The following is a 288,358-nucleotide window of genomic DNA, read 5'->3' as shown; positions in this document are numbered from 1 at the left end:
ATAAAATATTGCAATAACTTCTTATTTTATCCACATTTAACTGATGCCAAAGGACCATTATATTCCCACTTACACTGTGTTTACCAGTTAGACTGGTGGTCTTCCTGACAGAAGTGGGAAACAGACTTTTCTGCAGTACTGCCTGTAAGTTAGTACACTAAGAAGCAAATGTAACATTAAAGATAAAAGGTACAAAATTGAATTATTTCATCCAATACAAAAGGATAGAACAGATCTCAGCTTTTGTGACAATATGCCTCTCAAAGCAAGGTCAAGGTTGCCAGGGGTGGGGAAGGGGGCTGCCTCAACCCAGCACATCCATATACAGAAGTCTCCATAAACAATGGTGTCTTTCTTTCTGGAGATATATGTTGGAAGGAGAGACTGAATACTGACTGTGGCAGATCATTTGAGCCCCTTATGTGTGTATATGCTAACTATACTGAAATTAAAGAGTGTCTGAGAGATGCTGCAAACTGTGAGGTGCTTCCACACCTCTTTCCACCCTTACAAAATTCTTCACACCAAGACTGAGCTTAAAACGATTTGCACAACCCATTCATTCCCTTTACATGCACTGCTTTCCACCTATTAAGGACAGAAACTACTCACAGAAAACACTGAAAGAAAAACAAATTTCAAAAACTTGACTGTGACCAAAAAAATCCATCTTTGGTAAACCCTTAGGTTGTTGAATTTACCATTAGTATTGTTCAATGAACTTGGTGCAGGAACCGGCTGTATGTGCACTGCTTCCAGCCTACCCATAAGCTCAGCTACAGAACTACACCCCACCTTACCACAGGTGCTTTTACCACCACTTACGACCTTACAAGGAGGTTTACAAACAAGTCTAGAAATATTATTTACAGATGCTAGCATAGGAAGCTATGTCCCTCACCTTCCTTCCACCTGATTTTATACTCCTCACATTCTAGTGTGGTCTTCCACCAGGGCCTGAGCTGGGTATCAACTACACTACAGTATTTGGAGAATCTGAGAAAAGCATATACACTACCACTTGGAACCAATCAAAAGATTGTTTGTAAACATGGACTACAACAGAGTTTACATTTAAAGTCCTGCTACACCACACCCTCACTGAGAACTAGTCAAGTGAAACACATAAACACTTTTAAAAATTATCAACATCTTACAGTATTGACAGAAGGTTCCACAGAAGAAAGGGAAAATTTTCCTTGAGTAGGGACTGTAAGAATGGAGCCAAAGGTGCAAGGATTTATGTATCAAATGGTATGCCACTTTTTCTTTTTTGCTTTATGCCCATATCTTGCTATGGCTGTGATGAATATGTTAATCACAATCCTATAGAAGTGCATTCATTTGTGTATGTGTTTACTTTCCATTTACATAATCATCTTACAAAACGAGCCTTTCTCCTTTGTGCTAGATGTCTTACGATGTAATTGAAAGTTGCGGTTGCTGAAATATCCTCTTCTAGCAGTCCCACCACTATCAGTTCTATTGCCCAGTTATTACCATAAATTATTATACAGGAGCTAAATATACATTTCCAGTCTTCATGATGTCCAAACAGCCTAACAGTCAGACAAATCAACTGTTCCCTGCGGTGTGCCCTAATAATCTGCATTTAGTGTTTTGGATCAAATAGGAGAATTTTCAAAGCTTAAGGGCCTTCAGAGAGAATGCAGGAAACATGTAATTGTAGAGTGCTTTAATTCCAAAAATAGGATTTGTGTGTCTGTAAGACAGGAAATGCTTATGGAAATGAGCAAACTCATACACTGATGTATATATATCTCCATGATCAGTGCAAAGATACAAATATGTTTTGCTATTAAATGTGTAATTTAAAGACTAAATCAAATGCTCAACTGGTAATGGGTGGGATGGAATGGAACAGCTGAGATGGCACAGCGTCTTCAAAAAACTCCCACCAAAATCAAGATTGAAACAGATCTTCTCAGTCAGTTCTGAGGGGACAGCAGGGTATGAAATACCAAGTAGCTCACAAAACTGTTCACCTTTGGACATCTGAATCTTCTGTTACTTATTCTGTTTTAAGAAGAAAAGCATGTGCCACCGGCCTGTAGCCTGCCTGTTATCTAGGTATTTCTCATCTCTGGTCACTGATGAATTTCACCCATTAGTATTCAGAATATGCATAACCAAAGACCTACTTAAACTGAACAAGGAGTTGGCCACAAGCTTGTGGTGGTGCAGTTCCACAGAAGGTGGTTTCAATATGAGACAACAGTAGAGTTTTGACTGACTTATGAGCAGGGATGAAAACTTTTGTATCCTCCAACCTGCTGCAAATAGTCCTCAAGTATCCGTGCCACCCTCTTAAACTACCTCAACAACTTAATCTGACAAGATTATTATAGTGCAAAGTTTTTATTTTTAGCAATTTCTTCAGTTCGCCTAAGGATGTTAGCACGCCTGAGCTGGAGGGCTATAGAATGAAAATAAAAGAGTCCAGGAAATGCTGTAGTTAGTGGCAGCCTAAGAATAGTATCTATACCACATATATACTGGCAAAAACTAGGCAAGATGACAGATTATAACCATGCAGAAAAATGCAATGCATATATGATAACCTTCACAGCAAAGACAACCTTAGCAAATGTATTTCTGCCTATTCTTTCTCTCCTCTCCAACGTACTAGTTCTTCAGAGTTTGCCTTTGCATCCCTAAAATCAAAACTTTACCATTCTATGGCAATAAGAGAAAGAATGAACTGCAAGCATGTGACTTGGACTCGATGATCCTCGAGGTCTTTTCCAACCTTAGTCATACTGTTATACTGTGACTGGGGTTTTTTGCACGCAATTCTGGAATCACAAACTTTCTGTGTTTATTTTACATGTGGCTACAACGTCACACATAGGTGGCATAACTGAAATTTAAATGAATCATTTCATACTTGGGATTTTTAACTCCACATTACAGCAGAACTCACAGCTAACTGTGTTAGCCAACCAATAAAAGGATGAAAAAAAAAATGCACATCTTAAACTAGACAGTTCTTTAACAAAAGTGAAGTAGACTTGTAATGAATTAGCACAGGGATAATTTTGAGTAATCTCTGGAGACAGTAATTTGCCTCATATTTGCAGAAGTTTTGTTGCAGCTAATGCAGAGTATGCTGAAGATTTTATCAAATGAATTCTGGTTTTATACCTCCTGTGCTTATTAAATACAAAGCAAGGATTCTCACTGGGCTGCATCAGCCAACTCACTGTCTAAAGACATTGTCCTTTAAATGCACCAAGTCCATAAATAGTACTGCAAATATCAATAATTGGTCCGTTATCTAAATTTTATGAATCATATGGATGACTGCACTTATTTTAGTTCAAATGGCTAAAGACTGTTGTCACTTATCTCCTTCTTAGATTTTTAATAATCCAACTTATTTACTGTAGCACTCCTTTGATTATCAAATACATATGTAATAACCCAGTTCAGTCAAATAAGAAGCTATCGCAAAAACTCTTCATTATTTATAATGAGCAGTATTTAAAATTCACCCTTCTTTGTCCATGCCAGATAGCTAAAGCCTTTATCCATTTAAATGGACAGCATATTTTTTTCTAAATATAAAGCATGAGCTATTTTCAGGCCACTCAAGGAAAGTCATGGTGTGTAATACCAAACTCTGATTTGTTTCTGGCATATGCATCGCAAAATGTCATCCTTTCCTGCTCTTAATGGCCATGGCTGAGGCTTATGATCATTACTGACTGAGATCACTGATTTCTTCACACTCAGAATCACTTCAGTAAACAAAAGCAGCGCAGATATATTAAAGTTTTTGCAGCCTTCTCTTTTCTTTGCAAAGTCAGTCAAATAGTAGCGTGCACTTATACAACTCTCAATGAATATAAACTAGAAGGAAGTTGTCCATGTGGCAAGCAGAACTGTACAGTCGACTCTTGGTTGTCTGTGGGTGTGTAACCCAGGTTGCAGATTAGCAGTGCTATGCAGAAAAAAAGGAATAACACCCACCCATTTTCTTTGAATTTCTGATCTCACTTTTTACTTCGGCTCAACTTCAATTCTCGATAAATGTAATAAACACAGGAAGTTCTTATCTAATGTGCACATGCTTTGTATTAGCTATGTTTTAGTTTTATGTGGGTTAGTCTACTCTGTTTCTCCTTTCAATAATTGAGAGCTGACTGTGTAACTATGAAAGACCCCAGCAACCCACAGTTTTATTCGACACTTGCTAAAAACCCTATTTTTTTTGGTCAAAATACCTAACTTACCTGAAAAATCATTAGTTCCCTTTTATACTATTTAGACCCATGAGTATTAACAGCTTGCTGCAATACTGGACTCCTGTTAATACAAGTGAAATGTTCACATGCTTGAAAGGCAACACAAAGACAATACAAGCAAACTCAATGCACTTAAAGAGAGATAGATACAGTGGGCTCCTGTGCCCCCAAGGCCTAGAGACTGATAGAAAGCCATTTCATGGTAAGATTTTTGCAGCTGTACCAAAACCCTTGCATTAATTGGCTAACTGTACATTTCATTAATTTACAGGGTCATTAGCACTGAATATGCTTTAAGAAAAAAACATATGCTCTTGGGCAAGGCAACAACACCAGTGATTTCCTCACAAAGGAGTTGGGAGGGTGGAAGTTGTTTCAAGCTGCCTCCTCCCCATTCTCATTTTTCTCTGCATAACCCAAATAACATCTACAAAGCCAAAAGACAGATATACCCAGTGCATTAGCCAGGTGTCATGAAATGACAACTCCCTGTTCTACAAAGGCAGATGGAAGGAAGCTGCAATCTCTATCCTCAAGAAGGGAACCCAGACACTGACAAACCTTGGGAAACTGCCATAGGAGCTTATCTACTAGGAAGAAGGGATGGCTGAGACACTTCTTAAGGAGCAGAAAAAAATATAAGATTCAGTATTTGAAACATTTAATCTTGAAGAACGATTGATGGAGAGGCTGCCAAAGGGACAAGAGAGGGCAGGAAAGCGACAGGGGCAGGCAGACTTTTCTCCAGGGATATCTGTTTTCACCCTTTTTCTGCCAACAGGAAAATTAAAACTGCCAGCTTCACATTACGCAGAAGCAATAAAGATCAATGCAGATATAAAATATCATGATATTTGCTATTCTGAGGAGAATAACCTACCAGTCCTGTCTTCCAGCTTTGGCAACAGCTTAAATCCTGTTCTAAAATGAAAGCAAAAGGCTTTTCATACTGTGATACAACAGTGTACTGAATTGGAATAAATCTTCCCATAAATATACATGTATACATATAGCTCATATTCATAATACATATATATATACACACACACACATAAAATTCTTGTAGCAATCTCTCTAAACTACTTGAAATCCTGTGCCAGTGAGTTCCACTGAGTTGTAACAGCATAAAATGTTACTTTATATGTTGCCATTTAATTTCACTGAACATCCCCTTGTTCTTTTAACACTGGAGAAAATAGAAGTAAATACTTCTGTCATAATACTTTTTACTGGAACACATATAAAAATTCACTTACAAAAAGATGTACCTCTCCACTGCCAGGCAGTAATACAGTTGCATATTTCTGAGCTAGCCAAAGGAATTGTATTCATATCAAAAGAAAAACATTTAGCAAAATATTTGCTTTCAGACTTGTTTACTGTTTATTATTTTAATTTACATCGGTTACTGCTTGCAAAACTTCCAGGGAAATAGTTTTTAACTGTTTGGTTTTGTTTTTTTTCTGTTCCCACTGCATAGTAAACACAGCCATCTTAGTATTTCAGAAGCATAGTACTATAGAATATTAGGGCCTGCTTCTGCTCCAAATGAAGTTAATGGGAAAACACCAACTGACTTTATTAGGAGTTAGATCAGGCCCCAGATTTGCAGCTTTTGAAATTTCATAGTTGAAAATTTCCTGGCTAATTTTCAGAACCAGCTACTTCTACAGCTATAACACTATTTACAACTTTATTTATATGTACTGCTTTATTACAATATGTAATATTAATGTTCCTTGTAAAGGTTACTATTTTATAGAAATTAGACTGAAGTTATTGCCAATCAACCTTAGAATAAACTTAAGTGGGATAACTTTCAGAATTTTTCTCAGCATACAATTCTGGTTTTATTCACTCTTCTAGTTTTGAAAATTGCTTAGCTACGTTAATTTCAAAGCCTTCCCAGTTTAATAAAAAAACCTCCTTTTGGTAGAATTTTATTGGTCCCATTTCAAATGTCAGTCTGAAACATTCTTGTACTGATGAGGACTCATTACTTTATCAATGTTTCTGTTTCAACACAGTATATAAAGCCATGCCTCTCAACCAATCAACCTCCGTATAAAAGTGTAAGCGAGGTCAAACATTGCTCCCCAAACCTTTGATCAAGTTGTCTGATCGCACAACTCTGAATTGTTGCATATGTTGTATAATGTTATCATACAAATTTAAGCATTGCCATTATTGACTGCTGCTTGTGGATGTATATATTAACTTGCTGGTCATAAAACTACAACAAAGGACAAGATATACCAATACCGAATTAAGAGCTCTAGTCTTGTCTCTCCCAAAATTAAGAATAATCCATGTTCTTTATGATTGACCAACTCATGATGTTGTGCTAGAATACACACATTGTCCAAAATTAAACTGTGAAGGTAATGTCAAATACTGTGTTGTAACTTTAAATATAACTGACATATTAGAACAGAGAGATGGGTAATTATGATAAACTAGACAATAGTGCTACCGTAGATAATATCATTTATCAATCCTGTGGTCCCCATCATTCATGCATTTACAGTTTGGGAATACAGTGACTGCAAAGGATAATAATTCATAATGGCTACATTCTCAGTACTTCATGCTAGCTCACTAAACAAAATAAAAAAGGTTAATTGTATAACTGGAAAAATGTAAAATTTTATTCCAAGAAAATTAACAAGCTACACAGGTAAATTTTGGCAAATGCAACTTTATATTGAAATCCACACATCTGTATCTTAAAGAAGGAAAGACTCACAGACTCTAATGTATTTCTAAAATACTAAGAAATCATATTATATGCTTTCACAAGTTAAAACTTAAATAATTTAAAACAACCAATACACCAAAATGTGCAGAAAATATAAACAAGACTGTGCCTTCAGTAGAATAAATGCTTCACAAACTGTGCAAGATATCATACTAAGGCTGCGGTCTCCCCATGACAGCTGTCTTAAAATATAAACATACATCAACTGCCTGTGTTTCTCAGAACAAACTAGAAAGGGCGGCACACCGAGAAAAAAATCATATCATCCTGGTGATATGCATACTGATTTTGGGAACCATTGGAGTAAAATGGCAACAAAAAAAAAAGAGAGGACTAAATGATCTTTCATGCACTCCCAAATGACTGACCAGAGTTATTGATTCAATTTTCCTTGCTTATTTGCTTCAATGCTAAACAAAATGGAAGATACTAGATAACCCTTTAAGGCAACATGTGTTTATTCTTTATAATTATAACTGTTCAGTTATGACTGGTTATCATCATTAACGTTGCCTAACAGACTGATATCTAGCTTTCTAAAAAATATAAATAAGAGTCTATTAAACTTTATACCAAATCAGCAAAAACCACAGAATACAGTTAAATGTTAGTAATTTCACTGTTAAAGAAAATGGTATTTAGAAAGAGTAATATATTTTGGAAAAAAAAGAGAAAAAAAAAAGAAAAAAGAAAAAGAAAATCTAAATCTGAACAGAAATACTGCTTTGGAATGCTCCCCAAAACTTACTCACAAGGCAAACAGATTTGTAAGTGTGATAATCCAATAATGCATGGCACATCTTTCATCAGTTACAGTACTTGAGTCCCTAGATTTCAGTCTTTGCAAAACAATAATCGTATGAAATGTTTTAAAGGTCTTCAGATGTCTAAAATTAGTTTATCAACACATTAACCTCATATCAACTTAATTTATTAAGATGTCCAATGCTAATCTTTTTTGATGGTCTTATTTTATGTAGTGATATACACAGCATTTAGCACTGATACTTAGCACCTGCTACTTTCATAATCTAGATTTCAACCACATAAAGGAATTCAGGGCAGTAGTTCAGTCCTTTGTTCTTAATTACAAACCTTCAGCAGTGGTCAGCAGGAACATGTTTAGGTTTAAAATAGGATTAGAGGTGAGCTATTGCAAAGACTGCAGAATGTTGCCCAAATCCTTACAACTGCTGACATCCCATTCTTGATTTTCTCTTCAAGACATGGCTACAGGCCACAATTGCTTAGCAGAGAATGGTAGTGTTTCACAAGGCTAAAGATTTACAGATGCTCCCTCATATAACACAGTAAGGTTCCCTTGGTAACCTGGATTTTCTGCAGTAAAGAAGGGTTGTGCTGAAACAGCGCCTCAGCTCCCTGTTGGAGAAAATGCAGACAAAAGGATTGATTCCAGCTTGGGCAAAACTCATCCAGACAGCGGCCGTTAGAAATCCCCCTGGAACTACAGGCCCTCTTGCAAAAACTCTCCAGTAACAGGCTACCAAATAGGGACCCCACAAGGTCAGAAATAGGAATGTCATGATGTAGAACATTCTGCTGATTCTCTTCTCCATTTTGAACTCATCTAAAACCAGTAGCCTTCTCCTGCCTGTGGTGTTCGCATTTTGCCTGATTCCCAACAAGGTTGGAGGTGTGGGACCCCTTCCAAATCCAGCCAGCCAATTAGCAGCTGCTTGACCACTCGCTCCAGGACCATGAAAAGTCCAGTTCTGGCTCACTGCTGCAACAAACTGGACTGGCTTCATTTTCCTGCGATCGTGAACAAAAAATATCAGCTTGAGGTAGACAAGCTGTGTAGCTAGGAGGATAAGGGCAAGAAGAAGCATAAATCCCAAGGAATCATTAGCCCTGAAGGAACGATGCTGGAAAGTGCATTGGTCTTCCTCCCTAATGAACGAGTAGGTGCCCACATCTAGAACTGGGGGGAAAGCCATGGCTACAGAGAGGGTCCACACCATACAGATAACAGCCAAGCAAGTCCAGAAGGTCAGCCTTTTTGTATAAAAACGGTGGTGGGCAATAGCTAAGTATCTGGTGACGCTTATGCAGAATAGCATGAAAGCAGTGTGAAAGCAGGATAAAACCCCCAAAAAGGCAATCACTTTGCAAGTAAGAGTCCCATACGTCCAAGTAGAGCCATTTTTCACAGAGGTGAAAACAAACGGGAAACAAATTGCAGATCTGAGGATATCTGAGCAGCAAAGATCCAACAGGAAGTAGTAAGGAGCTCTATGCAAGGTCTTATCTTTGACTAGCAAAATGGAGATCAGAAGGTTACCCACCACACTGACTCCTATTATGAAACCCAGTGAAGTCAGTTTCAGAAAAGCTGTTAAAGGAGAGAGATTTTGTAAAATGTTGTCAGCTGCATGGCTGTAGTTCGCCATAGATGGATGGATGATATGTATATTGCCTCAGTCAAGTCTCATGATCTATACATAAGAACAGGGAAAAAATAGATCCATACATCTTACTGAAAATGTAATCCACAAACAGAACTGATCTTGTGTCTAGTCATACAGTACATCCTCTTCTTTCTGATTTGTCATGCCATCAAAATATCTGAAAAAAAATCGAGCTATCAGTTCTTAAGTTAACAAGAAATGATGTCAGAAAGTGCTAACAAAAATGTTAATTTAAGGAGAACCAAATGAAGTTGTAAATTTGAGTAGTATTGCTTGTTTTCAAAAATCATGAGGCTTTTTTTCTTTTTTTTTTTTTTTTTTTTTTTTTTAATAGAGTTACTGTTTAATATGATTGATTATTGGCATTTCACAGATTTGGCTTGTTACAGTTTCAGAACTGACCAGTGCCCCTTATATTTGGTAGCATATATAATTTTACATTTAAAGCCTCAAAGATTTTATGAATCAAAAGATTCCCATTTGCAAGCTCAAGAGTTAATCACTGACATCTTCTAAAAAGATCCCCCAAGACTGCTGATATTTTGACATTACCTACATTTATTTTACAGCTACAGTATTTGTCAGTGTTTTAGAGGTAGCTCTGTGTTGATACGGATCACACCCAAAGAAACCCTGCAGAATTTATGTTTTTTAACCCAAGTCACCAAAGCACATTAATCACACTGTGTTAGTTCATGCACATTGTAAGAGAAGCAGTATTCATTATCCCCCTCCCTCCCTCTTATAAACCATAATTTTATCATTTAGGCTTTCAAATAAACAGGTATGCCAGACAGTCTATAGCACTGTGCTTTAGGGTCTTCCTTCCCTCCCCCTTGCTTTAATGTAAATCTTTAAAGCCTTAACATAATTCATAATAAACAATGGTCAGTGTAAATACTGAGCAAAAATAGGCAACACACCCAAGATATTATGCCCATCCTTTCAGGAAGGCTGGCTTTGGTTATGGTTAAATAAACATATAATAAATTGATTATTTTTTTTTTAGCTAATTACAGCTCTGCAATTCCCAGTAATCCTTCCAGTGAATCGTACCAGAACCCGTTTCATGCAATAAAATAAACTAAAGAACTATATGATGCTGCTGGGTTGTTTTTCTTTTCTTTTCTTTTCCCCCCCTTTGTTTTGGTTTTTTTAATCTCCCTCCAGAGCCATGGGCAGGATCCACAGCAGGCATGATCAGGCTCCCTCCTTATTCACACGAAGTGTTTCCTATGCCACCTCGGGTGTACAAAGGATATTCCCACTGAATCCCAGCAAAATCCTTCCATTCTTACCGTCCACAAAAGAGCCTGATTGCTGCTGTGTAAACAGAGGCTGATCAGATCATGGCATCGTTTTAAAACCATGAAATCAGGCTCCCCCTCCCCCCCTCCCGCCAGCCCCGCCGCTTCCCCTCCTCTATGGAGCTGTCCCCGCCGCGCGGCCGGCCCTATCTTCGCACACACTCGCACTGGCACACTCACACTGGCACACACAACACTGACACACGCTCACACTGGCACACGCAACACTGACACACACTCACACTGGCATACACAACACTGACACGCTCACACTGAGACACACACACACTGACACACGCACACACCGACACACGCACACACCTAGCGAAGACACTCTCTCCCCCCCACGCACGGCCATGCAGGGCTGGACTGCGCCGCGCTGCAAGGGAGCCCGAGTGCCGCTGCCTGACAGCCGCATCTGCCAGAGCCATGCGAGAGCCTCCCGCGGCGGGGAGCTCGGGAGAGCGGAAGAGACATTGTCTGTGAACACTTCCATCATGCCGTTTCTCTAGCAATCACCCCCCTCAGACCCAGTCCCGCTGCAGGGGAGACCCCCAACACGCACCTGCAGCTGCGGCAGCCTCCGGCGCCCCCAGACTCCCCCAGCACCTCTCCTCCTACCTGTTGGTGCCGGAGATCCCCACATGCCAGAGCTTCTCCTTCCCGACGACTGAGAGCTGCTTTTATCCTGGCGGTCTTTTTTAGAGCCTTTTAAAATTTCCTCTACCGTCTTTCATTCTTCTTTCGCGCAATCCTTTCCTTTTTCTTTATTTTTAATGTTTTTTTTCCTCGGTACCTCGACTGAGAATCCAGTCAGTGGCTCAGCCGGCGCATGCTCGCTGCGCCTCCTCCCTGCGCGCCGAGCCCAGTCCTCCCCTGTCGCAGCGGCACAATCTTTCAGTAACGCAGCAGTGGCGGCCGCCTGAATGAGGGCACAGCAGCCTCAGTGAAGGCGACAGCTGCTGCTGCCTCAGTGAGGGCAACGCGCCTTCCGCGGGCAGCAGCAGGCTCCTCCGTGGTGGGTGGGTAGGCAGCCTCAGGACCACCACCTCCTCAATGAGAGGAAGGCAGCCTCAGCACCACCACCAGCAGCAGCAGTCAGCCTCCTCAGTGAGGAGAAGGCAGCCTCGGCAGCAGTAGCAGCAACAGCAGCAGCAGCAGCAGCAGCAATCTCAGCCTCCTCAGTGAGGAGAAGGAAGCCCCGGCAGCAACAGCAGCGGTTTTAGCCTCCTCAGTGAGGGGAAGGCAGCCTCCGCGGCAGCACGTTCCCATTGCGATGCATAGTCGAGCTGGATTTATTGGCGAGCCTGGGCAAGCTAGCTTGAGGAAAAGAAGGGGGAAGGAATTAGGTCCTGCGCTCCTTGTTTATGCCTTTGAACTCCCCCTCCCGCCCCTTCTTCTTAAAATGGGGGCTAGGAAGGGGCCGCCGTTGTGCCCGTCGCAGCCTGTTAAGAGTGGGACCAGGCGGTTTCTTCAGCTGCCGCTGCTCGCATCCTCCCTCTTGTGCCTCGGTTTCTTTCCTCACGACTCCCACCCGGTGAATTCGTTCTTCCTAACCCCTGTTAAGGAGGTCTCCTTAAAAAGTACCGTGGTTCAGGGAGGGCGTATTTGCCGCGGGACCGTTAGGACACCGCACCTTCCCCTGGCACCACTGCCTCCCCTTTCGCAGCCAGTAAAGCGGCTTCTCAACCACCCAAAGCTGGCGCAGAACTGTCAGCGCGCTGCATGGCGACTGCGATGAATTTTAATGCAAGCCTGTTCCGTCCGTAGTAGGGACAGCGTTCTCCCTCTGCGCGTAGGGCGAGAGCGGTGACAGTGGCAGTCGCCGCGGAGAAGCGCCCGAGCTGTTAATCGGCGGAGATCGATACCGAGCCGTCCTGATGATGTCATAGGGGCCGGTGGGCCGAGGCGGCGGCGCCAAGAGGCCGCCTGTGGCCTGGGCCGCCGCAGGGGCCTGTGGTTGGTCTCCGCGCCCACTGGCCCCAAGCCTTGCAGGGTGCCATCGCGGTAAAATTAGGAGGAAACAGACGGGAAGGGTTTGAACAGAGCGTCCCTCGCCCTCCCGTCTCTTCAGCTTGCCCGAGAGATGCGGGAACTTAGAGGCTTGCCCCAAAAGTAATTCCTTTTGACTGCAAAGCAAGTGAGGAGAGATGGGGTCGAGAGATCTGGATTCAGAACTTCACTGGAAGCTTCTGCTCAAGTCAGAGTAAATGCTTCTAGGGTATAGATTTATGGGATTGATTCATGATGCTTTGAGACCCTCAGTAGACTACAGGCATCTTTGTAAGGCTATTGTCAAAGTTTGGGTTCTTCTTTTTTGTTAAATTGTAAAAGTCATTGGCATTGGTGGCCAAAGCACAAGATTGGCTTCAGCACCAGCTTAATCAAGCCCAAAGGTCTGTAACCTCTGGGAAATAAAGTTATTTTGAACCAAAATCACAGTTTCAAGCATGTGAGTTGCTCAAGATAAAATTTATTCTTGAGCAGAAACCTCACAGATCTGGCTCAGTTACCACCCTTTAAAAACATTATTTGTCCTTTTTTTTCTTGGTGTGCATGTGAATCCCATAATTATGATGTCTTTGTGTTGGTGCTCATCTTTGGGGTTAGTTTTACTTTTAAAAGCTGGGATTTTATGTGGTTTTAAAAGTTACTACTTTAAGATGTACTTTTCATGTTCCGTCATCTAAAATAATCAAACATCTGCAGCTGTCCCTTTTCTGTGGTTAAATTTTTGTATCCACAGTGACATAAACTATGAATTTGAAAGTCATTCTTAGTGTAAAAATGTGAAGGACAAAGAAGTGCCTGCTAAACCACCACAAGCAGGTCTAATATAGCAAAGACTTCTCCCAGTGGCATGGGATTTTAACACTTACAGTGCCAAATTAGGAAGCAGCTTCATATTATATGGTATGGGATGGCTAGAGTATGTTCATGGTCAGGGCCTATTTTTATACTCTGATGTAGATTTTTTTTGTTAAGAGTAAACAATGCAACAACACCATTGATGTAAAAAAGGTGCAGTGCAGTAGTTTTTAACTTTTTCTATCTGTGCTTTCTCATACAGATGTTAGAGAAGTATATTGCTATCTAACTTTGAAGAATTTGTTTTTCTTTTAGAATTGTCACAAACTGCTTAGAAGTAATCTGTGGACTTCAGAATTAATTCAGCATTCAACCACTGGTTCAGCATAAATCCATTTTCATCATAATGTGATCTGAGAAGCAGTGCAGTCGTTTTGTTCAATATAATGTAGGCATCTAGACTGAAGTGACATATAACTAAGCTAGATTCCTATCTCAGTCAATGGTGAGAAAAAGGTACTTTAGGGAGTAGATCATCTCATTCTGAATCACAAACCTAAAATATGTCATATGGATTGTAATCTATATTCTCTTTTGTAAGGGTAGAGTTAGTCAAGAGAAACCCATGTTACAGAGAAAGAGATTTCTGGTGGAGCATGGCTTAATGATGTGTTGAGTTGTTGTACCACCAGCAGGTCACATTCTCCATGGAGGAGAGCAAAGAAATCCAGCAGTCATGAGATTGGGAATATGAGAGGTGAAGGCAGATGTCAGTTAAAGATGGCTCCAGGAAGTGAGTCTGCAGTTGGAAGGGCAGTACTTCAGAATGGCTGGGTTAGGTATATGAAAGATTCGGGGGAAAAAAAGGTGTGAGGCAGTCTTTCTTTCAAGGTGTATGGGTTAGGGGTAGCTAAACAGGATTTCATGGGGCTTTGCTATTCAGGAGGGATCCTGAATGTTGAAAAAATTGCCTATTACACAGTGTAGCCAGTGCACCCAGTGTGCCCAGTGTAACCAGCGTAAACAGTGTAAACAGTGTAACCAATGTAATGGGGGCAACACTAAGGACAACAGAAAGGAGGTTCAAAAAACCCAGAGGACCAGTGCGCTGTGTAGGCATCTCAGAGGAAAGAAATTATTGTTCTCAGGACAGTAAATATATTTTTTTCTTACCACCCCCCCCCCCCAATTATCAAGTCTGCTTTTCCTGAGAGGGAAAAGTAAAGCAAGAGAGTGTAAGTGCAAGAGCATTCATGCATCCCATTAGAGTTACCAGCAAAAGGATTAGATATTTCCCTAGAAAATGAGAAAGCCAAGATTGTTTTCCTGATATTCTGACTAGATGAAACATGTGAACCATCTCCAGGTTTGGGGAACCCCACTGCAAAGTTATTGACAGTTATGGTGCAGAGCTCTTTCATTTTGTCCTGTTGGATTTATTTAATAATCATGGCCTAGAAAGCAACTGGTTAAGTACTCAGCTTTGGTGGTGGTAGCTGAGAGTCCTGTATTCCAATCTGATTTAGGTACCACCTTCCAGTAGCTGAAGGGGGCCTGCAAGAAGGCTGGATAAGAACTGCTTTTGAAGGCCTGCAGTGATAGGATGGAGTGCAATGGTTTTAAATTAGAGGATAGTAGATTTAGATTGGATGTTTGGAAAAAATTCTTTACAATGAGGGTGGTTGAACACTGGAACAGATTGCCCAGAGCGATTGAGGCCTGGAGGTATTCAAGGTGTGGCTCAACAGGACTCTGGCAACCTAATCTAGTGGTGGATGTCCCTGCTCAGTGCAGGGGGATTGGACTAGATGACCTTTAGAGGTTCCTTCCAAACTGAATGATTTTATGATTCTGTGATAAGTGACCAAGGGACTGGCCCATTGCCCGATGAGGATCACCTTACTGGAGAATCTTATTTTGATATTCTTGGTCTTTGGCATCATCTGTAGATCTAAGCAGCTTGTTCCTATGAAGTAGTGATCATGCTTAGGTGCACATGGCCAAGGTGCCAGGAGTTGAGGCATTAGGGTGGGTGACAGTTGAATGCTATTGCAATTAAATTTTTGGTGACTAAGTAGCATTTTAGTACTTGGCACCCAATTTCTTTTGAGGATATGTGCCCTGGAATCCTCTACCACAGTTGTGAGCCATATGAGGAAGCTGGGTAGATGATTTTCATTGTTTTGAGTTTTTCTTTAGAATGAGAGAGGTTTTTGAGAAAAGTCTGACACTGAGAAATCTCACTAATGGAGTCTGAGGTAGACATTGGGCTAGAAGACAAGCTAGTGATGACAAGTAACTACCAGTTGAAAAGATGAGATGCGATATTGGCCTCAGCAAGGTCAGTAACAACTCTCAAAACTTTCAGCGGAATGAGGATTTCAGAATAGGGCCAGAAGCTGTGAATAGCTGAAATGTAAAATACTCATGTCTCTATTTTCTTAATCATTTCAGTAATCAAGGTGTTTACTGGCTGTCCTGAAATTTGTATATATATATGTCTGCACAGTGCAGTGCAAACTCTGAATCGCTGTGGTATTTTGTAACATTTCTACAAACATAGGAAGGTACTCTGCAAGGTGTACCCACCTCTGTGCAGAGGCCAGCAAGAGATTTATGTATTGCCTAAGGAACTCTGATAGATGCTACCAAGGTACATCCTTTTCAAAGGGCTCAAGGAGTTCTTCCAAGGGAAATTTCTTACCTGTGCAGTAGATTTGTGCAACTTTAAAACAGTATTTAAGTAGGACTTATGTAGTACAGAGACCTGTGTAAGACCCCTGCACAGTAGAGAAATATATTTGGTTCCTGAGCTCTGTAAAGTATTTGCAGAGTAAAGATGTTTGTTGGTAGTGTCTGGCTCCTGGGTTGGCTCTCAGCACAAACATAAATTTCATCTTACACCAAAAATCTCTCTAGTAGTCTCTGTATCAGTGATGAATGTTTTCACCTGTAACAAAATTGCATTTATGTGACTATAAGAATTCCTTTAGATAATAATTGTTTGGGTTTGTTTGGTTTTTTTTCTTTATGCTAATCTTTAGCCAGATCCTCGGATGTTTTGTAAAGATTTCACAAAAACATTTAATCAGGCATTTTAAAAACTGTTTCATAACTGCCCCTTGAAATTTCATCTTTGTTCTTAAAAGTTTATACTGCAAGTTGACACAAGGAGAAATGACAGTTTAAAGGCAAATAGACATAAGTTTATCTGCTGAGTACACGAAAAAGGCTTTGTCCTGCAGAGGAAAACCACTGCTCTGTGTGATGCTAAGGGGTGTTTCTGAAAATCCCTTTAGATAGTTACAGGTTTCTATACACTTTTTATGAGATCATTCATTAGGACTACATTTGAAAGCCTGGTGTTTTGCATCTACACTGTTAATTCAGTGCTGAAGTGTTGAGTTCAGTTATTGTGCAATATATGTAGTGCGGACATGTAATTATTGGACTTCACTTGCATATGAAGTAGTTAGAAATGTAAATTAACTTAGCTGTGGCCATGAATAATTAGCACTGTTAAACTGCACTGCTAATTACTTGTGTCTGCCAAAAGATAAACTACATTTTAAAATTGCTGGATTTCACAAGTGGCCTTTTTATATACATTATTTAGGGAGATGAAAGAGAGAGGCCAAGAAAGCTTCATGTGTGGTCGTTGTTGTTTGTGTGCCATATGCATGTTGTCTTGTACTGTAGAAATACTACATTCCATGTTTTCACAGCCAAGGTGGAGTGATGACATATAACTTAAAAAAGATTGAGCTTGTCACATCCATTGACTTTCTCCATTATGAAAAATAAAATACTATTCCCTTGTCAATGGCATTTGTTGAAGCAAATGAACAGACACTGGAAATAGAGAAACAGTGATTCATTTATTTAATGTATTTTCATCTGCAGTTTGATTAATCCAATTAATTGTACATATTTTAGTATAAGCTATATCACAATATGTCTTTCAACTGCTGTAAATACCTTTCATTCACTGGTTTTTTTCCCTTCATACAGGACCTACAATAATGTGAGTACATCATGGTAGTACAATTCAGTAACCAAAATAGCTGGAAGGAGCAATGCTGAGCACAGCACAGGTGAAAGGTGCATTTTTTGCATGAGACTTGTCTAACCACTGATAGGAAAGCAATCTGGAGAGAAACAGGTAGAGACTCTTTCAGAATTTAGAAGATGAACTGAGATCACTGACTCAAGGCCATGCTCATGATTTTCTAACTGATGGATGGCTAAGCAGTCTTGGCCTCTTCACTGACTTCTCATAACTTACCTTCTGACACTCTACCAACAATGTTTGGGCAAAATTGGAGCATCCCCACACAAGAGTAGATATCCATGCAACACAAATCAGCACCTGAGGAACATTAACACAGAAAGCTGTTCACACACTCCAGTGGGGGAATCTGTTATTGTGAGTTTAGAAATGTCTGTTTGCTTTAGAAATCAATGATGGGCAAAAGCATGTAGGTTTTTTGTGGTGTTGTTGGTTGTTCTGTTTTGTTTTTTTCAATTAAACTGAGGAAGTGTTTGGTTTGTGTTCTTTGTCCACCTCAACCTTTCTCAGATATTATGTTTGGTAGTCTTTTTGTCTGTGTTATTTTAATGCCTGCATTTCAATAACATACTTTCCTGCGGGGTTTGTAGTGCTCCTGGTTTACCTTACTAAATGGAAATTCAGGACTTGAAATCTGCTAACCATTGCTGAAACACACAGTGATAATTAACAGTGCCAATCACAGCATTCAAGAATGCTTTTTGCTGTTGCCATTAAAGACAACAGTGTAACACCATGGAGCAAAATTAATGGGGTTAGTGACATTACCAGAACAGAATGAGTGCCTTGAGAGAGGAATGTGAGAATGCTTGAGAGACAAGGGAAGGATGACTTCTTCCAGCTGAGCTGGGACATTTTTGTGCATCCAATATTAAGTGTAGACAGCTTCATGTCTGAGATGTACATAAGTACATCAGTTACATAAACCTACTCTACCCCAAGGTCTTCCATAGTTTTCCAGCACATATGGGCATCTGCAGAATGCTTCTTTGGCTGACTGGGTGAACTGCCAGGCTGGCAGACCATTAGGTATTTCTCCCATCTCTTTTTGTGCTGTTGGTCCACTGGAGGTTATCAGGACATGGTCAGGGCCTAGTGAATATGGTTCATTATTTTTCATATGCTTTCTGTGATGAAGCTATATAATGACTAGGTGGATTTATGCACATCTCCTCCTCTTCACTTTCTTTTAAACCTAGAGTATGATTTTGGTGAAGTCAGTCAGATACACAAGCAGAAACCTCTTAGGGGTGAGGGTCCTATAAATTTTGTGAATGTCCCAGAGTTTACTAGTGGTTCTTACAGGCTGGCTACCACTCCCTAGTGACCCTCATCCATACCTCGGGCTTCAGTTTACAGTGATTTCTGTACGGGTTAAATCTAGCTAAGGCCTGGAGTCATAACCTTTTCCCAGTTTGTACTCTTCTATGACCAGGCTTGTGCAGTTGAATGGGACACTGGATATGTCACTGTGGTTTCTGTATCCAGGGGCAGCATGGCAAGTAGCAAGCACAGCACTATGTTAGACCCAGACTGTGCTGGTTCTGTGGCAAATTACACACATCCTGTTCATCTGTTCAGTATCAAATGGATCAACAGCCACACTGCTTAGCTCCTCCATGCTTCTGTTGCAGTTACTGCTCCACTTCTTCCAGTGCTTATAAAATTATTTGCATGACTATTATTAGTGTGTAGGGATGTATGTCAAATCAATCACTTTTGTAGAGCTGAAGTGTATAAGTACTTCCACTCTCTGTCATCTTTAAGGTTAGGTTAGAGGTGAACCATGAATGGATGGTATGTTGTAGGATTAGAGAGCCTATTTGGCAATAGCATTTTCTATTTCTAGCAATATACTGAGTGGGGGATTTAAAAATAATAGGATAAAATAGGATCACTGTCACTGACAGCTTTCAGAGGAGTTTTAGACTGTGCTCAGGGACAAAAATTAACAGTGTCAATGTTAGAAATATTTATTTTTGCTGATATTACCAGTTCACATGTAGGCATTAGACTGTCAACTAATTTATTGTTCAAATTTTAATTTAAGGTAATACAGCTATGTACATTGTAATGACAGGAATGATTTAAAGCTCTGCAAAGAAAGCATAAATTGATTTTTAAAAGCGTATGTCTGAATGAGAATGGCTTTGAATGCATAAAATTGAGACAATGGAGAGTCAAGTCTGTAATCTCTGGGATGGAAAGTGAACACTACATTTGCAAGCAGCTAGCATGAATGTATGTTCTACTAGTGAGCTTCAGGTCTTATGATCTAGAAAGTGGGAATACTCTTGGATATTCCTGTGTCAGCTCAGCTGTTACCTGTTCAGTGCAACTAATTTGGTACCTAGAACCTAATGCCATGGTCCCATTTTGTCAGTTTGTTGGATATTAAGTGTGAAATGTTCCTATTTATATGTAGAACAAAGAGAAGCAATTTCAAGTTTTATACCTGCAAGGATGCAGAGAACAGTCTATCCCTGGATAAAGGTAGGTCATCTGTTAGGAAACATGACAGTTTGAATTCCGCAGATGCTATCAGAACGGCACTATGATGGCACAGTAGGAGGAACTGCATGACTGCAGCTCTATGATGCAATAAATATGAACTGTAAATATGAATTTATTACTGCATTGCCTATTTCATGGTGGTATAAAAGAATGAATGTTTTATTGAAATGTCACCTACAAAACTTGCCGAGCCAAATGTTAGCAAATGGCAATATCGTTTGCTTAATTGGATACAGTTAGGCGTATAGACATTTGCATAGAGTTAGGCAATGGTTGAGTATGTATTTTAAAGTAAAGGGTAAAAATCTGAGCAGGAACAGGATGTCACACTGTACTGGATAAGACACTGCTTTCAGGAGAAACACATGGGAACTGGTCCCTGTTACCCAGGTTGTTTAGTACTGTCTTTGCTTTCTTTTCTGATTTACTACATAACATAAGTCCATGGAGCTTGTACCAGGACCTAAACTTTGCCATAAGAGGCAGGCATCCTAAGCAGCAGACAAAGATGTCCATTTCTCTTGTCCACATCCCACTCCCTCATGAAGCTGCTCTTGCATTTTACAGGATAAACAGGAAATCACACTTTCCATGATTGTACCTCTTGGTACTCCAGGAAACTTCTTTTGGACGTAGGAGACTAGGCTCAAATTCCAGATCTTGTGTTTTGTGTGATGTAACTACTAGGTGGTTATGGAAAAGGTGGGCTTATGCAGGATTTGTGCATTCACTAGGCTGCTGATGTACTGTACTTGAACACACCACTCAGATGCGACTCTTCTAAGGACATTGCTGGGAGCAAGACATTTAGGTTATGCTCTGTCTCACATCCAGATCACAGAGAATCTGCACTCTTGGGCAGTTGTGCACAGAAATGGAAAGCTTGCAACATCAGGTCCAAAGTGTAAATGTCAAATGAAAAATGAGGGCTGATGAGTCTTGCTTTTGCTTCAGTAATGGATTTCTAGGTCCATTTTTGGAAGGTTTGTGTCCCTTTAATCCATGTTTTAGATATTTAAATCACCTCTTAAGCTCTTGCAGTTCCTCTCTACATAATTTTATTAAGCCTCAGTGAACTTATTTGCTCTCTATTATTAAAATAAAATGTGGAAATAAGAGATCTAAATAATAGCAATCTGTTTTTTCCTCATCTGAGATATGTACCTGGACATAAAAGCTCTTTTTTGATGAGTGAACACATCAGTTCCTCACAGTACTGGATCAGCAGTAGCCATAAAAATGTACCTATTGTGTAATTCTGTACTTTGTTGTAAATTTGGTACTAATGTAATGCTTCAAAAGCTAACAGAACATTTAGTTGATATACTGTATCTCTCTATTATGTTGATATACTGTATCTCTTCATAAATATGTATGCATAACAAAACTGTGGCAATTTGAGGAATTTATGTAAAACTTATGAATTCTCTTTGATATCACAGGTCCTCAAGATATATCTGTTTCAACCTGCCTGCTCCTTGCTGAAAAGAGAGCAGTTTTTTCTTTCTCTTTTTCCCCCCTAACCTTTTTAGTGCATTAAAGTTTCAAAGGACATTGCTACAAGGCCAACCATGAAACACAAAGAAATGCCTACAACCTGAAAGAAAATAGAAGACTTTCAGATGAAAAGTGCTGGCAATTGCTCAGAATGATTCATTTGCCCAAATGAGTTAGTAACCAAAACCTGTACCACATCCTGGTAATAGTTGAAAAAAAGGGAAGGTAACTTAATGGCCATTCTGGAGTAAGGGAGAAGAAATTGGAAGAAATTGGAAGGAAAACAGCTTATTGCAGGAATGTAAGAAGTTAATTTCTGATGTCACAGGCAGACAGGCAATGGAGAATATAAAATTAGTGCAATCACAATGGTAGATTTAAATGTACTTTTGATCAATTTATGCAAACCTAGTAAGATAATGACTGGATAACCTTTGGTAGATACAATAAGAACTTTGTGAGAGCTAGCTATATTTGCAACTACAAAACTTTCAGACTTCTGCATCCCTCTTTGAATACAATAATGAACCTGCTTAAAACAAGATTATTTTAAGGTGAGGTAACATTTTTCAACCCTTAAGCTCTTTAACCTTTACTATAAAATCTGCTGAATGGGGGATATGGACATTCAAATTTGGCTCTTCATGAACAGATACAGTAAGATACCTATTGAAAAAAAGAAAATAATACTAAGTGCTTCTTTTAAAATCATGCCTAGAGGTTTCAAAAATGGGAAAAAAAAACCAAAAAAAGTAAGAGGGTGAGTAATTACTAATACTAAGAACATGTTGGAATTTTAACATTCATCTTCCAAGCACAAAAATTAAGAAAGACATAGGAGTCTAGTAGATTTGGACTTGCATTATGGTTTAAGGCTTAGGTATGGTGCAAGGTGAATAATAGAAGTTTTAAGAAAGGATTTCTGAAGGATCTCTACCAGGGGATGGTGAAAGATCTGGTCTGCTGAGTGTGAGAAGGAATCTTTTGAACCACTGTAGTTTATGGGCTTGTATTATTTCTATGGTAAGTTTAGAGAAACATGCAGGAGGAAGTTTTACACAGAGAGAGTGATTGCCCATTGGAATGGACTGCCCGTGGAGGTGGTGGAGTCGCTGTCACTGGAGGTGTTCAGGAGGAGACTTGACAGGGTGCTTGGTTACATGGGTTAGTTGATTAGGTGGTGTTGGATGATAGGTTGGACGTGATGATCTTGAAGGTCTCTTCCAACCTGGTTTATTCTATTCTATATATACTTACAAAACTCCTTAAAAGTGCCCCATTTCCAGATCAGCCATATATTTCTCAGCCTTTGTAATAAGACCAGAAATAGCTACTGTAAGCAGGTGGTAGGGATCAGCTGTCCCAAAAATGAAGAAAACAATCTTTCACTCATGAAATTTACTTTCTTAGCATTTATTCCTTGTGGAACCAGAGCACTACTTTTGCAAGCACAGGACAAGATGAATGTGGGTTTTCAACACCAGATGAAACACCAAAAGCTCAGTCCTGCAAGAAGACATAGAATTCTTTCTGAGAAAATTGCTCAGCTACTACTGAATGAAAGAGAGTGTATTTAAAACATCTCTGCCAGTGTCTATTCACCCTGTTCCATGTCATTTGCCACCCAAGGCCTGTATTTTGCACTAAATCAAGCAATTTTCATTGTATTGAGTTAAGACAGTTTGCATTATGGTATATTAAGTCAGTAGTCTGACAACTGTTATGTGCAGCAAATTTTGGATTATTTTGGTAGGGTGCATAAAATAATGACATGCTCTACATTCACTACTGGAAGGTCAGTATTCACTTTAGAAGGGATTCTAATGGGAGTTAAGCAGAGAAACCTCTGACAAAATTCATGGAAGTTCAGATTTCAAGTGCTTTACATTTTTGTCCACAGCTGTAATAATCTCCTTGCTGGTACTTTTGAAATTGAGAGCATGTAATCGCTTTTACTGGGATTTCATTGTAACTTCTGAATAGGAAAAGAAAATTTCCAAGTGGTTCTCATTTAATACAGGGAACCTCATGCAGACTAGGTGAAGGGACCTAGTTTGACATAGACATAAGGCAGATTGCTCTTATTCCTGAAATGTCAAGAACAACAAGACAGAAAGGTAAGCTGATGTACATCAGACATGTACAGCACTCATGCATTAAAAGTGTGTGAAGAGGCACTTTGTATTAGTCTGGTGTCCTTGAGAGTGGGCTGTCATGGATTTCACTTTGCCTTGGTTGAAAAATCTTGGAAGAGGAGAAACAATGGAGTCTAAATTAGATATACAAGTTCTGAAGTGTATTTGTGGAATAAGAGTGGGGAGAGTATTTTTTCTAATATTTATTAAGATGTAGGTCAAATAATTTACTGGTAGCAGGCTGAGAGAAAAAAGAAGAAAAAAGAGAGCATCTATTTTAAGAACCAATTTAGATTTTCACATAAATGGAAATCAAGAATAATTCTACTGCATTACACAGAAGTGTAAGGGCTGGTGCAAGGTCAGAATGAAGCCTCTTGTGATTTCTGTTCAAAATGAATTTAAATCAGGATGACTGCACTGATTTCAGCAACTTCTGGCTGTTTTTTATCCAGATAAAAATTTGGCATTCCATTACCACGGTAAATAATTCAGCTAATAAATTCCTAAGGGAAGAGATGGGGATGGAGCCTAGTGTGGCTGCAGTTCCCCATGAGCACCATCTGGTGCAAGGTGCACTACTGGTAAAATGACAGAGACCCCTCCATCCTATCGATGTAGCTGCTGCGTCCAAACCTGTATTTTGGTTTTGACCTTGTCCAAAACTCCCATTGATGCCAGTGGGAACTCCATGTGCAATACAATCTTTTATTCAGGCTGTCAATTATTAATATTTTCAAAACATTGACTTGGGCAGGAGTTGAGATAATTCACATTTGAGGCTCTGCACTTAAGCATTTGAATTCCATTTGGAGTACAGCACTAGCCCCATAAATCCATCTCTAAAAATCCCACTCTGAAAAGAGGATTACTGTATATATGCTATATTTGCTTCCTTTTTTCCATAACCTATTAATGCCTCAGGGATTGAGTTTCACTAGACACAGTGGGAGAATCCTGGTACATCTGGTTTCCCTGTGGTCTTACATGATGACTGAACAGCCTCACAGCTTTTGCGGTCAGGTTCCCTATGGGCTCACACTGTGATTAGATTTGTTCACCACAAATATATCCTTGTTTGCCATAAAGATACGAGTGAATCGAGCTGCTGCTTCATGCATCCCATTTACAACTAGGATTTCATAGAATCATACAGTAAATTAGGTTGGAAAGGACCTCTGGAGGTCACCTTGTACATTTCCTGGCTCAGCCTCTTCCCAAAGATGATCTTTTTTTTCCCCCTCTTTTGTGGATGGCCAATTTAGAAATATTCTTTCAGCTCACAGTGACCTCTGCTTTCCTACTCCTTTCAAATGCAAGCACTCACCCCAGCCCATGATCATCCCATATTTAAAGGGAAATAAACAAACAAAAAAAGTAATGTTTTTAACATTAAAGCATAACATGCAATACTAAATTTTAAAATGTGAAATTGAGCATGGAGAAAGGTTAAAGAAGTATAAACCACACAGCTATCCCTGAATGTCTAAACAAATACTTGATCACTAATCTAGCTCTTGTTACAGCAGAATATGGATCTGCAGAGTGAGAGGGTAGCAGTGTCCTAGGCATGCATTTGGCACCTGGGGAAGCCCAACTGTCTATCACTTCCCAAGCAGAATTTGAGGTTATGCATCAGGACTGTCTGCTGCCATACCCTTGGGCATAGGAGATGGTCATGGCAAAGTTGTATAGCGTTCAAAAGGCAGACTTTGGTCATCTCTTTAGGAGAACTTGATTTCATTTTAGGACAATAAAATTATTTGACCCGAATTCACTGAGATACTCACCGGGGCCATAATTATTACTAGACAACATGGACTTGTTTTGGGAAAAGCAGCTTTTGCCTAGTTTTATGTACAATAGTTTCTGGGATTTATATGTTCTTTCTGCAAATAAAATAGAATGAAAACCATTCTGTGATTTGTGGCTGAATATTGGTTTCTTATTGGCAGCTGCTCCAGATGTATGATCAACATCTTTCATTTTATGAAGAGATGAAAAGTTACTTACTTAAGGCCTGTTGCTGTATTACTTTTTATGAGGAAGAATTTATTTATTTATTTGTAGATGTAGACTATAGTCTGTAGACTCATAAGATGATGTGCCATCTCCAAATCTCAGATTTCCAGAAGCTGATCACAAATGGCCTTTCTGAAAGCGTCAGACTTTTAAAAGGTGTTAATTTTTCCATGCAGACATTGAAATAGATATGTGCTCTCAATGAAAAATGACTTCTGCTAATCCTCCAGATCATCTAAATAGATGCAAATAAAGTTTAAAACTACTACCATGTGACTTACGAACAATCACATTAGCTTCAAGTCTAAGAAATAAGTGCAAGTGTTGACTGTGGAACTTCTGTGGCCATCTGAGTTCAGAAAAAGGTTGGAAGAAAATGTCCTTCATCAGTTCTAGTGTTAATTAAAGATATTTTTGTTTCACAGGTAATTCATGAAATGAAAGGTGAACATATTTTGATAAGAGCAACCATTTTCTTCAATTTAATTGTACAAAGATTAAAAGTGGTCTTGTTTTAGGAGTGCTGCTTTTCCGTGAAAGGGTAGGGAAGGGACATGCAGTTCTTTTATTTATTATTAGTATCATTGCAATGTGTGCAAAGAGCTGCACAAGCAGACCAGAACAGAAGAAAAAGACCATTCTCAAGCATGTTTTAGGGAACTGTGCTGCTCTGCAGTATTTTGATTCCATTCAGAAGGCAATTTTCATGGTTTGATACTTGCAAAGTGGAGAATAGCTGTATGAAGATGTGTGAAAACATTTTAGTGCCTTGAAATGAAAGGTACCTGAGAAAGCTGCTGGTAGTGTTGATTCCAGTTAAAATTTCCAAGGCAAAGACTAGCAAGGGAGAACACAGTCAATAGAGGAAGGCTCAAGTGGAATACAAACTTTAACCCAGCCCAGCAGCAAGCTCTAGTTTTCTACAATAGCATGTCTGGGAACACTATTCTTTCTTCCCTGGCATAATGGTTACAATTCCTAGGTCTGCTATAGGCCACTCCATTTTCAGGCCTTCACTTACACTGAGAGCTTATATGGGCATCTTTGCTTAGCACTCTAAGGGAAAGATTTGTTTTGCTTTTATCATGAAAATCTGTTCTGATCAGATGGAAGGTCCAGAAACAAAAGGCTATGCTGTCTCCTGTGCCTGCCCCTTAATGTGACAAAGCCCCCCACATATATTAAAATTTCATTACAGAGAAACTGAGTTGACTAGACCAGTACAATGTCTAGAAATGTTTTGAATATCTATATAATTTTATTGCTCTTTTATTTGTAGTTGAAAGTAGGTGTGCTTTTATGGTTTACCATATTATAGCTTGGCATATAAATTCCAACTCCCTTGCTGGAAAGCTTGCTTTCTGAATACTGGAAAAGTAGTATCTAGGTGCTACTGTATATTCATGGGATCTGAAAATCTTCATAATTTCAGAAATAGTTATGTTCTTGAACAATTCAACACATAGCAGTCTTGTTAGTATCTAATGTATGAAAAACTTGTCACTTAAAAGTTGTGAAGATTGATTTCACCAGGAATTGTTGTGGGTCCTCTGCATCTTTAGGCACATCAAATCCTGCCCAGTATGTTTTGCAACATTTGATTCTGAAATAGGTGTGCTGTTTTCCTTATCTGGTGGCCAACCCATACTTTCTGTTGACTTCAAATAATTTACTAACAGTTTGTTCAAGTGTAAACCAGGAGGATAACCAGACCCAAGCAAGCACTCCTTTCCATCACTCCTAACAATGTCTTGTTATTGCATCAGTTTAGATCTGCTAAACCTTTCATCAGAGTTAAAAATGAATGGAAAGGTTACTTTTGAAGTATAATAGAGCATTTACCATGGTAACAGACCTATTATGGTTCATCCATTTAGACGTGTTTTATCGTACTAGAAATGTTGAACTCCCTACTCCCTTCTCACAAAGCTTATGTAAACAGCTTTGTGCAAGTTTGAATCAGGGCTTCAGACTGTGTCTAGTCAGGAAACAACAATCTCTGAGCTAGTCCAGGGACAGCTCCCATGGCAGGGGCATGGTGGCTGAGAAGCGCAAGCACAACACTCTTCAGGAATCTCATTGAGCATCCTGGAGATACCACCTACTTCCTGTGACACCACTGCAAGTCACCACCTCTCCTTCCACTTCTCACTTGTCAAAAGATAAGAGGGATGCAAACATTAATAATTGTAAACATAAGAGCTTTCTTGGATGGAAGATGCCATAGAATTGCCAAGTCTCTTGACAGTATTAAAGCGTTACCACCAGCTGCAGGATTTATCTGAGTTGGAGAAAGTGTTCACAGCAGTGTTTTACCAGTTTTCACATGCCCAGAGAAGCAGGAACATTAGGAACTGGATGAAGTATCCATTTCCAAGTACTGCAGAATGCTAATGCTTAGCTTGCATGCAGGACTTGAAGGTACACCATGAGCAAAGGACTTCTGTCCATTCACAAAGGGACCATATGCTGTTAAATGTTTGTAGGATGGCGAGGTGTGTGCTATGCAGATGGAAATCATGGCAGTCAAAAGCTATTCTTTCCTGACTTGCAGCTTTCTTGCACTGATTGGAGGGTAGGTTGTTAAGAGGTGGACATTGTCAGGCTGGATTTGCATTCTGCTCTGAAGACAGCCACCTATGATATTAATTTAGTGAACTGCTTTGTGCATTAGATGAAGTCCCAAAAGAGCCAGAACCTTGTTTTCATAATAAAATGCTGGCATTAAACAAGCTCTCTGAAGCCTTAAAAAAATAAAAAAGGTATAATTCAAATAAATATAAAACAGTACAAAACATTTTTTTCTTCAGAAGAAAATGGACATTTATATCCTCGAGTCTTCAGCTAGAAAACTATCATAAAAGGCTTTTCTACTATAAAGGCAATTACATAACAGTAATGTTGAAAATTCACAGTCAAAAGGAAAAAGAAATATTTCAAGTTTCTCTAGCACTAGAGAAACGAGCTTCTTTGGAACTGCAAGTTAACAGTTTCAAAGTAAGGGGACCAGGCCCTTGAAGTGCTCCTAAAGTGACTGATACTGAAATGAGAAAAGTAACAGGACCAGATGTATGTTCACGGTACAAAAGTTCAGTTGACAATCATACCTTATTCCACATTAGCTTGTAAAGTCACCTAATATTAAAAAAGTATATAAGAAAACAATATAAGGAGTTTCAGTCATTTCAGTGGTGCCATGGGTTAGTTGTTTGGGTGGGCTGGATTGGTTGATGGGTTGGACGTGATGATCTTGAAAGTCTCTTCCAACCTGGTTTGGTTTATTCTAAATAAAGGTTTATTCAGTCCTTTGTTATTACAGTTTTCCTTTTTGTAAGAATCACTACATCAAGCTGATGACAAATCATACGTTAAAGTTTATTAAGACAGAAGAAAAACAAGGGGATGTGATTTTACACTCAAATAATTGATAAATGCAAGCCATTAACCCTGTCAGAACCCAGGAAACATCACCATTATGCTGTGCAAACATGTTTCACCTTCCAATAAAGTACATACAGCTTTGGGCAAAGAACATGTCTCCCCATATCCCTATCACCTGGCTCTTAAGATAAAGGAGCCTGTGAAAAGTTGCTTGTGATAAAATTAATTCAATTGAAAATGCAATATATGATAGTCTACTGAAAAAAATGGCAAAATTGTCTAATTTGGGGGAATATGAAGTGAATTGAGTGGTAACTTTGTAGTTTGCATTTTGTTTGGGTTTTAAGGATAGCAGTAGTTTAGCCAGGCTGGAACACAAATGCTTAGTGTGGGTTCTAGAATAGCTACCTGGCAAGACTTGCATCCTGCCAGAGTAACTTTGTGACCATTATTGTCCTTGTAACTTGAGAGAAGAAACCAACATTCTTACGGCTCTCTGGGTTGAGACTTACAGTTTCGACCCCACACAATTTTGGAAGTTTCTGTTTTACTTCCCTCCCTCTGTCAACCATGAGAGAGGGCTGTAAATTGCAAGACTGATATAACCAGAGCTTCTGTCTCCTCAGAAGTTGCAGAGAGAAGTCAAGGCAGCCACAAGCAGCATACAGAAACCTTAGAATTTGGAGAACATGATCTGCCCATCCTACGACTTACATAAGGCCTGCCTGACAACTCTTCTAGTCATTGCTTTGTGCTCTACTGAACAGAGAGACTTACAGAGGCAGGGAAGCTAGTTACCAGAACACATAGCATCACACTTAACCTTTTCTCCCCAGCTCTAAAATACAAAAACCAAGATTTCTAGCAAGAGTGACAGTGTCTACAGCACCAGATCTGAAGGAAATTCTGTGAACTATGGAAAGCTCACCTTCCTATACTCCTTATTCTGCTGCTGTTTCAGATTGTGCTCCTTGACAGCCAGAAAACCCTAATAAGACAGGACTTATGGCTGACATTCCTGGCTATGTCATTTTACCTTCAGTGCTTAAAGAAACAGGTCCACAATACGCTGAGTCTTTCAACCATATACCACACAAAATGACCGAGCATGAATAGAGTAAGACTATCTACATCTCACATTTTGCATCAGGACTTTTTTACTTTGGTTTTAGTCCTAATTTTCTGTGTAACTCGTGCATCAGTTAGGTTAAGAAGCCTAGAAACTTAGCAGCAACATAACTTTGTCATAAGGAAGACACTTAAGAACAATGGATCTTTTGACTAAAACTAGAATTGTAACAAAACACGTTCATCCATATTGCAAAAGAAGTATGTGCACAGCTGTCTTGTAATTCTAACAACCCTCTAAGGCAGAAATACTACATATAATTCCACATTAAATTAGGTAAGTCTTCAGTCTAGGGAAAAAAAAAGTACAAACACCAAATGAAGTAAGCCTTAAATCTTACGTGCCTAAATAAAAGCTGAATAAAAACCAAAAAAAGACAAAAACCATATCCCTAATCTGATTTATGTAACCTTACATGTACTTTTCTGTGAAATACACATTAAACAAAAATAGGGGTCCTGTTCTTAAGCATGTCTACTTAGTAACAACAACACAGGCTACAGGAAAACAAAATAGGTAAGGAAAAACCATTTCTGTATTTTCTTAGTTCTCAAAAGTCTCATCCCCATGACAGCAAAGGTGAGCAGTCAGGTGTTACCTGTCACTATAAATATGAGCATGTGCAGACACAAAAAAAGTCTGCTTACTAGTTATTTAGTGAGGAGTACTTCCAAATCTCTGTTATCATGACTGGCAGATTAATAGTTGCTTCCTCCTGATCAATCCTTGAAACCGAAATTGTGGAAATTTTTGACGGTCTCCCTCACATGTTGCATTTATAGATATTTAATATGAACCACTCTGTGGTTTTCCTTCCCCATCCAGAAAAGTTCTTACCCTTTCTCTAAGGCAGCATTTAATTGCAAGCAGTATAAAAATCATCTTATTGTCACAAGGACAGATCGTACAAATCCCTTTTACTGGGTACAGTTATTGAATCTGTTGTACTGCACAGTGAGAGGGGTTTGTAAACATAACTACTACATGTTTTTTGGAAGTTATCCAGAAAGGAACCTCAGTTTTACACCCCACATCTCAGCCCCAAACCGTGTTGAAAATTCACTTAATCTGAGCATCTTCTTGGAGTCATTGCTGCCCATTCCTTTTCCTTGCGTACAACCCAAGGCAGGCACAGAATCCGACGACACTAACAGCAAGGCCTAATAGGAAGGCAATGACATCTCCAGTGTCCAGAGCTTCAACTACTGGCAGTGCCAGCAGCAATGAAACGAGAACCAGGAAAAGTTTTGAGGTGTTGTCGGTAGAAGGCATGCTGATGAGCAGCTGACCCCAAGGGAAGGTTAAACGAGGAAAGTGGTGGAAAGCAGGTACTTCAGCGGTATCTATAAGGAAAACAGAAGTAATGTGACTACAATTCCCTTCCTTCCCACCCCAAGGAAATGTCTTGCCAAAACTCAACCGATGTGATCCACGTATTACAAATATCTGTGTAGGATTACTGAAATTCGGGTTTTATCAAACTCCGGAAGTCTTCCTGCGAGGCGCACGCCGGCACCACGCTGCGCAAGTTTTCCCCGCAGGAGCGGCTCACTCACGGGATGGACACGACAAAACACGGCCACCCGGAACAAGAGGCTTTTCCGCCAGCTGCCCTTCGGCGGGGGGACAGCGACAGGACTGTGACTCGCACCCCGGCCGGCCCCCGCTTCCCAGCGAGCGGGCGCGAAGCCGAGCGGCGCCACCCCTCCTGTCCCGCGCCCTGTCCTGTCCCAGCGTCTGTGGGCTGGCTGCAGGACGGCCGCTCCCCTAGGCAGCCCCTGCCTTCACGGCGCCCCTCAGTCACCTCCTGCCGCTGGCTCCGGGCTGGGGGACGACGCCGCTCCGCGCAGCGCCTCTCGGCGAGGTTCTCAATGCCTACGGGCACCGGACCGCCCTGCTTCGCCTTACTCCCGCAGCCCCGTAGCGGCCATGACAGGAAGGGGCGGTGGCGCGGCCAGGGGCGGGCGTGACCCGACCGGGCCGCCTCCCGCTCCCGGCACGCACCAGAGACGAGCGGGTTTCGCTTCTTTGCCGCAACCGGCAGTTGTGTTTGGTGTGACTCCTGTGGGTGGCTTAGAGGCATAGCCGCTGCCAGGGGCCGGGGCGGCGTCAGGGCTCTGTGGACGCTGTTGGCGGCCCTGGGAGAGGTGGCCGGCAGGCCCGGCCTGGCGCCGCCGCCGAGCTCGAGCATGGAGGCGGCGGGCGCCTCCCGGGAGCTGCCGCCAGCCGGAGCCATACGATGCCCGCGCAGCCTTAGGATGAACCTGAACCTCATGAGCTGCTATACCGGGCTGCACCTACGCGCTACGGTTTCACTGAAGTCAAATGATGAATATGAATTGTCTTGGGCTGGACGTGTGCTCTTTTCTCTGAAAATAAACAGTGCGAGTTACCTTTAGTCTGCCCACAGGCAGTGTCTGCTTCCTTTCAGATGCAGGTTTACATGCTGCAGTGATAACGAGTACTGGTCATAACCAATTCCTGCTCTTGAGTGATAAAGAAGCTTTATGAACTGCCAAAAAAACCTTGACGGGAATGTTAACAGCTAATTGCCCCCAAATCCTAAGTCAAACGTCCTGATTTTTATATTGTTTTTGCTTTGGACAAAGCTGCTTGTAGAAATGCTGTTGCTCAGTTGTTCAGGTACATAGAAGGGGTTTAAGGTATTTTTGGTAAATGCCTTCCAGAATTACTAGCTAGAGCTTACTTTTTATTGTTTAGTGGAAAACTCTGTGCTTAAGTTTAGATGAAAGACTTGTAAGCAGTTATAGTACACCTGTCTTTGGAATGCTTGCAGAAATCAGCATAAGAAACTCTTCTAATCCAGTGTTGGAATGAACCTAGAATTTGTAATCCATTATGTCAAACATTAATTCATGAGTAGAACCCATGTTCTCGTTTCCATACACTTGTGCAAAACCCCCTCACCAACTTCTGTGAACATTTATACAAGGTTTCTGATGATTTTTTTGCAGAGTAGTGGAAACCCAGACAGATTATTCAACATACAAGTAGCTTTGCTTCTGCCCTGTATAATTTCTCTTAAACAACAATTGCCCTTAAACAACAATCCTTTATGTTTATAGGAACTTTGTAGTCTGAATAGAATGTTACTATTGTGATGATCATCATTCTTTTATTAATGCTTTTCTCCATCTGTCTGGATCCAATGGCTGTCAGTTGTCTTAGATGATGAACTAGCAAGGACAGGTGCAGTCTTTCCTACCAAGTAGCATGGAAGTGTCTCCTTTATGAGCAGCAATGCCTAGATAATACAAATAATACTAAAAGTCAGTGTAACTATGTTATGAATATGAAGTATGATTTGTTAATAAGGCAATATGCTAATTAAAATAGCAATTATTATTTATTAATATGAAAAATGGCCCCAAACCTTATGAATAGGTACAGTATACAGCTGTAGTATATTTGCAATGGCTGTGTAGAGTATATAGGCAATAGTAACAATGTTACACAGTATTAAACAAACCATGAAAGTAACACTGGGAAAGAGAATCTGTGGCGGGAATTGTGCCGCTTGTCCGCTAGGGGAAGACTCGACAGGAGCCTTGCCAAAACGGCAGCTGTCAAGACAGAACCTTTTACAAAGAGGCTTTATAGGGATAACCGAGGCTGCAATGTAGTCCAAGTTACACAGAGCAGTGGGAATTCCACCCACGTGGAGGGGTGTTGCTGCTGTACGTTAGCCAGTAATGGCTTTTGGGGTGCTCTGGGGTGCTGGTTGCTGGCAGGGTTGTCGCACGGTCCCAGTGGCTGAGCTGGCTTCAGCGTGACGGCAGATGGCTCTTGTAGTTTCCCAGAATTCGCTGTCCCAGGGTTTCAGGCTCTTGGAAAATAGCCTGATTCTCTCAGCACTTTGCGAGCTTAAGGTAGAAGCAAGTTACTGCTGCAAGAGGGACAGTTCTCCGGGTATTGGCTCACCTGGGCTTTGTCTCTTCTGCCCAGTAAGACACTTCTGTCTGCTCCTGAGCTTTTAGGACACAAAGAGGTTGACTATGGTTTAAGTGCTGCTTATGCAAAGGGGTAAACTGAGGCACGGCAAAGATTCTGAGTTGCAAGGCTCATGGCTTCTTTCCCCGTATCTTAGGCAAGGCACCTTGTTTACTGTTTGGCTTTGCTTTTATGATTTGGCTGAGTATCCATTTGGCCAATTGGCAACCCATAGCATGAGATTTCACCAGACCGGGAACATATTAGGTAACAATACGAGCCTAGTCTAAGTGAATATTCCTGTTTACCAGACTTTTTGATGCTTGGGTTCTTTGTCTTTTTTCCTGTGTTCCTTGGATTCCTGCAGGGATGAGGAGGAGAAGGGGATCACTCCTGGACATGCCAGGACTTGTTCTGGGTTTGTGTTGGGCCCATTTGGCCCTACCACCACAAACTCAAAACCATTCTTTTTATTCATGAAACACCTGTTTCACAGTTTTTCAGGTCTGAAATATTTGCTGCTTCATGTTCAGTTCTGAAGGCATTTTATCAAGAAGCTGATGCCAGATAAAGTCACTGAAGAAAAATCCTGACATTTCTCAGAAAGCTGACATGGCATGGAGGTGAGTGCCCAGCCCGTTCCTTAATTAATCAGACATAAATCATAACACCTACAGAACATGAAGAGTGGCATGGGAGAGGTGCCTGAGGACCAGAGGAAAGTCAATGCCACTCTAGTCTTCAAAAAGGGCAAGGAGGAGAACCCAGGAAACCACAGGCCAGTCAGCTTCATCTCCATCCCTGGAAAAGTGATTGACCAGCTCATTCTGGAGGCCGGAGCTTGATATGATGGGGCAACTGTGTACCTTGACTTCTACTGTGAGGGTGACAGAGCACTGGAACAGACTGCCCAGAGAAGTTGTGGAGTCTCCTTCATTAGAGACTTTTGAGACCTGTTGGATGCATTCCTGTGTGACCTGCCCTAAGTGAACCTGCTTTGGCAGGGTGGTTGGACTAGATGATCTCCAGAGGTCCCTTCCAACCTCTACCATCCTGTGATTCTGTAATTTGACATGCACTGTTGTCATCTCAGAGAGTGGGCCTTGGAGTCCTGTCCCTTATGGTTCCTTGCTTGGGCTATTTATTATGTCCTGCATTATTTATGAGAAAGTTACCCTGTTCTGCAGGGTCAAAAAAATGTTTAAATCATCCCTGTAAGTTTTAGTGCTGTATTTGCTGTTGCCACCACTTACCAACTAAAATTTTCAGTAGTTGTCATTTATTCCTGTAAAACAGATGTGAGGGGGTTGAACAATGACTTTCAAGTGTATGTTTTATAGCTAGAAATGTCAGTATTAAAGAGCTGTGGCATCTTTGAACTTAAGTGTTTTGACGGTGAAGAGTATAAATCCAAGGGGAAGACTGGTCTTAACATACTCATCTTAGTATTTCTCCCTTTTTCTCAACAGCTGCAAATTTGCAGGCAGTTGAGATGACAAGAAGTACAGTAGGGATGTGGAAAATATTGATTGTAAGATATATAATTTATTAGTAATATCGTGGAATTGCCATTTAGAGGTATAAAGCAGTGCCATTTGGGGATATTTCTTTGGCTTATTAGCTCTTTCAATGGCACTGCATTTTTTGGCTTTAGCTTCGGAAACAGCACTGCTTTGAAAAAGAGACAAGAAAATCTAAACAGTGAAGGAGGCTCTAGTGGTTTTTGTGCTGTCTGAATAGCAGAGAAATGTGTATTCAGCTTGAAGCTCTGCCATCAACTTCCTGCATCACCTCAGGCAAATCTTCCTTTTGACCTATCACCGCTTTGATTGCTTAGCTCAAGCTATTATGTAACTAATAGTCAGAGGAAAGACAAAGAATTCCCAGAGCTGACAAGCTAAGGCTTTGTAAATTTTGAGCACGAGGCTAAGGAAGTGTGCGTGAGACTGGAAATTGAAAATAAAGTGCACTTTCTGGAGAGGAAAAAGTTACAAGATAATCATCGGAGCAAGGCTACACCCTGAAGGGGGTATTCAGGGTTTCCTTCCCTCCTCGTACTAGGTTCATCTTATTCTGAGAGCCATTTAGTTATTGCATGACCACACTGATCTGAGAAGCTCTCTGATAATTTTTTGGACTTCTGTTACGCTGCTGTAATGAGAAATGCTAACTCTGATTACTGATAAGACCTTGACTACAGGGCAATGATTATCACTTCTACAACAACATGTTCACCCTATAGCTACTTTTCCCTGGTGATACTTAATCTGACATTTTAGCTGCCTATCACTATGTCCTTGTCTCTTTGCTCATAGATCTACATACATTTTTTTTTTCCCCTACAGAAACTGTGACTTGCTTTGTTTGGACTTCATTGGATGCTTCTCTTTCTTTGAGAAAATGGGCTCTCCTGCAGTCAGCTCATTTGCTTCTGCATTAAAAAAACAACCACCATAAAATACAGCATGTATTACTTCTGTCATTAACCCTTTGCTCTTCCGCGTTTCAACGTGCTGTCTCACAAATTTTGACTTCATCCTTTCTCTTCCTTCTTCTCTTATTATCCCCTCCTACCATGTATTTCTACTTCATCTGGCCTTTTTTCCCTTCTAAGTCCTTAAGCTTCCTCTCAAATAAATATGAGTAGTCACAGAACTTCTCTGCCATGAAAATACCAGTTCCATTCCCTTCCTGTAACTGTCACTTCATCTGCTTTACTCTTGTCATCACTAACCTCTCCCAATGTGCTATCCAAAGCTGGTCTAATTATGTCCTGCATCTCCTTCAGAATGGCTCATTCTTTCCTCCATTAGCTGGAGCTCACATTGCTGTATCTAGTTAGTACCTCAGACATGAAGGCCTGTGTTTCATCATTGTCTTTTTGGTGGACTGCTTTTGAAACTCACATTCCTTTCCCCAAATCCAGTAAACACTTAAAAAAACCATGTTGCCTTATTTGTTTGTTTGTTTGTTTTAAACACCTCCTTTCCTGATTCTTTACTTCTGCTTCTTCTGTCCATGCTTTTTCCTCTTAACTCTCCAGTCATTTTTATCAACAAGTATGGCTTTGAAAATCATTTCTCTTGCCTCTCTTTCTGATTCCCACTTGATGGGGTCTTACTGCATGTAACACAGCAGCTCCTAGGCCTAACAGTTCTCTTCTGGCTATGACCTGAAATCATGTTCTATTATTCTTGTCTCTCACTGTGACCCCTGCAGCTTTGTTTATCCAAAATGCTGCTGTGAAGGGGTCTCTCTCTGATTTGTCATTCTTACTGTGTTCCCTCACTTCTTAAAGTCTTTAGTTTTACACTTCCTCTTTTGCTGAACCAAAGACCATTTTCTTCTCAGTCCTAGAAGGTCTTTCCTGTATAATCTTCCTTCATACTGGCTTATCCTATTGCCATGTCAGAAGGTTAACTTCTACCTTTCTTTTGTCACCCCTAGCAGACTCCTTTTGATCCCTCTGAGAAGCAAAAGTTACTTATTTCTGAGAGCACAGAAAGACTCACACAAAGAATTACACAGCTTTTTGATGGAAAATTCTTTCCTTTGGTACCACATGTTACCTGCTGTCTTTTGTACAGACATGAAAATAAAGGATTAAATAACCTAGTGATTCCTATTCGTTCAGTCATTTGCTCCTTTTGCTTGGTAGGGGGTCTCCTATGCCTGCTGGAATCTGTTTTTAGTTTTTCTGCCAGCAATTCAGAGATGTCTCTGTGCAGAGCTGGCTGGAGCAGAGAGACATAGAAGCAGCTGCCAGCCCTGCAGAATAAAGCTCTGGAGTTGGTGCTGGCAGGAGGTGGGAGCAGTGAAACCGCAGGAATGAGTGCAGAGCATGCCAGCCACAGTTAAACACCCAGCAATTGACTTCCCTGCTGAACTCTGCAGGGGAATGTGAGAGCTAGCCATCAATAATAGCAAATCCAGGGATTCCCTATGATTATTGTGAGCGCTGTCATGGTTTTTATGGCTTATGAGGAGCAGGCTCCTGGGGTTTTTGTAGAAGCATAATAAAGTAGAGGTAGATATCAAATGGAATGATGCATCCAAACTCCCTCCAGATTTGAGCAAGTAAAGTCTGAATCCAGTCTTCTGTATTTCAGTCTTTGTACTAATGTAAGCGGTTGAGATGTTCTCTCATTATTCATCAGTGTTTCCACAGATAGGCTGAATATTGTGTAATGTTTATTTGGTCTTGTTGAGAAAAAATCAATTATTGTGCAATATTGGCAAGGAAAATGTTCAGCTTCGGAGGGCCTGACGATGCCACCTTCATCAGTATTGAAAGGAAGGCAAAGAAATATACAATTCAATGGAAGAATGACAGAATGAGATTTAAAAGGGGAGTAGCAGCTGTCATCCACACATTGTATTGTGTAGTATGGGTTTCTTCCAAGCTATGCTGTCAGATGTTTTCTTGACTTCGGTGCATCTGGTTCTAGTAAGTAGGAGAATTTTCATGAAAATAAAAATTGATTCAAACATAATAAGCTTGCATAATCATATGTTTCAAATCTAGATCCAATCCATATTTGGACACCTGTTTATCTACAGGAACATGTCAACAGCCTTCTTTATTTTTTCCAGCTTCAGACATTGTGAGAAATAAAACTTGTCTACTTATGGAGTTCTAACCATCTAAATCTAGCTGTGTTAGTCATAGATGAGAAAACAGATACTATAAAAATTTCCCCTTATATTTGCATGCCTAAAATACACCACCTTTTTGTTGTTTTGATTACTGCCCCCAAAGGAAAGTTGCTGAAACTAGAATATAATTTGGGAAAATAAGAGGTTAATGTCAGGCTCAAAGTGATGTATCTTTGGCAGAAGAAGGGGCAGAATTCAGAGAGATATCACAGAAATCACAGAATCATTAAGGTTGGAAAAGACCTCTAAGATCATCAAAGTCCAACCTTCTACCCAACACCTCCATGACTATTAGACCATAACCTGTAGTGCCACATCTACTTATCTTTTGAACACCTTCAGGGGTGGTGACTCCACCACCTCTCAGGGCAGCTGGTTCCAATGACCCACCACTCTTGCATTAAAGAAAGTCATATCCAATCTAAACCTCCCCTGGTGCAGCTTGAAGCCATTACCTCTTGTTCTGTCTTCAGTCACTTGGGAAAAGGGGCCAACACTGGCTCCTTTTAGGGAGCTGTAGAGAGCAGTAAGGTCTCTCAGCATCTTCTTCTTTGTATATGTATTGCTAACAAACTAATCCATCTCTGTTCTCTCAATCTTTTCTCACATGCCAGATGCTCCAGACCCTCACCTTCATGGCCCTTTGCTGTACTCATTCCAATATATTCACCATTCACGTACCAAGGAGGAAATGACTGGACCGAATGCTCCAGATGTGTCTCACTACCTCCCTCAATCTGCTGACAGTGCTTTTCCTAATGCAGCCCAGGGTACTTGTGGCAAATGGCATGGCCCTACAATGCTTCTGTGCTCTCCAAATTTTACACTCATCTGAGGAATAGAGGGATTTTGGAGTAATTTTTACACCTCTTGACAGCTGTTCAAGTTATCAGACTCTCTTTAAATGCTCTCTGGTTCTGCGGCACTAATCAGAGCATGCTTTGTCTAATCCTTGTAGTAAGGCCTTAAAAAGCCAGCTCAGTGTTTCTGTTCAGCTCAACGCGTGCTCTAAAGGAACTTTTTGGACTGACTCAGATCTTCCAGACACTTTTGTCAGGGTTCAGTATCAATCACCTGGGCAGGGTCTAGGCTGCTCATGCACAAAGAGTGAAGAGTGAAGTGCCATAAAATGAGCAAGAGGTTGAGATGACTATAGGCCTTTATGGAAGTATATCCATGTCAAGAAGCAATTGAATTTATATTAAAAAAAAATAAAGGTGAATGAAGCCTGAAGAAGGAAAAAAAAAATCAAAATATCTGAGCCACACAGAGTGAAACTTAGGGTAAGAGTTACTGAAGACAATAAAACTAAACTCTTTACAGGAAAAGGGAGTGTTATAGTTGCAGCTGACCATGTTGAGAACTAATTAGAATTTTTCAGTCTACCTTGGACATCTTTAGTGTTTCTGAGCTTGAATTCCCAGTATTATCTCCTTGACATGTAATGGAATTTTTGCACTGCCTTCAGTGAAGCTATGATCCCACATGTGTCTGAAAAATAGGAGCAATCATTTTCCCCAACATCAACAAAGTTTCATAAATTTGCTGTTTTATGTGGCAGTGGTAAGCCCACAGGAAACCCTGTAAATAATTACACTGAAAGTCACAGTCATAGCCTAAAAGCTACATGCACTTTTTCAGTAAATGCTGGAGTTCTGCTGTTGCAAGCTAACAAATTGTATTTTATTTGTGCTAAGTATTTCCTGTAGCTTATCTTATCTTGATCACAGAAGGCCCCAAAAAATCCTTTTTAGAATGCTAAGAAAATTTGGATAATTTCAGTGCCAGTCTAAAGGGAAAGAACATCATTCATGAGGGGCACATTTAATGAGCCAACTGTCCACTTTCAATAGCCTGCAATTCATTCCAGCACTTGGTTATTTGGCTCCCTTTTCATTAGCAAAACAGTTTGAGTTTCACTGTTGAACTAAATACACAGCTGTCATTACAAAAGACACTGTGATTCAAAAAAAATTTAACAGCTCAATGCCTTTGTGTTTCACAGATCACACAAACTTTTAAAGGAAAATGCATTTAGCTTTTGTTACCAGTCTGAAGATTCATGCAGTGAGAAGTTTCACTTGTCACATGTAAACTGAGAAAGATGGTTGTAAATACATGTAGTTAAAATGAGCATACTTCACCTTAATGGCTCCAGTGGCCATGGTAATAAAAATCTGAGACATTTGAAATATGGAAGCGAGATATAAATAAATATATATATATATATATATATATATACACACATATATATATATACATATATATATATACACTATGTATATATATACTTTATGTATACTTTATGTATATATAAAGTATGTAAAGTATATACTTTATGTGCCTATTTAGTAATAATATACATAAGAAACAATAGCCATATTAATATTAGGGCCCTCAATCCAAGCTTACCCACTAGAGTTACTGGAATTTTTTTTTCATAGATTTAGTGGGGTTTGGGTGATGTTTAAATATTACCTTTCTTGCATGGCTGTCATGGCATATTATGAAGGAGAGTGGGGATGCTCACCCCTATTTTACAGCTGGAATAATCAAGACATGGAAAGATGAAACAAATGCCTGAAATTCTTGCGGAAGATCAACAGCCAAGTCAGGAAAGGATACTGTGCCACCTTTATTATTGCCACTTCTGTTCCCATTGTAGCAGATTTCTGTGGAAACAGAAAAGGAAAATCCTTTTGTGAAAATGAGCTGTCTCTGTCAAGATGTATGGAATTCCCTGCCAAAACCACAAAGCACATTAATGTCATAGGAGATGTATTTTGCAGTGACAAAATTCAACCTTTTCCATGCTGACTGGCCTTATGTTCCAGTTGAGATACAAAGCAGACTGTGATGGAATCTGTAGAAATATGTACAACACAGATTATACTTATGTCACTGTTGTAAAAAATGTATTAGTAGCATCTTAAACCACAATATATTTTATTTTACTGATGCTAAGACTCAAATGGAATAGAGGCTGTTTCACTTAGAGGGCTATTTGCTGTTTTGTGTAATCACAGTCCTTTCTCTAGAGCAGGAGTATGGAAAATTACACATTTTATGCATTAAGGAATTGTTATTTCTCTTCAAAATTGTCTGTAAGTATGGTCTAAAATATTTTCATTGATGGCTGTGAACTCACTGGTGTCAGAATAAAACAAGGCTCAAACTTTGTCACTTAGATAAAATACTTAACACTCAATACTATAAATGTATAAAACACACACACTGAAGTTTACATATTTATATGTAAACCTTTGTACATACATACATATGCATAAACACACATAGAATCTTGAATTATGTGGGATCTTTCACTTCCTCCTTAGTCTGAGCAGTGTGACAGTCTGCACATTTGGTAGACATCCTGTGAAGCAGTTAATCATGTGGAACTGTGTAGGGATATAGGTGGCACCCAGACAGCCAGTAAGGTGAGTCACCTCTTTGAAATTACCCATGTGGTTAATTGCTTCATGATTTCAAGAGCACTACTTTCAAAGCCCTGCCATGTAAACCCTTAAACATGCATCCCATCAAGTGGAGAAGGCAGTAAGTTCCTGCAAATGGCATCCCGCTTTTGGATTAAGGTTGAATTTTCAGTATATAAAGGCTGGGTTTCATCCCTCTCTGTTACTTACCATTGCACACCTCTGTGTGCAAAGCAGCAATGAACATTTAGACAAACTTTGTAATTACATGCAAATGTGTAGAAAAGGTAACTATTGTTAAAGACCATTTGAAAATGGATTCCAATGTTTAATGATTCTGAGGGTATAGAGAATAAACTTCTGAAAAAGGAGTGACAGGAGATTTCTAAATTTGAAACCAATTTTATCTGAACATCTGCATTCTGGTGCTTTAAACTAAATTATAAACACATTGTCTATCTGTTTCCATTACAGAATATCTTGAAAATATTTAGTGGGTGGTGCTGATTGCTCATGTTGATAGCCTCTGGGGACTCCTTTTGCCAGTATCTGTCATCTTCTGGAAGTGTCGAGCCATGAGGGATTAAAAATTTATTCTAACTCTTTTATGACTTGCAGTCCAAATAGAGCTAATAAATCACACTGTCTTCACCAGTCTGAGTAATGTAGCCTCTTATTTATCTGTGATTGCAGACAATTAGAAAGCATATATCCATTAGGCTGTGTATTCTGGAACACAATAGCTATGTGCAGACTCTGCTTTCCCAAAAAACATTGTCCTTCTGTTTTGTGTCTTTTTATTATATGGTGCATCAGGAAAGATTTGTGCAGGTCATAGGGAGGCCATAAAGAAGAAGATTATATGGGTCAAGGAGGGACATGAAAGGATCACGGTATTTTAATAGTAGGTTTGGAGTGAAAACTTTGGATTTTGAAAGAAAAGAGAAAGCCATGTCAAGGTCTATTGACATTTGGGTGCCTGGCAAAACATATGGGTTGAAGATTACACTGCAAGCTGCAGATAGCAGTTGTATTCTTCATGCTATGGAAAAGAAAACAGAAGATTGATTTTGATGAGTTTTAAAATGTGAATCCAGATGGTAGTCATCTAAATTTGTTGCTGTAAAGCAACAATTTCTGATCTGTTCTGTAACTTTTATTGCCACTGGCCAAGGTGCCTTGCACTGTGATTCTGAAACTGTCTTGGAAAGTTCTACAGAATGGGAATTACATTGGCTAATACAAAAGAAGGCTGAGAGTTAACATTTTTCTCCAAACTCAAGCTGATGGCAATCATTTAACTTAGAGCAGAGTAATTGTCAGCTGAGTATGGATGAAAGAATAATGCTGGGTCAGGCAGGATTTGAATTAGTACACAAATGAAAGCCTGCATAAACCTTATCAGCCACTGAGAAATAGTCATTCCTAGTTTCACTGCTCTAACAGTTTTACATAGTGGAAAGTCAGCAACTATTACTGAAAGTTCTTATTCTGTAGTCCTTCATTTCGCACAGGATCACTTTTTTCTTCTTGCTTGGACTAAAAATCTCAACAGCAAGTCATTATGAAAGTAATATATTTCGAGAAAGTTATAGTGTGCATAATAATAATCCTGTGGTGTTTGGCTTTATTCAGAATGTCTCTATGTCAGTCATCATGCTGTCTGCTTGAAGGATGAATGATAAGCCCTTGATGTCAGTTCAAAGTAGGAAAGGTGTTACTACCTGTTTGCGTTACAAACCTTCCTTAGTGAATGACAAATACAGAGATCAATGCATTGGGATATTTCTGGAGTTCATTTATTGAAGAAGTTCAATACCAGTCTTTTTTCCCACTTAGCTGATACTAGAACTGTAACTTATTACTGCAAGTGGAATGCACTTCTTATATTTTTTTTCCCCTAATAGTTTTCTAGGTATGTGCTTTAAGTTTAGGCTAATTCTGGAAATAGATTAAACTTTATTGGCTTGTTTGGTTCACTTCTTCCAACTGACATTTCCAAACCATTAGAACACAGCAATCATACTTCCCTGAAATTCTCAGCATTATAGAAAAGCCTATTACATAGCCTTTAGATGTAGTTGACCTTATGAGATGAGTAATGAGAGAATTCATGTTCTTTAATCTTCCCTGTGATCGTCTAAGGAAATCTGACAGAGCACCCTTTTTTGTTGTTGTTTGTTTTGTTTTCGTTGTTTGGTTTTATTTTCTCTTTCTGTGACTTACTGAACTCAATTGTGAGTGTTGTTTTCAGTGTTCCAGTTATGACATCACCTGGGTATGAATAACTGCCCCATGGATTTTATCAGTTTATTCATGGAAAAACAATAGACAATTCAAAATATAACTCTTTGAAAGCCAATACTTTTGGCAAATGTAGGTCAAATTAATCAAGCAGATTTAGGTTCTATAAATATCTCCATGTAATACCACTGTCATCAATACTGCCTGACTGCCTCTTGTTCCTTTGTCTGTATCCTAGTGTCTGTACACGTCACACTCTTTCATTGTTACCTAGCTACCCATTGAACATCCTAGTGAGAATTTAACTGACATCCCCAGAAATGGGATCCTAAATGCAGATGGAGGAGCCTCCAGCATGTCAGCATGACTCTGGACTTTGTACTGGAGGTGTGTTTCATCTGTGTTGCTTTCATCACAGCCCAAGAACCACATGTGTAAACAGCAGTGTGTGTAGAGAATACTGCTTGGAGAAACACTTCACACCCAAAAAATTCAGCTTCAAGTCTTTACTTGGTTCTGATTTAAAGTAGGAACTTGAACTGGCATTTTCCACTGAAGAAAGGAGCACCCTTGTTGCCAAGCTGCTCTGTCACTTATGAAGGTAAAGTGTCCTTAGATACAGAAAAATGTATAGTTATACATTCTGGGCAGAAATGAATAGGTGTCCCTGGAGTGGATGGCTGCTTAGCTTGAGCCCAAATCCTTTTCCTATGCAATCAACTCTTACATGACTTCTGAGGATCTTATAGAACAAGTCTCTGGCCTCTACTCACTCTATGCAGTGCAGGGGCAAGGAAAGGCTGGGGACTGTGCTATGTCAGGGTGGAATTATGTTCCAGCATGACCCAACATTAGTGTCAGAGGGCTTAGATACCAGGTAATCAGCTTCCAGGCATAACCAAGAACATCCCAGATCTAGACATTGTCTAAGAAACACACAGTATCCTCTGCCTGTGGCTATGTTGTGCTGGGGATCCTGACAGAGGTCAGGATTAGCCTCTGTTTGGCTGCAGTTGGCAGGATAGAGCTGCAAGGGCTCTGCTGTGCTGCAATTGGATATTCTGCCTAGGAAGCTCAATCATTAAAAGCACTATCTGCTAATGTAGTCTTTTCTTTTTTCTGCTGACAGTTAAAGATAGAAGTAATGTATTCCACTATTATAACTATATGAAGAAACAACCAAATAAATAACTTTGCATGGGTGTTAGATGAATAGGAGTCCCTGGTCCCCTTAGCATTGTTGCTTTTAGGGGTGGCAGGCCCAGATATCTATTTGTGCTGTAGCCATTTGCTGTTTCATCCCTGTCTGTGGCCTTCTCAGGGACGCTTCCAATCGTTCTTCCTCATCAGTCTCCTTGTGGCCGGTTGACGTTGTCCCCTTAAGAAAGGGAATATGGTGGACGGAAGTTGGTAAACGGAAGGAATAGTCTAAACTAATTTCATTGGTGAAGTGGGAGGAAGCACTTTTCGGAACTGGGAGTGAACTGGACATTTCCACGACTTTTCTATCAGTCTTGCTTCCGCCTCTTCTCCGTGCAGCAGCTTTCTGTGCTGGGCTTTCTGCCAAGGCCTCGGCCTTGAAAACCAGATAACAGGCCTGTATACTAACTCCCTTCCAATTAACACAAACTGCTTCTAACTTTTTTTTTCCTCTCTTTCTCTTTCTATCCCATTCTGGGGAAAGGGGGGGAAGAGAGGGGAGAGCGGAGGTGGGGGACCCCTCTGCCGAGGGGGCTTACTCTCATTTCTGTGTTGCTCTGTTGTATATCTTTGTATATATTGTAGATATTGTAAATTTGTAAATATCTCCCTGCAAACCCTACATCGCTTTGTAAATATAGCTCCACTGCTTTGCTAATTCAGCTTGCGAGTTTTTTTTCCTTTCCCTTCAATTTTTTTTTTTTCCCTTTTACTTTACAAGGGGGAAGGGAGGAGGCTTCTCGGCCTTGCCCTTCCACCCACCACATTTTTTTTATTGGCGCCCAACGTGGGGCAGATAATTAGTTTAATTTATTACTTGATTGATTTAGTGTTTTCTAGCTGAATTAGCAAACATGAAGGTATTGTGGTTTGTGGAGCGATTATTCTTTTCAATTTTTGGGGCTCTGGTTTACAGGTATTGTTTGGGTTTGATTCTGGATTACCTGGGTAAATATTTGGTGCGGACAATTTATATGTGGGTTATGTATAAAGTTAAATTATGGTATGGAAAATGTATTAATTTATTATGGCCAGTGAGATACAGGAATGTTACCTCCACCACTCTCCCAATTGAGATAAAGAGTTTTAAGATTCCACCTGAGGAGAGAGTAACTTTAGGTGATGCCTGGGATCCAAAGGTGATTTATTTCATGTCTATAATTCTGCTGCTGGTGATAATTATTGTGTATCTCCTGATTTCTTTGCGGCGAGAGAGAAAGGTGTCCATAGCTTGTTTTGTTATTAAAACTAGATCAAAAAGAAAACGCCGTGGCTCTCGATCAGTCCCAGAGTCATCTAGTGACGAGGACTGTGGAGAACCCATGTCAGTTAAAAAGAAGGCTAAAAAGTTAATTGGTAAGGTAGCTCTAAATGACTTTTCTGCTGATTCTAGCAAGCAGCCAAGGGCATCGGCTGGTATCAACATGGCACCTACTCCTTCTCCCACTCCTTCTCCTTCTTCTTCTTCTCCGTCGGCCATTAATGGAGCAACGTCACTTCCACCCACTCCCTCAGTGGGACCGGAAGTCACTGCCCCAGCAGCTGATTTATCTCAGGACCTGTCAGCTTCCATTAAGGTGGCTGTAAATTCAAACACAGCTCCAGTTAAGGTGGCTCCTTTAAAGACTAGAGCTGGAAAGGCCAAAGATGGAGAAGAAGAGGAGGAGACTGATCCTGGTGAGGGGCCCTCTACTCTAAAAGATCCTGCTCAGGAGGAAGAGAAGGTTTGTTTTAAAGATCTAGCTAACCTAGTGAGATCAAAGCAGGATAGAGATGAAGCTAGGAAAGCAGCTGGCAAAGGTGGTTCTCAGCTTAAAGAGATCCTTAGGAGAATGACAGCAGGATTTTACGGGCAAAGAATTCAGGGAGATGAGGAGGAAGATGATATTACGGACTGTTCGTCACCACGGGAGGAATTGCGAAATGTCCGTAAAGATTTCACCAGGGCAGATAAGGAGCCAGTTCTAGCTTGGCTTAGTAGGTGTTATGATACAGGTGCTTCAGCTCTAACAGTTGGAGACAAGTCAGCAGCTCAGTTAGGAACTCTCTCAAGGGACAATGGAATAGATAGACATCTAGGCGAAGCTCTCGGTAAGGTTAATCTGTGGATACGCCTCTTAATAGCGGTTGCCCTGAGATACCCTTCCCGAGATGATCTTCCATGGAACCCTAAACCCTGGACTACCATAGATGAGGGAATTAAGCGCTTGAGAGAATTTGCTGTTAGAGAGCTACTCTATGGTGAACATGAAACTCTGAATCCTGATGACGTTCCTGTGGGTATTGGTCTTGCTAAAAAGATCATCAAACTTGCTCCTTCTAATTATGCAAACATTCTGGCAAGCAGAATTGTGTCAAGAAGTTATGGTGGAGCTTCTCCTACGGTTGGCCAATTCAGTGATCAAATGAGACAATTGGAGGATAGCATGACACGTGGTTCTTTGGTTTCAGCCATTAAAACTATGTCTGGTGATATTCAGAATTGCATAAGAGAGTTAAAAGATGAATTTAGAAATTCCATATCCCAATTGGCACAAAGGGATAATTTCAATTCTTCCTCCAGGTGGGTACAAGTCTCATCTGTGAGGAATACACGTCCTCCAAGGAGGTCATTCCAAAACAGGTCATTCCAAAACAGGTCATTCCAAAACAGACCACCAAGGCAATCACGTAGAACTATTTGGATAACTCTGCGTGATCAGTTTGGTGAGAACATGAACCGCTGGGATGGTCAACCAACTTCTAATCTTTTCAGGAGACTGAGGGAATTGCAAAGTGGCAGAACCCGAGGTAGCAATACCAGAAGGGTAGCTGTTACTTCCACAGTTCCCCAGAACGACTCTTACGGCTCCAACAGTGGCTCCAGTTATAACATGCAAAGTTATAACCCTGCACAATATGTGCAATGCACATGTACGCATGTTCCCCATAACTAGGGGTGCCCTGCCTCCCGCCAGGGGGAGGAGAGGGATAACAGAGATAATAGAATCTATTGGGATGTGTACATCCAGTGGCCTGGCACTTCACAATTTCGGAAGTACAGGGCCTTGGTTGACACAGGAGCTCAGTGCACCATAATACCATCAAATTATCAGGGATCAGAGTCTATAACTATTCTGGGAGTCACTGGTGGATCTCAAGAGTTAAGTAAGGTAGAGGTTAATATAAGTTTAACTGGTAAACAATGGAGGAAGCATACAGTTGTGACCGGACCTGACGCACCTTGTATTTTGGGAATTGATTTTCTAAGAGAAGGGCGTTTCAAAGACCCTAGAGGTTACAAATGGGCTTTTGGAGTAGCTTCAGTAGAAATTGATGGACAAAAATTGAAGCTGTCTGCCAGACCTGAACTTTCTGATGAATCTGCAGTTGTGGGACAACATAAGATACAGGACATTAAATTGCCGGTTGCTTCTCAGACTGTGCATCACAGACAATACAGAACCAACCGTGACTCTTTGTTGCCCATTCAGAATCTGATTCGTCAGTTGGAGAGTCAGAAAGTCGTCAGCAAAACTCATTCACCTTTCAACAGTCCAGTGTGGCCTGTGCGGAAGCAGACTGGAGACTGGCGTCTGACGGTAGACTACCGAGCCCTAAATGAAGTGACACCACCTATGAGTGCAGCAGTGCCAGACATGATGGAGCTACAGTATGAGCTGGAATCCAAAGAGGCCAAATGGTATGCTACCATAGACATTGCTAATGCATTTTTCTCTATTCCCATAGCAGAGGAATGCAGGCCTCAGTTTGCTTTCACCTGGAGAGGAATCCAGTACACTTTCAACAGATTGCCAATGGGCTGGATCCACAGCTCAAGCATCTGTCATGCAGTGATCCACGATGCTCTGGAGAAAGGCGGTGCTCCAGAACACATCCAGTTCATCGATGATATCATCGTCTGGGGTAAAACTGCTGAGGAAGTCTTTGAGAAAGGTAACAAAATCATTGACATTCTTCTGAATGCAGGTTTTGCCATCAAGCGAGACAAGGTGAAAGGACCTACCACAGAGATTCAGTTTCTGGGAGTGAAGTGGCAGGATGGACGCCGACACATTCCAGTGGATGTGGTAAATAGAGTCTCTACCATGGCAAGTCCCACAAACAAGCAAGAGACCCTACGTTTCTTGGGGATAGTGGGATTTTGGAGACTGCACATTCCTGGATATAGTCAGATTGTGAAACCTCTGTATGATGTGACTAGAAAGAGAAACCATTTCCACTGGGGACCTGAACAACAAGCAGCCTTTGACCAGATAAAGCAAGAGGTAATTCAAGCAATGGGTCTGGGACCTGTCCGAGATGGTCCAGACATTAAGAACATTTTGTACACGGCTGCAAGTGACAATGGTCCAACCTGGTGCTTGTGGCAAAAAGCTCCAGGTGAGACACGTGGATGACCTCTTGGTTTTTGGAGTCGAGGTTACAGAGGTTCAGAGGCTAATTATACTCCAACAGAGAAAGAAATCTTAGCTGCCTATGAAGGAGTAAAAGCATCTTCTGAAGTGATTGGAACTGAATCACAACTTCTTCTAGCTCCCAGATTACCAGTTTTGAATTGGATGTTCAAAGGCAAAGGCTCCACACCACATCATGCCACAGACTCAACCTGGTCTAAGTGGATGGCTCTGATAACACAGAGAGCTCGAATGGGAAATCTTGAAAGACCTGGTCTAGTGGAGGTGATCTCAAGTTGGCCTGAAGGTATCAACTGTGCTAAACCTCCAGAGGAGAAAGTAACTCGTGCTGAGGAAGCTCCTCCTTACAATGACCTTTCTGATGATGAAAAGAAATATGCTTTGTTCACAGACGGTTCCTGTCGTCTTGTTGGAAACAAGCGAAGGTGGAAGTCTGCAGTGTGGAGTCCAACACGCCGAGTTGCAGAGGCGAAAGATGGAGAAGGAGAATCCAGTCAGTTTGCAGAGGTAAAAGCTGTCCAGCTAGCTCTCGACGTGGCTGAACGTGAGAGATGGCCAAAGCTTTATCTCTACACCGACTCATGGATGGTAGCCAATGCTCTATGGGGTTGGCTAAAGAACTGGAAGAAGAGTGGTTGGCAGAGAAAAGGAAAACCCATTTGGGCAGCCAACTTGTGGCAGGACATTTCTGATCGAATCGAGAGAATTCCAGTGAAAGTGAGACACATCGATGCTCACATTCCTAAGAGCAAAGCTACTGAGGAACAACAACACAACCATCAGGCAGATCTAGCTGCAAGAGTTTCTCAAGTAGACATGGACTCCAATCTTGATCTCGACTGGAAACACCGAGGTGAGATATTCTTAGCTCGGTGGGCTCACGATTCGTCAGGACATCAAGGCAGAGATGCAACATACCAATGGGCTCGTGACAGATCCATAGACATTTCCATGGATGCTATCACACAAGTCATCCATGACTGTGACATTTGTGCTGCTATTAAGCAGGCAAAACGACTTAAGCCCTTGTGGTATGGTGACAGATGGTCCAAGTACAAGTATGGTGAAGCTTGGCAGATTGACTACATCACTCTACCACGTTCTCGTTCTGGTAAGCAATACGTGCTTACTATGGTAGAGGCAAACACTGGATGGTTGGAAACTTATCCAGTTCCACATGCAACTGCACGCAACACCATTCTCGGTCTGGAGAGACAGATCCTGTGGAGACACGGAACTCCAGAGAGGATTGAGTCAGACAATGGAACTCATTTCAAGAACAACCTTGTAAAGAACTGGGCAAAAGAGCACGGTATTGAGTGGATATTCCATATTCCCTACTATGCACCAGCTTCAGGAAAGATTGAACGCTACAACGGTTTGTTGAAGACCACTCTCAAAGCCATGGGGGGTGGATCTTTGAAAAACTGGGAAAAACATTTAGCACAAGCAACCTGGCTGGTAAATAGTAGAGGTTCAGTGAACCGAGCTGGACCTGCACATTCAGATTTGCTACGGAAAGTAGAAGGTGATAGAGTTCCTGTTGTTAGAGAGAAGAATCTGTTAGGTAAAACTGTTTGGGTATTTTCACCCTCAGGAGAGGCTAAACCTGTCCGAGGGGTGGTCTCAGCTGAAGGTCCGGGTCACACTTATTGGGTAATGCAAGAGAATGGTGAAATTCAGTGTATTCCACAAAGAAATTTAACTTTAGCTGAAAGAGGTTAATTTCAAACTGTTGTACAGCTACATTGCGCCCAAAGGAAGAATCAACGAGGAATCTATGGTGCACGAACCCTGAGATCCCTGAGAGCCCTGAGTCAACTAAGAGACCCTGAGAATCCCTGTTTCCCTTTTCTTCGCTTTGTCAGTGAAGAAATGAACTGTTTTCCATTTTTCTCATTTTCTGATTTTCTTGGACTTTTGAATCATCTACATCTGAGCATAGCCGGAATGGACTATGAACTTTACTCACGAACTGTAAATATCGTTTTGGATTGGATGGACAGTATGAACAGCCAATGAAATTGTTTAGAAGGGGTGGACTGTGGCCGGTTGACGTTGTCCCCTTAAGAAAGGGAATATGGTGGACGGAAGTTGGTAAACGGAAGGAATAGTCTAAACTAATTTCATTGGTGAAGTGGGAGGAAGCACTTTTCAGAACTGGGAGTGAACTGGACATTTCCACGACTTTTCTATCAGTCTTGCTTCCGCCTCTTCTCCGTGCAGCAGCTTTCTGTGCTGGGCTTTCTGCCAAGGCCTCGGCCTTGAAAACCAGATAACAGGCCTGTATACTAACTCCCTTCCAATTAACACAAACTGCTTCTAACTTTTTTTTTCCTCTCTTTCTCTTTCTATCCCATTCTGGGGAAAGGGGGGGAAGAGAGGGGAGAGCGGAGGTGGGGGACCCCTCTGCCGAGGGGGCTTACTCTCATTTCTGTGTTGCTCTGTTGTATATCTTTGTATATATTGTAGATATTGTAAATTTGTAAATATCTCCCTGCAAACCCTACATCGCTTTGTAAATATAGCTCCACTGCTTTGCTAATTCAGCTTGCGAGTTTTTTTTCCTTTCCCTTCAATTTTTTTTTTTTCCCTTTTACTTTACAAGGGGGAAGGGAGGAGGCTTCTCGGCCTTGCCCTTCCACCCACCACACTCCTAAACACCTATGTCTGTCTCTCATATTTGCCTGCTGAAGATGATTCTTGCATAAGCCATGGGGCAACCTCCTGGGGACTGTAGTTTCTCATTACAGAGATGAACAGAGTGTGGTGGGTTCAAGTTTTCCCCCCAGCATTTACTTTGCCAGACCAACTCAGAAGCAAGTGAAGCTGTATTTACAAGCAAAAACTACACTCTATAATGGAATGCAATGAATATGTACAAAACCTACAGTAGTTACAATATTATACAGATATTTACAATTAGCAAATAACACGAACCTCCCCCCGGTCAAGAGACCAGAGAAAGCTCCCTGCTTCTCCCTCCCTGCTTCTCCCTCCCTGCTTCTCCCTCCCTGCCTCCCCTAACCCCCTGTGCAAAAGGGACAAGAGAGAGGAGCAGAGAAATTAGACTTAGCCAACACCAACCAATATGCAGGTTATCTCTCCCAAGCAAAGCAAAACAGCCAGAGATCAGAAGAGAAGAGAAAAAGGGAAGAATTGTTATGGTACAGCTCCTCATATTCTAGATATTTACCCAATGAATTTGTTTAGAATAATCTTTTGTTTTCCTTTTTGCACCCAATAGTGATTCATTTATATTTTTCTAATTTTCTGCTTGAAATCTGTAACTGAATTTTAAAGGCATAGCCTAAAGCCACCACACAGAGTCGTGTTGAGGAAGTGGTTGCACCTCCTGGAATACTGATAGATCTTTTTTTCAATCCGAGTTTGTCTTTTTCTCATCATGCAGCTCTTCAGTGACTCTGACATTGTTTTCTAATGATGCAGGTGTTTGGTTTTGTTTAGCTCAGTGTCAGGAGCTGTCAGCACATGATTCATTGATATCACTTTGTGATTATATTGTTTGTACAAGGAATCATAGCAAACTCTGAAGACTGATATGAGAGTGACTAGAAATGCAGAAGCACCAGAAGGAACAACAGAAAAATGGCATGTGTTGATGATATTAGCACATCTTCAGCATCTCAGTGCATCCATATACAATTTCTTGAGACCTCATCAAGATCATCAAGTCCAACCTGTCACCACAGACCTCATGACTAAACCATGGCAACAAGTGCCACATCCAATCCCCTCTTGAACACCTCCAGGGATGGTGACTCCACCACCTCCCTGGGCAGCACATTCCAATGGGCAATAACTCTTTCTATGAAGAACTTCTTCCTCACCTCGAGCCTAAACCTCCCCTGGCACAGCTTGAGACTGTGCCCCCTTGTTCTGGTGCTGGTTGCCTGGGAGAAGAGACCAACCCCTTCCTGGCTACAACCACCTTTCAGGTAGTTGTAGAGAGCAATAAGGTCTCCCCTGAGCCTCCTCTTCTCCAGGCTAAACAATCCCAGCTCCCTCAGTCTCTCCTCATAGGTCTTGTGCTCAAGGCCTCTCCCCAGCCTTGTTGCCCTTCTCTGGACACGTTCAAGTGTCTCGATGTCCTTCTTAAACTGAGGGGCCCAGAACTGGACACAGTAACCTTAGTGATACTGTGATACTGTGAAGTCAATGAACACTAAGTCTTAACAGAGAAAGAAATACATTAATTACACTTCCTTCATAAAGAATACAGGAAAGCACATAAAAAAATAACATGTTATCACCAGCCTAAGAAAAGCCAATGAGGACTCAGCAGCTGGCATGTCTCACCTCTGTTACCACCTAAGAGAGATCATCTGACTGACCACCTGGGTACTGGTTCATTGTTTTAACATTTTTTGTTCTGGATGGGGAGTTAATATAGACTCACCATCATCTATATAGACACGTACATAAATTAAAATTGCTTAAATTCATGGCCTCCAAACTATAAGCCCATTGTCAGACACTGTGTTTGGCCCTGGCCTGGAGGCCAGATGCCCACCAAAGCCACTCTATCAATCCCCCTCTTAAGTGGACAGGGGGAGAGGGGAAAAACAATATAAGAGAAGCCAGGAATAGGATAGGAGCAATTTTAATAACACTAATAAGCAAACAGCGATAGACCATGCAGAAGCAAAAAGCAGAGAGAGAGATGTTAGTCTCTACTTCCCATCAGCAGGATGATGGTCGGTCTCTGGAAGCAGGGCTCTCTAAGCTTGGTGGTTACTTGGGAAGATAGACGCCATGGACGAATCCCCACACTTCTTTCACTTCATTCTTATACCTGAGCTGATGTCATATGGTATGGAAAACCTCTGTGGCCAGTCTGAGTCAGCTGTCTCAAGCTGTGCCAGGGGAGGTTTAGACTCGAGGTGAGGAGGAAGTTCTTCACCGAGCGAGTAATTCGTCATTGGAACGGGTTGCCCAGGGAGGTGGTTGAGTCATCAACCCTGGAGGCGTTCAAGGGGAGATTGGACGTGGCACTTGGTGCCATGGTCTAGTCGTGGGGTCTGTGTTGATAGGTTGGACTCGATGATCCTCAAGGTCCTTTCCAACCTAAGTGATACTGTGATACTGTGACTCAACCATGTCCCCTCCCAAGATTTTGCCCGCCCCTCAAGGTACTCTTGGGGCAGGGAAATGTTGAAAGGACACAGCTTGTCTGGTAAAAGCAAGTATGGCAAGAAAAATTTCTCACTTATCTGTAGCTGTATCTGTCTTGGGGAAATGTAGTAGAAATGCCCTATTTTTTTTCTAATCAGTGTAAAAATTCTGAAAATCTGAACTAGTTAAATATCATAACATTAACATTGGCCTTTCATTTTTGATAATTTTGCAGTGACAGGTCTTCTTCATTACTCCCTCTGGAGAGTATTTAATTATATGCTTATTGTCACTGTACTTAAAGACCAGTGACTCTTTTAGATGAGGCTCTGGCCAGCCTGATCTAGTGTGGGGTGTCCCTGCCCATGGCAGGGAGGTTGGAACTAGATGATCCTTGTGGTCCCTTCCAACCCTGACTGATACTATGATACTGCTATGACTTTTTGTGTAACTTCTTAAACTTTCTATTGATAGCAGTATGTTGTAATCATTGTGTACAGACAGATAGAAAATGAAGATTGATGGTTCTTACAATAAATCTTTATGATTCTCTTTGTCTGTTGAAACAGGAACAATGATAAAGCCTCGGATCACTATGAAATACTCCTGCATTCTATATTATTCATATCTTTTCAAAACAGAATGAAAACTATATGTTGCTTTTACTTATCAGTTTAAATTGTTTATACATTTCTCCTGAGATGACAATGTCCTTTATACAGGCCTTATCGTAACTAGCACATTGTATTTTCTAGGGAAAGGCCTTAGGTCACAAACTCCAATCCAACATCTTCCCAAGGTATTTAACGCTAGTTCAGTATTTCTCAGAGCATTTGCCAGATTATTGCAGATGTAAATGCCTTAGAGAAAATATTTGATACATATATTTGATAAATATCATCCCTATTCCCTGACTTTATGAACTGTAGACAGCTGTGATGCCATATCCTGTGGCCTGATTTTATCGCAGCTGGTAGTCAAAAGGCTTATGATGACTATGTACCTCTTGAGCAAAAAGTAACCAGAGTGATTGCTTCTCACTCCTTCACTAGCTATAATAAAGTGAAGTGCCTAGTGCTTCCTTTGTTTCAAACCACTTTTCCAGGAAAAATATCCAAGCCTGGCAAATACAGCTTTACTACAAGCATTACAGCTCTCCATCATATGTACTTGAAATAATGTTTAAGTCAGTGATTAATATGTAGCATCCCCTCTTCTGGTCAGACAAAATAAAATGAAGCTTCCATGACCACTGAAGAGAGTGGATAATCGGCCCCACATGCCAAGACCCTTGGACTGTATAAATCTCTGTTAGGACAGAGAGAAAACTGACCACCCAGATCCCACCTGTCTTGCAGGAGGCAGCACCATCTGGTTGATGATGTATTCTGCCACAGATGATCAAGCCAGCAGCTGTATTAAACACCAGCTGTGAAGTATCATACTGCTAAAATCTTGCCAAGTTTCCTATATCATGTTAGTTCTATTGCTGCACTTTGGTCCCTTAGTACAATAGACTGTGAGCAAAAATGAAAAAAGCTTTGAATATCACATCCAAGCTCCCTTGCTAAGAATCCAGGCCTTAAAAGACACAATCCCAGCCCCAGAACTAGCAGTAGATCTCACTTTGTTCTTGGAAAGAAATAACTTTTCCTTTTCTAAATAATTCCCAGTATGTTAGGACTTTGAAATCTCAGATGATGACCCTGAGCTAGACCTGATAATGGGCAGAGAGCTGCTCTCTGTTCCATTCTGCCTGCTCTGGGAGAGACGGAGTCTTTTCCTGTGAATGTGTATTAAGCAAACTGGGATCCAGAAGTTGCCAAAGAATAGCAACCTGTGCACCTAGGGATCCTGCATTTGTGGACTTGGCTCCAAGTCCCAGCTCTCATATACCCCTGCTGCATAACCTTGGTTCATACTGCTGAGACAGCTGTGAGAAATCTGCAGAAAGGTAACATTTTAGGTGGGATTACGATTGTGGAGATAAGATTATTACCTATTGAAGCATTGAAGAGGAAAACACAGTATAGAAAGGTGTAAAAGCTTAAAACAGATACACAAGTAGATCTGTCAAGGGCTGGTCAGGGACCATAGGGGATCATGGAATTAAATAATTTTCATCAGTGTTGATAGAGCTGGTGGAGAAGGGCAGCTCAGCATCATCTAGGATTCCTACCAGCCAGATGGAGAGAATGAGCCCTTCCAGCCCACAAAGACTTTTTAGGGCAAGTAAGCATATTAATTATAATATAACTATTTTTTACTTAGTAAGTGGTTTATCTTGAAGGATAACTGAAGAGTAGAATACACCAGCAGTTTTTCACCATAGTCAGGAAAACAGGTCTTGAGGAATCATATCAAAAATCCCTCTGTATTAGAACAGTGTGTTTAGCCTGGCAGACTTTTAGCATGCTCAAACTGCACTTGGAAGACTCCTCTCTGCTCTTACAGTTTCACTGTATCATTTTCCATTAAGATATTCTCTTGAATACTAATAATCCATAGTAAGATCCTTTTTCTTGGCTGCGTGTTAGAGAAAACAGGAGAAGGTACTTCCAAGAGACTCAGACCCTTTCTGTCTCAGGCTACATGATGATGGCTGAAGAGGTTTTTGAATGGTACAGAAAAGGTAGATATATAAAAAGTCTGCAAAGTCCTATCAGAGGGAAATACATATTCACATCATGTCTTAACTGAGCGTACTGCTCACCAATGAAGACTGAGTTTCACTGCATTTGCTACAGATGTTTTCCCTGAGGCTTCACATACTTTCTTATTAAGTCTTTTTTTCTTTAATCTTAATTTCTTACTTAACCCAAAATTAATTCTGATGATTATTTAGTTATTTCTGGTAAAGGTTCATATCTTACATCTGGAGGGTGTCCTGTAGAATATTTGCATTGCTGTCTTAAAATTGGTTCTCTTCAGTGATTGTTAAAATTAAACAGTACCTGAGAGAACAAAAAATAAATTTTCATGTCTTAATATTCATTCTCATTTAATATCTATTAATAACAATAAACATTAGTGGCTATTTAAGGTGCTTACATTGATATCTCTAGTTATTGACTATGAGGTAAACTTCATCAAGGTATTTTTGTCAGTTTACAAGCACAAGTTTGTTTTTACCTTTGCTGATCTTGTCTCATTCTTGCGACTTCTTTAAAGTCTCTTGTCATTTTATAAGAGTTAAGGAGTCATCAACTCACCTTTTTCACTAATTTTTGGTGATGAATGTAAAGGTGTTTCTTTACATTAGTCTTGTTTTATTCCTTAAACTCTTTCATTTTTGACAGTCTTTGGGTTTAATGCAGATACTGATTTCATTCATGTTTATTGCCCTTCACTTTCAGATCTCCAAGAGCTGCTCTTTTCATTCATCCAATACATAGAACTTCTTGAAATTTCATGAGCAGTTCTTGTGGCAGACGTAGTTCTGCCATGGTTTAAACCAAAGCTGGAAAAGGGTTCCTTCTGAAAAAAATTGTCCACTATTTGCTCTTGAGAAATTTGAAGATAACTGGACAATTATAACTGTGATTTCTTTCTCTGTGATTTCAGGCCATGTGACCCATGTTTCCATAATGTATGATCTATGAAAATAAGTATTTTTTTTCTTGTCCACAATATCTAAAATCTTTTGGAACTGCCTTGGACTGTGACCAAACTATTCCATTTTCATTCTAAATATTGATAGTGCATAATTAGAAAAGGAACTTGACTATGGTACTATAATAATATCACTGTATTATTAATGTGAAAATAATTTACCTACTTTCTGGGGATAATAGAGACTTATTTGGTTTTTAAATTATTAAAGCTTACCTGAAATGCAGATACATGGATAACAGACTTAGTTATTAGTTTTCCAAATAATGTGAACTTTTAATCACTACAAGACTCTGCTAAGGCTTGTAGTTAATTGCTTCTTGTGAGCATGAAGATTTTTTATGGGTATATTCAGAAAACCACGTTTCAGACCAATAATGAATGAATTTATTATGACCTTCCTAAACTCAGATTATGGATTAGATGACATAGTTTAGTGTCAGGGAGGAATTTATCCTTTAAAAATAACGCAATTAAAGAAACTTCTTTTTAAGCAAAAACAATGCACTGGAGGTAGAGATAATGCCAGATATGGTATGTGATAAATGCTTATGCTTACTAAGGTTCAACCCAAAGGTTTATTTTGAGTCTTTCATGAGAATTATGGTTTATCTGACCAAAGTGAAATTATAAGAGAGAACATTTATGCTGCATTATCTTAGCGTGCATTTAGAATGCAGCATGAGCTTATTAGTACAATAACTATAAGCAATTTGCTAGTTATTTTCTCATTTATGAGCACATATTTTCATGTTCTTATAATCCAGTGGAAGATATTGTGGGCATAAAAAATGAATGTACTTTATTAGTAACTAAAAGTCCTTTAAAGCAAAGTGTGATATAACCAGCAAAGTATAGGGGCAGGAATGATGTATGGATTTACCAGGGCAGGGAATGAAGCGTGCTTCTCAGCATCACACAGGCAGTATCTCTGTCCCACAATGTGATACACAGCCCCTCAATTTACAGTTCTTCTAAGATGATTTTGAATTCATACATAGTTGAGTGCAGATACTTGTAGTTTGCAAAGTGTTTAGGCTTTTTCAGATTAACTTTACGAAGTACAAGGTATTTTCTAAAGGTTATTAAAATATCCAACAATATCAGAAAAGTATTCTTTCCATCATCCACAGTCATTAAATTATCTTGCTTTTTAGTTGGTAAATAGATGTTCAGAGGAGAGCCACTGAAATAATCAGGGGGATGGAACACCCCACCTATGAGGAAAGGCTGTGAGAGTTAGGTCCGGGGAGACATTGTTGTGGCCCTTCTGTACTTAAAAGGGGTCTGGAGTAAAGATGAAGACAGACTTCCTAACAGGGCCTGTAGTGGAATGACAAGGGATAATGGTTTTAAACTAAAAGAAGTCAGATTTAGGCTAGATATAACAAATCAATTGTTTACAATGAGGAGGATGAAACACTGGAACAGGTTGCCAGGTGAGGTGGTAGATGCCCCATCCCTGTAAACATTCAAGGTCAGGTCAGATGGGGCTCTCAGCAACCTTGTCTTGCTAGAGACATCTCTGCTTACTGTAGGGAGGTTGGATTTGATGACCTTTAAAGGTCCCTTCCAGCCCAAAGCATACTGTAATTCTATGTTATGCCTCCTAGGAAGACAAAGGATACTGGCATGACAGTCAGAAAACCTGAATCTTATTCTTTATCACTGGCTTTCTTTCCATGCCCTTAGTAAGTAATTTTGCCTCTTGGTGCCTCAGTTTCCTTTCTGATTTCTTATTGATATAGTTTATAATCAGTCTGGGACAGGAACTGCTATTCACTACCTGATGATAGTGTGCCTTACAGGACAGATGCAACACTGGGAGTATTAGAGTCACGTCGGAAAAAAATGCAAGTTGAAGTTGACCTTGGACACTACTATTGAGTGTGCTCAGACTCTGCAGACATACAACATCTATTTTTTTTAACATTTATCCATATGTAGAAGTATGCAAAGAGACAGTTATGATAGCATACTTAGCTGCAAGCTTCTTCTAGGCTCATCTGCAAAAAAGTTTCTCAGCTATTGCTCAGACTATCATTTGCTCTCTCTCTCTATATGTGCACGTACAAACAGAGTAATGGATATATATTCATGAAAAAAAAAGTATATATAAAAATAAAAATATCTTTGAGGGGAGAAAGAGTATATTTATAAAATGTTACAATCATAAACAGCTGTTTGGTGTTTTTTATTTTTATTTTTTTTATTCCTTGGTATGAAAATGTACATACTGAGAAAATGTCAATTGCTGTACCTGTATCTCATTCCGTCTTAAAAGAGGACATGGCCCAAAAAGTATAAAATATAATATACTCTGCACATTTAGCAGAAATATATCTCACTTTGATTTACAGACAAGGACTTGCAGGCTCAGATTTCCTAACATCTGTGCTTTTATAAGACACTTCAGAGTTCTAGTTCACTGCCTTTTTGTAATATTTTTTTTTACCTCTGTGACTTAGTGCAGTATCCTGTTCAGCTAAAGTCTTCACAGTAATCCACATCGCAGTAGCAGATGTCAATGTTTAATATTGTCTATAGCCTTAATTGATGACAAAGTTCAATGCAGAAGTACATTTTAGGGCACTGAAGATGGACTAAGGATTCATATTCTTCAGGAAACTGATTAATTTTAAACTTATTTCTTTCCTTGTGCCTATATTTAGTGTAAGAACAAATCATTTTCATATAATTTTCTGTTCTGGTTACAATCTTAAAGGTGTCAAGGGAATGGATAAATGGATAAATGTTCTGCTATTTTCTCTTTATTATTATAATTTTTCTCACAAGATTGAGAGAAAAGGGAGAATATAATGAGAATAAAAATGCACAGTATTGAAGCATTAAAATTTGGTGATAATTCATTCCTGTAACAGACTAGAGCAAGTACAGAATACAGTGTGAGATGTATTCATTCTCCTGACAAAACCTGTAGAAGGTGTAGGAAATGGTATAAAAGTAATTTCCTCTTATGACAATCGGCCTAAGGCAGCAGTCTCATGTCCTCTTAGAAATGTCGCTTGTGACAACATAGCTGCAGGTATTTTATTTAGAGGTACTCATTGATTCAGATTTATTTCTAATGTATGGAAACAATACTGAGTTTTGTGCTTAGTTTGTTAATTCTGCTTTAACAATATGAATATCAGTTTTTCTGTCAGAGTATTTAAAAGGACAAGATGTTTTCACTGAATTTCTTGTTGACATTGATACATGGGGTTTTTATGATGTCATCTAGCAAAACTAAGAACAATCAAGTCTTGACTTTTCGCTGCATGAGCTTAGTTCTAAGGTACTGCTTTGTTTTCATCAATGGAATAGTAATGGTTCAATTTATGACTCATCGATTTAATCCCACTGCAGCTACCAAGAGGTAGAATAGTAGAGGACAATTTTCCCTAGCAATGTTGGCATGAGCTTTGTGGACTTGAATTATGCCACCTGAAATTACACGTCTATACAAAATATAGCAATAGTAAACACTCAAATGTAGAACTCAATACCGAGCATTATCTTTTTCCCTAAATTGTTTTGGTTGAGTTTAATATAGTTTTGCTGAGAAATCGTCACAAGAACATTATTGTTTGGTGATTAATGAATAAACAGCATTCAATCTATTTTAGTTTTAGACAGCATTTTCCCTGATAGAAATCTCAAAGCTCTCTGTCAGAATGGTTTAGACACTGGAAATGCTGTAATTCACAGGTGGATGAGATAGTTGCTATATACCTAGCAATACTTTGTGCAATGCTGGGGATTAGATGGATATTTTTAATTCACAGGAAGAGGCTAACACAAACCCTGGACTAAGAATGGATGAGCTGAGCAGGTTATCGAGGAGCTGGAACAAAAGTGTCCTTAGTGTGTATCAAACAGCCAAAGCCTACCTCAGAGCTGCAGAAAAATAGAGATTGTATTATCTCACAAATGGTTGTCATGAGACTAACTTGAAAGAAATCTGTATCTAGTCATCTGTCACCCTGAAGGATCCATGTAGTAAGGTATTTAAAGTAGCTAAGATTAGAGTAGCTTCATTTGCAATTTAAATTTGCTACAGACTATTTTTTGAAAGCATATTCAAGAGTCCTATGATAAGTGTAGTTCAGTGTGGGGCTATATTTGAAATGTATTAAGGTAGTATTTCTCAAACTCTTTTGCTTATATCTGGTTTTCCCCCCACATCTAGATTTTAAGGGAAGATGGAAATGTGTATACAAAATCACCACCTCACACCAGACTCCAGTTTCTGACTGTGTAGTCTGATGCAATTCTGCTCTGGGACAGCTAGGCTGCCTTCACCTTTCAATCAGCTTCTGGTGGCTGAACTTGCTCTGGAGTGGTTCTAGAGCCAGCACCCACACAAGAACATCTTTGCATATTACACCAGAGTTAAACAAATTAAACACAGGCCACGTGAAAAAGTGCAGGATTGCAGATCTCTGTGTGGTGTAGGAAATCACTTTGCTCTAGCACCTAATTCATGGGTTGGAACAGGGATTGAAATTTGCCTCTCTGCAGATCTTTTCTTTTGAGGGTTGGCACTGGGTTAGTCCTTACTCAGCCAGCTTCCTATGCAGAACCCTGCCCTTGGGCTGCAGCTCTCCCTTCTCACTGCAGAGGAATCCTAGGGGATTGAGTCAGGAGTTTTGATTCCAAGTGGTTAAAAAAAATGCAGTGGTTTGGGCTGCAGAAGTGGAAGTTTTATATATATAATATAATATATATATACATATATATATATATATTTTAAGTTTTAATGAACTTCTGTCCCATGAACACATCAGGCAGTGTTTAGAAGATAAGAAACTGCAATTTAAAATCACAAGTAATTAAAATTTTTTACTGTTCTCTTAGATGATTTGAAGAATTATGCTACTGCAGAACCCAAATGGATATCAACAGAGTTTTCTATCCTGGTTAGCAAATCAACTTCCTCTCACTTCAGTCTTACCACAGGATTGTCTTCTCCCACTCGGAGGCATGGCAAACCCTGGGTTCTTTGACTGATATGAAGTATATCAAGGCCTTGATGCTCTAGCTGGCAATATAATGTGGATGTAATGTTTCATCTCAGTAAAGGTGGTTCTAACAATTGTCTTTGTACATAATCTTGTAAATGTACCGCAGACTCAGTTCTATCGTATTGGAATTATGAACCTCCATAGTAGGAAGCCATTATGGATTGGAAAGATTAATCCACTGTTATTTGAACAAATATGGATATTTAATATAAGAAGCTATCTGAGTGCTACAATCTTAACAGGGTTATTTCAATGAGTCCCATCTCACCCATTATGTTGAGATACTTGAGTGGTCCAATACTCCTCAGTCACTGCAAATATACACCTTATTACTGCAGGCTGCCTCTGGGGCAATTCTAGTCCTGGTACCGTCGGCAAGATTTTAGATATGCTAGACCTCTGTATCACCAATGCTGTTCTCGTATCTCTGCTGCTGTGTTGTTAAGTATGCCAAGCTACTATCAAAAATATTTATCTATAGACCTTTCCAACTGCTTTACATAATTAATTAGCAATTCTTGTTCACCATTTTTAATGTAGTCCATGTATTATTGTCTACAATCAACATGTTCTTTGAGCTACAACTCCCAAGAGTCATACTTTTCCAGTAACCAAAAGCAGTGCACAGGCAGTACAGTAAAGCATGGAGCAAATGCATTAGAGATCACACCAAGGATAACTCAGGGCAATCAATTGGCTCAGGAGGCAGAGAAAAGCATCATGAAAAACAACAGTGAGAACAGGGTGTGCAGCAGGCCAGAATATTTATCCCCCAATTATAGGAACATGCTGTTTAGTTTGGTGATTATAAAACACAAGCCAAACTAGGATGCATTTCTTTTTCAAGAGAGAGTATGTTTATGTTAACAGTAAATGAAGATTACTTTTTAATAGCGCAGCAGTTCTGATGAGATGCCAGAATGAAGACAAAAGATGTTGAATTTATTTAACTTCTCTCAGGTAAACAAGGAGTCATATACGGCAACACACTAGACTTCAGGTTTCGGGTGGCAGTGTCTCCTACAGAGTTAGCAATGATGTCAAGACTGGCATAGAGGAAAATTGTGAGAAAATGTTAGTCTTTAGAGCTTAGAACTCATGTCCTCAATTTCTTGGTAGAGATTAGGTACTAATAAAAACAATATTTCTAATCTCAAACCTTCTCTGAAAACCTAGTAACAAGAAAATGCTATAAGGAAAATCCATACTGTGCTAATTATATTGTCAATAATAATGAAGATGTTTCTGTTAGTCTTCATGAAAGAGTGTTAGATATCACAGTGCCTTTGCTTAGAAGTTGCCAGCTAAGTGCATTTTTTTTTCCCCCTGGAGACCTGTCAAACCCTAACACGGCAGTATGCTCCCTCTGCGTGAGATGAAACAGCTACACCGCCAGGAAGAATATGTCAACATGGTAAATTTTTGCCTCTCTGGAAGTGGGCAGCTTGATGATTGCAGCCTCATTGTGACACTGAGGAGCATTACTGTCAACTTGCTGCTGTGGAGCAGAGAGGAAACACAAAGGTGTGTCAGCCTGGATAATCTTTTAAAGAATTTTAAAATGCAGATAGTGGTTTCCCCCTCCTGAAAGACAAATTGCATGTCAGAGGTATCACTATGCACTAAATAGCTGTGTGATGGTAGAATGCTTTTACCTCTGTTCTAATTCAGTTCCAGTAATGCAAATGCACAAACTGAATAATCTGAATTTGCACTTCCTGTATATATCTCCTTGTTAGATGATTTGCGGGTAGGTCTCTTACATCAGCAAAAGCAGAGACATCACCTGAAGCTAATGTGCTATGGCTACCACCCTGGAAGGGCAACATCACTTCTTTTGTATGTCACAGGGGGAGTGCTGTGAGCATGTTTTCATTTGTGCTATTCTTATTTTTAAGATACCTTAAGTAAGAGTTTTTTTCCTAAGAAGATAGGCCTCTTTAGAAATGGCATTTTTCATGGTACTTTTTGAGGAGTACAGTAGTAACGATATAATAATACTTTGTACTCCTGTAGAAGTTTGCATTTGCTATTCTCAAAGTGTGATAAACCCATTTCTTTAATGTATGGCTTTAGATAAGTGGATAAGCACAAATCTAGGCCTGATCCTCTTTCCTCTTGTGTCGGCTTTGCCCTTGCAAATATAGCAATTTCAGTAAAGAAAATGAGGCTTGATTTTTCTGCCTGATGGAGGGATTAACTTCATCAGACCTCTGCCTGTGTCCATCCCATCAGGCCAGGGAGGGCTGATGGCTATGGTTATGGCTAACTGTAGGGACAGGGGTAGGATGAAGAGGTACTGGAGATGTATTAGGAAATTTCCTTGCTCTAAAAAATTCCAAAGCAAGATTGTCAGCTTCCTGATCTGACATTGTTTATGATACTATGCTGTCCTTTAACTTCCTGACCGATGCAGTAACAGCATATGATGTCGTTGCAGGAGGATGAAATGCCTTTTATAAGAGAAAAAGAAAATCTTCCTCTTAGTTCACAGACAATAGTGAATCTTTGGGAAAGTTTGACACAGTTGTTCACACCTGTAGGCAACACTGGCTTTGTTAAAGGAGTTTTGTACAAAATGGTATAGATTCATATCATATTTGCCACAGGGACCGCTGCATGTTGGACAGGCCTCAGTTTGACTCAGATTTGATGCTAGAAGAAGCTGGTATGGCAGCAAGGCACACCAAAAACATCACACTGTCAGATGTGAATGTGCCCCACTAAAAAAAGTCACAATTTGCACATTTTAGGAGAAGCAATACGTTTGCACTTGTCACTTAGGGCCTTACATGCACACTTTAGCTGCAGATTAGAAGAGTGACAATCTGCTTCTAGAAATGTGTTTTGGCAGGAGAAGTTGTGGTTTATTATGTTCAGAAGCCATCTCACCCTGTAATAGAAGTCATTGTACCCACTGAAAGGATCCCAGGTCTTCAATACCAATTTTCTCAATGGAACAGCTTGATTTCCTCCCACAATCCCTTGTGGTTGTAACAATTTAAGATTGAGTATAAGAAACAGGCTTTATTTCAACAATAACAACATTACAGAGAGCTTCTTTCAGGCTTCTTCTTTGTTGCTATTAAATTCAGGACACAGAAAAAGACAGTAATAGGGCTATTTTTTATTTTTTTTCAGAGTAAGGTGTAGCTGCTTAAGGTATGGGGCCAATATATGCATTCCTGACATAGATACCAGTATTGGTGTGCTCTGTTAGAAGCTGAAAGAGTTTTAAAGTTTCTTTATTTTCATCTACTGCTTGAATCTTTAGGGAAACTCCATCCATTTCAAACCAGTTTGAAATGATCCTTAAACTTGCTGAAACGTTCTGCATTTTTTCCTTGTTCTTAATTCTCTGTAACTTGTATACACACTCTTCTGAATATTTATTTTTACCCTATTTTTCAGGATTTGTTTAAGAATTTCTCCATTGCACTCCTCAGGTTGCATGTTGCCAAGTAAATTTAGCAGAAACTACCTTGTTCTTGCTTAATTTGAGTTTCATAGTTTCATAGTTTCATAGTTTCATTCAGGGTTGGAAGGGACCACAAGGATCATCTAGTTCCAACCCCCCTGCCATGGGCAGGGACACCCCACACTAGATCAGCCTGGCCAGAGCCTCATCCAGCCTGCTCTTAAACACCTCCAGGGACGGGGCCTCGACCACCTCCCTGGACAACCCATTCCAGGGTTTCACCACTCTCATGGTGAAGAACCTCCTCCTCACATCTAGCCTGAATCTCCCCCACCTCCAGCTTCATTCCATTCCCCCTAGTCCTATCACTACCTGAGATCTTGAGAAGTCCTTCCCCAGCCTTCCTGTTTCACTGTTTCACTCAGTTCTGAAGACTAGCAAGCTTTCAGTTCTCTGTATAACCTAGAAATCATCAACACACGTAAATAAGCTCCTATAGAAGTTATGTCAGCTTTTTTGGACTTCATATTTAGGAGTTGATAGCTGGAAATAAGACCACAAAAAAAAAAATCCCAAAACACACCACCTTCTAGCCTATAAGTATTTCTTATATTTGGTTGGGTTTGTTATTCTTTTTTTTTTTGCCTGGGGTCATAAATGTAGACCTTTCAGCATCTAATTGGTGAGGTTTATATATTTATCTATCATCAGAAAGAAATTCCCACTCTTCATAACTCAATCTCAAATTCTTACCGTTCTTCACAATTCTCAAGAAACAACATGCACTGACATTTTGTATCAAGGCCACAAATGCCTTAGTCCAGGCTCCTCACTGTAGCATCTCTGTTTGAAATGCCATTCCTCAATGTTCAGCACTGCTCTTTTGTCCAGTAATTAATTTGAGAGTTGATGACCTCCATTTTTTGTAGCTCCTTCCTCAGCATTTCCTCTCTAAACCAGAACTTTTCCCTTTAGTAAATCCTAATCTCCTTGTAATGTATATTGCTGAAATATATAAAAGTGTTAAAATGATTTTGAAATAAGGTAGCCAATATGTGTAGGAGATTTTCATCAGATACATTTGTAACCTATTCCTTGACTTCCTCTTTAGAGACTCTGCTATATTTGTTGGAAAAGTTTTGGTTTATTTTTGTCATCCAGGATTTAATTGTAATTCTGTCCAGAAATTTCAGTGAAATCAACCACTTGCAAGTCGGTAAGAATTTTTTATGAAGAAAGATGAAGTGCACTTACAAAGTAAAAGTGGAAGCTTTTTCATCTTGGAAAAGAAGGAAAACTTTCTGTGTGAGATCCCAAGAAAAATGTCAGGAAAATAAAAAGGAAGTAGTTTAAGTATAAAACAGTATCTCCTGTTGTGCTGGTATCTGCAAAACCCAGGATGTAACTCAGGTATCCAGGGGAAATTCTAATCTTAGAGCACTGTTCTACAAAGAATTGTACCTGGACAAGGAAATTCACAGTTTCTTTAAGGCAGGAACCTCCAGATGTATTGTACATGAATCTCACTTGATGCTCGCTTCAGTTTTGTCCAGCTAGGCATGGCTTCTTATATAAAGACTTCTGCCACTTCTGGCTTCCTCTACCTTCCTCTGTCCTGTGCCTTCCTCTTCCTCTTGCCTCCACCAGTTCCACAATTATACACCAACTTGACTTTGTCATCAGTTGCACACAAGTGAGGAAATGAGCATGTCTGGAAGCTATTTAACCTGTTTCAGGCAATTCTGTTGGAGTGCTATAAACCACCTTTTCTCTACTGATCAAACTTCGATGTCCTAATTTTTAGATGTCTTAAGTTACAGCAAATGAATCTTACCCCATCATATCCTGGATCGGAAGTTTTAGTCCTGAGAGAAATTTACTGCTGTAGAGTACAGATAGAGAATAACATGCCCTCAGTAAACAGGCTTTTGGGGGATCCAGACTTGTAGGTTATGACAGGTATTCTGTGATTAATGCATATTAACTGGAGTCACACTGCTATAGCATCACCAGGCTACCTTTAAATAAAACATCCTTTTGCTCTCAGAAAAATCTTATTAATCTTCTTGGTCTGGAGTCTGCAAATATTCAGTCTTTCACCACAAAAATAATTGTAAGTACTCTTTTCCCTAAAAGCCTTGACATACTGATTTGAGACATATTAAAGCCATAGCTTATTGGTGTATGGAGGGGAAAACCAGTGTATTTTATTGGGTTGCCCTCTTCTTTTTTTTCTTCTTCTTCTTCTTATTTTTCTTTTTTAGTATGGTATTTCTCTGCATTGTGCCTTGCTCATACATTCTTGTCTTAAAGTTCTGTAGATTTTCAAGGCAGTCTAGGTCAGCATATGGATTTTGGAGCACTTGGAAAATTTGATGCTAAACAATAAGGACATCTTGACATTGAATGTGATGGTGCTATGAAGCAGTGAAAGCTTCTGTATTCATTCATGGAATGCATAGATTGGTGTTGTATTTTGAAAATTGAGTGGGTACTTCTGCACCTGCACACGAGGATTTTGATTTGTATTTCCACCTTCATTTAGATTACTCAGGAGGTAATGTTCTCTTCAGCAATCCCTGCATTCTCTTTAGAAAATGATGGCTCTGGTATGACCTTCTTTAGAAAGAGAGTAATTGTAGAAAAGTGCATCAGCTTGCAAAGTTGCTATAAAAAAAGAGAAAATACGTGAGTGTGGCTATTTTTAGGATTAGTCACTTTTCCAAATAAATGGAATAACTGAAATATTTCCATTATGACCTAGGGATCAAAGATCATTAAAACTATGGAACCCTGGCTTATGTGGAGAGGGGTGATTTTGTTGCTCATGAATTCCCATCTAACTGTGTTGGAAGAGTTGAGTAGTCAAATATTGAATAAGATTAGGGTTAATATAGCTATTTATGTAACCACATCACACCTTCAGATACTTGCACACCACATGTACAGCATAAAATTTTAAATGTTTTGAAATAGGAAAGGTGCTCCTGTGAATATATTGAAGCTGAAGACAATGGGACTGAAAACTTAAAAACAAACAAACAACACAAAAAAAAAACAAAACCAAAGGCATATATAATTGTGTAGATTTTTGTGGTTGGTTCCCCCCCACCATTGCATTTTCATGGTCTGTCATGAGATGCTGTCTTCAGGACTTCCAGTATCTGAAGGGGGTCTACAAAAAGGCTGGGGAGGGACTTCTCAGGATATCAGGTAGTGATATGACTAAGGGGAATGGAATGAAGCTGGAGGTGGGGAGATTCAGGCTGGATGTGAGGAGGAAGTTCTTCACCATGAGAGTGTTGAAGCCCTGGAATGGGTTGTCCAGGGAGGTGGTTGAGGCCCTGTCCCTGGAGGTGTTTAAGAGCAGGCTGGATGAGGCTCTGGCCAGCCTGATCTAGTGTGGGGTGTCCCTGCCCATGGCAGGGGGGTTGGAACTGGATGATCCTTGTGGTCCCTTCCAACCCTGACTGATACTATGATACTATGATACTATGATACTATGATACTATGACTTAGCCCTCTTTGTGCAACGACATTACACATTGCGTACATTTGCTACCTGTTACTACTATTATAATGTAACCGTGTACTGACTTGCACAAGTCCCAACATTTACCGTGTTTTGATGTTCAGACCTTGCAGAAGTTAATTTACACAAGCTGATCATATACTTTGAAAGAGTGAGTGATGTTACCTGCGTGCAATGTAAGGGTATTGATGCTATGAGAAAAGAGTTGTATAGACATGGCTTATGAAAGCAATGTTCAATTACAGACCGGTGACATGAACAAGGCTTCTAGGTTTGTATTTAAAGTTAAAGGCACTTCAAAGTCAGATGACAAAGTGCTGAAATGTGGAGAGCTGCAATAACAGTAATAATTCTTATATAAGAGGAAATTGAAAAGGGTTAAGATCATCTGGATACTCTTTTATATTTTTCCAAAATAAGGACAGAAACCAATATTTGCTTAAAAATGTATTAAAAATTGTGCTTACCATCCTGAAATCTGAAATGCTTTTGATTGAGGATATTTTGTCACCAGTTTAATGAAGTCTTAGAGAAATGTATGCTGCCCATTATATAACAAAAGCAGTGGATCAGCTAAGCGTGGTTAGAAACTCTTCAGGCAAAACTGACAAAGGCCCAATTCTCTTTTAGCTTTACAGAGAGACTCCTTTGACTTAACAGATTTGTTCCCATGTAATTGAGGGCAGGACTGGGACAGGAGGGCAGGACTGGGACAGAAGTGCATACTGGGAAATTCATTCTGCTTTCATAAATAAGGAGTTGATTCTGACATAATCTGATTCTCACATAATGGATGATTGTCACATATGTTGCAAACCCCACTATTGTGCCCTCCTCTATGTAGGGCTAGAACTGAGACCAGAGTTCCTATTTTAAGCACTGAAATACAGAGTCTCATTATTGATGTACTTCTGTATTATTCCTGCATCAGAAAAATAACTTCTTACAGCAGGCTTGCACTTGTGTAACATATGTTTATTTAGCCTTCTGTAGATGTATTATCTAACTATTTCTTTTATGGTTTGGGTCATGGATTATTAATTGAAACAGTAAAATAAGCAGTCATCTTTGGTTGCCATAGAAAAGCCACCCAAAATACAGTTGCTGAGGAAACCATATTGAAAATATACACAAGAGAGAACCTAATAATGTTGATATACAGCTTTAAGACTGTGAGGATGTAAAATATACTTATGATCTTGTTAGGAGAGTCAGTATTGCCTCTGATGCATTCTAATTAATTTCTTTTTGAAAGGCTTCCTGGTGTTTGTGAAGGTACAGTTTACCTAACTACCAGATATATTGTATTCCTGAAAGTCTTTAGATTAAGTACTGATTTTGTAAAAAGAAAAAATAATAAAAAATGCTTCATGAATGGAAGAAAAATACTTTGGAAAAAGATCCTAAATGGATGAAAAGTGACCAAATGTCGTTGTGATGAATGCTACTTCTGTAATACAAATAAGGAGCTACAAAAATGAGGAAAAAAAAAAATCCCCTGAGGCCTAGTGGCACTTTATTTCTTTTCATCAGAAAAGGCTATAATGATCTGCCACATCCAAGACTGGTCCTGTAAATATATCTTATCTTTTCTGACAGAAGGATGTATATAAGCCTTTTCAATATGCTTCCAGCATAGGGGACTTCCAAATCTCCCCATGCAACATATTCAAGGGCTTTGCTCCTTCACTGTTAGTTAGATATTCCCAGTGTCATGGGTTTAGCCAGTTGAATCTAATGGCAATTATTCAACACTGTGCTGACATCTCATGGCAGCTGTAAAATAAACTGCTGGCTGGAGCAAAGTATCATGGGGTTTGTAGTTTGGATTGTAACACGGGAGGCTTCCTGTTCTGGTTGCTGCTTTTGGTTTCTGGTTTTAGGGTGTTGGTCTGTTTCTCTGGGCTGTCTGCAGTCTTGCAGGGGGAACTGCTTTATCACTGGCTTCTGCTGCTGCTTCTGCTTTTGCTGTGCTTTTCTGTGACATAGGCTAAGATAATTGTATGTCTTATCATTTCATTAAACACTCCTTATCTCAACCCAGGATTTGTGTGTGTGTGTGTGTTATTTTCCCTCCTGTCTCTGTGTGTGTGGGCTTGGTTGTGAGAGCAGGCTGTCTTAAACCAGGACCTACCAGGAATATTTATTGCTGCAGTTCTAGCATTTCTTGCCCTGTGCATCACTGATGAAGAACTGAGTATTTTATTGCTTGCTGCAGCGTCTCTTAGTGTACATGAAGATTGTTATCATGCTTCCAAATTAGTCATATTTTATTTGATTAAATAATAACAGGTTTTAATGTTCCTTATTGCTACAACTTTTTGAAGTTCTGTGCCTAGAAATGGATCCCATATTCCAGGTGGCACCTAATCCATGCTAGACAGAGCAACGGGACTATTTCATTTGTCTTTTCATATTCCTAATAATAAATCCTAATGTGGCTGGTTTTCTTAAGAGTAGGACATTGTTCACTCATGTTCAGTTTGTGATCTACTGTAATCCCTAAGATCGATTTTTAAAGAACTGCTACCTAAATCAGATGTTGTACATCCTGCATTTGTGCAGTCAATTACTGCTGAGAATAGAAACCTGTATTTATTCATAGTGACTTGTTTCCTGTTCTTCAGTAGTTCATTTCTTGCTTGTTAAGAACATTTGAATTCTGATGATGCTAGCTCTTTTCAGCCCTTTTAAGTTTGTTGGTTGTTTTTGTTTGTTTGTTTTCCCCACCAATATCATAATTGTAATAATGCAATAAAAGGATTGTAAGAAGCTGCCTATTTAACATTCAGACTCTTAATGAAAATGTTGCTCAGTACTAAAGCCAGGACAGACTACAGTGGAACTTCATCTATTTTTGACAGCCATCTGCTGTCAGCTGCTATCTAGCCTCCAATTGTCCAACCAGTTTGGCATGATAAAGTCAGAGACTGAGTAAGATTATATTTCCCTAACGTATATGACAGCTTTGTCCTGCTACATTTCTTTCCCTAGACGTTCATCAGGCTGAGACTTCCCATTACCTGAAAGTCAGATACTTCTACTTCCTGCAGATAAAAACCTCTTCCTTGCTTGTAATCAACTGCTCCCAAAGACTGCACCTACAAGCTTTTATTTTCTTAACCTTGAATAAACCTTCCTTCACTTGGCTCAACTTCATCCATATCCTGGGTCTCCCAGCTGCAAGCTTGACACTGAGTATACAGGGTAACATGTCATTATTTTCCTACTTTTAGTGAAAAAGGTATATACTTTAATATTGGCAAGTGAGTCATGTGAGACTTTCTGCAAAATATATGCTATAACTATTTAGTCAAATCCTTATTCATGTAGTAAGATTTCCAACTCTTATTTAGCTTCACAGTTCTGGTGATGATATGTAGACATTTAAGGTATTTGGGTATCTGGTTGACTCACCATCCTCACCCTGTCACTCTTTCCTATATCCAGATATGGATAGGATCATATTTGTTTATCTGAGTTTATCTTTCCCAAAGCTGATACTGTGTTTTGTAACAACCACTTCACAACAGACTGGCTTGTGACATGAGGAAGAAGACATCTTTGCCCAGCATCACAGGGAAAATGACTATGGAAAGAGTTATGTCCTGCCTGATAATGCTGTTTTCATGTCTGTGTACCTACTGCTCCTACCTAACCCTACCTTGAGACTTTGCTCAGAATCTTACAAATATTCCTGATCTGGATCATGCCAGAGCTGGGCAAGAGGAGAGTGGTGGTACGTGGGCCTGGGAATGTGTTTGAGGTTGCTCAATGTCCCACAGAGCTGTTGCCACAAGGCATGTCTGAGGCCTCACTGGAAAGCCCAGGAGGAAAGAGTTAGGATCAAGACCACCGGGGCACAAGGTTGGATGCAGGCAGAGCTGGAAGGTGCCTCCAGCAAGCCCCATAGGAGGGGGCCTGAACTCAGTACAGATCCCATCTTGAGGAAGTCCCAGAGAAATTTTTTTCACAACCTTTTTTTGCAACTTGACTGTTTTCTGTGAAATTGGATCCCAGGCTACATGGCTGCATGAAATCAGTGCAGATGTTGCATGTCTGCATTTAAGCTCCATAGAAAGATTACTGTTCTAATGCATTTGGATCTCTCACATTTACAGGACACCATAATCTGTAACTTAAACTTTATTTTGTGAGCTCACTAGAAGACTAAGCAAACAAATGCAACAAACAAGGACTCGATTCTGTTTGCACAGACTAGTCTAACATGGTTCACTAGCTTCACTTAATGAGGCTTACAGCTCACAAGTTCTCTAATTGGTAACTTGCAACTTGCAGCTTGCAGCTCATAATTTGTGCACCTATGATCAAGACAGTTATCTCAGTGCTCATTTTTCCTCCTCAGTCATGGCACAGTTGTCTATCGTTTCATATGGAGAGCACAAAAGACTCATCAGTCCAACGGCTGTTGGATCCACTTCGGAAACATTTGGAGTAAACTAATATATTTACACTGTGAGTATCCCATTTCTGTGAGTAGCAGATTCTGAAGAAAACTGCTGGTCAATCAGTTTACAGGGATTCTGGCTGCAGGAGACAGCAAGCTGCAGAAAACAGTGACTGTTCTGGCCTGCCTACCCGTTGGTTTGATACAATGGAACTGCTCCAAGCATACATGAAGCCTTAGCATGAGCTGTGTGTTGGCCAAAATCTGGGCAGGAGCTGAATGAAATTTGCAGCTGCTGAGAAAGACAGTTAAAAGCTCGTCAGGTCAGTGATAGCCGGTTGGTGCTCCTGAGCTATGGAAGGTTGTTTATGGCAGTATCCTTAGCACTCTTCTGGATGATAAACAAGGGACACACATTCCTCAAAAATCTTTTAGTTACTCCTAGAAGGTGACACAGTTCCTGATCACCAGGTGGTGCCAGAATGGTATACAGGGTTATGTTGTGGCAGACACATGCTTTAAACCAAGAAGTAAGTTCACACAATTGGTCAGCTACAGACTCATCAATAATTTCAACAGGAAACTTCAATAAGGATATTTAGGAGGCTGAGCTTGGGAGGTTGTATAGATTTATTGCCTTAATGCACCCTAAGCAAAGCCTGAGTAGTCTGAAATACCTCTGAATTGTGTCAGTGAGTGATAGATTTAAGATTCCCCAGGTACCATGTACAAAGCAACACCGCTGACCCAAATGGTTCCTTGAAAGCTATTCTGGTTTATTGTGTCAGTGATCCACAGATAATAGGTCTCTAGGGAACTTTTGATGCAGGTTTTTCAATTCATGAAGCAGTAAGGATGCTCTGACTTGCCAAGTCTGGGCAAACTTTGGCACATATTGAGGCGTATTTGAAAGGCTTAAAGCAATGTCTCACAGACTTTTATTGATCTCGTAACAGATTTAAAGGAGGAACAGTCAGGAAATGCAGTGATTCTGGACTGGGGAAAGGCATGAGTGGGAGGGAAATCATGCAATGCTCATCCAAAATCATAACTGTAGAAACAATTTTCAGGCACAGAGGTAAAGAATATGTTTTAATATCTATTTCAAGCCTTGTCATAGCTGCACAATATTGCGTTAAAGTTCCTGACTTGCTGCAGACTCACAGTGGAATATATTTACATTCTTCTGCTAAAGTGAGAAGCAATCATACAGTAATTTCGCAGGCAAGCTTAAAAACATTAACAGTTCTAATTATTGAGTGATAGGTAGCATATTTGATAGTCTTGTTTCATGTAATTAAAAAATGGCAGAAGGAAAATTTCAAAATTAATTGCCACACTTTCATGCAATGATATGATATGATGTGGAAGTAGAAGACTTGGCTTTGAAAACTAAATAAAATCTGTCAGCAATGGAATTTGTTACCGAGAAAGGTTTATCTGAGAAAAAAACGTTGCTGCTTCTTCAGTCCCATTAGCATGACCTCACAAACACTGGCATTATCACATAGTCCTGTCTTGTCTCATGTTTTCATACTCCCAAATTTGATCCTTACATTAAACTGTTGTTATTAAAGAAGCAATAAGAAATGCATCCATTCCATAGTGTATTCTCATTGCTTTTTAAAAATAACTCATTTATCATTAAATCATGGAATTATAAGGACTGTCCTTTAGAAAAAAGGCAATTCAAAATGTAAATTCCAGTGGGTTATTAAATGCTTTTGCCAAATTCTGTGTTTCCAGAAACATAAATTACAATCTAGAGATCTAGCTACATTTTATCAACTTGTGGATGAGTAACTAATTAAAACTGCTCAGGAATTTTTGTTCAGGAATTTTTGTTATTCGTGTCTAAATCCTTGTTTCTTCAACTGAAACAAGCTTACTTGAGAATGTGGGCTGAGCTCACTAACCTTAGTTTGCATGGAGTGTCTTTGCAAACTCCTTATTTTTGAAGAATGCTTGTTTGTGGTGAATCATTATGAATCTCAGTGTGTTGCTCAGGCTTTACTTACTCATCATTAGTGTACCCCTTGAATGTGTTCCCAAGAAATGTAATAACTGTTGTGCCTTTAAATAATAAATGACAATTCAGCAGTGTACCCTTTCACAGTGACACATATAAACTATCAGAAAATTGGATTGCTACCTTCTGTCAAACCAATGATAGCAATGACAAGTGTCAGTCTTCCTTAGTATCCAAAGTGGCACAGCCACCAGTGGTCCCTGATATTTGTCTCTAGTCACATGAGTTAACAGTTGGTCTGCAATAGCTAAAATAGATTTGTGGGAAAGGTTGCATTGAGATGCATGCTGTGTACCTCTTTTTCTAATCTTTTCCGTTGCATGAGCACTTTCTCATCTATTAAATTCTGCATTAAATGAGCATTGTGTCCTCTAAGAATTACGGCAAGAGGAAATTATTCTTACTTATCACATTACAGAAACACAAAATGTCAAACAATAATGTCAAGTTATTCTTCATGATGAATTTCTTTATGTGAGGCTTCAGTTACTGTCTTGAATTCATAGTTTTGAAGTTGCGCCTCCATTACCTTACTAGTTGCAGGTGGCCTAATTAAAACCAGGACTTATTAAGAGTTGAGTGGGAAGATCAAATCATATTGAAGGAAATATTATGAATAATATACAGTCATTTATATGCAGCAGATGCTAAAAAAAGGTGGGCAAATGTTAAATGTTGAATTACTTATCTGAAAATGATAGAGAGCACATTCCCCATTTTTCCATTTGAACCTTCAGAGGACCCAGCCTGTCACACACCATTCGTGTCTGTTGTAGACTCTTTGCCTCTTTATTTCACCTGTAGTCCTGTTGTACTTCAGTCTCTTTGATATATCTAACTATCTAATTCTAATTAAAATAATCTGTAGACTTTATCCTGTTCATACTCACGCACATCCAAACCACTCAGATGCTACTCAAGGCTCTATGCCTATCCCAGGAAGGTTACTAAGAGGTAAGATAGCTTGGCAAAAGTGGAGTGATTAGGAAGGGTGACCTTAGGGCAAAGCCCTAAGTATCTGTCAGTTTTTATAGTGACAGACATAGACTAAGAAATGCATTTCAAAATGAAAAGAAAAATAAATGCTTCAATATGAAAGCTCAGACTGCACACAGATTCTTTGTTGGCATGCTACACAGCCTGCAAGTGCTGGAAATACATTTGTCTTGTGGAATTCTGAAAAGGGTCAGGAACAAAAGAGAGGCATCCTCACTATGTGGCATGTTGCATGCTGTATCAACATTTCAGTGATGCCAGCTTTGCTAAATCTTGTAGCAATGGCAGGAAATAAAAAGGCAAAACACCTAGGATAAGCCTTCCTTTTCCTTTCCTTCTTAAAATACATGAGAGATTAAGTTAGGTTGCTTAAAAAGTATACAATGGCCACATTGAACCATATGAAGAAAACTATGATCTGTTACTATTCAGTGCAATGCTGCAAGATGTTTTGAACTGAGGTTTTTTCCTCAGTCTTCCTCTCTTCAAGATTTGTGGGATACAGTCCTGCAAGGATGCATTCAGGTTACAACTTACATAACTGATCCTCATGTAACTATAGTCAGTGGTGCAACATGTGTAAACACAGGCCTATATGGTTTCAGGAAAAGATTATCTTACATGTATCCTAGCAAACACAATGTTCCACAAAACCACCACCACCACCACCGAAACCTAACACCCACCAAAAAAACTCCAACAAACCAACAAAACCGAAACCTAGAGCTAGCTTTTTAAATCAAATGAGAATTCATGCCACAAGACGTGATGCATTTCACTTGTACTACACATAATCTGAAGAGATTTGGGGTAGGGGAGCCACAGAGGAAAATAATTTGAAGCCTGCTGGGAGTTACTTGTTCCTATTCCTTATTTACACTCACATCTTTCTTTGAGAACCTGAGGACCAAGATGATTGGAAACAATGCAAGAGTCTATATATGAGGATTTAAAAGGACATCATAAAGACAAAAGTAATATTTAAAGTACTTTCCCTGTACAGCAATGAACACCATGCAGTGCCTATCAATATCTTGTGACATTAAAGTAATTTTTGCAAACTAGCTTTTATGAATAGTTCTTATTTCCTCCAGCTCAGTGAAGCCAGCATGGTTATTTCTGTTAGTTTGATGTTCCTATTCTTGATTACAGTGCTGACATGTTTGTTACTTGCCACACACCCCAACGCCTCCCCGACCTAGTCTGTGTCTTTAGGCACAGCCCAGTGCAAGACAAGTGTCACAGGCTGAAGCACCATAAAAGCAGCCCTTGGAGACATTGTGCATCCTCCTCTGCTCATGTGGAGGGGAAGGAGAAAACAGGAAACAGGAAGAACATTTCTAGCATATATTAAAAAATAACAGCTCACTGCCTTGTTCACAGTGGCCAGGTATTCTGACTGCAGAGTAGATGGGTGAAGATAGAGCACTTCTGGATGGAATCCACTTTCATGTGAATTTCATTTCATCTCTCAGAGGTTGTTTAATAGCCTAGGCCTGCTTTTGAGCTCTCAAGGGACTTGCTCTCCTTTTTGCCAATGAAATGAAAAGAACAGGCTACCTCACAACACAGTGAGTGTTTAATGTGTGGTAAAATCAGCCTTTCAGCTTCTACTCCTATATTAAACCTAATGCAGGAAACATATAATTAACTTAATGGGAGTTAACTAAACTTTGAAACTTTCTCTGTGATCTCTTATAATTTCTTTCATGTCCCACTAGTCCCTAAAGAACTGGAAATCTTTAATTCTGATGGGAGGAGTAAGGTTGAGCAATTAGAAGGGCAAACTAGACTGCACGTCTAAATCTGCTGGATGTCTTTGAGACACTAAAATCCCATGGGGTTGGCAAGTTGGGTTCCTTTGGGTCTAGACACCTCTTTATGAATTCTGTGGCAGTTTGCAAGACCATTAAGGCCAATTCTGATTTTGCACTTTTGTGACATCTGTCAAGACACCACAGAAAATGCTTTGTCCTGCATTTTGATCAAAATGTAAAAGGTCTCACAATGGTGTGAATGGTACACATTTCTGTGGTAAGAAAGTTTGAACTTCTAACCAGTTGCCAAAGAAGGCTATTGTTCTTGATTCTATTGCCTGGGATTCTCAGGGTACAACTGTGCAGCGCAGAGCATGCTTCATGGAATGATCTAGACCAGAAGTATGTAGCTATGCTGCCCTGGTTCTCCTTCAAAGATATATCCTATTGTTACTGACCAATAAGCATATGGTATTGATTCCATTCACAATACTGTAAAAAGTAATGTTTAATCATATCTCCTGTGTGCTAACTTGGCTGTCTTTTCACAGCACTGAATTCTGCCATATAGATACATCCAAAGGAATTTAAGGACTGGCCTGAGAAAGCTTGGGCAGAGTGAGTATCTCAGTTGTTCAATTCCCTATGGGTCTTAACAGTGCAAGAACTTTTGTTATACTAATAGAAATTTATAGAAATGGAGTGTCAATAAAAATACAGTGTGTTCTGATTTGTGATCCTGCTTTCCCATTTCAGAAGGAAGAAAGATTCTTTCTTAGACAAGGCATAATGAGTTGGCTAAGGGGCACAGACAGATCAAATGTGGAGGAGGAAAGACTATGATGAGAGTTTCAATAAATGACAGAAATTTTAATAGATTCCTAAGGAAGTCTTAGTGGTAAGATATTATTTACTCACCCTAGCATAAAAGACTATTGCATTCATATTCAAGTATCTTCCAAATTTGTTCATTTAATGTGGTTTAGATGCATGGTTCAGTTCCTTGTTAATAAAATGATTCCACTAAGCTGACATAAATAATACATACATAACAGTTATAGAAAATAATTTAAAAAATAATACTAATCTGTTGCTTAGAGAGAAGATCTTATGCCAAGAATCAAATGGAGGAGATTGCTGCCTCTTTCTTTAATAACTGAAGTGTGGTCCCTGGAGACAGAAGGTTGCTGCACGTAATGTTTCATAATGTGATATGCAGTCCTCGTATATAATGCTCCAGCCTGATGTCAGGGGCAGATGGCAGGAGTCACAGGTATAAATATACAAACTTACAATTTTGTGCTGCTTAGATCAAGATGGAATGCTATGTGATGGCACCTGTAGTCTCTGAAGTCTTTGCAGATTTTTCCTCGGCATTAAAGATGAAAAGACTCTGAGGTCAATAGACTGTTAGCCTTCTTTACCCTTTTTAAAAGTTATTATTATTTTGTGGTGATCATTCTGTCTCTCTGTCAGTCTCTGTCTCTCTTCTTCTGCCCACCCAGTGGGGGCAGAACCACTGCAATTCCTTAAAAAATTATGAGGAAAGAAAAAAATATGGATGTCCCCAGCCTCACAGGTCAATGATGAAGGCAGTAAGGTGTCCCTAAACAAAGGCTTAGGGGAGACCTTATTGCCACATACCAGTACATAAAGGATGGCTACCAGGACAATGAAGATTCCATTTTTACAAAGAGTCCCCATGGAAAAGATGAGGGATAATGGGTGTAAGTTACTCCTTGGGAGATTCTGATTGGAATCCTGAAGAAAATTTTTCACAATGAGAACAGTTAGACATTGGAATAATCTCCCAACAGAAGTAGCGGATTCCCCTACATTGGTCAGTTTAAGACTCAGCTTGACAGGGTGCTGGGTCATCTAATTTAAACTACACTATCACTTAAAAAGGTTGGACCAGATAACCCTTGGGGTTCTTTCCAACCTGGCATTTGGATGTTAGGAAGAAGTTCTATATAGAAAGAGTGATTGCCCATTGGAATGGGCTGCCCAAGGAGGTGGTGGAGTCGCCGTCATTGGAGGTGTTCAGGAGGAGACTTGATGGGGTGCTTGGTGCCATGGGTTAGTTGTTTAGGTGGGTTGGATTGGTTGATGGTTTGGACGCGATGATCTTGAAGGTCTCTTCCAACCTGGTTTGCTTTATTCTAAATAAAGGTTACTTATTCTGTGATTCTGTGGAACTTTTAAATTCATTGTAAGTATGTATATGGCAGTATGGTTTAGATTTGATTGACATACTGATTTAAGAGAAATTACAGTGATGCCTGACAATCCAATGGCTAAATGTACTCAAATGCCTTGTTTGATCTTTGGTACAATTCCTCATACTAAGCAACAAGTTTCCCTTACACTCTAAAATTTTGCTGCATGAAGGTCACTTTATGGAATGGTAGCTATGTGTTTCACTGTCATTCTAAGTTGTCCATTTCCCTAGTTCATTGTAAGAAGAACTTGTGAGTGATACCATAGTGCCATCTAACCTTACAGGTCATCTCTCTGATGAATTACTTTAGGAAGGGATCAGATGTAGTGCTTATGCTACCGCTTAATTCCTGCAACCATAAATTAATTCTCCTTTAGGTGTCCTATGGAGTGTCTGACACCAAACTGCAATATATATCCTCAGGATTTGAAGCTCTGCTTAGTGAGAAATATTGTATTGTAGAAGATTGTCAGTATTCTGGTTTTAAGATGGTGGAGGAATTAACACTTCAGTATATATTTGGAAAAGGTTTTACTGAAGCAAATCTAAAAGATCCTTGAAAACCTTTGCTGCTGATTTGCTCTCTTCTGAGCAATTACCTCACTCTCTGAGTGAGGTAATTGGAAAAAGAGGATGAAAACTTCAACACTATGCACTCTGAATCATGGCAGCTTGTTCACCTGATTTTTCACCTGAAGAGCTTCCTCTGGGAGTAGAGGTCAGGTCTACCCGTTCTACCCTGTCCTAAACGAGTGCCTTAATCACAAGGTCAGAGTGCTGGCATCTTCCTCATTTGCTCCACTTTTGCTGCCCAGATTTTCCACTGACTCTGCTTTGGCTGGAGGGGTGAACAGCAACTTTGACCTATTGTTCTGTTTGTTGTCTGAGCAAGTTTGAAACCTGTCAGCTAGAAGAGAATCTAAAATGCATTTTCCTCTTCCTAGGTGAAGTGACCTAACCACAGTGCTATTCTGAAGAATGTAGAGAGCAGCACCAGTGCCATTACCTCTCCTCCAGTTCTGGTTTCAAAAGCCAATATGATCAATTAGGCAGCTACTACTAGAAAAGGACTCAGGCTCTGTAGAAGAGTGGGAGAATGAAGTCAGCTGCTTCCTGATCTTTGTTTTGGGAGCTACATTTTGGCAGTACTTGGGCAGAGTCTTATTGTGAGAGGTGTTTGAGGTGTCAGACCACTAGAGTTTCCATTCAGCTTTGCTCAATACAGGAGTCTTAAGGTTTGAAAGCACATAAAAGTCACTGAATATATTAGAAATGAAAGTTTTTAATTAGGCTGGACATTCCCTAGCCTATTGCCATCAGCAGTAGAGAAGTGACAGCAATATGCATGGGAATGCCAAATGTAATTAAAAATGTTGGTTTCAAGTAGAATCTGTGATTTTTCTGACACCTGCAATGTCACAGCCTTTAAATGGATCTCATCTCACTTGAAGGCTGACATCCTACCTGAGCCTCAGGAGGGGGGAATCAGCTGGGACAAAATGAGAACGGTGTCAAATCTTTACTCTTTGAAATTCATACCGTATTTTCTCTGAAGTTTGAAAATGTTTCATTTGCATGTTCTGCAACTAACAGTAAGTTGAGACTGTGTTTTGCCATGGCACACAGATAGTACTGGTCAGCCACAGCACGGGCAGGACAAAATCTGAAGCACTGTGCTTTCCAAGTGGAAATGCAAAACAAAAGCATTATGCAAATCCACTTCTCAAATTCTCCATCATTAGAGGTGTCAAGTTTTTGAATTAATGCAATGGATGTTCCTGAGACGTTCCATGGACACCAGGATGAAGTTCATCACACCTGATTTTAGAGATAAGTAGTGTAGACAACTGTATCTGATGTAGTCAGCCTTGACTCCCATGATAGTAGAGAGAAATAGATGTGCTTGCAAGGCTTAAGTTGTCTGATCCATTTTAAGTGCACACTTTAGGATGGGGTGGGGGTGTCACACTGCAGAAGATCCTATTTCCCTTCTACAAACAGTAAAATTTACCAGACCAACTCATTTACAGATGTCTATATGGTAAACTTTTACAGTGGTGAATCAGATGGATGTAATCCTATGTTTACCTGAGTGCAATATCTTCAACTAAACTGGTGATGGCTCAGCACAAATTTCTGTGTTCAGACTGTATTAATCCATGATAATGTCCTGTGTATGATGGAATCCCTCCTGATCTAAAGTTAATCTGAGTGTGGATTTGAATCCTTTGCTTGAAATTCCTCTGTATCTCATATAATCTTCCACTTTGTCAAAACAGCCTCTCTGAAGATCTTGGGATGAATTTGTCATCTTCTTTTGAGAAGTGTTAAGACTTGGATAGCATAGCATGGACTTAGCAGGAGTGAAAGGGGGAAATGAGGACCCACCATAGCATAAAAGAATTGCCTGGACTTATGAGCTGACAGGTTAGGATGGAATTAATCCGGCTACACTTGCAGCTTGAATGCTGGCAGGGAAGAGACCTCATTCTTCTTTGTGACTTCTGTGCTGGTGCAGGAAGGTTAGTATCATCTTTTCAAAGTTTCATCCCTGCAGAATCTTTCTCCAAGACTGCTCTAGAACAGAAAAACTGTATGAAGACATTATCACAGAATCACAGAAGCATTCAGGTTGAAAAAGAAGTGGTCCCAACACTGAGCCCTGAGGAACACCACTTGTGACCAGCTGCCAGCTGGATTTAACTCCATTGACCAACACACTTTGGGCCTGTTTGCCCAGCCAGTGCTTTATCCAGCAGAGTGTGCTCACCCAAGCCATGAGCAGCCAGTTTGTCCATGAGAATTCTGTGGGAAACAGTGTCAAAGGCTTTTTGAAAATCTAGGTAGACATTATATAGCCTCCCACAGCAGAAGTTGCATTTGTGCTGGTGCTGTAGACACGTCAATGGCAATAGTTGGGTTCCTGTTTAATATAGTTAATTTAATATTGTTACTATCTTTCAAAATCAAGTTAAACTCTAAGTATTTTTCAGTATTTGTGGGTTTATAGGCACATTTTAACCATTTAAATATTGCTTCAGGAACTCAATTTTAATTATCAGACAACTATTTATAAAGTATTCAGAATTTCCTTGTCCCTCCCTTCCTTCCTTCCTTCCTTCCTTCCTTCCTTCCTTCCTTCCTTCCTTCCTTCCTTCCTTCCTTCCTTCCTTCCTTCCTTCCTTCCTTCCTTCCTTCCTTCCTTCCTTCCTTCCTTCCTTCCTTCCTTCCTTCCTTCCTTCCTTCCTTCCTTCCTTCCTTCCTTCCTTCCTTCCTTCCTTCCTTCCTTCCTTCCTTCCTTCCTTCCTTCCTTCCTTCCTTCCTTCCTTCCTTTCCTTCCTTCCTTCCTTTCCTTCCTTCCTTCCTTTCCTTCCTTCTCCTTTTTATTTCTAGGAAGTTACATTAGCTTTTTGGTTGTCACTTGAATTGTGTAACCTCTACACCATCTGACCTGCTAATGACCTTGTCACCTACATACATTAATGCCAAAGATCTGATGTCAAGGACACGTACCATGTTGGTACAGGCTGTGCAGTCCAGAAGATGATATGCCTACTCTCTGGAGTAGGCATTTTTCTAGCCAGTGAAAGCAGCGTGCCCAGCTATCATTCCTGAGGAAAAAAATGCTAAGTGACAGCTTAACAAGAATTGAAACAGTGAGTGATGAATAACAGAGAACAGTGGAAGAGAGAAAAACAAAATATGGTTTCTCTCAAAAACTTCTCCTTATTTCATGGGAACCCAAATTTATATGAATATATAACTTCCTGCCTGCTAGCTAAAGAAAATTAAACTCTTCCCACAGAAAACAGGTTTGTTTTACATAGAAAACATTGCTGTTATTAATTTCCTTCTTAGTAGAAGGTGCAGAGATTGTAGAAACTAGAATCACAGAATACACTAGTTTGGAGCAGACCATAATAGATCATCTAGTCCAACCTGCCTGCAGTATGTAGGGACATCCTTAACAGATTAGAATAGAATAGAATAGAATAGAATAGAATAGAATAGAATAGAATAGAATAGACCAGACCAGGTTGCAAGAGACCTTCAAGATCATCGTGTCCAACCTATCACCCAACACCGCCTAATCAAGTAACCCATGCAACCAAGCACCCTGTCAAGTCTCCTCCTGAACACCTCCAGTGGTGGCGACTCCACCACCTCCCCAGGCAGCCCATTCCAATGGGCAATCACTCTCTCTGTGTAAAACTTCCTCCTGACCTCCAGCCTAAACCTCCCCTGGTACAGCCTGAGACTGTGTCCTCTTGTTCTGGTACTGGCTGCCTGGGAGAAGAGACCAACCTCTGCCTGTTTACAACCCCCCTTCAGGTAGTTGTAGAGAGTAATAAGGTCACCCCTGAGTCTCCTCTTCTCCAGGCCAAGCAGCCCCAGCTCCCTCAGCCTCCCCTCATAGGGCTTGTGTTCCAAGCCCCTCACCAACTTCATTGCCCTTCTCTGGACTCGTTCCAGCAAGTCAACATCCTTCCTAAACTGAGGGGCCCAGATTGCTCAGAGCCCTATCAAGTCTGACTTTGAATGTTTCTGGCAATGGGGCCTGCACCACCGCATAGTAAAGAACTTCTTCCTAATGTCCAATCTAAATCTACTCTTCTCTACTTCTCCTGAACACGGTATTCCTGATACAGGCCAGGATGCTGTTGGCCTTCTTGGCCACCTGATCACACTTCTGGCTTATATTCAATCAGCTGTCAACTAACACCCTCAGGTCTTTCTCTTCCTGGAAGCTTTCCAGCCACTCTTCCGAAAGCTTGTAGTGTTGCATCAGTTTGTTGTTACCCAAGTGCAGGACCTGGCTCTTGGCCTTGTGGACCAGTGACAGCTCTGTGATGAGCTCACTAACACCTAGCTGAATACCGAGGTAATCTCTGCTGTCTTGTAGTTATGTAAGCTGCTAAATAGTGATTCTATACTTGTAAGTTGTGTATATCCTATTTGCAGAGTCTCTTTGCATATGGTGAAAGGTGTCTGAAAAACGTGACCTGGAAAATCGCAACTGACACAAAGAAAATGAGCAATAAAAGAAAACTTAGGATAAGGAATAGGCATAAGTGAAAACAAAGTAAATAAAATATGATCCTGAATAAGAGATGGATGTGTGCCTGCAGCCTATTTAGCAAAAGCTACCCAGAGAGAGATTGTTGTTACTCCCTGCTGTGCCAGTCCTCCACAATACGTGATATTTATTTAGAAATAAGTATGCCCCATCAGGAGATGGATTTCCAATGAATGCCTATAATATCAAATGAAATCAGCAGTTCAACTTTCCACATACACAAATTGTTAATCTGACATTAACTATGTCTGCATCGCCGTTGCAGGCTGACATCACTGTAGCTTTAATAACTAGCTTGACTGTTGGTAGTTGAAGTACCCTGTGAGGACCAGGGCATATGAACACAAGGCCATTCCTACCTGTCTGTAGAGGGTATCATCCTCTCTCTTGTCCTGACTGAGTGGCCTGTGGAAGACCTCCCCTATATCACTGTCCCTGCCCTGCTTTTAATTCTGACCCACAAACTCTTAGTCATCTCCTCATCTATACCCAGGTGGAGCTATATGGACTCAAACTGGTCATTGACACCCTCTCCTTGGCTCCAGGAGAAATAACAGGGTTAGGTAGGTTAGGTAGGTTAGTAGGTTAGGTAGGATTTGGTATGCTGCAGAAGCTGCTTGGTGAGGTTCTGACCTAAGGAAGAGGGGCATCCTCTCTGCTCACTTGTGGTGGAGACAAGATACAAAGTTGATCCGAGAGCTTGATCAACATCAGCCTGAGTTTTGCTCTTTCTCTCTCAGTAGGTAGTCGTGAGTATCAGGACTCACACTGTAAACAATTTTAGTTAAGGCAACAGCTTTTTCAGCTCTGTATGTCAGATTTGGAAAGGAACTCTCTTGTATCAGTGTATTTAGGACATGCACCTTGTCTGTAAAATGTCATACAGCACATAGGACAAATTAGCCTTGGAGGTTTTTTTCCGGAAGAAAACATCTAAGACATTTGTTTCTAGATATTCAGATTTCAAGAATCTCTAGCTCTGGTTCACTACAGACAGGTCTTTCAAAGGATTGCAGAGATAAAGAACATGCATTTTCTTGATTTCTGCTTGAAAGATACAATGCAGAACTAAATTGTCTTTACTCTATATCAGCTGGGCACTTTCCCAACATATATAGCAGCTGTCTAGATTTAGGAAGTCTTCCATGTATTTTTTATCATGTTTTCCTGTTTTCTCAGTAATGAATTTACTCAAAGGGATACATTAATTTTGCAAGCTAAAGAAAGGAAGTACTAACTCTTTTTTCAGAACATGCTATAAAAAGGGACACAATTATGTTTCAATAGTAAACATTTGCCACTGTAAAAAGGCCAAAGTGCCAGTACTGGTAAATGCTTGACAATCACATTAATCACCATGAGAGAGCAAGCTTATGCAACCAGACATCACACTCAGGAAGTGCTTGGGCATGCATTTTCTTCTGAGACAGATTTGTAGTTTGCAGAACGGCTGGTTGCTACTAGTCATCAGTGTATGCTGTCCATTCTGAGCAGTGAATTCAGAGCTATTCAACCTCATTGAACCCTGACAAGCAGAAATGGAGCCATATTCTATTTTCTGAAATGTCTTCTCTCACTACACATTGGTGCTCCTTTGACAGCTTGTCTCCCTGCTGTCATAACTCCCTCTGTCATCCAGCTTCCAATGGGCTCAAAACAAAACAAAACTCTGAATTTTTTATTAGCTAACAACTGCTAATATTCAGGGCTTCTGTACTGTCTGTGCAGAGTTCTCTTAATTCCTTTTTTATACCATGGCTGCACAAATGCAGCTTTAGTGGTAGCAAGTTTTCTTGGCTTTCCACATGGCTTATTGTATATTGCAATGGTGTCCAGAATTCTTATTTATAAGGTGAACATCACTGTCAATAGAAGCCAAAGCATCTAGTGGAAGATATATCATGTGCTACATCCAATCTGAGAGTGACTGATGTGAATCATATCTCCATGTCTAAGTAAACAACATATGTAAGTTTATTCATTAAGATAGTAAACAATTTGAAGTTTTTGAAATTTCCTTAACCATTGATGAAAACTTTGGAAGGAGTATTTGACAAGGACGTTTTTCTCTATAGTCTATGCTGGTAGCCATGTGACATGTCAAGATATGGAGTTAGAATAACAAATTTCCAATAAGTTAGAATAGAATAGAATAGAGTAGAGTAGAGTAGAGTAGAGTAGAATAGAATAGAATAGAATAGAACAGAACAGAACAGAACAGAACAGAATTAGCCAGGTTGGAAAAGACCTTCGAGATCATGAAGTCCAACCTATCACCCAACACCATCCAATCAACTAAATCATGGCACCAAGTGCCTCATCCAGTCTCTTCTTAAACATCTCCTGTGATGGTGATTCCACCACCTCCCTGGGCAGCCCATTCCAATGGCCAATCACTCTTTCTGTGAAGAACTTCTTCCTAACATACAACCTAAACCTCCTCTGGTGCAGCTTAAGACTGTGTCCTCTTGTTCTGGTGCTGGTTGCCTGGGAGAAGAGACCAACCCCCACCTGTCTACAACCTCCCTTCAGGTAGTTGTAGAGAGCAATAAAGTCTCCCCGAGCCTTCTCTTCTCCAGGCTAAGCAACCCCAGCTCCCTCAGTCTCTCCTCACAGGACTTGTGCTCCAAACCCCTCCCCAGCTTTGTTGCCCTACTCTGGACATGTTAGAGTGACTAAACACCTTTTCTAAACTGAGGGTCTTTAGAATAGAATAGAATAGAATAGAATAGAATAGAATAGAATAGAATAGAATAGAATAGAATAGAATAGAGCAAAACAAATAAACAAAAATATATTAAGATGAATTATTCTACTGTTTCCTAGGTGATACTATGAGAATACTCCAGAGGCTCTGGAATTGTCCTAACATATTCCAGCTTTGCCATTATAAAAAAATCAGTGAGTATTCAGTCCTGGGATGAAACTATTTCAGTGAAAGGATGTCCTGTAGCTAATACCTGAGAATGGAGAATGCTTTGAGTTATTTAACAAACCTTCCTATACATTTTAACCAGTCATGTTAAACTGCTTTTTACAGCCGTCAAACATTGCCACATATTTCTGTCACTTATCACCCCTGTTCTGCCACTTTAGATCCAGTCAGTGGTTGACATGTGACCTGAGGAAATGCTGTGATAAGGGAACTAAACACCAGAAAATCTAGGGTATGTTTAAAGATGTTGCTATGCCCTTTGTGAATTCAAGAAGCAAGCAAGTAAAGGAAGGAAAATAGAATGCTGTATGCTTAGATGTAGATTGATTTTACAAGGACTTGCACATTTGAAGCTCCATTTGGCTTCTGTAGGAGCCAGGGTTATTCAGATCAGTGGAAGTCAATCCAGCAGAAACTAGACTGTGACAGTTTCCATTTGTGTCTGATTATTTCCCAAATCATGTTACAAATGAGTCATCTTTCATATTCAAGGAAATGCTTCATGTGGTTTTTTTTGTGTGTGTGTGTGAAAAATTAAGATTTTTCAGTCTTTATGAAACAAAAGCCAGTACAAAATCTCCCTCTGAAATATGACTAATAGACACAAAATTTTGTCAAATAAAAATGGTTACTGGCTATTGACTTATTTAAAACAGTGGAATATCGTATAATGTTTAGACTATGACAAGTGGAAAGCAAAGATGAAGTTTGGAACTGGTAAGAGATATCTGATGGAAAAAAAAAGACATTGAACCAGTATGATAGGATTTTTTGGAGTCTTGGGGTAACTGTGTTCTTCACTGGCTGTAGCAAAGGGGAGGTGAAGAATGAGAGAGAGTGCAGGATACTTTGTAAATCTTGATGAGAAAAGCTTGACAACAAATGGCTTAATAAGATAACTACTTCAATAAACCAGAATGAGAATAAATCATAGTAAGCAAATTTTATGTCCCTTCAGATGTTGGACACCCCATGCTTGTGTAGCATTGGATAGTACCTGGATGGATTTTCTATGGAAAGAAGGTCTCCCTTTTGGCCATTCAAGCTATTACATAATTTCCTCATAAGAGAACAACTCTGTTTGTAAATGATGTTCTCATGAAATATTGTTTCCCTGCTAGGTAAAGGCCAGGCCACAGTGCTGGCCTTGGTACAAGGAGCTGAACTTACCATGCAACCAAGGACTTATGAAGCAGAAAACAGACCAATGCCTGTTCAGGTTAACTGCTGTGTGGATCAGTAGCTTCCAAATGTGTGACAGTCACTTGGTCAGGATCAACACACTGGGTTAGAGTTAGGACTTTTTTGGTAAAGGAAAGGGATTAAATATTTGCCATCCCTTTTCACTATTTTGTTAGTCTCAGTAAGGCTGGAATATTGATCAAAAGAACATATATGTTTGAACAGCTACAAATTTAAAGCATTAATCTGAAAATGTTAGCTTCTAAGCAAATTGTAGTTGAAATATTTAGAACAGAAAGAAATAAACATCAATTTAGCCAATGCAGCTGGGCAGAGGTCAGTAGTATGATCAACTACATCTGGGAAAAAATGTCATATAAAGCCATTTAAAAGACATCTGGACAGTGAAAGAGACAAATAACCAGAATCTTAACTACCAGGACCAAAAAGCAAATTATATATAAATAATTGGAGGGGGGAAATTAAGAGTGTCTGCACCTGTCTTTTGTATATCAAAACAGAAGATCAAGGGTTTATATGGTTTGGAGTGCAAGTATAGAACAGCTATAGTTACTTTGTTGGAGTATTTAAAACATCAAAGGAGCTGGAAAACAGGAGTGCTAGAGGAATGCAGAAAAACTGCATTCTGAAATGGCTAGGAAAAGCAGCCCCTTGGAGTGAGGTAAGGTGCCGTGGCAGATATTTGTTGTACACTGGCACTCCAATAACTGAGCTGTCCAGTTATTGATAGGATAGAAATAAGTAGGAGCTACTAGGATGTGGTTTAAAAACATGACATATGCTTCTTAACTGGCTGTTTTAGATGTGTTGAGTAGTCCAATTTAAAGGATTTAAAGGAACTGAGGATGTGACACTGCTGATGTGACATTTTAAGTTCTGTAATGATTGAGTTAGTCTGCTTGTGTATGGTGAGAGAAACCCAGATTTTTACCCTGGCTCTAAGTTATACTCTAGGCAGATGGAAGTATTTTCATGAAACAGAAAATGGTTGCAATAAACAAGGAAATAGGCTAACTGTGATGGCTTCCATCATATCTGTCAGTCCTGCACTTATTGCCTGATTTATCAGAACAGTGTGGATGCTTCATTTTTCCCCAAGACACTTGGCTTGCAAAGTTGTTGGGGGGTAGTAAATTTTAAAACAGGACAATTGCATCCAGCAACATTTTGGAAAAGTAAAATATTTTCCTGAATAGCACTTGGGATGGTTTATTATACAATAAGTACATTAAAACATCATTTGTTCTTCCATATAGATTCTAGTACTGCAATTATTCCCATTTAGAAGTCTTTTCCACTGATTTGTTACTGATCATAATGTTTCCATTCTCCCATTCACTGTGAGAGCTTTTTGAAAGAAAGGCTTTAGTTCAGCTATATCTCACTAGCCACGCATAAGCATCAATTTGTGCAGTACAGAAGCAAGCAGGAGATGTGATGGAGAAGGTTTGTGTTACAGATAGTTGTGGAGAGAGTTTTTCTAGTGAGGTATGGGGTATGGATGGAGTGTCGGTAAGAAATGCGTTCCTTGGTCAGACCACACTTTCTAGTGGCATCCTGTGCACTAATATGCACTGATACAGCACAGATAAAAAGGCCTGCCAGTACAGAAACAGTCTATCAAGAGTTTTATCTTACCTCCAGTACTAGTATTTTCTAAATATTTGAAAGGACAGTGTAAGAAATCTTGAAGAAGAAGAAAACTCCAGGACAATCCATGCAAAGAAAAGCTTCTTTACAAAAAAGGCTAGTTTAAGGATGGTTTACAGAGGAAAAAGGTACTTCCAATAGTTTTATTTGTAAAGAAGAATTTGGATTATAAGTACTAACATTAATTTTAGTTTGTTTTTGCTTGTTTTTCCCTAAGAGCTCTTTAAAAAGTATATATTTATATTATCAAATTTGAAGCAAATATTTATTCAGTGTGCAGAATAAATCTTCTTACTGCATTTATTTTAAAATGTCCAGTTCATGATGGGTATTAATTCCCTTTTTTAAGAAAAGAGGCTTTATATTTAATTTAAACTTCATCATTCGCTTTATCTCTCAATCTAATTTGATATTTATCCCACAGGTAATATCTTGTTGTAACTTCATATTGCATTATATAATCAGACTGCTCATTAATTTGTAATATATACATTTCATTAAAAACAAATCCCTTTGTTTGTAAATGCATTATTATTATTCTTCAGTATTCTAGATCAAAGCATTCCTTATTTAATAAATCATAGCAATACTCTGGCACAGGATTTCTTACTACTCCTTTTTGTATTTGCTGGTTTTAGTACAGAAACCAGCAGTTGAATCTTTTCTCAGGAAAGAGTGAGAATGGGAGGAAGGAATCAGTGTTATTCAACCTAGGCTGTATACTGTACTTAACATTGTAGCATTGGCTGTAGATAAAAGCAGTTGCACTTTGATTTATACCAATGTTTAAAATAACTGAAATGCCTGCTGATTGATTTAAGTGAAGGCTTGAAGAGATAAGCAATTTGTCACAGCTGTAAACCTCATATTGCCAGAGGAATATGGAAGCAATTTTAGTGCTTTTCCAAAATGAGGCTTTTCTCATGGTCAGCATACTGTGGCACAATGTGCTGCTGTGCATTAGCATGCAACAAGTATACTGAAATCTCAGAATAGGTGATGCCAGCTCCATGTAGCGCTAAGTCACAGCGTGAAGGATTCTCTTGCTTTATTTTTCCACCACTACATCCTGATGATTTTTCCAGTGAAAGGCAATGACTTGAAATTCTGTTATCCTCAGAGTGACTACAGATATTCCAAAGATATTAGTCTGTCTATTCTGCCCTGCTTGTGAAGATTTAGAAAATGACAATGAAGATTATCACAGAAAGGCAGAGATAACAGCAGGAGTATTTTGAGGTATTTCTTCATTCTTCCTTTCCTACTTTTATTTATTTATTTATTTTTTATGATAAGCAAGATATTGAGTTAGGAATAGAATAGAAAAGACCTTTGGGATCATTGAGTCCAACCTATCACCCAACACCATCTAATCAACTGAAGTCCCAGATAGGAGAGAAGCTATGACCATCTCAGTGAAGGTCATGAAGTCTGAAAATCTCCTTTAAAAATCCATTCCTAGATGATCTTCAGACAGGCTTTCACTACGTATGTTGGAGAGTTTACATAAATAGAACCTCAGATATGCCCATTTCTACACAATATTTTTGGCAATTACTTTGAAATTGCACAAATTCAGATGAATCTCAGTCCTTACATTTCTTCGCAGATGCTGTATGTCCAAGGGGTTAAATAATATTTTTAAACTGCCTCTGTGTTCTTGCAATTACCTCAGTTTTCCATGTACTCTATTTTATTTTTATTGACTACAGGAAGAACACTTTGAAGGAGGGTATTTAACAGTGCCACTAATGGCTTGCAGCTTGGAGAAATTTTCCCATTCCAAGGGCACTGGATATTGCTGCAATTGACACAGAGGTGCTAGTATCAGCAACGTTGTGCTTCTCACTTTCACTGCTAGTGGCATTGATGGCCAGTTTAGAGGGGGCTAGAGAATATCAGGTGAGGAGCCTGGGGATTGAAGTGGCAGCTTTTCTTCTTTTTTTGTTGTTTTAATTTTAGATTTATGCAATTTAAGTCACTCCTCATTGATGTCTGGGAAACATTCCTATCAGAAAAATACACAGGAGAAAAAGCAAAATTGTGGAATGCACCAGACAAGTTCCTGGGGGTGACAAATTCAATCCAAGAAAATAATTAATTAAATCTCTCAAGTACCAGTTTTGTTTCCCATTCCAAGCTGGTGCTTTAACAATGAGTTGACTATGCTCCTGTATGTGTCTTTGCAGAACAAGAGAATAAATGTTTCTCAGTTAAAGATAAAAGAGTCAGTAGTAAATTTATTCTTGATTCTCCAGTAAGGAAAAATCAACTAGAATTTGCTTATGTCTCTTTTCTCTCTCTGCCTATATATACCACAACTTTTAAAAAACTGTCAGATATGGCAGGTGGAAGTGATAGATTCACCTAAAGGCCAGATGGAGTGGAGGCCTAGGGTAACATAAACTTGGGCAGCATAGAGTAGTCAAAATGGGAAAAATGATTACCTCAAGATTAAAACAAGCTTTGCAAACTTTTACTCTGCCAGTCATCTGAGGTGAGTGATTTTGGTTGATTTTTGTTTTCCCTTTTCCCCTAATGAGTGGTAGATTTTCTTCAAAACTTCTTTTTGACACATCCAGTCCCATGGACTTGTGGGGATCCAAGCGGCCAAGGAGGTCTCTAACTACTTCCTCTTGGATCACAGGGAAACTATACTGCTCCCTGATTCCATCTGCCAGCTCAGGAGGCCAGTTGTCTGGAAGACAACCTATCCTGCTATTAAAATTTGAGGCAAAGAAGGTGTTAAGCACCTCTGCCTTTTCCTCATCTTTAGTTACTATATTCCTCTTCATGTCCACCAAGGAGTGGAGGTTGTCCTTGCCCCTCCTCTTGCCATTAATATATTTGTGAAAGGGTTCTTTTCTTGTCCTTCACAGCAGTGGCCAGTCTAAGCTCTAAATGGGCTTTTGTCTCTCTAATTTTTTTCCTACATGACCTAGCAACATCCTTAAACATTTCAGGGGTAACCTCACCTTCCTTCCAAAGATGATACACCCTCTTTTTTCCCTTAATTCCTTTAGAAGTTCATTGCCCAGCCAGGCTGGCTGTCTGCCCCGGCAGCTCATCTTCCAGCACACTGGTACAGATTATTTTGGTCAGACACTGGTGTTTGACATTATCAAGTTGGGATGCTGTATTTGCTGTCTGATCTTGGTAGGAACGATGGACATCTGTGGCTGAAATCTTTATCAGAGTGTCAGCAGGGCAGGAGAACTGCAGCCTTGGACTCAGAATAGGGCAGAAGACTTTTGGTAAGATACAGGAAGAAACTGTCAAGATCTAAGGGAAAAAAAAACCCAAACCCAACATGAAGAATTAAGTATATCGTGATGCAGATATTAACTGCTGGGCTACAAAAATACCTGGAGAACTAAGGGCAAATATTTTCAAGTTTTTAATAGATGGAGTAGAGATTAAGACAGTTTTTATTTCTCCTCTGAGTAACAGAAAGTGCTATTTGATCAGTACGCTATTTTCTTCGTTGTGATTTCATTTAAACCACTATATAAGAAAATAGCTCTCTTTAACTCTAGTTATTGATTAATACCTAGTACCGGATATTGCTTAGAGCTAATTTGGTATATTGATTTTTCTAAGATAAGGTATAAGATAGCTATATAGTAGTTGGGACTTTCATTTTTTCTATTTCCCATAAAGATTCATATGTGAGACAATTCTTTATGTGGCTGCCACTTCAGAAGAGAAGCCTGTTGTGCATAGTGACTGGTGGATCAGCAACCATTAGTGCCACTAGCAATGAACTGCCAGCATACTGGTGAACAAGAGACTTTATTTTGTAAGAAAAAGTTTGCCAAACTTTCTTTTCAGATCAGCAGTTATTTAAGATGTTGTGAAATCATTTTAACATTCAAGAGCTTTTATATTTGTCCTGTTTGGGTCAAACAATGCAGCAGGTGTAATTTCCTTTTTTCAGGTAATTTTTCCATGGAAAGGATGTTGAATTGCAGTTGCCTTAACCTGCTTGGAGACTGATGTTTCTACTGTTAGCTACAAAATGACATAGAATGGCTTACCCAGAAGTGTGGCAAGTCAAAAAAGCAGGGACCTGAAACATCCTAGCAGTCCCCAGCTCCCCTGCATGTCCTCCCTTGTGGCCAGCAAGAAGTGGAGTAAGCCATAGAGACAGTGTTGAGAGGTGGCACCACATGAGACAAAGGAAGCATAAATGTCCTTCAGCGGCCAGGGGTGGCACTGAAGGTTCTCAGGCATCTGGTGACTCTCCTCAGAGAGAGTCTTTCAGCTACATTAATTCACGTAAAACAATGTCCAATGTCTTTGCAGTTCACAAGCACCCAATTGGACTGCTTTCTTAATTTATGCAAAACACAGCAATTAAAGGACTGTTAGTGTCACTGTTACGGAGACTCTGCACCAGTCTTAGGTTCTTGTAACTCATTGTAACCACAGTCCTAATTTACACAGCAGCATGCACAGTGCTGTCTGGTACGTTCTATGGCATTTTAGTTTTCTTATTGTGTACTCTTTTATGTGGGAATGTACCGTGACAAAATATACAGCAACCACTACAACAAACATCTTGACCACACAATCATTTATGTCGGTGTGGATGTGGTCTACAGGCTCTGAATCACATTTATTGAGCAAGAAGCTCTAGTGGTTCTGGACATGGTGGCCCCACAGAGCAGAATAACTTTCTGCTGGAGGTTGTCACAGCAGTGGCAGTGTGTGCCAGGGATCAGCCAGCTTGCCTTAGTTTGTAAAAGTGTTTCAGCATCCTTTCATAAGCAGTTTAGGCTGTTAGAAGTCCCGTGCATTGGAATGGCTGACATGGGAACAGGCTACATTTTAACGCCTTTACTATGGGAGTAGTAGCCCTCAACAAAGGCAAGGAAATAAACAGCTGTGATTGATAATGTTTTAAAGCACCACAGTGAGTTACCAGCAGTCATCAAGCTGCACCAGGGGAGGTTTAGGTTAGATGTTAGGAAGAAGTTCTTCACAGAAAGAGTGATTGGTCATTGGAATGGGCTGCCCAGGGAGGTGGTGGTATCACCTTCACTGGAAGTATTTAAGAGGAGACTGGATGAGGCACTTGGTGCCATGATTTAGTTGATTGGATGGTGTTGGGTGATAGGCTGGACTTCATGATCTCAAAGGTCTTTTCCAATATGGTTAATTCTATTCTATTCTAGGCTAGTCTATTCTTTATTAGAATAAACCTTTATTAGAATAAACCAAACCAGGCTGGAAGAGACCTTCAAGATCATCGTGTCCAACCCATCAACCAATCCAACCCACCAAACAGCTAACCCATGGCACCAAGCACCCCATCAAGTCTCCTTCTGAACGCCTTCAATGACGGCGACTCCACCACCTCCCCGGGCAACCCATTCCATAGTGCAATCACTCTTTCTGTATAGAACTTCTTCCTAACATCCAACCTGAACCTCCCCTGGCGCAGCCTGAGACTGTGTCCTCTTGTTCTGGTACTGGCTGCCTGGGAGAAGAGACCATCATCAGCCTGTCTACAACCTCCCTTCAGGTAGTTGTAGAGAGTGATAAGGTCACCCCTGAGTCTCCTCTTCTCCAGGCTGAGCAGCCCCAGCTCCCTCAGCCTCTCCTCATAGGGCTTGTGTTCCAAACCCCTCACCAACTTTGTTGCTCTTCTCTGGACTCGTTCCAGCAAGTCAACATCCTTCCTAAACTGAGGGGCCCAGAACTGGACACAGTACTCGAGATGTGGCCTAACTATTCTAGTCTAGTCTAGACTATTCTAGTCTAGTCTAGTCTAACCACAGTAGATGGTACCACAGAAAGAAAAAGCTGTCCTTTGGGAAGCAGCATTAAACCAGCCTGATTTTCTACAGATTTCTTGTACAGTTTCCATTAAACACTCCTCCACTAGCACTTCATATGCACTAGTACTTTACATGCTCAAATACTATACTTGTTTCTCATTCCTCAGTATCTCCTCACAGTGGTCCTTCTGATCCCATAACTCTGATGGCAAATTCTTTCAGGCAAAAAGTGGGGAAAAAAATAATGAACTTGAAAAACATTGTGTGGCCTGATTCTTTGGATGGGGCCTTGAGCAACCTGGTCTAGTGGAAGGTGTCCCTGCCCATGGCAGGCAGATTAGAACTAGATGATCTTTAAGGTGCCTTCCAACTCAAACCATTCCATGATTCTCTGACTCATCTGATCTAATAGCCTGATATGATTATCAGCTAAAAAACCCCAAACATCTGTCAAAGTGGCTTTTCCAACACAAATGGTATTTTTGACTAAATGAAGTTAAAATTCTCAGCTAGCCATTGAGTTCATTGCTGGAAGGATGCATCCTGTAGTTAGCTTAAAGTCTATAGTGGATAGAAGACCAGGGGCTTCTAGTTTATTGTTAAAAATAGTGTAGAAAAAATGCATTGGTGTTAGTCTTTGACAGAAATAAATATGAGGGGTTTTGTTTGTTTTTGTGGGGGATTTATTTGTTTGGCTTGGTTTGGTTTGGTTTTGGTTTTCCCAGAAGAAAAACAAATATTTCTTAGTATCTCTATCCAGTTCGTCTCTATGAAATACATAAATTTAGGCTGAAAAAACCCCAGGAATACAGATAGGGAAGGATGGGGTTTCATGAAGTATCCTACACCTGTCTAAACATGCTCTCACAGAAATGTAGTGCTGCATCTTTTGTAATACCATAGTAACTCCACATCTGCAAAAAAAAGTAGACTTGAAGCAATTGGTGTGCCCTCCCCCCCCACCCCCCAAAAAAAAAAGGTCTGTTTTATACCACACTTAAAAGTATGCAGCTGTTTCTGCTTTTCTGTACTTGACTCTCTGGAGACTAATGCTGCAAGATGAGACAGTCTGCATTTTGATTGGGTGAGACTGGCACAGAAACTGGATCCCAGTACACATACAAGTGCAGGCCACTTAGTAAAAAAGGCACTTTAAAACTAGCTTTTTCTCTCTGAATATTTGTATTAAGGTTGAGAATAACTTCAATCCATTACTATTTATGCAGATGTAGCTGTTGAATCTTCAAAAATATTTGGAAATGGAACATAATAATGAAAAGGAGGGAGAGAGAGACATAGCAGTGAGAATGATGGAACAGAGACATACATTAAGGCTGGTTTGAGGCAGATTAAATAACAAGCACAAAGCCATAATGATGGAAAAGACAGAAAGACAGAACTTCCCAGATGAAAGCAGACAAAAATATGGAAAAGAAAATTTGTAGAGAGAAGTCAAGAGAGACATGAAAAAGGAATATGAAACCAAATATTTCTGTTATAAATTCCAGATTTAATATATGTTGTGTGCAGCAACTGATGCAATTCAACACCAGTAATTTTTACTTCTATTACTTTACCTTACAGTCATGGATAGAATGGTAATGTCTGAAGAGATGGGAATACACAGAACAAAAATATGTTTATTCTAGAGCATTCACAATCTGAAGATTATAAAAACAGTCAGTATAAGAAGAACACAGAAAAAAGAAGAACACAAGGAAATATTTAGACAGCAGTAACTGAAGATTTTCAACAGGTCTATCTTATGTCAGGTGCTTCTAAATATGACAGCACATGAGGATTTGAGTGGGAATTTGAAGGACAACAAGGAAGGACAGTTATTGGAAGGTCTTCTCAAGCATGAAGAGAAATGAGGGGAAAAAAATGCCCTGAGTGTAAAAGGGCAGAAGAATTAAGATGAAATTTGGGGTTTGCAGCACCAATCTCAGTGGGCATAAGCCATACAAAACTGTGTTCACCAAATTGCACTCACAATTACATTCACTGCAAAACCAAAGAAACAAACAATACAATAACAGAAAAATGGAATGATGAGGATTTAGACAAGACTTCCAACTAAGTGGTTGAATGGGACCTGCATTGAAGGCTTTTATGTAGAAAGAAGTATTTAGATGCCGCCTTGGGGACAAAGAAAGATCCCAAGTTGAGGATGATGTTGTGTTTATGGTCTTGAATAAGAGATGAAAAGGTGGAACTATCAGAAATTATTTATGAGGAATATAGCACATCTTAGCACAAGACTGATTAATTCAAGAAGTCTCCAATTAGTTGACAATTACATTTGTGTTTGGACCCCCGAGATAGTAACACAAGGTAAGAGCAGAATTTATATCTTCTGAGGACTATGCAGGAACTTATGGGAGCAGATGTTGAAATTCAGATGTTTTGTTCATGGAAACAACTGCAGAAAAAAGACATTTATGCTCAGGGATTCTGTTCTGCTCTTTCATTGTTGTAAGAGTGATGTGACTAAAGCCCTATCAAAGCAGCCACGGATTTTTCCTAGCAAGTGAGGCTCAGAATCTTATATATTAAATGATTTTATGAATTGAAATGTGCTCTAAAAGGCATTAAACATCTTTCTGTGGTGTGCAGCGAAGTCTCCTGAAATATTAACAGCAAACTGATCTTCTCATGATTACTAGGGTGTGTCAGAAGCTGCAAGCAGAGAAACTTTTTAGCCTATTTTGGCAAAATGTTCTATGGGTATTGCTGCAACTAGCAGGATTTAAAATTTATGTTTAGAAAAATGTGCTATGGATAGGAGGATACACTGGGAAAGTATCACAGTACCACAGATCACTTAGGTTGGAAAGGACCTCGAGGATCATCAAGTCCAACCTATCAACACAGACCCCATGACTAGACCATGGCACCAAGTGCCATGTCCAATCTCCCCTTGAACGCCTCCAGGGTCGATGACTCAACCACCTCCCTGGGCAGCCCGTTCCAATGCCGAATGACTTGCTCGGTGAAGAACTTCCTCCTCACCTCGAGCCTAAACCTCCCCTGGCGCAGCTTGAGACTGTGTCCCCTTGTTCTGGTGCTGGTTGCCTGGGAGAAGAGACCAACCCCTTCCTGGCTACAACTACCCTTCAGGTAGTTGTAGAGGGCAATGAGGTCACCCCTGAGCCTCCTCTTCTCCAGGCTAAACAATCCCAGCTCCCTCAGCCTCTCCTCATAGGGCTTGTGTTCAAGGTCTCTCCCCAGCCTTGTTGCCCTTCTCTGGACACGCTCAAGTGTTTCAATGTCCTTCTTAAACTGAGGGGCCCAGAACTGGACACAGTACTCAAGGTGCGGCCTAACCAGAGCAGAGTCAGGGGCACTATGACCTCCCTGCTCCTGCTGGCCACACTATTCCTAATGCAGGCCAGGATGCTATTGGCCCTCCTGGCCACCTGGGCACACTGCTGGCTCATATTCAGGTGGCTGTCGATCAGCACACCCAGGTGCCTCTCTGTTTGGGAGCTCTCCAGCCACTCCGACCCCAGCCTATAGCTCTGCATGGGATTGCTGTAGCCAAAGTGCAGCACTCGGCACTTGGACTTGTTGAAAGCCATCCCATTGGACTCTGCCCATCTGTCCAGTAAAGAGGAAAACGTAATATCTGATGAGGGCAGAAGAGTGAAAACTGACTCTTTATAAACATGTGCTTGTTTTTAGAAGCTTAGCATTACTTTACTTTTTCTTGACTGGCATTCTAAATATCAAAGTACATTTCAAATGGTAAAGGTCTATGTTAATTCACTGAACAAAGCAGGAAATTAGTAATAAAAGTTTTTAAAATAAAGTTTGGTGAACAATTTTGCTGAAAAAGTTCACATATGCTTGACCAGTTTATGTGCAGAAAAATGAAGAGATTTTGTTGTGAAGATTTGTAGCTGGCCTTTTTAATTCTTCAGACAGATATTCCTTTGTGCTGTGTGTGTGGGAACTGAATAGAATGATAAGACTAAGTGACTACTATTTTAGTTAAGCATAATGTTCTTTTAAGGTGGGTAATTATGAACATAATTTTCTAGATGCTACTACAGAATTTATTTTGAACTCTGACAATAATTTCCTTTACCCATTTTTCACCGCTTGTCTTCTAAAAACATTTATTCATAATTGATATTTTTATGCCTCATGCAACTATTGTATGTCAGCATGCAGTTGTAAAACAGAAGAATATGGTTATGGATTGATCATCCTGATCAATTCTGCTGTTCAGTTCAATATATGAGTATTGGAGATGCACAAATTGTACATGTTTTTTAAAAACACACAGCTGAGTCTTAGATCATAGAATCATAGAATGAAAGAGGTAGGAAGGGACCTTCGGAGATCACTGACTCCAACTCCCCCTGTCAAAACAGGATCACTTAGGGCAGGGCACACAGAATTTCATCCAGATGGGTCTTGAAAGTCTCTAGGGAAGGAGACTCCAGAGCTTCTCTGGGCAGCCTGTTCCAGTGTTCCATCACCCTTACAGTGAAGAAGTTTTTTCTCATAGAGAGGTGGAATTTCCTGTGTTCTAGTTTGTATCCACTGCCCTTTGTGTTTGTTTTCAATACACTTTCAAGTAAGTACTCAAATTTCTGTGTGTGGAATGATACAAGATTGGTATATCATATGCCCAAGTATTCACAAGTGGAGAGGTAGGAATTTTTGGAGTAATACTGTCAAATTAGTGGGAAACCAGACTATTCAGGACCAGTCATTTGACTGATTAAGAAATAATTTTAAAGACATTGTCAAGTTAGAGTGGCATCTTAATGCTCACAGACCTTTTATTTGCCTTTGTTCTGGTTATGTACTTGTGTGCCCATGCACATGCCCACACAGAGAAATGCTGTCCTACACTCATTCTTCTGACTTTTTGCAGGTGCACATCTATGGACTGAGAAAAGTCTAGAGCAAAGCAATTCAAGAGTTACAGTTATTGCAGCTCCCCAGAGCAAAAGACTCTTAAGTAAACCACATAGGTGTCTGTTCTTGTGTACAGATGTTGATCAATAGTAATCTTTCCTTTCAGTCTCAAGATTCTGAAGTCAGTTCTTCCAGACTCATAGTTTGTATAGGAACAACAAAATCCATGACCCCAAATCTCATCTCCCGCTTTGTTGCAGACTGTTGACAAATCAGGTAATGTTTGTTTCACTTTTCCTTCTCTTACAAAGCCTTATCATAGTATTGCATGGAGAATAAAATAAAGTAACTGCATTATTTGTCATTATTAATTATTACCTGATATACTGCTTACACTTTACATGATTATGTCTAGATTAATTAAATTTGATAAAATGAGTGATTAAAACAGCAAGTTAAGTGAATGAGCTGACAGGGAGTAGTGACTGTTAATGAAAGAAGATGCTCTGGAACTGTTTTTATTACCTTATGAAATGTTATTATTCTTTTATTCTTATTTTTCTTTCTGCTGCTGGCAGTATCTTACTTAAATATTCTTAAAGATCATTGCTTGTTTCTAAATTGAATAAGGAAACAGCAGTGGTAGACATTTCTTTTTTTGTGAAATATTGCTGTGTAAAATGGCAACATGAAGTCATACCTAAATAAAATATGGCTTGACCAAAAAAACCAAACCCAAACACCAAACCAAACAAAAAAAACCCCAACAACAAAAAATCCAGCAAATAAAGTCTTACCATGCAGAGGTCAGCAGCATTTAGGAACTGAGATATTTGTAAAGCTTCATTAGTTTTACCTTTATTTCCCCAGTATTCACAAATACATGAACTGTCCTCTTTGGATATTGTGATGATGCTTTTGAAACTTCAGGTTCAGACTCCTTCTATAGACTTTGTAGGGAATTGTTCCATTTCTTCTTTGGCTCAGAATTCCCTTCTGCTCTGTTTAAAGAGAACAGTTTATGTAGCCTCTGTCCATTCCAATTCCTAAGTCCACTATTCATAGTTTCATAGTTTCATTCAGGGTTGGAAGGGACCACAAGGATCATCTAGTTCCAACCCCCCTGCCATGAGCAGGGACACCCCACACTAGATCAGGCTGGACAGAGCCTCATCCAGCCTGCTCTTAAACACCCCCAGGGACGGGGCCTCGACCACCTCCCTGGACAACACATTCCAGGGTTTCACCACTCTCATGGTGAAGAACCTCCTCCTCTCATCTAGCCTGAATCTCCCCACCTCCAGCTTCATTCCATTCCCCCTAGTCCTATCACTACCTGAGATCTTGAGAAGTCCCTCCCCAGCCTTCCTGTAGGCCCCCTTCAGATACTGGAAGGCCACAATTAGGTCACCTCGGAGCCTTCTCTTCTGCAGACTGAACAGCCCCAACTCCTTCAGTCTGCCCTCATAGGAGAGGTGCTCCAGCCCTCTGATCATCCTTGTGGCCCTTCTCTGGACACGTTCCAGCACCTCCACATCCCTCTTGTAATAGGGGCTCCAGAACTGGACACAGTACTCCAGGTGGGGTCTCACCAGGGCTGAGTAGAGGGGGAGGATCACCTCCCTCGACCTGCTAGCCACACTTCTCCTGATGCAGCCCAGGATCTGATTGGCTTTGCGGGCTGCAAGTGCACATTGAGAGCTCATGTTGAGCTTTTTGTCCACCAGCACCCCCAAGTCTCTCTCCTCAGGGCTACTTTCCAGCCAGTCACTGCCCAGCCTGTATTTGTGCCTGGGATTGCCTGGACCCAGATGCAGGACCCTGTACTTGCTCTTATTGAACTTCATGAGGTTGGCTTGTGCCCACCTCTCCAGCCTGTCAAGGTCCCTCTGGATGGCCTCCCTTCCCTCCAGCGTGTCTGCTGCACCACACAGCTTGGTGTCATATTCCACACTTGGCACCTGCTATCCTGATATAATTGCCACAGAGAAGAATAAACTAAGTCTTTTTCATTACAGCATTATTGTTTGCAGCAAATCTCATGCCATTTTCTTTCCTGGTATTGCAGCCCAAATATATACTTCTGTTTCTTAAAGGGCTTCCTCTTGCTAATTTTAAACACCACTTTTGGATATTTTAAGTGCATCTGCAAAGTTTGAAGACTGATGCTCATTCTTCTGTTGTATATGTGTATATGATCTTAGCTATGCAAAGTTATTACAGAATTTGTAAGCAGAAACAGTGAGGTCTGACTCCACGTGGCTTCTTCTGAAAACACAGAATAGAAAATAGCAGGGGAAAGGTATGAAAATGTAGTTTTAAGCACTGCAAATACCAGCCCAGACTGCAGACTAGTTCACACCTTAATGGGAAATAACGTTCTGAGTGTAAGCACTGTCTCTAGGATTTATGGAGAGTACTGAATGGCTCATCTATTGTTTCACACAGATACTAATGTACAAGTCATTGTAAAAAATCCTAATTTATTAAGCTCTTTTCCATAAGGACATGTTCATGCATGTAATCAAATTTTGTGAATGGGATGGTCAGTCATTGTCACAAAGGTGACAGGAGTCTTTGTTAGAAATGTCTCACGCAGTGCCAAATTCAACTATTCAGTGAATTCTTATAATTCAGCTGGGCCATGGTTCAATAAGACTACTGCAGCATATGCATGAAATATTGAATTTTGTGTTTAAAATGCCCCATCTTAACTAAATACAAAACACTGTCCTGTGTGACTATTTCTGTATCTTCAGAAACAGTTGCTACTGACCATTTAAAACAATCTTTCGAGAGTTTGGTCAGTTCTACAGCAGAAATTGCTTAGGGGTGTCCCTGGAACTGCCAGTTTCTCCACCCAGGGAGTTAATCAGCACATCTTAAGCATAGTTTCATAGTTTCATAGTTTCATTCAGGGTTGGAAGGGACCACAAGGATCATCTAGTTCCAACCCCCCTGCCATGGGCAGGGACACCCCACACTAGATCAGGCTGGACAGAGCCTCATCCAGCCTGCTCTTAAACACCCCCAGGGACGGGGCCTCGACCACCTCCCTGGACAACCCATTCCAGGGTTTCACCACTCTCATGGTGAAGAACCTCCTCCTCACATCCAGCCTGAATCTCCCCACCTCCAGCTTCATTCCATTCCCCCTAGTCCTATCACTACCTGATATCCTGAGAAGTCCTTCCCCTGCCTTCCTGTAGGCCCCCTTCAGATACTGGAAGGCGACAATTAGGTCACCTCGGAGCCTTCTCTTCTGCAGACTGAACAGCCCCAACTCCTTCAGTCTGTCCTCATAGGAGAGGTGCTCCAGCCCTCTGATCATCCTCGTGGCCCTTCTCTGGACACGTTCCAGCACCTCCACATCCCTCTTGTAATAGGGGCTCCAGAACTGGACACAGTACTCCAGGTGGGGTCTCACCAGGGCTGAGTAGAGGGGGAGGATCACCTCCCTCGACCTGCTAGCCACACTTCTCCTGATGCAGCCCAGGATCTGATTGGCTTTGCGGGCTGCAAGTGCACACTGAGAGCTCATGTTGAGCTTTTTGTCCACCAGCACCCCCAAGTCTCTCTCCTCAGGGCTATCCTCCAGCCAGTCACTGCCCAGCCTGTATTTGTGCCTGGGATTGCCTCGACCCAGATGCAGGACCCTGCACTTGCTCTTATTGAACTTCATGAGGTTGGCCTGTGCCCACCTCTCCAGCCTGTCAAGGTCCCTCTGGATGGCCTCCCTTCCCTCCAGCGTGTCTGCTGCACCACACAGCTTGGTGTCATCAGCAAACTTGCTGAGGGTGCACTCAATGCCACTGTCCATGTCCCCCACAAAGATGTTGAATAAGATAGGTCCCAGGACTGATCCCTGAGGGACTCCACTTGTCACTGGCCTCCACTGGGACATGGAGCCATTGACAGCCACTCTTTGGGTGCGGCCATCAAGCCAGTTCCTTATCCATCTAGTGGTCCACCAAAAGCACAAAAATAGTGTCTGGTAATTGGACTAAGCACAGCAGGAGCTGCCTGGGGGAGTTGGCTGTCCAAAATTCCCACCTGGAGAGTTCCTGTAAGGGTTAGTCAAATGCTTTGTTGTGAAGTTCATTTGATCTCTTCCTTTTAAGTCAGTATTTATATCAAATAATCCTGTAGAACTATTTGTCTCCCCTGTGCAGGGACTAGCTGTGGAGCTCCTGGGCCCCCCAGGCAAATAATGCCGAAGTGCACTGAATGTGTGCACAGGCACAAGACTTAGACACATCTACATTATAACAGGAACTTAAATTTTCTCTATATATCACAATTTTAACATAAATTCCATGGATTTGTAACAAATAACAGAATTTCAAAGTAAAGGCAGAGACCCTCATTGCAATTATTGCATTTTAACTCTTTCTAAAAACTCAAATTGTGACAGGTAAGCTTGCCAGTGATCAGTATCAGGGGCTGCACTGATAACTAAAAATGTATAGTTATTTTAATATTGATTTTAATTGGTTTGGAGGATTTAGGTTGGATATTAGGAAAATTTTCTTTCCTGAAAGAGTGGTCAGGCATTGGAACAGGCTGCCAAGGGAGGTGGTGGATTCATAGAATCATAGAATCAATAAGGTTGGAAAAGACCTCAAAGATCATCAAGTCCAACCTCTCACCCAAGACCTTATACCTACTAAACCATGGCACCAAGTGCCACGTCCAATCCCTCTTGAACACCTCCAGGGATGGCAACTCCACCACCTCCCTGGGCAGCCCATTCCAATGGCTAACAACTCTCTTAGTGAAGAACTTTCTCTGCACCTCCAGCCTAAACTTCCCCTGGTGCAGCTTGAGACTGTGTCCTCTCATTCTGGTGCTGGTTGCCTGGGAGAAGAGACCAACTCCTTCCTGGCTACAACCACCCTTCAGGTAGTTGTAGACAGCAATGAGGTCACCCCTGAGCCTCCTCTTCTACAGGCTAAACAAACCCAGCTCCCTCAGCCTCTCCTCACAGGGCTTGTGCTCGAGGCCTCTCACCAGCCTCATTGCCATTCACTGTCTTCAAGACAAGCGTGGACATGGCATTTCAAGACAGTATCACAGTATCACAGTATAACTAAGGTTGGAAGAGACTTCAAGGATCATCGAGTCCAACCTATCAACACAGACCCCATGACTAGACCATGGCACCAAGTGCCACGTCCAATCTCCTCTTGAACACCTCCAGGGACGGTGATTTCACCACCTCCCTGGGCAGCCCATTCCAATGACGAACAACTCGCTCGGTGAAGAACTTCCTCCTCACCTAGAGTCTAAACCTCCCCTGGGAGGTCTTGGGTTGGATTGTGGTCCTGGGTTGGATGTTGGTCTAGATGATCTTAATGGTCTCTTCCAACCAAAACAATTCTATGATTCTTGGAATATTGTATATTAACATCTGTAATACTAATGACTGCTTAATTGTTATTGTAGTTCAAGGTATTTCCTAACCATGTTCTCCATTCAGTGGAGATGGCATTAAGGCTCACACATAAGAGAATGGACAACTACTGTTCCTGTGTCTGACTGTCCAGTCAAAGGTGATACCCAAACATACCCAACTGTAGCCGCATACCTCTAATGCCCACATAAATTTCCTTTCATCATGAAGATGCAACCAGAATTGGCACATTCATTTTTTTTTATAGCCCTAATTCAGATCAAGTGGGAGCTTAAAGAGGTTTACTGGCACAACTACTTTCACTCTCAAGCTCCAAAGAAAATCCCTAGTACCATAAGATGAAGAAGAATTAAAATGTCTATTTGTTTGTGATCATGAGAGATTCCAACTGTATTTGTGTAAAAATAGATTTTATGAAAAGAACTGGAAATAGCTTCTGTGTTCAAATTTAATTAATATTCTGTGAACTGTTGCAACTATAAATGCATGTTTGATGCCTGAAAGTTTTAGGGATTACAGATGTTCATTTCTTTTATATTTAATTGCTCCAGTAGGCTCATTTAAATAGTTTCTGCTGCAGTAATCACTGGGTCTCAAATTAAAAAAAATGGTATAGTGATTCAGTTATCCTCTGAAGAATTAATTTATTAAACTTGGTCATGAGATCCAGTCCTTAAAGTGTGAAATAGTGACATTTTAATCCTGCAAATATCAAAATGTTTAACTTTGAAATAGGTGCTGATGGCTTCGCAGTATACATTCTAGTGCATTATACTGATGGCTTTAAACACAAAGATTTAAGTGAAGTTACCTAGTAGGAAGTACCATAAAGCTCATGATAGGTTTGGAGTTCAGCATTTATATCTGATAAGCAGAAATATGTTATTTGACACTGATACTCTGCCATATTAAAGAAAGAGAAAATATTTTGTCTTGGGGGTTGATTTAAAATACTTCCAGATGTCTTTCAGAGGGCCCATAGGTTTATTGTGTCACACACATTCCCAAGGGAGATAAATTGGCATTGGCATTGGCAAGGTAGTCAAAGGTCAAGAAACTGTAATTTAATTTTTGTCTGTCATGAGTTTACCTCCACAGAGATGAGATGTTGCTATTGTTGAAGCAAATCACAAAATCTGTGTAAAGGATCAAAGAAACATAGAATGCACTGTGTTGGAAGGGACCTCTAGGTGTAGGTCATCCAGTTCAACCCTCCTGCAGTAAGCAGGGGCATCCCTGACTAAATCAGGTTGCTCTGCGCTACAGCTAGCCTGACCTTGAATGTCTCCAGAGATAGGGCCTCCACCTTCCTGGACAACCTGTTCCACTACCCTCAAAGCAAAGAACTTCTTCCTAATGTCCAATTTAAATCTACCCTTCTCTAATTTAAAACCCTTCCTCTTGTCCTAGCCCTAGATGCCTTTGTAAATAGTTACTGTCCATCTTTCTTGTAGGTCTCCTTCAGGCCACAGCGCTCCCAGCCTGTCCATCAGATCCATGTCCTTCTTCTGGTAAGAGTCCTAAAGCTGAACACTTCAATGAAGAGGAGGTGTGATGTCATGATTTCTGCCTGTGTAAGTGTTGAGTGATTGAATATGTGGCTTCATTTGAAGGCTTGTAAGGCAACAACAAAGCATGAGAGCAGCTTCTATGTAAGATAAATTATGTGTGCCTGTATAATACAATCACAAGCCAAATGTGTCATATCTGTGGGTATGTGAATAGCTAACACACTACAGATATGTCACAGAATGCTGCCATAAGAGGCCAAAATGGTCAGTGAGCCACCAGGTATCACCCCTATTCTGAACAGTTCATCTATAGAGCAAAGTCATGCACCTTTTAAACAACTGATAGCAATGTTGTGTCTCAGTGGTGATAACAGAAGTGGAACAATTGAACATGGTATCTGATCTTCAGAGAGACTTTCTTTGTCCAGACATTTAATTTCAGGTAAGTTTTATAAGTAAACACTGTGCCCTTGGGTATTAAAGCTGCTGCGTGTAGAATCTATCCTGCAGTGGGTGTGCTGGAAGCTTTTACCTGCATATGGAGATAAAAACATACGGGGTCTGATTCTGATTTCAGATATATATCAATGCCTAGAGTTGACTCACTCACTTCACTGGGATTATTTACAATTTAAGTCAGTGTAAACACAACAGAATCACTCTGGTTGCAACCAAAGGTTACTCTCTGCTGGCTCACAGGTGATTTTTTTTTTTTATTGGAAGGCACAGCATAATCAATCAATAATCAAAGATGATCAGAAATATTTTGAAGCATCCTGATTTTGTCTTCCCCATGGAGAACTGGCTTGGCAAGCGAAGAAGGTTATGAAGATCAAGCCACTGGTAGCAAAGGAAGGAGGTCTAGCACAGGAAGGAGATCTAAAAGCACTTCTAAGCAAATACAGGTAAACTTAGGCAAGTGTACATAGAAATATTTCTCCATCTTATCCACTTTGCAGTTTAACTCCACAAAGTTTCTGTGATATGTAGAATGGTATTTGAGAAGATGTCAAAGAAAACAAAAGGAAACCATCTAACAGAAAAATGAACACAAAAGGTAACAAAAAGGAAAAAAGAAGAAAGATTTTTTAAAAAGGAATAAAATAAGGAGAGATTAAGGAAGGAGAGAGAGATTTTGTCTTTTTTTGCTATAATCAACACATCTCACTCAGGTCTGGGAGTGCTGTCTAGAGAGCAGCTCAGTAAAGGTGATAAGCATCTTGTGTTTCAGGCAAATATTTCTTGCATGTACACCCAATGCAAAATTATTTTGCTTCTCAAAGTGGGCACTGCACACAAGAAGTATATTTATAGTCACACACATCACAAATTAATTAATATATATTTCCATAGTAACTATTAGCAGAATGCTGGCAAAGAAAATACGTGCAGTCTTTGTTCAACAATTACATTGCTGCATACCCAGCACTGTTTGGTTGTGTGCAGCAGTTTAAAAATACATCCTAGGAACTCTTTTCCTGACTTTTTTTTTTTTCTGTCATGGTGGTACCTGAAGTTCCTGACTATAAAATGTACAAAACCATGGGGAGAAGGCTGTTATTCAATCCAGCTAATCACCACACCCAATTTATAAGATGCAAAGGTGTCATGGGATGGGTTGGGTTGAGTTGGATCTACTGCTGATATTCAATACCATGCTGCTATCCTGCCAGCCTCAGAATGAAAGTGCTGACTGGAGCAAAGTATAATGGGGGTTGAAGTTTAAATTATAACATGAGAGGCTTCTTGTTCTGGTTGCTGCTTTCAGTGTCCAGGTTTAGTGTGTTGGTCTGTTCTGTTGGGTGAGCTGCAGGTTGGGGAGTGGGGGAGGTCAACAGCTTCTGCTGCTAATTCTGCTTTTTTCTGCATTTTTCTGCAGGTAGACTAAGGTAATTGTGCACCTTATCATCTCATTAAACTCTCTTTATCTCAAACTAGAGGGGTTTTGTGTTACTTTCCCTCCCATCTGTGTGGGGGGAGAGAGAGTAGGGGTGTGAGAGAGCTGTGTTAACCCAGCACAAAAAAAGTGCACATTTGTAAAGGGATGAAGACCTAAGGGTGGAGCCAAAATGACAATTGCCATGGATTTCACATAAGTGAGATAGCCACAAAGTGGCTACCTAAGCCACAGATTATACTCGAGCCCTCAAGCCACATGTCAGTATCATGTCATCACTGTGGTAGGAAAAGTTGTGAGAGAGTGATTTAGAACATTAAAAAGTTGAAAGGATGAGGAATAGTGACAGAATTGATTTAGCTTACATTCATGTGGAAGTTAAGGAATGCTAGTTAGAGTAAGGACCACTAGCACAAAGCAAAATAACAATGTCATTCTACATTGCTAGGAGTAATCTCACAGGCTTTCTTTTCACTGAAAACACAGATCAAATGGACAGGAGGACTCAGGATCGCAAAACTGCTTTCGGTGGGATACCGACAAGATTTTAAGAGGGATCTTTGGAGCTCATTTTCTGCTAACTGCTGAGCTGAAGAGTACATTCAGATCTTGTTGAAGTCAAGGGTGAGAAATAGTGACTTTTTGTGCAAACAGAAGTTCCTCTTTTCACCATCAACTGTCATTTTCCCCTCACTGACCATGAAAAGAAGTGGTTGCTTCAGGTAATTAATGTGTACAGGAAGAAATTCTCACCGATTTCTGACTATTACCAATAACACATTTAAGTGATTTACTGTACCTTGTAATTGGTTTTCTGAAAATATGAATATTTTACTGCCACTGTGGCAACTCTCCACAGCATCTATAATACTGACATTCTGCAGGACATGATTAATGAGTTTTATTTTTCACTCTGTCTAGAAGTAAGAAGGTTAGAATTTTTGAAGTGAGTTTCTTTTTGAGAACACAAAAAAAGATCACAAACCTGCAACTGAACAATGTATGAGGACTTTTCTGAATGGCTGAGATACCAAATAACCCAGATAATGTTTGAAACAAGCCAGAATCAGCCTATCGTGCATAAAGTAATGCCATCATAGAATCATACACTTCTTTATAGCTAATTTGGAGAGGGGCGATTAGGCTGCCTCTGAGTACATGACGTGAGAACAGGAAAGCAGATAAGAATGTCCATGAATGCTGAAGCCTGCTATGCTGTAGTGAGTGCTTAAAATATGTGTGGTAAAATACTCTAGAGATGAAGTGAGCCTTTGGGTGTTCTGTGCAAAAGTAAAAGAGAATTAATGTGGTAAAGTATTTTGGAACTGACATGATGCCAAACACTGAGTTTGTTACTTCATCTGGAAAGTTTGCAACCTTGAGAAGATATTTTGCTATCATCTTCTCCTTGCTTACAAGAAGGAAATAATGTATGATGATAAAACATGCCCTTTCTACTAAATACTCTTTAAGTTGTTTTAAAGACTCTAGGCTCTAGATTCTATTAGGAAGAATTCTTAAATAGGAATTAGAATAGAATAGAATAGAATAGAATAGAATAGAATAGAATAGAATAGAATAGAATAGAATAGAATAGAATAGAATAGCATAGCATAGCATAGCATAGCATAGCATAGCATAGCATAGCATAGCATAGCATAGCATAGAATAGAATAGAATAGAATAGAATAGAATAGAATAGAATAGAATAGAATAGAATGAACCAGGTTGGAAGAGATCTTCAAGATCATCATGTCCAACCCATCATCCAACACAATCTAATCAACTAAACCATGCAACCAAGCACCCTATGAAGTCTCCTCCTAAACACCTCCGATGATGGTGCCACCACCTCCCTGGGCAGCACATTTCAACGGCCAATCACTCTCTCTGTGTAGAACTTCTTCCTAACATCCAGTCTGAACCTCCCCTGGTACAGCTTGAGACTGTGTCCTCTTGTTTTGGTGCTGATTGCCTGGGACAAGAGACCAGCCCCTGCCTGTCTACAGCTTCCCTTCAGGTAGTTGTAGAGAGCAATAAGATCTCCCCTGAGCCTCCATGCTGTTGCCAAGCATCTTATAATACTTGTGAGTATTGTAACTAAAGAAATATAAGACTTGAGCATATTTAACAAGAATGGAACTTCTACCTATTATTGCTACAGTGACTAAATGAGCAGTAAGTGTTTAAGAGAGCACAGATGAATTTCAGTGCTCCTTTGCACGCTACTGTGTTTTTCTCATATATGTTCTTCATCGGACTTTTAAAAAACAATAAAAATTAATCCTCTCATCCCTGCCATATTGAAATAAAGGAGACTGTCCAGATGGTGACTGCTTAGGCTGACATGTATACAAATGTCATTATACAAATTATACACCATTACAAATTATACAAGAATATATATAATGCATTTAATAATTCCATAAATTATTTCAAAGAATGACCAAATCTATTTGGGTAGCCTGAAGATGATATAAAAATGGGAAATCCCACAAGCACAGATGAGAAGCAGATACTCACATTCTGTGTCAAGAGTCTCTGCCCTGAAAGGCAGAGTGATAGGAAAAATTAGCAAAGATGAACAAAAAAGATATGTTTCTGGCTCTTAGTACCTCTGGACAAACAGTTTTCTACTGGAACTATCTACACCCACAGTGTTTCCAAACATACAGGAAGACTGTGTATTTTCTTAAGGCATGCATTTTTGGCTCTTAAATTGAGACCTCAGTTTGGGAAATAATAGATTTAAGAACATGGCTAGACTATTACAGGGAGAAAATGAAGAGAATAGGTGATGCCCATGAAATTCAAAGTTGTCTGAAGTGATTGGCCATTGGAATGGGCTGTTCAGGGAGGTGGTGGAGTCACCATCGCTGGAGGTGTTCAGAAGGAGACTTGACAGGGTGCTTGGTTGCATGGTTTAGTTGGTTGGGTGGTGTTGGATGATAGGTTGGATGTGATGATCTTGAAGGTCTCTTCCAACCTGGTCTATTCTATTCTATTCTATTCTATTCTATTCTATTCTATTCTATTCTATTCTATTCTATTCTATTCTATTCTATTCTATGCTGTGCTATGCTAGGCTATGCTATGCTACGCTATTCTCTTCTCTTCTCTTCTAAAATGAACAGAGGCTACACACAGGGAAATTTCCTAAGTATCACTGTAAACAAGGGGGACTGCTTAACTAAGAAGATATAGCCAAGCCCCTCATCAAAATGTGTGGACCACACATAAACAAACAGTATCTAATATTTACTAGTGGGAGTCTAAATGGAACAAAAGCAAGTTGCAGGAAGTTCAGTATATTGTTTCATTTCTCCTGACTGCATTGTCTATGAAGAGCAGAAGCATAAGTTGCTTCATTTTCCAGTCTTTATTGGCTGATCAATAAAATTAGTAAATATGATTCTGTCCTTTTTCTCCATCTTGGGTCTATTTATCTGGGAGAAGAGCTAGCCAAAACTCTGAACTTATGATTTCTGAAGTTTTTATGTTTCAAAGTTTGCTTTCATTAGTTATTTTCAGTATTTCCCATAGTGTGGAGTTTCAAAAAAATTAACTTGCAAATGTTAACTACTTCAATGAAAATGTCCAAGAAAATAATTGCACTCATAGAGTTAAAACATTATATTAAGGAAGATGATGATTAGTAGAGGTTTAAAACCTCTTGCTTTCCTTTAAAGTTCAAGCTCTTTCTTTGCTAGTGGTTTTCTAACGTAATAATTTTATAGCACAGCTTCCATCAAATCCATTCTGATAACATTTTTGACCAACTACAGCTAGTGATAACAATTTGGAGCAAAATGACACATAACCTCTTGATGAGCAATTGAGCTTCCTTGCATTAGAAATGGATTTTCAGGAGCACAGCTGATGGTTTTATTTTTTAATAAATCAAGAGCAATCACCATCAGAAACCAGGCAAAAAGAAATGTAAATTGCATGTTTTACTCTTTTTTTAATGTCTAATCTTTGTAGTATAAAACTTGCTACTTATCCTAATGGGAATACTAATAAAATAAAGTAAAACCTGAACAAGTTATGGCCAGTGTATTTTTAAGTTACAACTGTTAGCCTGGCAAATCAATGCTGCAAACACCCCTATTATTTAAATAATAATAATAATAATAATAAATTATGTTTAATATTAAATATTATTAAATGTTAATATTAAATATTATTTAAATGACCAGCATCTCTTTGTATTACTGGAATTCATGCAATAGAATTCTATACTTGCTTTTTAACATTTCTAGCTCTACAAATTAAATGACAGACAGGTGGTATGGCATTTTTGGTCTCAGAGTGCAAATTTTGTTCCTATATCTTCACGTTATATAAACCCACAGAACCAGTACATGAAGTATGTTTCTGATACTGACCTTTCTTAAATTATTCTAGGGCTTTTTCAAGCAAAATGGCCCTTCTGTGCAAAGTGTTTTCCCAGTAAAGCGAGGTCACAAAATATGCTGTAAGTCAGTTGAGTCTAAATGAATTTTGACACTTCGAATTAAATTGATTCATAAGCCACAAAATAATTATTAATAATAAGAACCCACATAGGTGTTATTTCAATTCTGCAATTTACTGAGCAACAATTGTTGTGAACTTCTGAAGCTGTCTTATTTTGATAATTAAAAGAAAGGATTTTTTAAACCATGACAAGATATTCGGGGACAGAGATTTTTATTGGGCCTGTGCTATAAGACAAGGAGTAGTGGGTTTGAATTAAGGAGGGTAAATTTAGACTAGATATAAGAAGAAGTTTTTTTTATTATGAGGGTGGTGAAACATTGGAATAGGTTGCCCAGAGAGGTGGTAGATGCCCCATTCCTGGAAACATTAAAGGTCAGGTTGAACAGGGATCTGAGCAACCTAATCCAGTCAAAGACATCCTTGCTTACTGCAGGGAGGTTGCACTGGATGACCTTCAAAGGTCCCTTCCAATTATTCTATGATTTGTTTCTGTTTGTAAGACCATGAGTTATTTTATAGACTTAAACTGTGTTAATTATCATGACAGAATAAAAAAGAACCTTCTTTTTTCACATTTTCTGAAATTGCAGCATTGTCATTGGTATATGGATAGAGCTTAAAATATTAATTTTCTGCCTGCAACGTGTCTGTTATGGCCAGTTCCTGGCATGCTGAGATTCCCAAACCATGGCAGAAAGTCTCTGGAAGCATGCAGTCTGGTGCCAGAACATCCATTCCTGAAATGGCTGTACCAGCTCTGTGTTGCGGGCACTGGCACTTCTCAGTGTGATAGTATCAGCGTAACCTGAGTTCCCAATTTACCAGTGAACTGAATTACATAGCTGCAGTTGATGCTGCATAGCAAATAGGATAAATAATCTCTTTAAACCCCTTTCTGCCTCTATAGTGACATGCAAAAGTCTTATTAGGACATAATATGGTGCTTACTTCACTAAGGTCTTTATTATTGAATTAATTTGTTCTGACACTCCAACTTTGAAGCATTTTAGTCCTGGACAACGTTTTCTTGAAAGGACATTTGTGATAATTTAACTTCTAGTCACTGTGCATAAGATGTTGGAGTAGGGACAGTGTGAACGTGTAAGAAATGACCCAGACATCCTACTTGCCACATATCCCCTCCCATTTTTCTCCTTGAAAATTACTTATTCCACACCTTGAGAACTGCAAAACTAGGACAATTCAAGAGGTATTTGCATAGAATACACAAAATCACACCAGCTTCCACTGTAAGTCAGCGGGTTTGTTTGGGGGACTGAGGATATCATAGAATTCAAAACTAGTAATTACATTTCAGAAAAAACCCAAAAGGTAACTCTTACCGCTAGGTTGGTGTCACAGGCATGAAGAGTGCTGAGGCACAGATCCCAGGGAGGCAAAAAGCAGGTCCCTTAGGATGTTTTTGCATTTCTGTCAATAGCTTATATCAAAGTGCTTTGCATACTCCAGAGAGTTAGGCTTTAGCCAGCCAAGGCAGACCCTAACTTTTACATTGGTGGCAGCTGTACAAAAAATGTCCTTCCTCACATTTTAAGAAATGCTTGGCAATATTGTATTCCTGATTTTGAGGCCAACTCCAAGGACAGAAAGTGTCAGGAAAGGGCCAGTTTCCTCTGTGAGAACACAAATCACCACTCATAAATGAGTGAAGAATACTTTTCTCCAGGGTTAGGTTTGGGCCAGCCACTAAATGACTGATGGATGCTCTCTATTAATCTCTTTCCCTTCCCAAAGGGGAATAAAGAAGAGAGACTTATGGAAAATGAAACCAGCTTTATTGAAAATAACAAGAACAAATGAAAATATATACAAACCTAACATTGAACCCATACCCCCTGATGGCAATTATGTCACTGTCACCACAGATGATATTGGTAGGGACCGGGGAATTCTCAGAGTGGATTTGGTGGCAAAAAGGAACTGGATTCAGGACCTGGATTCTAAAAGTGGATTTAGGAGCCCACAGATCAGGACTGAAGGCAAAACAAAATCAGGATTAAAGGCTCCTCAGAAGTCAGCTTTTGAAGACGAGAGATTGACCCTTATGATCCCTCAGCTTTACATTGAATGTGACTTATTTGAAAAGGAGTACCTCACAGTCCTATCTGCTCCTCCCTGCAGGTGCAGCCTTTTACTTTCTGCATCCTCAATTTGGTACACGAGATTTAGCAGCGACCTTGACCTGCAGACCAGTCCTTGGTACTAACCATAATATTGAGTGTTATCACTACTAGAAACAGAGAATTTTTATGTAAACACACCAGTAATTTCAGAAAGTGCAGCTACTTAGAAGGACTTGACTGAAAAGTAAAAATCACAGAATACAATTAGTTCTGTTACGAATAGAATAGAATAGAATAGAATAGAATAGAATAGAATAGACCAGACCAGGTTGGAAGAGACCTTCAAGATCATCGTGTCCAACCTATCATCCAACACCACCCAACCAACTAAATAAGTACTCCTAATGTGAATATATATGTGAGGTATAAAAATACTTTGAAAAAATGTTTCTTATTATGTAGTACTTAAGTTCTGAAAAGTCATCACTGTACTTTTCTCTTTAGTATGACCTTTACCCAACAAACCAAACAGTCTATGAATCAGACTTATTATCACAAGGGACCCTAACACCCTTTCCTTCCAGGAGTCTAGCTGGCTGCAACCTAGACAGAGGTTGATCCATATCACTGTCTTCAGACCTCATCCTGACCTCACTTGCTGACTAGCTGAGATCCTTCTCTGTCTGCTCTGCCCTTGTGCTCAACCCTGGCTGCTGCAGGGAGCCTGGCCCTTGGCCTGCATAGAGCCTTGTTCCCTTGGCTCTCCACAGCTTTGGTTTGACCTTCAAAACCTGCAGGAAGCTGTGGTCAATGTGTAGGTACAGATTCTGACAAATATTAGGTCTCATAAAAAAGCTGATTGAAAACATACTCATTCAAGTGGTTTCAGATTATCTGCTGCTTAATGCAAGAAATTAAATTTTTCTCAAGTCATGGTCAGAATCAATAGACTGAAACAGGAATTTTCTTATCCCTCATAAAATAGTTGCAATTTAAAGTTCTCATGTAGATTAAATTGCAAGTCATTCATGTAGGAAAATTTTAAAGACAAATAGAAGTGTAAAAGCCTTTCATTCAGGTTTACTTGTCTACTTCAATCCTTTTTTCAGTTTTGTGAGCTTGTGGAACACAGTCATAAAAATACCAGGCTATGGCTTCTACTGAAGACCTGCAACAAGTGACTGCATCTATTATTTTTAAAACTTGATGCTATCCTAGCTTTGATTGAATTAATCTGTCTGCAGGTGCTTGCAAACATATCTAAAGAGATACAAAACACCACCAGCAAGATGTGGCATAAACAGTTCACAATTTTTATTCTGTTTCTCTACTAAGACAAGAATTCTCCTAGGTGCAGAATTCTCATGGAAATCAGTCTATGGATCCAATAAAAATAACCTCTCTCTGCTGAATACAACACTGTTGAGTTATTTGGCTAAAAATGTGTCAGGTCTGATTCTGTAGTGGGTTCTATTCTATTTTAAGGCTCCTCTAAGTAGAATCTTTTGAAGACTTACCAGGACAGTGAGCAGAACTGAATTTTCCAGTCAAAATGATGAAAGCCAAAGCTAGAGCAGGTCTGGCTTCCTCCTCTTACTGGAAGGGAAATGCAAGACATGATGGGGCAAGTACTGACGAAAGACACTGGGATATGGGATACACTGGGATACTGATGAAAGACACTGGAATGTGTTGTCCAGGGAGGTGGTCGAGGCCCCGTCCCTGGGGGTGTTTAAGAGCAGGCTGGATGAGGCTCTGGCCAGCCTGATCTAGTGTGGGGTGTCCCTGCCCGTGGCAGGGGGGTTGGAACTAGATGATCCTTGTGGTCTCTTCCAACCCTGAATGAAACTATGAAACTATGAAACTATATCAGAGCTGCTGATCAGCTTGCTTCAGAGGAAGGCAGCTCAGGGTCCATTGTCAATGTGCCCGCACACTGAGTGCTCCTTCAGTAGAAGCAACTAAGGGCTTACCAGAGCTCTTCTGGTGCTTTTGCCCTAAGTACTTATGAAAAATAACATCAGTCCTTAATATTTAACATTGTGATTAAGGAAACTAATTTTTACCACCTGTTTTTAGATACGTGATAGTTCAAATTATTATGCCAAGTACTAGTAAGCCTGTAAAGGACAATGCTTCCAGGAGCTGCACTGTTCTCTGGGGAAATAAAGAACCAGCTGAAATTATGACAGATTTCTTTTCTCCTCAGAAATACCTACTTCAGTCTCAGTACTCCCAGGAAGGCTGGGGAAGGACTTCTCAGGATCTCAGGTAGTGATAGGACTACGGGGAATGGAATGAAGCTGGGGGTGGGGAGATTCAGGCTGGATGTGAGGAGGAGGTTCTTCACCATGAGAGTGGTGAAACCCTGGAATGGGTTGTCCAGGGAGATGGTGGAGGCCCCATCCCTGGAGATGTTTAAGAGCAGGCTGGATGAGGCTCTGGCCAGGCTGATCTAGTGTGGGGTGTCCCTGCCCATGGCAGAGGGGTTGGAACTAGATGATCCTTGTGGTCCCTTCCAACCCTGAATGATACTATGATACTATGATAAATCATGACACCTGTGTGCTCCATCTTATTGTTAGTCAAAATACCCAGCTTAATTGCAGTATTCTTTAAGCATTTACCCCTAAATTTTCAAAACGGGGAATGTAATGTAGTAGCACATTTCATAGCTATCCAATCCAGGAGGAGGATTTATGGGAACTTCTTGTAGTGACGGCATTAAACACAAGCTATTCAAGCTAGTCTGTCAGCTGGGGAGCTGAGAGGAATTACTGAGATACCCCATGAAAAGGAGTGAGAATGAAGATTAACACTGGATTCAGTACAAAGGATGGCCCTCTATTCTGTACTCTGAAACATCATACAGAAAAGTGGATTTAGCAGCTCAGTTCTTATGTTAGTTAATGGGTATTCCACACTGTAATGTCTATGCATTGCTTAAAAATGTGTCTTGGATACTTATATCTTGGACCTTCAGCATATTCCAGATGTAGTATTCCTAGTGGCATATCTATATGTCTGAAAATAAGGGCTGTTCAAGCAACCAGAAAATGTCAAGACAGATAATTATTCATTGGGGAAAAAAAAAAATCTGCAATGGATGTTATTCACAGAATATTGTTTAGCCATTTATAGAGCTGGCTTAATAAAAGACTGTGAATGTGATGCAAAAATTGCCAAAATTTACAATGACTTCTTTCTAAAAGATACTTTCCCTTGCTCTAAATAGAATTTGAATCTAAATCATTACTATAGAATGCAAAACCAATACTGAGAATGAAGAGCTCATTTATATTCACTGCTCTGATTTTATCCGAGCATTCTTGATAAAGGACTGAATATAACTAAAAAAGCAGGTGATAGGTATCTAAGGAGGAGTTTAAGATGGACTTTAGATGTTTGTTTTTCTGACTGTAATCCTGGTTCTACTACACTCACCTCCCTGCTTCCACAGACACTATAATTTTAATTTAATTGTGTCCTAGGAACTATAGTTAAGCTGCCCTCATCTTTGTGAAACAAAACCTTTAGTTGCCTGGCAAAGAAATGGAAAATAAGGTCTTCCATCAGACTCCCAAATGGACTGTCAGCCATTCTAGGTATAATTAATGGATTAACATAGGTGTAGGTCCAAGTGAGTACAGAAGAATGAGTTATGGTGCTGAATATCTCTTATGTAGTTAATTCAGGGTGTTAAATGAGAAACTTTTAGGCTTCAATGTCCTTCCAGGTCCCAGAATCTTTAGTGCATTTTTTTTTTCAAAGAACTGTGTTTCTGATACCTGTAAAAGTACTGCTGTGCTGCTTCACTCTGTCAGTGTCTCAGCCTTGTTTGTGGGCAGACACACAGACACTAACAGAGGCTTATTTTCATGTTAACTAATTCTTCCCTTGCTGCAGTCCTTCAGACTAATGGTAAAAGTGCCTACTTGAGAAGAAAAAGCAACAGATATCTCAGTCAGAGTGGTACTTCACATCCTCACTCATCTTAATTTTACTCTGCGATTGTTAGCTTTTCTGTTCTAAGGGGATGCATAAGACTTAAGCTAGCCGTTATTAGTTACTCCAGGATGGCATGTTCTCATCCTTTTCTACTGTAACTCTTTTACTTTAATAATATTAATCAGAGAGGAACCTGGGTTCTGTTATCCCACAGCCCTGGGAAGACTGTGACCTTGTATTGCCTTATTACCTTGGTATTCACCTATCTGTGACCAAGAATCTGATGTCCAGCTCTTATACAGTTCATCTGCATAGCCTTATTTCAGATTTCTGAGGGAGTTGTGAAGTGAGAAACAGGTGTAAGAAAGGGCATGAGTCATGCTATGCAAGAAAAAAAGGCAAAACTTCATAGACATGTGAGACTGCTGCGACTGGGCCTATTAGCAGCTTGAGGGTTCAGGAGGAGAAATCCCAGCTTGGAAAGACAGATAATTCTCAGGGTAAAAAAAAACCCAAACCAACCTGTATTTGGAAAACAGCAGATCAGCAGCATGGAGGAGCTGCTCTTGGGACAATTGGAAGTCAGATATTCCACATCTAACTATGCCTACCTGGACAAGAACACATGTATTGAAGTGATGAGCTCATTAATCTCACACACCTATTGTGTGTATTAATCAATAAATAACTGTTTTATACTTGGCCTGGTGGCTAATATGCTTGCAAAGTCTCTGTACATTAAAAAAAAAATAAGAATCCACTTGAATAAAGTGATGTAAGGAGATTTGAGCATAGTGCCCTCGCTCCTATGCAGAAAAGCCAGGGGACCTCTCACTCCCCTTTTATCGTTAGCTCTGACAATATCCCCATGAACATGTTGCCATTGTCTGAAGTGGAGCAGTGCTAAATAGCAAGGCTTGAGCTTGTATCTCTACTTTGATTCAGGGAGAAGATTTGAAGCCCACTCCTAAGAAAATGTGCAAACTGGCTCACTGCTCCAAGAATTGTCCAGCAGTCTTTTGTGGACACATTTGCAAGACAAGAATCACCTACACAGAGGAAGATGTGGAGAGAGTCAGCCAGACACGGTAGCCAAGCACATAATTCCTCAAGCATTCAGAGCTCTTTATTCATATGCCTGTGAGGACCTTTTTCCCATCCTTGATACCTGCACTCCAATGTGCCTTTGGGTTTCTTTCTCTGATCCAGTAAACTGTTTATATGCATGACTTACCTTAAGAATGCAAGGAATATCCATACTTTTAAGTCACCTATGTGATTAGAATCTTTACTAGATGAGGACTGCCATAAAATGTAGTTATTGAATTGGGGCATAATATGACATAAAGGTCTCGTACAGCTGTTTGGCTTTGCTCTGTATTTAACCTCTGTTTAAAAAACATCTAGTTTGCATCTCTTAAACCTAAATACTGCTAAATGCAAGATTTATTTTCTTGCATTAAGGCACATTCACTGGTCTGAATCACTGTATTTCTTATTTCAACAATGAACTGGATTTGACAGCCAGCTTGCATTAAATCTCTAAAAATAGGATCGCATAATGAAAATGCTGACAGACTCTTATCTGTAGTAACATTAGTGGGCACCACTTTTACCAGGAAAATGACTTTCAACTTATTTACTGAAAATGAGATCAGATGACCATTTTTAATTCCAGTTAAAATATGCAGTCATGCATGGGTATGAGGCTCAGATGGCCTTTTAATAAGTTTGTAATTTGGTTATCTCTTTGAGCAGACTTAAGAATTTATCTCGAAGACAAAATTTATAGTTTTTAGTGTTGATGAAGCTACATGGGAGGACTTTTTTATTAGAGTTAACTGTTGGGTTTATCTTGAGAACTTCTCAAGTCTTCATTATTGGATTTTAATGCATTATATAGCTAGGGTTCATCTAAATTGTAACCTTCCAATATCACTGTTACATTGATTTCTACAAGCCTTCAAGGCATAACAGACCTCTGTACATGGAGACATTTCTCTTTTCTATTTGAAAAAGATGATCTGTATGTGTTATTAAATCATTAAAAGACAACATTTGTTGTTCTTGTATTCACAAAAGGAGAAAAAAACCACCAAGATGGGGTGACCTTATTGCTGTCTACAACTACCTGAAGGGGGGTTGTAGACAGGAAGAGGTTGGTCTCTTCTCCCAGGCAGCCAGCACCAGAACAAGAGGACACAGTCTCAGGCTGTGCCAGGGGAGGTTCAGGCTGGAGGTCAGGAGGAAGTTTTACACAAGAGAGAGTTATTGCCCATTGGAATGGGCTGCCCAGGGAGGTGGTGGAGTCACCATCACTGGAGATGTTCAGGAGGAGACTTGACAGGGAGCTTGGTTGCATGGGTTAGTTGGTTGGGTGGTGTTGGATGATAGGTTGGACACGATGATCATGAAGGCCTCTTCCAACCTGGTCTATTCTATTCTATTCTATTCTATTCTATTCTATTCTATTCTATTCTATTCTATTCTATTCTATTCTATTCTATTCTATTCCATTCCATTCCATTCCATTCCATTCCATTCTATCTCTACCTTTTTCTCATAATTTGTTCCATAGAGCTGTTCTATGTATGTTGTCATTGCATGGTCTTGTACAGAACACAGATCAAATATAGCTGAGATGTTGTCTTGTGTCTTCTTATATCTTCTTATATCAAGACAGAACCTTGACAAAGGTTTAGAAAGTCTGACTTTTCACTTTTCATTTGATTAAAAAGAAATGGATTTTGCTGTTTGTTTCAGTTTGGCAGGGTCGTTTGTTTGCTTGTTTGGTTGCTTTGGTTCTGGTTTTGTTTTGTAAATTTGAAAGCTGCAGGTGTATTAACAAACTGAAATCAAAATGGCACATTAAATTGGTATTAAATATTCTTCTAAAATAGAGATATGGTTTTTAATTACACAATTGGTATAAATAACCAAAGCAAAACATATTTTCTTAAACCTAGAAATGTCTTTTTTTTCTATGTACCATTTCACATTTTTGTATTAATTTCTGGTCAGTAACCAAATTTCCTCACTACTATTTTTGTTACATTTGAAAATGGCCTCTAATAATTTGTATGTAGAAATTTTAGTTGGTTCCATGTAAAAGCATATGATGATGTGGTCACTATTTATGTGAGAAGTATTCCTATGGAGAAAAATTATTTTAGCTTTTATTCTGTATTCTCTTCTCTTCCCCTTCCTTTTTGCGATGTGTCTGAATTGCATTTTAGCTCTTTCAACTCCTTCAAGTTTTATTAAGAAAAAAAAGTAATGTATTCTTTTCTTCATAGCTTTTTGTTCACTTGCTCTTTGTGAGACCTTGGGTGAGCACCCAAAGCATACAATTGCTTTTCAGTAATCAAGAATGGATTAAGATAAGTTTCTAAGGAGAAGCTCATTGTCTCAGCCAAGGCTTGGATGAATACCAAGAAAGGAGTACCACATCCCCTTTTCTGAGGCTTCTTCTCAACCTATTGGTTACTGTCAGAGACAGGAAATTGAGAAAAAAAAAACCAAACTCTTGGACTGGAGGATTTTCAGAGATTTATCACTTGGCTGAATCTGGGTAAGTTTTCACAGGTTTGATAAAAGTTCATGTAAGTAAGAGATATGAATTAACTCTTCTGATGATGTCAGCTGCCACCTCGGAAGTGTGAGGTCAGGAGAGGTTTACTGCCAGGCTTCATGTTGGTAAAGCTGTATATCACATCTGCTCTCACTCTTAGAAACGACTGAATCTTTTCCCAGAAAAACTAATTGAATGCAGGCATCACCCAGCATGAAAAATTTCCTAGGATGAGATCTTTCTGTGCTTATTCTTTGTGGTGTCAAGTGAACACAATAGTGCTAGAGGGAGCAGGGGATGCCACAGTCTCAGGGTGTTCACTAATTAGCACACCTGTCAATACTAGACATGGCTCTCTGTTAATGCTGTCTTCATTGTAGATGACAGCATCGATAATACAAAAACATTCTCTGATATGGACATCCCACACCAGCTGCTGCAACTGTAGGGTCAAGTGGCGTCCTTTGAGATCCACCTGCCCCTGGGCCTTAATTGAGTATCCGCAGCTCTTGATATGAATGAATTCACAGGATGTGCCGTGGTTCTGTATCTTTCCCTAAATGCACAGAGTAACTCAAGACTAAACACTGAACCATTTGGGCACTGCACCTCTATGCAATACCATATCAGCTATTCCTTTTCTCCTGAAAAGAAAAGACAGAAATTGTATGGAGGCCTCCCACTGTGTGAACCTTATGTGACTCTGGTTTAGCCCATCTTGAATTTGGGAAAAGTATATAAATTTTATTTAAATAGGCTTGCAAAAAAGAAAACCACATAATCATTCTAACTACACAAGTAATTGATTTCACCAAAACCCATGTATGACTCACAGTGAATGTTCACCATAGATTCTCTTCTGTATTTAAAGCTGAACTGAGTTTATATTAAATATATTTTATTAGCAACATCTGACTCTTATTTGAGCTACTCAATTAGGAAAGGATATTTTCTGTCTTGGGTTAATTGTGTTTTCAATTACATTTAAAATATCTTGAGTTTCTGTTAATGTTCTGAAATTTAAATCAATTAGTAAAGCGTACAAGCTTGCTTCTCTTTTCAGGCAAATCAATCAATATTAACATAACTAATCATCAGTACCCTCTACTATAGAAACAATCTCAGTTTGACAATCTGGAATCTTCTAGGTGGGTTAATATGCAGTGTATGGGATTCAAATGATGCACGCCTATACGTAACAGAAACAGAGAGAACATTTACTTATTAATTCCATTTACATATTAATTCAGGTTCTAATGGCTTTAGTTTTTCACGTGAAGGCTGAGAACCTTTGAACTTCTCATCATATGCACGAGATCACTATTAAATGAACCATCAAATGTTTGTATTTCAGTGACTAAAGGTCAAACAGTGCTAGAATGTTCTGCACAATTTGATTTCGTCTGGGGGTAAATTTGGATGATTTGTTTGCATCTAAAACATAATTTCTGCAAGCATTCTCACTAAATAGTGAGAGTATTGAGGGAAGGCTAGAATAGACAGCTCAGCAGTAGTAAGATATTTTCACAGAATCACAGAATTAACCAGGTTGGAAAATACCACAGATTATTCTGGGTCACCAGAATAATCTTGGTCATCAATAGAGAAAACAATTAGAAAATGCCAACTTAAAGCACTAGAAAATCAAAGAGAAAGTTGCCAAATGATATTAAAGTCATGACAGTTAAAATTGTTATGCTTTTCTCTGAACTCCTGACAACCAAAAGTTTATGTTTTTCTAATGAAATCAGGAACTCTCAGTAAATAGCATAGCTCTTGGAAAGGAGGTTTTGGGAAAGTGCTGAACATCTCCAGATCTATAGAAAATGCTTGTAGAGCTGAACACTGCCATCTATCTGTCTCTGGATTTTCTGTCTGTTTACTGAAGGTATTCTTAGTAGGCAATACTGCTGTCTGTTGACTTTTCTCAAAGGTATTGCTTTGCAATCCACACCAGTGTGTGGGACATGGTACAATGAGGCCTGCCTAAGCTTCAAATGAACTGCTGTTTCAACCTAAAATATTAACCTAGATTTATCCTATGACATGATGACTATTTTTCTCTGATCTTTTCTTGCCATTGCTGTAGTATACAAACCCATACAACAAGCAGAATGGAGATTATGCTGCTAAGTAGCAAAGCTCCATATTACATGACTCTGGAAACTTTGTTTTTCTCTAAATTGTGGTCTTTTAAAATCCCGCTTAAATGTACAATTATGTAAATAATTGTAATGTATAAAAACATTAGAGTTGGATATTAACTAGTGTGGATTTAAGATTCAAACAATAGCTAGTCATTCATAGGTAAGGAGTTAGGAGATTTTTAAGCCTTTGCTGATGATCAAGCCCTCTGAAGATATCTTAGTCTCCTGTGACCTCTTTCCCCTCAGAGCAAGTTAATCCTTCCTTAGCAGGCATGTTGCTCACTATGATATGCACCAGTTCCATTTCTCCTGTCTCTCCAGATTTAGTAAACCAAAGATAGAGATACCACGTTTCCTGTTGTTGCCAAAGCAGACTTCATAGAATTTTCTCACAGACAGCAATTTCATTGCCAACAACCTGTTATTTCTTCACAGATAAGATTTACCTAACTGATATCCTGATATTACCCTGACAGGTTTATTACAAAGCTATGCCCAGGACAGTTTAGATGAACAGCAGTGCAAAACTATTTCTGGACAGATGTAATTAGAAAGTAAGAAAACAAATACAATTGAAAGGGAAGGCTACTGTTGAAAATACAAAGCAGTATTAAAAAAAACAAACAACAACAGTAGCACAGCCTGTACCTTGTAATTGTGCAACATGAGAAGTACACAGTAGAGTGGCATGATGTCCACATCTAATTGCTCCTCCTTGGGAAGAGGAAAAAGTGAGACGTCTCCAGAAAAGGACTGTTTGACAGCACAAATACTGTAACCTGTTTGGCTCCTGAATAGGTATGGGGGTATTTTAAGTGCCTGCTAGTGCAGCTGTCTCAAGATTGCATGGAAAACATGCACAAGTCATGACAAAGAGACCAAGGACTCCAACTGTTGGTACTTATATAGGCTTTCAACCTAGATTAAGGGGGTAATCTCAATGTTTGTATTCTGAGAGGAAGAATATCTGATGTGGTTCTTTTAGCAATGAGAGAGAAAAGAAAAAGATATGAATGGGTGGACTAAAAGAGCAGAGAGTGCAGTGTTGATTCCCTGGGAAAACCGAAATGCCTCACTGCCTAGACTGAAGTGGAACAGGGTGTTATTTGTTGCTGCTCATCACCATCGCACTTTACCTCATGTTTGCGCTGAATTGCAATTTGACTGAATATGCAACTTAGAGCTAGAAGTACCTTGGAATTCACTCTCCTGACTGTCAGGGACAAGATCAGGCTGTGATATTTGTGGCAAATCCAATATTACGCTATGGCATGATTACCACATGCCAGTAGTATCCTGATGGTGTTATTTTCATGCAGCCATCCCAGAAGTATGTACAGACAGGAATTACTTCCCAGAGCTGAGATGCTGAGAAAGGAGCTGCTATTTCTCCATCTGTCTGTCCCTATTGTGTTACTTGAATTCCATCACCAAAGATATGGCTGCCATGAGCTAACAGCATGTCACAATTATGCTGCTGTAAATATCATTGCACTGGTTCATGACAACATTCATTAAAGACAAACAAATAAAGAAATAAGAACTTAACTTTTCTTTCTGCCTTGGAAGCCTGTGTGTGCTTGCTTACCTACTATCTTTTGAGCCTGTTTGTGCTTGCTTACCTTCAAAAGGATCTTAAACCTATTTATATCAAGAAATATGGATGAAGCTGTATGTTTGCAGGCAATAACAAGCTATCTACAGACATTGTGAAATTCCTGTCATGTGCAGACTTGTCACCAAGTTGTTCCAAAGCTGATTGCCTCAGGAAAGTTACTTGCTTTTGCAGAGTTCTTCAGGATGTGAACTATGCTTCTTTAGCTTTGTGAAACCTTCCTGCTTTGAATTCCTAACTACATTTGTAAATTGGACAAACCAGTTTTGCTCATAGCTGAGCCAGGTTGAAACAGAGGTTTGGAAATACTTCTCAAACAATGTTGTCCTGCTGATGTCTTTCACCAAAATCTTGTCAAGATCATGAAATATTATTTTAGATTGAAAATTCATGAGGAAGGAAGAGGTTTTGTTATGAATTTGGGCAGTATGAAGCATAGTAGGATCTTAGTCATGAAGGAGTGGTCAAGAGTGCAATATCAATTTCAGATAATTTTACTGAGGCCAGTAGATAGTAGATTACATTATAGCAGATTTAAACATGTTTGTGGGTTTTCCCCCTATACATCTGCACTCTACATAAAGTTACAATTCAGATAAACCACTCAGCTACAGAGTTATTAGTATTTCCTCTTTCTTTTAATATAGTGAAGTGCTCTGAAAGAACCCAGGCAGCTGACTGGATATGAAAAGAACTTGACATCTTGGTTTGGACATACTAAAATTTTAGTCAGGGGAAAGGGTAGCAATATTGAGGTGGAATTTCCTGTATTCCAGTTGATACCTGCTTCCCTTTGTCCTATCACAGAATACCATTGAAAAGACACTAGTATCTTCTTGACAGTCACCCTTCAGATATTTATAAACATTAATAAGATCCCCTCCCAGTCTTCTCTTTTCCAGGCTAATCAGCTCCAGGTGTGTCAGCCTTTCCGCATAAGACAGATGTTCCAGTCCCTTAATTGTCCTCATAGACCTCCATTGGACACTCTGTGGTATATCCTTGTCCCTCTTGTGCTGGGGAGCCCAGAGCTGGACGTAATATTCCAGATGCGGTCTAATCAGGGCAGAGTAAAACCTTCCTGGACATGCTGGCCACGTTATTCTTTATGCACCCCAAGATGCCATTGACCTCCTTGGCCAGAAGGGCACATTGATGTCCCATGAATAACCTACTGACTGCCAGGACTCCATGGTCCTCTATGGAGCTGTTTTCCAGCAGATCACCCCCTAACCTGTACTGGTGCATGGTGGTGTTCATCCCCAGGTGCAGGACTCTACACTTAACCTTGTTGAACCTCATGAATAGAATAGAATAGAATAGAATAGAATAGAATAGAATAGAATAGAATAGAATAGACCAGACCAGACCAGACCAGGTTGGAAGAGACCTTCAAGATCATTGCATCCAATCTATATTCCAACCCACATAATGAACTAAACCAACAGCTCACTATACATGTTTGTAAGTTTTGGTATCAAACTTCAATATTTGTCAAATATCATCAAAATAAAAGACATCAGCATGATCTGAATAACAAACTCTATTTGTGTAGTGGGATATTTCCCCACTCAGCTACTCAGTAAGAGTACCCCAGAGTAAGTTTATGCAAAACTGATTTGTGATTATTTCATTTGAAAGCTGCCAGAACTTGTATTGGAATATTTTCCATTGAGAGCCCTTCCATATTTCAGCCATGATAGCAAGATGTTTGAATCTACTTGCTCCCAGAGTGAGAAAGTACAGGGGCTCTTGTCCACAGATTTCATCTACTGATTACTGTGATCTTTTACTGAAGGTAAAATGATCACTTCAAGTACTCTTGATGGACTAGTTATTTGGCAGGGAGTATTTCAGTGTTAATACCTTTGCAGTCAGTTCTTGTGCAGAGTCATATCTGAACAGCTTTACATCTGCATCTGCTAAACGTTAGTTTCCCATTTTCCTCAGATTAGTATCACTGCCTTTATGTACTCAGCAGAGCAGAACCAAAAAAAGAAAAATTAAAAGCTAAATAACTAAAAATAGTTTACCTTTTCTTATCACTGAAGTTATATTGCAAAGTAAAAGCAAAACTGAAACAGTAAATATGAGACATCAGCCTTGGCAGGTCTTCTGCAACTGCATTTATTATACATTTTTTTTGGTGAAAGAATTTTGCAATTCAAATATTTTGGCACAGGTAGTAATGAAATTATTCCTGGATTGAAACATGTGGCAGCAAGGAAAAGAAGAATAAATAATGTCTTGAATGACATCAACCTTACATACATATTTGCTAATTGTAGTAGTTGTAGTTGTATCCACTCTCAGTTTATTTGCTTTGTACACATACCTGTAGCATGTCTGCCTAGAACAATTTTAGTTTATATATGAATCAGCAGTCTTTGTGAAAGTTCTGCATACAGGTAGGTTAGTGTATCCATATTGAGTCAAATGTGCTCAGTGAAGACAAGATTCATTCTAGTATGTGGAGGGGCACTGCACATGAGTAAGGAAACTGAGATAAGCATGCTGACTTTCTTGTGGCCACCATAGGCACAAAAACTGCCAACCCTGCTGCAGGTACGAAGGGCAGGGACAGGGTATATGCTGCATGGCTCAGAGTTGTTCTCTAGAGCTGCTTAAATTACTTTTAATAAGGAGCTTTACTATTGAAAATAACCTTTTTTTCTCTCCAAAATAATTTATGTTTGTGTGAAAAATTGTGCTGTGACTTCTTGTTTACTAGAACCCTTATTTGCCTGAAAAAAAAGTCACCTTATCTTTCCCTTCTTTACAAGCATTAAAAAGCCTAGGAAAAAAAATATCATTTTGCCTCTGAGCCACTGGGATGACTCTGTGTGAAACAGATCAGGTAAAGAGTTTGTAGATTGTGAGAGAAGACAAGAGTTAACCACAGTTGCTAATGGTAGCGAGGGTAGCTGTGTCATTGAGCATGGCTACAAATACCTATATCATGTCTGCACTATTTCCACTGACAAATTATTTCACATGGGAGGGATAAAAATTCCCCTAGGAGTTTTGGCCAAAGTAAGGACAAAGTAAGGTAAGACATTGTATTACTGAAGATCTGTACTTTAAAGCTCCAGCTTCTCCCTAAAAGTACTTCAACATCAGAGAGCTTATTTTGTTATCTAAAGAGAAAACCCAAGGTCTTGATCCCATGCTCATTAAAGCCAGTATGAGTTTTGCCAGTGGTTTGAGTAGGAAGAGGTGCAGGTTTCAAGTGAGTTTACCTCACCAAGACTCCTTAATTTCAAACAGTTGTCCCTTTTTTTTCATTCAGCTAGGACATTTCTCTGAAGACTACTTTTGAATGCTTTCTTGTAAATCCTTGAAGAACTGGCCCAGCTAGGTCAAACTACAGCAAAGAGCTTTGTGAATTATCAAACTTTTGGAAGAAAAGAAAAACTGCCTAATTTTAAAATTGCATAATACCCTGAAACATGCTAAATGAAAGTATTGTGTGAATGATTGCCTGATAAACAGGTGTATTCTGGAAGTCACCTTAATGCAATGCTGTCTTTTCTTCTTCTCTGATGTACAATCTTAATGTGGTTGGTTAGTGACCATGGGAATGCCTGAGAATGGACAGGTAGGAATTAGGTCTTCTCCCTGCAAAAAGGTGGCAGGAACAATAGCCCAACTCAAGTGCATGTACAACAATGCATGGCATGGGTAACAAACAGAAAGATTGAAAACTGTTTTTCACCAGGAAAACTATGATACAGCTGCCATCAGAGAAATATAGTGGGACAGCTTGCATACCTGCAGTGCTGCTACGGATGGCTACAAGCTTTTCAGATGGAATAGGCAAGGAAGTAAAGGTGGTGGGGTGGCCCTGTATGATTGCCTTGAGCTCTATCATGGGGAATAGAATAGAATAGAATAGAATAGAATAGAATAGAATAGAATAGAATAGAATAGAATAGAATAGAATAGAATAGAATAGAATAGACCAGACCAGGTTGGAAGAGTATGATACAGTTGAGTGCTTATGGGTTAAAATCAGGGGAAAAGCCATCAAGAGAGATATCACAGTGAGAGTCTATTACAGACCACCCATCCGGGCTGCAAATAAAGATGAATTATTCTCTAAGTAACTGGAAGAAATTATTATGAGGGACTTCAGCTTCCCAGATATCTGCTAGAAATACAACACAGCAGAGAAGAAATAGTATAGAAGGTTCCTGTCTTACTTCTCGCTCTGGGAACAAGTAGATTTGAACGTCCTGCTATCATGGCTGAAATATGAAGAGCTCCCAGTGTAAAATACTCCAATTCCAGTTCTAGCAGCTTTCAAATGAAATCATCACAAATCAGTTTTGCATAACCTTACTCTGAGGTACTCTGAGTAGCTGAGTGGAAAAATATCACATTACATTGATAGTGTTTGGTATTCATATCATTCTGCACTCATAGCATCATAGTATCATAGTATCAGCCAGGGTTGGAAGGGACCACAAGGATCATCTAGTTCCAAACCCCCTGCCATGGGCAGGGACACCCCACACTAGATCAGCCTGGCCAGAGCCTCATCCAGCCTGGGCTTAAACACCTCCAGGGACGGCACCCCAACCAACTTCCTGGACAACCCATTCCAGGGCTTCACCACTCTCATGGTGAAGAACCTCCTCCTCACCTCCAGCCTGAATCTCCCCACCTCCAGCTTCATCCCATTCCCCCTAGTCCTATCACTACCTGAGAGCCCGAGAAGTCCCTCCCCAGCCTTCCTGTAGGCCCCCTTCAGATACTGGAAGGCCACAGTTAGGTCTCCTCGGAGCCTTCTCTTCTCCAGACTGAGCAGCCCCAACTCCTTCAGTCTGTCCTCATAGGAGAGGTGCTCCACTCTTCTGATCATCCTTGTGGCCCTTCTCTGGACACCTTCCAGCACGTCCATATCCCTCTTGTAATAGGGGCTCCAGAACTGGACACAGTACTCCAGGTGGGGTTTCACCAGAGCTGAGTAGAGGGGGAGAATCACCTCCCTCGACCTGCTAGCCACACTTCTCTTGATGCAGCCCAGGATCTGATTGGCTTTCTGGGCTGCAGGTGAGGCTGCTGGTGAGGCAGCACTTTGAATACAGTCTTGGGTCCATCACTAGAAGAATGACACTAAGTTGCTGGAATGTGTCCAGAGAAGGCCAATAAAGCTAGTGAGGGGCACTGAACACAAGTCTTGTGAGGAGCAGCTGAGGGAATTGGGATTGTTTGGTCTGGAGGAGACTGAGGGAAGACGACTTTGCTCTCTACAGCTACCTGAAAGGATGTTGTGGTGAGGTGTGGGCCAGACTCTTTTCCCAGGTAACAAGTGATTAGATGAGAGGAAATTTTCTTAAATTGTGCCAAGGGAGGTTTTGATTGGATATTACAATAAATTTTCTTCACCAAAAGAGTCATCAGGCACTGGAACAGGCTGCCTAGAGAAGTGGTGGAGTCACCATCCCTGGAGGTATTTAAAAGAAATTTGGATGAGGTGCTTAAGGACAGGGTCTAACAATTGTGTACAGGGAGATATTTGGACTCTTTTCCAACCAGACAATTCTAATTCCTTTAAAAGAATCTCTTGTTCTATATATTTGCTGTCTTAAATAGCTTTATACTTCTATTATTCCAGCAGGAGCATCCAACTTGGTGTAAGATGCAATAGTTTGGAGCCAAGACTGTCTTCTCTTATTTAGACATCAGCAGTACTGTGCTGTGCTGCTCCCTTTGCTCTAAGGTTAAAGCCTGTTTTGTGAAGGTGGCTTTTCCATGATCTTTTGTAATCATTCTTGGTTGTTATGGAGATAAAGCTTATGCAGTCCTTTTTCTGCTTACTTTATCATGCTCCAGGTCCACTAGCTCAGTAAACAACCCATTAGGCAACCTATTTATCTATGTCAGTGCTGCAAGTTCCGACTTCTATTATTTAAGGTATGAATCTTTTTCAGGCACCTTCATCTGGAATCAATCTGGTTTTTTTTATTATTATTATTATTTTTTAGTGTGATTTTTACAAAGATCAGGAAAATTATTTTGGTAAATCAGTATCAGTTAGCTGAGCTTGTGTTTCAGCTGTTAAGTACAGCATAACATGCACGGTATTTCAGGTTATTTCCTCATGAACATCAGTGAATTAAAATTTTTTCAACCTTTCTATCTTCTACTAGCTAGTTATGTACTTGAAAGCCTGCCTATGGTTTTAAGAAGAATATTATTAAAGGATGTTACCTTCTCTGCATTTCCCACTGAGAAATTAGATGTGGTTTTCTGACCAACTAATAGCTCCATTGAAGAATCAATTCTGAGCGGTGGGGTTTTTTGTTGTTGTTTTGTTTTGGTTTGTTTTTAATTTAGATTACATTATTAGCCTTGAAAAGTACCTGTGGAAGTGTCATAAATTCTCTACAGGGATTCTGAATCCATCTGCTCTTCCCACCATGCAGAGAAATTTCCTGAGTCAGAGAGTACTTAATTGTTGAACATTGGCTGAACAGTGGTCTTTCCTGTGAGCTCAGCTTTCTCACTGGGCTTAACATTCCGATGCAGACTGCAGACACTCCAACGTGTCTCTCCTCACCATGAGGCTCTTCCAACCTGGGAGGGGCAGCTGGACACTGTGCTCAGTCTGTGCTAGAGAGTGTTGGCATTAAACAAAGCTGGTGAGGGGTTTGGAGCACAGCCCTATGAGGAGAGGCTGAGAGAGTTGGGGTTGCTTAGCCTGGAGAAGAGGAGGCTCAAGGCAGACCTTATTGCTGTCTACAACTACCTGAAGGGAGGTTGTAGCCAGGTGGGGGTTGGTCTCTTCTCCCAGGCAACCAACAGGAGGACACAGTCTCAAGCTGCACCAGGGGAGGTTTAGGCTGGATGTTAGGAAGAAATTCTTCAAAGAAAGCCTGATTGGCCATTGGAATGTGCAGCCCAGGGAGGTGGTGGAATCACCATCACTGGAGGTGTTTAAGAAGAGACTGGATGGGTTACTTGGTGCCATGGTCTAGTTAATTAGATAGTGATGGATGATAGGTTGGACTTGATGATCTCAAAGGTCTTTTCCAACATGGTTAATTCTATTCTATTCTATTCTATTCTATTCTATTCTATTCTATTCTATTCTATTCTATTCTATTCTATTCTATTCTATTCTATTCTATTCTATTCTATTCTATTCTATTCTATTCTATTCCATTCCACTCCACTCCACTCCACTCCACTCCACTCCACTCCACTCCACTCCACTCCACTCCACTTTGGGAGTATCTGAAGTGAAATCCTAGGTGTTTGCAGGTGACAAATCAATCCTCACATTCTACTTTGGAGCTTGGTTTACAAATCTGAGGTTTATAAATTCTCTATATCCACAGTCACAGAGGTAAAACCTCTGCTGCACTGAAATGTCTGATGATTTAACTGCATTCATAAATTGTTGGAGGGACTTTGTTCAAAAGTAAAAAAACCCACTACATTTCTGGCAGCTATAAAACAAGGTACATAGAATATGTTCAGAACTGTATTCTGCTCTTCAGGGACCACATTAAGCATAAAACTTTATCCTTCCTCGCTTCCTGAAATTCATTAAATGTAACAAGAAATGATCTTGGGAAATGCTTTGGGAATAAAATTCTGCCCATGGAAATATGTTTTTAGAGCATATTCTTAAAATTCTTGGGAAAAGAAAAAAAGGGGGTGGGGGGGAAAGCAAAGAACAACCTTTTTAGCTCTCTCTTTTGCTCCATTTCTGTAGCTTCCATTATGGATTATTCAATTGTGAGACTTAATCCTGTAGATAAAATGACTCCTCTTACTGCTGTGCTGACTTGGGTATATTGCATTATGCAGTGTTTTTCTTTTAATCCTTATCAAATAAAAGACATGCTAGGACAGTTTTGTTAAACCAGTTATCTATTACAGCTTTATTTTAATTCTAGTCAGTATCAGCAGCGATGATTTTAGAAAACATTTCTGTGACACCTCAACAATGAGCATGCAATATGCTGTCTACTGCTTACAATGTCTTCCTTTTCTCTAGAGGAATTTAGGCTAATTTTTAGACACTAGTCGGACTGTGAAGAGAACTTTCTTCATTTTTAGCATCAATTTTTTCAGCTTTCATTATGTCAATGGAAGGAGTTCGGTCTTGGTGCTGGATTCAGTGGAACTGTGTCTGCATAAATCAAGGCTTAGAGTCATGCAATAATGTATTACAGTCATGTACTTTTGGGATGGGGGAAGTGTTTAATGTTACATACTGCAATCTTATGGGCGCTCATAAAAGATGTACTGCAGCCAGTCCTGCTTTGTTACCACCACCTCATGGAATTGTATAATGGAGGAAAAAACAGGGAGAGATGTTCAGTCTCATCTACTTTCTTATAAATTTAAGTGTTTCTACAGCATATTTACTTGTGTACATACAGATGTACCTATAGATGCAGATTTGAGATGAGAAAACACAGAATTTCATTTTTTTAAAAATTATTTGGGATTTTGTGGTGGGTTGACCTTGTCAGGATCATCTTGCTACTTAAAACCAATGCAGATTCAAAATAAAATGCTATTTCTTTATAATTCTTGAAGTGGACATAGTACTTACATAATTGCCAGTCTTGAATTTCTACATATTAGTGCCTACTTACACTTCTCTTATGCTATCCCAAAAAAGCACACTTCAGCTGTAACTGGGTGGAACTGTCTCTGACAGAGGTGTCAGCTGGTCTTTCTGCTTGTATTGAATCCTTGATCTCTCTGCAGAGAGTCACATCAGCAGAGCCAGTGTAATGATACAGTGAGTTGTAAGCATCAGCCTTAGAGGTAATGAGTGTAAACTCAGCATGTTGCTTCGGTGCTTTCCTGTGAGCAGGGTCTCTGTCTCCACTATATCTTCTAGGGAGTCAGGAACTCTTAATAAATATTAGCCAGTAATAAGGTACTATCAGTCAGCATTCATCATTGACTGGCACTGAACCAGAGGAATAAATGCAAATTGAAGTTGATTGATAATGACTAATCTCAGCACCATCTGTCAGTGGTACATCTGTCCAAACCCTGTAGATCTGCATCTCGTCTAGCACCACTTTGTATGAGGCTGAGCTGTTAACTTTGCTGCATCTTGGCTTAGGAAAAGAATGCTTTAGGAATGAGCTGCTGTACAGCTAAAAGGCTCCTGCTGTTGAGTTGCTAGCTCATACCATGCACAACCGTTTCAGCAAATTCCAGCTTTGTTCCCTATAAACAGTTATGTAGAAATATTTCACTGAAATGATTTGCCATACAATACATCTGCCTTCTCATATCTCCTAGACTCCCTGACTGAACAGATTCATCTTGGAGGGAGAAACATATTTCCCACACACTCACTCTTTGTGGAATCTTACAGGGAGAGAATGCATGATGGTAAGGTATATGGTTTAGTCATTTCACATGGAAGGGTGCTTATTTCTCAGGGGTGATGAAGCAATGAATAAATTAGGTTATAGCAAGTGAATACCAATATACATTACCCCACCACCATATACACAGCATGAGCTGTGTTTTATAGAAAGTATTTAAGAAACACTTCAGAACCCTACAAAATGTTCTACTGCAATTCTTCAAGTTACAAACCCAGGTTTCCTTAACACAAGCTTGGAAAGAGAAAAATAACTGTGCTTAAAATGCTTCTGACAGCTTTCTCATACACTATAGTGTCACATGCTTAAATCTGAATTGCAAAATCTATGAGAAGAAACAAACGTTGCATTGCCATCTCTTGTCAGAGCTGATTTTCAAATCCTACTGATAGACATCTCTTCAAGGTTTTATTCTGTGGAGAAAGAGCACCTTTTAGACCTCTTGTTCAATTAATTCAGCCATCTTCTTTTCCTACCCTTTACCACAGGACACCAGTGTGGCCTGTCCTCAGGTATATCGCTTTATGGGACATTATCAGTCTACAGGGGGGAACTCTGAGAATCCCACCAGGGAAAAATCCCCAGCTGCAGAGCAGTATCCCAGCCTTGCTCCTGGTTGTTTAAAGCTGTGATGTGGTCACTTCAACCTACTGATTAGCTATATGCAATATAGAGAGTCAAAAGGTAGATGGAAGATCCAGGGTTATGCCACATAAGCATCCAAAGTCATCTTCCTCACTGAGACAGAAGCATGGAGGAGCTGGCTGAGTCTGGTTTGGTGTGAACTCAGCAGTCTTCTTATTTGGCAGAAAAATCTACATGCCAGACTAATGTAAACAAAAGGAAGCATATCTGCATTTTGAATTGTCTAGAGGAGACATTTTCTATCTCCAGTTGCAACAAAAGTCATTAACATAAAGCTATGGTTAGCATTAATGTAAGATTTTGCTTAGCCAATTTGGGCTGCGTAAAATGAAGTGTTTAATCTGACCCAAATCTCAGTGAGTTGGTTGACACCTTTGACTAGATTACAATGTTTCAAAGCAGTCACTTAAAAACCAAGCCACCTGACTATACTTGTCTTTCTCTGAAAACAAACCTAGATTAATGAGGGAGAAATTGTCTTTTTTCATAGCTTAGTTCTGGTAAGTGTGAATATTCCAGGAGAGCAGAGGCACAGAAGACCTACATGCACTTTTATGGGGTTTGTGAGATCTTCCATAATTTAATGAAGTTATCAGTGAAATTGTTGCAGAAAAAGGTTATTTTTATGGAAAATTTTTGTGCTGTTTCAGCACTCTGTCACTATCTGTTAGCAGTAAAATGTAGTGATGTAATTGATTTTTATGCTGATACTTTAGAGCTGAAACATGAAAATAAGAAGACAGAATGAGGTAGTCCTGAGTGAAAATATTCAGATAAACAAGTGTAATCTTAGATGGTTGTCCATTACTTCTAGATTTCCACACAATCAGCATGCAAATACTTCATTGCTTCTGAGCCATAAAGATCTTCCTAGAAAACAAAAGTCAAAAAAACTTTTTTCATTTCGTAGGAACTTTTTTCTCCTGAAGTATTTTTGCAGTGGCCCACTTTCTTTCTGAGAACCATCCAACCAATCAACACCCTGGTTTTATTTCAGTTTAAATTAAAAACAGCTCATTGCCATCCTTTCTGACACAGTGGAGTTGTCACCGTGTGAACTAGTTTAGACTCCAGTTCAGGCTAAATGTAATTTGTGATATTTGGGTCTCTTGTGACATCCATATGAGGCTAACAGATACAACATAGATGCAACGGAAGGTCTATGTATTAGGCTTGTGTGTCAGAGTTTTGGTAGGGAGGAGCTACAGAGTGTGACTAAAAGCTTCTATGTCCAAAAACTTCAGTGGATTTGATGGATGGACTGTTCAGTGGATAAGAAATTGGCAGGATGGCCACATCCAGAGGGTTGTGGTCAATGGCTTGATGTCCAGATGCAAACAGTATCACAGTATCACAGTATAACTTAGGTTGGAAAGGACCTCGAGGATCATCGAGTCCAACCTATCAACACAGACCCCATGACTAGACCATGGCACCAAGTGCCACGTCCAATCTCCTCTTGAACGCCTCCAGGGACGATGACTCAACCACCTCCCTGGGCAACCCGTTCCAATGACGAATGACTCGCTCAGTGAAGAACTTCCTCCTCACCTTGAGTCTAAACCTCCCCTGGTGCAGCTTGAGACTGTGTCCCCTTGTTCTGGTGCTGGTTGCCTGGGAGAAGAGACCAACCCCTTCCCGGCCACAACCACCCCTCAGGTTGGAAGAGGTTGGAAGTGATGTCCCTACATATTGCAGTGGGGTGTGGACTAGATAATTTCTAGAAGCTCCTTCCAACCCAGTGCATTCTATGAGGCTGTGATTTTGTGATGCCCTTAAATTACTCCTGCACCAATGAATTCAGTTCACCTGAAAAACAGCTATGCTCAGAACTACTTTGATAATCATCTGTATTAAAGTTTTGCATAGTGAACAAGGGATAGAGGAAGATTTGTTATGAAGATATGTCATGAACTGTAGTTAACCCAAATTTTTCAGTTCATTTTGTTTCAGCTGACAGAATATACAACCTCCTGCTTTGCCTGTGATTAGCAGGATGCTCACTACTTCTCTGGTCTTCAACTTACATTACAATTAAAGCGGGATTTTCCTCTGAGCTTTCTGAGACAAAGTAACACATATATATACACACATACTGCATTTATACAGCATTTTAGAAGTTGTAATGAGTCCCTGGGGAGTCCCTGCTACTGGCCATGACTTGACTGTATTAAGAGCTCAGACTCAAATAGATGGCTCAGCTCCAAAACCAGGCATTCCTTTCAATGTAAGCAAAGACTTAATGGGTAGATAGTGGGGAACAGATTGGAAGGTGTAACCTACATGCTTTGGCACTCCAAATATTTGAACTTGTGTCACAGAACAGAAGAAAATCACTTTAAAAGAAGGGTGGATCTTAGCTGGTATATTTTGAATCTCGACCTGCATGTAGAGGGCAGATGCGTTCAACTACGAGACCCAGAAAAAGCAAGAAATGAGCATGAGAGTCACAAGTTATGCCTCGTTGCCTTTTCCTGGCACCAACTGAATAAGATTGTGGTTGACTCTTCCCTGAAGGTGTACATGTTCATCTCTAAGGCCTTTTTTTATTCAGAGTGGGGAAAAAAAGATTGTAAGAAAAAAAGAGACTTGAATAGTGCAGAACCCAAATTAACTTGCTGTAAATTCTGTCCTCTACCTTCACCACTTTCAATACACATAATAACTTCACTTCTCTGCCAAGAGTGAATATTGATCTACCACAAATTGGTTTATGAATCCAAGTGAACTGGTCATCATCTCCATAGATTACATATTGCATTTTACTATTCACTAATCTTGAATTTGAATTCTGCCTCTCTTCAGAAAGGAATGCGTAAGGCTAATGGTATGCTTGTGTGGATACTTACCTGGGTTTATGGGAAGACGGTAATATCTCAGCAGCCCTACAAACTCCTGCACAGGCAACTGAAATAGGTTCTCAAGTGAAACCCTATAAAAGGAAGAGATCTCATATTTGATGAATCCAACAGCTGCCCTATTTCTCTGTTAACAGTTATCTGAAGGGTCATCAGTGGCTAACCTACAAGCCAGAATGTGGAGAATTAGAGAGTCTGTTGACACAAGTCAGAAGGACATTGAAATGGCTGAGAGGCTGCCTTCCTTTCTCATCTCCGGAGCCCATGCAACAGGGTATCAGGGTTATCCTGAAGAGACCAAGAAAACACTTCTTAAAGAAACTTGTGGAGGAATGTGTTTGTATGGGTACTAAACCATTTTAGTGTTAATGCAATATAAATTCTATGCAAATTAATATTGCAGCTGAAATCCTATTAATATTGGTGGGAGAAGAAGGAAGAGCTGCAGTATCTCTGTTGGTTAATTACATCTTATTTTTGGTTATGCAAAGCATTCCAGATAATATTTAATATTTGATGTTATTTATAATATTTTCTCTGCATATTTGATGTTTCCTTTCCTAAGAGCCCTTCCTCTGAATACTGGCTGGCAACCATTAGCATGTATTTATCATTACTTTAGTAAAGTTTCTCTGAAGCTCTATGCTATGTAAAGCTTTTTGAGCAGATAGAGAGCTCTGGCTCACACGCCAGCAGAGAGTTCTGCTTAGAGGCAAGGAAAGAAGAGTTATAGAGGACGTTGCTCATCAGGCCACTTCCATTACCCCTGGGTGCAAGGAAACAGTCAGACCAAACTAGGCAGCACAATCAGTGGCAGGCATGTCTTGACTGATGTCAAACTTGTGTGATCAGAGAGGAGGGGTGTTATCACTGTGTTAGCACTGTCAGTATTTATCATATTGAGGTGAACATCACTCAAAATGGATCACACACTCCCCACCTTTAATATCTGCAGGTGCAGTCTTCAATTAATGTGAGAGAGAGACTGATTTGCCAGATGGCTTTAGCAGAGGGCAGAGGACCCCAGATTTTTGCTGGCTTCAGATCAAATTGGTTTTACCCCTATAAGGTACTAATATTTAAAACTAACTTGAAATGTTTTTGAATTTAGGGATGTGGGTGTTGAATTTTGATTTGAAATTCCAGTGTTCTTTACTTTAGGGCATTCAGATTCAGCATGTTAGAGCAAAGGAGGCTTGAACTGTCAGCTCTCATCCTTTGAAAATTGCACCAAGCTGGTAGGGCACATTTGTGATACTCACTGAGATGTGTACTTTCCCTTCCTCTTTCAACTGATAAAGTACAGGAATCTGCAACACATTCAGGAAAACGTCCTCCTATTTGACCAAACTGAACATGTTAAGGAATATTAAGTCTGATAGTGGTGTTGAATTTCCAGATCACACAGGAACAACAAAAGAATAGGAGTCCCAGGAGGAGATCTGGTCTGCCTAGCTTGAATCCTCCCTTCACCTATTTGATAGTATGTGGTGCTGTGTCAGCTCCTGCCACTCTTAAATAAGTGCAACATATGTCCAATCTATATGTGCAGGAATCTAATTCCATGGGGCCAGAAACAGTGAACAGTCCTGCCTTGTACCTGTCATGAAGTGAGTGTTGCTGCAGGCACTAACATGTAGCAGGGCAAAGATGTGTGGCTTTTATCTGCGTTCATGGTGACTACTGCAATCAGTACCCTCACTGTAAATACAAAACATACATGAATGAGCTCAAAAGTGCTTTCTCCTCCATGGTGTCAGTCAGAATAGAAGAAATCAAAATCTAGTGAAAATTCTATGGTGTTCAATGTAAGTGAAAGTATGCTGTATGGATCCTTTAGAATAACCTTTATTAGAATAAACCAAACCAGGTTGGAAGAGACCTTCAAGATCATCGTGTCCAACCCATCAACCAATCCAACCCACCCAAACAGCTAACCCATGGCACCAAGCACCCCATCAAGTCTCCTTCTGAACACCTTCAATGACGGCGACTCCACCACCTCCCCGGGCAACCCATTCCATAGCGCAATCACTCTTTCTGTATAGAACTTCTTCCTAACATCCAACCTGAACCTCCCCTGGTGCAGCCTGAGACTGTGTCCTCTTGTTCTGGTACTGGGTGCCTGGGAGAAGAGACCATCATCCGCCTGTCTACAACCTCCCTTCAGGTAGTTGTAGAGAGTGATAAGGTCACCCCTGAGTCTCCTCTTCTCCAGGCTAAGCAGCCCCAGCTCCCTCAGCCTCTCCTCATAGGGCTTGTGTTCCAAACCCCTCACCAACTTTGTTGCTCTTCTCTGGACTCGTTCCAGCAAGTCAACATCCTTCCTAAACTGAGGGGCCCAGAACTGGACCCTAGTAATATGAAAGGATGCCCTGATGTATTTTGAGTAAAAGTGAAATGTCAGAATGAATGTAAGAGGACCTCATTTTAATGATGGGGAGCTCCAGACTATGAAAGGTTACCTCTCACAACTATCCAGTAAGATTTTGCTTCTGCATCAATGTGGCTATCAGATCATTTCAATGGGCACTCAGGACAATCGCAGCACATTAAAATGAAGCTGACTTATTTTGAAAGGATGTTTAAGAATATGTAAAGTGATGAATATGTAGGTGATGGTGGAAATTCAGTAAAACTATCAGAATACCCTTCACCTCTAGCCAACCTATGCTCTAAACAAGAAGCCCAGTAAAGTTACGGTAAGATTATAATGCAAGCGCTGGAAAGTTACAAAATGCCCAAATTAAGCTTTCTGTATTTCTGTCTGTAGAGCCCTGGGCTGTCTCCTTGTTGTGTATGAATTGTGGCAGTTTGACTAAGGATCACATACTGTTTTTTCTGCAAGACTGTCTCACTCAGTGCCCTGGGTGGACAGCACTCAATGATTGAATGGCTTCTCAATAGTTTTGTTTTACCCTCACATTTCAGTGCATGGCCCATGGACATATTTGCTTTATGCTACTCAAATCCTTCCATGTGACAGAATCAGAGATGTCCTTAAAGGATTTTTCTATGGTGATGTAAATTTTATTCATGCTGTATTTTTGTAGTATGAGGGGTCATATTATCTACTTTTTATATGTGAAAAAAAAAAGAAAGATTAAGATTAAAATTAGCCTCTAATTTGGGCAGCTAGTTTGAAGCACCAAGGGTCAATTGTTTTGTAGAGAATTTAGTCCAGTAACTAATCTAGCTTTAGGTAAGAATTTTCTGGCAAGAATAGTGATAGGATTATTGTTAGACTGTCTTAAACAAAAGATCACTTTTTCTCATGCAGGAATCCTGTCTTCCTCCATACGATCCTTTCAGCCTCCATTACAGATGCATTGAGGGAACTTACATGAGAAACCTGAGTCATTCTAGAAATGGTCCAGTTCACACAACTTTTATTCTGTGTTTGATTCCACTGTTTGAGCTGATGGAGAAACTGGAGATAATGGTAGGTTGATATTGTTCACATAGTACAGACAGTGTTAGAAGTTAAACACGAACATTATACAAAACTCAACACTGACAAGTCCAGCCTTTGGACAAGTTTGGAAGTTCGCCTAAAATCTAGCTAATTTGCAGTTTCACTCACTGAAAGCAGAGCAGTGTGGGCTGCAGCAGCTTAATCCAATTGGTGCAGGTGTCATGGTTGCAACATAGCTACTGCAGTCTCCCTGATGGCAACAGCTGGAGGGAAACAGATGGCAGGATAAAGCCTTGACATGATCAGGGAGAAAACTAATGAACAGTTATTGTCATTCACCCATAGTCCTACATCTTCCTACATTCTCTTGCTATTTCTTAGAATAACTGTAGATGCCTCATGGCAGCTGTCACATTAGCCCTTCACTAGACAAGGAGACAGGAAACTAACTGTTATGGCTTTAACTGGTTGCAGGGTTATATATCTGCTAGCAACTTTTAACCTCAAAGCAGAGAGTTGTTTTAGATCTTGTCAATATATGTTCTCTGTAAGATAAAGATAATTAAAGTTTATATGAAGTCAAGAGTTTTATTTATTCTGTCTCCTTTGATGCCTTTATCCCTTCCAAACACTGGGGTCTTCATCACATACCTAAAGACTTTAACTCCTCCCATAAGCTTTTCAGAATAGGTTCTCAGTGCCCAAACCCACTGTTGCCTGTGGAATCAGTATCTCTGCTTCATCCCTGTGCTATCCCCTAGCAGGGCTCTTTCACATTCAGAGTCTGGTTCCTTCCTCCAGTCCTTCCACCTCAATTCTGTCTTTTTGCATGGTAGCTCAATCACTCCCCTGAAGGTCACCTTGCTGTCTCCGTCCCAGAGCTTTGTTTAATCTCAATGCCCCTTTGCCAGTAGCAATAAAGCTGCCAGTGTCCCCTCTCCCAGGCCTCTTATTTACAATGCCTTTTGGTAAAACCCCTGTTGGTTATCATGTTGCTGATTTTCCTCTTCCTTATCTTCATCCAAGCTCATCACAATCCTCCATTTTGCCTCACATCTATGCCATTCCCAGCTGGGCAGAAGAGATGATCTCCCTGCTTGTAGCTCCTGAGCCTAGTGTGCACAGCCTAGTGCTGCACAGCTATGGCCAGCAGTAACAAGGACAGCCCTCTTGTGTCCTCCAGCCAGCAAAGTCCAGTAAAGTTATGAGCAACTACAAACAGGGGCTTATAATGCAAAGTGTCAGAGGAATTTAACTCATCATCACTACTCATTCTGCCGGTGATGGTGGCATCTGTATCAGTCAACAGAGAGCAGAAGACAGCTAATGTGTGTCACTTGTATTACCTGTTCTTATACAATGAAACCATTTGCTAAAACGTATTTTTACCTCCTGAAGAGATGGCTAAATTACACAGTTCTTTCTGTTTTTTCTCTGTATCTCTGACATGCAGCTCATATAAAGCTAGTCATATGGTAGAGGTAGAAACTACAGAATAGCTCCAGAAAACTCTTCAGCAAGTTACAAAATACCCTTGTCCCCACCAAGCAGTCAACAGTATTCCAACAACAGAACTATGAAAATTAAGGCTGTTAACAAACAGATATATGAAAACTCAAGGAGCCCACTACCTATCTGGACCTATCTAAATAAATACCAGTACATTTATAGGACAACCTCATGAGATGTCTACTCTTCAGAGCATTCACAGTGCAAGAGGGCCGTTTTGTTTCTTATGAATAGATATTTTAATGATGTAGGATCTGTGTATGAAGATTACTTTTGTTGTCAATTTAAAATTAATTGAATGGCAAATTAAATTGGCAAATGGAATTAGCCAAGTGAGCTAAGGGGCTGGTGAATGTTCAGCTTAATGGGAGCATCTTGTATACCTGAACAAGTCTGGAACTTGTCTGCAAGCATTACATTCCTTGAACTCGTCCTTGCATCTTTTAGGGTATGGTCTGTGACTTTCGAAAACCAAGAAACTTGGAGAAGAAACCATGGGGAAGCAAATATATGAAGAAAATTAACTAGCTAGGTATCACAGATTATAGTGTAATAAATTACTATTTTGTGACATTTCAATTATTATTCTTGCACTATTAAGAAAGCTTGGGAAATTTCAAGTACAAAACTGCAGCACAGGTTCGGATTATCAAGACAATGGTCCATCTAGTGTTGCATCACATCTCACTCCAGGTATGACTCTTCAGAGGAGTATACTCAAATCACTGTAGCTGACAACTGCAGAGTCATCAGGGAATTTTTCCCCCCACAATTAGTAGATGATTTATAGATGTTCTCTTCCTGTAACTGTTTATCTTTCTTAATATCCTCATAAGCTCACAGATGCAATTATAACCAGTAGAAATGTAAATATGATATATTAAAAATAAACAAGAATCAAGAACTTAAAATTTCCTTTTATCAGTTACAGCAAGTTGGTTTTGATTTTCACTGAATAGTCTGACTATACTCAGCTCTTTGTCATTCATTCCATTCGTAAAGTCAAATAAAATAACTTCTACATAAAACTTGGGGTAAAAACTTCAGGCTGGAAACATAATGATATGCTCTGATTTTATAAATGGTGCAAATCATATAATCTGAACCAATAGTCCCTATGAAGGAACTGGTTTTGCAGTACAACTGTCAATACTGAAGGAAAGGAATTTGATTCTATGATTAAGGTTATTATGCCCTATCCAGAACGAGGTCTCCCAGTGGTTAATTACTGGCACTATTAAATATGGGCACATTGCCTTAATTCTGAATGCTTTTAGCTTCAATTTTAAGCCATTCAATATTGTCTTTACCTTTTTTTTCCAGGCTAAAGATTTCAACATTTAGATGAAGTGAATTTACTTTTGATTATTTAATGTAAAATGAATTTGAATACCTTCAGTAATTCATTCTTACTCTGACAGCTATTCTAAAGTTTGATGATACAAAAGATTGTTCTACCACAGGATATGCCCACAAGAATCTGTTATTCAGTGGACACCAGGGTACAAAATACTGAGAATAAAAAGAAATGCAAATGCAATTGACAACATCTGGGAGGCCAAAACAGCCTGAAGGGCCCAAGCATTAATCTGCCATGAATCTTCAGTACTGCCACAGAGCACTCCACAAAGGGATAGGGATAGGTGGTAGGAAACTCTGCAGTCATGTTTGAATCATTTTATAAAATCAATATTACATATCCTTTTAAACTGTTTATCAGCTTTTCAGTGGTTATTATCTTTTAGGGGTCATGTTCAGATAATTTGAGCAATCAGACCTGTGCTACCTTTATCTGATTCCTCCTCAGACAAAGAAACTGTTTAAAGTGTCCACTTAATCCCATCCCACAGATATCATAATTGATTGTTTTAATTACAGGAAGAAGTAAATGAAAGAGAGGAAGACTGCATTTTTAGAATACACATTTTGAAGATTATTCTAAATTACCCATTAAGAGTGTTTTCTTAATTAGAGATTTTAGTTTCAATTTTCCATGATTTAGGAGGATAAACCCCCAAATATTATTAAAGGCAGCCCCAAATATTATTAAAGGCAGAACACTTAATTTTGTATCTAGAATGGCCGAATGAATCACAGGTACTTCCAATTCCTTGAATTTAAGGAAGAATTCCTTCTGGTTGGGCTCCATGTCCTCCTCTAGTCTCCACTCTTTTGCAGGGCAGGGAATCTTAAGTCTTCTTAAAACTACAGATCAGGAATTGCAGCATCACATACAAACACAGTATCAACCATGTTGGAAGAGATCTCCAAGATCATCAAGTCCAAATGATCACTCAACCCTATCTAATCAACTAGACCATGGCACTAAGTGCCTTGACCAGTCTTAAACACCTCCAGGCATGTCGATCCCACCACCTCCCTGGGGGGCCCATTACAATGAGCAATCACTCATTCTATGAAGAACCTCTTCTAAGATCAAGCCTAAACTTTCCCCTACACAGTTTGTAGGTACTCCTTCAGGAGGGGGCAGCCAGGGTTTTGTCCTTACTCAAACGTTGTTTCTCTGTATTGAGACAGCTTAATACAATAGTATTCTGAATGGGCCCTGGAAGCAGAAAGCACAACATGATCCTTTCTTTCTGACTTCACCTGAAAGTCCTGACCCTCACACTAGCCACACCTCAGTAATGTGAAGGGAACAGCTTCAACAGGTGGGACTAAATCCCTATGCCATAACTGTCATGACAACTTGGGCATCAGAGATGTTCCCTTGGAAGGCAGAAGTGGAGTCCCCAGCCTCTGTGAATGAGTGCTGTGGGTAAGCTCACTAGTGTACCCTTCCCACTTGGGCCACTACTCTGGGGGTCATTGGCACCCCTGTGTGTCTGGAACACCATATGGGTAGGGTGAAGGGAATGGTGCCAAGTCTGCAGACTTCAAAGGAGGTTGTGTCACCATCTCATTATGAACTAAGAAACTTTATTCATTAAAAAAACAGGTGTCTACAGATTTCAGGCTTTGACAGAGTCAGGCAACAGTGGAGCAGAGTTGTCAGGGATATATATTTGGACTTGAGTCTGGAAAGACAGTTTGGTAGGATGTCATGGTGACAAATGTGACAAGCTTGTATGAATCTTCACCTTCTCTTCAGAAAGACAGTTTACAGGACTTGGAATTACAGAGGGCTCATATGCAAGATCCATTTCATGCCATGACTTCAGTTCTCTGACTCTCACACTGCACCAAGAGGAGAATTCAGGCGCTCTGTGCTTATCCATCTTTTTCTTCTGAAGCCATCCTTTCCTTGACACTGCCAGTAAAGCTTTCCCCCCTTCCTATTTCCCTCCTTGAACCAACAGGCACTTTTAAATATACAAGTGCAGCTGAAACTTTCATTTAGATTCCTGAAGACTGGCACCACAGTTATTATATCCCCAGACTGACAGTTCCTGCTGATTGGTGCCACTCAATTCAGAAAGCAATATCGCTTTGATATATCAACCTGGCAACTGCCTGCAGGAAGCTATTCTAGTCCTTCTCTCTGAATTTCACTCTAAGATATATACTCCTTTCAACAGGATATTTCAGGGAAAGGCAGGGAGAACATTTAAGAGAGGGGATGGGAAGCTCAGTATGCCCCCTATAGCCTTAAACAAGAGCACTTTTTTTCTTATTGAGGAGGTAGTAACGCTACAGGAGACAAAGACCTTAGGAAGAGCCTTTACTCCAGGATTTTGCACACTTGAAAAATACAGGTCCTATTCATAGAAAAAGGAAGGTGTTTTAAAAAAATTACTGCTGACCTATATGTCCTTTATGAAAAATTTGACATGTTGGTGTTTTAAGAATAAGTTGTTTGATGTTTCAATTCGGCCTTTGTTGTGGAGCTTAAGGGTCAAATAGTCAAGATGTTAAGGAGCAAAAACAGTTAGGAGAGTTGTGCTCAGCAGCACTTAGCTGGGAGAATGATGAGCGAGTTCCCTGGGATACTGAGAGTACTCAGCCACTGCTAGGTTAGGGGACAGTCCATTTGTCCAGTGTAGGAATCTGCCTGTGCTGATGTTTAGAGGTGAAAAGTGAAAACAAAAGCATAGTTTTTAGAAGTTTGTCTCAAAGATGGAAATTAACACAACTTGAATGCAGGGGGTAGATTTTAATTTAAACAGTCTAGAAGGAAAGGAATCTGAAATCAAAGAGTTGTAGGACCCAGGTACAGTTAGATCAAAGTCAATACATATTCTTACTGATGACCTAGTACAAGGCTAATCATATTCTCTTGCTTCTCACTGCCAAAGTGCTTTCTTCTTTTTCTGAAAAACAGTATCAAACAACTTCGGTCATGACTGACTCTTCCAAAACTTATTTGTGTCCTAGGACTGAATTTACCCTCTGTCCCATGGTGTAAGTGAAATCTGAACTTGAGTTCCCTATGCAAGTGGCTGGGGGTGGCCTGCTGGAGTGCCCTGACACAAACAGAAGACAGTCTGAGATTCATCCCTTAGTTCTCCTGCAGGTCCTCTGCTTACTTTTTTTAATGCTTAAGAAAGTTTTGCTTCAGTTCCTGGGGAAGAATTGCCTGGCTGCTACTTATTTCTAACAGTCTTTCCTTTTCCTAAGTAATGAGAGGCAGGTTATTCCCACAATAACAATGCAACCCAGGGCCTGCGGTTGAGCCTGAAAGCTTTGGGAGCAGACATGGGTGTATGCTGTGAAGTGTTTTGATAGAATTGTCAATAGTAAGAGCCCAAGGACTTTCCAGAAAGGCAGGTGGCTTCTTATGATTTCATCTTCTCTGAATGTGATTGCGTTCCCTTTAGCTATTGTGTGTATCATCCTTCCATTTAGAGATATTTTCTTAAGTGTATCTGGAGGGCAGTGGAAGGCTTTTAGTAAAGCTGTATTGCATGCTTCAGTAGTGTTGTATGAGAATATTCATTCGGTGGTTTATTTAAGAAGGAAGCAGATGGTTTTGACATGTCAGAAATGTAATGCTTTATCTTGGTGAACTGCTTCTATCAGTTCCTACAGATATATTCACCTGTGTGTCTCCAGAGGAAGAGTATTTACAAGCAGCAAAGAACTCCTGAATCCTCTAACATGCTCCTGCAGACGGAGGTCACAGCATCTCTGTGCACTTTGTTATAAATGCAATTGCAGGTGGAGTGGGGTGGCAACATCTATTATATTAAGTACTATTAATGGAATGCCTGGTTAAAAATATAACTTTTTTTAGATGGATGCAGGGCTATTACCTATAGGGATTTAAATGTCAGTTTTTCTGCACATTTTCCCAATGATTTGTATCGATTATTGTAATCACAAAACCACAGTTTCTTTATTTTCCTCCTCTTCCTGCTATCACATTTTAGTCCTCTTTTGAGGACAGTCAAAAAGTAATTAAGTCTCCTGCTTCAGCACAACTATCAGGGAGATGCCACGATGCAAAAGAGGCTTTCCAACGCTTCTTTCAAAGCAACAGTTATCTGCATGAAGCTGTATTTCTGAATCACTTTATTGACAAATAAGAACATGAGATAACTGACAGCTCTCTGTATCTGAAAAACCTCAATTCCTCATTTAGATGCATCAAAGTAAGTGAGTAGAAGGGAAAAAAATTGCTATATTGTCATGCACTGCTAATGCAGCTGCATATAATATTAAAAATCTTGACTTTTGGTGTTTGTACTGGAGCTGAAAAAACATGCAAATTGTTTCTGTCCAATTGGCAAGTAAGTTGATTAGTGGACAGCCACCTAAGTGGAGTAGAAAAAATGTTAATGGGTTTTGGTCAGGCCACCAGTGATGTAGTGTAGTGATCAGCTTTGTCAGGTTGTGTGCACACATGGTGTTAAGAGGAACAATGCGGATGGCCCGCCCTTATACTCACACTACCCACTCTATGAGACACCACAGCTTACATGGTGAAATGCATCTCAAGGAAAACAGAAGGATGACAAGGAAAAAAGTTTCTGTATAACGTCTCTATTTCTGATGACTCTTTGTTACAGAAATTCAACACCTGGTCAGATAGGCTTCTGTCATGGGTTAAGTGGAATCTGCTGCTGATACTCAATACCATGCTGCTGTCATGCCAGCTTCAAAATCAAAGTTCTGGCTGGAGCAAAGTGTTATAGGGCTTGATATTCAGACTATAACATGAGAGGCTTCCTGTTTCTGGTTGCAGCTTTTGGGTTCCAGGGTTTTGGGTGTCAGCTCTGCCACTGGTCTGGCAGCTATCTGGGGAGAGATAGGGGGTAGCTCTCTGGCTTTTTTTTTTGACTTGCTGGCTTATTCTTGTTGCTAATGTTCTGCTGTGCTTTTTCTGCAAATAGACTAAAGCAATTGGGCATGACAGTAGAATCTGTGTCTCCTAAGTGTTGTGGCAGATTTCATAGAAGCAGACTAAGGTGGTGAGGTGCTGGTCTCTTTCCCTCCACTGATTATCACTGAGATGTCTTTCAGCCGTGAGTAAGCCTCACGGAGGTCACAGTGGTGCTGGGGATTATGAGAAAGCCATGAAGGTTTAACTTGTTTCCAGTGTCCCATGCAGCCCTACGTTCACCAGTAATGACCTTTCCACTTCAAAGAACTGACAGCTTTGCTTGATATATTTAACAAATAAAAATATATATGGATAAAGAGTGATTTTTTTTTTAATTACCCCGTCCAGCCTATTCAGTGAAATAGTCTCAATATATTAAGCTAAACAACACTTTCCCTTGTGGTGAAAGGGAAAGGCTACAAGATCCCAAAGAATTCTCAGAAAATGTGAAACACTTCACAATGTGAATTAACAATTTGATTTATAGTGTGTGCAATATCAGCCATGTCTGACTGTGTAAGATGACACTGTAGATGCTAGTGAAAGAAGAGACCAATAAATTGAAAAGAAGAGATGAAAAAAAAGCTGCAGAACTAAATCTGAGCCTTTGCAAGTGGACATTATTCCACTGTTTTCACAAAAACAATAGTATTCTCCTGAAAAAGACTGATAAAAGGTTTTGACAGATTGGTTTCATGCAGCCTGGGATTCAGTCACTTCACTTGTGAAATATCTCCTACTCTGACTCAGAGGAACTCGTACCACTAAACTCGTTGCATAAATACTCTACCTGTGTTTCTCTCACAGCAATGGAGAGGTGAGAGTGTTATTAACTGAATACTCTGTAAGTGCTCTCAAGACAGTATAGCAGCTTTATAAATTCTCAACATTTTCTGGCTAATGGTCTGGCTAACAGTGTCTTCACAGATTCCACTCATAGCTATTTGCAAACTTCATTATTACTGGGAAATATTATTTCAGTTTTGTCAATTTATCTGTAGAAAGACTGCACTGTTGACAAGGTTTTCTGAGTTTGCAGTTGTTTTCCTAGAGCTACTCTGTACATTTTCAGATGAGATATTTCTTCATAATAAGGTATGTCAAACCTCATTTTGTAGTGAATCAAAGAGATTCTGCATTGAACTGCCTGGGGAGAAGTTTAGAAACTGAAGCGTGCCTAGAATTAAAACTTTAGGTTAGCCAGTTTGTCCTAAAACTCAGGTTATACATCATAGATTTCCATCAGATGTATGGTGGTTTGGCCCTGGATGGGAGCCAGATGCTCACCAAAGTCATTCCATCTCTACCCTTCTTAGATGGACAGGGGAGAGGGAAAATATGATAAGAAACCTGTGGGTCAAAATAGAAGCAGTTTAACAAAGCAAAAGAGAAAGCAAAGGCACCACGTGGATGCAAGAGTAAGCAAACATGTTATTCTCTGCTTCCCATCAAATCAGACAATGTTTTGGTCACTCCCGGAGTGCAGGGCTCCAATACACGTAGTGGTTTCTCCAGAGGACAGACGCCATCAATGAATGCCCCCCACTGACTTCTTTCCTTTGATAACTGAGCTGAAGTCCTGTTGCACAGAGTATCCCATTGGCCAGTTTGGGTCAGCTGGCCTGGCTGTGTCCCATTCCAAGATCTTGCCCACTCCTCAGACTACTGTTGGGGGGCCATAAGGGAGTGTGGAATGTTGGAATAGTACAGCTTTGGTGCAGTGCAAGCATTGCTGGACAGTAGCTGATACACTGGTGTGTCATCAATGCCATTCCAGCCACCACTACAAAACACTGCACTATGAAAAATGCTGTGAGGAGTACTAACTTCATCTCAGCCAAACCTAACACAAGATGATAAAGGACATCCTCTGTAGAATATAGTCCAGGATAATTAATAACTTTTGATTGCTTTCTTGTTTTGTTAAATTTCAGTGTTTCAGCTTGACAAAATTTCCTGACATGTATATGAGAATAAGTACCTCTGGAAACCATCTGAGAGACTACCTTAGCCTGCGATCTAGTCTTACTACCTACACATAACAGACTCAAGGCCTAATTTATAATTGCATGCAAGCTGTCAAAAAAAGAAATCCAGTTTACAGAGGCAATGATATTAGTGCCTCAGAAGATGGCAGTCTGTCTCTGAAACATAAGGGAAACCATACTCCAAAGTGGAGGGAACCAGGAAGGCTGTGACCAGTACATGAATCTCAATACTACAAAGCATGCTCTGGAGCTTTTACAGGAGAGCACTTAAACAAGTGACCAGTCACTTCCCACAGACAGACCCATGCAAACATGCTGGGCTGGATTCAGTCAAAGTCTCTGGAGATTTGGAACGTTGAGCTTGTGTCTTTCTGTGAAACAAGATGCAGTGCTGGGTTGTTTTCATCGATTCTTGTAATGGTCTACATAACTGAGTTTCCCTACAGTGTAGTTTTTTGTTTCTGACAGCACACTGGTGGGCAGGAAAAATAGTCCCCCCAGGTAAAGCATACATAATGTTATTAAACCATTGACCTATATTTGCACCACCAAAAACCAACCAACTAACCAACCGACCAACCAAAAAATAAACCAAACCAAACCAACAACAAAGAAAAAAACAACACAAAAACCCCACCAAAAAAAAAAAACCAAACCCCAAACAAAACCAAAACAAAATGTTTATGCAACAGCTTAGCTTTGTAATTAGTTCAGATTAAAAACTAAAATATTCAGAAAATTACCTACTGAGTAATTGAGATACTTCAAGATGTACATGGATAAATGAAGGTATACAAAATCCACAGACACTTTAATCAATATAACTATCCTATGTACAGAATAATCTGAAATGATACCTCAGTGTGTACAGATGTGTGTACATGTCTATACATGCTGTTTTCATGTTCATGAAAGAACTTTTGTCAGGCACTACATGGATTGTTCTGAGTGGATATTCAACACCAATTCCTCTACTGAAATTATGAAAAGATACTCATATTAAGAGCTGTGAAAATTGTGTTGTCCCAGGAAAAGGGAATCTGTTCACTGAATTGTTCAGTCTGTTAGAGAGAAAGGCTAAATATTTTTAATGGTTTGCTCTTCTAGAGGCATGAATAAGAAGGAGGCTTGATAGGTTGGATGCAATGATCTTGAAGGTCTGTTCCAACCTGGTCTACTCCTATTCTATTCTACTCTACTCTATTCTATTCTATTCTATTCTATTCTATTCTATTCTATTCTATTCTATTCTATTCTATTCTATTCTATTCTATTCTATTCTATTCCATTCCATTCCATTCCATTCCATTCCATTCCATTCCATTCCATTTATCCTATCCTATCCTATCCTATCCTATCCTATCCTATCCTATCCTATCCTATCCTATCCTATCCTATCCTATCCTATCCTATCCTATCCTATCCTATCCTATCCTATCCTATCCAGTTTGCTTTGTTGTATAAAACACAAAATACATTTAGAATATAATTTCTATGGTCATGACTACCCAGTCACAGGTTCAAAAAGTTTCCTTTTCCTTCCCAAATGACTACTAAAAGTGCATTGTAATGAAATATTGAATCTTTGCCTTTTCTCTCTTCTGCTCTAGCATCGATCAGTTTTAGGGCCCTCTTCTCACAGAATACCAGATATGAAAAACTAATAAATTAGACACATGAGTCCCTACCTCCATCTTTTTTTACAGCAAAAGACTTTCTTTTTTTTTTTTCTTCTTTCCCCCCTCCTAATTTCAGCTTTTCCTCTGTGTTGCATCTCAGGCCATCCAATACTGACTGTATTTCTGTGCAAAGCAGATCTTGATCCTTGAGATCCTTTAAAAGAATACAAATTTTGCAATTATTCCTATTCTTTTAGTGCTGTTACACATTTTAATAAAAGCTTTATTTTTTTTTTTATCTGCTATTAAAAATATTGGAATGATACAAGAAAAAAGGATTGTTTATGCAAAGGTCCCTAAAGAAATAAGTTTTCTTTGGACAAAACTACTACATTAAAGTGTCTCTCTGCATAAAGAGAATAACTTCACATAAACATTAATCTTGTAGTGCAATACAAATGATTATGCACCATAGCGAAGTGAAATTATCAGCACCTGACCACATGTGTGAAATATTTCAAAGACAGGGGAGGACTGTACTGTGTTTGTTTTGTTAAACTTGGAGCATAGAATAAAACCATTCACTTCTGCATTTTCCTGATTACCTTTTTTTTTCTTTTAATTTCTTTTCAAAGGGAGCATCAATGCATTGTGAGCAAAATAGTTCCACTCAGTAGGGCACATAGCTCAGAGCATCATGTCCCATTTTCAGTGACCTGGAAAGCACAAAGGCTGTTGTGCTGAAAAAAAAGGAAAAAGGAAAGAGAGAGAAAGACTTAACCAGGATAGCTGTAGACAAACAGTACCTTCAGTATCAACACAGATTTGAACCCTATCAGTTTCCCTGGAGAAAGTGATTATCAGGGGAACAAAAGCATGGTGCTCTATCTCACCATGGCTTCGTTTGGGAAATGCTGAGAAACAACAATGATAATGAGTTTGAAAAGCAACATCTATGTTACTGTCATAACAAAATAGCAACAAATGAAAGAAAACAAAAAGACAGACATTGAAGAAAAGGATGGGACAATGCTGCTCGTAGGAGAACTCTTATCATGTAGGACAGTGCTGACTGAAGTATTATTTTATTGCATGGTCTTCCTTTGTGGAGTATTACACAACATAATGAAAAATTGTTCTGGTTGTACAAAATTGCAATAAATTCCAGAGTTATCACACAGCAATTATAATTCAACACAGTCACACTGAAATAATGAAGACAATGGGCTTCTCTCCACTGCTGTATACATGACCTTTTCCATAGGCTCGTCATAGCTAAAGGATACCTGTCACTGCTTCCCTTTCTCTCCTGTAAAATGATGGTGTCACTTACCTGGGTATTCATGGAATAAATGGGAAGGGAATTCTGGTAGAAATAATGTTGAGTAAGGTAGAGGTAAAACTCAGATGATGAGAGAGATTACTGAGCAGGCATTCTGTATGAACATGAGAAAACAAAATCTTTGCTAACTGTGGTAGTGATTCACATGGAGTTTCCACATGCTGTGGAAGGTGGCAGGCAAAATTTAGCAGAGCTCTCACATGAGTGTTGGGTCAGTGCATGAGTGGGAATGCAGGATGTGCAGAAGTGATTAGTGAAATAGAACTGGGGAAGCATTCCACCAGTAAAAAGCCCCTCTGGATTAGGGCCATTATGATTATTTGTTGCTGTCTGTTTTAAATGAGACATCTTAGTGGTGGTCATTGGATAATTCTTGGGTACCTGACAGCACAAACTCCAGTCAGGACACTCTATATGGGAACAAACACAAATGCAGAAGTGATTTTCCAAAAGGGTACAATTTGTATTTGTGGCTATACCTGGTCTGGAAAAATTTGCATCTGTAGTTCAGTTATGCATAGAAATTTCAATAGTTCTACTTCTAACTACCATATGGAAAAGAAGTTAAATCATTTACCTGGAGAGAGACATGAAACGCGAGCACATATTTCAAACCAAAAGCACATTTTACCTTGCAGATTTGGAAAGACTGCCCTAATCTGGCTCAAAATATCATACTAATGAGTACTCCTAAGCACATGTACAATTTATGTAAGGAACAGAAAGAGGAAAAATGAGTTGAGGGGAAGAAAGTGCATAACTTAGTGTTGCTTCCAGGTTCAGCTCATTTCCATAGTCAGATACAGTAAGTCCTGTGGCATTTGCTGTGACAGGAAGGAAAGAAGGGAGAAATGCAGACAGAGCTTATTTTATTTTTTCCCATAAAGTAATGTTGAAATTGCACAGAACCTCTTTCTAGCTCCCAGAAGAGCTGCTTAGTCACTGATGTTTTAAAAGACACAGTCATTACCTGTACTTGAAGATTCATTTCCAATTTCAGAAAAAAAAGACAGCAGCACTTTTTTCCCCATGAATGATGCTGAGCAGAGCAATAGGAATCATATTCACTACATGAAGCTCTATAGTTTCGACTCTGCCAAAATACACAAGACAATGTAAGAGCCTGAATCTTAGTACACCATAATACAAGATATGTACCATGTACATACCTGGTACAAGCTTCTAGGAGATGTGGCCTCATGAGGATGAGGCTCTGCTCCAGGTGCTTTTGGAAGCAGGTTAGAATAGAATAGAATAGAATAGAATAGAATAGAATAGAATAGAATAGAATAGAATAGAATAGAATAGAATAGAATAGAATAGAATTAACCAGGTTGGAAGAGACCTTTGAGATCATCGAGTCCAGCCTATCACCCAACACTATCTAATCAAGTAAACCATGGCACCAAGCACCCCATCCAGTCTCTTCCTAAACATCTCCAGTGATGGTGACTCCACCACCTCCCTGGGCAGCACATTCCAATGGCCAATCACTCTTTCAATGAAGAACTTCTTCCTAACATCCAGCCTAAACCTCCCCTGGTGCAGCTTGAGACTGTGTCCTCCTGTTGGTTGCCTGGGAGAAGAGACCAACCCCCACCTGGCTACAACCTCCCTTCAGGTAGTTGTAGACAGCAATAAGGTCTGCCTTGAGCCTCCTCTTCTCCAGGCTAAGCAACCACAGCTCCCTTAGCCTCTCCTCATAGGACTTGTGCTCCAAACCCCTCCCCAGCTTTGTTGCCCTTCTCTGGACATGTTCCAGCAAGTCAACATCTTTCCTGAACTGAGGGGCCCAGAGCTGGACACAGTAGAGCAAGAGAAGCTGCTGAATAAGGAGCTGGAAGCCAGATTTGGCAAGAGGAGAAGCTTCCAGATGTGTACAATAAGCAGCTCTCTGACATGATCCTTGTCCGTGTTGATGTGCTACTTCAAATTGCTACCTGTGTTTTGACTGAGAAATGCTGAATTAGACCTCTACTTGGAAAATAAACATTTTAGTTTCAATATACTATCATTTTGATGGAGAAGCAACTTAAGCCATAGAGGTGTCTGTCACTGAAATCCATGTTCAGCAATATTCTGCTCTGTATAGAATCATAGAATGGTTGGAATTGGAAGGGAGCTTAAAGATCATCTAGTTGCAATCCTCCTGCCATGGTCATGGACACCTTTGACTAGACCAGGTTGCTTAAGGCCCTTGTCCAGCCTGGCCCTGAATAGGATTCCTAGTAGCTCTTGTCCTTCTATAATAGAAAGAGGATGTACTACAGTGTAGGAAGGTATTTAACTTCATCTCACCATTTCACACTGTGATAATTTCTAGTTCTGTAAATGTATAAGGATCTGGATCTTTGTTTATACTTACATTAGACTATTGTCAATCAAAGTGTCTGAGTTCTAGGTAATTTATGTATTTTTCATCACAGCTCTCCTGAGCTTGCTACCTGGTTCATAGAGATTGAAGCACAAGGAGAAGTTCCTTTGACAGGAATAGGTGCTGAGCAGAACACAAATCTCAATTTTCTGCCCATTATTGAATTACCATTTCCATAGTCCCATTTTCATTGCTTCTATCAGCCTGTTTGCTACTTGTTTCCTACCCTGAGATCAAATAAAGAACTGTAAAGATTTCCTTCCTCAAAGCTGTTTCCACTTATTTTACTGTGGAAGAGAAGAAAAGGACAGGGTCAATCCAACCCTTACCTTGAATTTTGGAAGGACAGAGTGCACTGAAGCACTTTCCTTGAGGAAGCTGTGTTTCATTGCTTTGTTTGGGTTGAATTATTATTATATATATTGTTCTAACTTACTTTGTTAATAAGAGACTCTGTATATGAATAATTCCAAGCTGCTGAAAATATTTCCAGCACAGTAAAATATGCTATTCAGACTGTGGTGAATCCTTGACTTCTTGAAATTATTAGAGTAATATCATTGAGAGGTACCATGCAGATCTTAGAAAGTCTCTCATAATTTCTCTCTCACTTTTTGCTAGAAAAACTGACCATGTTTTTTGTTTCTGTGCTGTCTGGCAGGATGGTGCTGTATAGTATTTTTGCTAACACAGCCATTTTAATAGAATATGCTTTGGCAAATAGGTGCTGGGGAAATGGTTTCAGCCAGCCCATGTGTTGGGAAAATATAGCTTCAATAGATTTTTCACACAATAATTTAAGATGCTACTCAAAGAATTTTAGTTATCTACCCTGCTTCATGCATGGCCAAAAGATTTCACATGTAGCCTCTTATATAAGAAGTTGGTGAAGATTTCTGTGTTAGTACCTAACAGGATTGACAAATAGGTAATTTCCAGGTTGCTCCAGTCCTTAAATTTATTCTACAGAATGGAGTAATTGAGAATAAGCAGCACAAATGTTTCCTTTCTCTTTGATTTATCTTAGGGGCATAGAGGGACACAGTCTTTTAATAAGTCTATACACTTACCATATTTTAACACATATCTATATGCATATCACTGTAGATAAAAGTCTCAAGGAATAAAGAATGAAACTTCTAAACAAACTGAAATTGAAAATGCTTGGACAACTGCTGCTGTCTTGTCATTCAAACATAACAGAGAGCTGCTTTGGGTCTTGGCACCCAATGTCTTACGTGGAAACAAAACTTGCATCATCCTAACTTCTAATTACCCATCCACACAATTATCCTGCTTCTTGACTAACTCTTAGTGTTTCCTTTTTTCCACCAACACCTTTATAAACTTGTCTAACATTCTCCCCAGACTTTGTTCCTGAATGTTTTCTTACATTCAGGAAGGGTTGTGGTTGCAGTTGTTGAGAATGTGAAAAATATATGACTGTCAGGACCATATGTTTGGCAGCTGAGTGAAGCATATGCCTCTTTCTTTTTCAATGGAGTCACACAGATTTTGTAGAGCACTACAAATAGTACCAGACCTCTGAGACCATGGAGGGGAGGAACACATCACCTCCCTTTCTATTTCTACATTGGCTCCCCTGTCTTTTTTGAACTGAACAGCATCCTGTCTTCACTTTCAAGATCCTTCTCAGCTTATCTCAGCTTATCATGCTAACTCTTTCTGCAAATTTACTCTCAAATTGATAATTGTGATGAAATACATTTTAACTTTTAAAACAAGAAATATTGCTCCTCATGCAGCCCCCTAAGGCACTTCCAACAAATATCTCAAAGTTGCTCTATTAATTCTCTCAGAACCTCTCTCAGAATTTGTTTGCCAATACACCCACAGTAAACTAGACATTTGTTCAGCAGGAATATGCTTATTCCTTCTTATCCTATTTGGAATGTCTTTTGTTAAAAAGCCTAACAGTGTGACCATGGTCAGTGTATGTTCATGGTACAGCTCTAGGAGCCACAGTTGCTCTATTATTTTAAGGTAGACACCTGAGGGAATCATTTCAGTTGTGAAAATAACCTAGTGACATCTGCAGTGCTGAAAAATAACTTAAGATCACAGAATCATAGAATGTAAGGGGCTGGAAGGGACCTCAAAAGATCATCTAGTCCACCCCCACCACCACCAGGGCAGGATCACCTATACCAGATCACACAGGAATGCATCTAGGTGGGTTTTGAATATCTCTAGAGAAGACTCCACCACCATCGCCCTCCCCCAGGCAGCCTGTTCCAGTGTTCCATCACAGTGAAAAATATTTTCCTCATGTTTACATGGAAAAATGTAAGTATAGGACTCCAAAGATGGAGATCCCATAGCTATTTGGGTCACCTGTTCCAGTGTTTGAACATTTTCATTATAAAATTAAGTGCTCCTTATATCAGATTCCAGTAAAATTTTCCTACACTGCACCTCGTGACTGCTTCTTATCCTTTCAATGTCTGCCTCTTGAAGAGATTTTAGTTTCTCCTTCTCTTCACTGTCACATTAAGCAGGCTTAGATAAGATCCTCTCAAACCTTTTCCAGTTTGAGGAAACATCTGTGCTTCTGGCCTTTACAATCTTGAAAGCATCCCCTAGTCATGCTGCAATGTGTTCATGTCGTTGTCACATGGAGAAATATGACATGGACTTCAAATATGGTATCACAAGTGCCAGTCAGAGAGGGGAAAATTCCCTTTGCCTGAGCTAACTCACGTTAGTCACAGCACAGTTGCTGTGGAGACACACCACTGGCTCATGTTCAATTTGATGTTGACCGAGTTCTCCATCTCAGACATTTGTAAATAGAATTCAGTATGAATTTGTTAAGAGATGAAACCAAATTTAATTATACTCAGCATCCCAAGTCCTAGTCTTGTCTTTGTAGCTATGAGGCATCAGATCACAGCCAAGTTACATATAACTTCTACTTCCAACAGGAGAAAGCTATAGTGTCTTTGGATGCAAACTAATGAATCTGCCTTAGAAAGGAAGCACAAATGTTTTGGAAGCACAAATTCTGTATGCCATGCCTCTATCAGATTCATTACTCATAATAAGGAATAAAAAAATCTCCAAGGTGCCTCTACAAAGTCGTAATCCATATTTCGCTGAAGTAAATAGATGTTTTGATCCATAGTCCTAAGTGACCAAGATGTGGGGATAGAAGGTGTCAAGATAGTATTAGAAGATACTGGGCATAGATATCTATGCACTGTGAAACAATAAATCTAGTAAGAAAACCTTCCAATTTCCCATATTATCTAAGCCTACTATTGTTAGTTATTTGTAATTAATTCTCAAAGATTGCTGTTTCTTTGTTTGTTGAACTGGAATTTAGCCAAGTCAAAAGCTGTAAGTGGGATAGGCCCTGAAACGCAAACTTTTGTGATATAACTTGAGGCTGAAAAGGTTTATATGAAACTTTTCAATGGTTCTTTGTTTAAGAAATAGTTTTCTAAAAAACTGAAAAGACACAAGAGTTTAAAAAGCTTAAAAATTCTAGACATGAAATTAGGCAATGTCAATGTAGTAAAAGTAATTTTCTTTGTTGAAGTGTCATATAATGTCACTCAAAATTTGCTGCTATTCTTATTCCTCAAATAATTAATGCTGTAGATCAGCTCCTCTCTCCACTGTAACGTCAGTTATGGTTTTCTTTCCAGAGTACTGAACTTAGTATAAGATTAGTGAAGGTATATTTTTTAAAGAGCACAATTTAGCTTTCAGCTCTCAGGCACGAGTAAAATTTCTGACTGAAAGCAGAGGAACAGGACCAGGTTTTGAACAGAAGTCAGCAATTTTTTATTTTCATTGAGGCAAAAGATCCTGAAGTTCAGGTGGCATGAATCAAAGCAGTCATTCTGGGGAAAAAATGACATGACTTAGGAACAAATGCAGAAAAATAGAAACATTTCGACAGGCTGTTTCAACTTTTATCTTGTTCAGGAGTGATGATGAATGGGAAAGAGGTGAAAGGGAGGAAGAAGAGTGAAGTGAGTAGGAAATTTGGTAGTTTGTCTTTAAGTGGTCTGAATTTTAAAGAACTTAGAATTGAGTTACTGCTGCTTTAAAAATCAAGGCCTTCTTTTCAGTATTCTCATTTGGATTAGAGAAGATTTATTCAGCCACAGTATTCTCCTGATGCAGCAAATTGAAAACAATTTCAGCCACCCAAGCTCCAGGGAGAGGTGAGAAACACAGAACTAAGATGCTTCAGACCTGGCACTTTCAGAAAATTATCTTCTGGAACTACACTCAAGATCTAGGACATCTGGAATAGAAGACATCTGAGAGCTACTTATAATTTCCTGGTCTTGTGGACTACAGTAAGCTGGCCTAGCAAGTCACAAATTACTGTAGCTTTTGTTACAAATTCTAGCAACCACAGATGAAATCTGTAAATCCAGCAGAGACAATGAGAAAGCGATCACACTGAAAGGACTCTACCACTTCACTCTCCTAATTTCTGATCAAGGAACGCCAACTACAATCTTATGTCTCACGCTTTGTTTCGAACAAGTTCTGCAGAATGATGCAACATTTCCAAGCACATAAACATACTTGACATGCCATCCAACACATAGTATGTTGTACTCACACTAAAATTACTGACATTGACTCAGACACCTAAATGCATTAAGAGGTGGAGCACACATTGCTCCTAAGCCAGGCAGGTGTGTGTCTAAAGCTCTGTCTCTTAGATGTATTGTCTATACAGCTCTGAAACACGTCCCTCTGCAGAGCTGGAGAACACTTCAAGAACAGAGACAATTACTTTGGGTAGGGAAAAAAAGGGGGAAAAAGCACAGGAGAAGAGGTAGTAATATCTTCCAGCACTTATAATTCACTCTCTAGAAATGTGAGATATATTTGTCAGGCTGACTTTAGGCTACAGAATAATAAGCAAAAGTAGCTATTTTGAAGCCAAAGAATGAAATCCAATGGCTGTAGCTATTTTGAAGCCAAAGAATGAAATCCAATGGCTGCTTTGGCCATTATCTGTGCTACTTTTTTTTTTTTTTCCCATTTATTTTTTTTTCTCCAGTATGAGCAAAAGCATCCCCTTAATTCACAGAATTATTTAGGGTGGAGGGGAGCTTTAGCGATCATACTCACATTCTTGAACTGAATCTGCACATCAAGCCCCTGGCTCTACAGTGTACAGAGCTGTGCTCTAGGCCCTTTTTCACCTGGTTGTGACATCTAGCAAAATTGCCATCTATCCCAAACAGATCTGAAATCCAAACCAATAAACGTAATGAAGCAGGTGTTTTCACAGGAAGCTTGAGAAGTTGCTAGCCTCCTGCTTCCCAAGTGTTTTAGGTAATATCCATAGATGGATTTTGTTCTAGTGATTTGTCTGTCATAATGGACTGCAATCAGATTCATGACAATTATGTATTTTTCATTAAAAGCTTTCAATCAATCTTTTCAGAAATATCTCATTTAGAAGAGGTCTGAATTCTAGCCAGGGGACCTGAAGGCATTTTATCCATTGTTATGTAACACAGGCACTTTCATTTCAGAATTCTCATAATTTCCTGCAGTTTCTTTGATTAACAATAATAAAAACTGGGACTTAGCTAATAACTCCTATCTGGGAATACCTACATGACTTAAGAGTACTTCCTTTATGAACACCATAAACTTTTAGTATTTTTCTCTGCTTTATGAGAAAGAAAAATGAGTCACAACTGAAGGATTGAAACAGGGCTCTAAGTGGCAACTATATTTTACAGTAACAAAAGGTCCAGTCACTTCAGCAAGAATAAACTTATCTAAGTGACTGTCTTTGCTTTGCTGGGACAGAATCACAGGTCAGCCATGGGCTGCAGGCCATTAGCAGTTCTGAGTCAGCCGGGACAACTGACTTGACTCACAGCTCTATCCCATACTATCAGCATCATACTCAGTACAAAGAAATAAGTTTGCTGAGGAGATAAGAGGTTTTTGCTTGGGCTTTCTGCTTTGGCTTCTCCACACCCTTTTCATGCTCTTGAGGACTGGATATTGTGACTGCCACGCTTTTGCTGGGCAGAGGATAATGTTGTATACTTTGTACTGACATTGGTACCAGTTTGTCTGTTTTATTAAATTTGTTTTAATTTCAACTAGAGGATCTTTTCCCCTTTTCTTGATTCCCCTTCTCTGCAGGGTAGGGGTCACTGGATGACAGCGTGCTGTAGTTTAGGCCCAGAGACAGACTAAATGTAGACGATGACATAGAAGATGAGGGTAAACAAAGCAATCCAACTCCAAGAACTGGATTAAATTCTGGATTAAAACTGGCCTTGATTAATTTCCTAAACATAGGCATCTGGCACCACTTGAACTGGCAGGTACAATACAGGAGCTAAAGGTTACATTTGCCTTCCTAGACTATCAGCTAGAAGCCAGAGAAGATGACATAGGCACAATTGCCTATGTCTAGGCAACTCAATTGAGCTCTAAGTGTCTATAGCTAGTGTCTTTATGTGAGGGTGGGTATCTCCACAATTGTTGGTAATCTAGTCAACACAGTCAGGGGATCCTGGAGAGCAATTCCAATCATCCCACAATCAACATCTAATGACTGAATAATTTTCTGGACTTTGGCTTCACAGGCACAATTCTGTTGCCTAAATACAGCTCTTAATACTGGTTTATTCTACTGTAAATTAGCTATATACTTGAGACCAAAAGATGTGATTTACATCCACCAGAAGATGCATATCCTCCTGGAGTGGAAGCTCAAGGCCAGGAAAGGTGCTCACAGTGTCTTTAATGCCATCAGGTGCCTATAGTTCAGCTGAATAATACACCAAAACATCTTAAAGCAAGGGTCAAGATATATGTCTTATGTGCATCTAGGGGCTAGGCTCAAGTGCTAAATAGTAAGTTATATACTTTCAGGCCAGATGATCCTGAGGACAGCCTCATTAGGTACTTAAAAAACAGTTGATTATATTTTACAGCCATTAAGAGTCACATTAAAGATATTGTGGAAAAGAAACATTGTATTGAAACAGCAGAGAAGGAAAAAAATCTATTAAAAGAAGTTGAAAAGGAGGAGCCAAATACTACAAGCGATCTGAGTTAACTCCTGTTCTTTCTGTACACTTGGACAAATCATCATGCCGGCTCTTTATAAGCGCCTGCAAGGCAACAAGGAAATGAGCATCAGCCAACACAGATTTGGCAACAACGAATCACATCTAACTAATCTAATTTCCTTCCAAAGCAGAATGGCAGCTTTTGTGGACAGAGGAAAAACTATAGATGTTGTATATCTTTCCTCTAGGAAGACACCCTATCTCATGCAATTCTCATAAGCTAGTAAAGAAACATCAGTCTAAATGATAATATTATAGAATAGAAGACTGTAGGTGTAAGTAACTTCATATGGTTTTTGCTGTCAAAAAAAATCCTGGTGAAAGCATTTTGCAGAATTGCTATTTTAATACTTAAACTTACATTAGTTTGGATTAGATTCCTGTTCTTACCTAAATTAGCCTGTTTGTTATATCACTGACTAAAATGTAAAAGTAGTTCAAATTTATAAGCTCCAATTAATAGCGATATCTTTTTGCTACCAACACAACTTGCTGCATCACTGGCCTGCATCAGGAACAGTGTGGCCAGCAGGAGCAGGGAGGTCATTCTGCCCCTGTATACTGCGCTGGTTAGGCCACACCTCGAGTACTGTGTCCAGTTCTGGGCCCCTCAGTTTAGGAAGGATGTTGACTTGCTGGAACGAGTCCAGAGAAGAGCAACAAAGTTGGTGAGGGGTTTGGAACACATGCCCTATGAGGAGAGACTGAGGGAGCTGGGGTTGCTCAGCCTGGAGAAGAGGAGACTCAGGGGTGACCTTATCACTCTCTGCAACTACCTGAAGGGAGGTTGTAGACAGGCGGATGATGGTCTCTTCTCCCAGGCAGCCAGTACCAGAACAAGAGGACACAGTCTCAGGCTGCACCAGGGGAGGTTCAGGTTGGATGTTAGGAAGAAGTTCTACACAGAAAGAGTGATTGCTCGTTGGAATGGATTGCCCGGGGAGGTGGTGGAGTCGCCGTCATTGAAGGTGTTCAGGAGGAGACTTGATGGGGTACTTGGTGCCTTGGGTTAGCTGTTTGGGTGGGTTGGATTGGTTGATGGGTTGGACATGATGATCTTGAAGGTCTCTTCCAACCTGGTTTGGTTTATTCTAATAAAGTGAATTCCTGGCATTGATATGCAGCATATACGCTTCTTCTAAGAATACTTTAGAAACAATCTGCCCAGAAATTATCTATCCCTGGTTCTGTAAAGCACTGTTCATCTATTCTACCAAAAATGACAGCTGGTTTTAGTCTATTTACAAAAAAACCTGCACAACCCACCAAGCCCACTATTTTCATTACTAGCACTGTCATCATGCAGACACTTGAAAGAATGCAAATGCTATCAAAGAGCCAGCTTAGCACAACCATTCCTTTGATGAAATGTTATAATCTTATATAATTTTATGTAAACTACATGATGAAATTGTACAGAAAACCAGTACTTACATCCATTGCTGACTTTATAAATAAGTACCTTGTACTTATCTCATGCACGTATGCTTTCCAACAAAAAAGGTGATCTGCCATCTATAACAAAATGCTGTCGTATATTTTTGGATCCATGGTGATATGCAGGTGCCTAGCTGCCATTGCATTAGTTTCCACATTTTTGGCTCAAATTGTAGGCCTTATTAAATACTTGCTGCTTTATCTAAACCACCCAATTTTCCATCAGTTAACTTTTCTACCAAGTAAATTTGGAGCTGCATATGCACCAATCATAATTGTTGTACCAGCCCATTTCCTCCTAGCATGTCACGATAAAAGTAATTAGATAAGGCATATATCAAAACAGTCTGTGGAGACTCCAGTTCAGTTTTCTTCTCTGGCTAAGATATAAGAAAACCCACTTGATTTCCCTCTTTGTACTTCCAAAGAAATGAGGCTGAGAAACATGCTGATTGTTTTCTGCCCTTAGTACCTCAAATAAAGCAGCATTCATCGCACCCGGGATATAAATAGAAAGCTTGACATAATGGAGTGCCTGTGTCAGATGCAGTTATCTTAGATTTGAATTCCTACTCCAGTCATAATTATTTCTACAGAAGGAAGCTACTTTGATAGGAACAACAAAGGGATATTTATTTTATTTATAATCCATTGCTCAACAGATTTTCTGAAGAGGCAAATTCTAATCTGTTCCCCAAAGAAGGCAAATGAGGATGTGTGCATATGTTTCTCCTTCCTTCATAAACATATGGAGAAGTAGACAGAAAAAGGCAGAAGCAGCAAACAGGTAAAACCTTTGTGTTCATTATGAAATGAGATTGTGTCCTATAGGAAAGAATTGTTTCTCTTGGCTTTCTACAGTTAAAGCATGAAGCTTGACTTCTCTAGAAGGCAACTCAGAGCACCTTACAGACACCTGCCTCTGTGTAGACCTAAATTAAGCATGTAAATAATACTGTCCTAAGCTGGGCAGTATTAGACTGTATGACAATATTGGAAAGCAAAACAGAAAAGCCACAGGCAACATTTAAAGAGAATAATTTTACCTATAATACCTACTATATCTTTCTCTCACTGTCTTTTCTAAATCTAAAAATAGATACTGCAACAAATTCATGAATGACTATATTTATCTCCTCCTCCCCTTAAATGAATTTCTGTTGTGCTACGTCTCATTTTGGAAAGCCACCTGAGGAAAGTACTTTGGCATAGATTCTTTTGATATGAATTATCTTGAAGCTAACAATACAGTGGCAAATATAAAGTGCAGAGGATCTGTTTCTTTGTATATGTGAAGGATTATGTGCATTATTATTAGAAAGATTCACAGAATCACAGAATTTCAGGGGCTGGAAGGGACCTTGAATGATCATCTAGTCCAAACCCCCTGCCAGAGCAGGATCACCTATACCAGGTCACACAGGAATGCATGCAGGCAAGTTTTGAGTATCTCCAGGGAGGGAGACTCCACAACCCCCCTGGGCAGCCTGTTCCAGTGAATTTTTTTCCCCTCATATTTACATGAAACTTCCTGTGCTTCAGCTTCCACCCATTGCCCCTTGTGCCGTCATTGGGCACCACCAAGAAGAGCCTGACTCCATCCTCTCAGGACTCACCCTTTACATGTTTATAAACATTGATGAGGTCACCTCTCAGCCTCCACTTCTCTATGCTAAAGAGCCCCAGCTCCCTTAGTCTCTCCTCATACAGACTGTTAGCATAAAAAGTGAGACCTAATTTAAATCCCTGAAAGCCGTGTATTTCAGTCACCATCCCAGGGTCCCTACACAGCTAGGAGAATAGAGTAGTCCTCCAGAAAGTGACTCCTATACTAGATGTAGAAGGAAAGATTCACTTGTTATAACACAGGTGTCTGCTGTCACTTTCAGCACTTCAGATTACTAGGCTGCATATCACAGGGCCATGGGAGTCCTACATAACCTGCATCCCATTAGCAAAGTGCATGCAGATATTTGGATTCCAAGAGGCCCCAGAGACTTATTTTGAGGAAATTGATTCTTGCTTTTTGCTGACAATGAGATGAATCACCTCATAGAGCGACCTATTTCTTTCTATTGATTATAAATCAAATCTATGGTAATCTGTTTTGAGCTAGACACCCAGTTTTCAGATGCCTACATGAGGGCAAAAGAATTTCAACTTCATGAATCTTTGACATGAAATCATAAAGTCAAATAAGAATGAAGAAATGCTGCGCTGTGGTTTTACATACACTACTAGAAGAAAATATTATGATAAATCATGTGGCTTTTTTGTTTCGTTGAAGATGTGACTGCTGCTTTTTGAGAGGTTATAACCATTTCTTTTCCCAAGAAACTCTACAATCATGTTCAAAATGCTAGTATGGTGTTTTGTACCTTTGACAAAAGGCTGTGGTGGATGTAAATTAAACTGGTGTTTCGGTTTGGTTAGGTTTTTCCCCTTACCCATAGCTAAAATACAGAAGATTAGGCTGCTGACTTTTTGAAAGTCACTGAATAATACAATAATTTATTCAATGAGAGTTGCAAGCAACAACCTTAGATTTATATATATTTCAATTTATTTCACTAGGTGACAAAAAATACTTTTCTGGGTTATCTTTGCTTTTTTTCTGTCTCAAGGTTACACGTTTCTTAACCTTGAATTGTATCTCAGCAGTGTTGACTGCTTTAGTGAATATTTCATTGCCACTTGCATAGATATTCTGCTCATTAAAGCACAGTCTCACACTATAGGCAGGTCAAAGAAACGTATATATGCACAGAAACTGAGAAATGAAGCTGTCAGCATCATTCTGCGTGTCACATAAATATTTCTCTTAAGAATTATCTTCTACTTGGTACAGGCTTGTATTTGTATTCATAAGTATGTCTCCTTTCTGATAAAAAATAAGATTATATAAATTCTGTTTTTTCTCCAGTGCCTGCAAAACATTCTAATACAGTGGTACTCTTTGCAGTTTCTCTGTCATGTACTTCCTTTACTGTTTTCTGATTCTCAGCAATGCTTATTCCCTATTTCAAATTCATTTTTACCACTCTGATGCACAAACCTAGGCTTGCTGCATACTTTCTTTGGTCTGCTTCTTTCTTTCAGTCTCTGAAGAAGTGCAACTTTAATTAAAGTGAAAAATAAAAAAGTCAATATTTACAAAACTAGTCTGAGTTCTTTCTAGATGAATTTGTTAGAGGAAACAAACATTTTAGTGGCTGTTCTGACTCTGTATTGCTACGTATTTAATTCATAGTGATTGCTATAAAAATTATCTGGTATTTGTCCATACAAGTGTGGTTAGGCTAGAGAGAGCAATCAATTCTCCCCAAAACACCTAAAGTTTTTATTTCAAGAATTACTTCTCCCCAAAGCCAAGTTACATGGCTGCAGCAGTAGGTCTTGCACATTGGAGAGTTGAACAGTTCCCAGACTGAGAATGCTTCAAAATTAAACACTTTACAGCTCAAATAAAGGTAAAGAAAGCAAAAGAGCCTGACTGGGAGAAGATATTAAACTGGCTCTGGGAAGCTGTGTCTCATCAGTCATACTTACGCCCCCTCAAAACCCACTGTCATGCAGAAGTCACACATATGCATGGGAACAGGAATGCCTCAATTTACCCAAAATGCACCCTTCTGATAAAATACATATTTATTTTTTTTAATCTGTGAAATACAGTGGAATTATGGTATCAAAAGTGGTGTCCCCAGATGCTCATGCCTTCAGCTATTACGGAGTACACCCACCAGACAAGGCTGCATTACTAGGAATATACAAAGGAGATAGCTGAAGTTCTACCTGCAATTCACTGAATATTAATTATCATTACTTAGTAAATGACTGTTAGATAATCTAGGCAGCATAAGGGGCAATGCTGGAACACTTCCAGTGTGCAAGATGGATGGATTTTCATTTGCTTAATATTATGTTCACTTCTAATGGTGCTTGCTTGGAGTGTAGAAGTATGCTTCCTCTGAGAATGAGTTATACCTCTAATAGGTAAATCTGGCAGTACAATTTTTAGACCCTCAGAATGAAATACTCGTTTGTGTTGTGAGGCACTTGACTTACTTTCAAGAAAGAGAATCAGGCACCTCAGAAAAGGATGTAAACAGCACAGAGTCCCTAAAGCATTGTGTGGTATCTGTAATTGTGCTTGAAATCCCATTTCTCTCCAGAGCTTAAGTTCTCTGGAGAAAATAAGTTCTGAAGGAAACTGAATTGGGGATTGAGAAGCCAAAAATATGTTATTCTTCAATATCAAATTCATGGTATTCTTTCAAAAAGCTTAAGTGGACTGCCTCTTTTGTTGAAAGGGATGACATCCATCATTTATGATAACTTCATGACCGGATGTGCGAAAGCTGAGTTCAATTTTCCACCTCCTTTCTTCTGATAGACTGCCTTAATAACCAGGGGTTCTCAGATGTTAAAAGCAAGAAGTGTGCGATTTTGGCATTGGAAAGATTAATGCATAAATGGCCCTACCTGCATTTCTCTAGTTAGAAGCACTGCTTGAACAGGACTTCGCTGTGGTTGTGAGTGCCTGCCCTCACCCGGTATCAGATAAACTGAGCTCATCTACTTGAAAATAGTGGTCAGTCTTAATTCTGTCATGTGAAAGTAAAATTTGCACCAAAATAAAAATCAGGTTTACCTCAATAACACAATCCACATGAAAAAAAAGTCACGGGACAGAAGAAGCTGAGCAAATCCTCCTTCCTGAGTCATGTTTATGCTGTGCCTCCTCCCACTCTTTGTCTGTTTTTATGACAGGCTTTGTAAGTATAGAGCTTTTCTTTAGTTTTTAATTGTGAAGCAGCTAGCTTGTTAGTGTCATAAGTTGGTGTCATAAGATAAATGATTAATAATCATCATCATGGGAGGGAGCAAAAGGGCAAACAATGGCCCCAGATCAGCACTGAATGCTATGTTGGCTGACAGCACCAAGTTACAAGTCTTAAAGGTTTAATAAACTAGTATTGATAGTTAATGTATTTTTTTTCAGGTTTATTTCAGTTGGATACACACTTTACCAGAAAATAATCAGCAATAGCTGAAAGACCTCAGTGCCAGGAAGCACTATTAGAATTCACATGTTTAGAGGTTGTCAAAATAGGATTAGACATTAAAATTTGTAGTGATAGCAGGCAATATTGTGCTAGAAAAACATGTGTCATAAGATTCCATATTTCAAGAATGTTTTGAAGCATGCTTGTTCAGAAAAAGTATCCACCAAGAAAGTAAGGTCTTTCTCAACTCACATTTGTATATATTTTTAATGATATTTCAATCACTCAGAAACATGATCTCAGAACACTATGTTTTGTTAATGGCAATGTTGTGATGTCTGGAAATCTGGACTGCAAGGTGGTGCACAAAGAGTACAAGGAAGACACAAAGACTCAAAAGGTAAAGGTTGAACAGTCAAAAGCCAGAAGGGACAACAGCCATATCATAGTTCCTTGAGCCCTGAATATCACTTGTCAAACTGTCCAATGCAGTGTGTCCCACCAAATCAACAATACAATCAACAGACATCATGGAATCTTCCTCTTGAGTCCTCAAAACACATTGCATGGATATCAGGTAGTGATATTAGGATATCAGGTAGTGATAGGACCAGGGGAATGGAATGAAGTTGAAGGTGGGGAGATTCAGACTGAATGTGAGGTGGTTGAGGCCCCATCCCTGGAGGTGTTTAAGACCAGGCTGAATGAGGCTTGGGCCAGCCTGATCTAGTGTGAGGCGTCCCTGCCCATGGCAGCAGGGTTGGAACTAGATGATCCTTGTGGTCCCTTCCAACCCTGACTGATTCTATGATTCTATGATTCTATGTCACGTTAGCTAAAATTTAATCACAGTACTTGCAAGGACAAAAGAAACAATTCTCTGAAGATCTAAACAGACAATTTATCTAACACTAATGAATAAACAGTAGGGAACTAGTTTTCACATTCAAACTGGTACTATAAACCATCTACATTGACTTAGGACATTGCATTAATCTTCTCTGTATTAGACTAAATCAACACTATAGAGTTCTTGGTATGTGACCGCAGATTCCTCGCCAACAGCATCTGTTCAAACATCTGCAATTACAGACTGAAGAAAATGAAATAATTAAAACCAGAAAGGTAGTTGGTTGCCAATAAGAAACTGAAAAAAACCCCACACTCAGCTATACAAATGCACGTTTTCTGTTCTAACATAATATGCTTTATTGAATATCACTATGGACTTTAAGGAAAGAACCCTTCTTAGTTATAAATATTTTTAAGTGATATAGATAACTTGGATATTCTTAAGCAGCTTCTGATAATTGTCTAAACACTTTGAAAATTCATGCTAAGATATTAAATTTTTAACCTAGATCATTCACATGATCAAGCATGATCATTTATCTATCTTAACAGGGGAGGTTCCTGTCAGTGGTGTTCCCCAGGGCTCAGTTTTGGGGCCAGTCTTGTTCAATATCTTTATCAACACTGAGTGTTCCCTCAATAAATTTGCAGATGACACCAAACTGGGCAGGAGTGTTGATCTGCTTGAAGGTAGGAGAGCTCTGCAGAGAGATCTGCACAAGCTTGATTGATGGCCTGAAGTCAATTGTATGAGGGTTAACAAAGTCAAATGCGAGGTCCTGCACTTGGGCAACAACTCCATGCAACACTACAGGCTTGTGGTGGAGTGGTTGGAAAGATGCCTAGCAAACACAGACCTGGGAGTGTTGGTTGACAACCATGTAAACACGAGCCGGCAATGTGCTTAGGTGGCTAAAAAGGCCAACAGCATCTTGGCCTGTATCAGAAATAGTGTGGCCAAAAAGAATAGGGAAGTGATTGTGTCCCTGTACTCAGCACTGGTGAGGCCACATCCTGAGTACTGCGTTCAGTTTTGGGCTCTTCACTACAAGAAATACATTGAGATGCTAAAGAAGGACAATGAAACTGGTGAAGGGTCCAGAGAACAAATCTTATGAGAAGCAGATGAAGGAAATGGGATTGTTTAACCTGGAGAAGAGGAGCCTGAGGGGAAACCTTATTGCTCTCTATAGCTACCAGAAAGGAGGTTGTAGTGAGGTGGGGGTTGATCTCTTCTCTCAAACAACTAGCAATAAGGCAAGAAGAAATGGCCCTGAGCTTCACCAGGTGAAGTTCAGACGATATCAGGAAAAATTTCTTTAATGAAACAGTGATCAGGCATTGGAGTGAGCTGCCCAGGGAGGTGGTCGAGTCACCATTCCTGGAGGCATGTTTAACAGGCTTGTGATGGATGCACTTGATCTTAGAGAGCTTTTCTAACCTTAGTGATTCTATGATTTAAATTATAACATTCAGCAGCATATGTATCTACATATACATGTAGATGTAAAGGAATCCTCAGCTTGCACAGAATCAGCAGAATCTCTCCTATAACACCCCCCATCCTTGAGGCTGATGCAGATGAGAGTAGTCAGAAGTTAATGGATCAGGAAATCTTCAGAAGAGCACAAGAGGTTCAGACAGTGGGCTAAAGTTAGAGCAGCCCTCACTACTTTGCATAGTATTTTACATTTGGTCCAATGATAGAAGCCTTCCCTAATTACAGGATCTTCTGGGTTTTTAGTCTTCTCTGTTCTGGAATAATGTATATTTATGTAAGCCTCAGAACGATGGTGAATATATTTCCTTCTGTTACTAGAACTAGCTGAAAATGGCATCTTTAATTGGACTGCTGGGTTGGACAATGAAGTCTCTGTGAGGACCATTAATACCCAGGTAAGCAGATGCTTTTTTGGAGCTGTCTGCCAAGCAAAGAGTAAGGATTTTACTCTTCCAAATTGGAACCTTTTTCATTAAAACTGAGAAAACTAAGAATCTGGTACTTTCTTTCAACCACAGCCTCTAAAGCAGAATGTTCTTTTCAGCCATACTTTTAATGTATAGCAGAGTTCAGAGATGGATTTGAATCAAAGCAAAGGACACAGTGCAGTTGGTTTTAGATGGGTGAACAAAGGGAAAAGGCAGCCTCTGGGACTTGTCTCTCTTTGTATCATGTGTAGCACACTGTAATATGGCTTATACTTAGATTATTAACATAGTCACAGAATTCAACTAGCCAGAACATTCCCTGGGACTTCCTCTGGGACTCTGCTTTTTTCATATCCTTTATATTCATGTCTTCAGAGTAGTTTTGTGGTTTTAACAGAGAATGTCATCTTGCTCCTATGGCCTGTATGCATTTCTGTTGTCTTGACAAGGAGAATGAAAGACAAGCAATGCAGAATGGCTGAGTCATTTCAGTACTAGATTCTTCAAATAATGTTGTTGTCTAGGAGAATTTCCCTCCTATCTAAAAAATTTTTACACCTCCCAAACTCTGGAGAGGCTCTGCAGGTACTGCTAGCTGACAACTGTTTATGGAAATATAACTAAAGGTGATATTTCATGCCAACAAAACCCAGTTTAGCTTAGCATAGCCCTAATATAGAAAGAAAGAAAATGTTCCCATAAGAAGAATATGTGGGCTGACCAAAACTTCATCTTTATTTATGGCCTCTCTATTTCTCATCTGTGTCACAGGGGAAAAGACTATAGTATAATGACTCTACAACAATTTGGAGTAGCAGTAGCATAGTAATTTATGCTTACCTCTGAATGCATAGATCTATGTGATTGATGCATGTACTTCTTAGTCACATTAAGTATGAGCACACTGATAATTAATAATATCTGATCAAATGGGGATCAGTGACCCATGAATTTCATGTTTCATGGTACACATTAAAAACATATTTCTCTTATAGTGATAATTTTGAACCCATCACCATTTACAATTTCAGTGAGCTACAAATGATGAAGTTCTTTTTCCTTTTAATGAATGCTTAATACCTTAATCAAGTCACAGTCAGGGGTGACCTCATTGCCCTCTACAACTACCTGAAAGGTGGTTGTAGCCAGGAAGGGGTTGGGCTCTTCTTTCAGGCAACCAGCACCAGAACAAGGGGACACAGTCTCAAGCTGCACCAGGGGAGGTTTAAACATGAGGTGAGGAGGAAGTTCTTCACCGAGCGAGTCATTCGTCATTGGAACGGGTTGCCCAGGGAGGTGGTTGAGTCATCGACCCTGGAGGCGTTCAAGAGGAGATTGGACGTGGCACTTGGTGCCATGGTCTAGTCATGGGGTCTGTGTTGATAGGTTGGACTCGATGATCCTCGAGGTCCTTTCCAACCTAAGTTATACTGTGATACCTTAATCACATCAGTAATTCAAATATCTGACCAAGTGAAACATATCCCCTGTAACTAACCCTAAACCTGTTGACTTCAGAATATTTTATTCCTTTATTTGTACCTTTTTCAGTGTCATCCTGGACTCTCTTTTTCTTTGCTTGGCTTTGTATTTTGTTACATTCTTTGCTTCATGCTTGTGTTCTGACATTACACTTGAAAGTCCTACAGTGCAAAAATACTTCCTTTAGAGAGGCTTTACACAGAGCCAGTTGGTCCTTTGCCAGAAGGAAAACTGGGTTCCCTGGTGTGATGCTGGTACTAGACTGAAGTTAGGTCATCTTTTAAAAGCTGACTGCATGCATGTGCTACTGGATATGTGGGTGGGTATGCCCTTCCTTGCCTGCACCATTGAAGGCTATTTCTCACAGCATGAAAAAAAGCAAACTGTGATGTTAGCTATGGTATAGGACCAGTTTTCCATTTAGACAGTTACAATCAATGAAACATTGACAATTTACTCCAGAAAAGAATAAGGAAAGAATATTACACCTTAAAAGAAAAAAAAAAGAAAAAGAAAAAAGGAAGAAGTTTTTATTTTGAAAGAATCATATTTGAAATAATAATTAAAAAAACTAATAGAAATAACTGATTTTCAACTGAACCTCCCAGTGGTTAGAGTAGAATAGAATGGAATAGAATAGAATAGAATAGAATAGAATAGAATAGAATAGAATAGAATAGAATAGAATAGAATAGACCAGGTTGGAAGAGACCTTCAAGATCATCGTATCCAACCTATCATCCAACACCATCTAATCAACTAAACCATGCAACCAAGCACCCTGTCAAGTCTCCTCCTGAGCACCTCCAGTGACGGCGACTCCACCACCTCCCCGGGCAGTCCATTCCAATGGGCAATCACTCTCTCTGTGTAAAACTTCCTCCTGACCTCCAGCCTGAACTTCCCCTGGTGCAGCCTGAGACTGTGTCCTCTTGTTCTGGTGCTGGCTGCCTGGGAGAAGAGACCAACCTCTGCCTGTTTACAATCCCCCTTCAGGTAGTTGTAGAGAGCAATAAGGTCACCTCTGAGTCTCCTCCTCTCCAGGCTAAGCAGCCCCAGCTCCCTCAGTCTCTCCTCATAGGGCTTGTGTTCCAAGCCCCTCACTAACTTTGTTGCCCTTCTCTGGACTCGTTCCAGCAAGTCAACATCCTTCCTAAAGTGTGGGGCCCAGAACTGGACACAGTACTCGAGGTGCGGCCTAACCAGTGCAGTGTACAGGGGCAGAATGACCTCCCTGCTCCTGCTGGCCACACTGTTCTTAATGCAGGCCAGGATGCTGTTGGCCCTCCTGGCCACCTGGGCACACCGCAGGCTCATGTTCATCCTACCATCGACCAGCACCCCCAGGTCCCTCTCTGCCTGGCTGCTCTCCAGCCATTCTGACCCCAGCCTGTAGCACTGCATGGGGTTGTTGTGGCCGATGTGCAGAACCCGGCACTTGGATGTGTTAAATCTCATGCTGTTGGACTCTGCCCATCTGTCCAGCCTGTCGAGGTCTCTCTGCAAAGCCTCTCCACGCTCTAGCAGATCAACTCCTGCCCCCAGCTTGGTGTCATCAGCAAATTTACTGATGATCGACTCAATGCCCTCATCCAGATCATCAATAAAGATGTTGAAGAGGATGGGGCCCAGCACTGATCCCTGGGGGACTCCACTAGTGACTGGCCGCCAGCTGGATGTGACACCATTCACCACCACTCTCTGGGCTCAGCCATCCAGACAAAGTAAGAAAAGGAACATCTCCCAGTGTTGGAACTTGATATTCATAGAATCATAAAATACTAGGTTGGAAGGGACCTCAAAGATCATCTGATCCAAATTTGTTTGGAAAAACATGGTCTATCCAGTTCATACAGTGCTGGGGTCTCCATCACTTCCCGTGGCAGCTTGTTCCAATGGCTAATTGTTCTCATTGTGAAAAAAGGTCTTAATTTTCCAGTCTGCCTCTTATGAACTGTGCACGTCATTCAAGCAATGAAGTCTCTTCTATCAATATTGCTTACCTCTGTAAATATCTATCTATGAAGACCTGAGGAGATGAAGCAGCAGCTTATGTATCTGCAAAACACTCTTGTAGCAGAGATGTGGGGGAGATCTATTTCAGGGGAGATCTATTTTTGCATTCCACAGTAAAGAGGATTTATGATTTTTTTAAATTTTCTCTTTTTTTTTGTTTTGGTTTTTTTTGGTGCATGAATGGAGCCAAAGCTACTACAAGATGTGAGCAAAGTGGCAATGTTGCAGTGGTGAGACTGAAGCCCGAGCAAAAAATTACACAGTAGTGCAAAACTGCTATCAGTAAAGTAAAAAACCACTTCCTAAGAGCTGGAAATAGCTACATCCTCATCTTGTTTTGACCAATTAGCCTCCTGTTCACCTTGGTGATGTATAATCCTATTTGTCTTATTGGATTTTGGTCTGTTCCTAGACAGTCTCTCAGCCAATATGATTGATGTCTGAGTAAAGACTTTTTGATGAAAACTTCTTTTACAGTGCGTCATCTAATATGTTTATACAAAGCACAACATATTAATGCAAATTGAAAACAGTGAGATGACTGTATTCTGCCTTGGCACCTTCTATCTCATCTCTGACATATCCACTGTGAAACATTTCTCTGCTATGGTCTTCACATGCTCCTGCCCTCTTTTTCTCTGGTAGTATTGATTTTTGTTCCATTCTTGGAAGCACAGCTTGACAGGTCATTCTTTCAAATCCCAGTACTGCAGCACTGAGGCTACTTTTTTCATCAGTGGTCAGGAAACAGGAGATACAGCTTCTAACTGGACAGAGCTCTGTTAAAGGGTCTTTTGAAGCACTGTACTGAGGTCATAAACTGCAGCAGATCCTGTGCATTGGTTTCTGACAGAATATTTGTAGCAAATTATTCACAAACTCATTAGTCTGTACAGAGATTTCCAGATTAACATACTCACACCTAGGAGGAACGTTTAGATAGCCCCTTCTCCTCTTCCTGCTCCCTCCACAATGCAGACTGCTATGTCTTGTGACATGGGGGAGTGCGCCATGTGAGCCTGGCACTGGAAAGCTCATTTCTGGCTGCGTCATTTGGGCCTGGTATGGCGGGATAGGAAAGCTTGATGAGGCATTTGAGGCCTGGGAGTTTGGCCTTGTTTGAGGGAAGTTGTGGAAAGCTTTACCTTAATGAGGTTCTATGGTAAGCCCAGGCTGGAGAACTGGGCTGAAGTTGACTATATATCTGTGTATTTTTGCATGGGTTTGTATTGTTGTGTTTAGTTGTGAATAGTTCTTCTGTTTAAATTTCCAATTCTTTCCAATCCCACATGGAGCACTTTCTTTTTCTCCTTTTGGGAGGGGTGAAAGACACCTGTCTCACTCCCTAAAACCCAAAAAAAGACACAATTTCACAACAATAAAAGTCCTCCTGATTCATTTTTGAAGGAACCCCTACAGTGGTCTTCTTACCCAGAAGTGAGATTAACGTCCACCTGTTTTCTATGGTTTTCAGTTTCCAGATAAGCAGCATTTAAAGGGTGAAGTACTCCACCATGTACTGCTGAGATGAGGTAGTAGTCTAGTCTGTTCTCCATCCTTTCCAGAAGTCAGCTTATTATTTGCTGATTCTGCATGCTTGATTGAAATTCAGTTTCTGCATCTTTCATAGGCTTTTGCAGACCCCAGCGTTACACAGAGCGTCGAAGAATAATGCATGATTGAAAACTCAGGGAATAAACTCCAGAGTATAGTAATGAGAATGCAGGGGTGCTAACTTTATTAATCTCAAACTTGTCAAGAAATTTAGCTGTGCATAGCAATAAATGATATAGTCCTGTTAAGCAGTGAGATTCATCAGATTATGAGGATAAGATATTTGGAAAGAAATCAATCTATTTGAGAGCCGTCAAACCAATTGCAGCTGCAACTGCAGTATTTTAAGGAGGCCTAAAGCTTGATTTATTTTACTATTTTTGTACTCCAAATGGGATTCCTTGTATAGCCACATGCAATGCTGCTGCAAGCATGTATATTTCACAGCCAGAAAGAAACTCTTTTTTTTTTTTATGCCTCATGACATTAAAAGGAGTGCTGCTTAGTGAGAGCTGATTTTCTGCCACTAAACAGTTCTAAACAGTTCTAAACAAAGCAATTAATTTTCCTTAAGAAGAAATAAGAATTTATTTATTATTTTTATAGCCATGATAGCCTCCTCACTGACATACTGAGTGATAGCCAGAACATTTTAAAGTAGTCATAGTAAGATCTCATTCTTTTGACTGTTTGTCAAAAGCAGATCTCTGAACACGTCTTTGAAAGTATTACATCTCTTAGGATGCATGAACAAGAATCTAAGTATTTAATATGAACAAATTCTTGGCAAGACCTTGCATAACACAGATACAATATGCAATTCCATTGAAGGATGAAATGGAACCAGCTAGATGCAAGTCAAAGCACCTTGATAAGTCGTAGCTAATCTAATACAAATAAAAACAGGTGCTGAATTTTTAAACAAGATTCAGTTGATTAGATTGGGATCATACCATATTATTCAAGATCAACAATTTTATCCAAGGTGAACAAACATCAGGAGCATTCATTGTTCTTTCTGTTTCAAATGTGTCTTTTTTAGTGTTATTGCCGAATTACAGCAATGTAACATTACAAACTGGAAAACATTGATTACACTAAAATGGGGTTTAAATATAGTGTTGAATATGAAAATGAAGATTCTTTCCACTAAATAGCAGGCTAGAGAAAACCATTGGGTAAATAGAAAAGAAGTACAGTTTAGCAAGGATGACCATGAGCCAGCAATGTGCCCTCTTGGCAAAGAAGGCCAATGGTATTGTGGGGTGTATTAGGAGTGGTGTGCTTAGTAGGCCGAGAGATGTTCTCCTCCCCTCTTGTCTGCCCTGGTGAAGCCACATCTGTAATATTGCATCCAGTTCTGGGCCCCTCAGGTCAAGAAAAACAGGGAACTGCTTGAAAGAGTCCAGCACAGAACCACAAAGATTATTAAGGGAGTGGACCATCTCCCTTATGAGGAAAGGCTGAGGAAGATGAATCTCTGCAGCCTGAAGGAGACTGAGAGGTGACCTCATGTCTCGGTCCAGAAGTTGGGAAGGAGACATGGTCATTTTTTGAACATTTCTGTGAGTGAAATTAAGATACAAACAAGGTCATATATCAAAATGAGACTGTTTATTAAAGAGAGAGAGAATGGAGCAAACAAAACAGAAAGAAAAGGAAGAGAGTGGGAGAGATAGAATGGAGACAGAGTGAGCAGGAGAGGTGGGGAGAGTTAACTACCACCCCATCAGGGAGGAGGGGAGGGATGTGCAAGAAAGATGTTGCTGACATCCCTTTAGCTTGTGGTGTCCTGGGTGGCGTCGCTACAGCTTGTAGTGTTTCCAGTGATGTTTTCCTCTCTGCTCAAGCAGGCATAATTTGGGGGGTTTTATACTATTCATTTATTGTATCTCCACCTGGCTCATGTCAACAGTGCATAAATGGATTTCCAGGGGTCTTCCATGTGTGTGCTGGGGTTGACGCCAAGTGGCTTCCACTCCTCTTTGCCTTCCATTGTTCACCACAGCTCCTGGGCGGTTGTTGTCTTGGTGGGCAGAGATGACACATCAGGAAGATCACTCAGAATGATACTATCTTTGTTGAGACCCTCCTCAGTTCTTAATTTAATCACCACCATCACAAGGTGATTTACATGTTCAAGAGCGGATTCTCTTACCTCATTAATGTTTATAAATATGTGAAGGGTGAGTGTCAGGAGGACAGAGACAGGCTCTTCTTAGTGATGCCCAGTGACAGGACAAGGGGCAGTGGGTGCAAGCTGGAGCATAGGAAATTCCACATGAACATAAGGAGAAACTTTATCACTGTGAGAGTGACACAGCACTGGAACAGGCTGCCCAGAGAGGTTGTGGAGTCTCCTTCTCTGAAGACATTCAAAACTCTTCTGGACCCGTTCCTGTGTGATCTACTGCACGTGATCCTGCTCTGGCAGGGGGCTTGGTCTAGATGATCTTTTAAGGTCCCTTCCGACTGTGATTCTGTGACTTTGTGATTATTGCCTTGTGACTGGGTTGTCATTAAGTTTCATCATCTTTCTTGCTAAATTCTCTGTTTGACATCCTTCTTTTAGAAGAAGACAAAAGCAGGAATGATTTGCTCGATAGAAATTAGCTTGTTTTTCAAGCAGCTATTCAGTCTCATGGCTTTGAAAGCTCACAGGAGCTCTCCAGTACATGCTCTCAAGAACACAGAAAGGCTCATTCCAAGACTACAAGTTCCCTGCACAGGACAGGCAATTAAGAGGACTGGCCTGCACATTCTTCGGAAGGAAAACTGTTTCTTATTGTTTGCCTAATACCAAACACATTCAAATTTAGTGATTTGCCTCAGTCAATGCACATTAGTAGAACCTGACAAATCATCTTGCAATCCAGATTAAACAAAGATTATGTCTCCAAAAGTGTATGATCCCATTTATAAATCCTTCATAATTCTGGCTGATAAAATAAAACTATCAAAAATTGATGCCAAAAATATCAGTGTGGAAGTAGAGTTATTCCTAGATTGTTGCCATTAGTTGAGGAATATGGTTCAAGAGGACCTACCAAACCTAGCTTGTCTTTCTGTTATTTCCACAACTCATGCTACTTCACTAACACTTATCTGCTGCACTCCTGTTTGCATGTGTCCAGAGATATTTTTCTCCATCAAAACTGAGATGACAGTGAAGGCTGTCTTGTAAGTGTAAATGGAGAGCACTCTTGGATTTAGCTCCTCAGAGATAATCCTAGATGCTGTATGTTGTATATAGCCTTTCAGACAAGGATAACATGACACTTGCTAAGTGCTTAACAATGTGGATCTTCCCTCACAAATCAGGATCTAAAAGATATATCTTAGCTCTTGAGAGAGGTGTTTTTTGAATAGCTATAATTAATATCCATGATGTGCTCAGCTGCCACCAGAATGGATGCTTCACAAATGCTTAGAATTCTGCATTTTGAAGTATGACAATATGAGACAAAAACATATTCTGGCCTCCAAGTCTTATTTATAAAGTCTAGAGAAAAGTTGAGCTTGGCCTTTTGGCCTGACTGCTTGGGTTATGAGAAGAATCAGCAGTGAACATAAGGCTCTGCACACCTCAAACACCAACTTTAAACCTTTGCCATTATGGAGGTGTCCAATAAGATGACATATAGATAAGACAATGATTTTGTCACCTCTTATGCTGTCACTTATATTACTACTCATTACAGAGTTACCTAAATGAGGTACAAAATACCTTTTGTATTCTGAACAGCTGATAAATACCTTGGGCATAAAAAGTGTTTGATCATTATGAATTCACATGCCATTCATTGTAATGTACTGGTGAAAGGAATTAATTTTACATTCAAGCAGCTGTCACAGGTCCTGCCAGGGGTGCTATATTCTAATTTAGTGCTAGTCAATGGGCATAATAAAGGTGTGACTCATCAAATTCTGAACATACTATATTTGTGTATCCTATACTGCAACCTAAGCACAGGGTAGATGTAAGTAACTTCACACTGACATCAATATGCTATAATTTCATGGCATCTTTAATGTCTGTGCATGATGAAGATAAACTGGCAGAACAGAATAATGAATTAAATTGCATTTTATTTTTAACAGAAACTGAGCTTGATATTACACTTTCACCTAAATGGAATCTATCTGATTAGTATTACAGCATTAAAGCTGCTCTAAGATAAATTGGGTTTCATCATGTTTCTAATATTTGTAAATGGCATTGTACTGCTTAGACATCCAGCCATCTTTACACACTGCAATATATAAAAAGATTTGTTAGCTCTTCTTTAATAAAATAGCTAAGCAAGAGAGAACATGGTAAATATGTTACATCGTTCTTTAGGCTCACCAAAAAACAAAAAAAGAAAGAAAGAAAGAAAGGCCTCATGAGAGACCTCATGACTAAACCATGGCACAGTTACAGGCTGGGGCCGGAGTGGCTGGAGAGCTGCCAAACAGAAAGGGACCTGGGGATGCTGATTGACAGCTGCCTAAACATGAGCCAGCAGTGTGCCCAGGTGGCCAAGAAGGCCAATGGCATCCTGGCCTGCATTAAGAACAGTGTGGCCAGCAGGAGTAGGGAAGTCATTGTGCCCCTGTACCCTGCATTGGTTAGGCCACACCTTGAGTACTGTGTCCCGTTCTGGGCCCCTCAGTTTAAGAAGGACATTGAGACTCTTGAATGTGTCCAGAGAAGGGCAACAAGGCTATGGAGGGGCCTTGAGCACAAGCCCTGTGAGGAGAGGCTGAGGGAACTGGGATTGTTTAGCCTGGAGAAGAGGAGCCTCAGGGGAGACCTCATTGCTCTCTACAACTACCTGATGGGAGGTTGTAGCCAGGTGGGGTTGGTCTCTGCTCCCAGGCAACCATCACCAGAACAAGAGGACACAGTCTCAAGCTGCACCAGGGGAGGTTTAGGCTGGAGGTGAGGAGAAAATTTTTCACTGAGAGAGTCATTAGCCATTGGAATGTGCTGCCCAGGGAGGTGGTAGAGTCACCATCCCTGGAGGTGTTCAAGAGGGGATTGGATGTGGCACTGGGTGCCATGGTTTAGTCATGAGGACTTGGGTGTCAGGTTGGACTTGATGATCTTCGAGGTCTCTTCCAACATTGGTGATTCTGTGATTCTGTAAAGATGCAAGTATCCTTGAGGCAAATTCAAGCAACTGAATAGTAGTAAGCCTCTACAACTTCAGGGATCTGCTAGCCAAAGTGTCGTGGGACAAAGCCCTGGAGGGAAGAGGGACCCAGGACAGCTGGTCAGTATTCAAGGACCACCTCCTCTGTGTCCAGGAGCCTACAGGAAGGCTGGGGAAGGACTTCTCAGGATCTCAGGTAGTGATAGGACTAGGGGGAATGGAATGAAGCTGGAGGTGGGGAGATTCAGGCTAGATGTGAGAAGGAGGTTCTTCACCATGAGAGTGGTGAAAGCCTGGAATGGGTTGTCCAGGGAGGTGGTCGAGGCCCCGTCCCTGGGGGTGTTTAAGAGCAGGCTGGATGAGGCTCTGGCCAGCCTGATCTAGTGTGGGGTGTCCCTGCCCATGGCAGGGGGGTTGGAACTAGATGATCCTTGTGGTCCCTTCCAACCCTAAATGAAACTATGAAACTACGAAACAACCTAATCATGCTTTGCTCTGTAAGATCATGACCTTGTGTTTCTACCATTGTTTGCCTATGTGGAACACAGTAGCACAAAATTACATAGAAAGTAACTCTCCCATGGTATGCATTTCAACTTGACTTTTTGGGGTGTATATTTTTTGGTGATAAAAAAAATAATGCCAAAGGACAGAGAGATTTGTGTGGTATTGCTAAGACCAGGATCCTTTGGACATAGGACATTCAGAACCCTCTCTTAATATAACTAATGGTGTATAGTGCTTAAAACATCAGACACTTCCAGGTTCCTTTTCTGAAAGTGTTCATTTTTATTGATTTCCTCCTGAGATACCAGAGATGGTTTCAAGTAGTGTAATCTGAAGGCCAGTGCCCTCTGACCACTGAAAATTGGAATATAGCGATCTTAATTAATGTTGTTATTCATTTGCCTAAAAGCAGCTGGAATTTAATTAGTTCTGTAACTTGTTAGTTTTGATGTATATCTGCTCTCTGCCATGGAGCAGCTGTTATCTCACCTCCAGCTGCTTCTTGCAGGTCAGCAGCTCCCCAACTTTTCTTAGCCAGCCTCACTGCTGTCTGCCTTGACTTGCCCTTCTGACTGAGCACTGCTTTCTTGATGGCTTTCACCAGGGCGGGATGCTGCTCTCTTCATCCCTGCAGCTTCTCTGCTTCTCCCTAGGTAATGAAAACCTGCTGCAGCCTTGCCTTGCCATGCTCCAATGTCTGCTGGTGCTATGGATATGCTGCAAGGTTAGGAAACAGGAAGTTTCAGGTGAACTTCATGACAGTGTAGTTCTTTTCTATTAACACCAGCAGCTTTATTCGAAACATCTTTCTTTTGTCTAAGTATTCCTTCTGTGTATGTGAAAAGAAATGTTATATAACAACCTAGTCTAACATAAGACTTAACATGAGTTAAGACCTCACATACCCAGCTGAAACAGCATGACATATATTTAACTGTCTATTCCAGCACCTAATTTGCACTGATTCTGAAATTGTAATGAGAAGTGCAATTTTCTGTGTCACACAGGTTTGAAAGTCAAGAAATACAATGGTAAATACTGAAAAATAATCACCTTCTTAAGGAAATAACAGAGAAGATAATTGTCATAACTGATGGTAAAACTTTGGTGTAATGAGAGCAGCTTCCCTGTGGGTACTCCCCAGTTTCATTTGGAACACTAGTAAATTGCTACTTTTCATTTTATTTTCATTCTTTGTTTACAGACAGTTCTACAAGAGTACACAACAACATCTGCCTGCAAAAGGATAGATGCAATGGTAAGCAATGTTGCTCAAATGCATCATTGTGAGAAACTGGAAGCATTTTGAAAAGGTTTTTTTTTTCCCCTACATTAATGCATTAACCTCAAATAAATTAAATAGAGACAATTAGGTAACAAAAAGGGCATAAAAGCCCTTAGGAAAGGAGCAATCAATTTAGGTCTAAAATTTTGAATACTCAGCTTATGTTAATGATGTGAGAGAGTGTAAGACAATCTCACATTTTTTCCACTGCTTTCTCTGCTCTCAAATCCTGAGACAGACTACTCCATTTATGACTCCAAATAAGCAGGGCATGCCCATTAGTTTAATTATAGCGAGACAGGATTCCAATCTTACTTTTTATAAACAAGGTGAAGCAAGGAGAAAATAATCCAGAAATAACTATTTTCTTATTGATTGTGTGATAAATGTGTCTTGTCTGATAAATGAGTGCTGATTTTTTGTTACACGTTTAAAGTTACAAATCAAATGAAGAGGTGAATGTTAACAGCGATCTCATTGGGTACCACTATATAATTCTTCATTAGTTTTGAATTTTTGTTTGTGACAATCATAGCTGAGCTTTAGAAAAGCACATGGATTTGACAGGATCATTTTGACTCTAAGATATAAGCTAGTTCTGCTATGGAAATTTAAAAGACACTTTTCACACTGCAGTCTGAATTCTGTGTTATTTAACATGTCAAAGGGCTAAAAGAAGGATGTCAAGCTTGACACTAAAATGTGTACTTTGCCTGATATAAAGAATGTTCTCCCTGTAAAGAGAGAAACTGATTCATAATCAAACTTCAGGGAACTGTCTGATATACTAGACTGGGCCTTCATGGAGCTTTAATTTCTGAAGCAGCTGACTAAAGAAAACCTTTTGCTGAAACAAATTGTGCAAGCCAAGTATGTATAGGTTAAGTCCTTTACATATCAAGTATTCTGATACCTGATATTAAGAACACTGCTGAGAGTTATAAAACAGTTCTGAAAAATTTAGATTTAGATATGGCATTTATATTAAAGTTACATGACAGAGGTATTGAATTTAATGAAATGTTTGACAATCAGCATTCATCAGTATCTGACAGTAAAATTTCTACTATATGAGACTGTAATGTAGCATTAGTTCATACAGAATGAATACTGCAGTGTGTTAGTTAGCTGGGAAGAGATGATCATAACATATTAGTGTCAAACTGTGAAGTTAGAAAATTGAAGACTGTAACTATTGCAATTGTGAAAGCTTCCCTGGTCAAAGAAAAAATACATATATACTTGGAAAACACTAAATTGGCACACACACTATTGTTATTGAGGTCTACTGAGACCCCTTGAGGTTCTACAGAAACAGAGACTTGTGTGCTATTGCATCATGTACCATTAACTTAAGCAATTTTCATTTATTATCTACAATTTGCTAACATAGCTTTCAGTTTTCTGTGCAACACAGGAATGAAAGAAGTGCTGTTACCACTCCCCAGACCTAAGCACAATGCTGAGGGTACTGTCAGAGCAAGAAACAGATTCCTCTTAGTTTGGGATTCTGCCTTGAACTAGTATCCATAAAACCCTTTCCCTCTGCATTGAACAGATGAAGATTCTGGGAGGCTAAGCTTTTAGGTTTGGTGCCTTAAACATCTAACATAAAATATGTAGTGTCATTACATCCTTAGAAGTTTGGTATTACTACAATCTACAGGAAAGAAATATATTCAGCACATGAAGACATGCTCAGAAGGTGGAAGTTAAACTTCACAGGAAATCCTGAGAAGCAGTGAAGCACAATGATTTACAGCAAAGCAATGGATTGTCACCCAGCAGCACTATATGGGCTGTCATACAGCAATGGATATAATTCAGATTGTCATGAAAATGTGGGAACAGATGTGGGGAGAGGAGGTTTTGTGCTAACTCTGTGTGCATGCCTTTCATCCATCTGGAAGCTAACTCAACGCTTTCTGATGACAAATGGTTCTGCATCCACTTTTATTAGTATAAAACCTAGAGGAATTTTTTCACTCTTTAGTAGCTAGAGGTGGCCCAATTCAGGCTACAGTCTAGCTGTAATGATTCACAGGTTTGCAAACTGCCTACTCTAAACCGCCAGTGATAGCATCAGAGCTCACTATGCTCAGAACTGCTTCTGTGCCCCATAGTCATGGCAGATGTTGTTCCTAATAGGAAGACTGATGAGTGACTGAGGGAGTTAAAGAATGACTCTCTCTGAGAAAGAACTAGTGTCAGGTTTTGAAACACTGCAAATCGAGCCAATCGATTTTCTGACCCTTTAAAATTATATTTTGGCTAGCATCACTCATACATGGAGATTTGAAAGGAAGCAATACCCTTCATCAAACAAAAACCACAGAATTAATTTCAAATGGGCTCACTGTGGTGATTAAAGCTAGAATTTGGCAAGTATCAACATGTTTGCTTTCCCTAAATCTAGTTATATTTAAATCTATTTTCAGCAGCTGGAGATAGCAAATTTAAACATTTACACTAGTATAAAACATTTTTATTTCATATGCAGCCTTATGAAGGTTTTCCATTTTTTATCTACAGTATAATGAGTTACAGCATATCACATAGACCATCTTCATGTTTATTGCAATATATACAGCATGAATTGCTTCCATGTCAGGTCTCTCCTCTCCTATTTTAGTGGAGATTCTCACTGCTTTCTATCAACTCACTTTCTTAATACTCATTGCCTAGGAACCTATCCTACCATTCATTAATAATGAATTTTTCTATACATTTGAGAATCCTAAGCACAGGATGGATTTAGATAAATGCCACTATCTGGAGGGCTTTAGAAGTGACTGTCTCTGTCCTGAATTACTTAAGTTTCATTTTACCTTACAAGTAAGCAAAGTTAGTTCTTTCAGAAGTACTGGATGACATTATGTTGGATGCACATAATACTGGCAATGCAATGACTACCTTGGTGCATTAGCTTGGTTTTGGAATCCCTTCTACACTTCCTGAAAGGTAGGAAACTACCTGATCCCTACTTGGAAAATATATTCCAAGGGAATTTGGTGTTGGTATTTGAGCCCCTAATTGAACACAGTTTGGTGCTGCCCTTTTGTGTTCCTTGTCTGACAGCAGCCTGAGTGCAGGAACTGGCAGAAGAGGACAGGCACAGGTGCCCTTTTCCAATTCATCCTTCAACAACAGCAATATCTAATCCTTTTGAGAACAATTTCTTCAGTGTTTGGCAAACTGCATGGAAAATGAAAACCCATTTTTAACAGTGCTTACTGGCATGAAAAGTAATATTTTAATACATATAAATCAAACTCCTCATTCTTCAAAAAAAAGAAAAAGGCATTTAGAAGCAGGCAATGGATTTGAGCCACTGTGGTGTAATGGAACACACCTCAGCCTCTTGTACAAGCCACTTCTGCAAGAGAAAATTGTTCAGCAATTTCAAGAGCTAAGATAAATCATTTTTTGTTAAACCAAAGTATTAATAGTTTGACTATGTACCATTTAAGAACTTTTGTATTAATTCTGAGCAGCTATGCTTATTTTGTCTGTCAGCTTTATTTTAAGCCTTTCCTTTAATCAATAAGAAATTTACTTACACTCACTCAGTAGGAGCCCTTAAATGAGTTGCAATAATATATTTTAATATTTAAAATTACATACTAAGTATATATGTTAATCTTGAATACAAATATTGCGCAATTTTAACTCTAGCCAGTTCCCTGTTAAAAAAAAAAAAGAAAGCAAAACACAAAACAAAACAAAAAAAAACCCAAAAGATAGTGAATAATTAAATTGTCATCAAAAAGATGACCTTAATATGAGGCATTTTTGTTGTTGCAGAAGATGAAAATAATTATTCAGTAAGAACTTAAAGTAAATCTGAGACAAATATTTATGGGTTATAGATCATAGAATCAAATATCACTAACAGAGCTGAGCATGTTTCCCTCATTATTGCAAGAGCTCTCTATCTGGTGGTATACAGGAGTGGGGAAAAGCAAGGCATTAGCTGGCTGAGGCATGACAAAAATAAAGTATCTACTCAAGAGTGCCATAATGTCATCCATGTGAGGGGTGATACTGATACTCGTTGTGTTCTGTTTTGGGCACCTTACTACAAAAAGACACTGAGTTGCTGCAACATGTCTGGAGAAGGCAAACAAAGGTGGTGAAGAATCTAGAGAATAAGTCTTAGGAGGAATGACTGAAGGAACTGGGATTGTTTAGTCTGGAGAAGAGAAGCCTGAGAAGAGACCTCATTGCCCTCTAGGACTACCCAAAATGAGGTTGCAGTGAGGTCTGGGTCAGTCTCTTCTCCCTAGTATGAGGTGGTAGATTGAGAGAAAATGGCCTGGAATTGTGCCACGGGAGGTCTAGACTGGAGGTTTGGGTGGCAGGTAGTGAAATCACCATCCCTAGAGGTGTTCCAGAAACATGTGGGTATGGTTTGATGGCTTTGGTGGTCTTAGCTTGATGGTTGGATTCAATGATCTTACAGGTCTTTCCCAACCAAAACAATTTCTATGAGGCATATATCTAGCAGTTTCAGCACTGATGGGAGATTAGTGCCTCGAAATCAGTGGTGGCTCTAAAGATTTATAGCAGGCTGGGATCTAAAAAGAAACTTCTGCAGGGCAAGACTGTGTGCACCCAGACACACAGCGGCATATCGTACAACAGGACAATACTGTACAAAATATAAAAAGTGTAAGTCATTCATGATCAAAATAATATGAATATGACATTAATATTTAATTGTCATGTGCTAAAAGCAAAAATGTTCATTACTTGCAAAGGGTCCTGTAACTTTCTCTAATTAAAGCTTCCTCTTTTATGCTTAGCCCCAATTGCCCCATGGCCATTTCAGCAGAAGTGAGGATAACCAGAGAAAGCCCCATGGAGAGCTACTGTGGAAGTGCAGATTTATGAGGACTCTGCTATGTATTTAAACATTTACAAATAACAACAAAATAAAGATGCTATTAAAAGTTGTTACAAGTCACAACAGGTATCCTCAGACAGGTTCCTGCTTGAACAAAATTCACTGGTGATTTTTTCACCTTGATGGAAACATTCCTACCCCGTCCATTCTTTTGAAGTTGCCATAGGTCCATAGTCTCTCCTTGAAATCTCTTGCTTTCTCCAGAAAGCATTTCTTAACAGCAGCAAAAATAATATTTTCAAAGCTGCTTACAGGATACCAGTTGCTAAATTTCCTTTCAGAAGTAATGCCTTCAACTCTGCAATAAAATACCATAAACTGAGTAAAGTTAGAATGCACAGTTTTAAAAAGTTTTCTTTTAATACACTTGATAAATATTTCTGCTTTACCTGCACAGACATCTACCAGTTAATTAGTTGCAGATATATATGAAGTATGAACCACTGCTCTATCTAATCAAGTTACAAGAGACTCATTTTTTTATCAATACAATTAGTACCTGGCAGTCTAGAGTAGTCTGATTAGTTCTGAATAAAATATCAAGAAAGCTTTGGTATAATTTAATTGGTTATACTATCTTAGTAAGCCTATAATTTTCAATTTGGCTTGCTAGTGAAGAATCTTAAATTTAAAACAGTGTGTGTGGACTTGAGCTTAGAAATTGTTTTCCCCTTGGCCTGTTTATACTCAGGTATAAATAAGAAAGAAGTAAAACTGGGATGCAATTATGAACACAAAAGTTAGATCACCTGCATGAATTGTCTGAACATGCATGCTCAGCTATAACCCCCCCAAAATCACTAATTTTGCTTCAGATCCTTTTTAGGAACATATTTTTACAGAAAGAGTATAAGGGAGCAGCCCCAGAGGTTCCTAGATTGTGGGGAGAATAACTTCCTGACACAGCTGGTGAGGGAACCAACTGGGCAAGGTGCCCTACTGGTCATGCTGTTTGTGAAAAGAGAAGGACTTGTGGGTGTTGTGACTCTTGGAGGCTGTCTTGGGCACAGAAATCTGGAAATTATTAATGGAGTTCTCAGTTGCAAAAATTTGGGCTAGCAGAACTGCCACCTTGAACTTCAGGTTGGATATTAGGAAGAAGTTCTATACAGAAAGAGTGATTGCCCATTGGAATGGGCTGCTCAGGGAGGTGGTGGAGTCGCTGTCATTGGAGGTGTTCAGGAGACTTGATGGGGTACTTGGTGCCATGGGTTAGCTGTTTGGGTGGGTTGGATTGGTTGATGGGTTGGACGTGATGATCTTGAAGGTCTCTTCCAACCTGGTTTGGTTTATTCTAAATAAAGGTTTATTCTAAAACTTCTGGTTGACAAAGTCCCTAGGGAGGCAGTCGTAAAGGTAGTTGAATCACTGTCCCTGGAGGTGTTTAAAAGATGTGCTGAGGAACATGGTTTGGCACCAGACTTGGTAAAGTTAGATAATATTTGACTTACTGTTCTTAAAGGTCTTTTCCAAACAAAACGATTCCATGAGTCTCTTGGGAGACCTTATTGGCGGATTTCTGTACTTAAAGGTGGCCTATTGTTGGAAACTGTCTTTTTAGCAGGGAAAAGGGTAGTGGCTTTAAAACAAAGCATAGATTTAAAGTTGATAGAATAGAATAGAATAGAATAGAATAGAATAGAATAGAATAGAATAGAATAGAATAGAATAGAATAGAATAGAATAGAATAGAATAGGTTGGAAGAGACCTTCAAGATCATCACGTCCAACCTATCACCCAACACCACCTAATCAACTAACCCGTGTAACCAAGCACCCTGTCAAGTCTCCTCCTGAACACCTCCAGTGACGGCGACTCCACCACCTCCCCGGGCAGTCCATTCCAATGGGCAATCACTCTCTCTGTGATATGAGGAAGAAAATTTTTACAATGAGGGTGGTGAATTACTGGCCCAAGTTATCCACAGAGGTGGTAGACGCCTCAACCCTGAAAACATTCCAGGTCAAGTTGGATGAAATCGCAGGGAAGTTGGACTAGATGATCTCTACAGGTCCTTTCCAACCCAAACCATCCTATGAGTCTGTGATTTCATACCCAGCTGTCACCTAAAAAGAGAATTAAGTGTCTTATTTGGTAAATGCTATCAGCACCAGCTAGAAATGCCCCTGTCACTTAGAGTTACATTTCCTTTCATTTACAACTGGATAGATTTATCATATATATGCTATTCTTTGACCTAGACAATAAACAGCTGGAAAGAAGGAGTCTTAAATTGGCCAGACTCTGGAAAAAAATATATAGGCATTTTACTGTAATTGATTGTGCTACTGAGATTAGAACTGTTGAAAACAGAATTTAAGCCTTCATTTATCAGAAGAAAAGCTAGCGAGATGGAAAGGAACTAAGTAATTACCTCAGCAACTCATCTGTCAAACCTTTCACAATTCTTCAAGGGTTTACTGAATGGAGACTCCAATGCACAGCAAAGAGTAATTGCAGCATGAAAAAGTGATGCTCATTTTGGTGGACCTGCATTTTCCAGGACTGTGGTTTTTAAGCTCTCATTCCATATTTAGTTTTCTTCTTTATCTTTTATTATCCCAAAGCATTTAATCAAAACAGACTTAAATACTACCTGAATTACAAGTCACTCCAAAAACAGTGAAAGTGTCACCAGCAACCAATGTTGCAATATAATGACAGCAAACTTCTCACCTGCATTTAAGTTGTTTGAAACTCTTAACTAGAAAGCAAAATCCAAAGAAAAGTGAGATTAAAGATAAAAGGGGCATCTTAAAAATAATGCTTTAAGGGGATCTCAAATGTAATGAAGAATCTTTTTTAAATAGTTAGTATTTGATTAAATGAATCAGAATTCATGCTAATTATAAATTTATTCCTGAGCTCGAAAAGCTGCTTGAGTAGATGTTCTTCATCATGAGGGTGGTGAGACACTGGAACAAGTTACCCAGGGAGGTGGTATAAGCCTTATCTCTGGAGGTTTTTAAGGCCAGGCTGGAGGTGGCTCTGAGCAACCTGATCTAGTGTGAGGTCTCCCTGCCCACGGCAGAGAGGTTGGAACTAGATGAGCCTTGAGGTCCCTTCCAACCCTGACAATTCTATGATTACATGTTGAAAAACTCATTTTACAGAATACAGACTAAAGATTTGTTAAAGAACTTGGCCCTTCAGATGATAAGTCCTATGGAATCAAGGCATACAAGTCCCAAACTATGACCTATAAATCCCATCACTGTTATTAAATGTCATTCTACTTTGCTTGCTCCAAGCCCCTCTCTTCAGTCCCTGAGACTAGAATTCCTATTGGTACTACTGGAACATGCTCATTGCACACTAATGAGATTGGCTGCCCTCAAAAAAAAAAAAAGGCTGGTACATTCTTCTGAAAAGACCTCTAAGCTCTTTTAAAAATATATAGTAATGCTTTCTGTTCCTAAAGAACCAGAAATTCCTTTCAAACTAGAATAGTGACCCCTATTTCAGGAAAGAGATGTGCAAAGCCCATACATGGACAGAGGTCATCAGATGACAGGAAAAGGGCAGTAGTCATTTCCCCCAATGCTTTTTGTCTCCTACTAGAGAAATCCTAGACATATGCAGCCTTCCAGTTGAGTAACAAGGCTCCTTTCTGTCTATATGCCCACAGGAGGGAATTTTACCCCTCCAGATACTATAAACAGTAGACAGTAAACTTCTAATGTGTTGGCTTCAAAGACCTTTATTGGATTAAGCTACAGGTAGCCAGGCATTAATATGTATAGTTATTTAGATATTAACACAAATCTGTTAAAATAAAGCAAGTAAGCCAATGTGCTGATTGCATTGGGCTTCTGAACCTAGCATCATCTTGATAACCACTATAAAAATTCTACTCAGTAACTCCCTAATTCATAGTAACATTTAAATCCCAGGTTACCATGATTAAATGCTTTGTCATTCTCCTGAATTAATAGCAGGTCAAAGCATCTGCTAGTAAATAGATTCAAATCTGGATGTGAGGAGGAGGTTCTTCACCATGAGAGTGGTGAAGCCCTGGAATGGGTTGTCCAGAGGGGTGGTTGAGGCCCTGTCCCTGGAGGTGTTTAAGACCAGGATGGATGAGGATCTGGGCAGCCTGATCTAGTGTGGGGTTGGAACTAGATGATCCTTGTGGTCCCTTCCAACCCTGACTGATACTATGATAAATATTAGTGGTTTTGAAACCAACCAACCAAAAAAATACCAAAAAACCAAACCACAGCCAAAACCAACCAACAAAAAAAAACAAAATTAAAATGGAAGTGACTCCATGATGTCCTGAAGCAGTGCAATGCATTGAAGTGACTGGGCAGAAGTTTGGTCAGAACTGGGCTTTGCCAATCAAGAAATTGTACCTCACTATCTCAAATACTGGACATTCACTATGTCTCATTTGTTTACAATGCCTCATCACTTGGCCATTATGTATTATCAACTAACTTTTCAACTATGGAAAATAATACATATCCATCTTTACAAGGAAAGATTCAGGGCAATTTAAAATAATTTTCTTAAAATCAAGAAATGAAAGTGATAGATATAAGATGGGCTGGACCTTGAACATGCAGCCAAAGATCAGAAAAGCATTTATGCTTCTGTACTTTCAACATTTTTATTTTAACATTCCACAGAAGTCAGAATTTGGGGAAACCAATGTGTCTGCCTCTGAGGTCTCTAGACAGATTGCCTTTTGAAAATCAATGTTATCTTTTCTTCCTTTTGCTGATTCCCAAACCATATGCTGACTCTGTCACACATCTCTTTATAACAACATGAGCAATGAACAGCTATAGCTTGAGTTTGCTTTTATGGAGCCAAAAATGGCATAGATAGACCTGCACACCCAATAAAGTACTAAAAAGTGAATCCTAGTCAGACTGAAACAAAGGGACAATGTTTGTGGGTCTTCTCTTTGTAGTGCTCCACAGACATACTACAAAGGGCTTTCCCTGTGGTATCAGAGGGCTAGTTTGACTATCAGAATAGCAGAGAAATATTATTATATGTTTATAGTTTTGGAGTTAAAAGAGTGATACATAAATAGCATACTTGACTGCCACTGTTTTGATGGGCAGAGGATGGCTGAAAGTTATATGTTAAATGTTTAAATCATGTGTTGAGAGAAGTTCATATATTTAATCATAGGTATTCTAAGTCTCAAGGCATGAAATACAAGCAAGTTGTCCTGAACACAGCATTGAATCCCCAAAAATGAGAGTCAAAGGAATTACTTTCTAGGATTTTTAATGACTTGTAAAAGTAGCTCAAGCTGAAACTTTAGTTCAGTTCATAACTATAATAAATATTTGTTGATTTTGTTTTAACCATAAAACTATTTTGTCAGAGTTACATAAAGAACATTCTTTAATTTTATGAAAGAAAAGGTTACAAAATCTTCATCATGGGTCAAAGGCTGGCAATATACTGGCAACGCCAATAGTCTGGGGGGAGAAAGCACCAATATGTCATAACCAAGTTTTTGTCCTGGTACATGACTTAATTTCTACCTCAAATAACCAAAATTAATACACTATTCTCTTTTTCAAGCTTCAATTAATGACTTCTTTAAATACAATATTCCTTTCATATTTTTTCCCCTTTTGTACTTCCCTGTAGCATGTCTGGAGCCTACTCATATTTCTGTAGGGAAAACCAAGTTATTTCTGTGCATAGTAAATGTGTAAAATGATCATCATCTTTTTGTAGCAAGCCCCTGACCTAGCATGTAAAATACCTCTGTAAGACAAATCAAATCTTTCCACTGTTACGAGTTTCAAACAAACAAAGAAACATAAAGGAGATGTGCTGAGGTCACTCCTGATACATGCAGTGTTTTACTAAGTGTTTTGGAGTCAGATCTGTATGCAGAAAAGACAGAACTTCCTGCAGTTGTAAAACACATACCTCAGCCTGAGACCTTTCATGCTCCAGACTGCTTCGAGAGGCTCCTCAACAGTCTGTCTGTGCCTGTCTTCACAATTCTTACTTCAGTTTGAGAGCCAAGCCACTCATTTGCACGTTCCTTACTAGCTTTACTTGTGTACATGATATAAAAGCATGCAGTTTTGTAGCTGAGCTGTAATTCTCTCTAAGTGTGGCAGTTTTTCTTTACATAAAAGATTTTTTTTTCTTCCAGTAGTCTTATTACTGTTCCAGATTCTAGTGAGCTTGTGGCTCATCACATATTCCCAGGAGGAGTTCTTCTGTTCTTACAGTAGATAATTGTGTCTTCTCCATTGTCCAGTGAGTTTTTTCTAAACAGTTCCTCACCAATATTGCTAAGATCTGATCAGATAATTGTAATATGCAAAACCCAAATGTAAGAGCTTTATTCTCAAGGTGCCTGGTCCATCAAAGTTCCAGAAATATGGTGGTAAACCATACTGCACAGAGTTATTTTCCATCAGGGAAAAGACAAGAGGATTTCACTGTGCTCAGGGAGTGACAATTCTTCTGGCAGCTCTTTTGGAGAGCATTTACATACTGTATATAAAGTACTTCTATGAAGAAGGTTTTCTTTGAGAATAGAAAATACTAATTCTCAAGCAAATTTAATTCTATTACAGAGAAAACATTTTATTTAGTTCTTAATTTTGGAAATAATGATAGAGGTAATTAAGGTAACATTTCCATCCAATTTATTTCCCAGAAAAATTAAGATCTTTACTCTCCAAGATAATTTTTCCTTGAAAGAGAAACAAATGCTGAGTGCTTCTTCCTACAGAACAACAACATAATATGAATTGGATCTAATAGAATATCTGGGCATCTGGGTTTTCCAGCATCTGAAGGGCTGCTGGGATAATTATTTCCTTTAAGCAATGCAACAAATCCTAATGCAACTGAGTTCTTCAGAGCCTTAGCTCACACACACTCTGAGGTGAGATTCACAGACAAAATATTTTCCTGAAGACTTTGCTACAGGGCTGACTATATGACTTGTTTTCCAAATACTCAAAATGTGAATAGAGTGGAAGAACAAAGCCTTAGGCTCTGCTGCCCATGACAGCAAGTGTTACGCATGTTAGTGCAAAAACAAGCACGTAGGAAACATACATTCAAAAGATCACTCCAAATCCAGCTCTGCTCCTTAAAACAATTTCCTTACAGTCAAAATGACCATCCACACAGACTACTGAGGTTTGCTTTTTTCTTAAGGAAAATACCAGAGAAGTGGATGTTCTCTCTGTGTCAGTATTCTAGACCAAATAGGACATGCCTCTGAGCAATCTTGTCTACTGAGAGGTGTCCCTGCCCATTGGCAGGGGAGTGGGAACTAAATGATCTTTAAGGTCCTTTCCAATCCAGATAATTCTATTAATTTATTAGGTATTTAATTAATTTAACTTTTACCTGACTTTCCCTTTCAGCTACCAGAAAAAGCTTTATTCTCAGCATCATGGTATAGAACTCATTTTTAGGCACCTTCTTTGCTCCTTGTGTTCTGTGAGGAGTTTAGGTCGCTCATTTGAAGTTCCTTTACAAAAGGGGAAGATGTAAACTTTAAAGAAAAAGCCTTTGGTCTCTATGAAATGAAACTGTACACTCTCAAATAACTGAATGGTTTCTGATCTTTTTTTTTAAACATATACCTTCTTTCATACAACAATTGGCATATGGTTTTTTCAGAGGAGTGAGAAGCAAGAAGTTTGAGAAAATGTGAATTGTGATAAATTGCTCCTGTTCTTTTTCAAAATCTAGAGTAAACAAAATGTAATTGAAACTGACGGAGGTACAAAGTTTAGTGGTGGTGTAATTAAGAGCCAAACTGGGTCATCACATCCAAAAAGCTTCATTTTTTTTTTCCTGAAGCATCTACAGAAAAATACTAACACCCATTCTCAGGAGACTGAACTGAAATGTGAGGGTTTAACTATCATAGCTTTTTCAGTTTCCCTGTTTCTTTTCTTGGGCTTGGTTCTCTCCCATACCGTGGGTGATCCTTGAAGAAAAATGACAGGGATGCCCTTACATATCAAATAGCTACCATATCCTAATTTCTTGGATGTGTGTAAGGATAATACTTTTGGCAGTTCTTCATTTGATGACTACAAATTAATGAAACTTAAAGCATAGACTTAGAAAAACATTTGGTATTTAAAAATAAGTACTGCTGGATAATTGCTGCTGAGGGACAAGTAGTTGGCCACAGATGGTTACTGTGTGCAGCTTGTGCTTAGTTGCACCAAAGAAACATATTAGAAATTCATGTAACTTTTTATTTTTAGGGGTCAGAATCCTCTTCATGTTTCTTGTGTTCAAATCCAACTCTAATCCAACTAACTTTAACTTTTAGACACATACCTTTCTCACAGCTTTCAAGAATCTTTTATCTGCACAGCCCAAAGTTTTCAATGGAGACCAGACATCCCTCATCTCTTTGGAGAAATCCTAGGTGAAAATAACTCAGCCTCCTTCTGCACAGATGTGGTGGGTGACTAAAAGGGAGTCTTTGGTGAGATGGGAGTAGACTGCAACTGGGGGTGCCAGGAAGAGGGATGGGCTTCAGCTAGGAGAGCATCACCAAGCTCAGGGAAAATGTAAGTCTCCCTCACTGAGTGCTTCTATCAGCCACTTATTACTTTGTGCAAGAAGACTTTTTGAGCAGAATATGGTCCATCTAAGAGTATAGTGAAATTACTTCTTGGTATGTATTACGATGAATGATTTACTGATCTAGGTATTAATATTCCCATCAACCTTAATGAGACATTAAAGGTATCTTCACTGTCCTGGCAGTCGCCAGCCGTGTCAGATAGAGATGGTGTCCCTTGCTCCTTTGAACAGGTTTATTATTAGGTTTGTACTGTTTTACCTGATTTTATGCTTTATTCTTGTGATTTTATACAAGTTAAGACAATGTTTTCCCTATTGAATCCCTGCAGTATAAAAAATGATACTTTATTGTGTTTTTTGTTTTATCTTGCATTTCCAGCTAAGATTTTTGAGTTCATTTTCTCAGTATAACCTCACTAAGGTTACAGAGCTCTGCTGCACCAACCCAGGCCTTGGAAGAGATAACTGAGTTCTTCCATGGTGAAATTATTATACTTTTTCCAAGTTATACTTACCCTCTGCCCTCTACATTTTAACAAGGTAATGTTTGTAGCAGGCCAGCAGGCTTTGCTTCTCATCCTGTATTCAAACCCTGTTGACTCAAAGGCAAAATTTGCCAGGGATGACATAGGGGAGGTGGAAGAAAACAGTTTTTTTGAAAGGTCACAGGTGGCAAGGTTTCTTCTTGTTTTATACATAGATTGTGAAGTTTCCATCCCAGGGCCCCAGTAATGAATCTGATTCCTGCAAATGACTGGTTTCAGCATATGCTGAAGTAGGCCAGGAAGAAAAATTGCTCTGTCAAGTGACCTGGACAGCTTTGCCCTGCTTCAACACAAAGACAGCTGCTTCTATCCAAAGTGGCTTGGGTTTGGGTTTTTGAAGGGGATTCTGCCTCCCTCACAGTGCTCAGCCAGCCCCTGCCAAGGTAACTCAGACACTCCTTCAGAGAAATGAGAAAGCATCTGAACAAAAATTGGAGTAGAATAAAAGGAAACAAACAAACAGGAGAAGGTCATCTTTTATATTCCATCAGTACTCCAAGGAGTACAACAGAATTTTTATAAATTACTCTCTCTGAGAGCTAAGTCAACTATGTGAGATCAAAAAAAAAGTTAATCTTCCTTAAAATATTTCACTTAGGGTTATACTTACTCCATAACTTGTTCAAGAAGAATCATCATTAAAATTCTCATTAAATTCATGAAAATAGGGCCTTAGTGGTATACAGATGTAAATATAATCAGAAACTAAAATCTTTTATCTCTTTTGTCAATTTTATCACATTAATCCACTTTCTTTCATGCACATCAGTGTTTTCACTTTTGATATAGTCCCAGATTTTTTTTACAGGCTTACAAGTTTTTGATGACATAAAGGAAGAGCAAGAAGTATTTCATAAGGTCTCTCTGGTACCTAATTTACTCTTTATTCACTAAGAAAAGCAATATTGAAAAGAGTGTTTTGCCTTTAGTGCTGTTTTAATATTGATCAGTTTAAAGAAACAAAAATTCCCTTCACAAAATCTCATAGAGAACCTTTTATTTTGAAGGACCAGCAGAACTCACACTTGTAAAGAAATACAGAATGCCAAAAAAAGTAATTTTGAAAGTTGCCATGCTACCTTGCTCAACCCACTACACTTGCAATGACTAAGTTAACCCATATTTCATACACAGATTTGTGTTATTTCAGAGAAAGTCCTATGTGGACTAAATAAAACTTACTTTTGGTCATACTCACTGGAACATCAAGAGACAAAGGGAGGTTCTGCATTGCCAGGATTATTCTCTGGAAATCATCTTACACCATTATTTTCTGTTATTCTGTAATATTATACCCACAATGTAAGTCAAGTTACCAATTTCTTGGTTTTTGTTTGGTTGGCTGTTTTAGTCGTTGGTTTTGTTTTTGTCTAGCAAATTATGAAATTATATATATAGCTTTTAAATGTTCTGCACCAAAATCTTTCAGCAATGTGCATAATTTTACTAGGTGAAGTGGCTGACTTATTAATAGCTGTTTACTACATTTCAGTTGAGAGGCATCTGGCTGATGAGTGAGATTTTATATAGTCTCCATGCATGTACTGTAGGATTGAGATATAGTGGCTAGAATTTTAATGCAGTGATTTAGCATCGCTCAGCTGGTTACCATTCCGTGGTGAGTGCAGTAATAAACTCTGACCAACAAACAGTTGGAAGGAAAGCTAGTTTTCCTTTGATGTCTTTAACACAAAATTATTTATTTTAATGCTTTTATTTTTTGTAAGCTTTAGAAACCTGTTGATGAGCCAAGTCCCTCTGAGTTCAGTCACCTGATATATGAAGTTTTGTAGGATGCAAAGTTTGTTTCCTCCAGAGGTGATTTCATTGGCGATGCTAGGACTCAAGGTATTTAAGACTGCTAAAAGTAGTTAAATGTGTTATTGGAAGATGCTCTAAGATAAACACACAGTCTGACCCAAACCACCAGAGCTCACACATACATTTTCCATAGAACTTCTGTTAGATTTCCAGCAGCCTGGCAGGAAGAGAGAAAGTTCTGTCATTTGTCTGCTCTCTACAACTACCTGAAGGGAGGTTGTAGACAGGTGGATGCTGGTCTCTTCTCCCAGGCAGCCAGCACCAGAATAAGAGGACACAGTCTCAGGCTGCATCAGTGGAGGTTTAGGCTGGATGTCAGGAAGAAGTTCTATGCTGTGGCCGGTTGACGTTGCCCCCTTAAGAAAGGGAATATGGTGGACGGAAGTTGGTAAACGGAAGGAATAGTCTAAACTAATTTCATTGGATGAGTGGGAGGAAGCACTTCTGAGCTGGGACTATACTGGACATTTCCAGCACTTCTCAGTCAGTCTTGCTTCCGCCTCTTCTTCAGGCAACAGCTTTCTGTCCTGGGCTTTCTGCCAAGGCCTCGGCCTTGAAAACCAGATAACAGGCCTGTATACTAACTCCCTTCCAATTAACACGAACTGCTTCTAACTTTTTTTTCCTCTCTTCTCTTTCTCTTTCTATCCCATTCTGGGGAAAGGGGGGGAAGAGAGGGGAGAGCGGAGGTGGGGGACCCCTCTCTGCCGAGGGGGGCACTCTCATTTCTGTGTTACTCTGTTGTATATCTTTGTATATATTGTAGATATTGTAAATTTGTAAATAATCCCCTGCAAACCCTACATCGCTTTGTAAATATAGCTCCACTGCTTTGCTAATTCAGCTTGCGAGTTTTTTTTTCCTTTCCCTTCAAGTTTCTTTCCCTTTACCTTACAAGGGGGAAGGGAGGAGGCTTCTCGGCCTTGCCCTTCCACCCACCACATTTTTTTTTATTGGCGTACCCAACGTGCGGCAGATAATTAGTTTAATTTATTATTTGATTGATTTAGTGTTTTCCAGCTGAATTAGCAAACATGAAGGTATTGTGGTTTGTGGAGCGATTATTCTTTTCAATTTTTGGGGCTCTGGTTTACAGGTATTGTTTGGGTTTGATTCTGGATTACCTGGGTAAATATTTGGTGCGGACAATTTATATGTGGGTTATGTATAAAGTTAAATTATGGTATGGAAAATGTATTAATTTATTATGGCCAGTGAGATACAGGAATGTTACCTCCACCACTCTCCCAATTGAGATAAAGAGTTTTAAGATTCCGCCTGAGGAGACAGTAACTTTAGGTGATGCCTGGGATCCAAAAGTGATTTATTCGATGTGTATAAATCTGTTGCTGGTGATGGTAATCGCATATTTACTGTTCTCTTTACGGCGAGAGAGAAAGGTGTCCAGGGCGTGTTTTGTTATTAAAACTAGATCAAAAAGAAAACGCCGTGGCTCTCGATCAGTCCCAGAGTCATCTAGTGATGAGGACTGTGGAGAACCCGTGTCAGTTAAAAAGAAGGCTAAAAAGTTAATTGGTAAGGCAGCTCTAAATGACTTTGCTGATTCTAGCAAGCAGCCAAGGGCATCGGCTGGTATCAACATGGCACCTACTCCTTCTCCCACTCCTTCTCCTTCTTCTTCTTCTCCGTCGGCCATTAATGGAGCAACGTCACTTCCACCCAATCCCTCGGTGGGACCGGAAGTCACTGTCCCAGCAGCTGATTTATCTCAGGACCTGTCAGCTTCCATTAAGGTGGCTGTAAATTCAAACACAGCTCCAGTCAAGGTGGCTCCTTTAAAGACTAGAGCTGGAAAGGCCAAAGATGGAGAAGAAGAGGAGGAGACTGATCCTGGTGAGGGGCCCTCTACTCTAAAAGATCCTGCTCAGGAGGAAGAGAAGGTTTGTTTTAAAGATCTAGCTAACCTAGTGAGATCAAAGCAGGATAGGGATGAAGCTAGGAAGGCAGCTGGCAAAGGTGGTTCTCAGCTTAAAGAGATCCTTAGGAGAATGACAGCAGGATTTTATGGGCAAAGAATTCAGGGAGATGAAGATGAAGATGATATTACAGACTGTTCGTCACCACGGGAAGAATTGAGAAATGTCCGTAAAGATTTCACCAGGGCAGATAAGGAGCCAGTTCTAGCTTGGCTTAGTAGGTGTTATGATACAGGTGCTTCAGCTCTAACAGTTGGAGACAAGTCAGCAGCTCAGTTAGGAACTCTCTCAAGGGACAATGGAATAGATAGACATCTAGGTGAAGCTCTCGGTAAGGTTAATCTGTGGATACGCCTTTTAATAGCAGTTGCCCTGAGATACCCTTCCCGAGATGATCTTCCCTGGAATCCTAAACCCTGGACTACCATAGATGAGGGAATTAAGCGCTTGAGAGAATTTGCTGTTAGAGAGCTACTCTATGGTGAACATGAAACTCTGAATCCTGATGACGTTCCTGTGGGTATTGGTCTTGCTAAAAAGATCATCAAACTTGCTCCTTCTAATTATGCAAACATTCTGGCAAGCAGAATTGTGTCAAGAAGTTATGGTGGAGCTTCTCCTACGGTTGGCCAATTCAGTGATCAAATGAGACAATTGGAGGATAGTATGACACGTGGTTCTTTGGTTTCAGCCATTGAAACTTTGTCTGGAAAAATTGAGAATTGCATGAAGGATCTGAAAAATGAATTTAGAAATTCCATATCCCAATTGGCACAAAGGGATAATTTCAATTCTTCCTCCAGGTGGGTACAAGTCTCATCTGTGAGGAATACACGTCCTCCAAGGAGGTCATTCCAAAACAGGACATTCCAAAACAGGTCATTCCAAAACAGACCACCAAGACAATCACGTAGAACTATTTGGATAACTCTGCGTGATCAGTTTGGTGAGAATATGAACCGCTGGGATGGCCAACCAACTTCTAATCTTTTCAGGAGACTGAGGGAATTGCAAAGTGGCAGAACCCAAGGTAGCAATACCAGAAGGGTAGCTGTTACTTCCACAGTTCCCCAGAACAACCCTAGTAGCTCCAACAGTGGCTCCAATTATAACATGCAAAGTTATAACCCTGCACAATATGTGCAATGCACATGTGCGCATGTTCCCCATAACTAGGGGTGCCCTGCCTCCCGCCAGGGGGAGGAGAGGGATAACAGAGATAATAGAATCTATTGGGATGTGTACATCCAGTGGCCTGGCACTTCACAATTTCGGAAGTACAGGGCCTTGGTTGACACAGGAGCTCAGTGCACCATAATACCATCAAATTATCAGGGATCAGAGTCTATAACTATTCTGGGAGTCACTGGTGGATCTCAAGAGTTAAGTAAGGTAGAGGTTAATATAAGTTTAACTGGTAAACAATGGAGGAAGCATACAGTTGTGACCGGACCTGACGCACCTTGCATTTTGGGAATTGATTTTCTGAGAGAAGGGCGTTTCAAAGACCCTAGAGGTTACAAATGGGCTTTTGGAGTAGCTTCAATAGAAATTGATGGACAAAAATTGAAGCTATCTGCCAGACCTGAACTTTCTGATGAATCTGCAGTTGTGGGACAACATAAGATACAGGACATTAAATTGCCGGTTGCTTCTCAGACTGTGCATCACAGGCAATACAGAACCAACCGTGACTCTTTGTTGCCCATTCAGAATCTGATTCGTCAGTTGGAGAGTCAGAAAGTCGTCAGCAAAACTCATTCACCTTTCAACAGTCCAGTGTGGCCTGTGCGGAAGCAGAATGGAGACTGGCGTCTGACAGTAGACTACCGAGCCCTGAATGAAGTAACACCACCTATGAGTGCAGCAGTGCCAGACATGATGGAGCTACAGTATGAGCTGGAATCCAAAGAGGCCAAATGGTATGCTACCATAGACATTGCTAATGCATTTTTCTCTATTCCCATAGCAGAGGAATGCAGGCCTCAGTTTGCTTTCACCTGGAGAGGAATCCAGTACACCTTCAACAGATTGCCAATGGGCTGGATCCACAGCTCAAGCATCTGTCATACAGTGATCCACGATGCTCTGGAGAAAGGAGGTGCTCCAGAACACATCCAGTTCATCGATGATATCATTGTCTGGGGTAAAACTGCTGAGGAAGTCTTCAAGAAAGGTAACAAAATCATTGACATTCTTCTGGATGCAGGTTTTGCCATCAAGCGAGACAAAGTGAAAGGACCTACCACAGAAATTCAATTTCTGGGAGTGAGGTGGCAGGATGGACGCCGACACATTCCAGTGGATGTGGTAAATAGAGTCTCTACCATGGCAAGTCCCACAAACAAACAAGAGACCCTACGTTTCTTGGGGATAGTGGGATTTTGGAGACTACACATTCCTGGATACAGTCAGATTGTGAAACCTCTGTATGATGTGACTCGAAAGAGAAACCATTTCCACTGGGGACCTGAACAACAAGCAGCCTTTGACCAGATAAAGCAAGAGGTAGTTCAAGCAATGGGTCTGGGACCTGTCCGAGATGGTCCAGACATTAAGAACATTTTGTACACGGCTGCAAGTGACAATGGTCCAACCTGGTGCTTGTGGCAAAAAGCTCCAGGTGAGACACGTGGACGACCTCTTGGTTTCTGGAGTCGAGGTTACAGAGGTTCAGAGGCTAATTATACTCCAACAGAGAAAGAAATCTTAGCTGCCTATGAAGGAGTAAAAGCATCTTCTGAAGTGATTGGAACTGAATCACAACTTCTCTTAGCTCCCAGATTACCAGTTTTGAATTGGATGTTCAAAGGCAAAGGATCCACACCACATCATGCCACAGACTCAACCTGGTCCAAGTGGATGGCTCTGATAACACAGAGAGCTCGAATGGGAAATCTTGAAAGACCTGGTCTAGTGGAGGTGATCTCAAGTTGGCCTGAAGGTATCAACTGTGCTAAACCTCCAGAGGAGAAAGTGACTCGTGCTGAGGAAGCTCCTCCTTACAATGACCTTTCTGATGATGAAAAGAAATATGCTTTGTTCACAGACGGTTCCTGTCGTCTTGTTGGAAACAAGCGAAGGTGGAAGTCTGCTGTGTGGAGTCCAACACGCCGAGTTGCAGAGGCAAAAGATGGAGAAGGAGAATCCAGTCAGTTTGCAGAGGTAAAAGCTGTCCAGCTAGCTCTCGACGTGGCTGAACGTGAGAGATGGCCAAAGCTTTATCTCTACACCGACTCATGGATGGTAGCCAATGCTCTATGGGGTTGGCTAAAGAACTGGAAGAAGAGTGGTTGGCAGAGAAAAGGAAAACCCATTTGGGCAGCCAACCTATGGCAGGACATTGCTGATCGAATCGAGAGAATTCCAGTGAAAGTGAGACACATTGATGCTCACATTCCTAAGAGCAAAGCTACTGAGGAACAGCAACACAACCATCAGGCAGATCTAGCTGCAAGAGTTTCTCAAGTAGACATGGACTCTAATCTTGATCTCGACTGGAAACACCGAGGTGAGATATTCTTAGCTCGGTGGGCTCACGATTCGTCAGGACATCAAGGCAGAGATGCAACATACCAATGGGCTCGTGACAGATCCATAGACATTTCCATGGATGCTATCACACAAGTCATCCATGACTGTGACATTTGTGCTGCTATTAAGCAGGCAAAACGACTTAAGCCCTTGTGGTATGGTGACAGATGGTCCAAGTACAAGTATGGTGAAGCTTGGCAGATTGACTACATCACTCTACCACGTTCTCATTCTGGTAAGCAATACGTGCTTACTATGGTAGAGGCAAACACTGGATGGTTGGAAACTTATCCAGTTCCGCATGCAACTGCACGCAACACCATTCTTGGTCTGGAGAGACAAATCCTGTGGAGACACGGAACTCCGGAGAGGATTGAGTCAGACAACGGAACTCATTTCAAGAACAACCTTGTAAAGAACTGGGCAAAAGAGCACGGTATTGAGTGGATATTCCACATTCCCTACTATGCACCAGCTTCAGGGAAGATTGAACGCTACAACGGTTTGTTGAAGACCACTCTCAAAGCCATGGGAGGTGGATCTTTGAAAAACTGGGAAAAACATTTAGCACAAGCAACCTGGCTGGTAAATAGTAGAGGTTCAGTGAACCGAGCTGGACCTGCACATTCAGATTTGCTACAGAAAGTAGAAGGTGATAGAGTTCCTGTTGTTAGAGAAAAGAATCTGTTAGGTAAAACTGTTTGGGTATTTTCACCCTCAGGAGAGGCTAAACCTGTCCGAGGGGTGGTTTCAGCTGAAGGTCCGGGTCACACTTATTGGGTAATGCAAGAGAATGGTGAAATTCAGTGTGTTCCACAAAGAAATTTAACTTTAGCTGAAAGAGGTTAATTTCGAACTGTTGTACAGCTACATCGCGTCCAAAGGAAGAATCAACGAGGAATCTACGGTGCACGAACCCTGAGATCCCTGAGAGCCCTGAGTCAACTAAGAGACCCTGAGAATCCCTGTTTCCCTTTTCTTCGCTTCGTCGGTGAAGAAATGAACTGTTTTCCATTTTTCTCATTTTCTGATTTTCTTGGACTTTTGAATCATCTACATCTGAGCATAGCCGGAATGGACAGTATGAACAGCCAATGAAATTGTTTAGAAGGGGTGGACTGTGGCCGGTTGACGTTGCCCCCTTAAGAAAGGGAATATGGTGGACGGAAGTTGGTAAACGGAAGGAATAGTCTAAACTAATTTCATTGGATGAGTGGGAGGAAGCACTTCTGAGCTGGGACTATACTGGACATTTCCAGCACTTCTCAGTCAGTCTTGCTTCCGCCTCTTCTTCAGGCAACAGCTTTCTGTCCTGGGCTTTCTGCCAAGGCCTCGGCCTTGAAAACCAGATAACAGGCCTGTATACTAACTCCCTTCCAATTAACACGAACTGCTTCTAACTTTTTTTTCCTCTCTTCTCTTTCTCTTTCTATCCCATTCTGGGGAAAGGGGGGGGAAGAGAGGGGAGAGCGGAGGTGGGGGACCCCTCTCTGCCGAGGGGGGCACTCTCATTTCTGTGTTACTCTGTTGTATATCTTTGTATATATTGTAGATATTGTAAATTTGTAAATAATCCCCTGCAAACCCTACATCGCTTTGTAAATATAGCTCCACTGCTTTGCTAATTCAGCTTGCGAGTTTTTTTTTCCTTTCCCTTCAAGTTTCTTTCCCTTTACCTTACAAGGGGGAAGGGAGGAGGCTTCTCGGCCTTGCCCTTCCACCCACCACATATGCAGAGAGAGTGATTGCCCATTGGAATGGGCTGCCTGGGGGAGATGGTGGAGTCACCATCATTGGAGGTGTTTAGGAGGAGACTTGATGGGGTGCTTTGTGCCATGGTTTAGTTGTTTAGGTGGGTTAGATTGGTTGATGGGTTGGACACGATGATCTTGAAGGTCTCTTCCAATCTGGTTTGTTCTATCGTTCTATTATTCTATTCTATTGTTAAATAAAAATGATAATGTAATATTCATTAAATGTCAAGCATGCCTCAGAAATTATCCCCTTATGTAATCTATCCATTTTTTCATATGTTTATTTACCTCTCCAGTTACCAAATTGATTTGTTTTTTTCAACAAATCTTCTCAGTCTAACACTGTTGATTGATATTATACCTGATTAATAAAATTACAAAGTGAGAGCGAATATAAGAAATTTTAAACAATCAAGAAAACTGCTTATTTCAAGATTTGGGTTTATTTGACAAATGACAAATCCACCCATTTAGAAACAATACTTACATTATATGCTATCGAGTTTTATTGACCCTTTATAGGGTAACAGAAAATGACCAACAGGAACATTTGATAAAACTATTAATCACAACAGAAAGCTTCCATGTAAGATCTTATTTGCTGTTGCTTGCTGTTTCTGCTGAGATCAAATTCTAATCTCAGGTAAGCTGCAATGAACCATTATGGAGGGACTCTATTTTGCCTGCAGAAAAAATACTCAATAGGGATAATAACAGAGGCTGAATCCATCTCCTATGGTACATTGCTATTTTCATCCTCTAGTTTCCCTCCACACATTTTTTTTTTTTCCTTCTCCATCTCCAAATGAGAAAGGCTTGAGCAGGCTCTGGGTGGTTTAAGCAGATGGGTACCTCTTCATACCTGTTGACAGCTCCTCAGTGACATTTAAGAGTAAGCAGTGACACTGTAACTCCCTTGACTTTAAATGCAGCTGACTCTATCTTCTTCATCTGAAACCAGTTTCTCAAAGCATCCTGCAACACTTGATAATGAAGTGTCCTGCAATTCACTAATGATCACTGTAATTTTTTTTTGTAACATCCAGTTTAAGTCCAATTATTTTGACAATTATTCTTTTCTTTAACAAGAAAATGAAAGCCTATTCAAAATAGGGCTAGATGCAATATTTCTAATCATGTCTAATTTAAGAATAATTTTTCTAGCTGTCTCTATTGACATATCATGCTACCAATTTTCCCCTCTCACAAATGTCACTCTAGCAAATGAATTGTCAGCATGTCACAGTGGATAAGAAAGCTCCTTCCTGTGTCCCCCAACTTGGACTTAGTACTGTGATAGCAATGCACAGTCTGAGTATTTTGAGATCCTTTCTAAAATGGGAATTGCCACCATGATAAAACCAAGGGCTACATCCCCCCAAATAATTTACTCTTCACATGCATTATGTTAAGTGCTCCGAACCATTAGCTTTTTTCTGCTCATTTTAAGAAATATTCCCCTTCACCTACCACCTCACCCTTACAGCACCTCCTTTTCTGCCACAGTGGAAGTCCCATGAATACCTCATTTATGGTGCTGGGCAACTCTGTCTCCTTCTGTCATTGGATTACATGCCAGTCACAGCAAGCTGCTGCTACATCTGGGTGTGACCCTCATTGAGCCTGACCCTGAGGTAGGGTGCAGGCAGGGATGCAGAAAGGCTGGTGAAGAAACGTCCTGGTGTGACAGCACCAGCCATGGGCCTGAATGGTTGCACTGCACCACGCTTGTTACTGATGTGTATGGGACATGCTTGGGGTTGTTTCTGCTTGAGAAGAGAAGGCTAAGAGGGGATCCTACCAACATCTATAAATACCTGAGGAGTGGGTATCAAGATGAAGGTGATAGTCTTTTCAGTGGTGCCCAGTGACAGGACAAGGAGCAACAGGCACAAGTTAGAACACAGGAGGTTTCACTTAGACATAAGAAAAATCTTTCCTTTGGGGGTGACAAAGCACTGGAAGAGGCTGCCCAGAGAGGTTGTAGAGTCTCCTTCTCTGGAGACTTTCAAAACCCACCTGGATGCATTGCCATGTGGCCTGCCCAAGGCAATCCTGCTTTGGCGGGGGGGGGGGGGGGGGGGGGGGGGGGGGGGACCTGATGATCTTTAGAGGTCCCGTCCAACTGCTAGCATTCTGTGATTCTGTGACAAGTGCCTAGTCCCAGCTGTCACTCCTACTGCCCTCCCAACTGACACACCAGAAGGGGCTAATGCATGCTGGTAGGATGAGTTAGGTGGGTGGGTAGAGGTTGCCATGATTCTGTGACAGACTGGGGCCCAAGGACTGAGATCAAAGGTTAAATGGCTTTTTGCTGCCATCTCTTGATAAATAAGAGGAAAAGGCAGCAGGAGCTGATAAAGGATCAGGGCAACACCCGCTAGGCCAGAGAAGGCATTTAGTGCGTGAAGATGAGGATAAATTTACCTTCTGGGGGGACAGAGCACTAACAAGTTGTCATGAGTGTTTGACAAATGAGCATCACAGCGGCACTGGGAGATAGCTTCATTATAAACAAACCACATCCTCATTTCCTGACTCAGGGCTGCATGAGCCTGGGAGAGAAAAGTAGTTTCTGCCTTTGAGTGAATGAGTAATCTCCTAATGGCACAGTCTCTATGGGCTATGGAGAGACCTTTCCATTGTAAAACTAGACTTGAAACATGGGCTCTGTCATCATAAGGGATGCTAGGTATAGACCCTGGTGTGGCCCAGGTTCAGTGGATGCCAGAGCTTCCTTATTCTTTTTGAAATTTATTATGATAAAAATTAGAAAACTAGTTTTTAATTCTCAGTTAGCAACTCTTGAAAACTTTGACCCAAGAGTTTTACAAGGCTGATATAATTTCTGCTTAGATGTGGAATAAAAATCAAAGTGGAATATATTCAAATTAGCACAAGATTTACTGAGAAATTCCATTAAACAAGCACTGCATAAAATGCAACCCTTATCCCTGAACAGAACCTGAGATCCCTGCAAAATCTTAGAGCCCTGTGATACCAGGTCATTTTCTTCCTTGCTCTTTTTTCTGCACCTCTGCCAGCCACTCCAGTCACAGTACTCCCTGATGCTTTGGTACTCTGTGTGAACAAAGACTGAGGAGGCAACTGAATGAATCCTCATTAGCTGTTGGGTTCTGAAATGTGCAAGCTGCCCAAGTACTCCATAAAATGCAATTTTCCTGGAGAGTTTTCCAGTGAGACCTTGAGTGAGATGGTATGCCTCCAGCAATAGCGGCAGATGAGCAAAGGTAGATTTTAGACTTAAGTTTTGGTCATAGATACCATCATCCTATCTAAATCCTTCTTTAGAGATGCAAGTTTTTTCTTTGGATCTGACCTTGAGAGAGAAGAGTTAAGTGGTGGAAGAAGTTAGAATAAATTAGCAGAGCAGCAAAGGGATTAAAATTGTGATAAACCTGAATTAGTATAAAGTCAATACAGGAATTTCTGCTTTTTACTTCAATTATTTGACAACTTTTCATGGGTACTCATTTCTCATTGTTGAAGATTGCTTGGAATATTTTAAACATTTTTATTAAGTAAGCTGTCAGCATCATCAAAGTAAATTATGATACCAAGAATAAATACTTTCCTCATTTTTAAGATGTGAAATAATCACCAACATTCACACAGCAAATGCATGCTTTTCATTTAGGTAGACTGATGTTCATGTACAACATTTGGCAATAACCAGCAAATTGAGAAAGCAATCAAATACTTGTGTCTGGTCTAAACTCATTAATATAAAGAAACACAACTACTGCTTCAAAATAAGAATGAAAACACCAAAATGTCTGTTACATTGCTGATGGTGGCCTAAGCATATTCCTGACCTCTACCTGAACAACCTTTACAACTGATCATGGAAATCACCTTGTTAAGCCTATGATCTTCCCTGAGGATCTCCTTTCTAACAGCACTTTGTATCCTATCCAGGATAATAACAATGTTTATTTTAATGGACAGGAGAAAGTTTCAGTTCCCTTCTTTCAGAAAATGTGTAATGCAAATACAGTAAAGAGTAATGCACACTTAATTAAAAAGAGAGCTGGAAAAGCCAAGCAGCTCCTCTCCCTTCCTTTAACCACATATTTTATTTGAAGCAAGTAATTTTCAATTGTGTTAGAAAGCTTTCTTCCCCAGTTTTAAGTTTTGTATGTCACATCCATGACATTTCAATGTTGTGGCCTCATCTGGAGTGGCGTTGAGTTGCCCTGGACCACCTAGTAAGACTCTCAGTTGCACATGGGAGAGTTAGACCAATGACCTTCCAGTATGAATTGCTTAATCACTACAGGATGCCCGAAGAAAAGAATCCTTTTGAACAAGAACATGATTCTTGTACATGTATTTAGACCCATATTCCAATGCCCTGCTATATCCTCTAGGAAATTCTAATTGTGTTTAGCTATCATCTTAAGTTCTTATGTGATTTAATGATATGAGATAAGAATAATCTTCTGATGGAATATTAAGGGGAAATATAATTTTGATTTAATCCCATGTTTCTGCATCAGCATCCTCAAATGACCTGTGTTACTGAGCCACTGTACTTCTCAATGAGAATTAAGCTTTCTGACATTGTTCCTGTAAAACTTCCAACTGAAAACACCACTCCAAGAGCTGTATTTCAGCTTGGTGATCTGAGACACACAGGCAGATAAATGCACAAACACAAAAGCTTTCATTAAGAAAGAGGCCATATTCACACTAAGAGATTAAAGATAAAAATGGTTTTTGACAGTGTACTGTCCAACCATCCAGCCTCGTGACTCATAAGTAATCATAAGTGAAGCTCTCCCACGAATGACCAGAAAGTTCATGCTTTCTTAGGTACGAATTATGTTGCCTACATATGGCTCCATGCATTATAAAATTTTGCTAAATTACAGTTTAGCTGCTCCCTGTTTTCCTCAACAGCCAACTACAAAACGAGAGTCCTCTTGAATCTTGGGAAGTTATACAATGTTAAAAAAGAAGTCTAATAATGGAAGAACAAACTAGAACTCCTACCTTCTGCTCCTCATTGTCTAGATGGCCTCAAACTAATTACGTTATTGTAAGCCAAAATAATTTATGAGTCAAAAATGAAGAATCTTCTTTGCTTTACTTTTGTTCATCTCATGCTATTAGATGACCCAATATAATTTCATAGGTTTGTAAAAACGTTTACAGGATCAGATTAAAGCACAGGCTGCTGCTCTGTCTCTGACAGCAGTTCATCCTCCATCCCCATGTGCATTCCCAAACAATAGCTTCAGTTTAAGATAGGCTATAAGAAAAAGGCAGTGAATTTCCTTCATAATATATCTAGACTCCTGCAAATCTGTAGATTAAGGTATCACTCCCTATCAATTGAAGAGGCAACTAGCTGTGAAGAAAAAAAATACCCTGTCAAGCTCCATTAGTTAAGATCAATATGTAAGGTGGTAACAGGTTTAGATGCAAATTCATTCACGCTCTTGTCCATTTTTAGCTCTTATGTGCTAGATTATTCCAGCACTGTTATGTTAGATGATAGCTTGTTGCAATGCAAAATGGACATCAAGCCTTGTCAAAACACGGTCTTATGGCAATAAAATTTCAAGGACAATAACTGATTTTTTTTTAGAACACATAGCCTGGCTCTCCAAATGTCTCATAGCAACCTAAACATAACATAACCTGAGTAAATGGAAATATCCTTTCGAGTTTCAGCACTTTGAGATTTTCTATTCCCTTTTTTCTCTCCTGCATAAAAATGGAAAAGAAATTCATGAAGCTTGTAAAACTGTGGATGAGAGAGAGAAGAGATGGACTTTCCTTCCAGGGCATATCCAACATAGACAGGATTTTCTGCTGCAGTAGTAGCTAAACCGGATGGAGCTATTTTGAGGACTTTACATTATTATACCGATAATCTCACATTTAAAGACATGTTAGAGAATGCAAACATAGTCATTACTTTGCTAAAATAAAGGAATTTAAAAGCTAAGCTATTTCTCAAGAGGTTTTCCTCTGCTGAGTCCAACTCTTTGCCTACTAGGAGACTGTATGATTAGAATGGGAATTATGAAATAACAGAGACACATGAGGAGGTCTCTGCTGAATGTGATTTTCTGTCAGGACAAATAGGACACAAGGTAATTTTTCCTATATCCAAAGTAGAAATAAAAGTAAGAATTATGTAGCTTTGAAGTTTTTAACTCTGTGGAGTAAAATAAGAATTCCTTTACAAAAATTAAATAATCAATTTTTTTTTGGTATGTGGAACAAATTAATGTCAAATATCTCATGAAATTTTAAATCCTGGGGGCAAAAGTACACCAAAAACACAATCAAGCAATTTGCTGGTACATCTTTTAGAAGAAGGGACAATTTCACAGTGATGATTAATCTACCAACATTTAAAAGGTACAATCAATAAACACAGGCATGACTGCAATTATTCTGCTCTACTAAAAAAGGTCAGCATGAAGAGTTCACCATGCAGCAAAGCTATGAGGAATATGCAGCACTGCAGGATTCTTTTTCATTTTACTGATTTGCATTAAATCTTTATTTATTATGTAACCACCAATGTATCCTTTTAAAGATTAGCCTGATGCACAAGCTACCCTGACTTTAGCATTGCCTATTGGTGGTGCATGTTGACACAAAGCCTTCACTGCTCTATTTTTAATTCTCTTTCTTGATTAGACCTTAATTTATTTTGTGTGCTTATAGCCCCCTAGAAATCCTCTTAGTTTCAGCGAAACATTTCCACCCCTGAACAGATCCCAGCATAATAAAATAGCCAAAGCAAACAAATCTACATATGGATTTGCATGCTCAACACAGTAAAACAACATAAGGCACGCAACTAAGATTTGATTCATTGTGATGTTAAACTGGGAACCGAATGTGGTTGCACAAAAAATTCAGAAAAACTCTTCCCTAAAATAAAAGAAACCACCAAAAATCTATCAGAAGTTTGTAAATTAATGCCTACAGATGCCAGGTAATGCACAATTAAGTAATCTAATCTAGCATATGTCCTAGATACTTAGGTACAGTGGGGGGCAGCCATAGTATTATAGCACAAATCTATGTATTGTAGACCATATGTCACATTTGTAGACCACTTGGAAGCTGCAGCTGGTGCAAAATGATGTTCCTACTTGCTTAGCAGATCTGGCAGTAGGAGAACACCTTCTGCTAATGTTATTTTTACTATATGTTCCCACAGTACAATTTCACCCTGTTGATCTGATTGCTAAAGCTGTATTATGTTTTTGATGCTAGTTACCCCAAAAGCTCCTTTTTCTTCATGATGAACCTCCTGCAATTCATCTCATGCCTGCAGTATCATCTCTGTTTTTTCTTTATACCTTACCTCTTTCAATTTGAGGACAATTATGGTGCTAAAATCATTCTTTATTTTGTTTCTATTCACTTTCATTCTTCATAGCATTTTTTTTTTCAAGCCCCTATTCTTATCCCATCTATTTTTTAATTAAAAAAAAAACCACTACATTTTGCAGGAAATATTTCTCCAAGACCTGCTTTCTAGAATGCCATTAATTACTGGAAGATTAAGAAATACTGATGATTTATGCTTCTCAGGTGTTATGAGCCAGGTCTGAAAAAAAGTGTCATGCCTTATTTAAACAAATTACTGTATCTTGCATCACTCTCTAGAGCCAAGGGGGGAAAAAAAATCTCATTTTAAATCTTTATCCTCTCTATAATTCAATTACTTGTGTGTACATATACACACACACACGTTTTTTTGTCCTATGGGGCCATTTTTTTCTTCCATTTTTTTGCCAGATGACATTTGACAGGCTTCCCTGATATACTGCCAAACATAGTACACCAAACTTCCTAATATGTCCAGGTGAGTAATTAATGTCTTCTACCAGTCTCCAGCAGAGTACGCCCTGCAATTGATCAATTTTATTATGGTATAATATCAGAGCTATACAGGCTTGATTAATTACCCATTTTTTCAATGGTGTCATTTGCTACTAGAGAGAAAGAAATGTTTCCTCCCCCAACAAATCCCTCCAGCATACACACTGCATTTAGTTATTTCAATTTTAAAGGATGAATGATGGGCTAAGGCAATGGCTGTACACATAGTAGCACTTGTCCATCTTTCCTGAAGATGCCAAGCTCCATCCTTAGCTTGTCCAATTCTACTAATTTTTGCGTCTCCGTGGTTCATGTCTGTTGACCTGCATCATACAAATAGCTGGCTCGTTCTTTTTATTTTACCTCCCCTGATTCTCATACACATTTTTTGAAACCAGGGGATTCTTTTTCTTGTTTTAAAAAAAAAATGGGATGATGCTGAAAACCTGTCAGAATTGCACCTATCAACAATTTTGTGTAGAAAATTAACTTAGGCGAGCTGCCAGTTGTTCATCCTGCCTCAATAACTAACCGACATAATCACATGATGATCAAGAACACCAAAACATATTAAAGACACATTTGTCAACCCTTTGAGATGAAGTAAGGAATCTCAGGTTCTCCTGGTATTCTTCTTTCTCGTATTTAAAACTGTCCTATCAATACTTTCAATGAACAGGGAGAAAACGTCTCATTCACTTGTGGCATTGCCATCACACCCCTGAGAAGAAACCTGCAGGACGCTCATTTGTGCAAGTGTGAAATGTTCCTATCAGATTTGGTCCATGAAGTACCAAACTCAGTTGGTATTACTCCTTTCAGGACCAAAACTCTCTTGCCAAGAAGGAGGTGTAAGCCTAGGGCTGACATCTGTGCATCTGTGCTGCTCAGATGCAGCAAAGCCCTTGCAGATATTTAACTGTAAGCAGTTCCTTAAGCCCCTCCTATTTCTGGAAAGCATAGGGGCTTTCACTGTAAGGCTTTGCTGATTCAGGCTGCTGGTTAGGTGCCAACTTTTGGCTGAGGTGTTAAATTTGAACCTCCTCTGCCTGGTTTCTTTGGCCAGCTGCAGGTAAAGAAGAACAGTCCATGTCATTAAAAAGAAATTAATAGATTTGAGAGAGATGTACTTGCTATGGTGGCCTTTCTCTCTTTGATAATAGTTATGACACAAAGGTATAGGAAGGGGTCTTTGCTGAATGCGTGTAGTTACCGTTCTGCTTCTGTCTTTGCAGAAACCAGTTTTGAAGGTTTTCAGAAGCTTAAGATACAAAAAAATAAAATAAAAAATAAGAACCACACGATGTTCTATTACATCACTTCTATTACATCACTCTTGTTTCCCTTAACCCGCGGTTTTCAGCTTTCAAGAAAAGCTCTCCCGGTGAGTGACACCACAATTGTATGCCTGCCTTTTCAGCTAAAGGAAGACTCCTCTGCGTGCAGGACGACTGTCACCACCCATTTAACGCATTGATGTACCTTTCTTTCTAACGCGTAGAAAGTAACAAGCAAGCCACATTTTAGTCCTCGCTGGAATTGCAGCCGAGCTGTTCACGGCTGCTGCTACCGATCAGCTGCCTGGTTAGCTCCGCTCCGCAAAGCGTCGTACAAGTGGGACGTGCCCCTCCAGGCGGGGAGCTGCCCTGGCGAGGTGGAGCAGCCGGGGCCGCCGGAGCCGTTGCAGGTTTGCAAGCCGCTCTGCGGCCGCTGCCCCTCTGTGCTGTCTTCCGGCGCCCTCTGCAGGATACGAAGCGGAGCCGCACTTCTGTCGCTCGCAAACGCGCTCCCCCGAAAGCCGGGCTCGGGTAGGGGCTGAGGTTTAAGTGCCGTAAGGATCTGACAAATCCCAGTACCTCCATGCTGGTATACTGGGATGCAATGTAAGACTACCAGAATTTAAAGGTGATGTTTTTATCACGAACTGGAAAAAAAAGAGGAACTTCTAGGATGCTCTAAAAGTTTCAGAAGTGTTTCCCCAAGCATCCCTAGAATAGGTGGTGCTAAACACCTTCAGTAATACAGCTATTTAAAAAATTTCCCCTACTACGTGTCTCTCTCTCTTGACAGAATGTATTTCCTTAGTATTTGACAAGCTCTAGTTCTGTGCTTTCTTGGTGTCCCTGTGTTATCTAGAAGGTATTTCTACCAACAAGAAAAGAGCAGGGGGGAAGAAATATTAGTTCCCCTTTCTGTTGAAAATTTTGTTTAGTAAATGTTGGATCACATGTGGGGGAAAGGGCCTTCACAGAATCCCAGAGGGAAGTGTGAAGAGGCAGATCTCCCATAGGGAGATTGCTAAGGAGAAATCCTGACATCCTGCATTGTGGAGGAGTTAATAAGAGGTGAGATCTCCTCATTAGACCCCTTGAAATCCCTTTTATCTCTGTCCAAAAAGCATGACATTTCTGGAGAATGTATAAAGACAGTTGCACAGCAGTATTATGCAACTGTTCTCACCCAACTCTAGCTGGGATGACTTCTGGTAGATGGGGTCATTAGCCCATGGTTGGAGCCTGTAGGCACTAATGTCAATGGAGCTTCTCTGTGACTTATCCATCTGTACATCTACAGAACTGCTTTATCTGGGTTATTAAATGCCTGCTTTCACAACCATCACTCCTCTTCATTTAGTGTAGGAAATAGATTAAACTCGAGCATAGTACAGGATGCAGACCTGTTTATCACAGTTGAAAGACTTACTCCAGACAATTTTACTTTTGTGAGCACTAGAAACACTGTTTCCCAATACACAGCAAGCTTCTACTTGCTCAGAGTATGTATCATTTAGATGGACAAGACAAAATTCTATCTTGGTTGTGAAGCTTTGCCTTAGAGGAGTATTAGATTGCTTAACATCCACCATTTGTTAGGCCAGTTGTGTTTATTGAATTCATTTTTTCTGCACTTGTTTTCTCTGGCATATTCCCTGTGTAGTGCTTGAAGAGGCAGAAGCGACTTTGGGGGTGGGAAAGAGAAACTAAAGACAGTGAGGCAGCAGACTGATCTTCCTGTGTGCTTTTTTCGTCTGTTTTCCAGTGCTTCACTGACAGCTAGTCCCACATGATACATGGTGACTGCTGAACCCTGCTACCTGCTGTGTGAGTCTGCTACTTTCCCCGGGTGATTGTAGCTGAGAAATGGATGACCCTTGCTCTCACACAGACACACACAATATGAATATTTCTCAGGAGCAAGATGGGGCTTTTCCCCCACACTTCTTCATTCCACATGGGGAGGATGCTGCCTACTATTGACTAACCTCAGTTATGAACTCTGGGCTGTTTTGACACAGCATGTAGTATTTTGTGGTCTGTCACATCTGTTATTATGCTGCTTGTTATTTCCGTTGATGTGGTTGTCCAACATGGAAATGCCTGCAAACAAGATGCATGTAAGCAGGCTCTTTACTCATAGTAGCACCCCAACAAGTACTTTCACTGGCTTCACCTTTACCTTCTGTAATATGATTTATTTTATTGGCAGTTAGAATGGTCCCTGCTGTGAAGTGCACGTGCTACTTTTCCAGTGCTCATGTTCCTTTTCTGTTATATGCCCTCAACAGATGTGAGAAGGAATAAGGAGACATACAATGCAAATGTCTCACAGAGGGCATGAACTCAGTGTGTTTCACAGGCTGCCTAGGTAAAGTATGAGGTGTCATTAGGTGTTACTAATCATGTTGTGAGTTAACATATTTAGTAACTTGTGAAAGACACATTTATGATCTGAAAATAGAGTATGACTAAAGAATGAGAGTCCACTTTCAGCGGCAGAGGTGATTTAAGACTTTCACCTTTGAGGTGCTCATTCCTCATGTATCGCAAGCGATCACCAGTCCTCAGTTGTGCCCTTTCAGTGGTGTGATTGTACTATCCACCAGTTCCATGCATGCATCTTAAATAAAGAAAAGGAAAAAAATAAAAAGAAGATGGAAAAAAAAAAGAAGAAAAAAAAAAGAAGGAAAAAAAAAAAAGAAGAAAAAGAAGAAAAAGAAAAAAGAAGAAGAAAAGGAAACAAAAAAAAGAAGAAAAGGAAATAAAAAAGAAGGGGAAAAAAAAAGAAGGGAAAAAAAGAAGAAGAAAAAGAAGAAAAAAAAAAGAAGAAAAACAAAAAGAAGAAAAAGAGAAGAAAAAAAGAAGAAAAAAATAAGAGAAAAAAGAAGGAAAAAAAGAAAAAAGAAGAAAAGGAAATAAAAAAGAAGGAAAAAAGAAGAGAAAAAAGAAGAAGAAAAAAAGAAAAAAAAAAAAGAAGAAAAAAAAGGAAAAAAGAAGAAAAAAGCCAGAAAAAAAAGAAAAAAAAAAGAAGAAGAAAAGGAAATAAAAAAGAAAAAAAAAGAAGAGAAAAAGAGAGGAAGAAAAAAGGAGAAAAAAAAGAAGAAAAAGAAGAAAAAAGAAGAAAAAAGAAAAAAAAAGAAAAAAAAAAGGAAAAAAGAAAAAAAAGAAAAAAAAAGAAAAAAAAAGGAAAAAAAAAAAGAAGAAAAAAAAGAAGAAAAAAAAAGAAAAAAAAAAAGAAAAAAAAAAAAAAAAGAGAGAGAGACTGTACAGATGTTTTGAAAAACATATAATTTCCCAGATCACCCAAGCAGGGTAATTGGCATAAGATATACATGTGATAACCTCTTGGATAAGAACCAGAAATAATTACCAGTGAGTGGGAAACTGGCAATCCAGGGCATACAGTCTAAGGAGAATTGTTGTTAAAGATGGTGGGAAAAGTGATACTCTTTGCATTTGATCCAGCCATTGATGAAATCTTATGCCTTGTTAAATGAAAAAATATTTTGATGCTATTTTAAAATATATTTAAAGGCTGCAACAAATAACACCTTTCTTACTCTCTTTACTTCAGCACCATTGACAGAAATGCTTAACCAGTATTCAAAAAAAGTAGAGAGATTCACAGTTTTCCTTTCAAACTAAAAGTGTCTAAGACTATGAGAATATTGTAACATTACTAACACAGGGTTGGGAAAATAAAGAAATTGTCTAATGTTCCATGTTCCTCAGTTCATAGTAGGTTTTGATGACATGACCAAGTGGAGAAAAAAAATCTATCCAGGAGTTGTGCAAATTTAAAGTCTTGGGTTCTGATTATTATTTTGAGGCAGGTCAATTTTTTGTGTTTATAACATCATGAGCATTTCAAGAGGAAAGAAGTTGCATAAAGGAAATAATATTCAAATTAAAAACTCGTAAGATGTGACTTGTGATGTTTTGAAATACACAAGGAGCAAAGTACTGATCTTTCTGATCTTGGCATTAGCCATGGTGTTTTCACAAATCATAAGCCAAGTGCTATTTTTTGCCTTGCCGTAGGAGAAAGAGCCATCTAATTCAGGCCACAGGAGGCCCCCACAGAGCAGGCAAAAAAGCAAACTCCCACAGCCTCCCTGGATTTCATATTAACAGATGTACTGAATATCTGCTCTGTGGTCTTAGCATGCAGAGGAGACTCACAGCTGACAAGATGAATAGAGTATTAGCAGTTCTGTTGAGGAGCAGACACTGAGTCTGCTTTGGATGCTGATAAACAGCAAATCTCAGTAAAATAGAGATAGTCACTTCAGATTAGTTACTAGAACACTAAGTAGAGTAAATTTCACACTTTGAAATAATTTCTATAGTAATAAAAGTCGCTGTGACAATATAACACCATTGTTGCAAATTTCATCTTTCCTCTATTGTTTATAAGCTCTGCTGTAATAATACTTTGCCCATCAGAATTCATTGAAATGCATTTCATTATCCCAATCAGCCCCCTGAGTCACTGCTTTATTGTATTATATTTCCTTTCTACTGTATTTGAACTTCTTCTTCTAATACTAAGGCTGATTCCAAGCCCATTACAACCAGTTGCAAATTAACTTTTTTCCTGCTCTGACTGCTGAAGTGTGTTTTAATAAATTCATACCAATAATTTTATAACCTAATATTCATGGACTTCATCTTCTAATTACTCTACTCTAAACTAATCCAGTTATATTTCTGATTTAGTCCATGCTTTTTCTTGGTCCCATTTGTGGACTAGCATCTTTCCCATTCTCATGAGTGTGGACAGTTGTAGTATTATTTTCTCCCTGATTCTAGAATTAAAAATTACCATGATGTATTTAGAATAGAATAGAATAGAATAGAATAGAATAGAATAGAATAGAATAGAATAGAATGGAATAGGATAAAATTAACCAAGTTGGAAAGGCCCTTTGAGATCATCAAGTCAAACCCATCACCCAACACCATCTAATAACTAAACCATGGCACCAAGTGCCTCATCCAATCTCTTCTTAAACACTCCCAGTGATAGTGACTCCACCACCTCTCTGTGCAGCCCATGCTAGCAATCACTTTTTCCTGGCTTTGTCCTAGAGTCACAGCCCACATTCCGTTCCCTGACCCTTTTTTTCTCTGTCTTTTGTGGTGGGTTTTTTTGTTGTTGTTTTGTTGTTTTGTTGTTGTTGCTGTTTGGTGTGGGTTTTTTCCCCCTCTGAGTCATTCAAATGTCTTGAGATTATTTAATAGGAGGGGAAAAATATGCATCATTTATGAGGCTAATTCCACTACTTCCACAAATGTGTTCCTCCATGCCAATAACTTAGATCTAAGACTCAAGTACCTAAGTATATAAACAATGTGCTGCACTTTGACACACTATTGTCTTGTTCAAAATTTCATTGATCTTGGTTCACTCTACTTTAAGCAATAACAAATTTTTGCCTGCCTCGTGTCAGAACAAAAGCTTTTGTTACACAAAAGCTGCTGAGACCTAAAGCTTTCCTCCCAGCATGTGATGCTAGGGGCTCTGCTGTCATGTCCTGGCTTCATGAAGATGACTTGCCTGACTGGCCTGTATTTACTAGTATCCTATGTGTTTCTACTACAATATGAACAACGTACATGTCAAGAAAAGGTTGGTTCAGAAAATTGTCTCTGAAGATGAATTCTGTAGAAATTATGTGGTAGATGAGACAGTTAAACTAGTGCTACAGTCACAGTCTTACTCTAAGTGAGACAAATAAGGAGAGTGGATTGAGAAGAACAACTGTGAGCAACTCCAAAAGAGAAGACTCTGAAGAGAGGAGGATTTAGGAGGTGTATTCTATAGCAATGAGAAAACAGAAAGAAAATAGATCTCTGGAGCAGGCTAGTTGGAAAGAGACAACAAAATGGAATTAAAAAGAAAAATGTGAAAACACATTATTTTAAGCATGAAATAATTTGAAATATTTGTTAGTGCAATTTGCTATATTTATATTTTGCTACCTTCTTTTACATATACATTTCAGACATTGCTTTTAAGAACTGCTTTTACTACTTCAAGATCTCCCAAACTCTCAGTTCCTCTCACACCTCTTTTTTTTCCCCTTTTTCCTCTTCATCCTTCTCCTTCTCCAGATTACCTTTATGTAATCAAGACCACTCACTAAAATTAGAATAACAAGTTATTCTGCACCTCACACAATACTGCTCTGTATGCAGTTAAAGATTCAAAGGTGCTTATTTATACTAGAAATAAGTTTCCTGTTAGTTCCAAACTGACAAATATTATTCTTCTCCACTGATTTATCATATATCTGCACTTAGTAATGTGCTGTTCTTCAGATAAAAAGGTTCCCCTTTTTTTCCTTATCTTCCCCTGTAAACCCTCTTAGCTCAGGTTGACTATCTTTTAAGGTTGACCTTTTCCACTAGATGGCACATGGGGCTGTATGAGTGGCAGGAGATGCACAGGTTGTTGAACCATGATGTAATATGTATGTGTCATGTTTTGGGTAAGGTACTGATGTCTGCCTGTCTCAGAGTCCCAGGACTCTTACTAGAATGATTTCACAAAATTAATATTTGCCTCTTTTCTTTTTGTTTCCTTTTCCCCCTCCCCCCAGTGCCTCAATAAGTTCAGAAAGTTAAAGAAAATCAAATTGTTTAATTTATTAAAACAACAGATACAAGAAGTACAGGACTGTTGGTGATAAATGCACTGACTGCAAGATGATCTCAGGACTAATAAATCTTGGGTAACATCTGATGAAGTCAGAGATGCAAACCTTTGCAATAGTTTCCATATATAATAAAAATGCAGCAAAAGTTAAGTTGTATGTTGAAGGTGTGATTCTTACCAAGAAGGGTGTCTCTGTCTTGGGTGGAGGAAAAGTTGCACAGCCTGTCAACCACTTTCATCTCTGCCTTTTCCTCCCAACTGTGTCTCTGCTGGAGCTGGTACCACAGCTGGTGCCCTGATGGGGTTGGAAGGGACCACAAGGACCATCTAGTTCCAACCCCCCTGCTATGGGCAGGGACATCCCACACTAGATCAGGCTGGCCAGAGCCTCATCCAGCCTGGTCTTGAACACCTCCAGGGACGGGGCCTCAACATGTACTCAGTTTGGCTCATTAACATACTGTGGGGTTGTTACCTTCAATGTTAGAATCTAAGTTAATCAGCAAAGGTCTTTGCTTGGGCACTCTGGCCTTCAAAATCTGATTTGGAGTTGGGTGTTTATTTTATTTTAGCCTTGCTTAATCTTTTTTTATTTTTTTTCCCAAAGCAGAGCCATCTTCACAAGACTTCCTCCTTTGGCCATTGGCAGGCCAGATTTGCGTATCTTCATTTAACACAAGCACCTGGTGATTGTATAGGAACTTCAGCCTGAAGCATTCTAAATCAACTTGCCTTCCTGTCCCCCAATAAGCTAGGTGATTTTACTATAGCATGTAAGGTTTAAAAAAGAAATATCCAATTCAGTAGAAATGCATTCCTCGACTACTACTAACAGGAGTAGCTCCATTTGCTTCACTGGTATATGCTGATCTATAATAACCAAAATTTAGTATATACTGCATATAAGTTTGCTTTCTAAGCTGTGTTATTTCCCATCTCACAAGTGGACAATTTATGTGTTTAATATGAAAGGCTTCTCATATATTATATCCTAATACCTTATTCTTCATAGGTCCTCAGAGATAGTTGGTAAGAAGATTTGATCTTCAAGTAGAAGATTGGTTGCCATATCAAAATGCTAGTAAAGGAGCATATAGGTACGGTTCAATGGATAAAAGTATGCAGATGACTTCAATGGAAAGGAATAAAAATGAAACAAATCATTAATTATTTGGAGATCTGATATCTCTTTAAAAGTGAATTATGGTCCTAGCTTTTAGTTTCCTCTGTCCTTTTCAGTGATAATTACTGAAATCCATACTTTATTTAAAACTACTGAGCCACAATTTGTGTATCCTTCTTTGCTGCCAGAGGACTGGTTGGCCAACAGCTTTTGACTGCCCATATATTCTGGGAAGAGATACATATTCCATACTATCTCTTTGATCAATTTAAAACAGCTTGCATGACCAGGAATATACAACCCTTAGAGGTAAAACTTCTGGGTGAAAAATGAGCATGTTATTTGTCTGGGATCCACAGAAATCACCCTTGTAAAGAGTCCCTTGTTGTTCTAAGTTCTCAGATTACATTTGGCTTATACCAAATATAGTGACTTCTGTCTTACATTTCTTGTCTCATGCTACATTGGAATTGCTGATAGCTGGGAAGCTGTCCAGTTCTCCAAACAAAGTCCATGACTACATTCCATAGGGTCCATGACACTTGCCCAGGTCCTCTCAACTGACATTTTCACTATATGGAAAGGCTTTAAAAAGATTTACACTTAAAAGCCTTTACGTAACTGGTGCAATCACATAACATTTGTTGCTGTACAGTGATTCCCAGCTCTTTTTTATCCTTAAGTGAACTCCAAGTGGTCTCTAAAAATAGGCTTTCCATTTAACTTTATTTTTATTACCATGCTGACCGTTGTGCTGTTTGTGATTTCTGCAGTTATCAAGACTTTAGAATAACCACTGTCAAAACCTGGCACAAACCAAACCGTTCTACAGCTGTCTTTCTTTCTTCATTGGCCATTTGCCCAGGCTAAGGAAAACCTAGAGTAAGTAAATGTTACTTTTTACTTAAGCTACAAATCTGAGCAGAGAAGATGACAATTTGTGTGCCAAGGACTTTCTATAAGAAATGTTTTATTTCTTCCTCAAAAGAAAAGAGCTGACAGAAGTGGTCAGTAAGATATATAATTTCAGATACAATGCAGAAAAAAAGATGCATGGTGCAGAAACTGTGTATCCATGTCAGCCATTACCACACTGAAAAGCAAGAACTGCTTTAGATGAGTGTTCTCTAGATTTCACGTGGAGAACAGACTGTTACAATCACCCACCTTGTGATATGAAAGCAAAATCTGCCCTAAGAACAAAACCATGGTATGGTTATCTCATGAGGACAGTACATATGGAAACTTTCCAGCACTTTCCACCATGCCACCAGTACCTAATGTGCCTCATCTGACCCTCAATCATATGTCCCTAAAGTTGGCCGCATCAAGCTTTTCTTGCCTAAAGACTCCAGATGGGCATGAAGAACTGAATGGGGCGAGCCTGAAGGACATTGACATCAGCAATGTTTTTCTTTATCTTGAATAAAAGGTCAGCCTGGAAGCTGAACCCCTGAACAGGAGTGAAAATAGCATCTGGGTAGCAGAAGCAAAACACGTTGTGCTGTAGTTGTCTATAAATCACCATCCACTTTTTTGCTGCACAACTGTGTGACACTGACTTAGCCATTCTGGAAAAGAAAAACAAAAACAAAAACAAACAAAAAAAACCCTGTGAGATATCTGTGAAAGATATGAAAGGTAAGAAAACCACTGATAGAAATGAAATTTACATAGTAGTGGTTAGTAGCTCAAGGACTCAGAAGAGTAATGCCACTGTTATCTAAACTGTGATTTGAACTAGAAAACCTGGAGAACTCAGAAACATAAAGCAATGGCTTATTCTAGTATCTCTTACTTGATTGGTGACTGCCTGGCCAGGAGACAGTCTGACTTTCTGACTATCTGCATTGGGGTGATGAATACATTAATGCTTAAGCAAGTAGCTTTTAAGTTCCATCTACATCTCATGTGGGTATTACCTAGAAAAAATTTGGTAACTACTCTTGAATTTATTTACCATACACAATTAAGACTTTCAATTCAGTTAACCCTTCAATCCATGCTGTCAAGGATGCAAAAACTTAATCATTCTCTTCTTAGAAGGTGTCTGTCTGAAAAGGTAGTCTAGAGGGGAATGGTCTAAAAAGAAAGAATAGGAGTAATCAAAGCCAGAGGCTCTGTGTTTCCTAACATAACATGATGGGAGCACTTAAACTCACCTTGCCCAGCTCTGGGTGTTTACTGCTGCACCACTGGCCTGGTCAGAGCTGGAACTGACAATTGCCATTTGTCTAGAGAGAAGTGTGACTCTATCATTGCTAACACTGACACTCAAACACAAGCCTGATAAAATAGTTAAAAGAGGTAATGACCAAGTCACAAGGCTCCTGACTTCTTCCTGAAGATTTGGTATGCTGAGAAGGAGACAACAGCAAAAAACAATCCTGAAGTATGTTAGGGTGTCCTTAAGCTGCATGAGCAATGGTGTATAACTGTGTTTTCTGTCCCCCAAGAAAGAGTACAATAAGCCCTTTAAAATTATTTTTTTCCACTGCTGCTAGACCCTGCAAATGAACTACCCTCAGTTTATAATCATCTGCATAAATGACTGTCAAAAAAGTGAATGAAACTGGCATGAGCACCTGATCACAGTCCAGCAGCAAAGTATGTCAACAAAATAAACACATTTAGTGCCTATACTTATCATGGTAGAACTTGCTAGAAAATTAATCTGGGAATCAGGTAAAATGATATATTATTGTAACTGGAACAGTTCTTCCTGTTCACTAGAGATTAAAAGGGAAAACAAAACCCACGAAAGGCACAAAGCTCATGTAACACAGGAATATCAGCCTAGACCCAAACAACTGAAGCTTCTGTCATTCATTTAATAGCCCTATCAGCTACCAGCAGAGTAGTTAATAAAAAATAACATAAATCCACCTTAATCATTCAAACACTGCTTACTCAGCAAATCCTGAATCTTGCTTTGGGAGTATGAATGAAATGTGAACCACGGTTTTATTTTTATCCCTGACTGCTCTGTCACTGTTTCAGAGGAGTCAAACTAAATGCAGTGGCATGAGTCTATCAAGAGCTGCTTAGTACTTTCAGAATTTTCTTCTTTCCTAAAAGCTGCTTCTTACAAAAAATGGTTAGATAGGAGCATGTATATTTGAGTAAACCTCTTCTGAAATATCGGTAGGTTTTCCATCTAAAATTGGCCTTGTTTCCTAGCAGTTTTGTCTTGGAGGTTGATGAGCACTAGAGAAAGCTAGTGAGGTTCTTTTGCATCAAGGGTTACAAGGAAGGTCTACATCTCTACAGCTGGAGCAAGAGCCCCCCAAACCCCAGGAGGACAGGGAAGCAGCTCATATGCTCAGAAATTGTAGATATCTCTTTCATTGTTATTTTCTTTCTCTGGTTGTTCCCAGTTTACATGTCCTGACAGATCTCTACCCATCACAGCAGCCACCTGCTGTATTTTCTTCAAGGGAGAGAAAAATCAGTGTCACTGAGGACATATAGTTTACTATTTTCTTCTCTGGTTTTTTGTTTGTTTTATTTTGGTTTGGGTTTTGGTTGTTGGTTTTTTTTTTGGCTAGAGCTCCTGCAATTTGAGTTTTGCATGAAAGCTTTCAACATTTTGAAATTTCCTTCAAAATAGACAAGCAAAATCATATCACCAGGCCTTTAGAATTTCATCACATATTTTAATTTCTCTTGAAACTGATGGAAAATATGCTGTCATGTATTCCAGTTTTAATGGATTAAAAACTGATCTTACTGGCTTCAAAACCCTGTTAAAACTGTAACAGAATTGTTCTGCAGCCTAAAGTTCCCTGGTTATACAGTGGGTATGTTAGACATATTGAAAGCATGTTAGGATTTTCTGCAAAGGTCCTTTACATTAACATGAAGTCCTAAATATACCTGGGCTAACAAAGCTGTCATTTATTAAGCCTTTTGTTGCTGAACACCTGCCAGTGAATATTTTCCTGTAATTTCCTCTCAGTTTGAGCAGTGATGCATCCTGAGGGGTTCCCCTGGAAATACTGTCTCCCCTCAGTTTTGCGTGGTGGTTGTTGCCTGTTATAGAGGGAGGTGCAAATTTATGTTGTTTGCTCTAGGAGTCTCATATTATTAAGTACAGAAAAGTACTAAAGTAATAGGAAATGTAAACAGCAGTAGGGAAAAAATACCAACCCATATTCCCCTGTCCAAATTCTCATCAATATGAAGTCATTTTCACTTGATTGCTTGTTAAGTTTCCTGAGAACTTTTTCTTGGTTTTGACCTCGAGAGTTTGCAAGGACTTTACTTGACACATTTCCTCAGTATTAACTTGATTTCCATTTCTCTCTCTCCCTCTCCTACTCCTTATGTCTTTTATTCAGCAAACTGGACATGAATCATGAAAATGGAATTACAATGGTGAATATAATTTGTATGCATTTTGGTAGAATTTTCATCTGAAACTATATAGCAAATGAGCACATGTGTTATTATTATTTATACTAGTGGAGTAGAGAGGTCCAATTAAGCTATCTCCCTGAGTTCTTAGAAGAGTTATTGGAAACAGATTGAGAGCAGGGGTTTAGTGTAACTGCTCTCAGTGCCCTCTCAAGGAAACTTTCTTTCCACCACAAAGGAGTTAAACATTGATTTTAAGAATGCCTTAGCCTTATCCTATATGTTGCAGCTTCAGTGTGCTGGGGCACCCCTTGGCCTCCTCCAAATACCATCTACTTCCAAGCAGAAAAACAAAGAACTGAGCAACCCTTCCACCTGTTAAAACATATGGACTGTATAGCAGGGATTCCCAAATGGCCAAATCTGAGACTTTCTAAGCTCCTTTGTACATGCAGGCCAATCTGGTGGGCTCAGAACATATCAGAAAAGGAGAGTAATTTTTTACCCTTTCCTACATTTCCCATAGCTTCTGGAATTTTGCAGTCTAGGATCTGGGATTCCTAATGGTGTTCTTCAAGCCTAATTCAAAGAAAATTAAACTTTCTAAGTATTGTTATGATAAATTGTTTTTGTGGTACTATAAATTGTTTGCATTTAAGAATATATTTGGTTATATTATAAAACATATGACCACATCATAAAATGGTGTTCAGTGGCCATGAAGAGCAGCTAATGATATATATTTCAAAACAAAACTTGAAGAGTACAGAGACATTTCAAGGTCTGTTTTCAGTTTGTTTAGCAAGCAGTTGTTTATGGTATTAGAAAACTTCTGCCACAGCAGCAGTGGATGCCAGGCAAACAGTTGGATGGCTTAATGTAAAAGGGTTGTAGCAGCTGTATGGTAATAACAGTATGCATGGCAATGGCTATATGTTGTAATACAACACTCTGGATGTTTTACTGCAATAGTGCTGTCAGTAAATGTACAATACCCAGGAGCGCTGAGCCTAGTGATGTGCAGATGATGCAGTATTTCTTATATGTTCAGTAATGAAGTGCCCGGAGATAAAATTTCCACCTAACTAAGAGACTACCACTGCTAGAACTGTAGATCTGATAACTCATGGCAATTTGTATTCTCAGCATCAGCAAGAAGACCATAACTGTCTCCAGTCCCAAATCAATTATTGAAATACCTACAAACTCCAAGTGGACAATTAAACTTGCAAATAATTCCACAATCCTCTCTGTACTTATTAATAACACCCTATCTGCATTTATTTTTTAGTATATTATGTATGTACATAAAGTCAGCTAGAATTCAGCTTGGAACTAAGGAGGTAGTGACTCACCATTTTGAGTCACATCTACTGTGTGGTGACATAATCCGGCAGAACAATTGGGGAAGCTCCCAAATCTGCAGCAAAAGTCTTGATAGACATTAATTTTAGATTTTGAACAGGCCAGTTACCTTAGAGCCCTCAGGATCCCACCTGGGTTTACACACTGGCTAAAAGGGTAAATCATTCTGTGTATGTACTGTGCCACTAGTGGAGAACTGGTCCTGACCACAAACTTCAGCCTATTTCCTTCAGAAGACTAACGCTTTAGACTTGTTGCTTAGCTTCATCAAAGAGATCATGTCACATCTGGCTGAGGTCTCTAGTGTTTACATATCACTAAGCAAAGAAAGCAAACAAAGAAATCTGAGCATACATCATCAAGCAATCTGATAACGTTAAATCTCATGGATTATGGAAAGTAGCACTTGTGCAAGACACAAGAAAATAAGAAAGATTTCTCTGGGGGAAAAAAAAAAAAGGCAAGGACAGTGAATAATATTCTTGTCAACAGCTACTGGGAACATATATTGAGTCTGCTTGCAGTTTAATATCAGCATGGAGAATTTAAATGAGTTTTAGTCATGTAATGTGAACCTGCCTGAAAATATGTTCAGTTTTTAAATTCACAAATCAAAAATTTGCACTTCACAGAGTTCTTGCACACTCTGGAGTTAGAGACATCTGGGTCTAGAAGTGTGTTGCATGCCAGGATTTCTGAGGTCTTGGATAGAGTTATGACTATCTTAGAAAGATCAGAAGGGCAGAGTGTTTATGACCCTCCTTCATGGACCTTTTCAAATGCACATGCTGCATATCCAATTGTCATTCAAAAAGATGGAGGCATCAGCAAGCAATTTTAAGGAGAACTCAAGGAGAGAGAACAAAAGCCAAGCTTAGCACAAAGTCAAATACTGCAAAAGTTCGACCTTCAGGTGCATATGAGTTGGGGAAGGTGGTGGTAACAGAGATACTGGCTCCTTGCCACCTCTTTAGGAGGGCCTACTGCCCTCTATTGCACCTCTGCTCTACCTGCACACACACCATAGGCTGAAGCCTAGTTAAGGGCTCCCACCAGCTTAAGCCAATACTCAGTGGATGCCATGACAGGGCAATTTAATTTAGTAAAACAGCAGAAAACAAACCTAGGTAAAAGACCCATCAAACAAACAAACAAAATATTTATTGCTTTTGCAGTGTTAGTATATTGACCCAGCTTACCGTGTCATGAGTAACACAAAGGAAGAAAAGATCAAGCACCTGAGAGCAGAGGCAATAGGTGAAAGGAATAGAGTAGGCAGGAGAGGGGCAGACACCTACTGCTTTTACTGGAAGCAAGCCCTCAGTTGAGTTTTTGCTGTAATGCTAAACCATACCCAGAGAATATATGCCCTACTAAGTATCACTGCTATGTGATGACAGTGCTCAATGCGTGTCTTAAGGTGCATGAGCAATACACATCTCATAAGCCCAGTATTTCAGGCTCCTTGATGATTCAAATGGGCATTACCACACCAAATGTTGCTTATAGGTGATTAATAGAGCCATATTTTTAAAGTCATACTCAGAACAGTAAGAACTGAAAAGGAGTATTGGAAAGGAAGGTACAAAATAGGAAGATCATTGTCATTCTCTGCACATGTGGATAAGAATTGCTCAGAGAGGAACTCCATGTTTGACAAACCTCATTCTAGGGAAATAAAATATTTAAAAAAAAAAAAAAGAAGAAGAAGAAGAATTTCTTTGATGATAGATATGTTGTCAGAAACCCTTGCTGTATGTCCTCTTGGAGTTCAAGAGAAATTTGCAAAACCTGAGCACATGCTGTGCCAAGGGATAATGATGTCATATCACGATGGTCCTTTCTGCTATTCCTTTTCAGAATAGCAAACTAAAGGCTGGAGCCTGCTAAGACTGAAGTCAACATGAGGTCTGTTCCTGCCAGGTTTACAGGATCAACCCATATGTCTCACAGGATGGGAAATGGTAACATCGTGACAACAGTGTAAATCTGGTGGTATAGGCTGGATTTGATACAACCCACAGGATCACCAGAGTTAGTGATCCTGAATATATTACCTCTTCACAGCACATTTGAAAACTTTCATTTACTGTCAGAGATGGATGAGGAAAGGACCAAGCTATATGGCTGTAGTGTACTTGTTATAAATGCAGGACTTTTCATGTTTTAATATAGTTCTATGATAGAAAAAAATAGATAAGTGACACTTAAGCTACTAAGTTGTATAAAAATTTTAAGTTGTATAACAAAGTTGTACAAAAAAAATTTGCAAATAAACCAAATACTTCTGAATGAAAAAATGTGATGCATTTTTTCATACCTAACACAGCTTCAAGCTGTGCCAGGGGAAGTTTACACTGGATGTTAGGAAGAAATTCTTCATAGAGAGAGTGATTGCCCATTGGAATGGGCTGCCCGGGCAGGTGGTGGAGTCACCATCATTGGAGGTGTTTAGGAGGAGACTTGATAGGGTGCTTGGTTATGTGGTTTAGTTGATTAGATGGTGTTGGATGATGGGTTGGACACGAGGATCTTGAAGGTCTCTTCCAACTTGGTTTACTCCTATTCTATTCTATTCTATTCTATTCTATTCTATTCTATTCTATTCTATTCTATTCTATTCCATTCCATTCTAAATTCTAACCTTCAAACCAACAGCCTAGCACTGACTGAAAATCTGAATACTTGTAGTAATAAAACAAACCTGATTTGCTCATTTCTTTATACAATGTACAGAGGTTGGAGGTTAGATGCTCAAAAGGATAAAGGAAACAATGCAGCAAGTGTTGTAATGTCCAGCCTGCACATGCCCTACATTGTTGTGATCAGTTAGGCTCCAGGTTTGAATGGCACGTGAGAGAGGTAAGCCAGAAGAAATGGAATAACCCACTGCCAGCAAGCAGGGTAGCAGCTGTGTGGACTAATTGGTGGCAAAAGTTGGGTTTACCCAATAGTTGTTGACCCACAGGAAATGACAATAACTTGGTTGTATAGTGTCTAGGAAATCGGCTGAGGTCTATGTGCTAATTGACAGCTGTTTTACACTGGTAGATGCTGAAGGTCTCCCTTCCAGGATACCCATCAGCCTGAGATCCCTGAGAATCATAGAAACATATGCTATTTATCTTGTATTATTTACTTTAAAAACAGTGTCATTTCATTACTTTAAAAAAAATAATATTTGTATTAGTCCCATTTTCTATGTTGAAGATTAATCCAGATTTATTAGTATAACCTGGAGGAACTGGAATGCATTGTTTTCCCAGCCCACCTTTCATGACTTCATCTTAACAGTGTCCCAAGAATACCTTTATTAGAATAAACCTTTATTAGAATAAACCAAACCAGGTTGGAAGAGACCTTCAAGATCATCGCGTCCAACCCATCAACCAATCCAACCCACCCAAAGCTAACCCATGGCACCAAGCACCCCATCAAGTCTCCTCCTGAACACCTTCAATGACGGTGACTCCACCACCTCCCCAGGCAGCCCATTCCATAGCGCAATCACTCTTTCTGTATAGAACTTCTTCCTAACATCCAACCTGAACCTCCCCTGGCGCAGCCTGAGACTGTGTCCTCTTGTTCTGGTACTGGCTGCCTGGGAGAAGAGACCATCATCCGCCTGTCTACAACCTCCCTTCAGGTAGTTGTAGAGAGTGATAAGGTCACCCCTGAGTCTCCTCTTCTCCAGGCTGAGCAACCCCTGGAGAAGCTCAACCTTTTCCTTGCCTGCCTTACTTCTTTGGTGCTAATGCTCACCTTCTCTTTCTTATCTAAAAACTTCTAGCAGTCATAGTGCTTAAGCTATGACTTCCTCATAGAAGACATCCATCATGTTTCCTTTGCTTATAAAACCTGTTATCTGATCAAAGATACCAGGCTTTTCTACTTTGATGAATATGGAAAATCCATACTGTATCATGTTACATTTTCTGTTTACTTGCATGCCTTTTACATCTGTCTGTTTATTCTAGTAGTCTTGTGTAAATTTAAGATTGGTTTCTGGTTTCTTTAGGTATTAAATTAATTTTTTCCCCCCCTCCTGAAATACCATGCATGTAGCTCTCCCACCAGGCCATAATCACATAAGTTTATTTAGACTACCTGCCATTTCATTTATCAGCTCTTCAGTGCAAAATAAGATAGAAATTATTGTATCCCTTCATCATAAGAGTGCCAACTATTTGAGTAAATACTTTCACCATATTTTGGGCAATCTACTCTCCAGCTTCTCACCCTCATTGCCGGTCTTGTCTTTACCTTCACTTTCTACATTGCTGTCTTTACTGAAATGTGTTAGCTGGCATAGTAGGACAGAGCTAAGTGATGCCTCTATTAGTATTCAGTACCTGGGAATTACACAGTGCCCCATAGTGACACGGGACTTCTCATGGGAATTGTGTATGTATTTTTCTCTAATAATATTATAAATATCTCTACACATATCAGCTGTGGATATTTATAGCAGAGTCTGATTCCCACTGCTATGCAGGAGAAAGGGTCTTTCTCTCCCTACCTTTTTCCTCACTCTTCCCTGAAAATATTTAGACTCAGTAAAATTCTGTATTATACTTTATCTCTCCTTTATCTCTCTTTTTTTTCTTTACAAACTTTTACATAATAGCTTTAACCAAAAGTCACAAAATTGATGTTATATTAACAAATAAAAATCAGGCTATCACAGGTTCAAACATGTACTAAGCAATTAATTTACTACACTTAATTGAAATAATTGCATAAATGGTATGCCAGATTTTCTCTGATGTCTCCATGAGTCTGTCAATGAAAGCCAGAGTGACCTGTGCTGTGCTTCTCTTAAAATAAGGCTTCAGGTCAATCCGTTTCTCCACTGGTGAATCATTGTTCTCTTAACACTCCATCTTGAGCCAAAATCCAGTCAGTGCCATCACAAACTCATTTTGATTCACAAATTAACTGGCAAATGGGGTTCTTTCAGGGAATACTTGTGCAAAGCCTTCACTTTGTTTCTGAACTGCAAAAACGTCCCATCACATTATCCCACAATATGAACAGAAGTGGAGAAGCCTTGTAGGACCATTCAGCTTTCAAATGTATTCACTGTTTCTGGGGGGAAAACTGGTAACAAATCTAGACTGAGCTTTCCTAGCCATTCATGTAGTATTAGAACCATGCTCCTACCCATGCCTAAATGTCAGAAGCAGAAACTAACGAACACACGAATAAATTGCAGAACAGCACACTTTATTTTATGCTCTTCTTGCAGCACTGGTTTGAATTAGAAACAGACTTTAAACCATTAACCTATTTCATTTTGTAAAGATAGTTCTATAACACAGAGAAAACGTTAAGGAGATATATCTTAAATTTTTAAAACTAATTTCCAAGCTAATATGAAAGTTATTACTTGAAGCTTAATATTATCATATGCACCTGTAAAGGTTGGTCAATTACAAGTTACCCATAAACCCTTTTTTGTTATTTTAACATCATAAATAGTAATCTGGCATTAAATATTTGTGATCTGGGCCAGTAACCTTTTTCAGTCTCACAGGACTTTTTTTAATTAAACTATATCTTTGTCCCATGTCTATAATCCTCTCTTTGACATTTTATATACAAGACACCTTGCTGCAAAAAGGTCAGGCAGTACAGTTATAAATGGAAAAGAGATTAAAAGTATTCTCAAGCCACAGTGATCTAAAAGAGAGTTAAATATGGAGTGTTCTTCACAGGTTTCCTTAGATGAGTTAAGAGGAAACCCTGTTGGCAGATTTTTATTATAAGAGCAGCAAAGCAAATGAAAATTATTTGATAAAAAATGAATAATGCACAATTTTAATTTGCATATTGGAATAATTATCTCTAAAAGAACCCTATAGGGTTTCATCTCCATGAAACTTTTATGTAGACTATTGCTAAATGCAGTTTATGTGTTTAGATAATTTTTCCTTCTAACATAGTTTTGTTATAAAAACAAAACCCCAAAACAACTACAGGAACATCTTGCTACAGTTAATTATATCTCCTCCTTCTACTTTTTAAAGGTTTGTTTTTTTCCTGTAAAAGAAACATGATAGAGATAAAGCACCCCTTCTTGAAAAGTATGTGAGAAATTCAAGAATGGGATATGGGAAGAGATTTTGCAGGAGCCAGTTTAAGTCAGAGAGGGGTAGTTATACAGTAGTGTAAGTAAACATCTGCAGTACAAGTGAGTAGCTTCTTTATTTTCATCAGAACATTAAGCAGAAATTGAAGGAACATTTTTCCCTAATATTCTCCAGCTGACATATTATGACTTCAACTTGCTCACTCTATGCTACACTGGAATAACTTTAATGGGGTACATGGGTACAACTAAACAATACATTACTTCTAATGTCTTGAGTAACCTAGCAAAGCATGGTACCCAATTGCTGAAATGCTATTGCGTATTTTTCAGAGTCTACTTTGTTACCCCCAAGAGGCCAAACCTTGATTTGGAAACTCTTAACTGCTAATTTCTTTCTATTAGTTTTACGTAGTCCAGTGAAAAAAGGGATATTTCTTCTAACTCTGTGTCATCAGAATGCTTGTTGTTAGAAGAAAATGCTTGGAAACAGCATGGTTTGCAATGACCCCTAGTCCTCCAACTCATTTTTGGATGGCCTGTTTGTGTGTTTTCAAATGGTCCACTGACTGACTTAGATACAGAAAAGGGTTTTTATACTGTCAGCTTAAGACTAACTGAGGCGTCTAACCAAGGTGTGATGCAGAAGACCTAAGTTTAGGAACTGAATTCCCTGTAGTCTCTCCTTACACATCTGTATAAGTTAGCTGAGTTAATGAGGATATCCAAAAGATCCCAGTGTGGTCATAGTATTTGTGGGGACAGCAAAATCAGAGTCTGTATACTTGTATTACAGACTTAAATTTACATCAGAATATGACCTTCAATCATCTCATTTATTGCTTTCTTTCTGCCACTTTAATCTTTGTCTGTCCTAAATAAAAGGTTACTTACTGTTTCTAATTTCTTTCAGCTGTTGGGAGCTTTCATAAAGCAAGTGAATTGTTGGTATCCAACAAATCCAGTTCCTCTGCAAAGAAACTAGACACCCTGTTTGTAGAATGTCATATCTGACAGGGCTAGATTAGCAGGTCTGCTCCTGTTGACTTAGTCTTATTAGATCTGTGCTAATGAAATAAACATTCAAAAGAGAATCCATTGTAATTTATAAGGTAAAAAATTGCCAGTAGTGCAAAGACAAAAAATAGCAAACATAAACCTCAATTACACAATAAAGCAGATAAGCAGTGTGATAAATTGGATACCCTGCCAGTGGTTTCATTACATATATTAAGATCTATCTGCTTACTTGTGCACAGAGTTTCCTGTTGTCTTTTCAGGTATTCAGAATAAGAGTAAGCTTGTGGTCACACTCCACATGCCTCTAAGGTAGCTCTTGCTGGACAAGGGAGCTTGATAAAAAAGGATGCACTGCAGAGCTTGGGCTTTGGTCTTGCCATGCTATAAGACTTACCATCTCATCTCTCTACCACTTACCAGCTCTGGCACTCCTGAGACTCAGGACTTTCAGCAGCTTTCATACAGCCCCATACATTAGCAACCCGTAAGAGGAAAGCGGATACTATTAATTACTTTCATGTTACTCAAAGTATGTTTCTACTGGAAAAGACAAATCTAAATGTATTTTAAACATATTTTTAACATTTTAATGATCCTGAGATGTTTTAAATCAACAGAACCATCCACCTGAGAATACTGTTGTGTATTACGCTTCATTCAACCTAAAAGCAAACTGCCATAAAAAGTGTCTCATTTTCACTATTCTTCTCCCTTTGTTCTAGTTTTGGCATTTTCCCACCTCCAGAGTGAACTGGTTCAGCTCACTAAACTGACAGAAAAAAATGTTTGATTACTTAGTTATTATTATTCATCTCTTTGCAAATGTTAGTTTTCTGCTGATTTAGCTGCCTAATTCTGGTTTCCATGGGATCAAATAAGCCCCAGAGGCAGTGCCAGCAAGCAGCAGAAGCATATGGCTGGGACCAGGGAGAAAGGAGGCATAGCTTGCTACTCTACTGGCTCAACAGTGACACAAAACTTTTCCCTCTGGCTCTCTTCTGCCTGTGGCAATTCCAACATGATGTGTGGTTTGTCTTGCACTTCTAGGTTGCACTCGCTACTGTTTCCCTTGCAGGTGGTATAGTTGAAGAACAAGGGAATTAATGTTTTGATTGCTTTTTGGTTGACTGGGAGTTTGTGGGATCAGTGAGCCTGAAATTTGCCACAAGCACTTACAGCATTGTGATTTTGCCTCAGTTTTTCTACCTGTGGTGAATATGTCTGAGTTTCTTTCTGAACATACCATTGAGAATATTGCGAGTAGCAACACCATATTTATAAATGAGAAAACATAAAGTATCAGAACTATATAGTGTTGTTTGTCAGCTGTGAAAACGCTGAAATAATGCTCCACAGAATACTGAATAGCAGTCCCCATTCAGCTGACTAAATGAACCTGAGTGTTGGCATTTCCAATGAGCCCTCCACTGGCCTCCAGCTTCCAATACTCCTAAAAGTCTCAGGACTATGCCACATCTGCCAGCCCCGAGTGGCAGTGTCAGATAACACCAAGGGTATCTCAAATCACATTGTTTTGGCAACTGTTTTAAATCCCATGGCCTATTACAGACACTTAAGTATTCAGGTCATATATCAACAGCTACATAATGCATATCTATATATAGGTGTCTCAATCTCAAACTGAATCTCATCCTGAAAGCTCACTTTGGTTCTTAAACATAGGCATCTACTGCCAGTGTGTCTCAGTTATCTCCACAGGGATGCCAGATACAACATAGGATAGATGAAAAACACCTGTGCCTTCTTGCAATGACATCTGGAGTCAAAGGATCTCTGAGAAGGCACTAGATCTTATGTTTAGACAAGAGAATTGAGGCCTGAGATGTCCAGAGTCACAAGCTGCCTATCTGAAAGGAATTGTCCCAAGATATAGCAGCCTGACCACTTTTCACAGGTTCTTTTTTTTTTTGTCTGCACCTCTTTTCTTCAATTAAATAATTTGAGCATCTCTTTCTCCTAACTCTAAGCTCACAAATGAGTGAATACTCATACTTTTCCCATCTGCTTCAAATTTGCGCATCCTCAGCCTGCACAGTTCCTCACCTCCCATTGCAGGTGTATGCTGCTCAACCCTTGGAGGGCTGTGGCCAGGGAGCTTGCTAGAGAACACCCTCTCACCTCAAGTTCCAGAAAGTCTGCCCCTGACTTTGGTCCCTGAGAAGAAATATTGTTTTCACAAGGCTTCAAAAGAAGACATGGAGAAAATTCAAGGCAAAAGGAAAACCAGGCCAGATGACATATTTGTAGAGGCTTAAAGGACATACTGCACATCCCCATGATGTTGTCCACCTTGACAGCTGAGAATCAGCAATTTAAAAACAGAAATACAGAAATGCTGCAGGAAGCACAACAGGGAAACAAGGAGTATATTAGTTTCTTAATCACTGCTGTCTCATATTTGAAATTAAGGAATGTATGAAACTGCATATATGTTTTTTCCCTCCGTGGAATTCAAACTATATTGCGTAGGTGATAAAAATTACTTTCCCATAATAATTTACTTTCCCATTCACATCAATATTCATACCCTAGTGTATGACTTCAAACAGATTTTTCCATTGCATCTGTCCACAGAGCAAACAAATCTTTATGCATGTTCTTCAATTAACTTTACTTGGAGCAGACTCCATTAACATGTAAATGAAAAAGTCACTCTGGCCTGGTCTACAATGCCCTAGAAAGTTTCTTTGGCCTATTTGGTTACAATTAAGGAGAAGTAATACCTTTAACAAACACAGTTAAATTGCCAAAAGGCCTAATATGGTCTGGTTACATCAAGAACTAATTTAATTTACTATTATCTCTCCTCTTGGAAAGTAGCAAAATCTCATTAGTCATAAAACTATGACAAAAGCATAGTGGTCTGTACTTTGCTGGCTTAGCAACAAAAAGAATAGTCCATAAATGTAACAAAACCACAATTTTTCTTTGTAAAGATTAGCAAAAGCTAAAAAGGTTCACTTTAAGCCAGCACTGAGGTTGTTACAATGCCAAAAATTATATTGCTCTATGCCCTCTGCTGTTGCTGTAAGTGGGAACCTTAGTTACCGTTTTACTAAACACTACTCCAGACCTTAACTAAGATTACAGTAAGATAGTTAGCACCTTGCCAAAACTTAATAGTTCTGCTAAGGCAAAAATTCACACAAAATACTGGATTTATCTGCAAACCACTTTTCAGCTTCAAACTACTTCTTTCACAAGTGTTCACAGAAGAGCGGGCTTTGGAAGCTAAATGTTTTGTGAAATACTTTCCATCTAGTAATTTATTGTGCACAGCTTTGGATATTATCCCCAATGTTTCAATGTGTCACAGAATAAGCTCATCTCCATTTTTCATCATGGTTTTCACAATCTTTCATTCTGCAATACTCTTCAACAATTTAATATCACTAGTAAAGTCAATATCTTCCCAAAATAGTTCTTTCTTTTGTGAAAGAATGGCCAGAGTCAAAAATGCTTTAGCTATCTAGAATGGTGAGGTAAAACATAAGAATATCCTGGATGTTTGGCTTGAAGGTGTTCCCTTGTATTTTTCCTTTCTTTTTTTTTTTTTTTTCAGGACAAACCTATTTCTACACACCAAAAGGTAGCCTATGCCATCCTTCAGTGATTTTGTTCTTGCAGGTTGCAGTTTATGTTTAAAAACTCAGCTCATGGTTCTGCAGCAGCTGTGCTACCCTCCTGTGCAACACATTCCACTGGATATGCTAAGAAGTGAATATTCACCTCATGTTCTGCAGGCATGCATGTGTCCCATGGTTCAAGGCTCCACCTGGGAAGGGCAGGGTTATCCCAAAGACTGCTGCAGGTATTGATGGTTTGGGTTTGTTTTTTTTCAAGTTATACAGTGCTCCTAGCCTCTGCACGGCTGGAGGGTGTTCTCCATCCCATAGACCATTTGCACAGTATGGTGAGGCTGTGGGCAGAGGGGGCCTGGGGGTGTTTCTCATGAGGGATGCTCAGGAGCAAGCTGGGACATATAGACTCAAGGTGAGGAGGAAGTTCTTCACCGAGGGAGTCATTCGTCATTGGAATGTGCTGCCCAGGGAGGTGGTGGAGTCACCATCCCTGGAGGTGTTCAAGAGGGGATTGGACATGGCACTTGGTGCCATGGTCTAGTCATGGGTTCTGTGTTGATAGGTTGGACTCAATGATCCTTGAGGTCCTTTCCAACCTTAGTTATACTGTGATGTTAAATCTTAAGCTGCTCAGACAGGCTGTCTGTTGGGTACTCAGAAACCACACACCATCCACCAACTGGGTTTTGATGCATGACAGAATTTTTGGTTCTCAGTTCGCAGTCGTTAGTATTTAGCAAGGGATATTGTCAGTAGCTTTTTGGAAGTTAAGCTAAATTATATGCAGTGGTATTCTTAGCTAAACATCTATGAGGTTGAGAAACATAAAAATTACATCCAGGGAAGATTAATTTGAAAATGTATCATATATTTATAGCAATAATACTTAGGTAGTTTTTAAAAGGTCCTTTAATGGCTGATTATGGAAATGGGTTTGGACAATTCCAGTGGTACTAAAGCACTGTTCCTTTTTCTATAATTCTCAAGGTCATCCTTTGTTCTTTCTTTCTTTAGATAAAAATCAATCCTTGGGAATGGCTCCTGTTATTAGAGGTGTATTACATAGTTTAGTTAGTAGCTTGACTACTTTTTGTTTTTTCCTTTTAAAACTCTCAAATGAATACTACCCAGCCCCAGGGATTTCCTACTATTAACTTTATCAAGTTGCTCTAATGCCTCATCTTCAGAGGCCACACTCTCTGACAATGCCTCATCTGTAAAAATTAACCTTGAGTTAGAAATGTCTGCCTCATCCTCATTAGTGAAGACTGATTATAAAGAATCCATGTAATTTCTCCTCAATATATTCATTCTTTTTAATTACAAATTTAGGGGTCCAGCTGACCTAGACATTTATTTAGTGTGTTTTTTCCAGATACAGTTAAAGAATGTTTTACTCTTGGTTAAAGCATTTTGACTATTAGCCATTTTAAAAATACTTTTCATTGGCAATTACAATTCAACCTGTACAAAAATTATTTTTCCTTCTGAGAAGGCTAATTGCTTGTAACAAAGTTGATGACTGTTTTTCTTTTTGCATAACTTTATTGAGGACTGTTAAATAGGCAACCCAGCAGACACTGAGCAATGATGCCCAACATATCTATTATTCAGATCACTACTAGAAAGAATTATGGGAACTACCAACACAAATACTGTTTGGAGTAAAGGGACCTTTTTGGTCCACACCACCCAGCAAGATTCATCAACATGTATCCAATTCCAGCTGGATGCAGATACCACCAGCAGGGTATTCTGTAAAAGCTGACTGTGTCTAACTGCCCAAGGCATACCTCCTTTTGGTTAACTTTGCAGTAATTGTTTACTTGATTAAATATTTGTACAATTTAGGAATTAAACTTTTTCTCTTGAGTTTATCTATGATTGAAGATAAAAACTTTTACTGGATTTGGTCATTGTATATTCCCTGATATCTTTGAAGTCCTTTACCACAACAGGCAGTCTGGGTGGTACAGGTACAGACCCAGTCATGTATTCATATCTGATAGTCTTTTAGAGAGAAATTCTTCATTGTTAATAGAGGTTGCTTAAAAGAAGCCAAAAACATCTTTCATCTGTATCTATTACAGGGTACCCTGAGTAAATACATGAGGTTTTTTTAACATTCTCATTGAAACGGTATCTTACCCAGCATTTCTGAGAAATACACTTTCCCAAGCCATTCTTACTTTGGGACAATTGCACACCATTTAATAAACTTTTATAATAGTTTGTTATATTTCTTAATGCAGTGTTATAATTGTTTGTAATACCTGTTACTGGTTTTGTCTCTTTAAGGTGTTCTACTGCTTTATGCTGGCTATGTAAGTATTTATTGGCAGATAAGGAAAAGTATGACTCTACATGCTGATTGAGCTTATGCCAGAAAGTGGGTACTTCTGTATTAAGTCTATGTCCCAGCTCAGCTGGGTATGGAAACCAAAAGGGAATCATCCTGCTCTTTCCCTTCCGAAGCCTAGAAGTTTCATCCCCAGCAGAAAAGTAGATTTTTACAAGCATGATACACACATTTACAAAGCAATGTGTTCTGCTGGAAAAACCCTCATTGCTGGTAGCAATCCCGAGGTTTTCTTTTACTCTGCCTCTTCCATTGCTCCTTTTTTGGATTTGCGGTCTAGCAACAAAATGCCATGAGGGCATAAGCAAACCAATTTGGCTGAAGCAGTGCAGTTTCTAATGCCATCTAATCTCCTCTAACAGGCTTTATTGGTCATAACCAAACCATCTGATTGAGAGCTGGCAGGAGCACTGCTGATTACAATAGCAGTTACAATACTATGTTTTGCCCTGCAGCGCTTGGGGTGTGTGTGCGTCTTTTTGGTTTGGTTTGGTTTGGTTGGTTGGTTTTGAAATAATTGCAGTTTTATTTAAAAACTGTGAACTTATTTATAGTTACTGAGATGCTCAGAAACTAGACTGAAATCAGTGACTTGCAAAGGTACCTGACCTGAGCTCACACCTGTGTGGCTGCCGATAGTTACCACTGCTGATACATAGCACAGTAACACAATTTGAGACCTATCCTCATAATTCAGAACAGTCTTCTGAAACATGGGAAAATGCTTTATGTTCCACCTAAGAGTGAGGAGAATATTTGAGTCTTTCACAACCAGTACTCCATCAAAGAAGATGCTGCTTAAAGCAAAAACCTATAATTTTAAATAGAAGACTGAGGCTGGCTCAGTTGCAGAAGCATATGGGACCCATGCTTCAGCTGTGGTGGCTGACATGTCTTTCCATGTGCCCAGGTGGAAGGATGCACACCAGTGTTTGAACTAAACTCAGAGACACCCAAAGCTTTTATGGGGCTAGCTCTCTTCTTGGTTGGCTTCTCAGTAAGAAGATGAAAGTGTAAATTTGTATCTTAGCCATCCTTTCAGGTGATCAGCTGCTAGTTGGGGTCCAGTTCTGCCACCCCTTTAAGCAACACTTTAATGAACAAGTATAACCACGGAATTCAATGTGACTAATTGTGTAGTAAAGTACTAATCAGGTTGAATAATGGCAGCAGAATAGGGCCCTCAGTAATAAGAATTAATCATACCAGATCTTTGAAACGGATTTTTTCATTGTACAGCAGAGCTGACAGAACAGATGAAAGCAAAAGAGACAATACTCAGGAGCATAGTTACTGATAAATAATTACAACAAGGACGTTATAATTATTTAATTAAAATTTGTGCATGGGGAGAGATTATGAGTCTTTCAGCTTGCTGCCTCATTTAGATGATACTAGTCATTAACCAATTTTGCTGCAGTCAGCTATTAAATGTCCATGCAGCCTGTCTTATTTTTTAAACCTCTTCAATCAGCAAAACTGGCTGCATACACTGTGTAATGCTACTGAAGAACAAAGTGCCACACTTAGTAACAGAATTAAAGGTAGTCTCAAGTTTTAAAGGAAACTTGCACTTTAATTAATCAAGAACCTCAAACAAACAGAAACACTACAGTGTTTATCCCTACTTCTGAAATTATTCATTAGTAAACCTCACAGAGGTTGACAGTGCCCCTGTAATACTCCCAACTGAAGTTATTTTGTTCTTTCCCTTAATGCAATCTTCTACTGGCTTTTGTCTGGGAATATAAGGATCACAGACACATAATGCGTCAGAACATTGGTAGCTACACCACAGTAAAAAACCTCACATTTTCAAGATCACCTTCCCCAGCTATTTCCTTGCTTCTACTAATTTTTTAGTCCAAAGCAGTCTCTAGAAGCATTTTACTATCACGTCCTTCTGCAGCTTGCCGTCTGAATTTGCACCCTTAGAGCAGGCATTTTGCAACCAGCTGTATCTTCCTGTTTTCCAACTGGCAGATATTTTATTTCTTCTTATGTTTTCCCTCAGGTTCCAGCTGGTAGGTATTCTAACACCTCTAATGTTTTCCCTCAGTTTTCAGCTTCCTATTGCCAAACAGATGGCATGTTCTCACATTTACACAACAAATCCTAATGTTCTTTAGTTATACCAATACACAACAGGAGCGACACTTCTACATCTGAGAGAGTTCAGGCTACATGAAATAGGTATTTGCAATGGGAAAAAAAAATGAGTCCTACAAACATAATGAGACATGAGTGTACAATATAAACAGAATTTAGTGTGACTTACAGTATTTAACTTGACTAAAGGACAACAGCATTTTTTGTGGGCTCTTCTGACACACCATGTTACATTTTATAACATTGCTTCAACACTTCCTGTTTTCCTTCTGTTCTAGCAGACTCTCGAATAAGGACTTACATACTCTGAAAATCCAGTAACGTTGGAATGGAATCATTTCATTACCTGGTTCAAGAGAGTGCCCAGGGTAATTGTGCAAAAGTGCTTTGGATTTTCAGGTGGAAGGATGTATCCTGAATAAAATCAACAGATGCCTTTATCCACTGGCCTGAGAAATTTTGGACAGGATCATCCCATACAGGCAATTTCAGCTTCCTGGGCTGAATGCCTAAGTTGCCAATGTAAAAAGCAAGAAAAACCGAGAATGTGAACAACAAAAAAAATCTCATGGTTTGAGGTCCTCTTAAAAATGATTAGCCAATAGGCATGGTACACAGCATTTTGACTTGAAAATGAGCAGCATGAGAAATAAAGCAAAAATATCACTGTAACCATGAGCTCCCACAAACTTCAATATCTGGGTATTCAGCATGAAAATAGAAAAATTCAGACTTTTAAATTCCTTCCCTTATCTATGTCTGTAATAATCAGCTATCAGAGAAACTTAATTGATAGCCATCAAAAATAATTGTATATATTCAGCTGATACAAAAGTGATAAAACCTCTTCAGGTTTTTGCTGTGTTCTCATGGTGTTAGTTAGGATGCTTGCAATGCTTACTTATCCCCTGAAGCCTCATTTCCCTTTTCCAGTCATATAAAAATAATGCTACCTGTGAAATCATGGATTAGACTAGATAGAAATGCCCAAATTTTATCTTATCCTTCCTGCCATGACAAAATTAGTTTTTATGATACTCAGCAGTTGTCTAGAATAACGCATGAACAGTTTCAGTATTAAACGCAAGTGTTGAATACAGCTGTTATGTTTCTTCTCAAGAACTAACTAACCTTCTGAACCAAACAAAAATTCATGCCTAGTCTTCCTTGAAACAACTTTAAAAATTAATTATTTATAATTTTAAATCACTACTTATCGTTTCCATTTTAACATTTGCAACACAAATGAGCAAACTCGATAATTTGCTCTATAAATAAGACTAGCTCTATTTTCAGGACCAAGCAGCTAAGAAAAGAAGGAGTTTTGTGGTTGTACAACCTGGCACATCTAAACTCAAGTTTATTCCATGACTACTCAGTTTCTTGAAAATCAGAACAGTCAGCTCAGTAGGTAGAGCATGAGACCCTTAAACTCAGGGTTGTAGGTTCAAGCCTGCAGTGGGCAGGCAGCACTGTCCTTTTGGTCTCTTGTCCCAAGCAGCCAGCACCAGAACTAGAGGATGCAGTCTCAGGCTGCGCCATGGGAGGTTTAGGCTGGATGTTAGGCAGAAGTTCTATACAGAGAGAGTGACTGCCCATTGGAATGGGCTGCCCGGGGAGGTGGTGGAGTCACCATCATTGGAGGTGTTCAGGAGGAGACTTGATGGGGTGCTTGGTGCTATGGTTTAGTTGATTAGGTGGGTTAGATTGGTGCTGGATGATAGATTGGACATGATGATCTTGAAGGTCTCTTCCAACCTGGTCTGGTCTATTCTATTCTATTCTATTCTATTCTATTCTATTCTAACAGTAAAGGACTAAGTGCCAAGAAATTACACTGTGATTTGTTTTTTTTCCTGTCAAATTTTACCAGTTCCTTTATAGGTAACTCTTCCCCACATAATGGTCATTTTAATCTGCATCCATAATGAGGATCTTTGATTTATCCTGTGTGAATCATATAATTAATTTCCTGATGAAATTTGTCTTTTAGGGGGGTGGTGGTTTTGGTTTGAGTTTTTGGTTTTGGTTTGGCTTGACTTTTTTCACAAAAAGTGAAAAGTTATCAGCTGTTTATAAACGGAGTTAATACACACTTCTGAGTATAGCTTTTGATATCTGAACTAAATGCATCTTTTCATTGATGTTATCACTTTCCATCCAGTCTTCTCAAGAAGGATTTTGAATGCAGCCAGAACTTTTATGAGAGTAGTGAATGAACTGGTGTATGGATTTGGACTAACACTCTCCTTGGACTTGGACTTATTTTGAAGGATATCATGGCTTAATTGCAAAAGCAGTGCTTAAGATTGCCCTAGAGAATTGTTGAAAGATGAGGACAGTGTTTCAGACTGTGCATTCATCATGAACCAAACATTATTGATGGAAGGTGTCATTTCCCTTCAAAATGCACTTTTCTGAATCTTATTCTAGATATATAAGCCTTTAGAAATTGAGATAAGTCTCTTTTCCAAAATACCATAGGAAAAAATAGTGCAGAAAATATTTTTTTTTTTTTTTTAATAACCCAGACATTCATAATTTAAATTCACATCATGTCCTAAAGAAACACATATTAATCAAGCTATGGCAGAGGGCAGCAGAACATTTTGATTCAGTCTGCATAGACAAGTTATATATTCCTAGAGCTAGAGAAATTGTGACTTCATGTATGTGACTTACTGGTTAGGACACTAAGTGCCCAAGGATATTAGAAGCTAACATTAAGGATGGAGAAGGCTGTTCTGATGAGTAGTTCACCTAAAGATATCTGACAGTGCAGCATTAGGAATAGTGTGGCCAGCAGGAGCAGGGAAGTCATTGTGTCCCTGTACTCTGCTTTGGTTAGGCCACACCTTGAGTACTGTGTCCAGTTCTGGGCCCCTCAGTTTAAGAAGGACATCAAAACACTTGACGTGTCCAGAGAAGGGCAACAAGGCTGGTGAGAGGCCTTGAACACAAGCCCTATGAGGAGAGGCTGAGGGAGCTGGGATTGTTTAGCCTGGAGAAGAGAAGGCTCAGGGGTGACCTCATTGCCCTCTACAACTACCTGAAGGGTGGTTGTAGCCAGGAAGGGGTTGGTCTGTGTTCCCAGGCAACCAGCACCAGAACAAGGGGACACAGTCTCAAGCTGCGCCAGGGGAGGTTTAGACTCGAGATGAGGAGGAAGTTCTTCACCGAGCGAGTCATTCGTCATTGGAATGTGCTGCCCAGGGAGGTGGTGGAGTCACCGACCCTGGAGGCGTTCAAGGGGAGATTGGACGTGGCACTTGGTGCCATGGTCTAGTCATGGGGTCTGTGTTGATAGGTTGGACTCGATGATCCTCGAGGTCCTTTCCAACCTAAGTTATACTGTGATACTGTGATACTGTAAAAGTGTCTTGGGAAATGAAGGTTTGTGTCCCCTTAGAAAAAACAGGGTACATGTTTCCCATGCAGCAAATGACTATGGAAACCATTGAGCGTTTGGGGGGACCACTTCAAGCAGGACTTTTTCCAGAGCTTGATTCATTAGATTTGATCTAACAGTCTCTAATATACTGTACTCTGGAGACAGAGTGAATGGAGAATCATTCATGGGACAGGCATGGAAGAAACAACAGATTGCACTGCACCAAACTGCAGCTGGCTGTGGTCAGAAACGGAATAGCAAAGATGCAGGAAATTCTCCTGGAGAAGCTGCTGATGCTTGTGATTTTGATAGATCCCAAGTTACTGAGCAGGTTAGAGGATTAAGAGAAAGGGGACCTAATGATCTATTTTGGCCTTAGTTTTTATCCACAACTGTTTCTGATCTGGCCATTAAATCTTTGCCTTAAAGAGATGAATGTATATAGTAACATTGGTGAGTAACTTGACCAGAAAAAAAACAACACATTGTAGGAAAGTATCACTCTTTCATGAGAAGCTGAGTCACCAAAGGAATCAGACTGTGCTGCTGCCAGTAGGTTAATTGTCAGAGAAGTGTTTCAAGGAGTTTACTTCGATTCAGATATATATGACACTTAATTCAGGCTCAAAAAGGCCATGAGTTATAGCTTTTTGTAATAGGCTAGAAGTCACAATGACAAGCCAGCATATTGCTGCTGAAGACACTGATGACATGCTACATCATCATTCAGTTTCCCAGCTATTCCAAACCTTTAAGTCTTACACACCCAGAAATTTTCTCTACTTTACAGTAGTGAAATCACTTTTGTACATTCCAGTTTTCTCAATGTGTGTGTTTTAGTTCTCATGATTTTGAGTGTTTCTTGTATGTCAATGAGGTTCAAATTTCTTTCCCAGTTTTCTCTAAGGACGTTGTGCTTCAGAGCCATTTCCTGCTCTTTATGTGAAGTATCTATCGGAATGCCTGAGAAATAGGCTAAGACAAATAAAAAATATATTTTTAGGTTCAACTGCTAATCAGAGATCTTTTTGCTTTGAGGTGAATTCCTAATTTATTTTGCATTTTCCCAGCTGGCAGTCTGGACAACATGTCCATCTAAGTCACACCAACAAGCTAGCACTGCTGCGTATACCAGTTTGTCTCCTTTGCAACAGCACTCATGCAGCTGGTTGGCAACACAGATGATAGCCAGCAAATTGTCTTCCTGTAAGGATCCAGCATCCCATGGTACAGGGCAGCTAATAGTTGAGTAATTGAAAATTGAACTGTAGAACATCAAGGACATGTGAAGGTCTGGCTGAACGGAACCAGATCATGGACTACAGGGAATTTGGCCCACTTTCATAGAATCACAGAATCATAGAATCAACAAAGTTGGAAAAGACCTCAAAGGTCATCAAGTCCAACCTGTCACCCAAGACCTCATGACTACTAGACCATGGCACCAAGTACCATGTCCAATCCCCTCTCGAACACCTCCAGGGACAGTGACACCACCACCTCCCTGGGCATCACATTCCAGTGGCTAAGAACTCTCTGTGTGAAGAACTTTCTCCTCACCTCGAGCCTAAACTTCCCCTGGCGTAGCTTCATTATGGTGCTGACTTTACCTGAGCTACCTTCACCACATACAGCATAGACAGAGCTTTTGCATTCTGCTTGTACCCTGCATGAGAGAAGCATGGGACACTCTTCTCCTCCAGTTTATTGCATTCCCCAGAAGGGCTTACTTCACAATATTGCTGGTGTTCTGTTGTCTTATTTGAAAATACACAAGTGGCTAATGAAAGCGCAGCCCTTTTGGGCACCAATCCAAAGCAATATCAAGCCTCCTGTTACCTTCCCAGCTGGGAATGCCACACTAATTAAAATTAGTCACACTTACAAGATGAGTGGATAAAAGTGAAAGAAAATGAATTAATGGGAAGTGCAAAAGTGCAGCTAGATATTGAAAGCTAAATAAAGAGAAAAATTATCACAGTCATGAAGTTTGGCAGCAAGATAGCTACCAGAAAACATACAAATTATGCAAGTGTCATCCAAGCACTACAACTAAGAATGCCAAGAGGATGGAGCCAGGCTCTTCTCGGTGATGCCCAATGACAGGGCAAAGGGAAATGGGTGGGAGCTGAGGCATAGGAAGTTCCATGGGATCAGAAGGTAGAACTATTTCACTGTGAGGGTGACAGAACATTGGAACAGGTTGCCCAGGGGCATTGTGGGTCCTCCCTCTCTGGAGATATTCAAGACCCGCCTGGATGCATTCCTGCATGCCCTGGTCTAGGTGATCCTGCTCTGGCAGGTTGGTTGGACTAGATGATCTCTTGAGGTCCCTTCCAGACACTAATATTCTGTGGTTCTGTGATTCTGTGAATCAGAGGCTGGCAGATAAACTGGATGTATTTGACCAGCTGTCTTTAAAGACCTCTGGACTCCAGGCAGAGAACTTTTGAGAGAAGGATGAAGGAACATTATTGAAAATGCATTCTCCAATACAGTTCCCTCTGCCATAAAACCTGCATAGTCAAAATTCAAGAAAAATGGTGGGTGCTAGAGACTGGCATCTTCTATTAATTACTCATATTAAAGTTAATAGTGCTGCCTTTCTTCACTGTGCTGGAGTATTCCAGTTTTATTTATCATAGGATTGTAGAATGGTAGGTGTTGGAAGGGACCTCTGGACATCACCAAGACCAACCCCTCTGCCAAAGAAGGATCACATAGGAAAGGCCACACATGAATGTGTCCAGGTGTGCTTTGAAAGTCTCTAGAGAAGGAAATTTCACAACCTCTCTGAATAGCTTTTTCCAGTGCCCTGTAACCCTCACAGTAAAGAAGTTTTATTTATATTTATTTATATTATTTCTAACTTTCCCAGTCCCACTTTTCTCAAGAATTTATGATGGGGACAAATATATGGGAGATAGTAGACATGAGGTGTTATTTCTTCTTGGCAGTCTAGGGGGAGACTGATTGACATTTTGTGAGTAGGGGCTTTGCAGATATAAGAAGTATGTGACACAGGAATGCTCAGTATGTTGATGATGAGAACTGGATAACCTATTTTGCAGAAAACTGTATTACAATTACTTCTTCCCAGTAAAGGCCTGGATTTATGCTGAAATTGAACACTTCTGCTGCTATCCCTTTTTTTTCTTTTTTTTTTTTTTGGGGGGGGGGAGGGTTGGTTTGTTGTTTCTTTTCTTCTTTTGGCCACTATTAATTGTGCTTTGTGTTTGACTCCTTCGTATTCTCTTTTTATTTTCCTCTTATCGAGTAATCCATGTTGATTACCAAACAGGAAACATAGGTATTGTAGGTATTTCCAATGTGTCTTCTCTGTGTTACACTGCAGACATCCTCTTTCTCCTGTGCACCTGTAGAAAAGGAAGGAGCTGACTACTTTGTTGTTGTTAGACAAAAGCTTTTAAACTGATTCCACTGTACAAAGAATTTACCCAAAACCTTAGATGGATAGAAGCTGCCCAGAAGACACATCTCTCTGCCTCTCCATAATGGTGCGTAGAGCAATATACATTTATAGGGGGAATATTCATATTATGTCAGTAAACTCTGACAAAAATCAGAGTCAAAAATGCACTATTACTTTTCTACTAATGACCCAACTGTGCACAGGGTTTGGAATGATCAGTTTGGGGGACTGAACTTCACATATGGCAGCTTCTTCACAGCAACAATCTGTACACAGCCACTTCAGGCATTAGCAAATGGGGATATATTAGCCTGCCCTGCCAGGTATATAACAGTTTTATCAGATAACTCATAGCAATTTCATTCTCAGTAATTGTGCCTCATCTAATAATTTTTCTCTCGTGTTGCACAGTTACAGGTCTGTAAAGGAGAAGCTACAGCCTGCTGAGGACAAAGAGTATCACTGATTGTAGAAATGCTTTTTCTTTAAAAAAATTCTACCTAATTGTCTGTATTAATTTTAGCAAGGTTCCATATTTATTTGAACCCTCATTTCCTAGAGGAAAAAAATGCACAGACAATGTAGAGCAGCCTAGGAAACACTGCAGCAATCATGAAAGCAAAACACAGCATCAAAGCAATTGCTGTGAGCAGCTGTGTAGCCCAGAGAGGAAGCACATGTCCCAGAGAGGCGAGGATAGTGAGGGCATTCACCTGACTCATCTCCATCATTCAGCAATGGAAACAGCTTTCCTCACAGACTGACAAAACAGTTGTATAGGACTTTCATTTCAACTTTGCTTTCTAGGTGATTACAGTGTTACAGGCAGAGAGGGACCTGGGGGTGCTGGTTGATGCTATCTGAACATGAGCCTGCAGTGTGCCCAGGCGGCCAGGAGGGCCAATGTCATCCTGGCCTGCATCAGGAACAGTATGGCCAGCAGGAGCAGGGAGGTCATTCTGTCCCTGTACACTGCACTGGTTAGGCCACACCTCGAGTACTGTGTCCAGTTCTGGGCCCCTCAGTTTAGGAAGGATGTTGACTTGCTGGAACAAGTCCAGAGAAGAGCAACAAAGTTGGTGAGGGGTTTGGAACACAAGCCCTATGAGGAGAGACTGAGGGAGCTGGGATTGCTTAGCCTGGAAAGGAGGAGACTCAGGGGTGACCTTATTGCTGTCTACAACTACCCGAAGGGGGGTTGTAGACAGGCAGAGGTTGGTCTCTTCTCCCAGTCAGCCAGTACCAGAACAAGAGGACACATTCTCAGGCTATGCCAGGGGAGGTTTAGGCTGGAGGTCAGGAGGAAGTTTTACACAGAGAGAGTGATTGCCCATTGGAATGGGCTGCCCAGGGAGGTGGTCGAGTCACCATCGCTGGAGGTGTTCGGGAGGAGACTTGACAGGGTGCTTGGTTGCATGGGTTAGTTGGTTGGGTGGTGTTGGATGATAGGTTGGATGCGATGATCTTGAAGGTCTCTTCCAACCTGGTCTATTCTATTCTATTCTATTCTATTCTATTCTATTCTATTCTATTCTACTTGGAGCCTTTATTTATACAGTCTTTGAGCATGTACAAAAGCTTATTAAATTTTTTTCCCCCTAAGGACTTCTTCATTCTGCTTTTTTACACACACTCTTCACAAGAGAAGTGGCTCTTCAAAACTCATGCTTTTTGTCATAATAATTGCTTTACACCTCTTGGCAACTTTTCACACCAGTGTAAAGTACTGTTTCATTAAGGTTTATTAAGAGGTAATATTTTCATTACAGTGAAAATAATGAAAGTGCATGCATATTTTTTTAATGTTAATCATGGTTTTTTTTTTTTCATTTATAGAGAACCATAAATATATGCAAACATAAGCAAAGACACAGGATAAACTTTTGCAGAGCACTTGGAACTTAAGTGACAACTATTATTACTAAAGAAAATATTTGATTCTGAGTGAAAATAGGGAATGAAAAATAACCTGGCATCCTGGTTTAAGAACCATGACAGCTGGAAAAGAAAATGGTTTTTTAAAGAAACTTTAAATCTCTATAAGAACTTCATGCTGAAGTGAAATTAAATTGTGCTTCATGTTTCTTCATTGTTTTTATGATACAATATTCAATTTTGTTTACATTAATACTTCATTTCTTCTTTTATGGGAAAAGAGAACTCAAGGGTTAAATTACTAACATAAAGCTCTAGTATTGATTAGAGAGGACATAGTTATAGACTACCAAGCACAACAATCAAAGAAAGATCTGCTGGCAAGTTCCTGCTGTTTTTTTTCAGGTGGGGGAGCTTGTGCTGTGATCAAGCCTCATTTAACAATAGTGAGGAGCATCTAGCGCTTTGCCTCCAGAACAGCCTAACCACCAACTGCATCAAGAAAATTGTGTCTAGCAGGTCTATGAAGGTCCTTCTTCCCCTCTATTCTGCCCTGGTGAGACCACACCTGGAACACTGCGTCCAATTTTAGGCTCCCCAGTTCAAGAGAGAGGGATCTGCTGGAGAAAATCCCATGGAGAGCCACGAGGATGATTAGGGGACTTGAGCACCTTACTTATGAATAGAGACTGAGAGACCTGGGGCTGTTTAGACTTGAGAAGTCTGAGAGGAGATCTCATCAATGTCTGTCAATATCTGAGGGGTGGGTGGCAACTGAAGGGAGGGAGCTAATCTCTTTTTGGTGGTGCACAGTAATAAGACTAGGAGCAATGGACACAGAAGATTTCACCTCAACATAGAATCATAGAATCATTAGGGCTGAAAGGGACCTCAAGGATCATCTAGTTCCAACCCCCATGCCATGGGCAAGAACACCTCACACTAGATCAGGTTGTCCAGAGGTACATCCAGCCTGGTCTTAAAAACCTCAAGGGATGGGATCTCCACCACCTCCCTGGGCAACCTGTTCCAATGCCTCACCACCCTCATGGGGAATAATTTCTTCCTAATATCCAATCTGAATCTACCCATTTCTACTTTTTTTCCATCTCTCCCAGTCCTATCACTACCTCACACCCTAAAAAGTCCCTTACCAGCTTTCTTGTAGGCCCCCTAAAGATACTGAAAGGCCACAAACAGGTCTCCTCGGAGCCTTCTCCTCTCCATACTGAACAGCCCCAACTCCCTCAGTCTATCCTCATAGGAGAGGTGCTCCAGCCCTCTAATCATCCTCATGGCCCTCCTCTGGACATGCTCCAGCACTTCCAGATCCTTCCTGTAACAGGGGCTCCAGAACAGGACGCAGTACTCCAGGTGGGGTATCACCAGAGTGGAGTAGAGGGGGAGAATGTTTTGAAACACAAGATAATTTCTGAGCGGGAAGGATACATTAGAGGTCGATCATTAAAAAAAAGGACAAAGAATGATCTGAAACAAAAATCCAAGATGAGGTTGAGAACATATGCCAGTGATGAGTGCATACATCAGTAAGTTAAGGTTTAGAAATCTTCACAGAAACTCTGTATTTAAAACAGGGAAATGACAGAAAATTCAGCTCTGATGTAAAAGTCATCACAGTGATTACTGGAATGAGATATTCTGCCCATGTTATCCATCTTTGATGAAGTTTTATATTACTGGCTGTAGCAAACATCTCCTGCTGTGCAAATTGCTTGGTTTTCATTGTGGTCCTTCAATATAAGGAAAAACACATCTTTTTCATCTCTTGGTTAGCCACTTAAGGATTATTCTCTCTTTTAATTGCTCATGAACCTATTCTGCAACAAACATTATAATTCCATAAAAACTAAACCTAATAGTCATCATTTTGCAAGTCACATATGCATATCTTCATACTAGACTCATTTTGTTTACCTGAAAAGGGGCTAGATGATTTGACAGGAAGACATTTCTTGCAAGTGTCTGTCAGGGAGCAACTTTAAGAGCAATATTCTGCGGCATACCTTTTGTAGAAGAACTGAGGAGGTAAAGATCTGAAGGCTGCAGAGTTAGGAAAGTCTAGCTAAGCTGTCAAATCAATGGTCAGAGGCTTACAATTAACCTATTGATTGGAATGTTTGGGGGTTTAATGCTTAGAAAATGTGATAACCATAGTGATTTTGTAAGAAATGTCCAGCTATTTACTTAGTGACTTGAACTTTCTACTTTCTGTACTTAAGCAAAGATTTTTTTTGTTAGGAAACAATGCACAGAAATCAATCAGGTGACTTCCAGTGCATTGAAGCACTCCAGACTCTGGAGGCTATGATCCTCACAGCAGAAGGAACCTTTTGTTTCTCTTTGTCTTGTGTTGTTTTAACTGCTCACCTCTGGCAGAACCAGAAGTATTTATTTTCTCTCTCCACGCTGTGAGTTCAGCAGGAGCTTAATTACCAGCTAGCATATTGTGATTGTCCAAGGAGTATCAGAAATGAGCAAACATATCAAGGTTTGCAACACAGCTCCGGAGTAACACCTACAGTCACTCACCAGCCTCAACTGTCAGCTCCATCTTCCTCCTGCATAAAAATAAACATTTCCCCCACAATAAAGTCTTTTTATAAAAGCAATAAAACAACTCAAGGGAGCATTGTTATCATGAGTTAATCACCCCCTTAGGGAATTAGAAGCACTTAGCTGCATCTAGAGCTTCAACACCTGAGGGGCTGTGATTATTTCATGATAACCAACAAGGCATGACAGACTGGGAGGTTAATTAGATAATATTCAAACTTGGTAATATTGAGTCTGAAGATTTCTTTTGAAGTTGTACAAGCAAAGCTCTGCTTATAAAACAGCAGTGGGATATGAGCACAGAAAGGATAATTAACATTTCCTACAAATGAACCAAGGTTTTGAATAGCTAAAGGAAAAAATAATAAAGTCAAAGTACTAAACCCTGAGGCGCTCCTTTAACAATGAGTAATCCTGATGAATTCACTCCCTGGAATCTTGGGCAGAAATTGACTCAAATTATATAATGTCATTTAGTTGCTAACCCCTAAATGGTGGAGGCACTTCAGTCAGCCTCATACTACTTACTGGTTCATTGTCTCAAAGAATTTTGTGAGATAATAAACACAGTATTAATAGTAAATAATCATCCCAAATGCAATCATAGCCTTTAGTTTGAGAAACTGTGCCCTTGCACCACAAGAGGTTAAAGACAAAGGATTCTGCAAACATTTGAAATTATACAAGCATTCATTTTTCTGGAAGAGAATTTTATATTTGTGGACAATGGCAGTAAAGTTTCAGAAGAATCTGCATGCATATGCAGGGATGCAGCCGTGCTGTAGACACTTTATTACTGGCTAGCTGCTCTGAGAGAACATGGCCTACTAGTCCATGGACTGCTGTCGTTTCCCCAGTTCCTGGTCCAGCAGCTAGGGACTGTGGGGTGAACTGGCCCAGCTAGATGATCTGGTTGAAATTACACTACCAAACCAAACAATTGGCCCTTTCATGAGCTCACTTGAGTCATGGTGTGGCCACATGAGCTGTGAATCCCACACAAGTTGTTGAAGAGCTGCAGATATTAAGAGCAGGATATTCCCTTTTGGTAGACAGCTGTCTGTAACTTCAGTTTATGCTCTCATTTGTGATAAAGTGTCTATAAACAACCTGTCACTTTTAAATGTAATATTTGAACTGGCCATCAGTCAAACTTGACTATCTCCAACTTATTTACTTATAAAATGAAAATGAAGGTGACTGTTTGTGTCCCAAATACTCTCTGATTTTGAGTAGCTTTCTCTGTAACTTTTGCTGTGTTACCTGACTGGCAATGAAAGAATGTAGTCAAACGCTTCTGATCCTAAACTGTATTTCCAGTCAGAAATTTTCCAGCAAAATGGTTGTCTTAAATTCTGATTTAATATAATGAAAACATTTCACTAGAACTTGTCAGTTGCAATTTTGTGTGTTTTCTTGCTAGCCTTCCAGCCCACTGGTCAGGGACTGGAAGCTTGCCTGGCTCCCCACTGCCTGTGCCATAGGCTGCAAGGCTGCCCACCTCCTCAGTCACCCACGCACTCACAGCCACACACTCTGTTGCTCTTTCATCACTCCCCATATCCCATACCTGGAATGCCTGGTGCATGTCCAAGATTTCCTTCCTTACACACACAAGATTTCAAGAAGAGATTGCTCAAGTTGGCAGAGAAATATTCCATGCAAAAAGCTGAAAAATGGAAATGGAGAGCAAAATCTAAAGGTTACATGAAAATACTTGAAAGGTGGTTGTAGCCAGGAAGGGGTTGGCCTCTTCTCCCAGGCAACCAGCACCAGAACAAGGGAACACAGTCTCAAGCTGCGCCAGGGGAGGTTTAGACTTGAGGTGAGGAGGAAGTTCTTCACCGAGTGAGTCATTCGTCATTGGAACAGGTTGCCCAGGGAGGTGGTTGAGTCACCGTCCCTGGAGGCATTCAAGAGGAGATTGGACGTGGCACTTGGTGCCATGGTCTAGTCATGGGGTCTGTGTTGATAGGTTGGACTCGATGATCCTCGAGGTCCTTTCCAACCTAAGTGATACTGTGATACTCTGACACTTAAATCACATCTTCTTCAGTGACACATGCACTAGTTACTATCTAGAAAGCAGACTTCTCTTTTCAAAATGGTCTTCCTTGTATCATTTACCTCCTCCACTGACATCTTCTTCAAGTGCTTTCTTTTACATTTATTTATTTATTTATTCATGTGTTTCTATGTTTTTATCACTGAGGCATCAGGTATTTAAGTCACTAGCAACACAGCCTACTCTTAGACTATTTCAGATAATTTGTCCTTTCTTTACACTTATTAAATGCCTGGTGACAGTTGTAGAATAATGCACATGAATGTTTAAGAGAAGACACTTAAAGTGCCAGTTCAATTGCATTTTGGAAAATAAAGCGTAAACTTCTCCCACTGAATGTAACCCAGAATACTCTAAAATCAACGGAAAGGCACCCACTAGAGTCACTTCAGTGCTTCAGAATTTTTTTGAGAAAATACATCTTCAAGACCAAAGCTCTGGTTTTCCAGAGCTTTAGACACCAGGGTGTCGTGCGGGTTCATTAGCGGTCTTTGTGGCTGCTGATCAATACAGTCTTTGTTGCTTCTGCTGCTATCAGATATGTCTGTGAGTTCAATAATTGAGTGTCAAGGTCTTCAGAACCACAGTGCCAGCAGGGATACAAGGAAGAGGTCTTGGTATTATGCTAGTTTGAAAGAGAAGTCACAAACTCAGCTCTGTGGTCAAGTCTAACATATAAAAACATGGCCCTAACACAGTTTAACCAGTAATGAGCACATCAAGAGTTAACGTCCACCCTGCTCATGGCAAGATAAATGGCCTCAACCTTGGAAGCTCTCCCTTGAAGCACATGTTCATCTTTGTGTTTCCAATCTCATTTATTCCATGCTACTTCCATATTTGTATTACACCAAGTCTTTGCTTCATGCTCAGCAGTGCTAGATGTTTTCATTTCAACATCCTCTCTCTCTTCCTGCATCTAGGACAGCTTTTGTTTCCTCCTTTATGGTTAGGTTGTGCAGTTAGCATCTGAGCATCCTCATCATAGATGCAGCTTTGAAATTTCCTATTAAATAATGATTTCATGTATCAGGTTTACCAGCTACACCTTATATGTCATTTTATGATCTATTTTTGTGGACCATGATTCCAGTGAGACTAACATAGAGTATACCTGTGCACATGGGCAGGCTAGTAAAAATTCTGTTTGTAGGTGTTTCAACAAAAAAAAAAGCAGCACTTGGCATTAACCTGCTTTCACTGGCATGAAGCTCATTTGATATTCATGAAAGCCATGAAGATGTTAAGCTTGTAATGGTACAAATACTTAACTACAGGTTTTCTTAACACTTACTCCCAGGGGCCTGCCAGAAGGGAAAAGAATACATGTTAGTCTATACAACAACTTATCCTTGCATACAGCTTTCAGTGTCATCTTTATTGTACACATCATCTTTCTTGTTAGAAAGTGGATCAGGATCTATGCATGAACACAGACGTCTATCTACACTGCATGTTACCAGCTTATTGAATTGTAGTAAAATTCCACTACTTTTACTCACAACATATAGCAACTTACTACAATAGAGGGGAACCCATTGTTCTTTCCTGTGCTTGCATTCTATCTCCCTGAACATTCTGGAGGAAAAAAAAAAAACCTGGCTAGTCATGAAGTATGATGTTTAAAATTAATAAGAAATTTATTCAGTCTTCAGCCCCTCAACCATGAGTTGATATTTTAGGTTGAGTTTGGATCTTTTCTGTCAAGCAACTGCTGCTAAAGGTAAACCTATCAAAAATACTGTCTAAACACTGAGACAAGATGGGAGGGACAAGGGGCAAACAAGTAACTGAGAGTCATCTCACAGAAGTCAAGGACTTTTCGTGTGAGTAAAGTTGCTCACAAATAGCAAGTGTTTACAGTCAACCTTTCATGCTGTAATTCAATCTAACTTCAGAGAAAAATACTAATACTCCTTCTGCTTTTCTTTCTTCATGGATGCTTTAGGTAAAACTGTCTTCTCCTTTGGTTTTGCTTTCTCTGGTAATTAGGACACATAGCAAGCTTCATAAGTGAGAATTTTTTTAATGCTTTCATAGGGGAGACCACAATTTAAATTACAGCTTCACAAGCTGCTTTTCTCCACGCTTGACATTTTGTGGGCAACCTCCCTTCCCATTACTGAGTAACATCCCTGTGGTGGCTGCAGCAGTAGTTCACATGGAAAAGTAATACGAGGAAAGTATTTAATGTATGTGCAGCTGTCTGTGGTGTCACTTTAGCTAGTGGAAACAAACTGAGGAGATCAACCAGTTGTTTGGGAAACACCGTTGGTCAGAAGGCCACAGTTAGTTGGAAGGAAGGAAGAAATTTCTTGACAGGGTCCTCAGAGCTCCCAAATGTACATCCTCATCCACAAATATCCCATATATTCACTTCATGATTTGATTTAAGGGTATTTCAGCTGGCCTTGGCCCAAAATTCCTGTCAAACCCTTATGAGTTTTAGAACAATTTGTGGATTCTTTTGATATTTTTATACATTCTTAAGACTCTGCATTTCCTCCTTCTTGCCAGCAAAAGAACAGGAAGTGCCACTCCACAAGGTTCATAAAAAGGCTGAAAAACTGTTTTGAAACTCGCAATCTAATTGATGAAAAAAAGATTATAATACAAAGGAAAATGAGCAAAATGCAAATCAGAATTTCAGAAGTTAACTGAAAAGGGAATTTAAAGGTACTAGCAAAAAAAAAATAAAAAGAGAGTAATAATATGGAATACTAAAGAATAATTTATATACATTTCTATGCTGTTTTGAAGGAAGGTTAATGAATTAATATTTTATTTCATTTTATATGCCCTGCATTTTATTCCATCAGTCACTGGGGAGGATATTTAACAATAGTACCTCTCCATATCTTAAGGGCCAGCATGCTGCACTCAGGAATGTTAAAGAAATGGCTTTAAAAAGAATTGTAAACCTAAGCCTTTGCTGCCCAATGCAGAAGGGTACTGGCATGCTCAAGTTATCTGAGGTATCAAAATCCCTGCAACATCCTTCTGGTAGTTTTGTTAGCTGAGAAACAGTTGAATACTGTGCCACAGATAATCAGCATCAACATTGCATAGATGAAATCCCACAAGTCTCAAGACACATTAATGACAGACTGATATTTAAGAACTGGATGATCCAAGTAGCTACACAGTTAACACAGGAAAGATCATACATGAGTCTGGATACAAGTGGGTATTACTTACACAGTATCAAAATCCCTATTTGTTTATAACATAGAAGTCTATTTATTTATTAGTCTTTCATTATATTGATAAAGATTGCTATGAAGTTGTTCAAGCACATCTATAACAGCAGGCACAAATTGCTGCTAAATTTTGTCTGCCCAGTTAGGCACATCATGCTTTGACATGAAAGCCTCATAGACATGTCAGCACACAGTGCACCTGTGCACTTCAGGGAGCTAAACGGACAGGGTATGCACACATAGATTCCCCAGGACTTCTGTACAACGTTTGACTAAGGCTTAGAACCAAAAGAGAAGCTGACTACCCACAAATTAATAGGGACTAAATCTAGAGTAAGCCTGTGAGCCTGTGGTATTTCTGGGGGGGGGGGGGAGGGGTGAAACTCAAGTGATGTTTGGAGCTAGATATCTCTTTACATGGGCTTCTGTCCCACAGCCGGTGACTGTCTGCTGACAGAACAGCACAGGCAAATCCCGGCGGCAGGGACATTTGGAGTGAGGGAGGATTTGGCTGAACTTTCAGACCTACAGAAAGGCAGTTTCCCAGTATGTGCATAGCAGCTATCATCAATCCGCTGGCTTTTCCTTCACCTGGCTAGGGCTTAGCAAGTTCTGACATCAAATTACTCAGCAGAAAGACTCAGCAGAAGCCAGTCTAAGCTCACAGAATCCCAAGAGAACGAACTGCAGAGCAGCTCCCAAATACCATTGAACGTGGGATACAAACTAGCACAGTTTGGGTGGGTTATAGCCAGACCCCAGCGCACATCCAGCCCGTGCAGAAGCAGGGCCAGCCCCGCCGAAAGGGTCCCGCGGGTGTCGCTGAGGCCCGGCAGCTGCAGCTGCGGAGAACTGCCGCTCTTGCGGCCACCTCGGCAGAGCCAGCTTTCCTCCGTGTCTCAGGGCACGCAGCGACAATTTGTCCGCTAGCCACTAGATGGCACCTGGTATTTGACAACTATGTCCCTTTTTAGTCCTTTTTTCCCCTCGAGTGGAAGCTATTACAGCCATGGGAAGCTCTGGCAGAGCAAAAAATAAAATCGGCCGCTCATCTGTGAGATTCTCAGTGCCATGGACCTGTAGTTAAAATTAGTGACCGTTCCTTTCACAAAACATTATCAAAAACTGCTGTAACCTCCCTGGGGTTCCATCTGTCTGCCCTTCACTGTGCTGCGCTCTGCTGCGTGTTTCCCAGAGCGTGGCTCCTGCGGGGCTAGGGACATGGTGTCACAACTTACATGGAGGGACAATTTTGTTAGACACCGAAGTCTAGTACTGACAAGCATGCTTTAGAAGCTTGGATCTGGCACTGAGCTCACTTCCAGGGAAATTTCCCACAGCATTAACATGCAGGATGCTGGTAGGGTGTACGTATGTTTGTAGCTATACAGGATTTTTAATACATGTATTCTCAAATTTTGGGCTACTTTGAGTGTTATCTTTTTCTGATCTCAATTTCTCACACACAGACCCCCTGCACCCCCCTTGTTTCCACAAGATTCTCGTCAGTGCAATGACACACTGTCTTTTTAAAGTGATATCGGAGTTGTTCATAACACTGATTCTATACTCATTTTTGTGGATGAATTCTGGGTTTGTTGGGAGCCCTTCCCATTGCGTTCCATGGAGCAGTCGAATAAAGTGCAAGTTTCCCAGTTGTAAAGGGTCACTGTGCTGGAATTTACCTCTCCTTTGCTTTTGGCGACAACAACCTCTGTGTAAATCTGATAATATGGCTGGCAAATACATGTTAGGTTAGAAAATCGTACAGCAGCTGCTGTGCTACTGGTAGTAACTAAGTCAAATAGATTCAGTAATGTCCAATATTTAGACATGTACTCTTGCAAATACAGTGGGCCTTTGGGGTTGAGGAAATCTGATAAAGCAGCTCCTTGATTTTGGACACTAAATGTGATAAGGCTAATCATAGTAATCCTTTTCAAAAGGAAATTCCCAGACCTTCCTGGTATATTAGGCTCTAGAAACTTACCAAAAAAACAAAAAGAAAGGCTAAAAGCTTATCAAGGCGTTTTGTTTTGTTTTTGTTTTTTTTTTTTTTTTCTCTAGAGAGAGAGGAGAGGGTGATTGTTTTTTTCTTGAAAATTAAACTTCTATAGCATTTTCCTTTTTTCTTAACCTGCAGGGTGGTTTTCTCCTTTGAAATACCTGGGAGGTGTCCAGCTGCTTCAGTGGTGGTGAACACTGAAGTACCTTTATAACAGCACTAGGAGAGCAATGCTCTGGATTAGGTGCAATGTTGGAATAAGAATCAAACATAAGCATAGGGTCACCTCTGTTACAATCTGATTCTGATTTCTGCTCTGATTAAATCACTTAACATTGCTGCTGTTAATGTTTGTTACAGTAATGCCTATAAACCAAATATTGCAAGACACCCCAGTGCATTAGGCACTATGAAAGGAGAGAGCAGGCAGCATCCTCTCAGATGTTGCTTCCACATCTGTCAAGCGAAGATAGTAAGTTTGCTTTCTACAACTACATGAGCACTACTTAATTAATATTTGCAAATGAATATGCAAATCTTAATTATTATTTATGAATTATGTTCTAAATGAAAGTGAATGGAGACACCATTCAGAGAGCACATGGGTGGCATTATAAGGGTAAAAAGAGCAACGAAGGGTGCAAATAACAGAAGAAAGGAAGCAAAACAAAGTAAATAGTTAACAGAAGAAGAGACAGTTTTGTTTAACAAAAATCAAGTGAAAGTGAAAGGATGTGAGCAATAAACAAGTTTAAAAAGCCCCCACACAACAATGGCCTGGAACTAGATGGAACATGTTGGACATGGAAGTGGTAATAACAACTACCTGAAGGGGGGTTGTAAACAGGCAGAGGTTGGTCTCTTCTCCCAGGCAGCCAGCACCAGAACAAGAGGACACAGTCTCAGGCTGCGCCAGGGGAAGTTCAGGCTGGAGGTCAGGAGGAAGTTTTACACAGAGAGAGTGATTGCCCATTGGAATGGACTGCCTGGGGAGGTGGTGGAGTCGCCATCACTGGAGGTGTTCAGGAGGAGACTTGACAGGGTGCTTGGTTACATGGGTTAGTTGATTAGGTGGTGTTGGGTGATAGGTTGGACACAATGATCTTGAAGGTCTCTTCCAACCTGGTCTATTCTATTCTATTCTATTCTATTCTATTCTATTCTATTCTATTCTATTCTATTCTATTCTATTCTATTCTATTCTATTCTATAAGAAGGAAAAGTTGAAAAAAACAGGCAAGAAGAGCCCTAGTAACAATGCATAACACTGTGATTTAGTATATACTCTTCATTTTAAAGAGCTGTTAGAGTATTAAAGCCTTGTTTAGCTAAAGAGAGCATAGATAATAGAGTGAAGTGATTAAAAATGCTGTGCTACCAGGGTGAGTGAGCATGTAAGTGTTCGTAAGACTGGGACCCTGAGGACCCATGAACCACAAGGCAAGTGATGAAAATGTTATCATATGATATCATATGACACATATGATTTTTTTATATGAGCTGTTCTGAATGTTGTGACTACTTCCATCATGGGGCTCTCAGAAAATTACGGAAAGCAGTTCTGAACACAGCAACCTCCTCTTCTTTCAATTACATCCAATGTCAATGGAAGGACCTGTGGGTACTTGAGTTTTCTTCTATGTAGTGTAGATCAAGCACTTGCTTAACCTGTGTAGTTAGAAACATGTGCTTTGGCAGCACAGCAGAACACAGTGGCAGCACATTTTGTTCCAAAAATACTGGAACTTTATTCTCATCAATCTGTTATTTCCATTCCAGGAATGTTCAGGTACACATCTTTTACTACCATGAATATTAATTAAGCTTTGGAGGTGGAGTGTTCAGCTAATATAACAAAGCCAGCTTTAAAACTGCATTGTAATTTGTACATCTTGCAGTTTTCTATTTGAGTTGTAGCTGAAAAAAAGCAAACAGTTTGATGTCACCTGTGCAGAAGACCAAAATAATGTACAGGGCTTATTTCAAGAATGTGCAGTAAACTGTTTGTGAACGGTTCTATACCGATGAGAAAATAAGGAAATATTCCAAAGGAATGGACAAAGCCTAAAAATGTATAATCTGCTCAGACAAATCAGAAACAGACCCAACAGGCAACATTTTCCCAAGAGACTGATCATAGAAATTATTTGCTTCATTTCAGTTGTTAACAAGCATGAGCAGCTGAGCTCCACCTCCTCTGTGACAGAGGAATGATCTCCAAGGTATTTCCTACCAGCATTACTAGAAAATGTATGAATTAAGTTTGGACAGTTGTCCCTCAGTTATTTCACTGACCCTCAAATTCAGAAGGCTGCTTTGAGTAAATGTGGAGAAAAATACGAAAGAGTACATATCCTGGGTTGACTTTGATCTCTAAAAATGAGGAAGAATTTATTTTAGGTATATAATAATACTGCTAACCTCTGTTCACTAGCCAATATTTCCTTTTCCCTCAGCTCTCAGGTTGATATATCTCCAGCATGAAATGGACTAATATTGCCATGAAACTGAAAGCTGAGGGTGTGAAAATTGGGGAATTTGTAGACAAATTCTTCTTTCCTTTTTAAACATATACTAATGGTTTGATCCTCTTTTTTTCTTATTGGTTTTCTGTAGTTCTTGGTAAATATAACTATAAACCAAGACTAGAAAGCCCAAAGGAAAGTCCTTTAGAGGAACTCCATTGCAGCCACAGGATACCAGGGACCAAAAACTAGGAATGGACTCATCCCTGAAATGAAATACTGGCTGAAATCTGAAGGAAAGATTTGATCACTTTTCCTCCTGTGTTTTGCCAATGGGAAAACCAAGGGAAAATGACAGATCACTGAGGAAGATTCAGAAGAACCAGAAAGCAGCTGCAAATGTACCCATTCTGATATAGCTGGCCACTATGGATTGTTTAAAGATACAAATAGAGGTGCAGGGGTAAATCTCACAAAGCATGGCCATGACAAACAATAATTGTTAGGTGCATTGCCTGGTTAAAGTGGTGTGAAAACACTCTGGTAAATGTTGTTCCAAAAATTAAAAACTTAAAGACTGAACATAAAAAAATTAATATTAAATCTGTTGATTCACAATATTTTTAGATCCTTTAGTGCCCATTAAATTTCTGTAGGACTGCTACCTAAGGCATAACATGGTATAAAGACACCTTCTAGGATGCGCCAGTTGCTAAAACATTGGAAGTTTTTGCAATCTGTATGGCATGTTTGTTGTACCAGCCTACTGCATCTGCAACCCTTAAGAAGGTTATGAAGAATTTCTGGATATTTGTGCAGAGCTAAACCCTTCCTTATTTGAGCAAGTGATCCCAAGTGAAATGGGCAGGTTTTGAAGGAAAGATGGGGAGAATTTAGTTATCTGCTTCCACAAGCATGGTGGAGGGAATGATGCTTGTAAAACTTCTGTGAGAAGGCTACTAGTGTGCTTCTTTAATGGCAAATGAGCTATTAAATACATCACACTGTCCATATTTCCAGGAAGTAGAAACACTGAATGGCACAGAACATGCTGCTTTGATATCACACACTCTAGTGTGCTTCAACATACACAATTTCAAGACTCCCGAGAGGATTTGTGATGCATTTATTTCAGTTTTTAAGTGGAAGTCAGAAACTATGTCTATATACATGGAGGAGTGTGTCAAAAGCAAAACAAGCATTGAATGTTATCACATATTTATTTGTAAGGCCAGCCCTAGTGTTTTCCAAACCAAATGTTGGGCATTCAACTGTAGGCTGCCTGGACTAAAGGACATTCAATGTCTAAGGTTGCTCAGTCACCTTAAGAGTGTCTGGAAAAGAACCCTGAAGTTATTTGCATTCATGTGTTTAAAAGTTACCAGTGTTATAGGGAAAAAAAATACATTTGATATTGACAGTTATGGTAGGTTTAATTGAAGGGGTTAGGAGATAAAAAACTGTCACAGATTTTACAGAGATTTTTATACCAATGACAGAGAATTCTCTTCTTAATATAGCTAATTACATGAACAGGAATTGAGAAACTCAGACACTTCTAAAAATAATGACAGAAAACAGGAAAGGAATGCTTCAGTTCCTTTCACCATGCTTAAATGAAAGTCAGGCTGCATAAATATCCTTTAACGAAATTTTCTGTTAAGGTACTTACACATTGCCCAGTAATTAAATATCAAAAGTACTTATGGAACATGTATTTACATGAGAGATATGTTTTCATTAGCTAGCATTTATGTGTTGAAGTTGTTTTGCTAGATGTGATAGTATTTTTATATTTGCCTTACCTTTTTAACTTGTTAATGCTGAAATTTGGAAATAAGAATGTGGATAGTACATCTGCAGGTCAAGTAAAATATTCTAACATAGCACTAATATTTAGTAGATAAAGAATAAGTGCACTAATATGTCATGGACATGCTGGTGACTAGTAGCTGTTCTTAAACTTAATTGTCTGTTATATTTTTTTCTCACTAACTCATCCAATTGTCATCCCTGTAATATATCCTTTTTGAAAGTCTTTCTTTGCTTGGTCAGTTTGGGAAGACAGATCTAAGGTCAGACATGTATTTACATATCAAATTTGGAGAAAACTACAATTCTTTTTTGCAACTGAGAATGTCAAACCAAAGGACTTCACTATATTTTCAGTTTGCAGTATAGAATAGAACCAATAAATTAGTTAAATGCATTAGCATGGTATATAGATACTTGTGAAATAGAATAGAATAGAATAGAATAGAATAGAATAGAATAGAATAGAATAGAATAGAATAGAATAGAATAGACCAGACCAGACCAGGTTGGAAGAGACCTTCAAGATCATCGCGTCCAACCTATCACCCAACACCACCTAATCAACTAACCCATGTAACCAAGCACCCTGTCAAGTCTCCTCCTGAACACCTCCAGTGACGGCGACTCCACCACCTCCCCGGGCAGTCCATTCCAATGGGCAATCACTCTCTCTGTGTAAAACTTCCTCCTGACCTCCAGCCTGAACTTCCCCTGGCGCAGCCTGAGACTGTGTCCTCTTGTTCTGGTGCTGGCTGCCTGGGAGAAGAGGCTCATATCTTTTTATGAGTTTGGTATGAGAGATATGGCCGTGAATGGCACATCATTGATTCATTTAATTTGCATCCAAGAGCCACAAAGCCATCTACTTACCTGCTTTTATATGTGCTGGTAGGGATATTAGAGAAGAATGACACATTCCTTGCTATGACATATGCTTTCCAGGCAGGTTTAGTTGAATCACTTAATGCTAGATCCATAGAGACTCCAGACCCAGAGCCAACCTACTTAATTTCAAATTTGAATATAAAATGAAGTGAGTGTCCCTAGAAAGGACTTTGATAATCTGAGAGTTAGTATTTGCCTAAAAGGTAAGAAGAAGTGTATCTGATTTCCTTGAGGTAGAAAAAAGAACTAAGCCTTGCTCTTCCTCATTAGAATACTATGTTAAAAGATGGGCCTTTTTTTTTTTTCTCCCATTTTTTTTCTTTTAGTAATGTGGACATACATCTCAAGTTAGGGGTTCCTTTTTGAAAATATCAGTCTTGACTGTGTGCTTTAGGGATGCCCTGAGCAGCTTGGATTGAACTGTTCACAGTAAGTGAGGAAATACCTTATTTGAGGATCTCAACAGCACTTAGGTAGAAGTAGAAACTGATCTCCTCAGGAGTTTCAAGACATTCAAGACCTTCTTTTATATAGTGCTTTTATCTCAAGACTTCAAAGCACTTCATAAAATATAATAATTTCCTCATTTTGCTGAGTGAGAACCCACAGTAACAGTATTTACACAGGGCACTTCACCTGTCTTCACACAGTCATGAAGCAATCTCATTCATACTCTTGCCTTCCTAACATTCTTCAAGTTGTACTAATCTTACTGGGTTCAGGATTGTTAGCTCAAATAACTCACCTCATAGAAGTTGATGAAATCAACTAAGATAATGTTTAAATTAGGCATGGGCAAACCCTTTGAAATCCTAAGATTTCTCTTCCACAGAAGTCTTTTAAACATGAAAACTTAAATACTTTTCTTTGCAGGTTTGGTTGAAGAATTTTTAGAGTCCTTGTTTTGGAAATTCTCTTCGAGAAAATAGCAAGAAATCATTTCCTCCCTGCAGAGAAGCAGTTAGTCTAAACAATCCCTGTTCTTAAATCAGAAAGACATCAGAAACACAAGGTATGTATGTGTATCTGACACTACACAGAGATGAAGAGATGTTGTTGAGTAGTGCTGGAATGAGAACTGAGTCAGAGAGAACCAAAAGCCAATATTGGAAGGAGGGTGTACTAGCAAACCTCTAAGAGCACCACAGATAGAGCAGACTGATGAGTCTGGGGGTTCAGTCAGGTTTGAATGCAGAGAAAGGTTTGCTAGTTATCTTCATTTTCATCTATTAAAAAAATCAGCAAAGAAACAGGATTAAGTGTATTATAGTAAATAAGCAACACTGCAACAAAGAAACCTGTCTGTTGCTGATCTCTTATTATTGCTAAAATAAACTAAGTCTGAATTAATAACAAACCAGGTTTAGCAGGCAAACATATAATTGATCAGGAGTGTGCGGTAGAAATTATTTGGTTTTGCCAACCTGAGAACAGTCATTACCTTTGCCAGAAGCAATGATCCATACTTCATTTTTATTTTGATAAGCTTGAATCCATATAAGCTCTGGGAATAGCTCTGTCTAAAGGGCTCTCTAAATGTGGCTGAACTCTCAAGCCCTCTCAAGAAAACTTGAATTTTTGCAAACCACAATCTGGAGCCTCACTTCAACTCCTCACTTCAGCTGCTGCAGAACTGCTGAGCAGCCCTGGCTCCAAATGTTTAGTGTTGAATCCAAAGCCAAGGCTAATCCAGAAGCTAAGAAGCAAACTACTTTTAATTTTCTGTGGAAATGTCTAATTTTCATACCCAGGAAAATAATGTTGACAGATCTTTATTCATAATTCTAGAATTCTTTGAAAAATGCTTTTTCTTTTTTTTTTTACTTCTAGTCACTCTGGTTCATGGAGAAATCTGTCTTCAAGATCTGATAACAGTTTTAAAAACTAAGTAGAGGAGAGGCCACAGAGCAGGACCTTGAAGGACTTTAAGGCACCTTGTATGGATCACTATATCCAAGTTGAGATAAACAACTGAACCTGGAGAAATGCCTGCTTCAGTAATGTTATTCTGAGTTATAACATGGAATGAAAATCCACTTCTTCCAAGCCCAGTGCTCATGAGGAGGCAGCTGCAGAATTTTGGCTCTCTTCCCTCTCCACCCCACCATGTTTTCCTTAACACTGGACCCACAGCCAAAGCAAGTGAGCACCAGCCCTGTAGCCTCTGGTCAGCAGCCAGCTCACTCCACACATGGTCTTGAACCACAATGAGGCCACAGCACTGTCCCACTGGGATTGGCCTTCAGGCGACACATTCTGTCCCTGGCAAGAGGCTAAGATGTGATGATTAGAGTGCTCACACCGATTTCTGCCAACCAGAACCAACACTCTTAGAGGATGACAGATTGCAGTATCAGAAGAGAAAGGACATTTGGAAAAACACTAGTGATTGCTGCTTGAGGAAAGTGAGGCGCACCGTGGGATTTTCTCTCTCCTTTGGAAGGAAGCAGACCATTGTCAGAAACTGAATACCACCGTAACTATAACACCAGATTTGCTTTTCAGCTCCTTTGTTGTTTTTTAATACAAAATAATTGTATTCCTATATTGAAGTGTCACAGCACAAAAAAACTTGAAGCACAAATTTAAATATGATTAGCTTGTTAGTGGTGGGGGTTAGGAGTTGTGGTTTGGGTTTTTTTTTTTTTTCCTCTGTGCTCCCATTCTTTTTTTCTTTTTTTTCCCAAATTTCTCCAGGGCATGTCACATACAGTGAAAAATCTCAATGGAGGCCCACAGGTATCATTGCTGTTTAGTCAGACTTCAAATTGGGCTCTAATGGCTTTAGATAGAAGAGCAGATGGAGCAGGTTTGTTCACTAGTCGGTGCCCTTGCCTCAGAGTTCACCTCAAGTTGTTTTGAGAAATTCTCACTTCGTGCACATTACTTATTTATATCATCACTTTTTTTTTTTTTCCCCCACTTCATAGATAATTGCTACTTAATTGATACTGCCTTTATACAAGCCTCCATAATAGCAAGCAACAAGACATACTGCTAAATAGAGGAATCATGAATCTGTGTATATATTCTGGATTTCCTTTAAAGATGGGCTGGAAATAAGCAAAGTCATTAGTAGTTTGTTTGCAACAGTGTATTTATGAAAGCTCTATGGAGAATGTGTCAACAGTCAGTATGTAACAGAGCAATTAACACAGTACTTTTGTACTTTTGACTGTTAGCATGGGAGTAAACAGAAGCAGATGTGAAGTGTTTGTGCCGTTAGTATTCACAGACTGTTCTGACATATGCAAATATGACTAATGCTTACAGAGCCTGCAACCCTTATTGTACCATGACCTTACTTACCAAATCCTGGGACAGGACTGCTACATTTGCACACTTTCCTAATAATTATTAACAATACTTAGATACGACCTTTTTGTTCTTAAAGCATTACAAATTGCAATGGTAAAGCTTCACAGATAAGTGTGTTGATAACGTTATGCATACGTGTCTTGTTTTAGACACTTTTCTTTTTTCTTCCCTTTCCTTCCCTTTCCTTTCCTTTCCTTTCCTTTCCTTTCCTTTCCTTTCCTTTCCTTTCCTTTCCTTTCCTTTCCTTTCCTTTCCTTTCCTTTCCTTTCCTTTCCTTTCCTTTCCTTTCCTTTCCTTTCCTTTCCTTTCCTTTCCTTTCCTTTCCTTTCCTTTCCTTTCCTTTCCTTTCCTTTCCTTTCCTTTCTCTTCCTTCCCTTCCCTTCCCTTCCCTTCCCTTCCCTTCCCTTCCCTTCCCTTCCCTTCCCTTCCCTTCCCTTCCCTTCCCTTCCCTTCCCTTCCCTTCCCTTCCCTTCCCTTCCCTTCCCTTCCCTTCCCTTCCCTTCCCTTCCCTTCCCTTCCCTTCCCTTCCCTTCCCTTCCCTTCCCTTCCCTTCCCTTCCCTTCCCTTCCCTTCCCTTCCCTTCCCTTCCTTTTAAATAGAGAACAAATAATAAAGAAGTAATGAAAAATATGTTAAAAATGTAAAAAATATGTAAAACAAGAGAGTACACCTCCAAAATACTGATCCTAATCTAATTATATAAGACCATTGAATTTCAGTAATTAATATATGCATTGGATTCTGTGTGTTTAGGGCAGAGTTCAAAATGAGATCTTTTATTGCCATAGTCTTCAAATATGTATATATCTTGCTAAAGCAACTCTAGTCAGACTGTTAAAATAGGGTGTCGACAGTGAAATTATTTTGTGCCCTGTAAAAAAAGCCCTCATGTACTTGACCTAACAAAATCACCTGCATCTGAAAGCAAAACAAAACAAACAACAGCAAAAAAAATCCAACAACAAACAAACAAACCTAACCAAAACACACAGAAAAAAGGCTTTTTGTGTTCAGTTATTTTTTTGTGTGAACTATATATATCTGAGATACCTGGAGTTGCTACAGTGATTTTCATCTTCAAATACTATTTTAAACCTAGCTATGTTACACATGTGAAGGTCAGATGAGATTTGATTTCCCTTGGTTTTTTTTTACAGATTTCCTGAACAGGTTTCGGTTTCCTGAACAGGAATTACACAAGTCTGAATGAAAGTACAGAACTTACAGCATTACTTACTACATGGAAAATGTTTTGCCTAGAAAGCAAACAATTCATTAGAAATATCACATAAAAGAGCATTGATAGGCCATCTCTGCAACCATGTTTCCCTGTCTGAAGGCAGAAAAAATTTACCCTAACCTTACTGCCTTCTTATTTTCTTAAAGATCATTGTGGCTCATTAAATTAAAATCCTCTTTTGCAAGTGAATATGTGCTTATTTACATTTTGTTCTTTCCAGTGCCAATTGGTTTTACCAGGTCTGACCACACAATACTGTGTTTCTCAGCTGGACCAGCAACAGGACATCTTATTTTGGCTCTACTGGGAAAACAGGCCTGCTGTAGGACCAGCAGGGTGCAGAGGCTGGGGTTTTGACACCAGCAAAGCACAAGCCCTTTTTTTCTCATTCAAGTAGCTATCTGAAAGAATCTGAAATATCATAGCTTTCTGTTTTTCTTGACTGCCTGGTTTGATTTTTTTCCTTTTTATCTGGAAAGTACCCCTTGCTAAATAAACAACAAGCTGTAAAGAAATGAAAATCAGGATGCGATGGTTAGTAAAGTTCATTAAAATAAATGCCATTCACTATTACTTTGCTATTCATTGCCTTATTCCTAAAATTGGACCACTGTCTAAATAGCAGAAGCATTTTGAAGTAAATATTTATGCTGTGAGCAGTCAAGAATATTGTATACTCTTTTGGGTGAAAGCCAAAACAAATACAGTAGACGAGTTTATCCAGGCCCTTTAGTCCAAATGTGCCCCAGGGGTTCGAGCTGTTCTGCCAAGAAAGAGAGTGACTTTCCTTCAAGTTTCTGGTTCATCTCATCAACTAGATTGTGTATCTAAATAATTATTTGTCCACAGCTGCAGGCAATCAGCATTTTGTGCATACAGTGTAGATTCCCAAGACAAATCATGAGATAATGAAAATACATGTAATTACATGTTGGTATGCTAGTCTAAATATAATTTACACTTGGGAGAAGAGAAAGAAGAAAAGATAGTAACAGGTGAACAAGAAAACGAAGAAATTTCAGAAATCATAGAATATGAGCTTGGAAGGACTTCAAGGATCATCTGGCACAACCTTTCTTGGGAAAAATTCTGTGTAGATAAGATGGCCTAGCATCCTGTTCAGCTGAATCTTAAAAGTAGCCTGTGATGGGGCTGCCACCACTTCTCTGGGGAGATTACTCCAGTGGCTGATTGTTCCTGTGCAAAATTTTTGAAAAATTTTCCTCATGTCCAAATATTTCCTGATCTTATTTTTCAGCAAAACATGCATACCCATTTAAGCTGTTTACTTAAATGGTTATTTGTGAATAGAATACAATTAACCAGGTTGGGTTGGAAAAGACCTTTTTGATCATCAAGTCCAACCTATCACCCAACACTGTCTAATCAACTAAACCATGGCACCAAGCACCCCATCCAGTCTCTTCCAATGGCCAATCACTCTTTCTGTGAAGGACTTCTTCCTAACATCCAGCCTAAACCTCCCCTGGCACAGACTATCCTCTTGTTCTGTTGGTGGTTGCCTGGGAGAAGAGACCAACCCCCACCAGGCTATAACCTCACTTCAGGTAGTTGTAGACAGCAGTAAGGTCTCCTATGAGCCTCCTCTTCTCCAGGCTAAGCAACCCCAGCACCCTCAGCCTCTCCTCATAGGGCTTGTGCTCCAGACCTCTCACCAGCTTTGTTGCCCTTCTCTGGACAGGTTCCAGCAGAAAGTTTCCTTCAGAAAGTTCAGGTCTGTTTGAGGAAGTGCTCAAGAGCCTATGATTTCTACAGTGTTTAACTGAGCATATTGCAAGTAAAGTCAAATTTGTGTATTGCAATTGATGATACATTTTCAAATAAATGTAAAATTCTGAGGACATTGAGTTTCTATTAAAAAGACAAAAGAGTTTTGTTCTTGGTTGGGGTGGGGGTTTTGGTTTTGTTTGTTTGTTTGTGTTTGTTTGTTTGTTTTGTATTTCCTGCTGTTTATTCCTTGAAAATATTTTGACCACTTTTCGTTTGCAAGTGGGAGACACTTGGGAATCTCTTTTTAAATGTGTCATCAGTCACCATGAAAACTGATGCATGCTCTGAGAAGTTTTTCACGGCTCTTACTTTTAAGAGTCCCACTTTCATTCATATTTAGTGTATAATCTCATGCCTACTTTTCTCCCACCTTGTTTAGGAGTGCCTGTGCAGAGCCATCTAGAGAGACAAGGACAAATTCTTGCCTGTGAAAGTTATTCAGCCTGGCTAGTCTCAGGGCTCGTGCTTGGAACTGCCTGTATTTCAGAGCAAATCATGTATCAGTCACCTGGCCATGTAGTAGTCACAGTTTATCATGTGTCTATGTGTACCTATCTCCTATCCGGTGACCCTGCTTGTAGGCTTTGGATAAGAAACAGCTTGGTAGATTGAGAGAGATTCTCATTGCTCTGAATGTTAGTTGATACAGATTCATTTTTAGTTTCTCTTGAGCAGTTTTAAATGCAATACTATTTTAAGTATTCATAAAAGTGGTGTTTTTTTTGCTGACAGATTACATTTTCTGAAAGATATTTTACATTGAAATGCATACTCCTTCCCAATACCTTGATCTGTCAACTCTTCTCTGACTAACCTCAAATTATTCTGTTTTATAATTTCTCTTCTTAGAAAATAAAAATCAGCATTTTGGAATACTTGACTCTGAAAAAAAGAGCTCTGTCACCATAAAGAATTGCTAGTGAAACATTTTCCCAAATAATCCTTTTTAATGCCAAACGCCAGATGACTTTTGAGACCAAATATATGTGCACTGTTTTTAGGAGTTAATTTACACAGCAGGAGCAGGGAGGTCATTCTGCCCCTGTATACTGCACTGGTTAGGCCACACCTCGAGTACTGTGTCCAGTTCTGGGCCCCTCAGTTTAGTAAGGAGGTTGACTTGCTGGAATGAATCCAGAGAAGAGCAACAAAGTTGGTGAGGGGTTTGGAACACAAGCCCTATGAGGAAAGACTGAGGGAGCTGGGGTTTCTCAGCCTGGAGAGGAGGAGACTCAGGGGTGACCTTATCACTCTCTGCAACTACCTGAAGGGAGGTTGTAGACAGGCGGATGATGGTCTCTTCTCCCAGGCACCCAGTACCAGAACAAGAGGGCACAGTCTCAGGCTGCACCAGGGGAGGTTTAGGTTGGATGTTAGGAAGAAGTTCTATACAGAGAGAGTGATTGCCCATTGGAATGGGCTGCCTGGGGAGGTGGTGGAGTCGCCGTCATTGAAGGTGTTCAGAAGGAGACTTGATGGGGTGCTTGGTGCCATGGGTTAGCTGTTTGGGTGGGTTGGATTGGTTGATGGGTTGGACATGATGATCTTGAAGGTCTCTTCCAACCTGGTTTGGTTTATTCTAATAAAGGTTTATTCTAATAAAGGTTTATACACACAGTGGACAAAATGAAACATTTCACTTTCAGTTTTGGATATGGGGATTTTACATTTATTCAATCTCTTATTTTGTTGAACTTTTTCATGTTACCTACAGGAAATACAACTACTAATATTTTTTTTTCAGTTTATATGTTTTTTTCCTTAATATTGCTTTCTGAGTATTGTTAAAATTGCACCATGATATCAATTATAATTTTGAGTGGCTTATTCAATGCATATCTAGAAGAATTCAAATGTACTGAATTCTAAGTGCTATTAAGTTTGCAATTACTTTTATATTTGAAATGGTAATTCCATAAAATTTTGGTGTAATGAATGGCATTTCTTGCAGGCTTTTTTCTTTTTCTCATTAAATGCATTTGCAGTGACTAATACTTCTCTATGAGTTAAAGAAACTTCAAACTTAGAATAATTCATCACTTCTAGTTATGTGAATACAGGATGAGATTCTGTTCCTGCCTTTAATTACTATGTAAAATACCTGGAGCTACATAAAAAGCTTTCATTGTACTGCATGTTTCCCTGCAGCATGCAGACAGTAACAAAACATACGTGCAGTGGCCTGTTTGCAAGGATGAAGGTGGGGAGGTAGATGAGACCACAAAGCAGGATACCATGGGGAAAATACTACAGTGCTTAGTATTTCCATAAAAGGTTGTTATCATGTAGACACTTTTTATTACCAGGAACCTTGGGCACAACAGGAACAGTGGTCTTAAAAGTACCTGCTTTCCCCCTAGTTCCTGTTATACTAAGATCTTATCAAGATCTGGTAAAATCTCCATCACTGAATATTTTTAGCAGGACTGGGTACTCCTGAGTGATTAGCTGAAGCTCCAGTGCAGCTGCTGGACTTGCAAAAGATGAATTAGTTCCTCATTAAGCAGTGATGTTAGACAACCCTATTGCGTCTTCTGAGCACAGAGGAGGTGGAATAGGAAAATTGTTTCTTTGTTGAAATTCCTTCAACTGTTCCATGCCTGATCAGTGCTCTGTCCTCAAGTTGACTCTGAAAAGCCATTAAAACACACAAAGGACTTGCAGATAAAGGGGGAATTTGGGGGTAAGATATGTTAAGGCTAAACTTTAACTGTTATCCTAACTAAAGAGCATGGACCCTTTGGTCCCTTTGAGTCCCAAAGGCTTTTTTTTTTGGGGGGCGGGGGGAGGGGGGTGGAGCATGGGGAGTGTTGGATGGCAGGGGGACATCAATATGCACATAGTTTTATTGAGTAGTGGAGATATCTTTGTTGTACACACCCACTGGGGACAGAGCTAGTCAGGGGATCAGGCTGTGTGCTATGACCCTAAGATAAGAAAATCACCCTTGCTCAACTAGTATGGATGTCCTCCTGGGCCGGCTGTGGCTGGGCTTCAATGGGGAGTTGTGCATCCACCTTTATCTCATGTTTCTCATGAGTACTTAATGGTTCCATACAAAGTGCAAGCAATTCTACCGTTGTGAGAATGTAAGGATCCCAGTCACCTTCTTCACTTTGTTCCCACACTTGATAGCTACAACATCCACCAACATCCACCTCACTACAACTTCCTCTTAGATAGGTGTAGAGAGCAGTAAGTTCTCCCCTTGGCTTCTTTTTCTCCACACTAAGCAATACCAGATCCTTCAGCCAGTGATCATAAGACCTGTTCTCCAAGCACTTCACAAGCTTCACTGCCCTTCTCTGGACCTGCTCCAGCACCTCTTTCTTGTAGTGAGGACCCCAAAACTGAACATAGTACCCAAGGTGTCACATCATCAGTGCTGAGTATAGCTGGACAATCACTTGACTGGTCCTGTTTATCATATGATTCCTGATATAAACCGGGATGCCATTGGCCTTCTTGGCTACTTGAGCACACTTCTGGCTCATATTCAGATAGTTGTTGATCAACACACTAGGTCTTTCTCTGCTAGGCAGCTTTCTAGCAACTCCTCCACAAGCCAGTAGCATTGCAGGGGGTTATGAACAAAGTGCAGAACCCAGCACTTAGCCTCATTAAATCTCATACAACTGGCTTTGGCCCACTGACTCAGCCCATCCAAGTCCCTCTGTAGACAGTATGAGTGCTTCATCATGAGTGCTTTGGGTAAGAAACCTGAATGAATGGCCAGACCCAAAGTATCATAGGTAATGGAGTTTAATCCAGTTGGCAGCCAGTTGTAAGTGGTGTTCCCCAGGGCTCATTGGGTGGCCAGTTCTCTTTAATATCTTTAAGAATGATCTGAATGAATAGATTCATTTGCAGATGACAATAAGTTGTGAGAGAGTTTTGATCTGCTTGACAGTAGGAATTAGAGGAAGTGAGAGAGAGGGAGACATGCTGCTGTGGTGGAGATCTAAACACTATGCTGCTAGGACAAAAGAAGCCAATTGCCCTGAAGACAGGAGCATGAAGGAGGTGCTGTATTAGAAAGTTAGTCTCTATGCACTCTAGAAGCCTCTGGGACTGCTTCCTGTCTACTGTATTGTATTTCCAGCAGACATCAGGGAAGGTGAAGTCCGTGACAACAAGGGCTAGCTATCATAAGAGTTCTCCCAGACATCTAAAGAGTATTTTCTCTGTCTGTTCATCCTGGCTGGGTGGTCTATATCAGACTCCCACATGATATATTCCTTGTTGGCCTTCCCATTGATTTTTACCCATAAACACTTACCCCTATCATGACCATTATCAACCTAAATGCAAGCAAAACACTCCCAGATATACAGGGCTATCCCACCACCTTTCCTTTCTTGCCTATCCCACCACCTTTCCTTTCTTGCCTATCCCTTCTGAAGAGTTAGCAGCCATTGATTGTGGCACCCCAGTCATGAGAGACATCCCTCCATGTTTCTGAGATGGCCACTATATCATAGTTTTCCTGATGCACAGAGGCTTTTAGCTCCTCCTGTTTGTTTCCCATGCTGCAATCACTACTGTAAATTTTCTTCAGTTGGTCTAGTGATCCTGCCACCATTTTGCAGGGAGAAGTCCTAATTCCTACCCAACTGTCAAGTGTTGTTTTGGTTCCTAACACATCAATAACTCTTGTATCTTTGCAGCTGTATTTGTCTCCATTCCCTACCTCCACTGAAATGGCAGACCAAAAGACCTTGCTAAAACACCTTGCTTCAAACATCATCCCCCAGGCTTATTTCTAGCATACCCTGTTTTGTGCCCTTCCCACTTCAAATACAGTTTAAAGCTCTTTCAATGGGCCCTCATGTCTCCTGTGCCAGGATCCTTTGTCCCCTTTGCGACAGATGTACTCCTTCTGTTGCCAGCAAGCCTGGTGTCCTGTAAATAATGCATGATTAAAGAACTCAAAACTCTTGACTTCAGCATGGCTTTTTGAAATGTACTTCACATAATCTTAAAAGCAAAAATATAGCATTCCTGAAAGCAGTATGTGATGAGTGATAAACTATATGATCTCAAAGGTCTTTTCCCACCTGGTCTGGTCTATTCTATTCTATTCTATTCTATTCTATTCTATTCTATTCTATTCTATTCTATTCTATTCTATTCTATTCTATTCTATTCTATTCTACTCTACTCTACTCTACTCTACTCTACTCTACTCTATTCTATTCTATACTCAGAGAATACTTATTAGTGGTTCCCTGTCAGGACTGTAAGGATGCATGGAGTGGGCTTGCACAGAGGTCTGCCTATTGCTTTTTAGTATTTCATGAATGACCTGAATGATGGAGAAGAGAGCTTGCCTGTTAATATTGGATATCACATCACACTGGAAGTGCTGTAAGGATGCTGGAGCAGGAATTCAAGAGCATTTTGACAAATTTGAAACATAATTGCAACATCATGGGTTTTTGTGGACTTAAGTGTCCACTTTCCCACCTGCTAAAGCTCATCATCATTCTTATTGTTGTTATTACTATTAAAAATCACTGTTTTATTCTCATCCAGATCATTTTTATCGGAGTTGCTTGTGTTTCCAGCACAAAATAAAAACATGTACTGTTCCTGTACCCTGAAATATCTGTGGAGTTGTAGAAAAAAGTCATGAGTATTTTATCAGTTAAGATTTCAATTAATTTCCATAATCTTTGATAATTTCACCTTCCAAGTCAAAGCAACACTTTCTAGAATATATCTGTAGGAGCATGTGAAGCTAAACAGCATAAATTCAACCTCATGCCTCAGTGCCTCAGTTCCTACCTGTGGCATAAATACTCTTTCATAAAGGCCTACTGTACAGCATCACTAAATTATAAAAACTTGAGCAATGTGGAGTCAATGTGGGTTCAAATTAGCAGCTTGACAAACCTTGGCACCATGTTGCAAACATTATTTGCACCACACCATTCTTAAAAAGATGCTTTTTAAAAAATAATTTACATAACTGGTGTGACTCACTAGCCTGAAAAAAATTGCAGAAACCCTCAGCGGGTCCTTGAACCCTCCATTTTCATTAGGAACTTCAACATTTATCTCTTTGTTTTATGCCTGTTACATAGAATTATAGTCTTCCCTGGAGACTTTAGATTAGGGATTATAAAATCAATGTGGTGTAAAACTATTGTTCCAGCTATTTCAGGCCATCTCCACAGAAAGAGAAAAGGGCAGCTGGACCCTGACCCACCATGTGGGACAACGTTGCCCAGTGGAGCAGCCTCTTCAGGAACTGCTAATTTGACAGCCTGTGTAAAGTTAGATAAGGGGTGATATAAGTGTTCACCAAAATACAAATAATTATTCAGCTCAACAAGCAAGGTAGCACTGCAACCTGCAGGACTTAAATCAGACATCTCAGTACAAGCCAAAAAGCAATGGATTCACTGCTTGTTTATTCAGCTTAATTAAGAATCTAGACTTGATCAAGTGTGGCTGACTTTTCTTAAAACAAATAATTAGAAGTGGGAGCATCTGGAAGGATTGCATTCTTACAAATTCTGGTATTCCTATGTACATAAATATATCTTTGTTGTTTTTTCTTTTGTTTGGTTGTTTTTTTTGTGACATGTATTTTAAATCCAGAGCACATGGTGTGGTGTATCATTTCTATTCAGCTCTGAAAAAAAAGGGCAAATGTGGTAAATTGCCAAACAGAAAAATATACATTTTCCCAATAAGCATAACAATAAGAGTTGGATAATTCAGGTGGTTTATAAAAATATATATCTATCCTAACCAGTAAAAAAAATGGCTCTAAGAGCCATTGAATACTTCTTTGAATCTTTATTGCCCTGTACTTAAATATAATATAGTTTAGGAAGGATGTTGACTTGCTGGAATGAGTCCAGTGAAGGGCAACAAAGTTGGTGAGGTGTTTGGAACACAAGCCCTATGAGGAGAGGCTGAGGGAGCTGGGATTGTTTAGCCTGGAGAAGAGGAGACTCAGGGGTGACCTTATTGCTCCTGAAGGGAAGTTGTAGACAGGCGGATGTTGGTCTCTTCTCCCAGGCAGCCAGTACCAGAACAAGAGGACACAGTCTCAGGCTGCGCCAGGGGAGGTTTAGGCTGGATGTTAGGAAGAAGTTCTATACAGAGAGAGTAATTGCCCATTGGAATGGGTTTCCT

At 39.8% G+C, this 288,358-nt stretch overlaps 2 protein-coding genes and 1 long non-coding RNA gene across 6 annotated transcripts; all 3 read right to left on the bottom strand.

The window, feature by feature from the left end:
- Positions 1 to 6,946: 6,946 nt before the first annotated feature.
- On the bottom strand, positions 6,947 to 11,899 carry GPR85 (G protein-coupled receptor 85). Of its 3 annotated transcripts, none has more exons than XM_068169934.1 (2): positions 11,328 to 11,899; positions 6,947 to 9,612 (listed from the first exon to the last, which is right to left on the bottom strand). In XM_068169934.1, exon 2 carries the CDS (start codon positions 9,435 to 9,437, stop codon positions 8,325 to 8,327), a length of 1,113 nt encoding a protein of 370 aa, XP_068026035.1. In that variant the 5' UTR covers positions 9,438 to 9,612; positions 11,328 to 11,899; the 3' UTR covers positions 6,947 to 8,324. The 3 variants fall into 3 exon arrangements, with proteins under 3 accessions (XP_068026035.1, XP_068026019.1, XP_068026027.1); XM_068169918.1 differs by having other exon boundaries at positions 11,384 to 11,898; XM_068169926.1 differs by lacking the exon at positions 11,328 to 11,899 and adding an exon at positions 10,754 to 10,834.
- A 17,264-nt stretch (positions 11,900 to 29,163) lies between these two features.
- Positions 29,164 to 32,286, bottom strand: SMIM30 (small integral membrane protein 30). Its single transcript, XM_068169912.1, has 2 exons — positions 32,122 to 32,286; positions 29,164 to 31,660 (listed from the first exon to the last, which is right to left on the bottom strand). Exon 2 carries the CDS (start codon positions 31,587 to 31,589, stop codon positions 31,404 to 31,406), a length of 186 nt encoding a protein of 61 aa, XP_068026013.1. The 5' UTR covers positions 31,590 to 31,660; positions 32,122 to 32,286; the 3' UTR covers positions 29,164 to 31,403.
- Positions 32,287 to 70,016: 37,730 nt separating this feature from the next.
- On the bottom strand, positions 70,017 to 237,285 carry LOC137454529 (uncharacterized). Of its 2 annotated transcripts, XR_010990630.1 has the most exons (5): positions 237,171 to 237,285; positions 158,838 to 158,972; positions 158,302 to 158,446; positions 104,733 to 104,877; positions 70,017 to 70,080 (listed from the first exon to the last, which is right to left on the bottom strand). It is a non-coding gene; the product is annotated as an uncharacterized lncRNA (long non-coding RNA). The 2 variants fall into 2 exon arrangements; XR_010990631.1 differs by lacking the exons at positions 70,017 to 70,080; positions 104,733 to 104,877 and adding an exon at positions 141,379 to 141,430.
- Between the last annotated feature and the right edge of the window lie 51,073 nt (positions 237,286 to 288,358).

Source organism: Melanerpes formicivorus, unplaced genomic scaffold (genome assembly GCF_026170545.1).
Source record: "Melanerpes formicivorus ecotype bairdi unplaced genomic scaffold, bMelFor1.0.p_v2 SCAF_3, whole genome shotgun sequence".
Taxonomy (NCBI): Eukaryota; Metazoa; Chordata; class Aves; order Piciformes; family Picidae; genus Melanerpes; species Melanerpes formicivorus.
Note: the sequence above shows the minus strand (reverse complement) of the source record. Positions and strands in the feature narration are given on the sequence as shown.

Excerpts from the sequence above, each read along its gene's own strand:
- GPR85 (XM_068169934.1), bottom strand. The coding sequence starts at position 9,437 with ATGGCGAACTACAGCCATGCAGCTGACAACATTTTACAAAATCTCTCT.
- SMIM30 (XM_068169912.1), bottom strand. The coding sequence starts at position 31,589 with ATGCCTTCTACCGACAACACCTCAAAACTTTTCCTGGTTCTCGTTTCA.